Here is a 223,001-nt window from a genome sequence, read left to right on the forward strand (position 1 = left end):
AAGCTTCCTTTTCACAGTGCTAAAGGTCAGGGAGGATCCAAGCAAACACTTCACTCTTCCCCGCAGAGCAGTGATGATCTGAGGGATATTTCAGCACTGCTGTTGGCTGCTGCAGAAGGAAGGAACCTGCGGCTTCTGTAGCTGGGTTTTATTACAGATGAAGACACAGCTGCAGCAGGAGAGAAGCAGGAGACTACTGGCGGAGAGGGGCAGACGTTGCTCTAAGAGATTATCTATCTTGTTCATCCCTGTTCACACATTCACTGCACAGCACTAAACTTTCCTCTGACCAAAATTTTGCTTCCTGGGCTGTTACTGGAAAGCAGAAGCATGGAGAGTTTATTCAAACTTCTGCTGGAGACGGCAAATTTCTCCTTCTAATCCTGAATATTATTTACAGATTAGAAATTCCGGTGTTATACAGTATTATTTTTGCTAGTGAGAGAGAAAAAATGGATGCATTCAGAGCACCTGAAAATGAGTCGCTGTTGTCCAGTTCCTCTGGTCCTGCCAGATGGGATCCCTTCCGACGTCCCTTGGACTCCATCCAGCCCTGGCACTTCAGGCTTCTGGCAGCAGTAATGTTGGTGGTGACCTCCCTGTCACTTGCTGAGAACCTGGCTGTAATCCTGGTAACTTTTAAGTTCAAGCAATTGAGACAACCTGTCAATTACATTATAGTCAATTTGTCTGTGGCTGATTTCCTGGTCTCACTGACTGGTGGCACCATCAGCTTTTTAACCAATCTAAAGGGTTATTTTTATATGGGAGCCTGGGCTTGTGTACTGGAAGGATTTGCTGTCACATTTTTTGGTAAGCTTGATTTTGTTTCTAGTTGTATGTTCTTTTCCTTCAGCTTTCTGCAGTGTATTCTACTATCTATCCTGCAGCTTCCCAAGTCACTGACTTTGCATGCCTTCAGACTCACTAGTTCTTTCCCCAGTTACACATATTCTACAGCAGATCTCACGTGTGAGTGAATAACATATACCACTATCTCTGTCATATATCAGCGGCTTGTTGCATGTATACTGATCACTGAGTATGTTTAATATAATGAGAAAAACCTTGCGAACAGAATAACAGCATTGTGGGGTATTTGGTAAAACAATATCAGAAAAAAAATCACTATATGTAGCTATTTTCAAGGTTTGTATTTAGGTGTGTGCATATATGGATAAATAGAAGAGAGAGAAAAAGGGTGAGTGGCTGCTCTTAAACTGTGTAAAATATCATGGCACAGAAACATATTTTTTAGCTACACCCCAGTGGTTCTGAAGAGCCGTGACACACCTGTAATAGTCACTCCTCACACCTACATATTTTTGTGATTCTTTTTCTTGGCTTTGTTTTACTAACTACACAAAAAGTATTAGAAGAACTCTGAGAGGGAAAATCCTCACCATATTTTTCCCTGTGTAAATACACCACTGCAGGATAATTGGGAAATTAGTTTAAAATGGGACATCTACTTACTTGAGCTAGACCTGCCTTCCTGTTTCTGAAGCTGCACACTAGAGGCAGACTTCTAACTCTGTCACTGCTCTAAACCAAACACATTGCTGGTCCTCAGCCTGAAACGGAGTCTCAGAGTTGCTCACTCTTAGCTACACAGAGGGAATGTCGGCGAGGGGCAATGCTACTAAATCAGTTTGTGGCATGCACGCCATGTGCCATGGAGAAAGATCAGGCTATTTCAAGCTTTTGGTGGCCGCTCAGGTGATATGTGCCTAACAAAATGATAATTTGATGTTGTGGCAGCTGTCTGTACATTAGTTTCATGACAGTACGAAATATGAAATTTCTTGCAAAGATAGCGTTTTGAAGATATATCTGAATTTGTTAATTTGGAAGCTACAAATAATTTGCAGCTTTTCAGAGTAGAACTGAATGAAAAAAAAGAAGTCATCATCAGTTAAATAGCCTGATTAGCTACTTGATTTTGTAGTCATTATACTGTAGACTGGCAAACTAGACAAATATGAATGTCTTGTGCTCTTCATAAATATTAGAATAATGCACATAAATTGCACATCCCTTCACAACTTGGGTTGACGGAAAAGACGCCTGATGTGGTGCGTGGTCAAACACTGAAACAGGTTGCCCAGAGTGTTTGTGGAGTCTCCATCTGTGGAGATATTCAAAACCCAACTGGACTTGGTCCCAGACAACCTGCTGTATGGACCATGCTTGAGTAGGGGGTGTGTGTTGAACTAGATGACCTCCAGAGATGCCTTTCAACCTAAACAATTCTGTGATTCTGTGATGTGGGATGGTCTCTGCTTTTCAGCAAATCTACCCAATTTTTGATGCTGACTGTGTTGTCTTACTATAGGAATTGTTGCTCTCTGGTCTCTTGCTCTTTTGGCTTTTGAGCGGTACATTGTGATCTGTCACCCACTGGGAAATATGCGCTTGAGGGGGAAGCATGCAGCCCTAGGTATTGCCTTTGTGTGGACCTTTTCCTTCATTTGGACCATTCCACCAACGATGGGTTGGAGCAGTTACACCACCAGTAAGATTGGAACTACTTGTGAGCCTAACTGGTAAGGCCACTCTGCACAGAGTACGGTAAAGAAATGAACCTTGCAGCTCAGGACATCGCAGGGCCAGGAATTTAAACGAAAGGTTTAAAGATGATGTACATTTCTGCAAAGATGAATGTAAAGAAAGTTGTAACAAAACTGAGAAAAATTTACCAAGAACAGATTTTTTTTAAATTTCTGAAGGGAGGAGTTTCCATCGCTAATGAAAATAACTGTCCTGCACCTTGTGCTTTTTGTCAGGATTCAAAGAAGACAAAGAGACAAATCTTTTCAGAAGACTGGACAAATTCTGGTCAGACTCCATAGCTGACTCCGTGTCGAGCAGAAGGTTGGACTACATGTCCCTTCCCATCTGACTGTCCCATAGATCTGTGATATTGTGCCTACAGTCATAGGATCCTGTCCTAGCCCACAGCTGGGGAGATGGGCCAAGGCTCCATCTGGTGATATGACTAGAGTTGTACAGGGCCACTTTGAATAAAGGCGGTTGACAAAAACACTAGCAACTGCTTTGAAGACCAAAATTAATATTTCAAGAAAATAGTAAGAATGCATACTAGTAATAAATACACAATGTATTTTGTGCTTTATACAGGTACTCAGGAGCTTATACCGACCATACGTACATTATTGCATTTTTCACCACCTGCTTTATAGTGCCTTTAACAGTGATTTTGGTATCCTATGGAAAACTGATGCAGAAGCTAAGAAAGGTAAGAAGAAGCAGTTACAAGTAAACTTCTTAAATGTGTATGTACGGAAACATTTGGAATTTTTGTGTTCAGTTTTCTATGAAGATCAGACATCAGCAGATCAAATTTCCAGGCCGTAAATGCACTCAGTTATCATCCCTTGTTATATAATTATCCTTACACACAGAAATTCATGCTATGGTTAGAAACGATTTTTCAAAGTGTGCAGTTTGCATCACTTGTCAGTACAGCTGATTAGACAAAGATCATACAAATGAAAGAATGTCTGCCTCATAAATAAAGAAACTGCATGACCCAGTATGAGTTTATTTACCATCGTACTTCAATTCAGTGACATTTCTTAAGACTCAAACCAGGTAAATCAGAATTTAGCTTAAAATTTTAAGAGTGCTGGCTAATACTCTATAACATTTGCATGCAGAATAAGAAGTAGAATTTGTAACTAATGTAATGCTGTTTAGTAAATAATAGATTGTACAGGAACATTTAAAAGACTTGAGAAATGCTTTTGAATTTTATTTATTATGTTGACCTATCCAAAAGAGAATCTGCAAAAAGTGAAAAAGAAGACAACAATAGAACAGAAAAATTCCTATTTGGATCATGGTTTTGGGACAATATTTGGGGACAATACTGTTATTTCCATTTACTGTAAATATGCCTTGTCTTATTGCTTCAGTAATAAATTCAGTAAATTTCTTCAATTTATTTAAAGTATTTGTGATAGTAAAATGCTTTTATTTATTCTGAGTCATTTTCTCTAAGTAAAAGAAAACAGAAGAGAAATGCAAAAAATGTTTTATTTTCTGGTTAGAAAATACATATTGGAACATGCATACTTCAGGTGACATCGTGATTCCTCTAAATGGATTTTTCTTGATTTCCTCCAGGATGTATTCAGGGAGAGAAGCTTAAGTGGCTGGGAGAGGTTGATTTAAATATTAAACATGAGAAGTTTCCCAGGTTGAATGTGAAGTGCGGCACAGGTGCTTTGCTGCTCACAGCGCTCATGGTGAGGTAGCACAGTGTTTGTTGGTGCAAGTCTGGGGGAACTTTCCTACAATACTTTGTAAAACTTTGATTCTGTTATTCTGAATATCCAGAACTTTTATTAGTATTTTATTTTTCCATGTCCTAACCTACCTGCAGAGGAAAAGGGATGAAGAGCAGATGAAGAGCTGACACAGCCTCTCACTGTGATGGGTCTGCCAGAGCAGCGGTTAATGATGTGCTACTCAGATGCTTTAGGAGGTGCAAAAATGGGACATTTTCTTCCTTTGGGACAGCCAATTAAGAGGCTGCAAGTTAAAAATCAAGCAGGTGAGGTGAGGAAGAAGGGAGGCAATGAAGGATAATGTCACCGTCAATCACAGCAGAAGCCAGTGAATGGTCCATCTTGCAATTTGGGTCAGGTCAGGATGTCTTCTGGAAGACTGATCTGTGCCATGTAGCAGGTCCCAGCACTGGCCTGGAACCACTGTGATGTGATCTTGCCAGGCTGTCATTCCCACTCCTCTCTCCGTTATCCAGAAAGAATAGCGGTAATGTTAAAAAAAAAAAAAAAAATCACACTTCTCAGTAAGTTCTGTGTTTCACACTCCCCTTGCAGCGCAGTGACCTGGCAGACCACACAGCCGGGAAATGCTGGGGCAGCCTCAGGGCACTTCATCACAAATGGTTTAGCTGTAGCTGTCTGGCTTGTGCCAGTCCTTGCCTTTGGCTTCTGTTGGCTTTCACAGAGGTGTAACTGAGTCAGCCTTTGTTACTTGTAACAGCTTAAAACACAGTCTGGTGTGGAAAAGCCAACCACCTGCGACATATTCTCTAAATTTGTAATGAATTGCCATAAGGCTGTATGCCACAACTAAGCTGATTTTTAACAATCTGACTACTGTGAACAGAGAGAGACCCAGGCACCAGAACTGGGGTCTTGATGTTCCCAACCAACCCTCTTCCCAGATTTTGACTACCATGTCCCATGGTTGCCACAGTGTAGACTTGGTCCTGAGTGGCATTATTTTGTCTTAGTAAAGTCTGCTAGTCCCCGTGACCCCAGCTTTACAATGCCAATATTAGCTTTTACTACAACTGCAAAACTAATGAAAGAAATGAATCTTTAGGAAAAGATCTAATTAACAGTTTATAATGGAGATAAATTATGGTGATATTACTTTTTTTTGTAAGATAAAGCACCAGTACATGATTCCTTATCAGTTTCGTGTTCGCAGATTTAAAGGAATCTACTGCCATCCACAAAAAAAATGTAGCTGAGAAAAAGGCCAGGCTGCTAGGAGACACAGGAGACTGTGTTCCTTCCCCAAGGTGACTGCACTTCTGCTGAAAGGGGGGCTGGGCCGATCTCTATGTAGGTACAGTGTGTATGAAAAACTGCTATAGAAACATCGTATGTTGGCAGGGAATATCTTAACTTTGCTCAGGACCTAATACAGCCTTCACTGATGCCTAAGAGCTTGTGGGTATTATGACAGTTCATTATTGTTGCTATTGTGTTTATTGTTTGTTAAAAAAGCCTACATGAATTACAACTTTCTCCAGCAGTGAGGACACGACCTTTCCCAGGAGGTGCTTCTATACTTCTGTAAGTGCTAAATGTGTTAAACTGTCGGAGTGCAGTGCAAGCGTTATTAGGGAAAATGTCTCCATTCAGTTCTAATGTTACTGTGGAAAGCTAAAAGGCCATATTACACCAAAACCTCTTACTTTATTAGCATTTATTATTGCAAGACCTGGCATCGGGTTCTTCTAGAGCCATACAGAGTTATCATTAGTTAATTCCCATGTAAGCTAACGTTACGTGACAGTGCCTTGTTTCTCTAAGTCATCAGAAGCAGAACAAGGATGTTTCCCAGAAAGACATTGTTTGACATCACATAACCTCTGTATCAACATCTCTAAGCTGTTTGCACGATCAGTGAGGGGAAGAGGGGGAGTGTTCCTGGTAAATGCCCCAATCCTATTTTATTTCTGGTGTCATTAGATTGTAGACGCTCTTCTGGTGAAGGCCATAAAGCACCACAGAGCTTGACAGACTCTCCTGGTCACTGTTGCTTAGTCTGGTCTAAACTCCACCTATGGCAAGGTGGTTGCACAGCCACAGCAGAGTGCTGTCTTTAATGCCCATATTGGACACCTAGCTGTCAGCAAAGGCTACATGAAAAACAAAGTGCTTGAATTCAGGCTCACAATCTGGTAATGACTCACCAAGATGGCCTTCCTTTTCAGTAATTAAGTCACGATCATGCCTTCAGTTAAACTGTTGCAATTACTGTGAGTAGCCATAATGGCAGGAGTAGACTGGGAGTTGGCTGAAAGCTTCTCAATAGCTGTTAGCCACAGCTGAATTTTTACACCCTGTGGATGTGGTGGCTGGCCAGGGCTCAGCTATACCAAGAGGCAGCACGAGAGGGCTGGGGAGACCAGCTTGGTGGGCAGCCTTGGGAGCAGGCTGGGGCTCAGGTGCCAGTGGGGGGACAGGGACAGCTCAGCCTCCTTTCCTGCACTGCCTTGCCTGGGGTTGTTTCCCCTCTACTGATGGTGACCGCAACAGCCACGAGCCTATATTTCCAAATTTCTGGAAAAGTCTGTGGTCCAAGGCAAGAGCTTTTACTTGAAGTCAGCCCCTGGCAGTGGCCTGAATGAGAACCTGGAAGATAGCTGAAGCTGCTGAAACTTGTAAAAAGATCTCATAAGGACAATGCTGTGCTTGGGCTGACTGGTGCAGAAGACAGTTTTGTAGGTAAGATTAGAGTTAGTTGGCTGTAAGGCTGGTTCAAAGGTGTATTTGCATCTCACATTTGCCTAGTAATGTAATTGTGCTTTTCATTATATTTTGCTATACATGAACTGGTTTGTCAGGACAGCAGCAAATGCATTTCACAAAAAGACCAGAAAAGGGCAAGAGAGGGATGGATACAGCTCCTACCAGTACAAAGTGTTCTCTAGTCAGCTTTCCTGCAAGCCAAGAAGTCTAGCTCTATTAGGCTTTGTGCAGATCTAGAGCTGCTGTAAGCTGAGGTAGCTCCATTGAAGTTAGTGATGTATGGCAAGCTGTATCATCCAAAAATGTAGCCCTAATCTCTGTTTCCTATTTTTAGAGGTAACTTATTGTCATAAGTTACCTCATACTGTTCACTCTGTCAGGGGCATTGTGTTCTGTTATTTGGCATTCTAAATACAGGCCAAATGTTGTCTCTGATTTGACTGAAGTCATTAGGATTTCTTTTCGCACAGATGGAATTTAAAGGTATTTCTGCACTGCCTCAGGGCAGAGTGCTCCAGCACCCATGAAGTTACCTGAGCTAGATTACCTTTTGAGAGACTGGATAGCAAACCCGTGCCGTCGCTTTGCTCATCGTGACTTGGCTGAAGCTAGCTTGGGAGTGTCTCTTTCGGCTGCAGTCGAGCCTCACTGCAATTAGATTTCCACACAGAGATTGCCCTAGTAATAGCTTTTTGGTCTCACTTTGACAGTAAAAATATAAAGATACTTAAGCAAAGGAAAATTTAATAACGACAAAATACAGTAATTCACATCCCTCAGCAGTAACATTGACACCCTGTGATCCAGTAACAGCATCCTTACGTGCTGTCGTACTCAAGAAGAGTAGGTCTTTCCTTCTAGCATGGCAGATTATTAGTCTGCCCATAATTCACTGGTTGGAGGCCTTGTTGTTTATTTTCTGGAATCTTCTCTCTTTTCTTTAAAGGTGTCAGATACGCAAAGCAGGCTGGGAAGTACCAGAAAACCTGAAAGACAAGTGACTAGAATGGTCGTTGTTATGATCATTGCCTTTCTAATCTGCTGGACGCCATACGCCGCCTTTTCTATCCTAGTCACTGTGTACCCCTCCATTGAGTTGGATCCTCGTCTGGCAGCAATTCCAGCTTTCTTTTCCAAAACAGCTACTGTTTATAATCCTATTATTTATGTCTTTATGAACAAACAGGTACTGTATACTCTCAAAGTGTCTTTAACTTATATTTTGTTACTTTGTCTTGCTTTGTAATGAATTATTTCTACCTACCAACATGTTAGTTAACTAGCATTGCAATATCCAGCATTTAGAACTACCAAAAAACATCACTGTATATCTGCCTACTGGAAGATAGCATCAGCCTCTGTGCATTATTAAAATGAGCATGAATAATTATTAAGTTTAGATATTATAAAGGAAAATCAGCCCCTAGTGAACATCAGTTAGTTTTCTGTATGCAAGTCCTGTTTTCAAGACTGTTCCAGTACACTTTTATAATTCTTCAGGAATGCAGCACCAGTGAGTTGATTTTGAGTTGGGGGTGGAAGTTTTCAATACCTTCAATTTGTGTCAGGAAATCCTGCATTTGTGGCTGTATGTACAGGGAGGGCAGAAGCATTGCATGTGCCTGCGGGACAGGGAGCTTTCTTCTCTGGAATGAGGGCAGGGGTTGGATGCAGAGAAGAAGAAGTGATAAGGGGATGAACCAAACTGATACGTGTTCACTATGGTAACAGGCATGATAATAAACTTGCATAGATTTATGCAATGAATGCAGCTACTGAGAGTGGTGGCATCAAGCAGAGTATAAGCACGTAAGTCAAAAGAAGAGAAACAGTAAAGTGACTGTTGAATAAGAATTGATGAATACGTTTATTCAGTCTTGCAGAGAGAGCTATTGCTTGCCTTACATCCTATGGACAGTATCCCAATCTCCCAATGCATGGCATACGTGTGCTGGTCTTACCCTACTCATGAACAACATGGATGCAAACCATCTTTGAATAGCTGGGTATTAGCATATGAAAGCAACTCATAAGCCTGGAGAAATGACCAATTCTGTCCATTAGTTGTGGTTAGTAACAAGCAGAAGAGGAAAATTGTTTTTTAGAATAAGCTTTTCCACTAGTCTGGGTCTTTTTAGAATGTCATTATTTCGCAGTTTTAGAGTTCTTCATGGTGGCATAGGCAAATATATTTTATGGGGCTATTTCTTTATATTCCAAACTGACTCATGAGCGAATTTCCAGGAGTTTTAGCGAAGACATATACTGCTTTATAGAGATACTTTAAAATTCCTTATGTGTTTTGACTGATCTCCTTTTTTCCAACTTTCTAGTTCAGGAAGTGTCTGATTCAGATGTTCAGCTGCAGTGCCATAGAAACTGCAGAGTCTAACATGAACCCAACTTCAGAGAGAGCAATGCTAACCCAGGACAAAAGAGGCAGTGAGATGTCCACCATGGCAGTACGTAGCACCATTTCTAAGAGGAAAACTGGAGACGAACACAGAAAATGTCGATCTTTTGCTCAGTTTGCAGCTTCAGAAAACAAAATCTGTCCCATGTAGGGTGGGAGATATGATCACTAGTGCAGTGCTACAGCATATTTCCTTGTTACCTTCACTTAATACAAAAAATGTTGTCAGTGGGGACATTATGCTTCTGTGGACACTGGCTTTTGAGATTCTGGGCTCCTGAGTGCATGTCAGAGTTTCTTGGCTCTGCAGTTGCAGTCAAATACCCAGCCATGAGATGAGTCCTTTCCTCCACCACATTCCTCCTCCCAATGCACAGCCTGCTTGCTCCTGAAAACGACATCAGGGGAGCCCAGTGCTGCTATGCTGGCGTGTAATACAGTAAGGATAGGAGAGTTTTACGCTGATGATGGCTCCTTGGTCAGCTGCACAAAAACATGAAGTGGCACATGGCTTCGATATGCTAATGGACAAATAAATAATATATAGCACACAGCTGACTCACTTTCAACCAGTGGAGGTTAAGGGAGGAACAGGTCTGAGTGCTTTTTTGATTTGTTAGGGTATTTTTACTAAAAAAGCAGAGAAAACCATTGGCTTCTGCACTTATGTCTGTCCTTGAAGAGAACCTTGTTTGGGCCACTAAAATCTCCAGCAGCTCAGACAAGCCATCCAGACACCCAAGCACTGTTTTATTAAAATAACCCCTATAAAGTGCTGTTCATATCCTCTCTCTGCATTCCCTCTTTGTCAAGAAAATATTCTGTGCTTGTGGCAACTTTTGAAGTAAATTAATTCGGACTAGCGGATCATTGTAGGTCCCTTCCAACTCAACTATTCTATTAACTCAGCTTTAGAAGACAAGTTAGTAGGGTATAGGACAGTACAGCTGTGCAGGAATGCTGGAGAAAGGGCCAGTAGCACAGGTTAGAGTTCTGAAGCTGAGCTTTGTGGGACAGAAGTTTTTCCCTGTATGTGCCTGCACTGTGCAGAGCTAAGAACTGTCATGTTCTTGAGACCATATAGCTCCAGGTGACAACTATTATTTCTGTTTCTTAACAACTACAGTTTTCAGAAATCAGTGGTTAGAGAATACAAATATTATGTATGTGCTGGGTCACATCACATTGGAGCATGTTAGATGTCTGTATTTACATCTGTATGTTTTTACTTTTCTCAGTTCTGAGCTAGGTCATGCCTCTCCAGAAAGCATAAGCAACACCCTAGCCCAGCAGGCAACTCGCAGCAGCCAGTGGCACCGCACTGTCGTTCTCCTCTGAGGAGCTGCTGTGTCCCTTCAGTCCTTCAATTCTTGTTTCTGCCTAAGTCACATCCTCACTACATTTAATTGAGCTGCTGATCCTGGCATAAATCATTAACTTGTTATTACAGCTTTGATATCAAAAGCAAGGAGTGCAACATAAATACACTTTCTGTAAACAGTGAAAAAGAACAGAAATTGCCAGCTTTCCATGGCTGCATTCCATCTCATATATTTAATTCACACAATGGCATGCAGCAATATGCTTAGCTTTAGCAGAATGTCGCTTACACACACGCAAAACCAAACTAGGCCATGAGTGTAATAAACTGTTTTAAAAAGCCTTTGGTGAAAATTGTATAAAATTTTGCTAAGACCAAGCATATCCGATTTTGAATCCTATATAAGATCTATACTTCACTGAATGCATTTTAGAAGAAAACGCAAGGGCTGACTATATTTAAATACTTTAGTATGGAAAACCATTATTTCTACACAAGACATTACTAGAGTGCCAGTTGAAACAAAAGTTACTCCACAGTGGTATAGAGGACCCACACTAGCTACACACTGTACAGCCCGTAGCAACAGAAATATGATATGGAATGAATCATCCAGTGTTGTTTTACTTCAGAAAATTACAATTTCTTTACACAGAATTAAAGACGTTTTGTTTCTACCAGATTTTTCTCATGTTTTTATTTTGTTAAGTTACAGTTTGAAAAACTATATTGCCTTGAAAAGTAATGACAGGTAGCCACCTGAGATATCTGTTGCTAAACCTAGTCCCAGAGCAGCACCTTGCTGAGCTGGAAGTCAAGAACCATCCCTGTAGCAGATGGGGATGTTGGTAGATCAGGGAAAGGAAACACAGAAACACAGTACAAAACATATCCTGAAACCCTGGTATCTTGCAAAGGCTGATTTCTTTACAATTCTCATGCTCATGATAAGACAGAAGCTGCAGATCCCTGCCAGTGATGGAGGGACAGGCACGGGCAGTGTGGCCCTGCAGCCACTCTGGCCTTGGGATGCTCACATGAACTGCCTGGACACCCGTTCCTGCTTGTGGCCCCTTGCAGCATTCACACTGACGGGCGCACAGAGTAATTCAGCCCCCGTATTTCTGCACAGCCCTGGCTTTCTGACGCATTTTGCTTTAGCTCTGTGAAGACAGTCTAACCACCGAAGCAGCAATGACAGTAATGTGGGAGAAATCATGAGCTCTTCACTCCTCCTCCCTGTCACCAGCCTTCTCGTGGGGTTGTGTATGGGGGGGGTCCCACTGTCTGCAGTCCTCACTTCTGAAGGCAAAGTGGAGCTTGGCGGGGGGCTTCAGGCAATAGTGTATCTGGCATCCAAGACAAACATGTTACAACAGGTAACTCTGTGTACCTGCTTTTCTTCTGTTAAAAGATCCTTTATAAGTACATAGGTAAAATATGATCCCTTCAGCAAGTGTATTTCTGTAAAGCTTTCCCTTTACACTGTAAGTGGTCAATTTCTTTGTCCCTGCTCTTTTTCCCCCTTCCCCAACTTCCTATTGTTCTCATAGGACAGCTATGAGTGGAAAAGACCCAATCATACTCTTTGTTTTGCATTTTATAAGCATGAGACAGCTCTTCAGACATTTTCTACACCATGTGTCCTTTGCAGAAGAGGAGGAAGAAGAGAAGTTAGGAAGCCATGGCGATTGACCATACAAGGAGTGAAGTGCACATGAAGTGCTGGCTAGCTCCTGCGGTTGGAGACCAAGCACGATGACTGCAAGGCTGGAGGACAGGACTGACATGAAGGTGAGCTACTGGAGTTACCGGAGTGAATGAGCAAATGTGGGGAGGGCAGGATGGGTACCTATACCCTTACTCCAGAACAGATATCTGCATCATGGCGAACTTTCCTTGCCCAGTGACAGCTGCTGCCATACCAGACACCACAAGGCATGGATGTGCTCTCCAGCAAGGGGCAAGGCACTGCTCAACAAGTAATACCTGGGAGCATGGCACCCTTGTTAACTCTACAATCCTACCTTTAATGGTGCAAGTCAGTGGGTGCTATAGGAATTTCATGTTGTTGGAATACCTTTTAACATATCCTACAAAGGATAGCCATGACTACACCATTCCAGGCCTCACCATCCTTTACCCGGGAGGTGTCAAGCTGTGTAGGTATTTCACAATTCCCTTTGTTAGAGAAATTTAGTTGCAAGACATAGAGAAGTAATTTGTAATATTTTAAAAACCTATTTTTTAATAAGCAATTTTTATACACTGTGGTCTTCCTCTTAACTCATCCTGGACTCAAAATTGATCTGAATTTTATTCTTTTTATAGTTACTGAGTAGGAGCGTTGTTCAGATTCAAATACCCCGATTTCATTTTAGAATGGCAAGATCCAAAGAGATGAGTTACTCTACAAATAACATCATGAGCTGGAAATGTGAGAATTCACTGCAAGACATCTATGCACTTCATATTCATCTCACAAGATTTCACGAGGCGATTGTCTTCTACAGTATAATTTTTGCCTCAGTGGGCTTGAGCTTCTGCAGTACTTAATCTTAAACCCAAACTATGAACCTCATTCTGACAGCCACATTCTTCATGATTCATATTCTTTACCATGAATCCTGTGGATCTAAAGCAAAAATGTCAATAAATATATATGCCTTTTTTACATATTTTGGGAATATTGTGAGACAGGAAGGGTAAGATATTCAGTAATTATTTGTATGCATATTTCTGTGCTCATTAGTCTGTTAAAACAGTGAGGTATGATTTGAAAGCAAAAATTCTTGCATTTAAGACTCAGATTTTCTCTCTCAAGGATATGTTGACCTAGGTTAATCACATGTTAATGGTATTGGATGTATTAAATCATGAAGAATTGGCAGAAGTGTTAGTATTTAATTAAAAGTAACAGAAATATTTTATCTCCTGAGAAGGTGAGGATACATAGAGTATTGCTCTGTAGTACAAAATAAAGCATCAAAACTTAGGTAATGGCAAAGAAGAAGACAACGTAAAAATGCGTGGAAACCCTTAGAAAATAGCAAGTTAAAATGAATTAGCCATTTGATAAGTGGCTACATGCAAGTCAATGCAAGTCACTCACGATGAAGTGGTACTGGTGAGCCTTTTAGACTATTTCACCAAAGAAAACTTGGTTTGCATCTGTAAATTAATTGAGGACACCAGTTTGTAAAGGTAGTCAAAGACAGCGTCTCCAACTAACAAAAATGGAAGCACACCCACTTCATACACTAACAGCCAGTGCGAGGTTAGCCATAGGTCGCACTGCCATTGTGCATGGCAGGGTGGATAGTCTGACACCAGGCTTTGAATTACTGCACTCAAAACATTATAAGGAAGGGTATTCATAGAGGAGGTTTAGGGCAGTGCTCACATTTCAGCCACAGAGCAGACAAATAACCTTGGCTTTTTTAATGAGGAAAAGGGAGAACTGCAGCACAATAGGAACAAAATAGGAATCCTCTGAATAAGAGAATGTATAGGGATACACTGAAAAGTCACAACATTAAGTCCTGCTTCCTTTTGCCTAGTCATAAGCAAGTGCTTGAAAGAGAAGGCAAGATTTTCTCCCCAGGTCAGGTAAAGGAGTCCACACTGCCTATCCACCTGCAGCACTCCTGCGACAGCCACCTGAATACCTTCACAGTCAGAAGTTCTAAGGTGATTTTTTTTTCTGTGCAAAACCAATTGTCTTATATATTTTTTTAGGGGAAACAGTTTTGAGATAACTTTCAGAGCCTGACTTTCAGAAAAAGATTTATTTTAAATTTATTTAGCATTTTCTGTACCTTTTGGTTATTAAAGTTGGAAGATAATAAGAAAACATGGAAACACCCACACATACACACTTCTCCTACACATTATTAGAGGCTTCAAATTGTTGCTGTTCTCTGGATGGCAATAAAGCGCTGGCAGTATTCTTTTCAAAGAGAAGTCTGTCACAGTGTTAGTTTTTAAAATGAAAGGAAATTTTAACCACTTTCTTACTTTTGCACGCAACTGTTCCACTGTTATTCAGCTCATTAATTAAAGGTGTGACAGTAGCATTTAAACATACAGAAGCTATAAAGTTTTTACAGACTTCACAGTCAACTCAAATTTAGAGAAGCACTGTACAGATCCAAAATGGCACCAAAGAAGATGAATTAATTATGCGTTAAAGATGGTAACACTTGCACTCAGCGACAGGAGTAACAACAAATGAAGAGTAGTTAGGACAGAATTATGGAGACTTTTGCTTGTGAAGACAATGAACTTCTACATACACTGCAGTACGTATTATGGATGTAAAAGAGGTATGGCTAAAATGAAGTAGAGGGTATGGTTACATGGGATAAGGCAACAGAGTAGTAGCGGCCAAAGGAAAAAACAAGATTAGAAATAATAATTTCAGACATGGCCAGAATATTTGTGCCAAAGTGGAATAAAGACGGTTCCCCAGGTCAGAGGGGATAGTTTTGTCGTTGATGATAACAGGATTGTGGGAGAAAGAAAGAGCAGCAGCCATGCAAATCTCAGAAGAGATGATCAGACATACAGTTTTGGACACACAACTTTGAAAATAATTGTGAAACATTCAGATAACAGAGGCTGGCCAAAACACAGGACTAGGAAAGATGGAGATGCATTACAAATAACAAGTTAGATTTGCATGCTGTTAATAAGGATAGTAGAGGAATCTACAGGAGTGGAGGCAATTGCTTAGGTTATGCAGGAAAAAGTGGATTGAACTTAAAGGATGGTGAGATAAGGAGAAACTCTCATGCCCTGAGTGACTGGTTAAGCAGTTATATCATAAGGAAAACAATGTTTAGTAGTGTGAGATGCAGTGTAGGATGGAGGATGTAATCAGTACCACAAAAACAAGTGGGACATTAACAGACATTTGTTGAGAAGCAATTTATCAGAGCGAAACACTTCAAAGCCTGAGAGAGGGGAGTGTAATCTGAGCCACAGAAGTAGAACATGGTAGATAAGGTGCCACTGACTTTCGAGAGTATGAAAGACACAAGGTGATGGCTGGGGATGGTGCAGTGTGCCCAGCAGCTTTCTGGAGAGAACCATTTTTGCATTGTCAAGGGAAGCAAGCAGAGAAGCAGGAGAAACTAAGGAGGCAAAGAAAGCATATGAGCGAAATAAGGATAAGCAAGCACTCATTTATAGTCTGTTAGGAGCAGTGGGATTAGCATGACGGTATCAGTAGTTTATCTTCAGTAAAGAAGTTCACAACTGAATTAAATACACTGAAAAACACCTGAGCAGGATCTAAGTGACAGACAAGGGTTTGTCATCTAAACCTGTCTTCTTAGTGTGAAGCTCTGTCTTGAGAGCTTATGGAGAAACAGTTCATGTCTAATGCCACATGTAACTTGTGGCCTAACTACCACTTTTAAGATTTGAATTGTACTCCTTTCACACTAGTCCCTCTAGCACACTTCAACAGATTACATTTATGGATGTCTTACATCATTTTACCCCCCTGTTAGACAAACTGCAGCAAGTACAGACATAAAAACGTAGGCTGCAACAGGGCGATATGAAAATTAGTGGTTCTGGACAAATAGGAAATTAATATTAGAGTCTAATTAGTCTTCATTTCATTTGGTGAAGGAATTAATTAGCCTTAATAGGACCACAGAGGCACCACAAATGTTTTCTTTCCATTAAGAAAAGCCTACACTGAACAAGAATTAATCAATCATTATAAAACACAGCATGTCAGCAATATTTCTCACGTTATTTTTCAGAGCCTCACAATTATTTTCTGTTAAGGGCCAGATTTTGTTTGGTTTACTAGTACGAGTACTCCCATAACTGTGGGAAAAGCCATTTTCTTGAACAAGGCATTGGTTCTTACCTTCCGCATATATGAACAAATGTGTTTTTGCAATATTTACCAGTTCTCCAGCATTAACATTCCCTGTCTCTAGTGAGATGCTGTCTCTATGAGAGGTTCCTATCTTTGATAGAAATAAGGAATAATAGAAACAGTGGGACTTCTCACATTAAAATATCTTCAGTAATGCTTTTCAGGAGAGGGATACCTTTTTTCCTGCCTGTCAGTCAGAGAGTACTTTTTAAAATGTATGAATACCTTGAAGTGCTAGTAGTAGTCTAACCAAACAGTATTAGCCCTGACACAAAGTGTTACAGAGCTCCCAGAAGTTCATTGTTAAGTCTTTCAATGTAACACAATAAAAAAATTTTTAGAATTACAAGCCAAAAAAAGGGCAGGAGGCACGATCTTTTTTTTTTGAACAGAGTTGCGCACAGTGACTGAAGAGGTACCTCTATCATTATGTGGGAAGAGCACAGCATGAAAATTTTACCATATACAAAAAGTAAGTTATGCAATGGATGGTGTTAAAGGTCTTAAAATTTCATGAGGTGTGAATGCTGCCAAAGTCAATGTGCTCACACTTGACTGTAGACTCATAAACAGCCTCTTGTGTCCTTAAATTTTTGTTTTGCCACTAAGAGTATGCCTAGAAATAACATCCCTTTTCAAAAAGATGTTTTATAGCATTATCTACGATTTGCAAAATTAGCAAAGTAACACTACACCATTCTTCTGCTTTGTAATCATTTCTTACATGTCAATGATGCAACCTAGACAAAATAACTGCCCTTCCTATAAATCTTCCATGACATTGGGGGATAATTACCTTGTGTTTTTGCTTAAAAACATCAGCAATAATCCATCAATATACTTGTTTATACTGGAAATAGTTATTTTTTTAATATAAATTACAGTTGTCATAAGAGCTACTGTTGTGTTATGAGGTCATACTGGTTCCTTTGGGATAACAGTGAGAAAAGCACCGACACGCAAGGCTAGCTAAATGGTTTACCGAGTAAAAAATGGAAATTATGGAAAAGGTAACAGCAGTCTTAGGACCCTTCTGATGCTGGCAACCCCAGCTGTTTCAGCATGGAACAAGTACCTCCTTGCAGATCATGGCACACTGCCCAGATCCCACCCATGGTGAGGTCTTCTGACCTTGTTGATCTTCACATCTTTATTGTATTCTTCCAAGTGAACAAAGCTATCTGTCTTCTATCTGTACAATGCCAAACTTTCTAGTTGGCACACCAAGGTTCACTGAGAGCATTACGCTTTTACACATCTCCATAGGAATGAGCTCTTACAAGCAGAACATATAGGTGGTATTGCTAAGTCCAGTGTATACTAACATAATGGCACACGTTCAGGTTATACAGCGGGTCACTCATGCTAACATATGGGTCTCTACAGCCAAGGCCTACGGTTAAACTCTACCTAGATGCTGCTGGAAATCACGATCTCCTAGTCACAATGTCTTCTGCAATGGCCCACCACAGCTGGTCTGCATTTACAGCTGTGCCAGCACTTTCTTCATTAAAAAAAAAAAAAAAAAAAAAAAAAAAATCTGTTCTCCAGGCTGCACATGCTTGAGAATTGAAAAAAAGTTCCTGGCTGAATTTTGGCATCAGAAAAAATAAAGATTTCAAAACAGCTCTCAAAATAAATTAATTCCATAAGAAATAGAATGCTGCCGTTTAAAAGTAGACTATCCAGGCTATTTTCCACAGCCTCAAATCTAGAGGAAGAGTACATTTTAAAAGGTCCTAAGATCAACTCACCTCACCACCCACTAGCAGGGAAAAAGGTGACGACTTAGCCACTCAATGATGTGTTGATGCACTTTAAAATGTCTTCATCTTCTTGCTCTGACAACACAGCTTCTCTAGAGATTTGCTACTGCTTTTGGAAGATACAAATACTTTAGTATGCAGATTTGGTTTCTCCTAAAATCACACGTAACTGCAGTGCACTGCTTGAGGAGATACTACCTGCTGAAAGTGAAAAGGCATGGAGAACGACAGAGATTCTAATTAAGGACCAGCTCAAACAAAAGTTCATCATAAGCAGGATCATTCCAGCATAGCTTTTAAGTAGAGAAGAAGGAGATTAATCTCTAATTTATCCATTTGCATCTCACGATAATCAGGTTCCTCCTTTTGCAAATATTTTTACCTTGTTTTTTTTGTAAAAAAGCACTTAATCACATCAGAATTTCCACTTTTGAGTAATGAGACCTTGTCCTTGCCCGCACTGAGTCTCTATTGCCAAGCGCTCTGAAAGCAAAAAGGCAACTAGCAATCAAGCCAAGTTTGATACACACATTTTTCTGTGTTTCTGTCTTTCACTGCAGTATTTATTCCTGCTTTTTCTTTGTTTCCTCCTTTCTTTTCCTTTCACTTCTTCTCCAGGCTCAGACCAAAACCCCCACAATAAAACAATTCTGATGTTCTCCTTCAGCTTGCTCTTACCTGCAGATCTGTGACCCCACTCACAGGAAACGTTTTCTTACAACAAATACACTTATAAAGGAGTGCGGGTTTTGATGGGATTCTTCACTCACATGAGGCGACTTGTCTAAGCCTAAGTCAGTCCAGCATTCACATATGCTGTGAGACTCCATGATATTCCTCTCCCACTATTCCAACCTGACTGTTCCCAGAGATGTATGCAGGGCAGACAAGTTTGTTCAGTCTAGCTAGAGGAATAAAATACACATCCATCAGCTAAGCCCTTTTCTGTTTAATTTTGACCTCAGTGAAAATGATTATCCAAGAAAAGTCATGAACATTAACAATAATTCTCTTCTCAATTATTGAGAAATATAATTTGTAAATGATTAGTGAAGATTCTTAGAAAATTTATTACAATATTCTTTATTATAATACCTTGTATTATGAATTGTACTATTTTTTCTCTTCATTACATTTGTATTGAAGTCTCTTTCCTTTGTCACAAAGAGTTAATATCTGTAAAAGAATTTAAGAGCCTTTCAGTTATTTGGCACATGAGTTTTAGCTCAGCTATTATCTAGCTGCATCAAGATATTAATGTAGTCATCTCTCTTTAGTCTCAATGAATTGCTATAAAAATGTCAAACAATTAGATTATATTGGCCAACATAGACCCGTTTGATTGAGTACGGATTTAGGCCATGTCCCTTGAATCATACTGATGAAGAAGCAGAAAGGCCTGTAGAACTGCAGTGCAAATTTATTTCAGTATATGTACTATTTATGTTTCTAATGTCAGTACTTGCAATACTAAAAACCAAAAAATGCTAAATAGATATTTTCCAATGGAATAAAAGTCAGTGTCATTCAGGACAAATACTAATGAACTCTGTTTGAGGTGAAAAAAAATACCTACAAAAATAGCACAGAAGCCAGTATGCTAGTACAAACATAGACACTGCTCCATTGCACAGATGTGACTATACCAAAGCAGCAAAATGAACACCTCATTTGTGGGAATAGTACTGCCTAAATTCTGTCTCTGCCTGGACCAGAAAACATAGCACATAATTTTGTGTCAGGAAAACAACTAGTGTATAAATACTTGATATAGATATCTGGATACAGATGTCTCAGCGTTGGCTGCTATGCCATTTTGGAAGTCAGTAAGACTGTTGACTTCCCTTTTTCTGCATGTGCAGTGTGTGCACCCAGTTGCATGTGCAGCCCTGTCATGGAATGCGCAGGAACATACCAGATGAAAGACCTCTCAGCCATCTGGTGTCCACACCGACCACATGTAATTAAAAGCCAAAGCTATGCTGTTGTAACTTAAAAGCTGGAAACAGTTTCTGTTCCACGTATGATAAAAAATCAGAATGTGATTAAGTTGTTCACATTTTGCTAGAACAGACACGTAACAAGCAAAGCATACTGACCATGTATCTCCATGGTATGGTCTTCCTCAGCTGAAGAAGTCTGTTGCCACTCTACCCCAGCAGACCTTTACCCGTGTGCATCTGAGCTAGTTTTTGGTCTTGAGCAGCAGTGCAGGAGAAAGCAGGCACCTCTGATGTTTGGTTATAAGATTACAGGCAAATCATCATAAACACAAAGGCCCAGTGAGGATCAGATGAACACTGACAAGGAAGGAACTCCAGTAACCTGAACCGTGTAAGGAGTCAAGCAAGTTGCTACTCTTAGGGCTATCAAAGAAGGACAATCAGCCTGTTGCCCTGGCACGAAACTCACTGAGATGGCTCAAGGTGAGAAACTGCCTTCCTGTATGCCTCGCAGACTGAAGGGCATCATTGCCTACAGCAGAACATAGGATGCAGGGGAAAAACAGTTTTGGAGTTTCAAAACCTAGTATGAGATGTTTTAAGGTGTTCATGTGAATTGATGAGACTTATGGGACATTTAGAGGAAGGCCCAAAGGTGGGCAAAAGGAGGGCTTGAGATGTATCAGGTGCAGGAAAATAGAGGGGAAAGGGGCTAAAGGGGATCAACTGCATGTAAACAGGCTGCTAGTCAGAATGTCATCTGACTGAGACCTGCGCTTGATCACCACAATCTACCCTATCTTCTCGTTAATCTTGCTTCTAACTATTTTCTGCGTGGGTGTGCTTTCTGTTCTGAGTGGGCACGTGTGAACGTGAGTAAACTTCCTTTTCATAAGATAAGCTAGAGAGTAGCCACTGAGTAGGATAAGAAGTCTGAGTAGCTGCAGCTGGAGTAGGGTCATGAGCATCCAAGGCATGTATGCTTGGGTGCTGGCAGATGGGGAGAGTACGCACTACACACACTGAGAAAGAGTAACTGAGCCTTGATCTGACTCATGTTTCTGGGTTCCAGGGAGAAGCTCACCAGCAGGAATAGGTAGGAGACAGAGATCAGGCAAGAATGTGTAATGGAACACAACAGCAAGACTGAAAATGACTTAGCTAAGTAAAATGACAGGAGCAAACATTTCCATTTACTTTTGCAAGATATAATAGTGGCTGCTGTACCTGACAATGAGAGTACCAGTTTACATTTCTTCGAGATTGCGACTGATGCTGTAGCAGGGCACTAACGCAGGTTTGAAAAACTGAATCTGCTTGCTTTCTTGGGAAAAGGTAGTGATGAAGGCTGGCCAGGGCTGGGAATTTGGGAAGTATTACTGTGCTGGACATGGATAACTGTCTGCATGGAAAAGATGGCACTGTTCTCTCCCAGCTCTTTCTGAACTGAGTCATTGTAGGTTTTTTATGTGGATATTACCAATTCGGTAGGTGAGAGCTCCTACAAGAGCCTTTGTTCGAGCCTTTTATTAATTATTAGTCAATGACAAAGACAGTATATTTAGGTATTTCTTACGACCTCTAAGTGACATCAGGGTCCTGATTCAGTGACCATGTACTGCAATACATTTTCCTCTGTTAAATACTATGCCAATATCATGTTTATTGCTATACACTATTAGTATTAATTATTTATTATTAATTGCTATATGCAATTTAGCTGCTACCTTACTATCAGATTAACCAGATAATTACAGACAGCCATCTACATACCTCAGCTGCAGCACACTTCATCATGTTTATCGTATATTCTGTAAGATACTTCAAGTGTTACAAGTCCAGATAAATTCTGAGGACATGACAGAACTGCAAATATTTTTGGAAACACATTCTTTTCTTCCAACAGAAACTCTTGGTTCGTTCTCTGACAGAGTATTGGCAAGTAATTAATAAGTACCTGTCACATCAGTAGAAGAACAGATTGTTCTGGCTGCTCCAAGAATGCTGAGAACTTCAGCATACAAGCTTATTAATACTAGAATGAGGATCAAGATGCGTGCTCTGAGCAGACTAAATGTTTTCATCACAAACATTTTTCCCTCACATTCCTCCTCTCTTACAGGATATTGCAGATTAAGCTCTATCTGTAATTCCATGGTCACTGTTCTCTCCTCAGGTTCGCTTTAGGCTTAGGAGCTTGTTCTCCATGCCATCCACAGCAGTTTTCCAAATGAACACTTCTGTCTTGTGACAGTAACTGTATTTCCCTTAAAACAAGTCATTGAAAAGGCTGGAGGGAAATACAGAACACTATTAAAAATATTTTCAGATGTATGTTCAGAAAATAAACACAAATTCCTAATTAGTGCAGCCTTGTTAGAGATTTCTGGAAAAGCTATTAATCTTTGTTGACATCTAGTTTCTCCTAACAGTTTCAAATGGTAAATGTCAGGTATGAGACCATCAAGAAAAGTGATAGGTCACAAACATTCAGTTATAGGAAAGAATGTAGTACTAGAACTCAGTACTCATCTTGCTTTCAGTTTCACCTTGCCAGTTTGCATCCTCGTCTGCCATCATAGAATCATAGAAAGTTTTGGGTTGGAAGGGACCCCTAGAGGTCATCTAGTCCAACCCCCCTGCAACGAGCAGGGACACCACTAACTAGATCAGGTTGCTCAGAGCCCTGTCCAACCTGGTCTTGAATGCCTCCAGGGATGGGGCCTCCACTACCTCTCTGGGCAACCCGTTCCAGTGTTTCACCACCCTCATTGTAAAGAATTTCTTCCTTATATCCAGCCTAAACCTACCCTGTTTTAGTTTAAAACCATTACGCCTCGTCCTGTCACTGCTGTCTCTACTCATGTGTTAGGCTGAAGCATTATATGAAATAAACGAAAAAAAAAATCACAGTAGTAATTCAGTGGTAAATAAATGTCTCCCTAAATATTTCCCATAGTAATGTACACTGCCACCAAACTGAAAAGCTAAGCAAAAAGAAGGGGATGTTATGTTTGAAAATTTTCAGAAAGCTAGTCAAATGTATATAATTTCTATTAATGACATCTTCATTTGCTGATAGTTACACAAAACACTAAGGCTTAAGATAATGATTGTTGAAGATTATTTCCCTTTTAATTTCTTGTATCTTCTTAGCCCAAGATATAGGCCTTTACTTCTGACAGGGGTCTTTATTTTGTTGGCTGCAACTGTATTGAACTTAACACTGACTTAGTATATGTATACTCTCTTGACAGTTGAAGAATACATTCCATGGTAGACGTACTATTGTGATTACAATGTTTAAGACCTTTAAAATATACATATATCTAATAATAGATAGCAAGATTCAGATTTCAGGGACTATTGTAATTGATATTTTACATACCAGTAACGTTGTTAACGTATCATACTGCATTTTGTAAAAATGGAATTAAGTGATCTAAAATTATTCCTCATATCGTAAGTCTTAGGCAACCCTCTGGAAAACTGCAATTAATTAAAATGGTTTCTTCTCTTCTTATACTTAAATAAAGACTTCTGTGACTACTGCTTATTAAAATGGTACCTACTAGGTTTATGAAAGACCACCCACGTTCTGCTCTTACTGGCAGAGAAATTGTCTACTCATTACCTGAGTAAGGACTCAGGTATTCCACAGACTGGTAAATATTTCAGGGCACATAAACATGCCTTCAGTTTTAACTCGATAACATTCTTAAAATCCATGCTAGCAACTGTCTATTATTGTACACACATAAAGGCACTTCAGTTGGAAGCATGAATTAGTACTGGAGAGGTACTTTACAAAGCTCCTCCTTGTGGCTCTACAGCCATTGAGCTCGTCTTTCATCCACAATATACAGATGAAAGAATTTGTATTCACATAGAGTGATTCGCTCCCCTCCGACATCCTATTCCTGGATAGCTTTCAGGTCAGACAGAGTGCCAAAGCAGGGGTCAGAAGGCTTAGCAGGTTGTAAAGTCATTAAATTAGCGTTCAAACTCAGATGAATGCGCTTTAACAGTCATGGGAATGTATTTTTACAACGATCGCAAATCTGCTCCGATTTCTCTACCTACAAATACCCATAGTGATCAGCTACAAAGTTTTGGCATCTGCTCTACCACATCCCTTTGCAACATGGGGAGACAGTTACTGAGAGGACCAGCTACCCTCTCTTTGGAGAGAGTAGCGTGTGTGATGAGAAATCCCTGAATGATTGCTTATGGCAGTTTAATTTCAGAGCAGTTAGACCAGGGACTAATGACAGAGCTTCTTTTTTTTGTTGTTATTTTATCATTTTGTAGCAAACTTGCTGCAGTTCTTCCCTGCAGACCATTTAGAACTACACACTTTTTCTTGGACAGCTACCTACTACTCAAAATATGTTCTTGTCCTAGAATATTATCAATAAATTCACCATGGGTTTTTTTCTTCTCACATTTTTCAGATTACATAAATTTTAGCTGACCAATTCCTTTCATGCTCAAATATATTATGAAATGTCATTTCTGTTATAAAATCTAATTGATAATGTGATTTGTTATGTTGCTGAGACATAATTCAGAAAGTTATTTTAAAGCCGCTGATACATGGAATAGCACTAACTGTTTAATATTTCTTGTATGAATGGATACAGCGCAAAGAAATGATGTGGTGCCATGTAGATGAAATATTTTCAGAAGCTTTTATTCTTGTTGTTTGGGCTTGTGCCAATGTCTTTCTAGCAGAGAACTCATATGTCCTAAGCTGTATCTACTGTAATTTATTCCTTGGTCATTAGTAGGACTTTTTCCTCCAAGCTGCTGAACAATACATAATATTTTAAAAATTAAGAGCTCACAGTCAAATAAATGGAGAGCATTCTCTAGAATACTCCTCGAAAAAGTAGAAACATATTTTTTATTCAATAAAAAATTTTAAAACTATTTTTATTCCTTACTTAACAAAAATAATTTCTCACTTAATAAAATACAAGTGATTTCTAGCTCTCATGAGCCCCCAGCTGGAGTATCACATCCAGTCTGGGATACCTTGTGCAAGGAAGACACAGAGCTGCTACAGAAGCTCCACAGGAGGCCACAAAAATGGTCAGAGGGCTGGAACACCTCTCTTACAAAGAAAGGCTGAGAGAGTTGGGGCCGTTCAGCCTGGAGAAGAGCAGGCTCTGGGGAGACCTTATTGAGGCCTTTCAATAAAGAAAGGGGTCTTAAAAGAAAGACGCAGAGAGACTTTTACCAAGGCATGTAGTGACAGGACAAGGGGCAACAGTTTTAAACTGAAAGAGGGTAGGTTTAGATCGGACATAAGGAGGGGATTCTTCACGATGAGGGTGGTGAGGCACTGGCACAGGTTGCCCAGAGAAGCTATGGCTGCCCCCTCCCCTGGCAGTGTTCAAGGCCAGGGTGGACCGGGCTTTGAGCACCCTGGTCTGGTGGAAGGGGTCCCTGCACATGGCAGGGGGGCTGAACCAAGATGATCCATAAAGGTCCCTTCCAACTCAAACCATTTTATGATTCTATTTATGCAATATTAATACTAGGACTTGCCTTTTTGAATTTCCTATTCATATGTACTTAATGAATGGTTTAAAATAATCACACCAGCATTTAATCATGACTATTTCCATTGCAGTAATTAGGGAGTACTCTTTCTATAACAAATCTTACATGAAATCAACAGTCTTAATTCCATTTTTGTATCTGCAGGTAGAAATTTTGGTCCATGTATTTCAAATTCAGTGTTACAGAATGAAGACCTTCAGTATGGCACCTTGTATCTCCTTGTATGACTATGCTACTATTTAGTTCTCCAAATAACTTGAAGCCAAGGATCCTATTGGGGGTCTCACGTATTAGGCTGCTACAAGACTAACATACCTCTCTTTGCTCCTTCTGTGCTGCACACAGCAGGTTTCTTTTGCTTTCATTGCCACTATCTGTTGGCTCACTTTGTGTAGAGAAAGCTTGCTATTGTTAGTCCAGATAATTTGCTACAATAGCTCCTCACTTTTTCAATTTTTTTTTTTTTTTTTTTTAGTTTTGAATCTTGGCTTGAATATAAATGACATTTACCCAAATCTTTGCACGGTCTGTTTGAAACCTGACGTGGTTTTCATTCCATGATCACAGAGGACATCTGAGAACCCTTCTGTTTTTTGTTTTTCCACTCCCACTCTCTCCCCTAATTCTAGACTCCACCTGAGTAGGCGCTGCCTTATAATTCTCAGATGGTGAAATGACTCAACAACAAATCAAAACATTTCAGTTTGTCCTGGTGAATACGCCCTAAACTATCTGCCATGTCCCACTTCTTGGACCAGAGTTGGCTGACCCCAAAATTCTTAAGTGAGAACTATTATATTTCTACAAAAGCTTCTGCCCTGGTTTTGGACCACAACAGCTTCTAAATTGCAGAAAATGTTTGTGTGTGTGACAAAGATGTAAATTTAGGACTTATTTAGCTTCTTAAATGCCGAGACTTGTTAGGCATATTACAATGCATTAATCATTAACTGTAAGTGGGGTGTTTTTATGTTTCCCAATTAAAACTCATTTTGTCCTCACAGAGGGGTCCTTCTGCCTAAACTTTCAATCACAACCTGAAGAATATCAGAAAATTTTAAGCTTTTAGTCGCTTACTCAAATTAGGTTCTGAAACAGAAATTTTCTACAGCGTTCCTTCTCAGCCTTTCTTTGCTCAGTTCCATTCATATTTAGTCTTTAACAGATAAGCATTCTGAACTCTAAAATTGTATCAGCTGAGCTGATGAATCCTTCCTTTGTATGAGGCAGGTTCTTCTCCTTCGTTAAATTGCCATTGTAAATTTAAAAGAAATATAAAAGATGTTAATTTATCTATGCCCTTTTTCTTTTGAAATAATTCCAAATTCTACTATATATCTTTTCCTGAAGTGACTCTCTACTTTTGTACAATCATGTCACTGCACATTGCTACAAACATATAATGGAAAAGAAGATATTATTTCCGGTATTAATTACTGAAGGAATGAACTAGATGTCTTCTTATGTCACTGAATGCATATCCACTGTCACCTAACACACAGTTTATCATCTACTTATGTAGTCCTACTACTATTAATGATTTTACTGACTGGTATTTAGCACAGTAATACAGGGAATACTCTCCTAATACCCCAAGCAATGTGGTTATGACTACACTTCATGGCCCTAAGTCATTTCAGCAAGAGTAAGTCAGCCCCAGCAGGAGCAGGGAAGTGATCATCCCCCTGTACTCGGCACAGGCGAGGCCGCACCTTGAACACTGTGTTCAGTTTTGGGCCCCCCAGTACAAGAAGGACATTGAAGTGCTGGAGCATGTCCAGAGAAGGGCAATAAAGCTGGTGAAGGGTCTGGAGAACAAGTCTTACAAGGAGCGGCTGAGGGACCTGGGGCTGTTCAGTCTGGAGAAGAGGAGGCTGAGGGGAGACCTTATTGCTCTCTACAACTACTTGAAGGGAGTGATACCTGTAAATGTAAAATTTCCACTTACCAGAGTGATTGTAATTAAACTAAACTAGATCCTTGCTGTTCTGAGAAGACAAGAAAGCTTTAAGATAAAGAGGCTCCTCAATAACACTACTTAGACAAACTCGACTTGCTGTTTTGAGAAGGCAGGAAAGCTCTAAGATAGAGAGGCTCCTAAATAATTCTACCCCAGACAGCTCAGCCTTGGGAGGGCAGATGTACCAAGCTACAGAGATAAAGAGGCACCAAGAGGGCAACAAGACTGGAGCAAAACCACCTGGAAGGACATGGTATACGTAATCTTAGAACTGAGTCTGCGCAGAAACAAAGGTCAACCAGCGGACACTGTGATGAGGAGTATAAGTCTTCATCTTGAGATCCCCAAAGACCACCCGAGGACACTAACAGACATGCGTGAAAGATATTAACATATGCTAATCTGTTCTTGGAAAAGTCATGAATATGCTAAACATTTATCGGAAATATAATGAATATGTATATTGTGATTGTATTTAACCTGAAATGACAGGGTGTTTGGTGCGCACGTTCGGAGGAGAGATCCCCCGTGTGCCCAGTGCCGCATTAAAGAATACCTGCTTAATAGCCCTCTGACTATTGAGTCTTCAGCTCCGGCTTTTCACGGCATCAGGAGGTTGTAGTGACGCAGGTGTTGGTCTCTTCTCCCTAGTAACAAGTGACAGGACAAGAGGCAATGGCCTCAAGGTGCACCAGGGGAGGTTTAGATCGGATATTACGAAAAACTTCTTCACTGAGACAGTGGTTAAACATTGGAACAGGCTGCCCAAGGAAGTGCTGGAGTCCCCAACCCTGGAGGTATTTAAAAGTCGTGTAGACGTGGCACTTCAGGACATGGTTTAGCAGGCATGTTGATATTGGGTTGACAGTTGGACTTGATGATCTTAGATGTCTGTTCCAACTTTTATGATTCTATGAATTATTTTTTAATGCCTCAGAAATGCCAATCAGATATATTATGTAATTATGCATATCATCCACTTTTACTGTACTTACCCAGCATACATCGCCCATTTGTAGGTATTCTGCCACAGTTTCTCTGATTAGTATTTCCAATATCTTACTCTCAACAAGTAAAGCTTACAGGTCTGAAGTTTCCTGGATAGGGCCATTACTCCTTATCAATGTTTTCTGATAAAGTAGTGTGTCAGACTGTAAAGAAATTTTTGGTCATACTCATTCATCTTTCTGACAGAGGCTGTTGCAATGTAGCTAGGGCTAAAGTATCAAATACAAATGGGAATATTTTTGGAGACAAATATTTTGGTAGATTAAGTTATTTCCATCAGCTTCATAAATAAAACCACAGTAGTAAACTATTGAATAAGCCCATTGTACCTGAATGTCAATGCTTTTTCTAACCTTTGCAATCTTGCAATTTTTATACTGGATTATTCTCAAAGAACATCACTGTCATTTCTGAAGCATTGAAACTCTTCTGGACTTTTCCATTTATGAAATTTCTCATTTCCAGAGAGTTAAAGAAATTCACAAAATTCACGAAAACTGTCATGCAGCAAGGCAGACAAGGCTTCATGATTCCCATTGAATACACTTTTTTTTCTAAGCCTTTTATGTCACAGAAAAAGAGACAGCACTAGAAAGATGCCATTCCAGGTAAAACATGCCACCAACAGCAGAGGAATACAATCTCATAGCAATGAATGTGGTGGAGAATGATGGAGAAATTAATCTAGGAAATAATTAAAGAAATTAACAATCTAGTGGATATTTGCTACACTGAACAACAAATGTGGACATATGCCTTATTCAAAAGAAATTGCTCCTTCAAACTCAGAAATACTTCAGTTTCCCAAATACCATGCACGGGATTTTTAAAAAGCAGTTGCAAAATAGTGATGCAACGAAAAGGCATTTTGTAAGACCTAAAAATAAATAAATAAATAATCAAATGGGAGAACTTGGGGGAAGGGACTCCCACCAATATCTAGTGAAACATGGCAAGTTCAGGGACTTGAAAATATCCTACACCAAATCCTTAATTTTCAGGCAAGATAACTTAAGTACAGTCTATAATATCTTCTTTGCTTAATTTGCATTGTTACTGAATGTCCACATACATGGCATAAAAAACATATGTCCTATGTCTAAATAAAGAAGAAAATTACATACAAAGGGAATAAAAAACACAGTTTGACAGAGCAGCTGCAGTTCATGTAAGGTCATCTAATTAAATTGTGAGAGTAAGGGGGAAGGAAGCACAAATTTATATTCCATTGTGTGCATAAAAAGAGCGTTTTGCATGTCATGATTTTGTAATTATGGCCCACATAGCCCATAACTTTTATCAAGTTCTAACTAACTATAGCACAGCAGGTAGACAAGAACAGTATCTTTCCAGCTCCATTTTAATGCTTTATCAGGAACACAAAAAAATGTGTCATGGGATACAGACATCACCATTTTATTGGAAAACAAAAAGAGACTCTTAAAATGGTTTTAGTTGCAATAATGATCAAAGTTTTGTATTTTCCTTAAGTGCTATATTATTTTACATTTATTTCTACTGCTATCACCATAAATAAAGTTTTAAACTATGTATTTTAAAAATGCATTGCTGATTAAAACAGCATGTTAGAAAATCAACACATGTAATCATCTTATTTGGGATTTTGGAATACTTTAATATATCTTCATATGTTATTCAGGGAAACTATAGAGAAACAAAGAAAGCAAAACTTATTAAACATTTTATTTAATACTACCTTGTTTTCCAATTAATTAAAAAGTTAAAAATCAATTCGCTCAGATGTCTTGGCAAATTTTTCCTCTATGGCGCTGACAGATCTTCTATGTAAAAACAAAATAAATCAAGCAAAAGTTTTTCCAAATGGAAGTAATGACTATGATACATTCCAATTTCACTCATGCATCAATGCCCAAAAATACTAGCCTAATTTCCTTTAAGATGTGTTGGTACTCACCAAATTCTTTTAAGAGTTCAGAAAACCTTAGAGTACTAACTGAAATTTCTAAACTAAATGTTCTTAGATATTTTCCTGACCCTTATTCTAATATCAAACTGTTTACATCTGAAAAAGAAATCAGCCTATCAGCAAAACGTACATTTTCTTAAGCTCACCTCTCCTTAGGCCATATAGAAATAAGTATCTGCCACACCTTTACATGCAAAGTGTGCCCTATGCACAGTGCAGTGGTATTCCTAGTATGAAAAGTCTGACACAAATTATGTAATAATTACGTTGGGTAAACCATATAGCACACAATTAAAAAACGATGGATGAATTGCAGGAAGATTTGAGGAAGTGTGAATGGTCTGTTCTTCTGCTTTGTCTCTAGAAGAACTGTGAGAATCCGTTTCCACTAGAAAAATATTTTAAAACATTATTATTTCTGAATACAACTGAATATAAGAATTGTCTACGCGCAGTAATTTATCATGTCTCCTCTTTGATTAATATTTGTGGTTCTTTTACAGAATCACAGAATCACAGAATCACAGAATAGTAGGGGTTGGAAGGGACCTCTGTGGGTCATCTAGTCCAACCCCCCTGCCGAAGCAGGGTCACCTACAGTAGGCTGTAGAGGACCTTGTCCAGGCGGGTCTTGAATATCTCCAGAGAAGGAGACTCCACAACCTCCCTGGGCAGCCTGTTCCAGTGCTCCGTCACCCTCAGAGGGAAGAAGTTCTTCCTCATGTTCAGACGGAACATTTACATTCTTTTTATAATATTAATACCTGCCACTACATCCAAGAAGCGTTTTCTGAAAAAAAACAGAAAACTACACAGCGTTTCTGATCTCTCTCCCTCTTCAATTCTATGACAGTGTGAGTTATAAAAAAAATTTATTTTATTTACCCTTGTTTTAAGAGGTAATTCCCATACAATGAAAAATATCTATGTAATATAATTTTATAAACAGTATACAAAAAGTTGTTTTACTCAAAAAACCTCTCCCCTCTCCCACAAGATGCCAAGCAGAATTTTGTACATATAGTGTGCCCTTTATAACGCAGACAGCTGAATCACTGCAGGTTGAATTTATATTTTTGCAGTTTATAATCCATATGATTTACATTGTTCATGTCATGCTCCTGATACGACTTTTCAGACACACTACTTCATTCTATAACAGTTCAGTGGAGCATAAATTTTAGCTTTTGGTCAGCTATGACAGTCTCCCTCCAAACGTTATATACGTAAAATACAACTACTCCAATTATAATACTATGTCAGTGGTCTTCCCACTCTCAATTCTTGTAAGTGTCACAAAAATTTGTCACAGCTCATCTGAAAGATTTCACTTAGAGCTGTGAACCATCCATAGGTCTACCAGGATCCAGTTAATATGCACTGCCAGTCTTTTATACTAAGCTTTTTAATTCTTACTTTTAATGGAATCCCTTTCCCTGTGAATCTTGCTCTTTTGAAGAATACGGACTGCCTGCCCAGTTGTTCTACCAATGCTCAACAAATCTGGAAAGAAATGTTATTTTCTGTGAGTTTTTATTAAAAGTTTTGAAAAACAAGAAAACAGCCATACAGCCTGGTGTCTTCACATTTAAAATGCCTTTACAGATTGAGTTTTGTATCTCTGAACATGTGAGTTATCTCCAGCTTTTGTTTTTGCCATAGTTTATGTAACTACGGATTGCCAAGTCCTAGGGCGCTGCTCCTCACCATAGAAATTCTATTCTTACCATATGACCATAAACAATCCCCCCACTAAAACTGATTTCTGTTTTGAAAGATCAACCTGTCAACCACATGGCGGCTCCTGCATGCAGTTTATCTCCCATGGAAACACCACACAAAATTTCATGAGGAGCAAAGAGAGATGGGAGACAAGTAGATACACACACTCCATGAGCGCACGCATACAAATGTCTGAAATAATACACATGCAAACAAAGACGAACACAAATACTTACTCTCAGACAAAATGTCTAGCCTTTCTGCATTCTCTTGCAAGGTACTGTACCACTGGTTGGTTATTACAGAACGAACACCAGTAAGGCTTAGAAGCATTGCTGACTCTGTTGGTCTCTCTACAGCAATACGCAGACCACTAAAGAAAATCAGAAGTATGAGATCAATAGACTAAAAATGTACATAACATATCAAAAAATATAACTCAATGTACAATGTTTTTTAATAGAAGGGGAGAGGGAATGTCAAACTGCATTTTCTTTTATGCTGAGCATCAAGTGTTTTCACTTCACACATCAGTGTTTATTCATACAGCATCTTAAATTTAATACAAAGAATTTAGATAACTTTCTATATCTTTTCATGATGCAGTTTTACCATGTGGATCACTCTCTATCATATTACTGTTCTGGGCATCTCAGGAAATTGAAAGGAGCAGTAATACAGTAACTTTTACAAAATACTGCAGAATACCCTTTATAATATAGCCAGAAGGCTAGGAATCAGGTGAAAAGACTTGTTTAGTTCTGCTTAAGGTGCTAAAGGGAAACATAAAATATTGTAGGAACTGAAAGCTTGCTCTTTGTCATAGGCATGGCAGTAATTCAGAGGCTTAAAAGTAAATCACTTGTAAAGAGGGATTATATTTGTTTACTCCTGAATATTTAAATAAATATCTTTGGTATTCTTGTTTTATTGATGGGAGGGGAATGATATTTTCTAGGGTTGGAACTGCAGTAAACTAAAGGCTGAATTTTGTTTTGATTAGCATCTGCTTTTCATGGTAACTTTATATGAAGATGATAGCTAAAGTTTTCTGTAATCTTTTGGGGAGATGCTGTGTAATAGTCTATGAAGTTATGTGACTTGGTTTTAACTGAATGTTATTCTAAACCTTCTGGAAGCTTTTAGGCTTAAATATGTAAGTCCTGTTGATTAATTCACCAATCTATTAAAGTGAGACTTCAAAAGTTCAGAGTTAGAAAAACTAGTTTAAGGAATCACATTTTAGTTTGATTTAGGAAATCGCTGTTTGTGGGGAGGTCAAAAACAATATTAAATATAAAAACCCTAGGAGGTTGTTTAAACACTCAGAGATCTGCATATTTACATATGTAGATGTGCATATAACCTATCTTAGACACATTCATTTTGACCTCTTTCGACTGGCTGGTCACACTGTGTTTGATGCATCCCGGGATGCAGTTTGCCCTCTGGGCTGCCTGAGCACACTGCTGGCTCCTGTTGAGCCTGCTGCCGACCAACAACCCCAGATCCCTTTCTGCAGGGCAGCTCTCCAGCCACTCCTCTCAAACTACGCTTGTGTCCAGCGTTACGCTGTCCCTGATGCAGAATCTGGCACTTGTTAAACTTCCTGCCATTAATGACTGCCCAAAGCTCCAATCTATCTAGATCCCTCTGCAAGGCCTCTTGTCCCTTGAGAGTATAATTGGGTTATTTGAAAATTCAGCCTCAACTAAATAACTCATGAATAAGATTAGGACACTAAAACTATTCTTCTTGCCTTTAATAACTTAAAAGTTATTTGCTGGGTGCCATTTGCCAAGAATTCATAATGGACATACAATAAAAGTATAGAAACCCTGCCACCTGTCAATTTATAAGCAAGGCTAAAAAAGCTCTAATTAATAAAATTAAAGATTCTGAACAGGTCATTTAAAATGTAACTTGCCACAATAATTTATTTAAAAAAAAAAAAACTGGCTGATTGTTAAACTGTTCAGTGTATGAACAGTTTGAACATACCTTAGACAGACTCTTAACAGCTTATCTGTTAAAGGGAAGTTTTATATGTTTAGTTAGAATATTCTGAGAATCATGAACTCAGATTGGGAGGTATGTGTAATGTAGCAACATTTCTGTGTCATATTTTCTTGACCATTGCCTTGTAATACAGCTTTCATTCTATTTAGCCCTATTTAAAGAACAAAGCTACAAGATAAGGAAGCTAACTTCTCCCTTAGGCGTAGATATGAGCCCTTCTAGATGCAGAATGAGAATATTTATAACTCAAAATTTTAATTTTGTTTTGAAATAAAAATCCTCTGCCCTGTTCTGGACTTCACCAAAATAAACTTTATCCTACCTTTTGTGGATATCAGAGCTTGCAATTCTTTGAAAACTTTGCTTTGATCGCACCAGATCTAGAAGTATCATCAAATGGCATTCTGGAAAAAAAAATGTTATAGCAATGGTATTTGCCCTAATAATAATGCCCAACATAATAAATATAAGCAAATTGTGTCTTTCTTAAGTTACTTTCTTGAACACAGTCTAAACAACTAATATTAAATTTATACATTTCAGCCAAAACTGTCAAGTATTAAGCAAAAGAATGCTAATAAAGTCATCCTAACATCATTTGACTACCTTTGCTACAGTTTTCCACAGTGTTTTGCAGGTTTGTTTCCTGTGCCACCTTAGTATAACTAATAATGAAGTCCACATACCATCTTATTACAGACTAATGACCTATATGACTCAATTCTATAGTTATAAACTCTTGTAAGATGGAGTTATGGAAATGTTATCTATCGCAGTTCCTCCCCACAAGTTAGGACCAAGTTACATCTCAAACATTCCTTACTCTCCTTAAGTGCCCCCAGTGAAATAACTTAGAACACTCTCAGATTTAAAAAGCTTTTCCTACTGTTTGGTTTGCTGCGGCTTCCACCTGTTACTTATTCTCCTGACCCAAGCAGATGAGAAGTAAATTACTTTTCTGATTGGAAAGCCTTTGACATACTTGAGAAATATTATCATGTCTCCCCTCCATCTGTCAATCTTTCCTCCTAAAGTATGTCTTACATGCATATAGATGTATGAATGCCCATACATATTTCCTAATAAAACTATGCACACATCTGTAGTGTAGCCTTCTGACCGCTCTTGATATTCTCAATCAGTAACTTATTCAATAAGTTCAATAAGGTCAATATTCTTCTCCAGCTGAGACCTTTGCAAAACTAAGTAGGGTGGGGAATTATTTCATGTATCTTGCAAATGATGCTCCTGTATAGTTACCCCTATACAGAGCTTAGGGTTTTTTTCTCCTAGCAAGATGATGTTGCTTAATTTGTGATCCACCTCTTGACTCTATTCTGTAGATGCCCATTAAGCAATCATTCCCTCACTTACTAATGTGTAACTGATTATTTCTGCTTAAGCGTAACACCTCCCTCTAACCTTTCCTGAATGACTCCCTGCTAATTATCCCCATAAAGCAAGGTTAATTTGCATTCTAATCCTGCATTTCAGGAGTTGCTGAACCACCTCATTCTCTTTCTCAGCCTGGTCTCATTCCCAGATTCAGCAATGATACTTTGTATTTCATCATGAAAATGACCAGCAACAATATTTAATAATATTTGGTCCAGGTTAGAGCCCTCAGAAACCTCAGACACAGCTCATAGTTATTAATAAAAGTACTTTTAACATGAAGATTGGTTCTACAATAGATTCAAATTCAATCTGCAAAACAACAGTAATTTTACCAGCTAAAAGCTGTGTAGGTGTTCAGAAAATAGAACAATCCTTTGAGGACTAAAATGAATACATTTGAAATTAGTTTATTCTCCATCAAAGGAAATAAGATGCACTGGAGAAATAATCCTGACATATTTTAAGAGCAGAACACAGGGTGAGGGTTAACAAGGCACTCGGGAACTTTCCAGAAGTTGCCAGACCTCTAAATATCTGCCCTACAGACATCTGAAACCTCATTTTCAAGAGCGAGCAATACATACAGGAAAACATATTTTCTTGATTTCCAGTAATATTTATATACACGTTTAAATCACTTTGAAAATCAATGCTTCCTGAAGAACTTCCTGTTACTTGCAGGGCTTAACAACCTGATGTGTACTGTCCTCAGTTTTACATCTCAAAACAATACAGATGGAAGCCAGCAATTCAGCTACTCCGACAAATTCAGCACAACTCCAAAGCTGAGCTTCTTCCAGATGTGCAAGGGGAACAGGAGAAAGGAAGACTGTGAATCCAAAAAAACAGTCCTTATGCTACAACACCAGAAAGACTACTTAGTTGTGAAGAAGCATAGAAAAAAACCCTCAAACCTTCTCAGAGTCTACAAATGCTCCATAATACCAGAGTAATCATTCATCATTAACCCAGTTTTGACAGACAATTCTGCTTTGCTTGAGTGAAGACTGAGGAATTTTGGAGAAGTGGTACTGCAGAGGTTGTTCTTAACAATAAAAAATATTTTGTTACCAAAAGCCAAATGCCATAGAAAGGGACAGGAGTTACTGGGAAAACCATCAGATGATGACTCAGTTTTTAGGACTTTAGAAATTCCAACATTTGGAAGTGGAGAAGGACTAAACTTCTTTGTGAGGAATAACAAGAAAGCTATGCAACAGAATAAAATCCACATAATGCAAAGTTTTTCTGATTAAAATCCTGGATCTTGAAAAAAGCCCTTAGTTGCTAACATTAATACTGTGATAATGATACAGTATGAAATAAACACAACTGGGAACAAAAGGTGGTATAATGAAAAAAATATTTTCCAGTTTGCTTATCTCACTTGGGATGTTCATAGCAACCAGTCTGTTGAGTAAAATATGAGACATGAATCTCTCCATTCCATAGAACAGAAACGCACTGCAGTTTGTCAGCAGCTGCTCCCATTCAGCTTGGCTGAAAGGAAGGAAGAATAAAAGAAAAGACATTACTTGTGTTATTTTACAATCATATTTTTCAGAAAATATCCATAGCAAACCTTCAGCGTTATTTACTCCAGAAATATGCATAAGAAAAGTCAGCATGCAAAGCAAGGAGACAAACAAGACTGCAGAATTCCACGAAAAGTGTAACAACTCTTATGAACTACTACTACTAATTATTTTAATTAAGAGGTATACTTAGTTTAGTAACATCTCATAGGAAACAAGAGGTATAGTGTATTTTTAGATAAATACCAGACTCGAAAAAAAAAAAAAAAAAATCGATGTATGCATTGTACATCTTTGAAGTAACAGTATTTAGCCTAACACTCAATGGGAGGAGTATTCATGTATGCATCCACCAGGATATGAAGAAATTAGGTTTTGAAAAAAGATGCGAATAATCAGCCTAGATGGCAGCAAAAACTATGCAATTTGATAACAGGTAACAATATTTCTATTGTTATGAAGAAACACTGGAGTACCTACACAATAATTTTACTTAAGAAGATTTCAAAGGCTTGATTAAACTAGCAGTTACAAAGGAAGGTCCAATGACGACTGTGTTGCCTCGCTCACAGGACTTGTCATTGCTTGACCCCTCGAGATCCCTCTTATCCCTCTATTTCTATGATCTTAAAAGTAAAGTACTTCTGTAAAGAACAAAGTGTTTTTATGGATGAACTCCATAAAATGGTATTAGTTTCACAATCAGATGTTGAAATTGTGAACTGAGAGATGCACCTTCACTACTGTGCTTCTAAAATCTCTGCTCCAATCTTACAGTTGACTCTATGTGCATGGATATGCTATAGTTTTCCGTACTTGGATTTAAAAACAGTCACGAGCAAAGCCGGAAATTGCATTTATGCTTCCATATACTTGTAATATTCATCAAAGAATGCAACAGTAGATATTTTGTCAAAATTGGATTATTTACATATACAGCAACTCTGATGCCACTGATCTGGCTAAATCACTTTGTGGCACTGTATTTCAGATCCCTAAACTATTCAGTCTACAAATCTAAATACATGTTTGAAACAGACACAGTGGTTAGCTATGTGTTTACCAGCTCAGGAAAACGTGACCCTGTTTTGTGACTGAAGCCTCTGGGAATAGCCACAATTTTGAAAAAGAAACATGGCTAAAACACAACAGCAGATAGAGTATTACAAACCTTGGAATGCGTATGTTGCCAACAACTCCTTCCCACTGTAGTGTAAACAGGTCATGGTATTTTTCTAGGATTTCCTTTATTTTTTGGGAAGGACTTAAAGCTTCTGTAACAATAGAATCTCATCATTATGAGCTTAATATGCTACAAAGGACATTGGACAATCTTAATGCCAAGCATTTTAAAATGACAATATAACAACTCAGGTTTTTGTAGGCCATCGTCGGTTCTGAAGTTTTTTGAAACCGAAGTCTAGCTTTTAAAACTAGCAATTGTGACATTTTCTGCATAAAATTGTTTGTAATTCCCACTTGAAAGGTGTATTTTATAGATGACAAGGATTATTTGGTAGACAGGTTAAAAAGACAGACTTTAAGAGCACAAAGAAAAAATTCTAGATACCCTGAGGAAAGTGTAAAGAGCTGAAAACACCAGCACTGCTCATACAGTTCTGTTCCAGTGGCTCAGAGAGGACTTCAGTAGATGGAGATATTAACCGAGTTTCCAGAGCCCCGATTTCTGAAAGTAAGAGACCAAACCCCCTCCCAGGGCACTGCATAATTAACAATAACTCACTTTCTCTTTTTTGACTACATTTTCATACTGCTGTAAATTACGGATACACTCTAGAGCCAGATACTGAGCACACGGTAAACAGTGTTTTATTTTGATCTGCTGTGAAGGAGAAACTGCAAACATATGGGGACATACTCTATTATGCTACTGATTGTTCAGTAGCTTCTTTTGTGTTTAGATTTCATAACTATCTCTATTAAAAACTTCCATTACATCAATTTTTGGCATTTGATATACATTTGAATTTGTTAATGAATGTGAACCAGTTAAACTATTGCATGCACGGGGAGAAAAAATGAAGTAAAATTCTATTATTAAAGTGTTTGTGGCAGACTGAATTAATACGTCCAAAGGAGCGCAGCAAAGCTGGTGACAGGGCTGGAAGACGTCCTCTGAGGAGTGGCTGAGGACTCTGGGTTTGTCTAGTTTGGAGAGGAGAAAGCTGAGGGACGACCTCATTGCTCTCTGCATCTTCCTGAGGAGGGGACATGGCGAGGGAGGTGCTGAGCTCTTCTACCTGGGATTCAGGGACAGGACGTGGGGGAATGGTTCAAAGCTGCGCCAGGGGAGGTTCCAACTGGACATCAGGAAACATTTTTTTTGTGAGAGTGTGTTCAATCACTAGATAGGCTTCCTGGAGAGGTGGTCGATGCCCCATGCCTGTCAGTGTTTAAGAGGCATTTGGACAATGCCCTTAATAACATGCTTTAGCTTTTGCTCAGCCCTGATGTGGTCAGGCAGTTGGACTAGATGATTGTTGTAGGTCCCTTTCAACTGAAAACATTCTATTCTATTCTAATACAGTAAATGCCTATTGCCTTGATAAATACATTCCAAAAGGAAATAACAACACTCTCAAATATTCTTATAGGGCTGTTTGTGTCTATCACAGTATCCTTCACCTTTCAAAGGACTGCAAAAACTTTACGTGTTACACAGTCTTTTATTTGTAGTCTTTAGCCTGAGAATGCTGTATAGGTGTGGTGAGTCCAATTATTCCTGTCCCAGTTCATTCCCACCCAGTAGTTTGTTGCAAGCCCATTCATGGCTTTCAAGCACATTTCTTGTATAATAAAGAAGATCATACAAAGCATCATATCCTTTCAGTCAACTTATATCCTTCCCTGCACTACTGATGTTGTATCTTAATGGCATATATTTGAAAAATTAAAAATGCTACAACAGGTTAGTGAAAGTAAGCATGTGTTTTTAATTGGATTACCTAGTAAGAAAGATTACCCAAGTAATTATTTTCTTGGTGATACCAGGTCAATATTTAGTGATATGAAAGAAATAATAAGATAGTCTAACTTCTCTCCTGAACCTGAAACTGGTTATATTGTTTCACTGATGCACCATTTCACAGGTGATAAGCAATACTGTTCTGACAAAAAGCTAAGCTTTTCTGTCAACATTTTGCTGTCATGACTTCATTTTCTGTTACAAAAATTTCTAAATTCTATGGGTAGTTGTAGACAAAATATTACTTTATATTACCTGCCTCTCTTCCTTCATTGTAAGGGTCCACAATATCTGATAAACAATTAAGGGTAAACAATGCAATGTAAACAGCAAAAGAGAAAGTTTAAGTCAGCTAATAGTTTGTGAAAGGATACATTTAAAATCATGAGTACCAACAGGCAAGCAATTAGAGGGTAAATCACGACTAATTGGTGCCTACAATTAAAAAGAATACATATTCTACTACATGCAGTAGTCTCAATCAAATACTAACAGTATTGCATTCTTTGTGTCAAACAACAACAAAAAGATGTCCCAAAGTTTTGAAGGCAGGACTAAAAGCAACATGATACTCAATTGTCAATGGAAATTAAAAGCATAAGCTATTCTGCATTATCTACAATGCATATACATACATTACATATATATACACATGTGTGTGTGCATGTATACAGATATATTTATAAAAATCTGTGCGTACACTATATAAAACATACTATATTGTTGGGGGAAGCATTTCAGTGACTTTAAACAGCTCTCTTGGTGAGCTGTTAAATATGTCACACTTACACAGAGAGTATGGTTCTTCAAAGAAACAACTACTCTGTTATTATTGCAAAATCAATAAGCAGCAAAACTCTTATGCAATATTTATTCCACTTCAGATTTCTAGCATATATAATGAGCTTCTCTGCAAGTCACTTGTAGTTTTTTAACATTTTTTACACAAAAAGAAGAGCTAGTCCTATTTAGTTTACTTAAAAATGTGGAAAGTTCACCATTTTGACGTTCTTTTTCTGATGAGCTTTTGGTTTTGTTTCTTTAGACATTTCAATATCTGTTTTAACTTGAGTCTCTGTAGAATTGAAAAGAACAGGTTTTTTTAAACATATGGGCGGTTTTAGAAAATAGAACTTTCTTGAAGGACTACTTATATTTGTTATGATGTAATAATAACAAATTAAAACTAGTTTCACATCACACAGCAAGGCAAGGACATTCCCCAAACCCTCTTGCCTAAAAATAATGGCTTGAAAGTGGAAAACAAGCAAGAGATGTGATCCCTTGGACATGCAAATGCTTCATTACATTGCAGATTTAAGACAGAGTTGAACTGTGATTACCAAAGCACTTTCTAAGCCTGTTGCCATATCTATTCATTGTTGATGTTACTGGCATAACTGAAGCTTCTGAGAGACATGCAGAGATCAAAAGGAAAAAGAAATTTTCGTATTTGAATTTGATTTTTTATTTAAGAGATTTTTTTAAAAGCACAGAAAACTGACTTAAATTTCTCACTGTATATACGACTGTCACCCAAAATACGCATCTCAGCCAGTTCTCACTGGAGTGCATTGCAAGTTGGTGGAAGTTTGAGATATGCATTACTGCTCATATGGGTAATGTTAGTAATTGCATGAACTATGCTTCTTCTCATTCATCTGCTTCTAAAATTATACAACCATAAGAAGTTTACTTTAAAAAACGGAAAAGCAGAAATGGAAAAAAAACGCCCACATTTTCTAAAACTCCTATTTCTAACAGACCTGTAACAGTATATGAATGGCTATGTAGACTAAAAATATTCTAATCTCAGATTATTCACAATTATTTCCCTTTAGAAAGGATGGGCGAAATGGAAAAACAGAGCACAGGTTATACCGAAGGCGCTAAATGTTACAGATAGGAACATAATACAAGAACCTCTCCAGAACAGAATAATTTAATGGTACGGAGTGATATTCTTCTAAACCTAGCCTATTTGTTATCTTAGGCCCCCTAGTTTCATTAATTTAAATTGAGTTAAAATGTGTTTTTATCTTTGCATGAGCAAAATCTTATCTTTGCATGACTTCAAATCTTTAACTTCAGTAACAGAAGGCATCTTTGATTTATACAAGAAACTGCTTAGTGCCTGCATTTATTACTGACTTTTAGAATAAAGAATTTAGAATAAATAATTTTAAGATGCCATATGGACAAGTTTACCAACTGTCCAACTACCTCACTCAACAAACCCATTTCACTTAAGAGTTTATATAGGGTGCAAGTGTCTGCAGTAACGAAAGAAGTCCATGAAGCCTGTGGGATCCGATTTTGCTCGTGCATAGCGCAAGAGTTACTGGATTGACCTGAGCCCTTAATGTAATCTTAGCTTTACAGAGAGGAAGTAGGTCAATGATTTAAAAGTTTTTTACGTTTCATATTTTGAGCAAAGTCTTACACTAATATTAAATAAAATTAACAGAAGTCTAAATTCTTATTTCATTTTTTTAGTGCAGCTGAAAACAGCTTTAAAGAGTTTAAGACCATACTTGTATGAACTGAAACTTTGCAAGCCAATTTAAACTCCACCACATTTTACACAATCCTTTAATATGTAGAGGTTATTTTAGATTAGTTGGCACTACAACTATAACCAGCCTGTACATTACTGAAGTCTACTGTACTATCTATTCCATCTAAAATACTGGAAACCTATTGTATGTGGCAGTCTTCGAGTACAACCTAATAAAACATTCATATTATTTAAATATTAAGTATCTTGTTCAGTGCATCATTATGCGAATGCAAAGAATGTTTATCTAATAGTACCTGATGCAGTCAGATGTAATCGATTGGAGAGAATCTGGAGAGAAAAATCTCTAGATACAGAACTTACTCCTTCCTCTTTGAAGACACTCAGAGCTTCCAAAGGCAATTCCATAAATAATGCATCTGCTAGTAATACCACACACAATCCTAAATCCATAGGTGCACCTGAAGAAATGTTACAGAACATAGTTGAGATTTAGTAGTTCTCAGTACGTATAAAAATCATTGAAGTTAGATGTAAAAACCTAAATTTCCTCTATTTTACGACACCTAAACTCCATTTTACTGTGGATTAAGTGCATTATGCAAAAATAATGCTCTTGATACCATTACTCCTAAGATGTTGCCAAACTTTTATGCATATGCACTTGTGAGCACTGATTCTTCATATTAATAACCAAGCATCTCAGATTGAAGTCCAGGTGTATGCAATGTATTCAAGAAAATGATGTTTGGAAATGCAAAATTGTCACAGCAGCATTTGAGTAAACAGTATAGAGTTGTAAAGGAGTGTAGAGGAATGGGACAAAAGCAGGTTGCTGTAATGAACAGAAGAGAAAAATGCAGAAGTAAACAGGACTTGTGGATGTGCCGAAAGAGCCGAGTACTGTGGAAACATTCTATATCAACGAAGGTCATGATGTCCTTGAAAGTTTTTGAACAAAAGAAAATGAGGAAGTTATCAGTTGCAACAGAGGACTTTGGCAGAACTCCCAGAGCAATGGAAGGAGGCTGAAGCTTGTAAAATGCAAGACATAGTAACAAAAGAGAAATCATGCGCAGTTAAGCTAACCAAACAAATGTTTAGAATAGGCGCATGAACAATGTACGTTAACCAATAAGCATTTAGGTTGGAGCGTGTGGACAGCTTTGCAAGGGTAAAAAAATGCAGCTTTCTGATTAATAAAGGGTCTTCGATTTGGATATCGGAGTCCGTGTTGTCAATCTCCTCAAAGGAGCTCTTATCTAATACTAACTGTGCCTTTGTGTAGGAAAATTTTTGTTTCTGTTATTTGGAAAAAAAAAAAATACTGAATATCATTATGACAACATTTTCCTGTTCTACAGAGAACCAACAAATACATGGAAGACAAATTATTCAGTCTTTCCAGAATGACAGAAGCAGCCAGCTGCCAGATTGCAGAAACCCTTGCAGGCAAAAGCAAACGTATATCTTTTTTTAGTAATTTTTAATTGAGAAACTTAAAAAAAACTCATTCCCAAAGCAAGCCATGGACTTGATTGCCTCTTCTCTTGGAACATGTTTAGGGACATATTCCAGCATTAGGCTTGCATCAAAGCAAGAAACTTGTGAGAGTCCATAAAGTAAAAAACAGGAAAAGAGAAAACAAAGAGATCAAAAGACTTAAAGTTCTTTCTTTTAGCCTTTCTCCTGAAAAGACTGGTTTATAATAAAAACATTTTATTTAGCTGTCTAAAGCCTGTAGAGTTTGGAAGGCTGTAAATACATGCAGAAGGATAGCTCCAGGCAGCATATAAACTCTTTGGAAGTATACTAAAATACTTGACTTGATATAGAAAATAAACAGACAAAAACGTTGCTAAAGCCTTCTTCTTCTCACTGGTTTCAAAAAAAATGAAGGTAAAATGGCACGATTTTGATATCTGTCCCCACACACACACATATATTGTACTCAAGAGAGCACATACCCTGCTTTCTAGTGTGTTTGGTGTCGTTTTCTTTCACTTTTATTTTTCCTGATTCAGCTGCTGAAACTGATGTGCTCTGTTCTCTGTGAAGAAGAATTACAGCGAAAATATTACCGGCACTAATACTTATCTAAGTAAAAGTTTTCACAAGAAACACAGACGTAAGTGCTTCAACTTCAATGAAATTCTACACAAAGGATGTACTCCCTTTGGAGTTCCTGTCCTTTGGAAATCCCATCCTTAACTAGTTAAATTACATTTAATCCTGAATTTAATATTGTACAACATAAGCTGCAGAACACTGCTTGTTAGAGATGGCCATCAGTATATCATGTGCTTCAATTCTCTTATTCTTGCATATCCCGCATATACTGTCCTTCAAGATGTAAAAAGTTAATTCAACGGGGTCTATTCTTGCTCAAACCACTCCTGTAATTGTAGAACTTGAGTCACCATTCTGTTTTCACAGATGATGATAAAACAACCTAAATGTCTTACCTGATATTGGAAAAATCACACTGTGACAACACCGGTTTCAGATATTCTTCCATAATTTCTAATATTTCAGAGAAATCTGATGTCAAATCATGTCCATTGTCATCCATTTTCTCTGCTGGAGTCTGTCACAGACATTGCAACAAAACTCAGGTTACTTACAAAATGCTATTTATCAAGGATGGAGGGTGTATTATGTTAAATCAGAGACTAAGACAAAGCATTTGATACCTCATAGAATGGAAAATATTAACATAGACACTCAGTTTCCAAACTACTTTACTACAAAACATCACTCCTATCAGCATTCTGCAAAATATTCTAACATAGGAATCAGTACAAAATGTCAATATTTATTATTTAAGCGATTAATATACTTCTGCAGTTTCAGTGGGGAATGGCAGGGAAGTCCAGCAGAAAGAAAAGATAATGTGGTTCTCCAAATAGCAGGAAGAAATTGTGAAAGGACAACTTTGAGAAGTAAACAGAAACTACAAGATGACTGTAGAAGAAAGAACTGAAAGCATATGGAGAGATCAGGAGTCAATTTAGGAAAAAAACTAAACAGAATGAAGAAAATCAGTAAGGAGAGAACAGAATCATGTAGGAGATGACACTAAAAACCGAAGCTCCTAAAAGCCAATATAGATGGACATAAAGACACTAACTGGAAAAACAAGCTCTACTAAATGGTGAAGAGTGCTGGTATTAGGAAATGGACTTCTCACCCAAAGCTCTGTTGGTGTGGTTCTGTACAGGTTGCATGCTTAACTGAGTTACCAGCAGGTCAAGGGAGGTGATTCTGCCACTCTGCTCTGGTGAGACCCTCCCCGGGAGTCGTGCATCCAGCTCTGGACCCCTCAGCACAGGACAGACACGGACCTGTCGGAGCGGGGCTAGAGGGGGGCCACAAAAATGGTCCGAGGGCTGGAGCACCTCTGCTATGAGGAAAGGCTGAGAGACTTGGGTCTGTTCAGCCTGGAGAAGAGAAGGCTTCAGGGAGACGTTATAGCAGCTGTACACTACCTGAAGGGGCCTACAAGAGAGCTGGAGAGGGACTTTTTATAAGGGCATGGAGGGATAGGACAAGGGGTAATAGCTTCAAGCTGAAAGAGAGTAGGTTTAGATTGGGTATAAGAAAGAAATTCTTTAATATGAGGGCAGTGAGACACTGGCACAGGTTGCCCAGAGTAGCTGCTGGATGCCCCCTCCCTGGCAGTGTTCAAGGCCAGGTTGGATGGGGCTTTGAGCACCCTGGTCTGGTGGAAGGTGTCCTTGCCCATGGCAGGGGGGTTGGATCTAGATGATCTTTAAGGTCCCTTCCAACCCAAACCATCCTATGATAGTTATTGAAAGTTGTAATGCACATGCATTTTGAAAGCCTAAGCCACTTTTTTTTTTCTCATCTGTTCTATCTCACATTATCTTATCACCATTTTCTTTACTTACGCAGCTACAGCAATCTTTCTATAACTTTCCATTACAACAAAGGCTGGTCATGGACAAGAAAAAAAGTGATCAACACTTAAACCATGTGCAATAATTAATATTTTAACTGAAAGAAGCTAACATGATGAATAAAACAGAATTCTAACTCAAGAACCAGATGTGTCGAAGTTGTGTGATTAAAAGAATGAAAACTCGTACAGAAAATTCAGAATAATCTATAGTTTTTACATTTATATTAATGATGGAAATAGGTCTATACCAGATTTTGTTAATATGCTGTATTAGACAATGAATTTTCATTTATATCGAAAAACCTGAATTTTATCTAATGGAGCCAAAATTAAGGTAAATGAGAATGCTAGGATGTAGACTTGCACATTTCATGTGTAGAAGACTTTCTGTCACCTTGCAGCTTAAAAGCTTATGTGAAAGTTGCACGCTTTTCCAGGGTACGTTTATGGTACACTTCTGCTCACTGATTGTGAAAACAATGTCCTTATAGAACTAAGCATTCTTGCAGTCACATAAAACTTTCATCATCTAGAATTTAAGAGTGTTCACAGGTACAGACTTGAAATTTCAATCAGATGTGTCCCTGAAGCAAAATTTTGTGACTAACCGACTTGAATCAACTGTGTCCAAATAATGAGCTATAGTGTAGAATATATTGTGTGCCCTAGAAAAAAACTTTTCTTTGCTGGAAATCAGTAATAAATCTCTGGCTAAGATAGCTCTATTTTGATTAAAGGGCTGAGATCTGTGATCTCATTTTTTTTCTTGGGACAGCTGGGGCTTTCATGTGATAGGAAAGCCAATGTACATTTGCAAATGCAAATCTTAGAGGTACAGCACATTTTCATGTAAATTGATCTCAACTGCATCAATTTTCAATTCTGATAATCCACTGAACACTACAGATGCTGAATGACATTGAAAATAGTAACAGAATAACACAGTAAGATTAAATTTTGAAGCAGAGTACACACCATTTAGTAACTGAAGACTTGGGACATTACACTTGGAATAAACTGAAAATTCTGCACAGAGTGTTTATGATTATTATGGTAAAGAGTGTTTATGAATATTGTGGTTATGAGTGTTTTTTAGTATATGTTTTTCACCCCATTTTAAATACAAGGTAATCAAATATATTACCGCATCTGTTTTGGAGACACCCTCTTGCAAGTTTTGAATGACAGTCTGTCTAAGGTGACTCATCAGCTGTTGCTGCTTGTAAAGACGCACTTTTTCCAACAAAATACTGAATGTATCAGGATTCACAGTAAACTGAGAAACTTTAGCTTGCACTATTGAAAGGAGAACACCATCTTAAGACTCTTTTTGAGACATCATATTTGCACTTGCAGAAATAATTGTACAGAGACGATCAGTTTCTAAAGCCATGCTGTTCCTTGAAAATTAAATAACTGTTTATATATATTTAGCACAAAATATATACAGAAATGTACAATCAAAATAATCTCTACAATTATGTATCTATAACAACTTTAGCCTTCAAATATCAACAAAAATTCTGTAAATTGTGACTAGATACATTATATCTGACAACAAAACACATGTACTTAGGCATTTACTTTTCTCTAGTATTAGTAAGAGTTACAATTATTTTTCAAATTATTTAAAAATTGTACTGACTGCAACAATGAAAGATACGAGCCTTCTCATAACATCAACGCAACGATTTTTATCTCTTAAATGTAAGAGGCACTTACCCATTGGCTGAGTGGATTTTCCCTTTTGCTGTGCAGTACTTACTTTTGGCTTCTCAATCAATGAACTGTACAAATTCGATCTACAGAAAGCAGAAAAATGCTGAGTAGATTATTTGGCTCTTCAGCCTTGTTTATAAGAAGTGTATTTATTAGATAAGTAATTATTACCCTCTAATTTAATGTGCTCAGAAATACTCTGAAGATGCTGTATTTACCCCCACCTTGGGGTGCGAAAACCTGCAAAATCTAACTGGAACAAACAGAGCTATAAGGAAAGCTCTTTCATTGCTATATATCCAGTGAGGTAGATTTTTATTCACTCCATGACAATTGTTTAAGACTTTTCACAGTTGGTGAAGGTACTCATAGTCAGTTACTATAGCTCAATTTATGAGTAGTAGCTGATTAGGCTACAGTAATGAGATTATCTGTGGCTTTATAAAGGTAAATATGACCCCACCTAACATTTTCAAGAGCATAAGCAGTAAGAGCTGGAAACTACTAACAGAATTTAAGAGGATACCAAGAATGGCCTGAAACCTTGCAAGTGACCTCTAGAGAGTAAAGATATAATTAGGGAAATCAGAAGTACAGAAAAACATACAGCTTTGAGCTGTAGGCAGATTAATTTACATATTAATTTATTCACTATCCTAAAATTCAAGTCCAGCAAAATTAGAAGTACAAGGCACTAAACAACCAAAATAGTGATTATTTACAGGTAAAAAAAGATGAAATTCGTAAACAATAGAATGCTAAACCAAAAAGATAAAATTTTGTACCTGTCTTCTGAATGCTGGAGAATAATTATGTAGAAATTAGGCAGCAATTCATCCATAATATTAAAATGCTCAACAGGAATATAGAGACTTCTCCATGCCTGTAGAATAATGCAAAAGTACCATTATTTTCATAGATTTTATACACCCCAATCTCAATTCTTTCATCAGAAAATTGATAATAATTCTAGGAAAAAAGGTGCTAACATTTAAAAAAAAATAAAAGCCAGAACGAACACTCAGCAGATGTGCCAGGACAGGACTGTGTCCAAACAACAGGAAACACTTTTTCACTGTGACTGACTGAGCACCAGAACAGGCTGCCCAGGCAGGTTGTGGAGTCTCCATCCTTGGAGATATTCAGAAGCCATCTGGATGTGGTCCTGGGCAACTGGCTCTAGGTGGCCCTGCTTGAGCAGGGGCACTGGACAAGACGACCTTCAGAGGTCTTTTCTAACCCCAACCATTCTGTGATTCTGTGATTTTTTTGTGGAGTGCAGAACAACTTAAATATTACTTAAAACAAATTACAAATACTGTAACTTATTCCACTCTTCGTAATAACCTTACTTTTTTGGACACTACACTATCTGTGAAGTTAAAATGCTATCAAATGCTAGCAGAATATTAGCAAAGGAAGGGAGCAGAATAATTCATTGTAATATTTATGTTTGTAAAAATCCTTCATCATTTTCTTAAGAATAGACACCTCACCAAAAGGAATTATATAAAATTACACTGGGTTTACATGGCAAGGTTTTGGTAGCAGGGGCAGCTGTAGTGGCAGCTTCTGCAAGAAGACACCAGGAACTGCCTCCATGTTGTACAGAGACAGTTTCAGCTGGCTTCAAGACAGACCCACCACTGGCCAAAGGTGAGCCTCTCAGCAACGCTGGTAGAACCTCTGTGATAACGTATTTAAGAAAGGGTAAAAACACTGCACAGAAGCAGGAAGAGAGGAGTGAGACAACATGAGAGAAACAGGCTTGCATACACCAAGGTCAGTGAAGGAGGAGGAGGAGGTGGTGTTCCAGGCACTGGAGAAGGGACTCCCCTGCAGCCTGTGGTAAAGACCATGGTGGGGCAGGCTGTCCCGGGCAGCATATGGAGATCCATGGTGGAGCAGATATAAACCTGCAGCCCATGAGTGAAGCTGAGCCTGGGAAGGGGGGAAGTTTTGTTTTTCTTTTTCACTATCCTAGTCTGTTATTAACTGGCAATAAATTAATTTCCCTAGGTTGAGTCTGTTTGGCCCGTGACAGTTATGGGTGCCTGATAGCATTGTCCTTATCGTGACCCATGAACTTTTAATTGTATTTTTCCCCCTGTCCTGTTGAGGGGGGAGAGTGATAGAGCAGCTTAGTGGGCACCTGGCAACCAGCCAAGACCAACCCACCACAAAAATATTGTACTAAAGAATGTAAAACCCCTTCTGAGAAAATACAGGCAAAACCAACCACAAACTTCCTAGTGACTGAACAGTCTCACTCCAGAGATTGCTGCCTTTAAGCATGTGTGTTTACGTGTTTTTCAGACTGAAGTTTTATGTGCTTAAGCACACTGGGTACACTCTGGGTATACCTATGTTGTCAAGTGACAAAGATCATCAGGAGCAGAATTATACACTGTACACTGATTTTTACCTCAGAATACCTCTGGACTGGCCCTCTGGACTGAATGCCCACTCATGGGCCACAATGTGGCTTGAGTGCATCAGAGAATCCAGTTCAGTTTCTGTGTGAGAGGAACCCAGCTCATGCAGTCATTGTACCATGATGCAAATCAAAGCACTGTAAGCAAGGACAACTGAGAGATTCACTTGGAAAGTGCATTCCTGATCTGTACTAAAAATCTCAATGGAATTTAAAAGACACTAATATACCCCCATAGAGAACTACTTCAGTGACCACTTTGACTTCTTGCATCACGCTGCCTGGAATCATGCAGTTCAAGCATGCAGCCATGATCAGATGTCTTGATTGCCACCTTTTCTTCCCTGAGCTACTGCAACAGGTAAAGACATGATGGGCATTGATGAACGTTTTCAGCTAGCGATCTGTTACCAGTTAGATAATTACAGTAACTCAAAACCAGCGTCTTCTAAACCAAATCTTATCCTATTCCTTCTGCTAATCACAGCATGTATAGGGAAAAGCCAAATCACTAGCCTGCAAACACATACATTTCTTATTCTGTACTTTATCTCTTTTTGCCACATTTTGTAAATGCTTAAACCCTGCCAGCTACAACTAATTCTTTGTATCTAACTTGCTGGGACTTTTTAATATCATTCATTTCTAACCTAGGATCTTCCAATGCTGGTTTTGGTATGCACTTTTAGATCTCAGACCTTTGAAGAATACACAGTTCTCAGCCAGCTTAGGCCAAAAGACAGAGTATCTGTCTCTCAGAAAAGTTTAGCTATGATTTGTTCCAGAACTATGAATACATGAATTACACTTTCAGTTTACTGGTTGGTTTCTTTAAATATCTATTTTGCAGCATCACAGTTCAGCTGATGCCCAGACACATGGATAGAGTGTTTGTCTCAAAAAAAAAAAAAAAAAAAAAAAAAAAAAATCAGGCTCTTTTCATAGGGTAACTCTTGCTTGGGGACCTAAGTATCTCAAACAGGTTGACTGGATGCTGTCCAGATAGTGGCATCAGTCTCTATTGCAAGGGTCCTCTACAATGGCATCTTCGGCTGTACTGCGTAAGACTCACATGGAATTAATGATTTAAGTGTACAAATAGCGTAACTCTGACATCCAGATACACCAAATTGTAACTATAAGACAAACGGGAATTGTATCCTTAAAATTTCACTTCTGACTTAAATTATGTAGCTCATGTCACACAGATAACCTAGCACAAACAAAACCACAGAACAATACATACCATACTAATAAACATGTATTTCAATTAATGACCTAGTCAACCTATGACTCAAATTAAGAAAACAAAAAAGTTTAATAGAGGTTAAAAAAACCAGATGAAACATTATTTAATTCCAGGAATAACTGAAATGGTGTATCTCTGTGTGTGTTTATATATGTATATGTATATATGTCTCTCTATGTGTATTAATATAACATATGTATAAACCCCTAATAAGCAGCATATCTCAAAAAGTTACCATTGAAGTAGTAATCAGTTGCTGTTCCACATTTTTCAGAAGATCACTTGTGTTTCTGGTTTTTTTTAAATGATTCTGAAGATGCAGTAATGCTGCCAGCTGAGAGCTGCTGGTGTTAGACGTAGCTGTTAGAAGGATACTTTTCATCATCATAGATGCTGAACAGCTCTGTAAAATTTTTATATTCATTTATATTATTTTTGGGAGGGAAAATAGATACATATATATTCTATGTTTGTTATAACATATATATATATACACACGTTAAAGAAAAAATCTCTTGCTTGAAAGGTGAGATGGATTAGCAAAAGTCTGCTATTTGTGTTTACAATCCAATGTAAACAGTCTGGCAATAATTTTTGAAGATTTCTTTAATATGAATAGCTAGAACTGACTTTTTTTGTCTACATTTATTATCTATGTTCCTATATTTAGTCATCTAAGATCTAAATGGTAAGATAAATGCCTGTGTTCTGAACTTAGCCTTTCCAGTAAGCTGAGTCTTTTCTGTGGCTTTTTCTGTACAGCTACCACATCACACATTTTAAGAGTTCCTACAAAGAGCAATACAAAGGGTAAGACTTTATCTCCTTTTCTTTCAGCAAACATACCAATCCTGTCCTTTGAACTGATGCTTGTTACGAGCTAAAGCATCTTTTTTTTTTTCTTAAGTGCAGCTGTCGCCTCAAAAAAATGCAATTTGGGTTGACCTAATCAAAAATTCCAAAGAAAGGCTTAATATTGACATGGAGTGACATTATAAACTTTTTTTTTTTTAATACAAACCTTTTTGAGTAGGATAGTAACTGAATTATCAGAATTTGTTGCCCACTAAAAGACATGACTACTCATGGTTTTGGTGCCTTGATATGCATTCTGCTTAGCTTGTTCACCAACAGGTATGACAGCGAACCATAAATAATACGGTGTGCTGCAGGAGTACAGGACTAAAGGACTGAAGCACAAAACCCTATATTAGCTGTTTTCTGATTTATCAAAAGACCTGCCTAGTCCATTCCACCCACAGGTGGAGGTATTCGCAAATTTAAGTGTTGACACAGAGGCAGGTGCTTACTGTCTGTCATAATTTCCTTCAGTTACCTTGACGTGGCAGGAAGGAAACTAGTACAAGGTATGTATTTCTACAACGGAGACGATGGTGTAGAAAGTGTGTATTATTTGTTACTGACTTAGAAAATATAAGCCTTGCAGCCATTCCTCATCTTCTCTGTGATGAAGGCACATACTCAAATGAATGATTCATACACCTTTGAGCCATCTATGTGACCATGCTGTGTAGCTGTTGATTTGACAAACGGAATGTAAACCTTTCCTATCTACTTCAAAATAATGAATGAACAAATCCAGAAATGTTTTTAAAATTATTTGTTAGGGAAGGATGAAACTGTCTTTTGTGGTAACGTCTTAGCTAATAACATTATAGCAATCTATTAATATTAAAATCTTTTCACGTATGCAATCATCAATGAAAACATCAAGTCAAACACAACAGATACTAGAATTGTTAAAAAGCCACTGATCAAACATTTTGAACACACGAAACATCATATATTTGATTATCTGTATTACTCACTAGTTCTTTTACGTATCCATACATTGTGTTCTGTATGACCAATTTTAAGGCTATATGAATAGACATTTTTGCTTATGTAACTAAAACCACCCTTTTTATACTTGTAAGAAGCACAATACATTAGCTGCATTACCTGATGAAGTGCCAAAAACTGGCTAGCTGAAAATGGATCAAATTGTCGAAAGCATTCAACCATTTCAAAACTAGCAGAAGCCAGTACCTCAGTAATATTATAATTGAATGCAATATCCATACACCGTAGCAAAGCTTCACTGGATTGAGAAAGGTATTTCTGAGCCAACTTACGTTCCTTCTAGATGACCAAAAAAAAGTTTATATAAAAATACATATTAATATTTAAATAGTTGTTATAAGTATACAGATTACTAGTGTGTTAGAAAAGAGAAGTATTACTTTTTCATGACTAATTTTAATGCTGTTTCTCCTTTTTAAGGCTTACATATTATAATTAATTTATACTTCTATATACTTGTATATATACTTATATATTATACTTAATATGTGATCAGAATATGCAAACCCATATTAAATATTTAGAAGACACCAACATCTGTTATACATTAAAAAATAAATGTTTTAGTAAGACACTTTCTTTACTATAAAATGTGTACTTTGCAGAACAGTATTTAAATTCCAAGCAATATGAGCTGTTCAGAACACATGAATTTTCTGTCAATTCTTAGTACAATTTCAGTTAGTTCCATTGACAGTTAACTATATTTAATACAAATACACCCACAAATCTCTGATCTTATGTATTTGATTATATTAGCAACACAAACTATACATTCCCAATTCCTAGCATGCTTTGAACTGCAGTAGTTAACAGAGATCAGCTCACCATACAATACAACTTAAACTTTGTTAGAATTTTACAAATCATTTGTGATGGAAGTTATTCCTGTCTTGGTTTCCAGTTTGCAACATGCAAAATGCTCCCTCAGAAAGGCATGTCTGTGATGCAGAAAGCAAGCTGCCTGTTCATCTTGTCCTGGCTGCTACATGCTCAATGAGTGGGAAATCACTGAAGGAGAAATCTCTTTCTGGGAGCAACTGGGAAAGCTCAATCAGGAGCTCCCACAGCAGGTATTGAGGGGCAGGATGGAGATACACAGCAGAGCAGTGATAGAAGGCTGTTTTTCTGGGGGTGCTTTGGAAACATTTTGCTTTTGTGAGATCAAATTTATGTTACAAACATTTCCATTATCAGTTCAAACAGAACTGATAAGGTAAGTCGACTATTTCTCCATAAAAAAGAAGCACTCAAACTCTAATGTAAGCATATATCCTACCATACCTTTAATTCCTGTATTTTACTCCTATACTTATCATATTGATATTTATTAGTCAGTGAACCGCTGTCTGTCACTTCCTGTTCACTGCATTCTGCTGAAGTCAAGTAGGTTTTTGCGATGTCTGATTTAGCTTCTTCCTACTCGTCACAGTATAAAAAAAGAATAATTAATCATTCCATTAAGTATGGCTGGCTTCCTTTCTTTTGTGAAAATCTAGGTGAAAATGGAACTCATCTTAAAAGAAATCATCTCACTATATGAATCCCTTGATGGTGAGAGATTTAGCAATATTATCAGGCATCAGAATTTCTTAGTATGTTCTGATGACAATATGACTAACAGAAATGAAAAAGGCCCTCCATACAACCTCTAAGATTTTGTTCTGATATTTGTCCTCAGTTAATCTCTTCTAAACACTTTAATTCATAATTGAATTTGTAATGACTCAATCAGCTTTCCTTTTCTTACATGGTGTTCTTACTACAACACAAAAGGAACTTACGAATCTGAGCTTTTAATCTACAAGTCATTAATTCTTGTCTGCATGGATTCAGAGACCAACCTCTCTCCATGCCCTTTAAGGCATGCAAGGAATTTTTTTTCTCTCTCTTCTGAAGATATTGTAATTATCACACCTCAGGAAAGTATCAAAAAATTATCTACAGAAGGATGGCATGTAGGCAGAAGCATTTTTCTGAAACTACCTGGTTCAGTATATGTTTTTATTATGGCTTGCATGCAACATGTAAAACCTAGCTCTAAATAAAGAGTACTATTATGCAAGTGTATACAGAAAAATATTGTGGCAGACAAACTTTACACACAGGAACAAATTTAAATGCAGAAAAGAATGCATACCATAACATTTGGCTTCCAGTAGATCTCTGAATGTACAGGATCTACACTAATGGCAAGTAAATGAAGAGCTTTTCCAGTGAGATACAGGCATTTGGATTTGATGTCAGGACAGCCTTTACACAGATTCTGTACGCTTGCTAACTGAGCCAGTGTAATATGACTCACTGTGCATTCCATATGCTTCCAGTCCTGGTAAAATATATATTTATGTTTATTTGCTCCTATATACCCACACATACAGAAACATAATTTTTAAAATAATGTAACACACATATGTACATACAAAAACATTTGTTAAATCTGATCACACTTTCAACTACAAATGAGCTGTCTTTAAGAGATAAACAAATTCTTTAACAATTCATTAAAAAAGAAGTACACTGTAACATCCATAAGCAATCAACAGCCAGTGCTAAGGAAAAACATAGGATAAGGGGAGGGTACTGTGGAAAACGGTGGGGATACTGTGCTTTCCTGCAACAACATTTCGTATCGTCATTGTCAGAGACTGAATAATGGGCAAGAATTACGGCTCTGTTCCAGTGGGGTGTGTCTGATGTTCTTCATCAGCTCAGTTAGGCAGTTCTGCTTAAAACTAACCATTTCAAAAAGAAGAGACAATAATGCAACCCTTCCGCCCACCGTTAATTACAAGGCCTCAAGTAATTTTCCTGCTGCTCTTAGTGCTTTTTAACTCTCTGCGCTTGAGAAACAAAACCTTTTTGAGAAAACCAAACCAAACCCCAATAAACCATCCCCAAGAAAAAAAACACACACTTGAAATTGCTGCAAAACTACTTGAATGGTCTGGGGACCCCTTTCCTCAGAAGTGAAAGTAGTTCTGCTATGGAAAACATCCCTGAGAAACTTTGTTATACCTTTTATATGCTAATTACAGGACTAAACATTTTGCGTTACCTGTTCTGTTGCATCATCTTTAATAGTTCTTCTGATGCATGCTTCCACAATTTTATGAGATGATGCTTTCCCCATTTTGTTAAGCTTTTTCTCAGTAACAACCAGATGCAAAATATCCAACAGAATTTCTACAAGATTTATTTTCCTATTAGCTAGTTGCCTCATTAATGGGATACTGCTACTTGTAGTCTGAAATGCAAAAGAAAATAAAGTAGATTTCTAATTTCAAATATTTTTGCAAATTTACCTGTTAAGAAATTAGAATGTTGTATTTAATTAACGAAGCAAACATTTTAACAATATCACCTCAACAGATCAGAAATATTGCTACGAAGATATTTAAGTAATTTAAGAGACAAACTTCAATGTCAAATATATTACAAAGCAATCAAAGTAGGTGCATAGAAAAAGAGCACCTGGGTTTCTCCTTTTCATATTTTATGTACCTGGTACAAATATCTAATTCCAAAGGAGTTACAAATGTGTACATAAACCAGAATTTTAATATTAATGGTTTTGGTAGCTGCACAAAAATACTTGCTCTCTAAAAAACATAAAGTAGAAAAAAAAGGTGGATGTTAGAGTATAATAATGGTACACACCAGCAAAGCGGCCTGCAGGCTTTTATTACCCAAAATACACTATTTTGAAGACAGGCTTTCTTTATTTACATAATGTTCTGTGTAACCTTTTTTTTTTCCCCCTGAGAAGTAAATACTTTATTGTGGATAATTTTAAACTTGTGAAGTATTTAGAGAATCAAAAATATCTCCAAGTCTAGACTTTTTCTTTTGTGGCTATTGGATAAATTTCAGAACTAAATAAAATTTGCAAAGACAAAACAAATCCTCTCATTTCTGTTTCTCTTCTTCCCTTTTTAAATTGTAAATTCTTTTGATATACAGTGTTTCCTTCTATATTAATACAATGCCTGTCATTACAGGAAAATATTCTCATTCAAGGCTTCCAGGAATTATCCAAGAATGAGTGAATAGAACAACTACATTAGATTGCTTTTCCATGAGTATCAAAAAATACATAAATATACCTCATGAACTGCAAATAAGCTACAAACATTATGAAACACTTCTTCTGTTCTGGATACTGCCCTCTGAGCTAAGTTGTAAGCATCTAGATAGTGACTACATTTTTCCTCTTCATTTCTTTCCCGCTTGGCAATCATCCTGCAAAAAAAAGAAACCATAAACCCAAAGGGACGAACATAAGAAAGTGTTTACTTTTATGTTATCAACACTATTGAATATATGTAATAAAATAGATTAATAGATGAGAGTAATAGATGAGAGTAATAGATTAAATTAATAAATTGATAAAACAGATTAATTATGTACATGTGTTTTCAAAATTTTCAAACAGGAAAAGTGAATGTTCGCATATTATTTTTTCAAGGTGTTATTCTTGGAACTGTACTGCTGCAATGCAAGACGATCCTAAGACACAAAGAGAAGAAGGGCAGATAATATTCTAGACTATGTATTCACCAGGAAAAAAATGGCAGAATAGCCAGGTTCAAAACATAACTCAGTCTTTCTAAGGGGACATCGTGGAAACAGCTGGGAGTCAAGGCATACCGTGTTTTGCTTTTTTGACATTACAGCAATTTCTAGAGAACCATTTCAACAGCAAGAACTTGAAAAGGCTATAAATACTTGAGCATGATTGGTGTGGCTGCTAAAATGCCTTTGCAAATGGGAAGACAAAGAGCTGACTTAGAGACCTTCATACTTTGTTTTGACCTCAGAAACAGTACAAAAATCACTGGTACCATGTAAGACTAACTCTGCCTTCACTGAAAATTTTTGATTCTACAGTATTTTTCTTAATACAGAACACATCAAGAATGCAAACCGATGTGTAACACCAAGATATAAAACCTGACAATATTATCTGCTCTTCTCAATCTTTAATTAGACTATAAAAATGTAAACAATAGACTTTCTGGATTAGTTAAATAAAAATTTTCAGAAGTACCATCTCACCTGTGAATATTTGCACATTCTAGCAGTATCTCAGCGCTGCAGTTTTTATGCCCGTAATGAAATAAGTCCTTCTCAATTTGAACCAATTTATTGCAAGATTCCTGTAGCATATGTGGCAACTGACAAGATTCAGCATTAATTGTCACACAATCTTGGGCAAAACGTATCTGAATAAGTGTTTTCCTAGGAATAAAAATTAAGTATAAGATAGCTGTCAGAAAGCACAGGCTGTGTTTGAAAACAGACATATTTCTCTGGGCTATCCTTTGAATCATAATAAGTCTAGAAAAAGCCTCTTCATATTTTAAATCTGTGGTCTAGCAATTATGGTAAGTCCTGAAAAAAATCAAAATATTATATTTTCAGGTTAGAATTCAGGTGTCACTTCTTCCATGTGTCTAATTATTCAAACTGCCTAGGCCTAATCAGTTTCAAAACATAGTTGAACTGAGAAGACTATTAGTCTTCCCTTTCTAATCCAAAAGTTTCACATTTCTGGGAAGAGAAGGAAGCGTAAATGTTATATACTTCTCTCCTTTTACCAACACAATTTAAGCTCTCTGTGCTTAGATTTCAATGCAACCAAAACCATTGTTTAGTTTTCACCACGTCCTGGATCATGTCAAGGAGAGAAGCAGGTCAATACTTCAGACTACAATAGTGTTGTGGGAATATCTGTGCTCAAACAGATACCTCTGCATAGGCAAATGCATCTTGCTCTTTTGGGTAACCTACACCACAAACTATGCACAATAGGTTGTGGTATCCGAACTAGTTTACTAACTTAATCGGTAGTAGGGTTACACACAATAATGAAGAAATTGGAAAGGAAATTTAAATTTAAAAAAAAGAATAAACTTAAATTACTTCGAGGAAAAGTATTTGAAAATGCATAGAATGCACCATACTAAAATAAAGACGAATGGTAAAAATCACTACATATTTGCAATGTAGCTGCATAGTAGAGGCTGGGCATATGTTAATGAAAAGAAAGTTACCTGGATTCAAGGGATGCAATTATAAAACCCAGCTCTGATTGTCTGTTAGGTCTCTTCAGTAAAGCAGATCTGAGCACATTTACAGTGTGTTCCAGTATCTCACAAGCCTGCAGGTAACATTAGAAATTTCATAATTCTATTTTCAATGTCTGTGTATAATATTAAACCTTCATTTAGAAAGCTTAAATTTGGTGCAAAACACATTAAGTATCTTTCCATAATATTCCCCAACATGACTGATTCTTGACCTCATCTACACATTTGTACTTCTTCAAAAATTTTGCTGCCGCAGTCATGTTGGTCAGACATATGGCACAAACAAACCCCAACCAAACCCAAACCACCTCACGTATTTCATTAATAGCTATATTGGTAAAACATAAAATCTTAATAAATACTTTCATTGGTAGCCACATATTTTGTCCTTCAATGATTGTAAATGTGAGTGTAGCCCATATCAAAAATTATCCCTCTATACAAAACAGACTTGTACAGATCATCAATAAAGGACAGATAATCACAGACACAAGATTACAGTTACGCTGACACTCATGAAAGTTAAGGGTTGAACAGTAAATCAGTGTTTTGATGTTAAGGGTCAAATAGGAAAAGGTTTTTAATAAATACACGTATTATACTTACAGTAGCATCTTTCAGAATCTAGAAATAATATTTGTAAAACTATTTGAAAAATTTGAAAAGTAAGTGCACACTAGGAAATAATACTGAAAGTTACAATCTCTATTAAATATGAAAGATAAACACATCAATGTTAACAGAATTGTCTGAGTACAAAAGCATTCTAACCCAGAGAATCAGAGCTCTGGGATTTAGTTACACATGCTAGATTACAATTGCTTTTATTTCAATAGAAGAACATACATCTTACCATAAAAACATCCTAAACTATTGTGGATAAATTTCATTCCTACTGGCCTGCATCTGTTTGGAATCTGTAATTCATATATGTTGAACACACAACAAAGAATACAACATTAACTGCATTTAACACCTGTTTTTGCTTTTATTTATATGCAAAGACCTTAACATTTCACTGAAAGAGAGGCAACACTGCTGCAAAAACACAACCACCAAAACCAAAAAACTCACTTACCATGCTCTGTTTTCCTTCCCCCTCTTCCTCTAGAATTGCTTCTATTAGACTAAGAGTACTGTTGTACCAAAACTGTTCATCTCCTCCTAGAAGCTGTGCTTTCTCAAGGAGTGCTTTAGCTTGTCTGTGGTTTCTTTCTAGGTTAGCCAATACAGCAAATAAGTACAAGCACCTTGACACGTTGTACAAAGCCCTCAATTCCTAGGAAGAAAGATACATGACTTATGTACAAAAGATCCACTACTACTATTCATACTTATTTCTATTCATATTTTAGATTAAACTTATGAATAGGCACAGAAATAAGAAGCAAACGGTATTTAGTCAGTTATCTGTAGAATTTCTTAGTTACTCCTTATATTACTTCATTTTTTCAAAAACATGAAGGGTCTACTTCATATCAAGAAGTTCAAATCTTCAAATATACTTTACATTTCTTTGTGTTCCCATATCTTCTACCCCACAAGGCAACTACGCTATTTTTCTGCTATTCAGTATGTATATGTCTGCTGTCATTTGTCAGTATCTGATGAAGAAACGTGGTGATGAAAAATTTTTTAGTGGACTGGGATCTAGATACACTAGAGCTCCAATAAATTTACAATGCTACTTTATGCTAGTTATAAACTATACACTAGTAGTATACAAGAGAAAAATGTAGCGTACAATATAGGTAGTACACTAGCATAGACACGTGAGGATTCTAGTAAGAAATTATATCATTAAAATTATTGTCCTCCATAGTGTCTTTTGAACTTTTCACAATGTACAATATTAAAGCATGAATTTAGTAAGAGACGTACTATTAATGAATATATTATTCATATATTATTCATAGTACTAATGATTCACGCTAAATATACATAGGCAGTTTTTACTTACATGAAAAAAATTATTATGTGGAATAACAGGATATCAATTATACTTTTTTAAAAGTAAAGGATTTATTGCAATAATTATGTTTCAACAACCCATATAACCAAGAAGAGAGCTATAATGGAGAACGGTAGATATATATCTTTAATGTAAACCCTTCATAATAATGAGACAATGTGGATTTGTTTCGTGGAATATATGGATACTTACTTGCGATCTGCCAGAATTCTAAGTCATAATTTCAGTGTCAGTGGCTGTTTATCAAAACACAGGAGTGAAACCATAATAAAATTCAAAATGACACAACTAGACTTTCAAATGATCAAAATGTTGAGAGGACCGAGCTAGATGTTCCCTACCTCTTACAAGCAAATGTTCAACAACTCTAAACTATTTTAAGAAATAAGGTTTGGATATACATACATATTCCAAGGTCATTGCAAGGCAGACAAAGATGCTAACACTACTTCAAAAATTGAAATAATCTTCAGACAATTCCCACAAAATTGAGCTTAAGTGCCACAGATATAAATGCACGCCTTATGTATGTTGAAACACAAATGACACAGATTTGGGGCAAGAGTGGGAAGGTTTGGTTTTGCAATTTGACTATTATTACGAGGAACAACTGCATCAAAATGAACATTTTTGCTACTTTTTTTTTTTCTATTTTATTTCTGATATACCTGAGTTGCAGCGTGGGCCTCTGAAAGGAGAAGTCTTGCTGGTTGATACATGCCTAGCTGAATCAGGACTTCAGCTTTTTCTATCCACAAGCAAGGTAAAGAAAGTGCACTCAGTCCTTTTCCTGTTACCGCATTTAACTCAAAAAACTGAAAAATAACGAAATATTACACCTTCATATATTTCAAAACTAAACTATTTTTATTAACTATCATATTAAATTCTTGATGTGTCCAACAGTCCAGCTCTATTTTCTAACTTTGAAATTCAGCATTATATTACAGAAAAAACAGGTTTACTGTGAGATTTTGATTTTATACTCCTCAATGGGCATTCAACTAGTGAGTATATACTATTAAAGCTAATTTTACAACAGATTAACTACTTCAGATCTGCTACTGTCGCAAAGAAGTTGATTCTTGGTAATAACTAAAACAATCAAAGAGAAAAACTATTTGCTAGAGCTAGAAAAGGTGACTCAAGAGGGATTAATAATTAGGAAAAAAGACATATTACATGAACAAGAACAGAAAAATATACACAGAGAGCAAAATGATATGATGAAAACAAGGACAGAATTGCCATAACAAAGAGGAAAGTGGAGGTAAGCTTTAAGAATATCAGTAATGCAATTATCTTCCTCAGGAAGAGACAGAAAAGACAGCTGAAATCCTCGCATGCCTTCAAAACAATGTTTAAGCGGGAACAAAACAGTATGCAGTTATGTAACGGAGAGATGAAGAAGAGAAAAACTGAGACCCAGAACAAATACAATGTCTTTTTTGCTTCTCAGTCTTTTCCATGGATTTTGCATTAGTCTCAAATTCCATTTGGAGAAAAATAGTGTTACTTTGTATGAATACAGATTTTGTTCTTGTTGATCCACGATACAAATAATATGCCAGAGTTCAAGTAGTATACATTTTCAGTGACTGTTTGTGTCCATGTATTTCTGAAGTATAAAATTATTTAAGAACAAACTAGCAAGTATATTAAAATTAAAAGGGAAGAGTATTTTATTAAAGAAACTGGAGTAGAAATAAAAACCTTTTCACTGGAAGTAAAGATATTCTCATCCCTACTACCATTCAGCTGAGCATTTTCAAAAAATGTTTTGCTTTCTTCTGTCTTAGTATGTACTTTTTTTTCTTTTCTGAGTGCAATCTCTTGCCTACACCTAAATCACAAGAAAGAAAAAAGTAAATTAAAGTATATTTTAAATGTATTTCATAATGAGGTATTAGTGTGTTAGGCATCTTCACCATACATTCACTCTGTGGACAGATACAAAACACTCATGCACAGAATTACAGGGCACAGCTAATAAACCAAATTTGTGTTAAGAAATCATGTTTTTTTAATAATGCTTTTCCCCCAACAACACGTATCAACTGTAGGGAAAACAACTCAACTAAATACAGCCTCTCTAGTGAAAATACATACATTGCTTGTTCTAATTCACTGATGTATGCTTCTCCAGCAGCTTTCTCATGATACAAAGATGCCTGAGTCAGTTTTAGGTCTGAACATATCAGGGCAATTCTAAGAATAAAAAGAAGAAATGTTTAAGAAACAATGAGAATCTTTCATATGTTGCTTCATATAAACACATTATAAAAAGCATACATTCCACATTTGTCAATCCTACCTTCTTCTGTCTTGATTAATATTGGCAATAACAAAAATTTTAAATAAAAAAGGGGGGAAATGCGGTAGTTGAAATTACCCATTGCCAAAGGTCACAGAATAATAGAATGGTTTGGGTTGGAAGGCATATTTTGCAGATCATCTAGTCCAACTCCCCTGCCACGGGCAGGAGCGTCTTTCACCGGATCAGTTGCTCAAAGCCCCTTTCAACCTTGCCTTGAACACTTCCAGGGATGGGGCATCCACCCGTATTCCCCAGTTTATCCAGCAAACCCGTATCTCTCCAATTTAGTGGCAAAAAGTATGTGGTAAAACTACAAAAATATTTATAATATGGTCTCACTATAGCATGCAAAAAACCCTATACATGTGTATACGCGCATGTACTTTTCTGTACTGAGCGAAGAGTAACATATTCATGTAGACCTATCCAATCATATGTAAAAATCAAGTCATAGATATAAATAAAATATTGTGAAATAAAAACAAATCTTGAAGAGTCAGCAAAAAAATTTGTATGGCAAAGCTTGGCTGCAAATCAATTTCCTGTTAGTAAACCACTTCTAGTCTTGTAAGACAGTAACTCAGTAACCAACTGGCAATCTAGATAAACACACACATATTTGTATATGTGACTATTTATCTATTCTATTATGTGTGATCAGTTTCAGACATTTTAAAAATACATTATGTGGCACTTCACAAACTATCGGGAATTAAGCTAACAATCATCGCCTATAGCTATTAAATATTAAGAAAACATTATCAATACATTTCAGAAAAGCATGATGAAATGTTTTAACGAAAACAGCAATAATTTGCCATTGCACACATTTTAAATATTTTTGAATAAAAACTTTTAGGGCTAATTGTCCATGAAAACAACAGCATTTTGGTCACAAAGGCAAATCTCTATAAATGAGAATGTGCTAAATGGGGATACTTACTTGGGTTCTGAAGTTAAAGACTATGTTTTTGATGCAAGATGGGAGTCTGCCTTTCAAATACTTAATACTTTTACCGAAATTTTTTTGAACTTTGCTTTATTCAGTTAGATGACAATAAGGTATTAGTAAAATTATACACATAAAAGTGGCTTGAGTGCATAATCTTGTACACCTTTCCTCATGGAGATCATGTTTAGTAACAGGTAATCTTAGTGGCTTTAATTCCACAAACAAACCAATTAATCAAAACTCTATTAAAATATGTTTAAAGAAGGAATTAAAAGAAATAAAAAACATTACAAATATAAAACAGTAAGTCACAAAAAGCCATGTTACTATTCAGTGAAGCATTAATAGATGGTCCACCCCACTCAGTTTCTCTTTTATTTAAAATAAAGGATACAAACCGAAGGTGATAGAGATCAGACAGACTTCCACATTCCACAACTTCATTAGCAATAACTTCAGCTAGCTGAAATATGGGAAGAATCAACTGAGGGCAAAAAATTTTCCGTAGTTCTTTAGATAAAAGGTCCATAAAATACAAAGTGCAAGTCTGAAAAGAAATTTTTTTAAACTCAATCAGTATAAACATAATTTTGTAGAGAATAAATTTTAAATTAATGATTGCATCTTCAGTTCCAAAATTTACTGGAAAAAAAAAAAGAAACAAACTTTCAAGATGAAAAAGAAGCTAGGTACACACAAAGCCAGCAATTTTATTCTGTAAGTTAAGTTCATTTCAGAATGCAGAAGACAGACTAACACTTCTTGAAGTATTAATGAATACTATGAGAAGGAAGTATTTCTCACAGCTGTCTGAACATTCTCTTTATTGCACAGACAGAGAAACTAAACCGCAACATAGTTCTCTGCTACTCATTTTTTTCCTAAATAATGAATGCTCTAGAATTTTGAGGATTATACTTACAGGTTTTGGGAAATTATCCCAATTAATACCATAACTATTTGTTTTCTGTTTAAAAGTATCTCTGATTTCATTGGGACAGTCATAATGAGCCCATTCTTCCACATTTGCTGGTAAGGTATCAGACGATCCTTTCCCTTTAGGCTTCTCTTTCACAATGGAAACTTCAACCTATAACAAAAAATAAGGGCATTCATGAGGCCAAATTAACATCCTTGTTGGTATTAAATATTCAGCTAATATTAAAAATCCCATATCTGCTTAATAACCTTTGAAGTTTTGTCTTTTTTTTTTTACCTCTGGACTGTGAGGTTTACAAAAGCAGCAGTATTTTGACCAATACAACAGACAAAAGAAAAGTATCTGTAAATTTATGACCTGTCAAGTCCATGTGATCAAGAGTGAAGGTATGATATACAGGCTCACAGAAAAATTCTTCACAGGTTATCACAGAATCATAGAATATCAGGTTGGAAGGGAACTCAAGGACCATTTGGTCCAACCTTTCTTGGCAAAAGCATGGTCTAGACAAGCTGGCCCGAACCCTGTCTGTTATGAGAGTCTTTACATGAAAGCATCTGAACTACTTAACAAATGAGCCCAGGGAAACATCCCCTAGAAACATGATTGTTTTAATTCCACAGGAAAGGGGTTCTTACTTGTTTCTCTTTCTTTTTTTTCTTCTCTTTTTTAGGAGCAATTATTGACTGTACCTTCTGAGGAGCTGTAAGCTGTGAAGACTTTGATAATACTTTTGTAATAGGTCCTGATGCTGACAAGGATACCTAGATAATCAAATAATCACAGTTTTTCCATGTCAATTTTCAGTGATAATGATTATTCTCTGTAAGTCACTATCTACAGCTATTAACAATTGTCATATACCATGTTACGTTGGCATAACAGCTGTCTTCAGAAAACTAAAATTTCAAAGACTCCTAGATGTTCACGTTATTTGTACAAGCATTTAGGCTGATCATGACAATGCACTTCAGAAGCTAAACTATCAAAAGATGACATCATCCCTGTGATAAACACTACTGCTACTTTTTTAACCTATACAGTTTCAAATTCAGCCTTTTTTTTTTTAAACCACTAGTCTAGATTGCTTAATCTCGTACAAGGGATGAATTTCCTATCAGAGTAATCTGGAAGACCGCAAAAAGCTACTCTGCTCTCCTTTGGCATTAGTTTTCTACAATGCTACTAATAAATGAAATATAGAAGAAATTTCTAAGTACTTAAGTATATGAAAGCATCCATTGAAAATTTCTCTGTGCATGCAATAGCACACCTTCTGATCTTATCTAAAATAAATAAAAAACCACATTAATTTGAGAAGATTAATATATTTTGCTGGAGGGATAAGATTAGAACACAAAATATGAACAAAAAATAAACCTGGATGCTGCATAACTTGTGAAAATTTCAAATTAAAGATAACATGTCTTTAAAATGTCAAAGGCAGCTGATTTGGCTTGGATTATTCAGTTTTTCAGAGCACATTTTAATGTAGTCTACTGAATTATTTATGGAGTCCTAACACTTGAGAGTCTGCTTTCAAAATGGACATCTGCAGTCAAGTCTACTTTACTTTGTAACTCCAAAACAAGGTTAAGCTGTCCTGTAGTACATTCATTCCTTTAATGCCACATGATTATTTTTTTTCTCACAGTACGGGTCAGCTGTAAATATGAGTTCCTACAATTACTGTCAATGTCCTACAACTGGCACTGACAGCTCCATTAACTCTTGATTTTTTTATTTGTAATAGTTTATGCGAACACTAGCAGTTCTTTCAGATATTTTTTTCTCTAGTAAGACACTCAGTCAAGTTCAGAATATTAAAAATCATGCTTATATAAAATCTGAAAACATAAATATTCATTTTATTTTTCAAATTCCTGTCTTCCATCAAATGTTAGAGTCTAAACTGATTTCACAATAAAAATTTGATCTTAATTACCACAGAAGTAACAAATTACAGGCTTTCACAGCTAATTGGAATAAAATTTTGCACAAGCTATAGCTCACCAATCTAGTTGATATGTCCCTTCTATAGCACTGTTTCTATATTGATTTGTGGCATTACTATTACCAAGTATAGATTTAGTCCATTCAAAGATTCACTCATATTTAATGTATAGTTGTTTTCCTATGATTTGTGCTATGATCCTCCAAAGCCATTTAAATTAGGTACTCATATCAATGAGAAATGAAACAGATTTATTTGATCTGAGATATTATAATAATAAAAAAGTCACTAGAGAATAATAATCGGTAAACACTCATAGAAGGAATAAAAAGAAACATGAAACTTTAACAAAGTATCTTCAAGGGTATTTTCTAGTTTTAGTTTTAACAAAGCACCTGTGTGGAAGTTGCAAGCTGTCCCTACAGATTGGCAAACTTAGCAAGGACAAGGCAGTGATAAGAGCAGGAGCTGAGACCAAGAACCAGCAAAAAACAGCTTTGCAGTTTTGCAACAAGACAGAACAAACCGAGCATGCGCAGCACTCCAGAGGTAACTAACGGGCAAATGAGAAAGACTACTGAAAGAGACGAAGTAATGACAAAAGACCACCAGAGACCACCCGGGAGCTGTAATATGCCTGCGTAAAGGACAATTTGAATATATTCGTGAGCTCTTGGAAATATAATGAATATGTATACTCCTTCTTGGAAAATGATTACTATGCATATTGTAGTTGTATTTAACCTGAAATGAAAGGGGTTTTGGCACACATGTTTGGAGGAGAGATCCCCGTGTGCCCGGTGCCATAATAAAGAACACCTGCTTAATAGTACACATTTACTGTCAGGTTATTATCAGATCTTCGAATCAACACTGCCTGTTTATATTTTTTCTCAAAACTTAAAAAAAATGAATCAACATCTGATTTTAATTTAACTATGTCACACAATTTCTTTCATTCAAATAACAGCCACTTTGATTCAAACTAAGTGAAGGTCTATCTGTAATTACATGCTGAAGACATTGCTGACAGTTCTGAGGAACAGTATTCTGCCACTAAGATGCTTTACCAAATTAAAAATACAAAGTTTTAGAACCTTTTGCACAAAACATCTGAAGGTACTCCAGATAAACAATGGGCCATTGCTTTTATCCTTAATGCTTCTTCTCTACTTTCCTGACAGAAACAAATCTCTCGTTTAATCCTTAAAACTGAGAAAATATACTAACTATACTAAAATTGGAAATTCTGAAGACGTAGTTAAAACATCAGATGAATAGCTAGCACCATAATTCCACAAGATAATTTGAGATATACTGACCACATTATAATATAATATAATCTCAATCTCACCTGCCAGATACGGACAATACAAGCATATGCCATCAAACAGTGCTGCTCATGAAAAGGAGAACCATTTCCAGAAATTACAGCCATTAATGTCTGTGCTCTAAACAAAGCTTCCAATTGTTTAATATTACTCAAATCTTCCAAATTAATTTGGGGCTTGGTATCATTTGCTCCAATGTCCATCTTCAAATTTTCTGTAGGTGAAAATTTTGGTATAGTATTTTTTCCTGTTGAAAAACAAATAAAATGCTCGCAGTGACAGTACTTTAAAAATGTATTCAAAAGTTAAAATTGCTGAATTGAAGATGAAAATATTTTTGCAAAAAACCCAGAAAAATGGAAATCCATCTACCGAAGATATTCTTCTTATGGTGATACATGCTACTTGTACTATGTTTTCAATGAATAATGTAACAGTTCTGTATATTAAACGATGTAAGTCTGGCACAGAAATGAAATCCACAGGAAGCACACTTTAACTATAGTCTTCTCGAAAATTAATCTGTGGGAGAGATGGTCTAACTTATTTATTTCAGCCACTTAAGCAGAATTCACAGATATATTTAAGCTAGCCTTGAACAAATGACAGTGAATACTGGAGAAAGTACAGCCAAGCTGGTGCCATTCTTCGTGGGAACTAAGTTGCAAATTAAAAATGTCTCTTGTATTTGAAGCTGAGAAATTCCCCTGAAGGACGTACACCTTTTACATACCTTCTTCTTGTGAGGACTGCATAGAAAATTTCATATGCAGCAACAGATCTACCGCCCAGTCCAGAGGTTTAATAACATCATTGAGGGGAAACTGGTTACAATATAGCCATTCAGCAAATTCCATCAGATAATCAACTTTCTGCCATTCATTTTCTTGTTTCTATAGAAGTGATAAAGGAAGAGTTCATTTATATTTGGTGATGTAAACCATTGAAATGATATTCAAAAGTTCACTATTGTCTTAACAGAAGCAAAAAACCAATAATGTGACAGCAAGCAGTTTTATTGGCATCACAGAATCAGAGTTACGCTAAATGGAATGTAACAGAAACTCTACCAGTTTATTCTTTGCTTTATCAAAACTTCTTGCAATTGGCTACTCTTCGACATTTTTCTTTGACAAGACTCAACTGCACGTTTACTGGATACCAAGATTCAGCCATACACAGTTTTCCAACTGAAAAGTAATTTCAATGTTATAAAAAGTAATGGTCACGTACATGGCCTTCCTACCTGTTCAGTTATATACTTCACAGAACCTGCAATCACATGAATGACTTGAGAAACATCATTCCACCAGCATTTGAACATATAGCAAAAACCGACAAACCTGTAAAACAATGATTGCATTTTGAAAACAGCTTAGCTGTCCAACAACACTTCTGGAGACTGTTACCAAATGATGCCACATATGTGACACATAATCTTCACTTTCATCTCTGAATTTCTGAATGTCCATCATAAAATTGCATCCCAGTCCTGCCTTCACTGTAGCCATGTGTTTAAATATCAGGCTAGAAGACCAAAAAAATTGCAAATTACTTCCATCTGTACCTGTAAAGTAACTTTGTGAGTAGGGTAGATACACATAGGATAGATATAGTTCATATCAGTATAGTACAGAGATGTAAAGTTCATAAGCTGACATAAAAGGGTATAAATCTTTGAACTCAGATTAAGACTATGTAAACAGTACCCTAGATAATCTAGTTCCCATTTAACATAAATGGGTTTACATCTAGGGAAACTGAAGTTTCTGCTATATAGCCACATTTCATGCGCCTGTTTTCTTGGAAAACTAAGCTACTACTTGTATACAAGTTCTAAAAAAATGAAATTTACAAATATTATGAACAGATTAAAGACAAGAAGCACTATGAATGTATGTCTTTCACTGAAAAGACACAACAGTGTTTTCTGCTGTAAGAACTGACAGGCTGGCAAAAAGTAATAAATAGTATTTTCCCTATGCAAAAAAACCCACAAATTACTCCGAGTTTTATACTTCTTATGAATCGGGATGCTTACTTTAACAAAAATAAGTCAACCAACTTACAGCCTGTGTCTTGTCTGAGGCAAAGCTTGAATAGCTTCATCCAGGACTTTTAGTGCTGTCTCCCAATCAGCTTTATCAGCATATATGTGGAATAATAACCCATATAAGGAGGTTCTTAACGTCAGATCTTCCTCAGCACCTTCAAAGTATATTCAAATGTTTTATTAATATACTGCAGAATTAGAATAATGATATTAGAAAATACTGCAATTTTTCTTTTATTACCAGACCAAAAGAAGGAATAACATGCCTGGAAGAAAGCATTCAACTGACAACCCAATACTTTGAAAATCCCTTGTGATCCACTGATGCAAAGGCAATGTATCTTTCTTCTCCTAAAACGAACAAAAAAAAAGAAAAAAGCACCGTTTATGTTTTGGTTAGCATATGTCTAAGTATCACTGTACTTCTGTTTAATTTGTAAACCAATTAATATGGTTAATACAAACTATTAACCTGTTACTTCAATAGCTACTTGTGTAGGAGATAAAAACCACAGCCATTTCTCCAGAATGAGTTTATAACACAAAACCAATAGAGTAATAATCAGACTCAGTAATGTTCAATCAGTTACACTGATTAAATAACATGAAATCTTGAAGTACTCTGTCAGAGAATCACAGATTAGTTGAGGTTGGGAGGGACCCTCTGGAGCTCTCTTGTCTATACCCCTGGCTCAAAGCAGGCTGAAACACAGCAGATTGCTCTGGGCCTTGTTCAGTCATCTTCTGAGTACTCCAAGCAGAGACTCCACAACCTCTCTGGTCAAAAAATGAGTAACAGCCTATTTTTTCAAACTACTTTCAGATCATTTTTAAAAGATGCCTTACTGTCTCTTGTCCAATTTCGCTTAGTTGGCTTTACCTGTGAAAATTTGACCATCACAATTCTCACCCAAAGGTGAGAGACATGATAACTGTTTCCCTTCCCTCTACAGCAGTTTTGCAACTTCAGAGATAAAAATCTCTTGTTTCACAAACAGATCCACATACAGTTCTACTGATATACTGACTGCTGAGTACATAAAGGACTATGCTAATAAATTACGTGAGCTGTAGCTACAACCTGTGGGTAATCAGTACATTAGCACCACATTTGGTCAAATCAGCATTTATTTCCATGAAGGCACAAAGTCTGACTCATCTAGTGGCCTTCTACGATGGAGTGACTGCATCAGTGGACCAGGGAAAGCTATGGACATCATCTATCTGGATTTCTGTAAGGCCTTTGATATGGTCCCCCACAAGCTTCTTGCTGCTAAATTGTAGAGTTATAGGTTTGATGGACGGACTGTTAGATGGATAAGGAAGTAGCTGGATGGCCGCACCCAAAGAAATACAGTCAATGGCTCAATGTCCAACTGGAAATCAGTGGCATCCCTCAAGGGTCCATACTGGGACCAATACTGTTTAATATCTTCATCAGTGACATAGACAATGGGATTAAGTGCACTCTCGCAAAATTTGCTGATGACACCAAGCTGAGTGGTGTCATTTATTCACTAGAGCAAAAGAATGTCATCCAGAGGGACCCTGACAGGCTTGATGAGTGGGCCTGTGCAAATCTCCTGAGTTCAAAAAGGCCAAGTGCAAGGTCCTGCACCTGGGTCAGGGCAATCCGCAGTATCAGTGTGGACTAGGGGATGAAGGGATTGAGAGCAGCCCTGCAGTGAAGGATTTACGGAAACTGGTGGATGAAAAACTGGACGTGAGCTGGCAATGTGCACTTGCAGCCCAAAAAGCCAGTCATATCCTGGGCTGCATTAAAAGCAGTGTGGCCCACAGGTCAACAGAGCTGATTCTGCCCCTCTACTCTGCTCTAGTTAGCCCCCACCTGGAGTCCTACATCCAGTTCTGGGATGTTCAGTACCAGAAACACACAGACCTGCTAGAGCGGGTCCAGAGGAGAGCCATGAAAATGGTCAGAGGGCTGGAACACCTCCCCTGTGAGGAAAGGCTGAGGGAGTTGGGGTTGTTCAGCCTGGAGAAGAGAAGGGTGGTTTTCAGGCTGGTACATATGAAGTAAGAGAACCATTGCCTTGCTGAACTAAATAAACTAAATTATCTTCCGGTATATGCTTCTCCAGATGTAATTGCATTTAAAAATTGCCTACAATTAGCCTGATCAAGGATCACTAGAGACCAGTTCCTGCCCCTTACAATGGTTACTACAGTACATAAAATTCTTCGGTAACTCTGGAAAAAATCACACAATCACAGAATCACAGAATGTTAGGGGTTGGAAGGGACCTCTGTGGGTCATCTAGTCCAACCCTCCTGCCGAAGCAGGGTCACCTACAGTAGGCCGCAGAGGACCTTGTCCAGGCGGGTCTTGAATATCTCCAGAGAAGGGGACTCCACAACCTCCCTGGGCAGCCTGTTCCAGTGCTCTGTCACCCTCAGAGGGAAGAAGCTCTTCCTCGTGTTCAGACAGAACTTCCTGTGCTTCAGTTTGTGCCCATTGCCCCTTGTCCTGTTGCTGGGCACCACTGGAAAGAGTTTGGCCCCATCCTCCTGACACCCACCCTTCAGGTATTTGAAAGCATTTATAAGGTCCCCTCGCAGCCTTCTCTTCTTCAGGCTGAACAAGCCCAGTTCCCTCAGCCTCTCCTCGTAGGAGAGATGTTCCAGTCCCCTCACTATCCTCATAGCCCTAAATCAAATATGGAATGCTCTGTTCACAGGAAATATCTTTTTTCTAACTAGTATCAAAAGTTACTATATAGTCTAACTCACAAGAATTACTAAAATTTTCAGACATCTATAACTGTACACTTTCATTATCTACATTAATGTCTTGCTTTTTAATACACCTTAATAGGGGTTCACTCAAACTATGCTGTCATCGTGAGTTAACCATAAATACATAACCACCGAATCACAGAATCACAGAATGGTAGGGGTTGGAAGGGACCTCTGTAGGTCAAAATAATGAAGTATTCCTTTTTATTGGAAAACCATATCTTCTCTGCAAATAACTAAACCTTTAGAACCATGCCTATGGGCAATTACTGTTCTATATCCAAACACTGTCAAAGTTTCATTAAGTTTACAATCTCCACTGTGCTTCTAAGTACACAATGTACTCATCAGCTGTCTCCTACACACCCAGAATAAAGACAACCAGTCACCAACTCTTGATTATCTGCGATTTATACGTGGCTTGAGGAGAAAGAAAAACTCAGTTTCCTATTCTTGTACTACACTACTTGATGATCTGAGATGCAGACTCATAGTGGTACCACTGAGTTTGAATGCATGAGTTATTGATAAACCCTTGAAGCTCTAACTCAAACTGTGCCTATGGAAACGCACAGGAAAAGTCACATGAGCTTCACTCACATGTACATCAAATCTAGAAAGAGAAATGGATCAGCTCTGGGGAATTTTGAAGTAAGCAAAGTTGTGAATGTGTAGGGGTGTCTCAGTGTGCAGAAGAAATTTCATATGGCGAGATATTTGATACACATCACCTACACATTATTCCAAAGGGACGACTTTTTCAGTTTACATATGCTGTTCATAATCAACAAGTATATGATTTTATCACCGACTCCCAGCAGAGTTTGAATTATAACTGATTCCTACTGCCAAAGTGCTCAATAGTCTGTCAAAAAATTGAAGATATGCAAAGTTATAACCACTTTTTGCAGGCAGAAGAGAAATTGGAATCTGTAGGTGTACGGAACCTTAATTTAGTTACATTTTTTTTCCTTAGTTTGTGTTTCAAGATCTATTGTCATCCTTTCAAAAAGCAACAAGATTTTCTTCTGTATTTTCTTTCACATATTTCCTAAACATTCCCTTCTGTAAGCTTCAGAAAGTGAAACACTACAGGCCTTCAGACAGCAAATTATTTTGAAGAAAATTGTTGCAAGTCTGACAATCGCCTAAAATCAGAAGAACCACCGAATGGATAAATAGAGTATGTGATTGTATGTGTGAATGCGTGCTATGCGAATGCAGGTAAGAAACAATATATGTGTTTACAAGCAAGTCACCTTCCCCTCTTAGGAACGGTATCTTGAAGTATGCACCCAGAGCTTCAGAGCAAACCAAAATTCTTCTTTATCATCAGTACCAATCACTAAACACAAGCACAATTAACAATGCCTATTAGATATTCTTACCTGTTTATTTTTAGATTCTGCTTTAATTATATTCTTAAGAATTATTTCAGTAGGTTCTCTAAACTGCTCTCTGTCATGTGGAGAACGTAGTAAAGGTAAACATATATTCCAAAAGTGTCTAGCTGCAAGCATTACAAGGGAATAATTTCCAGCTTCACCTGCATACCTGAAGAAAGTGAAGTGCAGCTTAATGAAGGAAAACAATCCCACTCTAGCCAAAATACAGGATTTTACTTCTACAAACATCTAGGCAACACCACATATAATCTCAGCAACAAGGGGTTAGCATATGAGCTTCATACAAAAGACACTTCCCATTTTTGTATACAAAGCACCTTCATACATTCAGCAGAAGTACCAGTAGACAAGTACCACATACCCTGAATGCCTCTAGCTGCATTCAAATTGTTTTGAGCATATTCCATTCAAATGTTACTTTGACTTAACAAGATTTGATAATTCTCCAGATTGTGATTAAACACAGTACTCATATGAGTGAGCAAAAGCTAAAAATTATGGATTGGTATTAAACAATTACCCATTGAATAGTTTCACTATTTTTAGTTTTTGAATCTGGTGACCTTTGTCATTTTCTCCCACAGTTTTATGATTTTTAGAGTCCATATGCTCACATACCTTCTGTCTTAACACTAGATGTATTAAGGCCTGTTTTTTGCTGAAGACTTTCTGTCTCCCTTTTGGAACATGTTGAGCTACATATATATGCTCACTCCTTCCTGAAAAAGTGCTTTCATAACACACGCATTTAAAAATATACACATTTATCCACAACATGACATCACTTTAGAGTTCTGTTACACTGGCTAGTCTAACTTTACGCATCACTCTTTTAACGATCAATGGAAGGAAGAAAGTACTATAACATTAACAGCCTCACATCAGCCATCACATGTTCATCTTTTAAGAGGTCTAATTGCATAATTTTGCTCATTAATTTATTTCTTCCAAATTGCAAAGAATTCATACTGAAGTCATCCATCATACATGTACCACCTTCTCCTGCCTATTCATTATTTAAAGCAATCTTTCCACTTTGGGTTCATGACATACAGTTCATAATATTAATATGATGCTCTGCAACAGTAGAGGTTGAGGACTGACTGGCTGAGGGGTAGTTCTACTGAAAAGGACATGGGGGTCTTGGTGGACAGCAAGCCGAAAACCAGCCAGCAGTGTGCTCTGGCAACAACAGCCAACAGCATCCTGGGCTGTATTAACAAGAACAGATTAGACTGAGGGAATCGATTATCACCCTCTAGTCAGCACTCTTTAGACCACATCTAGACTACTGCATCCAGTTATAACCCACCCAGCATAAACCAGACATGGACAAACTTCAACGAACTCAGTGGAGGGCCACCAAGATGATCCAGGGACTGGAGCACTTGCCTCGAGAGAGGAGGCTGAGAGTACACCGCTAGTTCAGTGTGGAGAAGAGTTGGCTTTGGGGGACCTAATGAGCAGCTTTTTAATAACCTAACAAAGTTACTGAGAAGCAGCAGCCAGGCTCTTCACAGTGGATGGCAGTACAAGCAAGAACAGGCATAAATTGAAATAAGCAAGGCTCAGAGTGGATATAAGCAGAAACCTTTCCCCCATGAGTACAGTCAAGCAGTCAAGCAGGTTACTCACAGATGTTGTGCAGTCTCCATTCCTGCAGGTTTTCAAGACCAGATTGGATAAAACCTTGGACTGGCCCCTGCTTTGAGCAGAAGCTTAGACTAGAGCCCTTCTGAGGTCCCTTCCAGCCAGATTTTCCTATGATCCTATGACGTTACAAGATCAGCTATGTGGAAGATATGGTACTTGATAAATTTACTAAGCCGTAAAAATCTGTCAAATCCTTTGTTAAGCATTTCAACTTGCAAATACTTTGATTTTTATCAGTCTTAAGAGAGAAGATGTTGCTCCTCAAACCTGTAAATAAAATTTTAGGTCTGTTTTATATTAGTCTTCTCTCAAAACAAAACATACCTGGCACTCTGAACAAAGGCTTTTGATGCTGCTACCCGCGAGTCTTTTGTTCCAGACAAATGTTCCGTTATACTCTTTCCTTGTATACAGGCAGCAGTGCTTAACATTTCTTGTCTCACTCTGTTACCAGGCCTGAATAAAGGCAAATAATTCAAGCAGTGCTAGTCTTACGGTCTAAGAACATACCAGTTCCTATTAATGATACTTTCAAGTTGTTACTAAATAGATGTCCCTAGCTTTGGAAGTTACAAATGGTTCTACTGACTTCTCTTTTAAAATCAGAAAATATTTGAAAAATTGAACATTTTGTGAAAAGATATCAGAAATAAAGTAAGTTTTTCACAGGCCTAATGAAAATAACTGTGAAATCAGATTTTAAAAAAATATTATCTACGTTTAGCATGGGGAGAAAACATATTTGGGGTGTTCTCCCAATTATTCACTATTGTACATCAAACAAAGTATTAGCCCAAATGCTTTACCATGGGAAGACTAAGTTTATCTTCCATTTCTCTGGAAACAGCATTGACAGTCCACGACTACAGTTCTTCGTCAAAGAATCAAACATTTCCTCATTCATTAGTTTGCAGATTGCTAGATATGCAGCAAGTATTTTCTCAATTTCTGTAACGTTCTGAAACTATACATTTCATATTAAGATACCTTATTTGGTTATACATGTTTTTTCCCCATGCAGCAAACAACCATGAACTGGAGCAGAATATTTTTTTAAAAGGGAAATTATTCTTCAGAGACAAAAATGAACAATAAATTCTATTCCAAGTTTTTCACATGTTTATTTCAAACTTCCTATATTCCAAAAAATTGTTATTAAATGGACTTGATTCTTTTCCATTCTGATAAATTTACATTCTGTTGTTGGAGATAATTATACAAAAAAAAACCAGAAGGATCAAAGGATATCACCTTTTCATTATAAAGAACTCGATCAACAGATCTGTTTATATATGAAACCTTTTTTTTCTTTTTCTTCTTTGAGATCACAGTTTTAAATTAACAGTTAAGTCAGACACTGGCCTTCAAAGAAATGAGTTACAGTCCTTTTGCACCCATATGCATAGGTGGTAATAAAGACCGTAAGCAGAGCTCGGAATATAGAAGCTGCTGTCACCTATTATCTCTCACAGCTTCATCTTGTTCCATGAACTGTGTAGACCCTTTATGTATTAGAGCCAGCTCAGCATTGGAAGCAATTTGCATCAGCAGAACAACTAGAATAAGGTACTTTCTGCTTCGAAATCGTAAAAGTGTGAAAAGACCATGATTGCCAGAGACCATTTCAGAAAAGCAGTGCTCCCCAATAAGACACTCAAACGCATGTATACATGACCCATTGACTCACTTAGATCAAAAAAATTCATCTATCTTCCTGAACTGGGTCCAGAGCCACAATCTGGATCTCTCACTGCCTTTTACTCAGGCTACGCTGCAGATCTAAACATCATCTGCAGTACTTACGTTAACTGCTAACAACAGAATCAGCAGAAGTAGGAAAATTCTGCTTTCATCTCTAACCGGACAGTTTCTTTGTGAAAAAGATTCTTTAATTTTTAGTTATGTGATCAGATGCATTTACCCTATATCCTTCTTCAAAACTTAGTTCAAGTATACCACAGTACCATGCAAAATTCCATGTACTTACATTTCATATTTCTTAATATCTCTATTGTGGAAAAGATTCTCATCTGATTGCAAGATCCTTTTGGAACAAGTCATCACTATTTCATAGTCATGTGATACATAAGCAAAATATGTAAGTCGTGTTAGTGTCTGCAGTTCCACTAAGGAATCTGACCAACTGCATTCTAAAGCCAATTTCACTAACTGGAAACAAAAAATAAAAAAGACAAAACAGAGTTTAAATCTCAGGTTTCCATCACACTCTTTTCTATAGCACTTACATGCTTACAGCTGTGCCTTCCATACAACCCACCACGATGTAGAACAAGTACATGATAAAGCAATTCAGAAAACCAAAGAGTTAAAAGAACAATCAAAATATACAAAAGAGAAGCATCGTTCACCCTGTAGTAAGTATTATAATAGAGTACGTAAATCCAGCTTTAAGCGTGCACGTCTTTTGATCAGCAGTAGCTGCCCAGACTTATTACGTGTCCTCAGTCCTCTTCTGAAAAACAGCGCTACAGGACTTTCAAAATTCAGAGCCCATTAGCTATGCCAAAGGTAAGAATGGGAGATAGAACTGGTTTTACAGCAACAGTGTTTCATATGTAGTTTCATTATAGGATCTAAACGTCTTCCCTGCTTCTGCACGCGTCAGTCAGGAAGTGCCATCTCTTTAAGACAATGGGAGTTGTTAATATATTGGTCAAAATGAGGATACTACAATACTCCTCTCCAAAACTAAGCCAGTGAAGCAACAGCGAAAGCTAACTCATAATATTTCACATAAATCTGTAGACAAACTAGAGTTAGATACCTATATATTTATAAGGACCCAGATCCCAGTCTCTAGAAAGAAGGACTTCTACAAAAGAGCTAGGCAATGTGACCAGGTTCCTAGCTAAATGGGGAAATATATCTGTCCCAGCTGTGGTTAAAACAGAACCAATTCTCTTTTAGTGAATCTTCCTTACAGATAAGTTCTTCTAAGTAACTGCATTTTTCTGAAATTGGCTGCATATTTTACAGTGTCCGCGCTCCAAAGCAACATGGGAATAATTCTAATACTGGTATTCTAATGCTATCTGGGTTTTGGATAAATGAAAATATTCAGTCACAAAAATCTTCTACCTTTATAACTATTCAATCTCTTGGAAAGTTTTAAAGGAAATAACGGTACAATAGAAGTTTCAAAATTAATTTTGCCCCCATCCAAAACTGAAATCACATTTACACTATGCAATTTCTGAAAACTCAAGAAGTAATATAACAAAACTAAATACCTGCGATAAGCTAGGAAGAGTGAAATCCATGAGGCCCAAGCTGTTACATGAATACATTTCTAGACCAACAAGAATTCTTGCCATAGGATTTTGTGCTTCATTATTATTCTAAGCAGAAATAAAAAATTCAATTTAACAGATTTTTTTTTTTGCAGGTAAACATTATTAAGGACATTAATTTAGATGACAAGGTAATAATACCTATGTTTGAAAACCTCCATTTGCATTAAGGAAGTCTTCCTTCCTTTATTGTGTCCTTAAAATGAGGGATTTTATGTATTTATTTTTAATTACATTGTGAACTCTGAACTATTACAGTTTCAACATTAAAAAACCACAGCAACAATACAATGAATGTAAATTCCATATATCACTAAGAAATTCCAATTTTATAAACAGAATAAAATAAAAAGATAGGAACAAAATATTAATTTCCAACTTACTAGGTCCATATTCTATATATAAAGAGACCATACTAAATGTTGATACGAATATAGCTGATTTTTCTTAACATTTTTAATACAGCCATTTTATTATTTTAAATGTATGAATTCAAAACCAACTTTGTTATAGAGTCATCATATGACAGACATCACCATAATTATTATTGGCAGCCAAAAATAGCAGGCAGAGTTAAGAAATGTAGACTCACTGCTATGCCCTATGTGAAAAATATGCTGTATTCCATAAAGATTTATGATAACTTCAGCCAAAATTTATTTTCACATTGTATTCAAATGCATAGAAGAAAATACATATTGATAATTTGTCACTATTAATTGAATGTATTAATTTTTTAATTTTTCAAAAAAAAAGTTTCAACATTGTGCATGATTTCGGAGAAATAATACCTCCTCCTCAATCCCAAGTTTATGTCCGATCTGCTGCTGATTTAACTGTTTTGCTTTCACCCACGTAGCAATGATCTGTTGTTGTGCAGCAATACATACTGTTTCACCAGGTACGGTTTCAGTTGTCACACTTAGGGCAAATTCACAAATCTAAACACCAAGAAGAAAAAATTACTGAAACACAGGAGAAATGTGGAAAGCTCTTTGTATGGAACATGCTATCTACTAGTTATTTTAATATTATTGCACATGCATCTCTAAGCCTAACAATATCTCCATTACATCAATTCATATAGCAAATAGAAGTCACAGTCCTCAGCCCCAGTTGGTAAGGAACTTCAGTGATCATTTCGTAAAGACACGTGGTGGCAGGAACTGTAAAAGATGGTAGCTTATTGTTCTGAAAAAATTTCTACAATTTAATTTATATGAATTGTAATATATGACAGCAGACCAAAAAAGACTACAAAAAATGAGGGCTTTGTACCTCTAAGGCAGCTTTGATATCAGGAAGTCCACTGGGATCTACTGAAAAAGACGGGATGACGTTTGCTTTTTCATGTTTCTGTGCTGCAGCTTTTCTGCTTCTGTCTGTTGCTCCATCTTTTTTTTTCTTCTCAGCAAGTTTTGCCTTTGGAATCCAACAAAGCATCAAGCCCCGAGCCAAAGCATTACACAACATCAATAAAATCACAGTGTTTCTGTAGAAGAAAACAAAAATGAGCAGTGCATACTGCAACAGATCAAAATAAGAAGAAATAATAAAGTTTATTTCTTTCAAGTAATAAAGATCATTTGAGAAATCTAGGTTTTTCTTAGAAAGCAAAATTACGGATGTTACAAAATATTTTCCCACTGGAAAAGCAGTTACAATGGTTAAATGTACAAAAAACCACAACCAACTCTCATAGCTCACATCACATTCTTTCAGCTCTTTCTATAATTGAAGGTCCTATGTGGTCACAGAAAAAAAAACAGTCAGACACACACATTTAAAATATCATTTTTTATCAGTGGGCTGCTACACATGAAAATAATAACTATTTCCTAAAAAAATGCATCTAAGCCAAGCCTCTCACATAAAACCACTTATTTATTACACCATATTACTCTTCACGCCAAAAAACTACTGAGCTGGAATTACCTTTTTTTTTTTTGAGAAAACACAAACTTAATTGTGACTAAGAGATTATTGCTGATACATGCCAATATAAATATCAGAATTAATAAGCAGGTATTACCATTTTTCATCAGGAGAAGAGAAGGCTCTGGGGAGACCTTATTGCAGCCTTTCATTAATTAAGGGGAGCTTATAAGAAAGATAGGGCAAACTTTTTAGCAGTGCCTGTTGCTACAGGACAAGAGGTAATGGTTTTAAACTAAAAGAGGATAGGTTTAGACTGGATATTAGGAAGAATTTTTCTATAATGAGGGTGGTGAGGCACTGGCACAGGTTGCCCAGACAGGTGGGAGATGCCCCATCCCTGGACACATTCAAGGCCAGGCTGGACGGGGCTCTGAGCAACCTGATCCAGTTGAAGACGTCCCTGCTCATTGCAGGGGAGTTGGACTGGATGACACTTAAAGGTCCCTTCCTACCCAAACTGTTCTATGACTCTATGATCTCTCTACAAACTGCACTTAGGCTTTGCTCTCCAGTACTGTTAAAAGAGCCGCCTTTGCTGATGGTCCTAAGCAGTTGGCCTAGTGCTGAGGTCACTGCCAGTAACGTGCTAAAATTTCTAGGATTTTGTCCCACAGTCAGACTGTGACTTGACTATCTCCCAGTCCATCATTTTCCCACTGCTTTTACTACAGAACAGGATTTCTCTACACCACTGTGGAACCTGCATTTTCATGGTCTATTAATGTGCACATTTGCTTTATTTTCTTTGTTCTCTTTTATATTTCAGAACAAGTAATAACCACCTTACTCTGATTAGGAACATTTACAATACAATTTAATTTCAGAGCAATTGACAGCAAGCAAACACATTTCAAGTTGTCCTGCAAACTCACAGGCTAAGAAAATTTTCCTGATTCTTTCTAACTAGCTTAACAAAATGCTCTTTCCCATTTGCATGTTGCCACTCCACAATAAAAAGAAACTAATACTGCTTAGTCTAAAGTTAACATGGCTTACAGTGAATAGTAACAAACAGAAAGAACTAAAAAGTCATTTTCACACCACAAAATTAAATTTATCTGAACTACTCTGTGTATACCAAACTGTTCCTCCTACCACTAAAAGCCAGCAATGAGAGCATTTCACAGCACAAAGTGACTTACAGTGTTTGCAAAAATATTTTTTTGTTTCAGAAAAAAAGAGCATGCTCATAACAAAACAACTAAATTTACCCATTGTGCCCAACAGTCTTAATGGCTCCAAGAAGAGTCTGCAGATGCTCAGTAATTTCCCTCTGTCTTCCTGAAGAGATAAGATGTCTATTGTAGTTTAAGATATACACTACAGCATTGTGAACAATCCAGGCTTCATTCAATTCTTCTCCTATTTCAGCTGCACGTTGGAAGTTTTCCATAGCATACTGAGATAAGTAGTCTATCCATAAACTATAAAATTAATATAAAGAAGCTGTTATTCCAAAACTTCAACATAGAGGAATTATAAGGTTAAACATGCAGTAGCACATCTCAATCAACAACCGCAACAAAATTCTAATTACTTTTCAGTTGCATTTATTAAGCCTTCATCCATTAACTTATATTTGACCTGGATGAGGAGATGACTCAGGAACGGAATTAGTATCAACATAAAATGAATAGTCTCTGACACTCAAATGCTATTAGCTTAAAAAAGAGTGACTACAGTTCATGCTTCATCCTCACGTTTTTTTAAAATGCACGTGTCAATCCACACATCTGTGCTAGAAATCATTAAATACCAATGCCAGAGCTCTACCTGAATACAGATACAAGTAAGGCTTCCACTCAAGTGTTAAGGAGGCGTCTTTTTCACTTAACAACTGCATGTGTTCTTGCACTCAAAGATACCTCCAGATGTTCTGAAATGCTAAATTCATTTTTAATACAATAACATCTTTTTCATAGTCTATGCAATAACTTTCTTTCAATAGCTTTACTTATTTACTTTTTTTTTCCCCTAAATTATCGAGATGTACCATTACTTAGAAAATACATTATTAAAAATACAGTCTTGAGTAACAATACAGAATGGCCATGGTCAGGCCACAAAACCAAAAGCACAAACTGACACAGGGTATTACTATGTCAACAATGGTACAGGACACAGTAGACCCAAGCATTTTTTTTTTCCCCTAAGTATTTAATCTCATTTGGTAAACTCAGAAACAGCTTAGTCGCAAATTTTGGAACAGAATCCTCATCTTCCTTGTCCCTTGGTTCTGATCAGTTTATACTTTTTCCCATTTTAAGGACATTCGCAAGCAGACAGTGTGAGAAACTTTACCTAATCTTCAGACTTAACGAACAGCCTCAGGGACATAACACCCTACTCTTTCAGGACATGACCACTGTCACAACAAGGCTAATATTAGCATGAATGTGAAAAGAGGAGAGTTGAAGTATCACCTTCAGTACTCTCCCCTCTCTCCTCCTTCGCAAGAAATAATCACAGGAGAAAAAAAACACAATACTTGCTATGTTCTACTCTCCCTTATTCATTTCATTTGATTGGATGGAACAGACTAGCTTTGCAAACTGAAGTAATTCATTTTATGTATTCGGGTGCTCAGACATCATCATAGTTACAGGAGTTTGTGGTGGTGCAACCACACCTAGGCCATCTACTGCCCAAATGACACACCAGGATAAGCCATGCACGCTTTGGCAAAACCTCCCATTGTACTGTTATCTTCATTACAAGTGTAGCAGCCTGGAGCTGGGGTGGCCAGGCACTCCCTGGTCACACCTAGGCTGTCTGCTGCCTGAATTGTCTACCAGAATGACTCAGCACCAGTTGTGGCCAGAAACTAAAGTATTGAACAAAGTCAATCATCTTGAGTTCCTACAAATAGCGATCAGTAAGTGAGACCTTTGAGCTCTCTAGGACTGGAGGGGGCTGTATGACCCCACACGTTCCCCTCAGCTGGAACGCCTCACAGGGTAGACTGTGTGAGGACTGAAAGATCATCCATCGATGATTGTGTGAGGACTCAAAGGCCTGATTTTGCGAGGTTCACTGACTGCCCGTTGATGAATGCCAGCACGTAAAAGTGAGTAAACCATGAAACTCACGAAAAGCAAAATTTTAATTACAGGTTAACCTCTGTGTGTGCGCAGTTTGGTCCAGAATCATTTGCCTGTCTGTGTGCAATTTGATTCAGAACCATTAGTCTGCCCGTACGTGTGATTTTATTTAAACTTCATCTGTGTGTGCAACACTGCTGTAAGTTTTGGATGATTCCTGCCATTTTCGAATCTTTAATTAAGTCACTGTTTTGATTGTAACACATTCCACTGAATCACTCTGTTAAATTGGCTGATTAAGTGCTGTAAATAATACGTAATCTTGTGATCTACCTCAAAAATATTAATAAATCCTAAATTGCTGCTAAACCACAGCTACATAACAAAGTCCTATTCGTGACAGAGCTACAGAGCAAGACAAAGAGTTTTTTGATTTAGGGAAACGTATTTTTAAAAATAGAATTTTATGGTCTAAATGTCAATATAACACAGATTTACTAGTTTGTACAGTTGGGATACGAGCTTCTGGTTTCAGAAAAATAAATGTAAAATGAAAAATAAAATGCACACTCCAGAATGAAAGCGAACTACAGAAAAACTATTTCAAACTATTTTTTTAGATTCTTTTCCTTTTCCCATTACCATGACTACCTAAAAATTATGAAGCATCTCGTGACAACGAATTTTACTAAGATGAAATAACTTTTCCAATTATCATCTGTGTGTGATAATAATAATCTGGTAAGAGTTCCCAGGTCTTGTTACACTTTAAAGAAAAGCACCTGTATGTTTTCCATTCTGAATCATATCCTGGAGAATACTGGCTTGTATCTTCTGGAGATACAGCATGATCATTCAGTTCAACTCCCTGCAGTCTTAATAAATGAACAGTTGCCTGGAAAGATACAGAGAAATGAATTTTCTACCCAGGTTATCATTGTGAAAGTAGACTGCGACTTAGTATTAGTGTTGTTACCTTTTCAAAAAATTACAAAATACAAAATGCTTTTTCAGATGTTGTACTGGCACGTAAAACTATATGAAATACAATGTAAAACACCTCATAATCTTCAAATTGTCTACAGCTAATTTTACTAAATAATTTCATTGAGAAAAAAATATTTATATATTATATATATTTTTTTATTTATTTTTTAAAATCACGCTGGAACTTTAAGGATCCAAAAATACGTCACATGTCAAGCATTTATAATAGAATCCCTGGTAAAAAAGTGTTATCACCACCTGCAGTGAGACTATTGCTGTAGTTACTTTGACACAGTATTTTGATACAGATGCTTCATAAAACTACTTCTTCCTTAAGTTCCAGGAGAGATGGACAATAATTAAAATTAAAATTCCAGCGCTATAAGATTTAGACAAAGAATTATACATAAAACATAGCTAAATGAAACAAATATGAATGACAGCTGTGTAATTTATTTACCTCTGCATTAATGAACCTTATTTCTGCTAATATTCTGAGTAAATCTCTTTCAAAAGAGAAGGATTTAGCAGGTAGTAATGATTCTCCTGGTAAGCTGTCACCTTGATCACCATCCATCATAGTTGTGCTAGCTGTCTTCTTCTGTGCTATAAACAAATAAACAATCAAATCCATTATTATTACCATGCAAATCAGAAATAAACACCCTTTATTTGAAAATTTCAAAATCCCTACACATTCTTAAATCCACAAGAAAAAGTTAACAAGTACAGATTTTAAATTATTTCTCTCAAAGTTTTTTTTCACCAGTACAATTTACTGCACTCAAAACCCGTTCTTCTCCAGCAGTGCTCAGGTATATACCTGTGATTTTGCTGTATTTGTGCATAAACTGCAATATTTGCAGTAAATAACTTGCTCCAGTCATTACATGGATACTGAAATTACATTAATATGAATATAACCCATGGGCTCTCATTCAGTTTTACTGCTTCAGTGGAAGAGGAATGCTGGACATGATCTAGTGGCTAAAATCTCAGTTTGTTTTAAATCATAGATGGGTTTGACTTTCTGGCAACATAAACATCAATACAGAGAAAAACAGCATTATTATTCTTTGGTTTAATAATGAAGAAAAATGACCAAGATTCTTTTAATATCAACACAAAGTAAGAGCATGAAAGCAGTCACAGTGGGTTCCCTCTCCATCACCGGCCAGTAGTGGGTGTTTGAGGAAAGGCGTAAGAAGTAGGATACACAAAGCTGCTTTTTTTCCTGGCCTATCTTCTCAGTTTTTCAGAATCTGTATCCAAGCAATGTCCTGAACCTGGGTTCTGTTTGACCCATCAAGTTCAATACCCTTCGATAAATCTGAGTAGTCTGTTTAATTTTTTAAACCATACTTTGATATTCCAAAATAACCTTTTAATTTCTGTTTAAAAGTAATGGGTTTTTTTTCTTAAGACAGTCTGATAATTTGACTGGATTGCTACTGGTTCCTAGACCAATCACACATATTTAATTTCTCCAGACTAGCCATGTTTCATCTTTCATCTCTTTTCCAAACCAAAGGGAAAAAGAAGTACTTACCAGAAACTCATGACAACCACGCACCAAAAGGATAATTAACAGGAACTGGTGTGTTCTTTTTCTGTAACTCTAGAACATCTAGAATTATTTGTATTTATATAGGCCTTCCTGACAACTCAGCAGCCCTCTCTAGAGGGTCTTCACACCACAACAATTAACTTTTCCCTGTCCTCAATATGATACAAAGACAACCTTTCCCTTTTCTCTCAAATTAATCCTAGAATTCGTAGTAGTAAAGAAAAATTAAGTGTAACATGAAAATCAATGGTGTCAACAGTTCTTGGAGAACTCCAGTCGAACATAAATTTATCTTCCAGCCTTGAGTATCTATAAGCTTCTTCACATTTCACTTAACTACAGGTAGTATTCCCACAGTTAGAAACTGCCTGGAATAGATTACCTCAACTGCTCCACCAAATGAGGTGTTTTTTCCTTCACATTTACAGAAACACACAGCACTCACTGAAAGTATGAATGGGTTTCCAGGAGGCCACTCTACAGTTCTTGAGAATGGAAACCTTCAGTGAGGTCACAGCTATTGTTTGATTTTTAGTGAAGTTCTACCTCTGAAAGCATAACCGACTTCAGCAACCTCAGAACAAACTTTGATCGAACCACATGACACACTTCTGACGAGAGACGAAAAGTGTCTTGAACTCCTGCATACCCAGGAAAAGTGTTTAGACTAACACAGATAGAATTATACGGCCCTCTGAACATTCAGAGTATGAGAAAGACACCTTTACCTTGCAGATGCAAAACTTGTGAAGCAGAAAAAGAACCCACCAGTTCCTATTCATGATGCTTTTGGTGCATGGTTGCCTTTAGTTTCTGGTAAATACTTCTTTTTCCCTTTGGTTTGGAAAACAGATGAAAAACGAAACACAGCTAGTCTGGAGATGCAAAACTTGTGAAAGAGAACAGGTATATTAATGTCTTATTTTAAGTGGACCTTGGAAACAATCTGGAGAGAAAATGTGGAATAGGTTCAATTAACATTGGCTAGAGGAAAAAAAAACAGCCAACAGGGTATGCACTAGAATTTAATCTATTCTTAAAGGTGAGCTTTACAAACTAACAGAGATATATGAAAGTCAGCAAGCAGCTAGTGGTTTGAAAGTGTTCTTTCCCTGAGTTGAGAACTCTTTTAATGCGTGTGGTAGGTTTTCAGCAGATGCTCAAGAAACAAGGCACAATGTCGGATACCTCCGGGGAACCACTAATAATAAGCGAATAAAGTGTAAAATATATCACCACATGAGCCTCATACAAAGTGACTGATAATCTGTTTTTCTTCAACTTCCTCAGGTCATTAAGTATGACAGAGACAGATAATATAGACCTAGATGACCATTAGGGAATGAACCTGTTTTCTTAGATAGATACATTTCATGTAAGTACTTCTCTTTAGCACTGGTGAAACACTTCTGAAGGCAAAGTATGGTTTTGAAAGAAAAATGTATTGACTGATTTCTAGATTCAGAGGTAGAAAGAATATTCCATGTATGCCAACGTGCAGTGATAGACAAGAGTCTCAGGGAACTCTGGGAATGGCAAGGAAGAAAATAATAATATTGGTTGACTCCTTCAAGTAACTCTAATAAATGAGGAAAAATTTCCTCTTACAACATTCAAAATAGTTTGTTCACTTACTTTTTTTAGGCTTTGTTACCTTCCTAAACAAAGTATCATCAAACAAGAGACAAAATCTGCATGCTGCACGGCAGACATCCCATACTTCTTGTTTACATGCAACTTTTGCCAAATCTGCCCAAAGTACAATTCTGCCAAAGAAAAGGCATACACAAAATTACTCTGTAAGCAGGATTATCTTCCATGCGTCATGATCGACAAAAGAATCATGTCAGTAATGACGGCCATCACAAATAAAATTTTAAATCTAACAAAAACTAATAAATGGAAGACTTCTTATCAGTAGCAAAGATAACACTATTACTTTATTAATTAAGAAAAATACCTTCAGCATATTAAGAGTGGAACAAAATTCTTGTTTTGGATAGTAACTATACTGACATTTCAAAATGTGTGTGACACCCCTAATTATCTATCTTATAATATAAACTAAACAAAATATTTCAAAACTGATGTTAAGAATTTCAAAATAAGTCTTGAAAACAAGTTTGGATTTAGAATTTTTTAGAAAACAATTCAGTTCAAACTTCATCTCAGCAATTTTTAGTGCACAAGAAAAGAAGGAAACACATCCTTTTAAATAAAGGATGATGAAATGATATACAAATAGTCAGAACAAAACCTGTGATTTTCCTACAGATTAATCTTACTGTCTCTCAGAATGGACTAACTCATTGCTTTGTCAAAAAGGTTGTAGCATGCAATGTGGTGCAAGGACCTAAAAAGACAGTTCAGCAGTTCCAATTGTACATCAAGTATTCAGTCTTCCAGCCTTAATCCACTCGTTCTTCTGTGTGTTCAGTTCGTATCAATACAACAGGTGAGTTTATAGGTGCATGTGAGAGAGCAGATTAGAAACCGCAAAAGAATACAATTATGCACAGCATGTGAATATAATGCAACTTTTCGACAAAAACATATGCTTAAATGCTTTGCCAGGCCTGACTGAATTATTCAGCCTTTTACAAGGTGTCATCAAGTAACTTAACAGCTGCAGTAAGAAACTCTCCCCTTAGAGACTTCTATACCAGACGAAAGAGAGACTTCTTGACTACAGTAATTACCTCTCTCTGTAATTTTCATTTCTTAAGTGTTTCAAATGTTCAACAACTTTCTCCACGCTTTTAATATGATGTTGTGCTTTTGCACAGAGGTAGCTTATTTGACTCCTACTTTTACCTGAGGAAACTTAACAAAGAAAAAAGAATTTAAGGTAATTTAAGTGTTAGAGATGAAAAAAATCCACATGAAGGGTATGCAATTTGATTGATAACTACTTTCTTAAACACTTGAAATCCAGCCCTTTTTTCAGCCCCACCCAACCATCACGAGAAAAACCACAACCCATCAGCATCTATTCTGTTTTTCCCGTATCTTCAGATATAGCTGTCCCACACAAAAAACAATTTATGCTTGTTTGTCCACCAAATATCTCCAGTACAACTCTTTTCTGCAGGACATGCATTACTCGGCCTCAGTCAAGCGTAAATGGATAGTCATATGCAAAGTTCACATTCATGCTGAATTTTAAGAAAACTTATCTAATCAGACACATTTTCAGTCAATATTCAAGTCTGTTGTTTTGGTTTAATTTGAGAATGTTGACTTTTTTACTTACTCAACAAGATACTGGGCAAAAATATTATGCAAAGAAATAAGGAACAAAGAAAAACGATGCAAGGGAAGAACAAGCTGGCCCCATGAGGTAGAAAATTACTCCAGTGGTACAGATACATCAAAAAGAGATTACTATATGACATGGACGAAATGCTTTGCATTAGAATACAAGTAACTTGATGTGACTGGGAAATCCAATGGGTTTGTACATTCACTTGAATCTAAGTGACGGTCCCTAACATAATGCAGTCTGAGTAACTTTTAATTTGATCCTCCAAAAATTTGCCAAATAGCAGCAAATACACATAAAGTATCTCTGGTTTTTATATATATATATATATATATATATATATATATATATATATATATAAAAGCAGGTTCACTTACATTCACTTACAACAAAAAGTGGAAGGTATAGTGTCTTACCATTCTTATTACAAATATTTTGCAATGCGTTATCCAGCATATGATAAGGTTGTCTTACCTAACTATACACATAGATCAACTGACAGAAATTCTTCAGTATCATACGTAATAGCAGTAACATGAGGTAAGGTTGTATGGTAAGGAATTGTGGATTAAAAAAGTACATTGTTCTCTGGACCTGTGCGTACAACTCTCACTAAAATAGGCCAGCATAGACACGAAAGAAGAATGATATGTTGATGCACAGTTATTTATACAACTTAAAAGAAAAAATAACCCTACAAATCTGATGTCCTGTCCTATGTATATTTTAATAATACTGTTGCATATATATTTACTTACTCCTTCAATAAACATGTTTAAGTTTGTTTTAACATTAGTGTCATGGAAAAAGCAAAAAACTTGCTAGACAACAACCTCAAGAACAACTGAAATATAAAAAAAAATTTCACAAAACGTTGTGTTAAGCAGATAGAACATACTGTAATAATTCCATTAATCTTACTCTTTTTAATGGCTTATCTTGGAAGGCTAATGTGTAGTAATGTTTACTCTGAGGAAGCTGGGATATAATTTTACAGTTGTTAGCTCAAAATTCAAGAGCAAGTAGAAATTGATGCATACTTTTAATTCTGTTCATTGCACAAATGCAATGCACTTTATCACCTTAAATCATGCATGAAAATGTTTTCCAACAAAATAATTTTCATATACTTAAACGTACTGCACGAAGTGGGACTGTTGATTCTGTAAACAACATTCTTACTTGTAAGTCATCACTTGGTCAAGTTTGAAATGAGAATATGCAAGGTAAACAGTTTAGCCTGGCTCAATAGATTGCATGAGAGAACTGCATGGCCTTCCACAGCACAAACAGACTGTTCTGGAAACAGAGGACTCTGTAGCATTCCCTTCCTCCAGGACAATCTCTACCCTGGGAGTACACTGAGTATACTCAGAAAGTCACTTAAATTAGTCACACACTTGCTTTGTTGCCAAGGTAAGATAAAACAGTTCAAGCAATCTGGGAAATCCGTTCCCTGTCTACTCTTCTTCAACAACTGAAGCTATTTGTGGCATAAGGAACATGCCTATTTATGATCCATATTTTAGAAAGTAAATGAAGAATTCATGCATAAATCTCTGTGCAAAACTCGGATCTCTCAAAATAAGATTTTAGAACAGAGTGACAATTACAATATAGAATGAATGCTCAATATTGTATGTAACTAACACAGAATATTAGGGGGTGAAACTTCTGAAAATACCACTTAAAAATGACCGTGGGCAAGAACATTCAGGAGTTGCACATAGTGAAAATAAAATTACGGCATAACTTACAGCACACTACAGCACAACAATAAAATTCAGATGAATTCATAGCAGAAAAAAAAACCCCAAAACATTTCCCCTTCTAGTATCACAATATACAACTTAGATCCCTAATGAAATCAATAGGAGCTTTGCCACAGAATTCAGAAGAACCGTCACGTCATCTATATCGCAATATTATCTACATGTTGCCGCTACATGTTATGTCCAACCTTTAGCATTGCGGAAAGCAGTCAAAGTCAAGTGCAGTAACTTTTAGTCATACATACGTGTTTTAGTCACACATTACCTTTAGCTTCATTTTCACTATCAAGAACTACTTGAAACGAATCAGGAGCTAGTGCAAGACCTGCATTTACCAGAAGAGACCTCTTTTTCCTCACGTTATCCTCCTGCTTTCCCCTTTTAGCCTATGTAAAGAAAAGAACTAATTGTTATACAGTTCATTTTTATGATATTCCTATTTATACATCTTACTAAACATAACAGAATGCAGATCATAGAACTTGGTACTAACAACAAGATATCTACAGGAATAGTGTATCTTCATATATCTTACACAACATTCTGCAGTATTACTGTTATTCAAAGTGACTGTAGAACTTTGGTTGATCTTGACATGAATACATCCAAAATAACTGAATACAAAGCGCTGTTCATGCTCCTCATGGATCTTTACAGTATGTTCCTCAGTGTATAACATAACATAACATAATGTCATTATGTTATACTTTCTTAAATAAAGAACAGCATTTATTTAGAAACCAATCATTACACATCCTTTGTGCAATAACCAGTAATTGCTACAAAATATAAAAAATTACTAGTCCACTCAGAATTAGCCAAAGTTAGAGGCGGTACAAGTGCTTTTCTAAAAATAATATTTAAGCAGAGTAAGCTTGCATGGAAAAGCATTAAAACTAGACAAAAAAAAATCTTCACTTTTCTTTATCTTAACAATAGCCATAACTCACCAGCAGCTTTCCAGTGCTGATTTTAGGTACATCTGAATTTCCGTGAATATCCCAAAATGGCGTATAGCTGAAACTTCTTTTAGCCAACTAACAATCAGCTGGCAATACCACTTTGGTTCAGGTGCTGAGGCACCACAACAGAATTAGATGCAATAACTCCTAACAATGACTACAATGTGACTTTAGACTATATTATTTAGCATCATTTGTAAGTGCAACTTACTATGTATTATCTCATAGCCAGCTAGGATGTTTGCTATTTGGCCACTGCTCCCCTCATTGATGAAAACACTGTTCCACACAATGAAATCTTAATTGTTGATGATTATTAATAGGCTTCTTTTTTTGCTGATATTATTGGCAATAAATAACTTTCCCTCCCCTTCCAAGAAATAAGCTTTGAACATGAGTGGAAAAAATCTCTTTTGCAATCTTCACAGTGTGAAGCAGCATGACCACCACAGAGACAATGCAGAGAGTTTTTCAAGTCAACCAACCAATGCCAATTTGCTTATAGTAAGCTGATGCTAGCTCTACTAATATGCAGTTTTACCAAACAGCTGGCTTTCCTCTGCCACAATTTAGTAAGCAAACCTATTTCATCTACTGACCTTAGTCCTCATGATTACCTGTTCAATCATCATTACTGCCCGATCCTCTAGACGCTCAGGTGACTTATACAGCATAGTGCACAAACGGAGACGGTTAAAAGTCAGTCTCAGATATTCTTCATACTGCCCACCGTTGTTTAGATGTATAGCTTTTTGCAAATGTTCCACAGCAGCCTCTATTCTATCCCCATCTTCTTCAATACGAGCTATTTCCATATGAACTTGGCAGCGCAACAAAATCAACATGCTAAGGAATACGAATTTAAATATAACTGTTATAACAAGGCAAACCAAAACTCTAAAAATTACACAAAAGTGAAACTCAATAATTAAAAGTGACTCCAGTATGAAAATAGATATTCCCTTTTTAACTTACTTGCCTCCTCCTTTTTCACTACCATGCCTTTTTAATGAAATTACTTAGAAAATTTAACCACATTGTACTTCCACTAACCCTGCATAAGAAAACACAGCCATGAGGAAACAACACATCTCATAGACTAACTGATAATTTTGATTAACTACAGTTGTGGTTAAATACCAGCTGGCAACTGCAGTACAACAGTGTTTTTTCAGTTCCTAATAAATTTCAGTATTTGCTATAGGCCATTAAACAGTGTGGAATTTTGCCTGAAAGGAACCTATATTTAAATGATTAACAAGGAAATGTAGGCAAAACGCAGATGTTAATTTATTATAAGTAGTGGAAAATTTTCAAACACTTTACATCATAGAGCTTTAGCTTTTAAATGAATTTGATGCTCAGCCATTAGACCTTTCAAAGTAACAAACAAAAAAAATGCACAGTGTAGAAAGGTACCTGTCAATCTCTTCAAGGACATCAGCAACTGATATCAACGGCTTTCGCACATGTTGATGCAAATTGTGTTGTAGTAGTGATAAGCACAAATTCCACTGGGTTGTACAAACAACCTGAATGACATCAGGATCTCCCAACTGAACTGCATGTATTAAGGTTAACTCCAGATTTTTTATCAATTCCAGCTGAGCCTACACAAATGAAAAATTAATCAACATATATTGCATTTAACAAATAGAAGTTCTTACACATTCCTCCAAATTTTAATCTTAGGGCTGTTTCCAACAGAAAGCAGTCTCTCAGCCAGCAGACTTCGGAATTTTTTTTTTTTTTTTTTACAATTTCTTTAATAAAACCTTTTTTTTTTTAAATAGGTATCAATAACTAAGCAGTACTTCTTTTAGGCACTCCATGCTGCTACTACATGTTTCAGGCAGAAGTCTGTCAGCTATTCACCTTTCTTATGATAACCAGAAACTGATAATTGTGAAATATTTGTGAATTCAGAAGGCTTAGCTGCTGCTTTCTTTTTTTTTAACTAAGCTACAAATGCAGTGTAAAAGAGGAAAAAAAGAAATTTTATGAATGAGCTTTGCCATACTGTCAATTAAACTTGGTTCTTATTAAATCTAAAAGCAAATTCTTACCTACAGTAACAGACACTGCTAATTAAGTTATTTTTAGAGGTTATGCCATTAAGAAAAAAGAAAAAATCAAACACAAAATCTCCAACTGCATACACTGCAGTAGGAATATTTCAAAATATCTAAATGCCTAAATATCCTATTTTTTATTTAAGCAGTATTAGTAGTGTTTCATATCATGAGGAATTCATGAACTTTTTTTTTCAAAAGACCAATGGAATTTCTGAACCCCAAAATGAGAAGTCATAGATAGGAGTCAGTTTATGCACTAACACTATCAATTTCCATGAAATATATTCATACTTCTAATTTTAGGAACTTCAGGTGCCTCCAACAGCTGTTCTACATTGCTCATTGTAGGTATCTACCTAATCTCATTGATAATATTGACAATTTAGGCTTTACTTTTGATGGTCTGAATTATAACTGAGTCATCTGACTACAGAAATCTAAGAAAATCCTCCTCTGTGTGACAATTTATCAGGAATAATCTGCATTTCTGTAACATAAGAATTTGTATGAGACTGCCCATAACATGCAATAGTTGAGTAGGACTTGACGATCCTTATGGGTCCCTTCCAACTTGAGATATTCTACGAAAAAACCTCCCATAAATGTGAAATATGAAAACAAGAAAATGTTGCCTTTGCATGCCTCAATGCTACCATCTTTACTCTTGGAAAGAAATACATTATGAAAATAATCAGACAGAAGACTTACAGGAGGAATATACAACTGTTCTTTATTTTTTCCTGTTTTCTTCTTGGCAGTCCAATTAGCAAGAATATAAAGTTTAAAAGAGTATCTGATCAGTATAACGTAATTCAGACACATCATCCAATGCAATTTTCCATGTTTAACAAATTAAAACTTTTACTTTTCTCTCAAAGTTAAAGAACATACCTCAACAACTTCTTTGGTGTAAGTCACAATTTTAGTGCCAAATTTTTTCATTTCATATTCACATTCCAGGCATTCTATTTCAATAAGTTTCCCTTGCTCCTATGAAGTATTAACATATAAAATGATAATTTTAATAATTAAAAAGGAACATAATGATGATTAAACTCACGTAATTACACTAACACAGCACTGTACTGGCTAATTAACTGAAACAATAAAAAGGGAGTGGAATTTGTTGAACAGCAGTCACTCTTACTAAGCTGAAGCTGCAAAATAACTTTACCATGATTTTTAAAATTGTTCACTGCTAGACTTTGCAATGAGAAAACCCATGTACACTTGGTATTTCCTATACTGTAATTTGATTTCAGACCTTTATTAATTGAACATCCTCATGACTGGAAAACAGATGACATCTTGAAAAACTTACATGAATGTAAAACTGCCACTACAACATAATGACCAACACATAGAGAGATGGAATTCATGTTATGGCTGCAAAACATGTCACTACTTGGCAAAAGCCAAGGAACTGGAACTTGATATAGATTACTCTCACTCTACCATGAAGAGGTCACTGTCAAAATGATGCTGGGCAGTCTGAAGATGGTCAGTTAAACACCCACTAACTCTAAGAGAGAAGGCTGAAATAGAAGCAAGGCTTCTCTACTGCTGCGGCAGAAGGGATACTTGCTATAACTGTCTATACAAATAGCCAAACTAAATCCTTGTGCATATTTGATCTAGGAGATTTAAATACATCTTCCAGTGGAATGCTATGGAATTGTGTATGATTTTAGAATTGCAGGAGAAAAAATGGGCCTGAAGCAGGCACCTGGAATAAAAAAGTTTCACTGAGGATAAGTTAAATTTACATTACAAGTAAGTCAAAGTAGGACCTTTATAGTAGAAATTTGAAAATACTCTTTGAAATTTGTTTGGCAGTATTTGCCACTTATTTCCTTACATGCATATTTCAGACAATTAAAAATTACTCATGGGGATCCCAACACAACCAGGCACCACTTCACACTTTTTTGTAATTGAAAAACATACCTGTTTTCCAAATACGGTGATGAACAGTTCTGATTCTGGGACAGCACTAGTTTACTTCATAGTAGCTTGTATGGGGCTATGTTTCGGATTTGTGCTGAAAACAGTGTTGATAACACAGGGACGTTCTAATTGTTGCTGAGCAGTGCTTCCACAGCACCAAGGCCTTTTCTGCTCCTCACATTGCCCTGCCAGTGAGTGGGCTGGAGGTGCACAAGAAGTTGGGAGGGGACACAGCTGGGACAGCTGAGCCCGGCTGACCAGAGGGATATTCCAGACCACATGGCATCACGCTCAGCAATAAAAGTGGGAGGGAAGGTTGATGGGGGGGCTGCTGCTCAGGGACTGGCTGGGCATTGGTAGGTTGGCTGGTGGTCAGCAATTGTTTTCATTTGCATCACTTGTCTTTTCTCGAGTTTTATTTTTCTGTTATTTTTTTCTCCCCCTCCCCTTTTTTTTTATTATTAACCTGTTTTTATCTCAACTCAAGAGTTTTTTCACTTTTACTCTTCTGTTTCTCTCTCCCATCCCACCGGAGGAAAGTGAGTGAGAAGCTGTGTGGTGGTTAGTTGCCCACTGGGGCGAAACCACAACAACGGGGAAGGAACAGAAAAAACAGATCTCAGAGCTAGCTGGATGTAAGAATCAAAAAGGGCATGCACATTGAAAGACTAGTTATTAGGTAGACCACACAAAATTTTAATCTAAGAATACCGCTACAGTAACATAATAATAAAAATACTGCAGAAGAGTAAAAAAATCATTACATGTTAGTAATAACAAATCAAGTAACAGTTTGCTGGAAAATGAATCATTCCTACTAAGGGAAACTGGGAAAGGCATAGGAACAAACACTGTCAGAAAAGACCCACGTAAAGGAAAGTATTAGGGAGTGCAGTTTGTGGAACAACGTCTCTGAGTTTCTCGCTCAAATTAGAGTGCTACACTGCTTAAGGCCCACTTTCCAGAAAAAGTAACAACTTTGGGGCTTTTTTTTTGGCAAACTTTTTTGAACTCCTCCTTCTACCAGTCTCCTAATCAGGCTCCAGACAAATGCTCTGTTTTCTCCTCATCTGAAGTAGAATTCATATGCTGTTTTGCAAGGTTGATACTGAACTCATAAAGACTAAAGCAAATGTATATCACATTAACTGCTTTTAAGCTTTTATCTTGGTGACCAATTACAACCTCAATTGGTAAACTGGTTAAATCTTCAAAACCTGCAAGCAGCATTTAACTGCCAATCAAACTGTTCCAGAGATAACATTTAAAAATAGGCAAAAATTTACAGTTAACATTTACTTGCCAAAAAAACTGCACTGCTATTTAGCTTATTCTTACCTGTACCCTACCTTCTGACCTTACTTCTTCTGTCTAGTTTAGGAATAGATCACTTCTCCAAGTAATTGTTTAAATTAATGAATATATAAACAACACAGAAATGGACAGAAGATCCCAAAACCACCAGTGTTATTTTTCAAGTATAATCACAATGGGGTGGGGAGTTGTTCAAGAAAAAATCAACCGTAATTAATTTTAACACTTACAGTAATCCCAGCTCTCTTCAAATCAAGTATGCAATCATATGCAAGCTTAATGCAGTTTACTTTCACAGAAAAACGTGCAAATTCCAAAATCAAAGGGATCCTTCAAAAATAAAAAAATGTCACTTCATAGAATCTGATATTGCTCTCTTAAAGAATAAGAAAAACACTATATGAAAGTAACTTCATGCAATATATCTGAAAATCTTGAAGTCATCTGAATATTAGAGGACGAGATTATACTAGTAATGCTCACAGTTAACAGGAAAAAAGGAAAAATATTAAAGCTGATTACATGAAAAATACAAAAGTTCATCTGTTTAAGGAAAATAATTATCATACTTCTACTGTAGTCTTGCACAAACTGTTTCTGAAGAACATAAAAAACACAGAATGAAATGTATGCAGCACATACATGGTGAAACACCAAATGAAGATTTGAGGTAATTCTGTAAACACAATGCAGTCAACCAGCATACAACTTCAAACAGTCAAATCCATCGGTCAATTATTTAGGAACTAAGAACACAGAATACACACAGCAGGAGACTGTGTTCTAAATGGTTGGATCTCTGTAAATAACGGAATGAGCATAGTGTACTGTCTGGCATAGGGGAATTAATGAGACTCCTGAACATTGTCAAAGAAGATTGACTTTAATAGGTAAAAATGTAGTATTACTTCCACATGTAACAGCTGTGATATAACTACTGCAATAGAGAGTTTGGTTAGTCTGCGTTTCGAAATTATGCTGAAGAATTGGGAAGGGATCCATAAAAAGCCAAAAATGAACTAAAGTCTGAAAAGCAGTTGTCAATTCCAAAACCTTTTAAAAATCTCATTTTATCAAGAAGAAAGGGTTATGAAAAGATTTAATCACGTTATACAAACAGCTACATGGAAGAAGATATTTAATCTTGGGTTCTTTAATAACACCTACAGGATCTTTGTCTTTTTTTAGGATGACCTAAGCATTAATGCAACAACACGAACTACTGTAACTAAGTACAAGTTCACTCTCTGCAATGTCAACGGGAATTCTGACAGACTTCAGTGGAAGCAGGATCGGCTTCAGCATCAACTTTCACAGGGCTATGACAAGTAAAACTCACTTCACACTGAGAACAGATGCTGGAGGTACATCGTATTGTTTCAGAAGGACATATACAGAGTTCAGATTTGTGGTGGAATCGCTTGGAAATTCATTTCTGTCCCACTGCCTGCAATATATTAGGACTCAAATTTATCACATGAAATATTATTGCACTAAAAATTTGAAGTAACTCTCTTAACTTTAGAATGTATGGCCCTTAGTCCAAAGTATCCATGGGATACCTGGATTTTGAAATGTCAAAGAAAAAAAATTTAAAAATCAAGTCAACCAAACCTACTTCGGTATGCCAAGTCAGTCAGTCAGAGACGGCCAGATACAAAGCACAAAGAAAATTCTAGCATAAGAATTAATATTTCAGATGTTAAATTTTATTCCAGAAGCAGAGAAAAATGGTGTGCAAAACTCCTTTCCTACAATGTCAACATAAATTAATCCACTATTACTAAGGAAAGAATTAATATTTTTAAAATGAGGAAGCGTTGAGGCATTGGGAAAAAAAAACTAAACAAGATTTTGCTATGAAGTCTAATTTTCAAAATTGTTTCATGCCTTTAAAAAGTATTGCACTTCCCACTCTTCGATTCATGCACTATATTTTAGATGCAATTTCCCCATTTCATCTCACTTTAGAATATCTGTACAACACACTATTCCCTACATTCACAAAGAAACATCTCATTTTTTAGCTGAGGCTGTTCTTTAGACAGGCCACCCAAAGCATCATCATAGCTCTCCTTTTGAGAAACTGATCGTTGCAGTAGATTTTTCTACTGGCATATGGGTTACCAGAATCGGACACTACCTCTGTAACATCAAGCACCAAAGTACAAGTGGAAGGATACATTTTAATACTTACAATTTTAACATCTGCATTTTATAAATAATTGAAAAATGGATGGAATTTTGCATTTCCTTCTCTACCTGTGAAATATCCATTAGTTTGTGGTATACCTATAAAATAACAATTTAATTATTAATTGATTAAATAAGCAAACAAAGGACAAACACTCAACAGGGCTAAAATAAAGCAGGTATATTGACCGTAGGCTTTTTCCTGGACTCTAAGGGCAGTGAGGCTACTATGGCAATTTATGTTTTTCTGTATGGATACCACAAAGATTGCCTAGTAGAGCTATATTAATCTTCGCATAGTGAGGATAAGAAGTATTAGCAGAAATCTAAATGTGGAACTAACATCTGAGTCAGAATTCTAATTAATGCATTTTTAATAACACCTTTTGATTGCACTCATTCTGAGATCATCTCATCCAGCTACAAGAAGTGAGCCCTGCTCAAATTTGTCTGTAACTATAAATTATATATAACTAAAAATATTATGAAGACACTACAATAAACTGTAGCTACTTCAATATAACTGTAGAGTTACACATTAAACGCATGCACATTGTTTCTTCTTACTCTCTCAGACTGACTGCCCATAGCAATCGATACTGATTACTTAAGCTGTACTGGAACAATAAGTTTTGCAGGAGCAGTAGTGAGCTCTTTAACTTATAGTATCAAAACCACACAAATTGTAAAAATCTCTACCTTTCTACTGTATTGTTTGGTAGCTCACAAAATTTTAATGAAGGAAACAACATATTTAACAACCATAACTATCATCTTATGAAGTGTAGAGAAAGCTCCTGTCTTACTGGGAGTTTAAAATATTTTACAGCATTACCATTAGAGAAAATATTTGAGAGTATTTATCTGGAACATTTTCCTTAATAAAGATTGCTGCAGTAGATGAAAACTCTTCTGCTTCTTTCCATTTTGAAGCATCGAGGAAGCACTCCAGTAAATTTCTGCAGATCAAATAAATATTTGTATTAAATATTTGTTAATGCTTTCTGAAATAATTCTTATTTCTATTTTTCTTTAAAGAGACTCTTTATATTCAAGGTACCACTCCTAAATGCAGTACAAGCGATCAGCGCAATAAAATCTTGACTCAACGCAAAAGAGATCCTCTAACTTCTACGCCTTTGTTTCTTTTGGAGATAGACAGCTGTTAACACACATTTATTGCAGATCACAAAAATAATCTTGGAAAAGGAGATTTTTGTGAAAACTTTTCTCAACAGGACACCTGGAATTAAAACAATTAATTATTTAAAGTTGTATGAGAATAACATTTCTGTGAGAAGTATTATAAGATTCTCCCTTAATTACTGGAAAGGCTAGTATTTCAAAGCCATCTAGCAAAAGAAAACTATCCATGTTGGGAACAGCAACATATCTACCGGACTTTTGATACTTTATCTGATTTAACTGAAAAAGAGCCTATGATTCCATGAAATAAATTAACAACAATACTAATAAAAATGTTCAAAAAATAAATACAAATGTCAGAAAAAATAAATGCTGCCATAAGTTTCGTAACACAAATATATTGTGTGCACTTGCTAGTTCGCATCAATACCTCAGCAAGAGTATGTTTGGTATAAAAAACCTGCATGCATGGTATTCTACATAATCTTTAGTATACCCTTTGGAATGTTTTGTTACTTAGTTTTTTATTTCCCTCCGTTCCACCTGATAAAGAAAATGCTGCATAGCAATAAACTATCAGTCATAGACCAAAGAAATAGAAAAGTTCACAAAGAGAAAGGAAAAAAGTGTGGCAGAAGTGTAACAGGAACTAGAAATGGTCTGTAGAATGGCACATCCAAAACATCTCTGAAGAAAGGTTGTCTGACCTTGAAAAATGACATGGACACTCTTCATTTTGCATGTAAGACTGTTTCTCTCAGTAGAGGTATCTCAAGGTTTATGCTCCAGCTTTACTCAGGAAATACAAGAATAGTAATACATTGATACCGATATACCATTTATTACCAATTATTATCAACCTATTATAAAATAATCAGTAATAGTGCAAATGTGTATAATAGTAACAATAGCGCACTGGGTTGATTGTGGGTTTTTTTTGACTTCCATTTTAATCTTGCACAGGAAAAAAAACATTCAGTCCAGTTCTAAAAGTAAAATTACCAATGACAAATTAATTTACTAGCAGAATCAGGTATTACAAAAATATCTGTTTTCTACCTTTCTGTATTCCTTATAATCTATAAATTAGAAGATAAGAGCTGAGACTCAAGCCACCTTTGCCTCAGTCTTCACCAGAAAGATCTACCAGGCCTTGTGCATGGTGAAAGCATTCAAAAAATAAAGTAAGGCGGATCTACTAAAAATAACCTGGGGGTCCTGGTGGACAGCCAGCTGAACACCAGTCAGCAGTGCGCTCTGGAACCAAACGCAGCCCACGGCACCCTGGTCTCAATTAACAGGAGCACAGACAGATCACGGAAGCATGTACCTACAGGAAGACATATCACTGAGAAGATGGACCCAGGTTCTTTACTAAGGTGCATGGCAGGAAGACAAGTGACAATGGGTCTACACTGAAACAAGAGAGGTTGAGAGTGGTAATAAAAAAAAAAAACTTTCTCCCGGTGAGGACAGTCAAGCAGAGTTGCTGCAGCTCAGACAGGTTGTGCAGTCTCCACCCTTGACCGCTTCCAGAACTGACTGGATAAAGACCTAAGCCTGACCCCACCAGCTGACCCATCTTTGACCAGGAGGTTGGATTACCCATCTCGTGAGGTCCCTTCCCACCTGAACCGCCTTGCAATCATAAGGTATATGCTGTATCTCTAGACATCATCTGCCAGGATTATGCCGGATGGCATTTGTCAGGCTTTTATTTTTGTTTTGAAGCAACTCAGTACCTATGTATTGAACTTGTCTTAAATTTCTGAAATAGCTTAAGAAAATAGATACCTTTACCCTTGGTTCAGTTCCACTGTGCATTCTAAGTCTCAAAACTTCCCATTAACAATAATTTTTAGCTCAACCAACATTGTTTTTCTTGTGAGTTATTTTACTGAGGTTTTGGATAGTACTTGTTGTTTCTTTCAATGAAATTAAATACTGAAGATGCAATAAATCTGTCTGCGTGTTGACTAGGTTGCTTTCTAACATTAGTTTCCTTACTGACTGATTTACGAATATCTTAGCCTACATGTGCTACTCAATCCTGAAACACCTGTTCTGACTAGCAAAGACTTAAAAATATCTAACAGATAGCTCTTTCTCTTAAATAAATTTTAATCTCTGGAAACTCTGAACTGCAATCAAAGATCGCAAATCAGATACTATCAGTTCATATGCTTTAAATTTTTTTCTTTAGATTTATTTTAGAAAAACTTAACATATAAAACAGAAATAGTGTAGCAAGCAGGACTAGGGAAATGACCATTCCCCTGTACTTGGCACTGGTGAGACCGCACCTCAAGTACTGTGTTCCGTTTTCGGCCCCTCACCACAAGGAGGACACTGAGGTGCTGGAGCGTGTCCAGAGAAGGGCAATGAGGCTAGTGAAGGGTCTGGAGAACAAGTCTCATGACAAGCAGCTGAGGGAACTGGGGTTGTTCATTCTGGAGCAAAGGAGGCTGAGAGGAGACCTTATCGCTTTCTACAACTACCTGAAAGGAGCTTGTAGTGGGGTGGGTGTCGGTCTCTTCTCCCAAGTAACAAGTGATAGGACGAGAGGAATTGGCCTCAAGATGCGTCAGGGGATGTTTAGGTTGGATATTAGGAAAAATTTCTTCACTGAAAGGAGAACTCACTTATGGAGCGTTCGAATAGGCTGCCCAGGGAAACGGTGGAGTCACCGTCCCTGGAGGTATTTAAAAGACGCGCGTGTAGATGTAGCACTTAGGGTCATGGTTTAGCGGTACACTTGGCACTGTTAGGTTTACACGTGGACTCTATGATCTTCAAGATCTTTTCCAACATAAATGATTCTATGATTCTCAAACCAAGTGAAACTCTGCCAAAATGTCTAAGTATGAATGTCAGATCTGCAAACCTACAACTATATTTAAACAAAAGTAACACGAGGACCTTATATGTACCCGAATTTTAATAATAAAATTTCTTCTTGCTAGTGAACAGCTGTCAAGAGACACTGAGCAGATTATATTAACATATGTCTCATACATCTTATTTACCACTGATCTAAATCTCCACAGCACAGCTTCACTTCTAATCTAAGTCAAAGAATTAATAATTTAAGACTTTCAGTTAGATTAATAAAAATCATACAATGACCTGGCCACACACATCATTTATACAATTATACCCTCAAAGGAAGCCAGTATCACCCTTCAATATATGCAGCCACTCCATAAAAAAATGACACACTGCTATCAACAACTATCTACTATATTGTACTAAGATGCTTGAGCAGGAGAGGTGGACTATGTGATCTTGAAAGGTCCCTTCCCATCTTGACTGTTCTGTGAAGATGGCAGATCCAGGGACCTTTCACTGAGAAAATGTATGCTTTGTTAGGACCCAGGACTGTTAAGCAACTTAGTCAACCTCCTTTGTCAAAGGATCTCACATTCAAAGAATTCAAGGAAAACTCATCTTCTAACTAGGATAGTTTCCAGGACTATTTTGCTAAAACCTTCTAGTCTGTCTGAAGAAAACTCCTTCACACATATTTTTTCTTAGCAGAGGTGACTACACTGAAACATGAAAATATTTAAATTCCACCATCTGAACAACTCCACTCATGGTGTCTGAAAAATAAGTGTGCAGGTGTCATCATATATACACTGTTCAACACGCAATGGGAAGTCAGACTGAGACTGCTCGTACATGGCTGAAACAAACAAGGACATGTTCAATAGATACACTGATAATTATTTAAGCATATTGTATAATACGGTAACATGTACCTTTCTACTATTCTCATTATGGAAAAACATATTGAAAGGCAACATCAAAAAGCATTAATTTATTCAGTCACTTAAAACCTAGCAGCTATAGCAGAAAGCAACAACATAGAATCACAGAATCATAGAAAGTTTTGGGTCGGAAGGGACCCCTAGAGGTCATCTAGTCCAACCCCCCCCGCAGCGAGCAGGGACACGACCAACTAGATCAGGTTGCTCAGAGCCCTGTCCAACCTGGTCTTGAATGCCTCCAGGGATGGGGCCTCCACTACCTCTCTGGGCAACCCGTTCCAGTGTTTCACAACCCTCATTGTAAAGAATTTCTTCCTTATATCTAGCCTAAACCTACGCTGTTTTAGTTTAAAACCATTACCCCTCGTCCTGTCACTGCTGTCTCTACTAAAAAGATTGTCCCCATCTTTCCTATAGGCTCCCTTTAAGTACTGAAAGGCTGCAATCAGGTCTCCCCGCAGCCTTCTCCAGGCTGAACAAGCCCAACTCTCTCAGCCTCTCCTCACAGGAGAGGTGCTCCAGCCCTCGGATCATTTTTGTAGCCCTCCTTTGGACCCACTCCAACAGTTCCATGTCCTTCTTGCGCTGAGGGCTCCAGAGCTGAACGCAGGACTCCAGGTGAGGTCTCACCAGAGCAGAGTAGAGGGGCAGAATCACCTCTCTCGACCTGCTGGCCACGCTTCTCCTGATGCAGCCCAGGACACGGTTGGCCCTCTGGGCTGCCAGCACACATTGCCGGCTCATGTCCAGCCTTTCGTCTATCAGTACCCCCAAGTCCCTCTCAGCAGAGCTACTCTCGATCCTTTCATCCCCCAGCCTGTATTGATACCGGGGATTAACCCGACCCAGGTGTAGGACCTTGCACTTGGCCATGTTGAACCTCATGAGGTTCACACAGGCCCACCCCTCCAGCTTGTCCACGTCCCTCTGGATGGCATCCCGTCCTTCTGGTGTCTCGACCATACCACTCAGCTTGGTGTCATCTGCAAACTTGCTGAGGGTACACTCGATGTCGCTGTCCATGTCATTGATGAATATATTGAACAGCACCGGTCCCAGTACGGACCCCTGAGGGACTCCACTCGTCACTGGTCTCCATCTGGACATTGAGCCGTTGACCACTACCCTTTGGCTGCGACCATCCAACCAATTCCTTATCCACCGAACGGTCCACCCATCAACTCCATGGCTCTCCAATTTAGAGAGAAGGATGTTGTGGGGGACCGTGTCAAAGGCTTTACAAAAATCCAGACAGATGACATCCATAGGTTTTCCCTTGTCCACCCTTGTTGTTACACCATCATAGAAAGCCACATACGTGTCTATTTAAAAACTCTGCATTTGTACTTATCTTTTTAAATTACATTTAAGCAGGTTGCATTTTTCATTTCGTTATAAAAGCAATCAGGACTTTCAGTCATGCTTAAGAGGAACATATTTGAAATGGGGACAACAACTACAAAGTACTTCTTCAGCCACGAGCTGTCTTCAGTGAAACAACAACTGCTAAAGATTCTGACTAGAATCAACTAATTAATTCATTGTAAATTACACTATACACACCTCTGAAAAGTATGCAATCAGAAAAAAAATATCTATTTCCTAAATAAAACATTAAATTGGCTGACAAATTTCAGTTATGACAGACCTAAATGTGGAAGGGATTTTTATCCAACCCTAGCTCACTAATCTCTACCCTAAAAACTATTAGACTTTTAATTCTAATTTTTTTGTATAATATTGAAAGATATTCTGTGAATTCACCTTGTTGGGTTGTTTAGCTCTCAAATAACAATTAATTTCCCTTCATTAACTCCCAGAAAGAAAACCTGTTGGTTTAAATCCCAATAGTCTTGTTTATGCAAGTTATTCTCATTTTCATAACTTTTGGGCTCTTACTTTGCATAAGACTGGTTAAAAGAAGACCTATTTCATTTATGCTTTGACACATTACGCCAAGTAGTATATCCAAAGTTGCAGGGATAACCTTTAATTTAATACCGAAGAAAACCAGATATAATACTAATTAGAAAGGAAAAAGCTTGATCTAAACTAATTACATTAACGGAACCATACAGTACCAAATTGTACATTAAAGCATGTGACTGACATATAAAACCCACATCACTACTGATCATAACTCATCTCTGTATTCTTAATTGCTTTATTTGCAATACAAATACTTACTTTGCTCACTCATTTTTCATAAAGTTTCATTTCAACATACAGTTATGGGTTAACTTGAAGAAAAATAATAAGAATGATAACTTAGGTCAATATATATAAAATCTTCATAAAGAAGAAGGAGGAAATTAGGAAGTATTATGAGTATGTTCTTACAACCTTACCAATCTGCTTCTTGCTCTTCAGGGATCAGAGGACAGGAGAGATCTTTCTTTATCTATTTAAAGGTTTTGTTTCTTTACCTGAAGAAAATACTTCTTAAAGAAAACGGGAGTTTGTCTTTCTCCGCACTTGAAAGGACTGCACATAAGCAAGGATTCAAACACTACATCTAAAACGACTGTGATACTTCAGATTGGATCTAGGGCCTAACTGTCTCTGCCACTAAAATTTTTACCTCAAAGTAAACATTAAAATGAAGCACCTTTTCTGTTAAGTGTACATTTATATATCTTTTAAAAGTTATCAGTTAAGCTTTCCACAATACATGTATCCAATGTTACCAACGAAATATACATTATTAAAGACTACCTTGGGTGGCAGCCATGCGTACAAGAGGACTACAGAATACCTATATGAAAAAAGACAGTTAAATTTACATCATGAGTTCTGCTCTCCATTCATTGTCTTCCTCTTCAGCTTGGTTTAACGCTTTAACAATCTGAGAAAGGCTGGGAATAAGACAGCGGCGGAATCCAGGCTTAACATATGATCTCACAAGTTGCCAATAAAGAACTGAGGCATTATATATCAAAAAATAGTATCTGAAAAACAAGGATTAAGAATTCAGTATTCCATGGACTTAAATAAACGTAAAATTACAGACGGAATATTTAAGACACTTCAAGAAGTAAAAAATTGACCTTTTCCTATATGTTTAGATAAGAACCAATCCTGACTAAAAACTGAGAACACAACGACAGCAGAAGAATACAGTTACTCTTGCAACTACACTGTACCCAGTAACTGACCACTTAAGATAACATGGTGCTCTCTTTCTACAGAGCATAAATATAAAACGGAAAGAAACACTCAGAGATATCTACCAGCCTTGAACGGGCTCATTCATCTCGTCTATTTAAGACTGTTCAGTATTCTTACATTGTTGCAGCACGCAATTACAGTGCGGTAACAAAATGGAAGGAAAATCCACAAAACCAAAATAAAACAACACAACTCCAGACTTCCTAGTGAAAATCTGAGACAAAGAACCACAAAACATAACTCAGTAACATTTCCTGAGATTTAAAGAGTTAATCCTATCAGTAAGGCCTACCTTCGATCATGGGTAGCAAAATCTATTGCCTTCATAAAAAACAGCACAAACTTTTCAAACTCTTCCTAGAACAGAGCAAAAAAAAAGTTAACGAAATTTGAATATGGATTTTAGAAATCAGTACTTCATTATCCTACTTCAACATGTTCACATCTCATAATTTTTATTTTCAGACCAATCTCAAATAAAACATGCTGTCATTGTAAGTTTCTGTCATAGAAACAGAATAAATAAAAATCAGTAGCATTGCCTATTACTATGTTTTCCTGATTTCAAATTTTAAGACTATATTTTCAGTTTCTTTCATTTCTGCCAAACTTTAATTAGCAGGACTGAAATTTTCCAAAACTGTAAAGTTACAAACTTCTTAAGCTTTCAGCAAAGAAAGCTCAGAAAAGTCCAAGAGCAAAGCCAGGGGAAAAAAAAAAAACAACTTGAGGTATTATTTTCTTCAGACAAGCTCCAACAAGAATTTGTCAACTGAATGGTGTGTCACGAATGCTCTTTTTATCATTAAAGCAGCTGGGAAGCAGTTTTTCAGAGGGGGACCTGGGGGTCCTGGTGGACCCCAAGCTGAACACAAGCCAGCAGCGTGCCCTTCCTGCAAAGGCAGCTAACAGTGCCCTGTGCTGCCTTAGGTGCAGTGTCGAGCGAGGGGATCTGTCCGCTCTGCTCAGCATTGGTGAGGCCACACCTGGAGTACTGGGTCCAGTTCTGGGCGCCCCAGTACGAGAGAGTCATGGACACTGTGAATAGAGTCCAACAAAGGGCCTCAAAGATGATGAACGGAGTCGAGCATCTTTTGTATGAGTACAGGCTGAGAGAGCTGGGACTGTTCAGCCTGGAGAAGGCAGCTCAGGGGGGATTCCATCAGTATGTACAAATACCTGAAGGGAGAGTGTAAAGAAGATGGATGGGATCATAAAAAGGGATTTTTGAAAGGCTAAGAGAAAGATGCAGTGCAAATGGCAAAGCAGAGGTGGAACTGGATGGGCATGAAGGACATGACGCCAGAGGGCTCTCTATGGTGAAAGAGAACAAAACAACTAAAAACTCCCACAAGAGTTGGGACTAATTTACAGGATGCTGGGATTGGCATAAGCAGGCTACTGAGCAATGAGTGGAAACTGCCTAGATAAAGAGAAAACCAGGATTAAGAGCCTGAGAGGTATTAGATACTGAAGCAGAAAAGTTGCACTTCGCCCTTAAGAACATAAGAACATGAAGATGATCAGAGGGCTGGAGTACCTTTCCTATAAGGACAGGCTAAGGGAGTTGGGGCTGTTCAGCCTGGAGAAGAGAAGGCTCTGGGGTGACCTTAGAGCAGCCTGCCAGTGCCTGAAGGGGCCTACAGAAAGGATGAAGAGGGACTTATTACAAGGGTATGTAGTGATAGGACAAGGAGGAAGGGCTCTAAACTAAAAGAGGGCAGATTTAGATTAGATATTAGGAAGAAATTCTTCACCATGAGGGTGGTGAGGCCCTGGCCCAGGTTGCCCAGAGAAGCTGTGGCTGCCCCCTCCCTGGCAGTGTTCAAGGCCAGGTTGAATGGAGCTCTGAGCAACGTGGTCTAGTGGAAGATGTCCCTGCTCATGGCAGGGGGGTTGGAACTAGATGATCTTTAAGGTCCCTTCTGACCCTTACCATTCTATGATTCTATAAATGTTTTAATCAGCTAACAAGGATCCCTTAGGATGGAAACCAAAATAAGGACAATTTTATCTTTTGTAAGTGAATGATGATTACTAGTTATACAGCATGAGATGTTGTGCCACAGTCCTATTTTCATAAATTCTCTAGGAACACAGCAGTGAAGAAACTTTACAACTGATATAAAGTGTATCTTAAAAGCACCTTACAATGCATAGCACAAGGGAACCTAGTTAGGATTGCGCATACTGGAACAGTTACTAAACTTCTAAAAAGTTAGCAAGAGTCAAGAAGAAAATAGCAAAATCTGGCTGAGATTGAGAAAGCATCACAGAATAGTTTGTTTAATTTAGGAACATAAAAGACTAACTGGACATTAGAAAATACTTTTCAAATGCGGACAAAGTTTCAAAGAGACCACTGGTCAGTTGTTTTGCACATGCGCTCGGAGAATGTACAGAAAGTACAGATAACGTAACAGGCAGAAAAGCCTATCTCAAAAGTTAATTCAAACATATTATTCAAAGAAACTACAGCAACACCTGTCAGTGAAATTTGTGAATACAAATAACACAAACATCTGTTAAGGCCATTTTCGGGGGTCACATATGACTGACAAATTGTCAAAGCTGACTGACCACAGTATGAGGCCAAGTGAAATAAATACTGAAGACAGAAAACAGATTCCGCTCCTTTTTAAATTCAGCAGGGCATAAAAACTGCTCATTATGTATAGACACGGTATCACCGAATAGTAACACACAGAAGCTTTTCGAAGCAGAAGTATCCTGCTGAGTTGCTACCATAAAGCTTCATCTCTTGTTCTAAAAAGCCATATCTAAAGTACTACATGGAAAGGTTACTAATCCGTGGTGGAAGCACACTGCCACAGAAGAGAAACGAACTGTAAAACCTCTCTGAGGGCCCTCTTTGTCCTCCATTTCCCACGATTCGGTGCAATGCTTAGTGTAATCCTGAATAAAACTGGTAACTGTTTTACCAGCTACAGTTAAATTTTGTCTTAAAGTATCATATTGATGTAAAAAGTGAAAAGGTTGACTTTAAAACAATCCACTGTCTGCAAAATTTTGCAAGCATTCTTTTTTTTCCTCCTCAAAGTATTTGCAGTATTAGTCCAATTCAGCTAGTAAGTTTTGCTTACTCCCAGACTACCCGTTAATGTATTTTCCTTTGATCTTTCCCAGTCATGATCAGGGCAATGAGGCTGATGAGGGGTCTGGAGAACAACTCTTGTGAGGAACGGCTGAGGGAACTGGGGTTGTTCAGTCTGAAGAAGAGGAGGCTGAGGGGAAACCTTATCGCTCTCTACAGCTACCTGAAGGGAGGTTGTAGTGAGGTGGGGGTTGGTCTCTTCTCCCAAGTAACAATTGATAGGGCAAGATGAAATGGCCTCAAGTTGCATCAGGGGAGGTTTAGATTGGATATTGGTAAAAATATCTTCACTGAAAGGGTTGTGAAGCATTGGAACAGGCTGCCCAGAGAAGTGGTGGAGTCCCCATTCCTGGAGGTGTTCAGAAAACGTGCAGACGTAGCACTTTGGGACATTGTTTAGTTGGCATGGTGGTGTCGGGGTGACAGTTGGACTTGATGATCTTAAGAGGTCTTTTCCAATCTTAATGATTCTATGATCCCGATACCCTCGTGTATTTTAAATGACTGAAAGCAATACATAAAAACCTGGAAGAAATACTTTTTTAAATTGGCTTAATACAATGCAACCTTCGTAATTTCTCACCAAATTATCTGTAGAGATTGGAGTGTGCAGCTGGCCTTGGCACAAATATGCTCTGCCAAGAAACTGGTTTACAGGAAATCTTCCTTTAAAATACATCTGTAGACAGTCACTGCTCATTTCCAGACATCCCAACTAAGACAAAAAAAAGAATTTTAATATTTAAAAAATGCAGCAAATAATTAAGCACTGTTAGGTTTTAAAAATGCATGCCTACTCAAAGTGTAACTTCTAACTGCATACCAGCATGCAACCAATATTCCATAAAGCTGCATGTCATATCTGGTACAAACTCATTACGATTTATCAGAATTCAAAGCTATACTTTCGTTATTCTAAATGTATAGAAAAATAGCTCCTTTATTTAAAAAAGCTCCCTAGTCACTCAGTCATAGAACCCCTTACAGTACACGAAAAATGTTTACTTTTTAAATAGCCATTAACAGAATTGTTACAGGCAAAATTATTAGTATATTTTTTTAAAAAAGGACAGATATTAGCCTGCAGGATTTTGTATGGATGTCAGTCATGCACCTCAATTTTCAGACAACAGACAGAATTTGAGTGGCTTGCAGCTTGGAAAAAAAAAAAGAAATTGCTTTATTAGAAACTCCATCTGCTTGAAATCAAATCACCTGTAACCATGGATTGGAAACTAAAAAAATACTTCAAAATTAAGAACATCTACTGCATTTTATAGAAGTCAGCTCAATTAGCAACAATCTTTCATAACTAGAATGTTACCTTTTCTTCTTTTGCCCAGTAGGGACTGTTCACAAACACATTTTCTTCAATCACAATCAAATTGCTAATGTTAGTTTTCCATAACAAGAAAAAACAGACATGGCAAACTATTTTATATTACTATGGTATACCTTGCATATTTTGGTCTAATTACAAACTTCACAAGCCACAGCTTGCTGACTGATTACAAAGAAGTGATAATTTAGAGGCAGATCTGTAACTGCAAATGCATGTTTAAAGAATTGCTCTCCAAAACCAGAAGAGTAATATTTTTCACAGGTACTTCTGGGAATATTTTTAAGTAGTAACTTGAACAACTGTAAATAAAATGTCATACAAACGTTTTTATTCAATACAAATAAACTGCCTAAATTACAAACCTGCAATGCTTGCTCAGCACATATAACATACAAGTCGGTGCTGAAGTCATCTGATGAGTCAAGTAGAGATTTTCCCTGACTGGCTGATTTGATCAACTCATAAGCATTCTTCAAAGCCTGAACATCTGAAATATAAAATGCAACAGATAATTCATGCTTCAAGGTGGACTGAGAGACATGATTGCATTATTTCAAATCAAATATATAGCACCCTGTTTCTCCTTTACAGAAATCAATTATGAATGTTTTAGGGAAATAATGTCAAAGAAATGTTGTTCAAAGTCAGTCACAGTTGTAAGATGAAGCATCAACAACTCTTTTGCAATTTAAAATCACTACTACCCAAAAATGCCCTTACACAGTTCTTGGTTCTGGAGTTTTGCAGACCGCTTCTTTTCTGTCAGCTCCCAGTCTCAGCTGTCCTTGCGAGATTTCAAAACCTAAATAAATCACAGTCTTCTTCCCCACCTGGGCTTTGCTCTTTGGTATTCGCTATCCTCCTTGTCCGAAGAAATTCAACAGACTTATACTCATCTGTAGACCCTCTCCCCGAGCGTCTGCAGCCAACAGAATATATTACAATATTGTTCCCTCAAGATTTTCCTTTTTCCATAGTTCTAGCTCCTTTGCCAACTGGTTCCTAAATACTGCACGGCTACTTTTGAAGCCTTGACGTAGCACCGTACAGTTAAGTTCCGTTTTCCTCCAGTGGTGGGGCTTTCCCATTCAAATGTGAATATCGCCTGCTTGTCTTTGTCTAGAGGTATGCAGAAGAAAGCATCCTTGATTTGCTCAATAAATCCCTTCCCATCAAGGGTACTGGACAATCAGGCATATATAAAAATTGGTGAGTCACCCATTGCTTTCCTAACTTAAATTTTAAGGGCTGTAAAGAGAGATGATTTTCTTGTTTCCCTGTAGCACCAACAACACTTAGTCTCATGGCTAAAATTTCCTTTGCAGGTGTTGGGTACAGAGTAAGTGGTTCCCGTATCAACTAAAAACTCCTCATCGTTGTTCCCCAGCTTAATTGCAACCGGTGGATCTGCTGGGGATACCTTTAAAGTCATCCCCCCGTCCTCTTCAATCTGACTCACAAGCAGATCAGCTTCAGGAACTGTACCCCTGCCCTGCCCACCCCCCCACCCTCTCCCCCCCCGCTTCAGGACTTGTCCCGCTAACCGGGGCACTCCATCGTCCAATGCCCTTCTTTTCCAGGGAATTCTACCCTGTCTTCCCCCTCCTTTCATTCCACCTTTCTGTCTCTCGACCTCCAAGTACTCCTCCGCCTTGTCCATTCAAAGCAGCAGCAGCTGGCAAAGAAGCCTGTAACTCCATACCTTTCTGTCCTAGTCACTCTACATAACCGTTTTATGAACTCCAGAGGGATTTTCCTCTGACCCCTATCATACTTAATACAATTTAGACACATTCCCATATCCCTTTGCACCAGCAAAACAACCTTAATTGCAATATTATACTTTAAAAGTTCCATTCTTTGGCCATTTCTCTTGATCTTGCAAAATATACACTGGCAGTGTATACTATACAGCATTCAACTAATTGCTTCCTTGTGAGGGGATCACCTCCCACCCTCTTCCAATGCTTCTATAAGCATCCCAAAGGGGACTTCTTTAAAATTCCTCCCTCCGAAGATGGTCGAGAACCCACGTTACAATAAAACAACCTCTCTACTTCTTGACCAATGGGTTAAGGCAACACACACACACACATACACACATACTAGAAGGGATCTTTTTAAAATCCCTCTGCCTACAACCTGTGTATCACTTAACTACAATGATATATATACATACAGCGTACAATCAAACTACCTCAACCAATATGTTTATACATATATATACATAGACCTCACTCAAAACAATATATACAGTATATATCATGTACAACCCAAAACCAGAGTCCCAAAATAATTAATCAATGTCAAATAACCAGAGAACTTGTAACCCCACAATACACACCGACTTGTAAGTATCCCAAAACCAATTCCCAAATTCCCAATTCAATTCCCAATTCAGTTCCCAAATTGTACCAACTCCCTTTAAACAAACCAAACCCCATACATTATTAAGTTGTTTTCGAGTGAGGGGGTCTTCCCCTGCTTTTCCCAATGTTTCTATATACATCGTGGGTGAGACTTTTTCAGAATCCCCCCTTCCACCAAGGGTTTAATACCCATTACAAAATACAACGACACAGAAAGATAAAGCTGTATCTGAACGCACAACAAATCCATAGTTCCGATACCCAAACCAAAATTCAGAGACCAACCAAGACAACGAACTAAGTTGTTAGCACACAAGAAAGCAAACTGCTTTGAAGGCCTGATTCACAATTCCCTCAACTCAACAGTACTCTGCTCACACAGAAATTCGAGACTAGATCCTTAAAGCTGTTATATGAGGTAAACTCGACTGGAAGAAAACTAGATTAACCTCAGAACACTACAGCAGTTCCTCGTTTTCACAGCTAAGAAACACGCTTAAAGCATTCAGAGAAAGAATACATTCTCTATATATCTAGAAACACGTTAAGATCAAGCAGTTTTCGTGTTTAAAGCACGATTTTTATTTTACTTATTATCAAAGACGGCCCAAACCTCGCAGCCGTCTGACAACCACTTACCTCGGCGGCTCTCCGCCGCGAAGAGCCGCTCCCTGACGGCCAGGTCCATGCCTCCCGCCGCCGCACCTCACTCCGCGGGCCCGCCGCTGCACCCCGAGAGACGGCGGGCAGCTATACCGACCGAGCAACGACGCCCTGGGGAGCCGCTGTCCCACGAGACCTTCGAAAGCTCCCTCCGCACAACCGAGAGAGCCGGCTGCGCAAGGCGGCCACCCGGCCGCCCCGCTCCCGGCCGCCGACCCCCTTCCTCCGCTCCCCCCCGCCACCGCCCCGGGCCTCGTTACCCCTCCGCGCGCGTATCCTAGCAGCGTTCCCACAACACGCACGGGAGAGCGCCCGCCCCGCTCCCCGCCTCCCTCGAGGGGACGAACGACGCCCGGCGGGCTCCGCCCCCGCCGCCCGGCTGGGCCCGGCCCGGCCCGGCCCCGCGCTGGGGAGGCGGTGCGGGCCGGCCTGGCGGCCGTCAGTCACGGCAGCGGCCGGGAGAGGTGAGGCCGCTGCCGGAGGAGGGGCCGGAGCCCCGCTGGGAGACAGTCACGGCGGCGGGCGGTACAAAAGCGCCAGGGCGCCGGAAGGCTCCGCACTCAAGTGTGCTTCTGAAGGAAGGTAAAAACACCTTACTCCGGGAAAGGCTGCTGCTGCTTCTTAGCGGTGTTACTGCTGCGGCTGTGCCTACGCCGCGGCACAGACCTCTCACTCCCCCTAAAAATCAGTGCATTTAAGCACGTAACACCCACTTTCATTATTAAGCATACACTCTATAAAATCACTTATGAGACAGACACGGGTTAACAAAGGCAACGATTGAGAGCTTCCTGTAGATAAAAGTATCGCTAAAAAATACTATCACCAGTAATTTTTGTGCCTGTGTTGAGACCTTCCAACATGAAACCCTTTGAAATTAAGCATACGCCACCAGTGACCGAAGCTTCAGGCCCAAGCAGAACAAAATGCCAAAGCACATTTGGATCCTATCTGCCAATGCAGAAAGAAGCCACAGGCTAGCGTACGAGCAATTACCCTTTGAGACTTGTTTCACTGTATGTCACCAGGAACAATTTCACGATTGAAAAAAAAAAAATCTTCAGAGGACAACAGTCCAGAAAAGAGATTCGGTCAAAAAAACCTGGAAGCTCCCTGACTGCCCTGACATCAAAACACAGGAAATGAAGTGTTTGGGCCTTCATGATTAACCCCCCCCGCAACTGCTAAGTCATGACACATTCTATGAGGTAAATCACTGTAGTCATGACAACAATATAAAATCTTACTCATATAAATTCAATTTTAAACCTAAGCCCTTTGCACTTTGAGCTAAATTGAAATTCTGTACTGGCAGGATGTTCCAGTCGTGACGGACAGAACACACCATTCAGAAGTGCGTCATTGCGGGTGAGTTTCCAAAGAGGTTTCCAGCAGTCATCCTTAGAGGAATGGAAGATGAGTATCAGGAGAAGCCATAAGGATGACAAACAATACGAATGGTAAGTGCAACAAATTCTTATGCTGCAGGCCCAGCTGTTGAAGAAGTCACACGTACTGTATATTTCAGAACAGTAAAAGATCCTTCAGTTTATGAAGCATTAGAGACTTTACAACTACATAAAAGGATCTGTAAATAATTCAGCAGTAGACTCCTTCCTGTTTTCCTACCTACTCCTGTCCACACAGTCCACTAACATTAAATAACTGTCTTGCTTGTATAAATTTTAGTAAATAGAAATAAAACTCCTCTGAAAACTTTAGGTGGGCAAAGAAAAAAAAAACCTATAGCAAACCTGTGGTTATTTCTGAAGCAGAAAGGTCTTGTGCATTAGGTACTTATGGCAATGGCTCACTGTGACTTACCATGATATGCTTACAATGTTTGCACCCAAATTTTGTACCTCTTAGTGCATGACTCAGCTACAGTCCAGCCACTTCTTCTTGATGTCCTTTGGCAGAATCCCAGACACAGGTAGGACTAGTGTTTCCTGATACAAAAATCGTGATGTGGAAGCTCTGCACATATTGACTTAGGAAGAAGCACTCCTGAAATGTAGCTAATAGCCAAAATGGCACCACAATAATATAAAAGTCTCAAATGATTCCATTTATTATTCATCCTCATGAAATACCTGTGCTAAGAGCCTGTCTGTATTACCCCAAATTTAATTAAAAATTATTGACTGCTACATAATTAAAAGTGGTCAAATGCTTTGTGATATAAAAGTGAATATAAAAATCTACTAATTATGTCATAGTAAAACAACCAGGAAAATACAGAATGGAAACAAACAAAAAAAAATCTGAATTAATTTGGGAATGAATTAAATTAAAGAATTGATAAAAAAAAAAAAAGAAGTGTAGAGTTGGGGGATGGCCACATTTTACTTGACTAAGCTTTCTGACTTTTCTTAAATTGTAACCCAATATAGAATGACTGTGGTACTCAAATCTGGAAATTAAGAAACAGGCATTCATTCTCCCAGTTGTTACCCAACAATGGTTATGACCTCCTGACAACTTATAGATCAAAAAAAAGTATTCCTGGTTCGCTTTTTAGCTAATAGCAGATAGCTTTTGCTAAAGGGTCTTGTTGTACCACCCTTTACTTGCACTATAGTCACCTCTATTTGTACAAATAAAGAGATAGCAGTAGTTGTATTAACCAACATAATTAAAATGTTAAAAATAGAACATCTCCTGTAAATGGCCAAAAGAAAGTGCATCAGGGAGGTTACTTCACACTCCAGTTGCCTTTTGTAGGAATTCTTTCACTTCACTTGAACAGATGAGGTACAGGATAACGTGCCTGATGCCAGTCCTCCTGCAGGCAAGATGAGTCTAATGAGAAATAGTACAGACCTAATACTCTCTAATAAGAATAGTACAGATCTCAAATGAACCATTGGTTGCTCCATATGCACTAACTTTTTTATTATTATAATGACTTGCTGACTCTTTTGTGCTCTGGTTTGCAGATTCAGACATCTAATTTCATGCGCTGGAAGTTTATCTTTTTCAAAGGGCTTTTCTGTAGTGCATTTTTTTAACATAAGAGAGAACAAAAATGGTTTCTTGTAACATTTTCTCATCTGTTGCTCCTTTCCTTCTGCTCTACGCTAAGTATCTCAGGGGAGCTTAAGGCCAACTGCACTATCTGTACTGCAGATGCTGTCCCATCTCATGATGTACCCTGAATTCCTGTATGACTCTGAGGAGACCAGACATATATATATTCCATTTATCCCCGAGCTGCTAACATAAAGCCTTGAATGCAGATAAAGAAAAGCAACAAAGGGGAGAAACAAAATTTCTAGGCAGCAAAGACCTTTAGACAAACTGTAAGTATTTATCTACAGACACCATGCATCTTACTATTTCGCTTGAGAAATTGATCATGAACACATCATAGAATCACAAAATGGTTTGGGTTGGAAGGGACCTTATAGATCACCCCATTCCAACCCCCCTGCCATGGGCAGGGACTCCTTCCACCAGACCAGGGTACTCAAAGCCCCATCCAACCTGGCCTTGAACAGTGCCAGGGAGCAGGCAGCCACAGCTTCTCTGGGCAGCCTGGGCCAGGGCCTCACTGCCCTCATAGCAAAGAATTTCTTCCTTATACCGAATCTAAACCTACCCTCTTTCAGTTTAAAACTGTCACCTCTTGTCCTGTCACTCCATGTGCTTGTAAAAAGCCCCTCTCCAGCTCTCTCGCAGGCCCCTCCAGGCACTGGCAGGCTGCTCTAAGGTCTCCTCGGAGCTTTCTCTTCTCCAGGCTGAACAGACCCAGCTCTCCCAGCCTTTCCTCCCAGCAGAGGGGTTCCAGCCCTCGGATCATTGCTGGGGCCTCCTCTGACCCCACTCCCACAGCTCCAGGTCTGTCCTGTGCTGAGGGCTCCAGAGCTGGACACAGGACTCTGAGTGGGGTCTCAACAGAGCAGGGTAGGGGGTAGAATCCCTTCCCTCAACTGATGGCTGAGGCTACGCTAACTTGTATTAGTTATATTATTACATGCGTTAGTCATATTATTATAGACATGACTTGTCTTACGCAGATAACTTGTATTAATTTAATTTCCATTCTTAATTCTATGCATAAGAGTTTAAATCAATCTATTTGGATTTAAATTTTATTATAAGTTCCAAAAAAGCACTCATAACCAAATCACTGGAGCAGTAAACCTACTGAGGATTGGAAGCAAGTATTTCAGGGAGAGTAAGAGACAGCAGATGATAAAGAAATATCCAATGACACCATGCATCTGTTGTCTGGGCTGTCATTACTTCTTGCCAAAAAAAATAATGGCTTAACATATCTCTTCTCCATCTCTGCTTCTGATTAAAATCTAGTACTTACTGAACAGTGTAATGTAACTAGATCAGATCAAAGGTCTAGCCAGTTTAGCTGTTAAGAGATGAACAGTAGAAGGCTAAAGAAGAAAATAGAACAGGGTATTGCAGTATTTCCTCAGTAAGGAATCCTCTAAGCTTCCAACAGCTCATGACCAGTCACCTTGAGCATCTGGCCCTGTTACAGTACCTGTGTTTTTAATAATCTTCACCATGCTTTCTGTAATGAATTTGCTTTTTCAGACTCTTTCAGCACATGCAGACTTTTGTTATCTATATTATATTGTGCCAGTGAGTTTGAGACTTTAACTAAATATTGCATGAAAAAGAACCTCACAAAAAGTACCTCAAAAATACTTTAAATTTAAACAAAAAATAACTTTACAAGCCAAACTCTGCCAGGAATTGGCTGTATGTGGTTTTAACTAAGCTCTGGCATTTGTTTGAGAAGAATTTTCATAATGCTGAAATTAAGAATCTTCTATCTGATCCACTATATGGAAATGCTTGTAACAAAAAGTCTAGAACTACTGAAATACTGTGTCTCTTTCTAGGCAGCTCTGCAGACCAAATGATGCACTGCAACGTAATGTAAAAAAGAGATTACTTAGTGACTTAATTTATATAATGAAAATGATAGCAGAATAGGATATGTTGAATGTTACACACAACGGCTCTAAGGCAATCATTATGCCACAATATGAATACATGAACATTTGATAATTTCTGGCACCTTTTACCATATGGTATCTATATCTATCTGAAATTAACTCTTTTAAACATGCTACTTCAGAAAAGCAAAACCCAACAAATTAAGCACTGTATATCTATAGCAGAATATTTAATTCTACCAGAGAAATAACATACCAAGATCTGCTATGAAACATCTTTTAAACATACAGTAAGCATGCCATTTAACTTTCAGAGATGTATGCGCACGTGGTCAGTGTTACAGGGCTGCACCATTACTTGTCCACTCTGTGTAGACGTAGCACTTCAGGTCATGGTTTAGCAGGCATGGTGGTGATGCGTTGACAGTTGGACTTGATGATCTTAGAGGTCTTTTCCAACCTTAATGATTCTAGGATTTCTAACATATACCTCTCTACGTTGCTGCTTCTCTGCATCCTGTGCTGGGATGAGTTTGCAAAGAGGCGGCCGCACGCCGTGCTGCTGGAAGCTGGTACGCCAAGGAAAAGCACAGGCAAGCACAGTGCCTCTGGAGACAGAGGCAGTACCCCGAGCTGCCAGGACACCCCAAGCAAGAAATAACCCGCCACCCTGCAAGAGACAGGCTGCGGGGCAGCGGGCTGCTGAGCCCCCAACAGCAAGCCCCGGACACACCGCCCCGCTCCCCCCGCCAGCTCCGATCCGCAGCACCCCCGCCGCTGCCCACACCGCAGCTGCCGGAGGGGGCTCGTTCCCGGCTCTGAACACCGGAGACGAACCACAGGGTTGTGCGGCGCAAACCCTGAACCCAGCAGAATCGGCGGCAACGTTGGCACTGACGGGCACAGTCTGACTGTGAGCTTATTTCATTGCCAACCTTTCTACAGCGATAAAAAGGAGAAACAGAAATTGAGTCTCCGGGGCTTCCTGATGACGACGACCAATACCTGGGCCCACGCCCGCGCCAGCTCAGGGAGAGAAAGCCCGCTGCCCGGCGGGAAGGCCACCGTCCCGAGGGGCCCCGCCGCCCACGCTCCTCCCCCGCAGGGTCCCCACAGCTGAGACCTCCGGCGCCTCGGGCGGCCTCAAGCCCCGCCGCCGAGAGCCGCGCAGCGAGCGGAGCGCACCACAACAAAGCGCGCCCTGGCCACACCACCACCCCTTTCCCCACCCCGAGACGCCCCCGGCCCGGAGACGGGCGCAGACGCCGGCCGCGCATGCGCCTGACCTCCCCTCTCCTCCGGGGGCGGGCGGCGGGCTGCGTTTCTTAGCGACGAGGTGACGCCATGTGTGGGGCCTGGGGGCTGCTGCTGGCCCTGCTGCTGGCGCGGCTGGCCGCCTGCAGCCCCGGCACCCCGCCTGGAGCCGATGCCGCGCTCGCCGCAGGGGCCACGCATCGGGCTGCTCCCCGAAGCGAAGAAGCGGCCTCGGGCCGAGCCCGCGCGGCCCTCGTCGGCGCCCGGATCTCCGCCGCCGGGCCCCGCCGCGGCGGTCCCGCTCCTCCGTTCCGCCACCGCGTCCGGCGGCCGGCCCACCCTGCGCCCCACCGTCCCGCCGCCGGCGGCCTCCCCGCCCGCCGCTTGCCGCGCGGCGCCTGCGGCCTGCGCGACCCCCGCGCCGCCGACTCGTCCCGCCTCTCCGGCGGCAGCAGGTGGGCAGGGGCCAGGCTCCCGGCGCTGGCGGCGGCGCGGCAGGCCGAGAGGCAGGGTTCGGGCACGCCGCGGGAACGGCGGTTTCGCTGTGGCGTCTGCCAGGCCTTTCGGGCGCGGCGGACAGCTTAGTTCTGAGTCGAGGGCTCGGGAAGCCATCCCGTGGCCACCGTTTTAATAGCCTAGGTACAGCAGGGCTTGGTTACTCTGTGATGAGGCTACTGGTGGCCGGAACTAGGGAATCTTATCTTAGGAAAAAAGAGTTTTAATATACAAATGGGAGACAGGAAAGCAGTTGCAGACTGTGAAACGCTGTCAGCGAGGAAGATGGTTTCAGCTGTTTAGAGAGTAAAATCCGTGAGTGAACCCTGTCTTTGCAGATTGCAGTTGTGAGGAGCACCGAGAGGAGTGTACAGACGCTGAATTTCTTTACCACCTATTCTTCTAGGGAATTTCAGAGTGATTTCTAAATACACAAACAGAGAGTATCTACAAAGTTACTATAATAGCAAGAGAAGCTTTCTGTAATTGATTATCAATGCAAATTGTACAGTGACTCATGTAAGTGAATGAAAAGTAATACTGTGTTCTGTTGCTGGCATGTAGTAAGGTAAAATATGACATTAGGCAAGAATAGCCTCTTTAACAGTTTGCTGGGGGGGAGGGTGCTTGTCTTTGCAGGTTTGTGAGTCAAGTGTGCGTGGAAAAATCACTCATATTCAGAAGTAACACCCCTTATCCTACTGCTACCATTACTGTCCCTGGTGGACATGATCTGCTGTTCTGTGTGCAGCTGGATGACTGTAAGTAATCTTTCTTTCCACACATTTAATTCATAGATTGCCTCTGTTTAGGGAATCTGCTTTTTAAAGTTACATGTTGTAATTGTTACTAATTATTTGGGCTGTTACAGTTCCAGAGAGACCATAGCAAATCAGGGTCCCATCACTGAAGACAAATGAAAAAAAAGGTCATTGCACTTAGTTTAAGTGTAGGGTCTCTGGCTAAACACAAATCAGTCTTTATCAACGGCTTCTGTATCTGAGATACCTTACTTAATTTGCTACACTTAGAGCAGCAAATAAGGGTTGATGTTTGAAATACACCACTATTATGCTTTTGAGAAAGTGATTTCTTATCGTATTTTTTCATATGCTCACGTTCATACTTTCTTCTCTACTGGCAATGATTTTTCTGTAGTAATCATATACCCTCGTAGGGTATACCGTTAACACTTTTTTATCTTTTTGCTTTCCACATTGTACTTCGACTGATGTGATGTCCAGCTCTCTGGCATTCATTGCAATTCACTGGGGTTTCACATTGAAACACTTACTGTTTTCTCTTTTGGGTCTTTTGCCTGGGAGTTTTTACCCACAGTCCCACCTACTTCTGACCTAAATCACAGAGCTTTTTAGGTTGCGAGGGGCTCAGGGGGTTAGCTGATCCAACAACTAGTAAAAACAGAGTTAGCTTCCTGTTATCTAGCCCTGCTTTGAGCTCTTCACAGATGTTGCCTGAATGTTTTGCATACAGGGAATAGCAAAGGAACAGTGAGAGTCTCATAGTACATAGTATGATAGGTCGTAGTGCTAGAACTTCACCCATGCCGATTTTCAGTAGGTCTCGGAGTAAAGGTTAGTTCTGATGAGGGTTTAACCACAACTGAAAGTGCCACCAAGCTCCTGGGTATTCCAGCCTGTAACCAGCTAGATTTTGTCCTTTTTCCCCCATAGTATAATAAAAATGGGATAAGAAGGATTCTGAAGTTGTAATCCCATCCAAAGGATGTGTCCAGGTTGATGGCACCAGATTTTTCTGGCCTTTTAATGTTTGGGCCCCATATCTATCACATGATTAAGTGCAATGAACGAGCCCTAGGCATTTGATTGCATGTATACGTTAGGTGTAGCACACCTGGGAACAACAGAATTCACTGCTTACCTGGAGTTTTCCTTTTCTGTGCTCATTGTCGGAAGAATATCCAGGAAAGACTTTATCTGGGATCACCTGAAGGATGGTTAAGTTCTCTGGTAGAAACAGCCTTCTCCCCTTCAGCCTTCACCAAGGAAATATAGAAACACGTATGTTCTCATCAACTGATTGTGGAAGAAGCCTTTCCAGGATGGATGGTGACATGAGTTACCACTGCCAGAAATATAATCAAGCCTGCTTGTCCTGGATTCAGCTGGGATATGGTTAATTTTCACAAGAAGCTGGGAGGGGACACACCCAGCACGGCTGACCCAAACTGGCCAAACAAACAGCATATTCAATTCCATGTGACATCATGCTTAGTATTGAAGTGGGGCGGCTGGCTGGGGCAGGGTATTGCTGCTCAGGAGCAGGCTGGGCATTGGGCAGTGAGAAGACTGTGCTGTGTATTCCTTCCTTTGTGTATTCTTTGTATCATCATTGTTGTTATTCTTCTATTCTTTTGCTGTTCTGTTAAACTGTCTTTATCCCAGCCCACGAGTTTTGCCTTTTCCTTCCAATTCTGCTCCCCATCCCACCATGGGGGAAGACCAAGCGAGCAACTGCATGATTCTTTGTTGCCTGGTGGGGCTAAACCATGACACTGCTCCAGAAGGCCTCCTGGAAAAGGGCAAGTGGTAACAGGCTCTGAACCTAATGGATTACCATGGCCAGTAAGAAAGAGATTGTGATGCACAAGTTGACTTCACCTCATTGAAACCTCATTGCTAGCAGATACCAGAGTACTATTCAAGTATTAGTAATACATATTTATGATACTTGTAAAAGGTGTAGGTTTTTTTCTTCCTCTGCTTGTCACTAATGACTCTTTCCATGACTGTCCTCACTCTTTCTTGACTCCGGTACTCTACTTCAGCTGTCTTTCCTGAAGTGTAAAACATCCTTTGCTTCACCCAGTCATCTTTCTTGCCTGTTTTTTCTGACTATTGCCATTCTTCAGTTGCTTGATTTTTCAACTTTTTTGTACTTTGTTCTCCATCTGACAGCTGTTCACAACTCTGGCATTCCTCTAACCTTGATAGCTCATCACACCCAATCTTCTCTTTCTTTTGTACGATCTGTGGCCCTTTCTTACTTTTGCAGTTTTCCCAGTACTGCCTTTTCACTGTCTTGTGCTAAGAGTGGAGTTTCACATATGTCTTACACTTATTTTAGACTCTATTGATACTAAATGGAGCAGTGTGACTACTCACCACATCCCTAACGGTTCCTTCTGTCTAATGATCCTGTAGCTGGCTGAGTCAGGCAGTCTTGCTGATGCAACTGACAATTGGTCATGAAGAGGAAGACGTGCGTTCTCAGGGACAGCTCAAAATACTGGATATTTTCAAAATACTCAAAGTACTTTTAAAAGCATTCCTGTTTCACATACTAGGTCCTCAAGATAACAACTTTGTCTTTGGCCTTTGCCAGTGTTAGGAGAATATTGCTGCTATTTCATAGAATCACAGAATGTTTGGGTTGGAAGGGACCTTATAGATCGTCTAGTTGCAGCCCCGCTGCCGTGGGCGGGGACACCTTCCAGCAGACTAGGTTGCTGAAAGCCCTGTCCAGTCTGACCTTCAACACATCCAGTGAAGGGCCGTCCCTCTTGTTTTCACTTATATTTCAATTTCCTCTTCTAAATCAGTGGAAGAACTAATATGAGTGCATTTTAAATTTACAAGAATCATTATCCACGAGCCTGACTCCTGTTTTGTTTGTTTTTTTTTTTTAAAGTTTGTCTTCTTTCAGACAAATTAAATTGTCTGAAAGTCTTTTTTGCCTTTTTCTACAAAATTCTGAGTAACCTTTAGTAGCTAGTGTGCTTTCTTGAGCAAACTACACCATGAACAAGTTATATATATATTTTCTCTTGAAAACTTAAGCAGTTTAGATATCTTATGTTTTGCTGCAGAAGGCCTTTTATTCCCATTTTCAGGTATATTTTGCATTATGTAATGTTGTTCTGTGTTGGCAAGTGTTCAGCTTTGAAAATAGAAGAGTACATAAAGAAATGTATTCAAAGAAAGGAAATGGTTGTGAGTAGCACAACTACCAGTGTTTTCTTTTTCAGTCTGATCATTATACCCTCAAGTGAATAATAAGAAAAGCTGCTCTGTGCATCTATTTTTGTGAACCTTGTAGAGCTTAATACTCCTTCAGCCTTTATCTCCTCAGAAGATTTAGCTGACTGCTTGAATAATCATAGAATCATAGGTTGGAAAAGACCTCTAAGATCATCGAGTCCAACCATCCACCCAACATCACCATACCTACTAAACCATGTTTTGAAGTGCCACATCTACACTTTTTTTGAACCCCTCCAGGGATGGTGACTCCACCACTTCCCTGGGCAGCCTGTTCCAATGTCTGAGCCCTCTTTCAGTGAAGAAATTTTTCCTAATACCCAATCGAAACCTCCCCTGGTGCAACTTAAAGCCATTTCCTCTCATCCTATCACTAGGTACTTAGGAGAAGAGACCACCACCTGCCTCACTACAACCTCCTTTCAGGTAGTTGTAGAGAGCGATAAGGTGCCCCCTCAGCCTCCTTTTCTCCAGACTGAACACCCCCAGCTCCCTCAGCCGCTCCTCATAAGACTGGTGTATTCAGATATAAAAAAGCTTTTATTTCTGCTTGCTGCTCTGTACATCTGAGGATCTGCTCTGCCCTTGAACAGCAGAGTTACACTGAGACCTTAAGTTTTTTGGGTTTTTTTTTCTTCCTTACCCCCTCAAACCTACTAGAATTCTTTTTAGTTCTGCTGTAATTGAGGATACTGCCACACACTCTTGTTGTCAGTATCATCTGTAGTCCTCGAGCCTTGTAAGACGTTTTCTTTGGATGTATTAAAAAGTTTATTGTTCGAACAAATCCATTAGGATGAGTCTACATAGTATGTTCTTAATAATTTGCCATTTCATGACTTAGTGTTTTAGCAGTAATAACTTAAGACATTATAAGATTGTAACCATAATGAATACCGCTGGGTCAGGAGGGCATCGCTCTGGGATACCAATAGAAAGTCTGGGTTTTTTAGGATGTCTGTTCCCTGTTCATACTAAATTTGAATTACTAGCCTTAATTATTTTGAATCCATTCAATGTTGCTTTTAGTGAACTCATATATTGGTAGTGTTTTGTCATTAAAATGTCATGTGTGTCTAATCTAGGCATCATACAGAAATTAGAGCACATATAATGATAGTTGTCTTAAGCAGTTTTCATGCATTTTGGAAAGTCACATTTGTGTATTAACACCTATTTCCTGTGCAACAGTACAAATTAGTACTCATATCATCTTGTTCATAGCTTGTATTAGCCTGTTAGCAGAGTTACTATGGATTAATTAATATAAGGCACTATATAGTTTATAACTATGGAAGTTGTTAGTTTTTAAAATATAGGCACAATATTTACTTTTTCTCAGATCTATCTAGTAATTTGAAATTGGCAGACTTTTTTTTTTTTTTCAACCTTTAGCAAAGCTGAACTATTTCCAACAGCCACAGGATATCAAAGAATCTGATTTTTTGAAGTTCTTAGAGAAGTATGGGAGACACTCTTTCTTAGCACCGTCACAAGTACAGCCATCGTTCTCTGCCTTTTACCGGGTGAGTTGAAAGAAAATAGCAATCAGTTGGTAGCTACATTTTTACTAAAGCTGTCTGTAATGAGATCTAATGAGAACAGATTGAAAGATTCTTAATTTTCTACCTGTAATCCGTTTATCTCTCAGTTCTTTTCATTCCTTATTGTGTAAAAAGTTTCTGATTAGTTTTCTTGTATTTAAAAGTTTGGACAACCCTTTAGACAAAATTGGGTGTATACTAAGGAGAAGTATAAATTTGCCTCTGAGCCCTGGTGATGTCATCACCATATGCTTGGCCTTAGTTTTCCACAATCATTTTGTCTGTGATTTCTCCAAATTGTCTTTTCAGGCTGGTGATCCAATTGTAATCTACTTTGATTCATCATCTGTACTGAGCACACTTAGACAGCCAGTAAAAATGGGAGCCGGTGGACTTTGTGTTGATGGAAATCCTGCTGGTTAGTAAAGGGGGGAAGAATTTCTTAGGGTGGTTTCCTTCTGTTTTATCTGTTATCCTGTCTTAACTCAGGCTTCCTGGACAGTAAAAGCACAAGCTGTACTCGGATTTTTGCCAACTTGAGCAAGAGCTGCGTTACCGACCCTGCACTAGATGCTGCCTCCTACTACCGTGACTTCACTGTGCTAAAGGTGCATGTCATATTTCTTCTTTTTGATCAACGTCTTATTTGCTTGACTTTCCATTGCCTTCCATTGCAGCTTCAGCTAACTGGAAAACTAAAGGTCATCTGGTATGTCATCCCTGATCTGCTGATTGTTAAGGCCTTCTTGCTGGAAATCATGTTAAAAATGCCATGATCGGTCATAATCTCTAAATTCAAACTACTTTCCAATAAATTTCAGTTAGCAGCAAATTCTTAATGCATTTAACAGATACTTCATTGATTCTTCATAGTTTTTGTGTTTTAACTAGAACTCTCTCACATTTTAAACAGACTGTTTATCAAAGTATTTCTATCCGTTCCATCAACTTGGTTAACCAAAAAATGCATGTTCTTAGTAATGAATGAGGATTTGTTTTACAGAATATGTTATCTCTAAACCGAAGGCCAGTTATCAATATTAGCTTTATTTACATTCATAGATTGAATTTCATATCAATTTCTCCATTATTTATCCTGACAATAATTTTGAAATAACCGATTTATTGTTCTAGTTTAATCATGCTGGCCTTGCTGAATGTTAACATGAAAATACCGCCTCTTGTATTCTAGAGTTTCTTGGGTGTTCCAAGAAAAAATGGCAGTGTAAATATTAACACCCTATGAAGGCTAATGACTCAGTTTACCCTTATATTGGAAATCTAAATCTACATAATTGTAGTAGGTAGTCTTCTACCGATCAAATTTAACTTTTCAGGGCTTTCTTTGTCACTGTGGTAAAAATTTAATTTTTCCTTAAATGGAAGCTGAAGTAATTACTTGATTCCAGAAGGGGGAGCTCCAGGAATGGATCAAAGATGTATCTGCATTCTGCAGGTCATTAGCAGGAACAAGAATAAAATTTGTCTTCTGATGTTCTAAAAGCGCTTTCTGTGGATTATGTCTGTTATTTCTAGAACACAAATTGGTGATAAGTTTTACACATCTAGAATAAACAAAGTAATTTTTGTCAATATAATATGTAGGCTCTATTTAGTGATGGTTTCATGACTTTAGGCACTTGCAAATCCATAAAATCAGGTGACTTTTTGGTGTTGTATGTTGATTTGTTTGTTTTCCCCAGGTCCCAATTAATGACACCATTGTGGAGTCCATGAAGGTCAGTCTCTATTGCCAATGAAAAGAATTTATGCTTCTGAAATAAAACATACCAGGAATCTTCATAGTAATGCCCGTGGGTTGGGAAGCTGGGAGAATGGGAATGTTCTGTGTCTGAGACAAGATTTTTTGGACAGAAGTGTGACTTTATAGAAAAAAAGAAAAAGGGATATAAGGAAGTATGTGCTTTTAAATGAATGGGCATAGATAGGGTTAGAGTCAGGGAGCTAGCTTGTTTTCTTAGAAAAAATTGGACAGCTGGAGCAGAGTGATGTGTCCACAGATCACAGCTACAGCAGGATGGTAAATCTGACTTAGATGGAAAAGCAGTGATGAGTAAGAAAGGCACACTCCTTTCAAACAATCAGTAACTGTTAATGTGCTTATTGTCTCCAGGTAAAGGTCACTGCAGTTGCACCACCTGGAGCTCCCCACATGAAAGACAACATATGTAACAACGTTGTTTCTGAGGTATCTGAATCTTCTTTCCTTTGAGCAACTTGACACTAGCTTAAAGTCATTGCCCTGTTACCTGACTCTGCCTCTGATACTTCTCTGAATTGGACTTTCAGGTGATCTATGAGATAGAATTCAGTGGCACACATGGGATCCAGAGCGTTTCTGTCCAGTTCAAAGTGAGCAACATCTCTGGGGACTCAGGATCCTCTCTGCAGCAGCACTTCACGTTGCACTTCTGGGTCAGTGCCTCTGTCCTCTCTGGGCTCTTACCAAGTTTGTAGTCTGTAGTGTGTGACCCAGTTTTGTACAGATGAGATGTGAAAAGATTAGAGCAGTGTCACTGTGGTATGGTAGTACCAGAACCCTGGGACACAGATGGTGTTCAAAGGAAGGAACACGACACTGCTCTGGTCTCAAGTAAACCATGTTAGTGGAAAAATTCAGGCTCTGTGCAAGCACAGCATGCAGTCTTGCACTGCACAGGTTTGAAGGGGCTGATTATTTTTATCTGACTGCTTTTTGCTGTTGTTTTGATTTAGTTTGGGTTGTTTTTGGTGGGGGGAGAAGGGGAGAAGATGAGATCAGTGTCACCAGCATGGTCTTGTAAAGGAAAGGGTTGGAGCTGGTGTATCTGACGTGTTCAGTGCTTGTGAACAAAGTTACTAAATTTATTCCAGGTACTTATTCAACTTTGACTATGCAGCAGGAAAAAGAGTTACTTTTGAGGGGGTGGAAATCTGGGAAATACTAATGCGTGTTGAAGTTCATATACACCTTGTCCTGTAGAGGCAGTGCAAAGTGGGATAAGTGATGACCTCAGGAGTTGATAAGTGTTCAGTGCAACCTTGCTGAAGTTATCCCCGGAGGCTCTCCCCATAAAACAATTTAGAAGTGGAATCTGCCACTCAGAATTGGGGTCAAGGCAGGGTTTGTTCTGCAGATCCTCTGTAGAATTGCCCAGACTGATATGTTTACGTCCTTAGAGACAAATGCTGAGCAACAGGAATTCATTGTCTCAAGAACTGTCCTGGTAGTATCCACATTTCAGGGTACCAACGTGTAGTTTTTTACCTCCTGTACTGCAGATGAACTTGCCAGGTAAGAAAGAGGATTTGGAAACAAATAATGGAGGTTTTAGTAGTGCATATTATTCAGTCATTCAAAAAATGGGTTGTGTTTACATTTTTGAGAATGTGGATTTGATCTTCTGAGATGAATGGATCTCATTGGTGTTAATGTTTTCCTCTTCTTTTCTGTCTTCCCTTTGCCTCTCTGTAGACCAGGACTCTTTCTCATATGTTGCCTAGAAGTGGAAACCCTGGCTATGTCACTGGAGCACCACTGTTGATAGCAAACAGTGGTGCCATACAGCATGTATCCTTTTTCTGCTATCAATTTTTATTTATCGCTGGGTTTATTGACTTCTGTACTCTACTGTCTGGACTTTTTAGATTCTGCCTTTACCTGTGAGGACATACCTCACTATTACATTGCAGCCATCAGCAGGCCTTTTGGTCATGACTAAGTTGTAGTCCTGTGATATACATAAGGAGGAATGCGAGGTGAGAGGATTGTTAAATACAATTTGGGTGTCCTATATTGTTTCTTTATGCTTTTGTTTGGCTGCTTGACATGCAGTCTGTCAGATGAGCATTTTACGGAGCGAAGGTGATGGAAGTTGCTCACAGTTCTTCAGACACACTGTACAATTTGGAAGAAATATCAGGACAGGCTGCAAGCTCAGGTAACAACACATTCTGCAGTCACCCTTCCTGACACATTTAAAAGGTGTGGACTCACTTAGCATGTTTTTCCATAGTCTCTCACGCACTGCTGTGGAGCCTAGCTCCTTCCCCGAGGTCACCAGTGGGTCTCTACAGATCTTTCTTATGCTCCTGAGAGGACTTGAATATCGGAGAGATGGTGGACCTCTAGAACAATCTGAACATTGTGAAGGTCGTCTGGGACATTTTGAGGCTCTAGCCTGGTATCGTGTCTTGGGCAAGAGCAGAGTTAGTATTTGAGGAGTGAATTATAATGGAACCTTAAAAAAGGGATTGTTGTAATGATTTGGATCATTCTTTTGTTGGTGACGGGGCAGGTATATGACCACTGATGTCATAAGATGGCTATAGAGCTGTCAGTTTTCCTTATCATGCATTACCCTGCCATTTTCTCCCTTCTCATTGCAGAGAGGATTGCAACTGCATCTGTTTAACACAAATACTTCTGTAATGATTCTGTTGACTCATTACAAGAACAGAAGAAATACTCATTACAAAGGAAGGATGTTGATTGCATTTTTTTTCTGTCCTGAAAATCACTTTCTTGAAGCTGTTATTTTCTCATTTCCAGCCTGTCCCCAATACTGGAAGAAAGTAACTGTAGTTACATTCAGCAGAAGTTATACCAGGCTCTTCAGGGGATGAACAGAGTATGGGACCTTGCTGTAACTGGCAGTGCTCGTTCAACCCAGATAGAAGAGTGGATAACCATTATGATTCAGAACTGCAGTGTGCAGGTAATAGGAATGCAAAAAGACCATCTGTGAATATTTTTCCTTTCATATTTTTGTATTCACTTGGGGAAGCGTGGACTTGTGAAAAAAAAGAACCAGCTTATTCTTCTGGGCTTACTTTCTGTGTGATCATCCACTGACTCTCAGGGGTCTTGATGCTTGTAAGCAGTCATTCTTATTATGGCTCATCTTATGAGGATACTTACTAAACAAAAAAACCTTGACAGAGTTAATATATCTTGAATCCTGTTCCTGCTATTTGAATGGGCAAAAAGAGTTTAATACTGAATCTAGTGTTGAATTACCTAGTTTTTTGACAGCCTTTTAGAACTAGGACTACCTGGTTACTGCCTATTAGTTTGATGCCCTTTTTATTATCATACTTTATGATTTTCCAGTTTCTAGGGATATTTATATATTACCTAACAAGAGTAAAAGTTTGCAATCTGAGTATTTCTGGAGGAGGGAAATTCTATTTTAATAATTATTGATCTGTCAGGAGATGGCCTAATAGAATGTGAAATCCAAGTTATAGAGATGAGACAAATTCTGTTTGGAAATGAGATGACAGTGAGATGGATATAGCTGTAAAATGACCAGACCAGAAGTTATGGGGTTAGTACTGAAGTGACTGACTCAGGTTCTGTGACCTATGCTATCCAAAATAGTAGACCTTGACCATAATGGTCCCTTTTCACCTTTAAAATACTTTACTAAGATATTTGGGGTATATTTTATTTTCAGGCTGTGAATTGCACTTCCTGTTGTGTGGTTCCTGTGACCCTGGAGATACAGATACTGTGGGCTCAGGTGGGCCTCCTGTCCAACCCACAAGCTCAAATACTGGGTGCACGGTACTCTTATCAGTGTCACCCCATGAAGGTATGGAATTTAAAACCCCTCCCTCACACACAGAGGTAATTAAATGGGATTCACAGGTTATTTAAGAACCAAGGATTCAAATGGTCTTGATATTACTGAGTTGAGATTTGCTGAACTTTAGTAGTGGTCTGGCTGCAAGGGCAAGAGTTTATATTTAACAGCTCCATAGAAGAAGGTGGTTTTATGGTCTTACCAGTACCGTCCTCGGTCAGTTGTACAACTGGAAAAGGTATCTTCTTTCCAACCCCAAACCACCTTCTGCCACTTAAGGACTCAAACTTTAAATTTTTAATTACGCTCAGTATAAAGATGTAGTACAAACATTCAATAACTACATGTTTATTTAGTTGTCTCTTAAAGCCTTGTTAGGGAATTTGAGTTGACTTGTATTTCACAGACTCCACAGCATGCTGATAATCTGTGCAAGAAGATATTTCTATTCCTTTAGGGGTTCTGAAATCACCAACAGGTAGCTGAGGAAAAGGCTAATGCTGATGGCAGCAGATCTGAAGAATTAGGGGGAAAGGCTGTAAGCCAGAAAGCAGATTTCTAAGACAAGATTACATGACGGAAACATTCAGGGTCAGGTTTGATGGGGCTGTGAGCAACCTGAGCTGGTTGAAGATGTCCCTGCTCATTGCAGGGGGCTTGGACTAGATGGCCTTTAAAGGTCCCTTCCAACCCAAACTGTTCTATGATACTATGATGTCAGCAGGAAGGTGGAGCTAACAGGTACACAAAGGAGAATGGAGAGTGTTTTTCAAGCCTGTGTCACTGGACCCCATTTTGGTGCAGGGCTGGATTCCCGACATCAAAGTCTTTTGGGCAGCATGTATATTTCAAGGCTTATACTTCTCTGCAAGGGCTTTAGGGGTAGCAGCTGACACCTGTCCATGGTGTTCTTATGGCAGTGAGGTATGACATGGCAAGCGTCTGATCTGTTACTACTCTTTGAACTCCAGACACATTCTAAATGAGATTTTTCATCACTTGTTTGCATGTGTCTCTTGGTACCTCTTCGTTCTTGCAACATACATGAAAAGAACATGATAGGAATATGTTCACCTTGTAAAACACATGTTACCCTGAGGTAAACTGACATCCCCACCCCACGAAGACATTTTATAAATCTGAGCTGTTACATGGCTCCATGAACAAAACTTCTATCTGAGGAGGGAGACTTGAATTCCTAGTAAAAGTGCAGGGTGCATCTCCCTCCATAAGGATTAGCCAGTCATGAACTATGAGATTCAGATTTCATCTGCTTGAGCAACTGATGCTAATTAGTTTAGAGCTGTAAGGTGTATTGCAAAGCAAATGATAAGAAAGCAAGTTTCTGGTGGCAAGAAAAAAACACACCATTAAAATCAGTACTGACTTCATCAGTGGCAATCCACAGATTAGGGTTGTTAGTACCAGTCAGTACCATACCCTGCAGTTAAGAATTGCAGCCATTTGTAAGCATACCAGTGAGATCACCAATGTGAGCTGTATATTGCTTTACTTTAAAATTATGTCATTTCACAGTTTAAGCTTACGGATTCTCTGAGAACTCTCCATTCTTTAGAGAAAATCTTTTCCTTGAGACCACACTGTGTCACTGGAGAGTTGCTTTAGCAACTGGCCAGAAAACACAGAACCCTGGGGAAGGACATCCCATTTTCTACACCCATCCACAATATCTGGTCACAGTTGTATTTGGACTTCCTGATAATACAAGGCAGTCTTAAATGTTGGAGAGCTGTACAGGAGCACGCTGGAAGTTGCTTGTGGCTGCCTTCTGCCAGTTGCTGACAAGGGGTTGTGTATGGCGTTTTCTCCTCACTAATCTCTCTGATTTTAAGGCAGATTTTGAAGGTCCAGAAACAAAGCCAGAATCATGTTAAGGCATCTTGTTGACTAAGGCAATTGTGCCTACTGTGTGTTTACTCATTCATAGGAGAGCTTATATCCATCAAGAGTGAAGGACAAGTTCTAATTGTAACTGCTCAGCAGTGGTAATTTGTGACCGAGGAATGATCTGGCATGGAGGGCAAGAAGGCCCAACTGCAAGAAAGGGTTAAACTGGCTGGAAGCAGGAATGCCAGACACGGACTGCTTGCGAGGGAGTGAAGTTTCCCTTGGTGATGAGAACAGAAACAGCCTCAGCATTGTCTTGTAGCCATCCTGGAATGGGAACACTCAGAGGCCCAAGCTCAGTGGCTGCCTTTGGGCAGCAGACCTGGGCTGGGGTATGGACCCACAGGTGGGCTGAGGTGCCCCATGCTGATGCTCTCGGGACTGGAGCTGCTGCAAGTGTATGTAAGGAATTTGCTCGTGACGTGTCTTTGCAGACTCCATGTAGAACCATGTATTGTGGTAGGACCCTCCCCAACGCATTGTTCATTACATTTTTCTTTTATATTTAAGCACAGAAGTAGTTTTAATTTGCCTTGAGAGATACCACAAAAATTCCCCACCAGGAGTCTCAGTATTTTTCTCTTAAGAGTCATGAATTCTGTCCTGGAGCTTTTTCAAATGCTTCCTGCACAGCTTTGCTCCAAAGGCAATCTTCTAGATTCTTTCCAGGGAAGTGAATGAGGTGGTTATTTCGCAGATTGGCTTAAACCAGTGCAAGTACAGAAGGTACGCTGCCGATAGTTTTCCTCTCTTGAGGTTAGCATGCAGAGCTGGGAAGCTGGGGCAGTGAGTGCTAGCCATGAAATTCCACATAGCTCAAGGAATGAGTGTATTGGTTGTCTTACAGCATTCTGCTGAAACAAAAAGGAGCTGAGGCTGTAGAATTTCACTCCCGTGTTCCATCTTTACCAGCTGACTTACCAATCTGTCTCCTTTCTGAAACAGTATCCTAGAATGTGAGAAATAAATTCATTATTGTGTTGAGTCTTTGCTTTATTTTACTGATGTTTTGTTGAAATGATCAAATCTTGCGGAAGTCCTGTCTGTTTCTGGCAGCAATCACCTGTTCAAAGGGCCAGGTAATCTTATCTTCCATAAAATATACAATTTTTAAAAAAATAAGGCTAGCTTTGCTTTTGTTCTTATTACCGACTAGCTGATATGTCTTTCCCCTGAATAGGCAGCTTACTCTAGCAGCGCTCGTCACTGCTTCCATTTTAGAGATCTGTAACATGTGATGCATTGTAGCTACTGATCTTTCCTGAGACCCATGCCCTCAATTTACCTGCTAAGTATCAATTTTGGGAAAGAAGAGCTACTGCACTAAAAATATGTATCTGGAACATTTAGCTCCTACCATCCTAAAGACATCTTGCTTGCTAGTCATCTACAATGGGTCTCCATTAGCAAATTGAGGCGAGATGTATCTTTTGTATTAAGCTTGCTAAACTCTTTGTGCTTTCCTTCTTGTTACAGTTCCTAAGCACAAGCACAGTACCTTTGACAACTGTTGTTACCTTCACTGAGATGACGGAATGGCCAGAACCTCCACGAGGCCAGCCCCAAATGCACTGGAAACTCCCATTTGACATCTTTTTCCCATTCAAGGTGCCACTGAATTTGGAAAGAAGCTATAGAGGTGATCTGGCTGGCTATTTTTTGTTGATTCTAATAATGTGTAGTATTCTCTGCTTTTGAAAAGTCAGATAGACAAGGCCTGTACTTAAAGTTCAGTAAGTGAATTGATACATTCAGGATATGATCCAGGTCATAGACTTTTGTCCTCAGGTTCTTAGACTGTGACTATGATATGTATGTGCCTTCTGCTCTTGGATTAAGCCACATGACTAGCTTCTGTTCTGTGTCCTCTCATGCCCCTACTCTCTATATGCACCACCTGTGAGCCTCACTGCAGTGAAACACTTGAGAGGTTGAGGGATCAAGACATGTTGCATTAATGAGGAACAAGGAGGAGGATGTTAAAAAGAACACTCCACGTTCCCAGAAACCACGAGTGCTTTCTAAACCAAGGAGTATGGAGAGAGGAGCAAAGTTCAAGCATTTTGGAGCTGAGTTTAGTCATCTTCCTGTTGAAGAAGCACCGGATTTTTTAAATGGAACTAACTGAACATTTACAATACAGGAGCCCTCCCAGGCAGCCTGAATTATTATTTTATGAGTAGACATGCCTGCCAGTCACCTTTAACCTGTCCTTGTTACATGACAACCATGTCTCCGTGACAGTTTTTGACTCTTACTTTTCTATGTCTTTTCAAGTGAAATTTTTGTGTTTAAATCACTGTTTACATCAGCAATAGTGTTACACAAAGCAAAGTAATTGTAAACGTCACATCCTCTGAAATATAACTGAATTTCAGTTGTTTGTCAGGACAGCTTTCTTCCTGATATATTCTTTTTCCTTGAAGAAACATGCCTAAATATGTTTTTTCCTAGATAAGAAATATTCTCTTGTGGCTCCAGATAAGAACTGCTGATAATGATAGCCACTGGAATTCTAGGTGACATCACCTAGACATCAGAGAGAGTTGTGAACACTCCGAAAGAAAAAATATCAATTATTTTAGAAAGAATTTGTAGATGTATTATGAGACTGAAGGTTACTGCAGGACCTTACCTCTGGCTCAGTCTGTGGGACCAGAATGTGAGTTTATTGGTTTTGAAGGTGATCTTCTGATTATCTAGTCTGCCCCACTGCATCACACAGGCTAAGGAAATCTGCTCAGTCATTCCATGAAGTTGTTGGGCAACGGTGTCTTTTTTTTTAGAAAAGGATTTATTATTTATCTTAAACTCTTCCCATGATGGAAAAATCTGCCCCATCTAATGTAAAGTACTCCAGTGGAGTCAATAATGGGCCAGAAAATGAGAGACATCTGGCTGACCTTTAACAAAATTTTTAACAAGATTTAAGCTCAGGAAGTATGGGCTGGATGAGTGGTCGGTGAAGTGGATTGAGAACTGGCTGAATGGCAGAACTCAGAAGGTTGTCGTCAGCGGCGCTGAGTCTAGTTGGAGGCTGGTAACTAGTGGTGTCCCTCAGGGGTCAGTACTGGGCCCAGCCTTGTTTAACTTCTTCATCAACGACCTGGATGAAGAGTTAGAATGTACCCTCAGCAAGTTTGCTGATGACACCAAACTGGGAGGTGTGGTAGACACACCGGAAGGCTGTGCTGCCATTCAGCGTGACCTGGATAGGCTGGAAAGTTGGGCAGAGAGGAACCTGATGAGGTTCAACAAAGGCAAATGCAGGGTCCTGCACCTGGGGAGGAACAACCCCAGGCACCAGTACAGGCTTGGGGTGGACCTGCTGGAGAGCAGGTCTGTGGAGAGGGACCTGGGTGTCCTGGTGGACAACAGGTTAACCATGAGCCAGCAGTGTGCCCTTATTGCCAAGAAGGCCAATGGCATTCTGGGATGCATCAAGAGGAGTGTGGCCAGTAGGTCGAGGGAGGTTCTCCTTCCTCTCTACACTGCCCTAGCGAGGCCTCATCTGGAGTACTCTGTCCAGTTCTGGGCTCCCCAGTTCAAGAAAGATGAGGAGCTACTGGAGAGAGTCCAGCAGAGAGCTACAAGGATGGTGAGAGGACTGGAACATCTCTCCTACGAGGAGAGGCTGAGGGAGCTGGGCTTGTTCAGCCTGAAGAAGAGAAGGCTGAGAGGGGACCTAATAAATGCTTATAAATATCTGAAGGGTAGGTGTCAGGAGGATGGGGCCAAGCTCTTTTCAGTGGTGCCCAGTGACAGGACAAGGGGCAATGGGCACAAACTGAGGCACAGGAAGTTCCGTCTGAACGTGAGCAAGAATTTCTTCCCTCGTGAGGGTGACGGAGTGCTGGAACAGGCTGCCCAGGGAGGTTGTGGAGTCTCCTTCTCTGGAGATATTCAAGACCCGCCTGGACAAGGTCCTCTACAGCCTGCTGTAGGTGACCCTACTTCGGCAGGAGGGTTGGACTAGATGACCCACAGAGGTCCCTTCCAGCCCCTACCATTCTGTGATTCTGTGATTCTGTGAAATGTATTTGTTGCTTTTGTATGTATACTGTGTGTAGCAACTTTGTTGCTCTTCCTTATTACAAACTTCAACAGAAGAGTGCAAAAATAAACTGAAAAACTTGTAATTACTCTGGATGTCAAAGGAGGTAACGTGAAGAAAACAAAATCATGACCCACTTAAAACATGCAGATTACGGCGTAACTTCACATATTTAACTTTCTGATTGTTTGCATGGTTTATTAGCTTGGAAAGAATTCTGTGCTAGTGTCTGCTGCTTCCCTTGCTTCTGATGCTAGGGCAGCCCAGGAAAGCCAGTCTGAACACACATGCTGGTGGTACCAGTACAGCAGCAAGCCTTTAGATAGACGTGGCTTCTCAGCTGTGCCTGTAATATCTTTGCAAAGCTTTTAGCAAAAGGTGTTGGTAGCGTGTCACATGTCCTTATATGCTCCTAATTTGTGGAATCCAGGAAATTAATTTAGAGGTGACAGTAACTGAATTGAATTAAGGGGTAGTTGGAGAAACTTGCCAGATGTCACGTTGCCAAGTGTGTCAGAATATGGCTTGAATGAAAAGGATCTGGCATCTCTGCTTTCAGCATAATTGACATATTTCAATTAGGTGACTACAGAGATTCTTTTTATTCTATGAGCTGCAAAAACATGGAAATGCTAGAAGGCATCACCTTACTATTATAAGTCTCTGCAATATCCCTGAGCTCCAACATGTCCCATTTTCTAGCACGTTTGTCTCCTCTGACATTTCCTCATTACAGGAAATGGATCTGGAAAGAGCCTTGTCCATAACCTGGTCTAGCCTCACTTAAGGCATGTTCAACTCTTAACTGTGCCATATCACAGATGTGAGTTCAGAGTCTGCAGGTTCCTATGACAGTTTATTTCAGTGTCTACATGGTAATGTTCTTCCCTGCTGTCTGAACTTAAATGGCCTCTATTGCAACTGAATATCAGGCAACAGTATGACAACATCACACACAGGGCAGACTCATGTCAGATATACATAATGGGATATTTATACTCCGTGTCAGGGCTGAGATGATGCTGCATAATTTCTCTGCTGCCAGCATTCTGTCTGGAACCATCTTTCCAATGTGGCCTGTTTTGTGGCAGCATGTCTATTTTTGCACCGTCCAAGTGAAAGATGCAATTTTGGATTATAAAGTAGGAGCAGAGTTACAAAAGTTAATAAAGTGCATTGTTAGTAGTGATGGGAATTAGGCTGCCCACCCAGCTGTTAAATAAGATCTCTCTATGGGGTTGTCAGATTGTTGTCATACTGGAAGTGAATAGCAGTGCGTTTCCATTCTTGCTGTCTGAAGGAATACCGCTGTGGAGTATGCTTTCATCGTAGATTCCTCCCCCACACCCAGCAAACAGATATAGCAAGAACGTGAATTTCTGAAATTAAATATTCTGAGATCATTCTCCCCTTCTATAAGGTAAGAATATACATAAAGCACAAAGAAAAAGCTAAAGAAGACATCTTAAAAATTTCTATAAGCTCCTTGTGTGCTTCCATCTTCTTTAGGCACTAAGTGCGTGAGTCACTGTTAAATCTGTTTGCCAAGTTTTTGCCACTGTTTGCCGCTGCAGGGCTTGTAGCGACAGGAGAGGTGTTTGACATGCTGGGCTCCCAATGCTTGCCTTCTTCGTCCACCTCAACTTACCCTTCCAGCGTGCCACTCTGTGTCCATCTACCTCAAGAAACACTTATCCTAAGAATACATAAACACGGTCCTGCATCATCATCAGAGGGACCTCACACCTGAAAGCTTCATCGTCATCAGAAGGACCTCACACCCGAAAGCCCTCCCAGGAAGCGTACCTCCCTCTAGCGTACCCCCCCGACGCCCGCAGCGGGCGGTCCCAGAGCGCTGCCGCGTAACGCCGCCTGGCGCCTGCGCGCGGCTGTCTCGCCTCAGCTCGCCTCGGAGCCCCGGCGGCGGGGTCCGGCCGGGCGGAAAGAAGAGGCCGCGGCAGCGGCGCTGGCTCTCCGAGCGCAGACTCCGGCTGTAGCGGGGAAGGGCTGTCAACGCACAAGAGATCCCTGAACACTCACTTCAGCAAAGCGAACAACCAAAGTCAAACAGTTCACGGGTGGAACACAAAAACCGTGGCTTCCCGCGCCCTCGGGTGAAAAGCCGCCGCGCCGGGGGAGAGCGGGCGGGCGGCCGCCCTGGCCGGGGCGGTGGGGACGGGCGGTCCGGCGCTCGCCCTCGCCGCGTTGCTGTCCGCAGCAGCAGCTCGGCTGCGAGACGAACTGCCTCCCGCCTCTGCTCAGGGCCGGAACCCGGCAAAAACCGCCGCTGGCGAAGCTGGCGCCCCGCTGCCGCCGCCGCCGCGCCCGGTTGTACCCGGACGCTCCCGCGGGCCGCTCGCGCGCCCGAACAGCAACGCCCCACCCGCCCCCCCACTGGAGCGCCGCTGGCTGACGCACGCCGCGCTGCCGGGGGCGGGGCCGGAAGCAGGGTGGCGCGGCGGGGGCACGGGCGACAGGCGGAGCTGCTGCTCCGTGCGGCATCTGCTTCCGCCGGTGAGCAGCCTCGGGCCGCGGTCAGGAGCTGTGTCTGGGGGCGGGGGAGGGAGGCCGGCCTGGCGGGTCCCGGTCCCGGTCCCGCCGCCTAGGGAGGTCGCAGAGGCGCGGGGCACGGCCGTCTCCTTCGCGGCGGGGCTGGCGCTGGGCTGCGCATGCCGTCGGCGCTCGGCAGCGAGTGCAAGCGGCTGTGACCGGCTCCGCTCCCGCGCTTGGAGGGCCCGGAGCCGTTGCTGTATTGCTCGCAGCAGAGAAACGGGGACTCCATGGGGAAGGAACTCGCGTGAGCTGAGCCGTACGGCTGTGGCGGTGCCGTACGGGCAGTTGCTGCCATGCTGCCCGCGTCTGGGCGCTTCTCGTTCCTCTGGTCCGCGCCAGCCGCCCGGAGCCTTGCAGGCTTCGGGTCGGGTGTTCGGAATGCTGCGGAGCGTTGCTACCGCGTGGAGTTTCGTTACTGGCGGAGCGAAACTGCGGTTTGGACCCCTGCGAGCGCTAGACTAGTTGGTAACAGCTGTCTTGGCCTCCTTCTGCTGAAGCTTTGTGAGAGCAAAGCTGTTGCCCCTCTTCAGATTTCTTTTTGCTTGCTCGTATCTAGCGTCTACTTCCAAGAGTTCTCCGTGCCCAAAGAAAATATTTAAACCCTGCTGATGCTTGCGTGACACATAAAAGTTATTACTTAGGTTTTGACCTAGCTCTTGGTGATAAGCCAAGAGTTGACCTGGTGTTTCTTCACAGGAGATATAACAGGATCAGAATAGAGTTTTTTTTAAGAAACCTAACAGCTCTCTGAAAGAAGTAATAAAACTGTAGATAAAGGAGACTTAATGAGCAAAGCTTAGACAGTTTTCCAAAAGCCTTTGGCAAGTGTCTCTGTACTGTCAAGAGAAGAACAACTCTATATTCTTAAATGAACAATAGCTAAAATACTTCCTTAAATGTTTATACCTGTACTGACTCTGTACGCTGAAAAATGATGGATACTTGGAAGTGTTGATGTTCTTTCTCTTCTCAGATTTGCTTTTGATGACACTGAGAAGCAACTCGTAAAGGGTTAAAATAAAGTTTTCTGTTAAGCTGTTCTACAGTATTTCTATTTAATGACTTCAGAAAGTACATTACCTTTTCTGTATTTGTGTCAGTGAATACTTTTTGTTGTGTTCACTGTTTTACTGATTTATTTGTTTACTGTACTGCCTTCCTCTTCTAAGCTGCTCTTTTCCAGGGCTGTTACAAGACATGTATTCAGCAGCAGAGTGAGCATCTTTCAGGCTTAGCTTCATTAATTTTTCAGCTCCTCTTGCTGCATGTTGTTTTAGTGGGAATATGAAAGCAAAGGTATTTTTATGTTTTTCTGCAGCTTCCAGGGAAAAAAAAGGTCTGAGAGTCACTGCATATGATACTCTGAGAAATTGGTTCAAGGTGCAGCGAAAGTGAGAAAAGAAATAGAATGGTAGAAATTATCAGGTAAGTAATGAAGTGCAGAATAAAAGACTCTGTCATACCACTGTATAAATGCTGGCTTTATTCAAACTTGAGTAGTCTATGCAGTTCTGGACTCTCCCTTGGGTAATATGCTGTACTCTGTTTAGGAGAATCGGGGAGATGGAGGAAGAGCCATGGAGATGATTGTCTGTATGAAGTAGCCTTGATGTCAGGAGAGCGAGAGCATCCTGTGCTGACTTATTCGTGGCAGTGTAGTCCAAGTACAGTTGCTGTGCTTCTCTCTTGCTGGTGCTAGTACTCACATGATTGTACAGATAGGTGGGTCAGTTGGTCTCTGACCAGAACATTACCATGATCAAGCTGTTTTTCAGAGAGGGATGGGAACTGCAGCTTTGAGCCGGAGGCGTGGCAAAACTGGTGCACTTCTGGTGCTAGAGTTGGTTAGGGACACCTTGAGCATCACAGCAGAGGGAGGAATGAGAGGGTGGGTGCATTACAAGTCTGTAAAATTGTGGGTTGTGTGGAGAAGGTGAATAGCCCTAGAGTGACACAAAGCTGGAGACCAGGAGAATATTCAGGTAGTTTTAATTGCTTTCTTGTCCTGCCTGTGTACTTTATCTGGGTGTCTGACAGACTGCTGTTATACTCGTATGTTTTATTTCTTATATTTCCTATTAGGGTTTGGGTGTCAGCGTATGCTTTATAGAAACTGAATGTCATCATCTTTCTCCCCAACACCAAAAGAAGAGGGAAACACGTTGCGAGGGCAGACAATAAAAAAGGAAAGGTAGGTAAAAGTAAGTGGCTTAAAAATAAGGAACTGGAGGGAATGCTGAGCTGAGCACGCACGGTTCCCTGAGTTGACATGCTGATGAATGCTGTTTTGAGTGGTGCTGCTCTTGGAGAAATGAGAAGACAGGGGCTTAGAAATTAATCCTATAGTTGATGAATATTCCCTAGTTTTTCTTGGTAAGTTGTTTCTGGCTGCCTGGCCTAACCATTGCCGGGAGGCAGTTGTTGAAGGTGTTCTGCATTGGGGCTTTGGGTATGGAGGGTATGAATAAACAACAACAAAAAAAATCAGTAGGGCGAAAAAGTGTGACTAAAGTTTCTGTAAGAGGTTCTGGAAGAGAGACTGACACGCAGGGTACTAAATGTAGAAGTCAGTCTTTCTCCTGAAATATTAAACAAGAGTGCTGACTTCAGTCTACATTTTTCAGACTTTTCATTCTATCCTTGTGTTTCCCTGGCTACAGTTTCTCCTGGATTTGAACATGTGTCCAGGTATTTGATTTGCATCTTGTCGCTTAGTGATACTATTGTCACTCTACTAATCATAGCTATTACATAATTTTTATTCAGTCTCCATTGCTTTTCCTGAATGGTCTTTGGTACGTGTACAACCTTCCTTTGATGGCTGTAGGGAAACTGGAACAGAACTGGGATGCTAGTTCTATCGTTTTTATACTTAACAGCTGGTGGAACCTTGTGGTTTGCTGCTCAGTGCTGAAAACAGGTGGTAGAAGAAAGTAGACAGATTTGGTCCAGGCAAGAGTAAAGTGATGATGTTAGGAGGAAGGAAATGCTTGAAAGATGCTATCTAACCCTGTTGTGAGATTTCTTAGTGAGGGCTAGTGCTTGATTAAATTAATCTGTGTCCTTACATTCCTCACTTAGTAATCTTGATTAAATCAGCTACTCTGTGTGATTATTTTTTTTTTTTAATTTTTTTTAATTATGGGGGAGGGGGGGAAATCTTTGAACGGAGATGCCTGTGTTTGTTGCAATTGTGTCTAGGACTGAAGGTGGACTGTAGCATGTTTGCCTGCACAGATTGTTAATACCATCTGGATGGTTCCATGTTTGTTTTTTTTTTAAAAAAGATGGAACTGTCTTTAAGATTACTCAAGGTGTTTGCTACCCTTAACTATCTGAAACTGTATTTTTCCCTTGCTCACTTCCTACTATGCTTGCTGTACACTGAGGTAATTAATGGTTGACTGGGTAGGAAATCTAGTATTCCTTGCCACTAACAAGCATCCTTCCGTAAAAACTACTGGTTTCGTGTGGCAAATGAAAGTACCAGTTTAGTTTGTGTTCGTTTTCTTTTACCAATTCTTCTTCTGTTTCAGAATCTGAAAAAGAAAAGCAGCTCCTCGGTATCTGCAGGGGTTCAGGGGAACCTGTTGCTTTTTATTTGGAAGCACAGTTCACAGAAATTGCATGTGCTAAAAATTGACCAGGTGAGCCTAAAATAAGGGCATTCCTGCTTCTTGTAAGCTGTTTAAAAATCAAAATGAAGGCTTGGCGTAACATAAAAAATCGACTGCTGTGATATATCTTTGATCGCTGTTCTGTCTTTTTTGTGAGCAGCCAACATTCTAGTGTTGACGTTGTCTTTATTCTGCAATTATACACATCAGGTTTATCTTTGCTAATAATTGGAGTGGGGAAGAGGAGAGAGCAGGGCTATGATGATTAAAACAAATTCCACTTCAGGCAAAGTGGAAATCTCCAGATTGTCTTCTAACAAAGTGATGACCTTATATTTATTTTTGGGTTTTTTCTGGGTTGGTTTGTTTTCCCTCGTGGAGATAGTGAAATCTTAATGTCAGATAATTGTGAGTTGGGTCTTCTCTTAATTCTTGAGACATTGGGGTTTTTGCAAGTGTCTTGAACCCTACACCCACCACTTGAATATTGTTCACTCTTCATGAGGTTTTCTCCACGGTCATGTGACTTTCAGAGTAGATTGTGTCCTGATCCCAGAAGGTGATGTGTTAAAGATTTAAAAAACCCCACCAAAACAAAACCACAAAATAAACAACTCCCCAAACAAACAAAAATATCCCACAAACCAAAGAAAAAACAAAATGCTGTCTTGTAACAATATGAGAATTAGTGCTGTTGGAATTTGTTTGAATTCTAACAGGAAAATGAGAATGTAACTGTGGTAAAATAGGTATAGACAGAAGACAGTATAACTAGTATTTGGGTTGAACTACTATGAATTTTGTAGTGTATTTGAAGATGAGAAACTGTAGATTTATGGTTTCTACTAATTGCAGTGATGAGTGCTTGCAGATTACACCAGGTTGGGTGAGAGTGTCTGTCTGCTTGAGGGCAGGAAGGCTCTGCAGAGGGATCTGGACAGGCTGGATTGATGGGCCAAGGTCAGTCATATGAGTTTCAACAAGGCCGAGTGCCAGGTCCTGCACCTGAGTCACAACAACCCCATGCAAAGCTGCAGGCCTGGGGAAGAGTGGCTGGAGAGCTGCCTGGCGGAAAAGGACCTGCGGGTACCAGTTGACAGCTGGCTGACCATGAGCCAGCAGTGTGCCCAGGTGGCCAAGAAGGCCAGTGGCACCCCGGTTTGTATCAGGAATAGTGTGGCCAGCAGGAGGAGGGAGGTGACCATGCCCCTGTACTCGGCACTGGTGAGGCTGCACCTCAAGTGCTGTTTACAGTTTTGAGCCCCTCACTGCAAGAAGGACACTGAGTTGCTGGAGCGTGTCCAGAGAAGGGCAATGAGGCTGGTGAGGGGTCTGGATAACAAGTCTGATGAGGAGCGGCTGAGGGAGCTGGGGGTGTTCAGTCTGGAGAAGAGGAGGCTGAGGGGAGACCTTATCGTGCTCTACAGCTACCTGAAAATAGGTTGTAGTGAGGCAGGTGTTGGTCTCTTCTCCCAGGTAACAGGCAACAGGATGAGAGGAAATGGCCTTAAGGTGCGTCAGGGGAGGTTAAGATTAGATATTGGGAAAAACTTCTTCACTGAAAGGGTTATTGAGCATTGTCACAGGCTGCCCAGGGCAGTGGTGGAGTCACCATCCCTGGAGCTATTTAAAAGACACGTGTGTATATATGGCACTTAAGGACATGGTTTAGTGGTGGACTTGGCAGTGTTAGGGTAATGGTTGGACGCAATGATCTTGAAGGTCTTTTTGAGCCTAAATGATTCTCTGATTCCCTTAATTTAGAAATGAATGCAAATAGGTTATGGGAGATGGGTGAAGAGCAAAGCCATCATTCTTGCCCCTGTGGAGGGGTTTGCGCTATAGTGCAGAACGCAAAGGAGGTAAAGGACCTCTAGGAAGTTTGGCTGCAGGTCCCTGTGGCCCGCTGTCCGCATCAGGCTGCGAGCATCTGGGAACGGGGAGAACCGAGGATAAGCGAAGCTGGGCGCGGGAGGTGGCTGGGCAGCCCGTGCTGTGGGTGGGCCTGTCTGGACTAGTCTGGGACCAGACAGAAAACAGTTGTTAAAGCTCTGACTTGTACCGGCCTGGATTTTGTGCTGCAACGTGGAGTGTGGTTACATCATCCGCTGGGGCGGCCCGGCGTGCGGGCTGCCGGGAGCGGAGAGGTGGCCGCGGCGGCGGTTACGTCAGCCGGCGGTCGGCTTCCCGCGCGCGCTCGCCGCGCTGAGGTGGCCGCCGCCGCCGGGAGGCCGGGGATTGGCTGGGGCGGGTCAGCTGGGTCTGCCTCGCGCCCGGCCGCCGCGCCGGCTCGCCCGTCCCCTGGTGTCGCCGCTGCTCGTCGGAGTCGGTGTCGCGGCTTCGGCAGGAGCGTGTCAGGCACGGACGTTCTGGTGGGTCTGGGCGCTCAGGCGAGGAGTGGCGGCGGCGGGTGTCGCTGATGAGCGTGCGACGAGTAAAGTGTCTGCCGTTGTGTTGTGTCGAGCTGAGCTTCCTGCCCGCGCGGGGGTGGGCTCTGCGGCTGGCCTCCGGCGTGGGTGCCCCGGCTGCGCAGGTTGGCCTCTGCAGGGCTGGCCGCTGGAGCTTCTGGGCCTGTCCCCAGTGCCGGTCCTGTACAGCCCTGCTGGTGCTGCTTGCGTGTCGGCAAGGTGTAACGAAGTAGGTCAGTGCTGGACTTCTGCCTTTTGAAATACTCAGATTGGAAGCGTTAGAACAGTTCTGACAGGCCGGTGGCAGGGCTTTATTCCGCTGCATAAGGCGATACCAGTAGATGCAGGCTGCCGTGACCACGCTGTCCTGCTGGAATGGGTTCTCCGTAGAAGAGAATTGCCTCGTATATGTTGCTTTGAATGGCCTGTTCTCTGTAACGTCTACGGAACGTGGGCAAAGCTATTTGCAAACTGTTCTGAAGACAGTTTAGTTGAAGGTTTTCTTTATTGTAGTCAGTTCTTCGGAACTGGTGTCCCTCTGGGAAGGTTTCTTGGTTTTGAGTTTGCACTAAGAACAGCAGATTTATTTATTTCCTCCCCCCCCCCCCCCCCCCCCCTTACAAAAGCTTTATTGGTAAGGTAACGAAGCTGTTTAAATGACACCCCCTCCTGAATGCCACAGAGGACTTATTTGTGCTAAAATTTTGTGCATTTCCTTGGAACTTGATTTATCTCTGCTTAATTGCTTAAGAGTAGTACAGTATAGCTCTTTCTGTAGGAGTTTGGTTTCCAGATTTTTTTCACTTATGGAATGTTGTAACACTTGGTTGAGATATTTGCCTTCATATATAAACTGTGAAAAAAAGTTTATTTAGTTTTATTTTATCAACTCACTGCAGATAGTTCTGGACAACCGATGGGCCTGAAACCAACAGACTGAAAAATCAGTGTTATAGATTCTTTTTGTTAAAGGCACCAGTTTTAGGACTTCAGACCTCTGATTGCTTGGGAAAGTGACTAAGTCTCTTCACATTTATCTGGAACAGAATCTAAATGTACTGTGCTACTTAACAGCTGTTATGAAGATAAATTTTTGAAAACTTTTTTGAAAGCCAATAGTATTGCTTTCTAAGAGCAATAATATAAGAATAACTTTTATTATTGAAAGACGTGATGGGAGAAGGTATTTTTAAAAGTCAAGTTTGGAAACTAGTTTGGAAGGAGTAGGTTTTCCTGGTAAAGAAGAAAAAAAAAAAATATAAGCTGATGTTAGGGTCTTGGAGAAATACCCGAACAGTGCATTTTGCGTTTATGGCTCCCTCCTCTCCAAGAAAGGGAGAAGTTTTTAATTTTTTTATTTATTTTTTTTAAAATTATGTACTTTTTTGGTTTGTTACTGAAGACAAGAAGCATTGAAAACAAGGATTGAAATTAACTTCAAAACCTTGATGGAGTGAGAGGAGAGAAAGGAGTTGTTCTGTAGCCTCAGACTAGCCTGAAAGAAAGCTTGTAGTTCACAGTGTGCTCTGTGCTTGCTCTGTGCTTTCTGGCGGCGTCATTTCCATTTCACGTATGTCTCTATTTTCATGATGTCCAATGCTTTAAAGTTTCTGTTTCTGTCTTCTTGTTAAGTTAGTCTCTTTGCCTTTTCTCACAAGCTATTTTAAAAGCATGCTATTTCTTTCTGATCTTGCTTCAGAAGATCCGCACTGTCTTCTCACTCCTCATTGTCTGCTTGCTCTTAGCAAAGTTGTCTCCGGCAAAGGGAAACAGGAGGCAGTGTCCCAGAAGGATAAGGTTGCTCTTAGTTGCAAGCAGCCCTGTAGTGAGAATGTGAAGTGGTTCTCTGGCAGATCAGTAGGAGCGACCAAGGAGACAACACAGCTCAGTCTAGCTAGTATGGGTCTGTTTCTAGTGACAGTGCAACACCAGGTGAAGATTATTACTGTAGTGGGAGTTCAAGGCCTGACAGGAGACATTGCAACAGAAAATGTCTGGGGGTGAAACTTTGGATAGAGTGCCTGGTTTTGTTCCCGGAGGGAGACTCTGCAGGGAGCTGAAGAGGGACAGGCAGTTCCACTCGGAATAGTTGTGGCGGAAGGCGTTGTGGATAGAGGACCTGCTGTTTGCTAGTTCAAGTTGTCAGGAATTGCTGAACTTTGAGCATCCCAGTGAGATACAGTGAATACCCTGCTGGGAAGGTGATGGCTGACAGTAGATGCCAGGGTGGACTTCGAGGTGGAAGGGTCAAACAGCCAGACATAATGAACAGTGGGGATTGTTGTGCCCCCCCCCCCCCCCCCCCCCCCCCAAGCAGGTGCATGAGGTGCCTGGTAAGTGTTCAAAGAGGGAATGTCTGGTTCATACTGTTCACCAACTCCGTTAAGCTTGCCCCGTTATGAGAAGAAAACTTGGGCTGCTTGCATAGTTGTATCATTTGCCCCAAGTCCTTTGTCTACCTCTTCCTGGCAGTGGTCAAGACTGCCATTTCAGATGAAATGCAGAACTGGAGGGACATTGCAGATTAGTATTTTTAAAATGCCGTGCCATGTAATCTTTACTAGACAAAATAGGAGAACCAGTATCTGCTGGTGGCTGCTTTCTCTGACGTAGAGGTGCATTATTTTGTTAAGGGTCATAATGAGGTATAATAACAATGCACTGACGCAGGGTAATGAAGCAACTTCAAGTGTTCATGTACATGTATGCCAGAACTGCCAGGTACTATAATTGTCATGGTATTTGTAATAGCAGTCTTCCAGTGCAGTTACTGTGAGCTCTCCTTGTCCTCTCTTCAGTACCTTTTCCCTATCACAGCTTGTGCAAAGTTGTTCGCCCTATTCCAGTGGTGCAGAAGGATAGTTTGAAAGCAAGTAAATGAAGTAAATTTTGTAAAAAAAGGAAGGAGAAGTTTCATGGCTTAAGCACTGTCTGGGAGAACTTAATTGTTATTAGTTTCCTTTGTGATACTAGGTGCCATTACTTCAACTAGATGTGTCATAGGAAATTGCTAATTGTGTATTCCTTGTTTGCTGGGGACTAGCTCTAGTGGATTTTGAGCTAAAAGAATCCTGAGTGTTTAGAAGTTTAGTCAAGGGAAACTAATGCCAAATACCTTGGAAATTGGTGTTCTTGTAATTGTGGTTAACATCTTGTCATTTGGTGGTGCTCAGGGAAAAGTGAATCAGCATATCTTTTATATTGGAATAGGGCTGAGATTTGTGAGAGGTATAGTAGAGGCTCTGTTGTGGGGTGTATGGGGAAGTCTGGATGGTACAAACTCTCTACATATTTTTTTTTTTCTTCCAGGCTTCTTTATGGACAAAGTTATCACTTTTCTCCATTGTAGGTGCACTCACTGATAGACTTTTTCCCTTCTTGGGGAAACATGTTTTGTTCATGATATTTAATAATGATCTTCTGCCAGCAAATAGGGAACAGGGGCCTTTAGTTCTTCTTGTTCACAGTCTGAGAATTCTGCAAAATGGAGAGAGCAGGCTGTCTGTCTATTGCACGAGGAAATTGTGTTAAGACTGTACAGGACAAAGAGGAGTTGGGGTGGGGGGTGGGTGAGGAGAGAAATATAAATGGAAATTCACTGATATTAACCAGTTTTCCCCCCTCCTCCCTTCCTTTTAACTTACAGATATCCTTGATTTGCAGAAGGCATCCCAAAATGTTGTGTCGAGCTGCTCTGAGCCCTCTTGTCCGTTCCCCTGGATGGTCCTTTGTGTTATTGCCACGTGCCATCGCAGCCATTTCCCGTTTATGTATGTATGAGAGAAAGCACACGTTTCTAATAATGTTGGTCAGTATGTCTCTGGGCATGCCTATGCTCTTTCCTATGTTGAAAGGAAAATCACCTCATTAACATCATTCAAATCTTACAACTTCTGGAGTGAGCTGCAGTTGAAGCTCTACTTTCTTAATGTTACCTTCTCCCTTAACTCAATACTATTCAGCTGGATGTCTGAGAGGGTGTATTTTTCAGTCTGGCATGCATTTCAAACAAAAAGAATCAGTTGTGAAAGTACTGCTACTGTAAATGTTCTTTATTTCAACCTCATACATTCCTGGAAAACAAGATCTGATTATGCTTGCTCCCCCATTTTCAGTGCACAGATGTCTTGAGTAAAGCAAGCTGTGAATCTCAAATTTATTCAGATTAGATAAAAGTGGAAAGATGCTTGCAGGAAACCTGAGTGTAAATATGTAGGTGCCCTGTAAATAGTTTTTTCCTGAAAACCTAACTTGAGAGAACCATTCACTGTCTATTTGGTTAGTCATCTGAAACAGAGAAGGCAAGGATAGACAAAGTCTGTTAGATTAAAAGATGAACTGTTTGCCATTGCATGCAAGAATAATTTCCTATTGATCTGTGTGTTAACAGTTATCTTTTGTTGATATTTATATGAATTAATAAATGTTGAAATCTTGAAAATGCTAAACTTGTTTTTTCTGAGCCGTAGCTCTGACTTCTGCATTTGTAGTATTTCTAAATATTCCGCGTTTTCCAAAGTTAGTAAACTACTCATAGTTAACACTGAAAATTGTTCCTCAGTATTGACAGTAGTCAGTACCCAGTATTGCAGCAACTCTGGTTACTTCATCAGCTGCATTCTAAAGCTGGATTGAGCATTTATCACAGTTTTCTTTTGTTCTGTACTGTTTCTGTTGTGATCCTATTCAACTCGTGTATTTTGAAATTCTGCTTCTTTACTCCTGAGAAGCTAGCCTCATGCAGGTTATGTAAAAGGATCTGCAGTGTTAAATACTGAAGTCTTTTTCATATGTTTCTGCTTCTTTATTAAGGAAGTGAAACGGTTGACAAGGCACTGGATATAAAGACTGGAGTGCCTAGAAACCTGTTTGTCCAAAAAGTTGACTGGATGGCTATGTCAGTTTCTCCCCAGTTGTGTTTGAAGCAAGTTAACGGGCTTGCATCACTAGAAATGTTTTGCATAAGTAACATGGGAGCTGATTTCACATGTCAGTCCACTCTAAAATAACTGAAAAAGATACGTTTATGCAGTCACAGAGCAAGGTTAGCAATTAAGACTTCAGTGGAGATGGATGAAATTCTGTGCTTGTTCTAGAATCATTGTCTTTCTCCTTGTTTTTCTGAAAAAACAAGTGGTTTCTTTTCAGATGCTGGTTATGCCTCAACAGCTGCTGCCTTGGAACCCTCTAAACCCTGAAGCTCTAGCCAAGAGAATTAGAAAGAAATTGTTTTTACTCCTTTCTAGATGTACTGTGTGGGATAGGCAAATACTGTATAGTAATGTATAATGCTGGAAAGAATAGTTAAATTGGACTCCTTCACCTGTTCTTTCACAGAATCACAGCATGGCGGGAGTTGGAAGGGATCTCTGGGGATCATCCAGTCCAACCCCCAGCCAAAGCAGGGTTACCCAGAGCAGGCTGCACAGGACCATGTCCAGATGGGGTTTGAATATCTCCGGAGAAGGAGACTCCACAACCCCTCTGGGCAGCCTGATCCAGGGCTCTGTCACCCTCAGAGGGAAGAAGTTCTTCCTAGTGTTCAGGATACAAAACCTCGTGTTTCATATGTATTATAGGCCTTGTTTACATTCGCAAATATTCTCTCATGAAAATGAGGGGCAAATGAAACTCGTCTCCAAATTCCACTTTCTACTTTTATATGTGTGACATGTTAGTGCAGCCCTCAGTTATGATTAATCATTTAAGCTGCTTCTGCATGTATAATGAACAAAAGATTTATTTATTTAAAACAGTTAAATGACAAGCTTCTCTTTTCTGTAGCACTGTGTTCATTATTGTCTTTCTCCAGCAGAAGTAACACCCGGAATAGTCACTTTAGGTTATAAATTAATCTATTTTGTGTTATAGAGTATCAAAATTAGAGAGACTGAACAGATTAAATCAGATAACTCTAACCGTGGCTCAGATAACTCTGGCCACGGCATAGGATTCAGTTCACTGATTTGTAAAGAAACCTCTACACCTTCAGGTGAGATATTGGTTAGAATTGACTAGAATAGAATAATTCAGTTGGAACGGACCTACAACAATCATCTATTCCAACTGCCTGACCACGTCAGGGCTGAGCAAAAGCTAAAGCATATTAAGAGCATTGTCCAAATGCCTCTTAAACACTGACAGGCATGGGGCATCTACCACCTCTCAAGGAAGCCTGTTCCAGCGTGTGGACACCCTTTTGGTACAAAAAGTTTTCTAATGTCCAGTCTGAACGTCCCCTGGCGTAGCTTTGAACGATTCTCGCCCATCCTGTCCCTGAATCCCAGGGAGAAGAGCTCAGCACCTCCCTCACCATGTCCCCTTCTCAGGAAGCTGCAGAGAGCAATGAGGTAGCCCCTCAGCTTCCTCCTCTCCCAACTAGACAAACCCAGATTTCTCAGCCACTCTTCAGAGGACGTCTTCCAGCCCTGTCACCAGCTTTGCTGCCCTCCTCTGGACGCTTTCAGGTACCTGAACATCCTGCTTAAATGGTGGGGCCTAGAACTGCACACAGTACTGAAGGTGAGGCTGCACCAATGATAAATGTATCTGGATAATCACCTCTTTTGACCGGCTGGTCACTCTGTGTTTGATGCACCCCGGGATGCAGTTTGCCCTCTGGGCTGCCTGGGCACACTGCTGGCTCCTGTTGAGCCTGCTGCCGACCAGCAACCCCAGATCCCTTTCTGCAGGGCTGCTCTCCAGCCACTCCGCTCTCAAACTACGCTTGTGTCCAGCGTTACTCTGCCCCTGGTGCAGAATCTGGCACTTGTTAAACTTCCTGCCATTAATGACTGCCCAAAGCTCCAATCTGTCTAGATCCCTCTGCAAGGCCTCTTGTCCCTCGAGAGCCAACACCACCTCCCAGTTTGATATTGTCAGCAACGTTGCTAATGGTGCAGTCGACTGCTGCATCCAGATCATTGCTAAAAATACTGAACAGCACTGGGCTTGGGACTGAGCCCTGAGGAACACCACTGGGGACCAGTCACTGGACAGATGGAGTCCCATTCACTACAACCCTTTGAGCCATGCCGTCCAGCCACTTTTTCACCCAGCGCACTGTGAGCCCACTCATCCCACAGCTGCACAACTTGCCAGAAGGATGCTGTGAGGAACAGTATCAAAAGCCTCACTGAAATCCAGAAAAACTACATCCACCATCTTCCCTTCATCCACTGGGCAGGTGACCTTGTCGCAGGAGGATATCCAGTAGCTAAACGGAACTTTGCCTTTGTGAACCCATGCTGACTGTGCCTGATGATTGCATTGTTCTCTGCCTTTCAGTAGCATCCAGTATGATGTTCTCCATAATTTTTGCATGAATGTGTGCCATCTTTTGGCTAAGTTGCACTTTTGGTCCCAGAGTGTGGTGTTGGTAGCCATTTTTTCTGTAATTACATCAGAAGTGTTCTCCCTCTTTTTTGCTGTACTGGCATTTTTGAGACTGTCTCACAGTTGACCTGGTTTAATGCAGTTTCTGAATAGTAATACAAGAAGAACTAGATGGAAGATATGGAAGTGTGGCATCAAATTTATTTCAAATAGTATGGCTTATCCATATTGTATTAATTATCCAATTGACACTCTTGGACTGCAGGTATTCTTACCTGCACAACTCCTCCTTCAGACACAATTCACCGTGACCCTGCAAAACTTCATATGAAGTGTGCTGGAACTGCTTTCTATCTGCCTTTGTTCCTACAGCTTAACTTTTAGTCTTTATGTGTTTGGGTCCACCTCTTTGTCACTTACAAAGGGTCCAGACTGTTCCTTGTGATTGTACCTTAATAATCACCATTCTCTTAAACCTGCTGTGCTGGTAGTGGTGTCTACTGTCCTTTGCAGGCATTTTGAAAAGAAAGATTTTGCTGAGAAATGTTCCCTAGCTCACTGACTTGGGCGAAGTGTCAGCCTTATGTATCTTGTATCTTACTTGAGTAATGTGACTGTGACTGTCTCTTCTCCCTCCAACACCTGTTTATCCTGTAGGAAGGTGACTTCCAGTTTGTATGTCCATGATCCCCCTTCTGCTGCCCCTAGTTGAGTAACATTCAAAACCACGTAACTTAGAGATGTTTTAAAAGTTGTGTTTCTTTACTTCCCTAACAGTGAAGCTTTCTGCGCTGCTACACATAGGGAAGCTCTCTAGCTGTATCTAATGAGGCAAGGCAAAGGAGGTTGTTTTTAAACTAGTACTTCCATTGTGAGCTGTATGGGCTCTTTTACAGTGTCCTTCAGTTTGGTCTTCTAGATTGTCAGAGTCAAAGCTTTGTGACACATGAGGTATTGCATTATATACAGTAGGGATAGTTAGTGCTGCTCACTTTCTCTGGGTGACTTCAAAGCTAACTTCTCGTTCCCAGTCACTGAGAAGTGTGTATTGTGAGCTTTAACCTTGGAAAGGGAGGAAATGTTACATGACTTCTAGGGCTAAGTCTGAATGAAACACTTAAAACTGCTTTTTTTTTTTTTTTCTTTCTTTCTTTAACCACAGATCTCCCTTGCCATAACCGAAGATTAAGGAATGAATCCACCCGTTGTTGGAGCAACATCCCGTTTATCACCATGCCACTCAGCCGTGCACATGGAAAATCGTTTGCACACCGCAGTGAGCTGAAGCATGCAAAGCGGATTGTAGTGAAATTGGGTAGTGCTGTTGTGACTCGAGGGGATGAGTGTGGCTTGGCTCTTGGGAGGCTGGCATCAATTGTAGAGCAGGTAATTCTGTGGCTGAAGTGGAATGTTTGTTTTAACTTCGCATACTTGGTGACTGGGTTGACGGTTGGACTGGCTGATCTTGGAGGCCTTTTCCAACCTTAATGATTCTATGATTCTGTGTGATTGTTGGATGGCACAGAAGACTGTAGGAAAAACTCAAAACAATGATGGCCCTTTCAAGTAATGTGTTGGCCTTTTGCTTTTTCATCCCCCTGTGCTGTGATAGCATAAACCATGTCACTCAGTAAATTGGTGTTTGAAAGTGTGGTGGGTTGACCCTGACCAGCAGCTAAGCACCCACGGAGATGCTTGTTTGCTCTCCACACCTCCATCCTGCCACTAGTCGGATTGGGAAGAAAATAAGAAGAGCAAAAGTAAGAAAGCTCATGGGTTGAAACAAAAACAGCTTAATAACTGTAGTAAGGGGGGAGAGAAACAAGTGATGCTAAGACAATCACTACCTCACACAAGCAGATCAATGCTCCACTAGTCCCCAAGTGGCGGCCACCTTGAAAGATAACCCCCTAGCCTTTCCTATTCTGCTACCCTAGTTTCATTACTAAGCGTTATGCTAGATAGTATGGAATGTCCCTTTGGCCAGTTCATGTTAGCTGTCCCAAATGTGTGCTCTTCTAACTTCTTGCCCAGCCCCTAGCCTACCTGCTGTGATGGGACATAGTGGGAAAAATAAAGCCATGATTCTGTGCAAGTACTGCTCAGCATGGGAAAAAGAGAAGGCTTTGATGCTATGTAAGCACTGTTTCGCAATAGGCAAAACATCGGAATGTTATCAACACTGTTTTAATCCTAAAATCCAAAACACAACACCATATGGGCCCCTATGAAGAAAATTAACTCCATCTCGGCCAGACCCAGTACCGAGAGATTTGTACAGTGAGATTTTTGTGCAGTAAGAAAGACATGACTGGGACATTAGTTTGATCTAGTGGGAAGGTGGCACTGAAGTCTGTGAAGTCTGCAGAAAGAGTAGACCCTTCTTGATTACCTGAGCATTTGCTGATTTCCTCTAGGAGGAAGCCTGAAACCTTATTACCAGTAGAAAAATTAATGGGATCAAGTCATGGATTGGTTCTCCAAAATGAAGTTAATGACTTTGGTGGGGTTGGACGTGTTGTCTCTGGGAAGTAAAGTTAACATAATAAATTAATTTAACGTAAGACATTTAGCTTGAGACCTTTGAAAGGAATCTGGCCAGATGCATGTAAGGAAGAAGTAATTAAAAGCTGAACTATCAGGGTTAGCTTCTTCACTTCTAGAATACAAAATTACTGTACAATGGCAGCTTTGGGAGTGGATGGTGAGTAAGAAGGTTGCTGGAAGGTACAGCTGCTACTTTACAGCGTTTTCATATCTTATCTTTCCTTATCTGTAGCAATGGAGGTGTGGGGGATATAGAAGTGTTAGCATGTAATACATATTGTGAAAATTCAGGCATGACTGTGTCATAAAAACTGGTATTGTGAAAGTTTAGCAGAAGCTATAGATTGCATGCAGTCCTTTGCATAGCTCCTAAGTAGCTAGGAGGGTGTGCAGGAGTATCTTAGAGGGTGGTTGCCTTGCTTTGCGCATCCATGGATAAAATGAAACACTTGTGTCAGCAAGAACTGATGAGCATAAGGTTATCTTTAGTAGTCAGAACTGTCATGCTAGCAACGATCCTACTCTAGGCCTTATTTCTTATGTTCTGTACTTACAGGTATCAATGCTGCAAAATCAGGGCCGAGAGATGATGATTGTCACCAGTGGTGCTGTAGCTTTTGGAAAGCAGCGGTTGCGTCATGAGATCTTGCTTTCTCAGAGTGTGAGGCAAGCGCTTCATTCAGGCCAGAGTCAGCTAAAAGATATGGTGAGTGACTGGTGGCACTCCCGCTTTTCCTTGAATGTTGGGTGGTACCTGCTCAAGTCACTGCCTGACAGCTATTCTTTATCTTTGTAGGCTATTCCAGTCTTGGAGGCGCGAGCCTGTGCAGCGGCTGGCCAGAGTGGACTGATGGCTCTGTATGAGGCCATGTTTACGCAGTACAGCATTTGTGCAGCTCAAGTAAGGGATTCCTTCTTTCGTAAACTGACTTGCTACTTCAGTCAGTGATGGAATTGTTCTTGGATTTTCTCTGTTTTATGTGCTGCTGTCTTTACTGTAGTCTTGCATTTCCGTTGCCATCCTACTTTTGGGGCTTATTACTGTAGCGTAAGTGGTAGCTTATACAGGAGTACCTTGCTTAGTTTTCTGAAGTGGGATTACCTATCATCGAGGTGAAGCAAATAAGCTTTTTCTTTTTGGAGTTTGTGTGTATCCTGCTCTCATCTACAGGGTGGGGTCTGTTAAAGTCTCTTCACAAAAGGTGAAGCTGGTGATCCGAAGTGAGGGTTGAAGAATCACAGGTAGCTGACCTGCCACACATTCTATAAAGCTGACAGAAGTGCATATCTACACGTTGGAACTTGCTGTCCATCTGCTTCTCAAACCTTTCTAACTTGTGGATGATGGTATCCCTAGCCTGGGTCTTCTACCTATTCCGAATGCCACAACTGTTTTAATTGAACTACTCTTAAACAGGCTTCACTTATCTTAAGTACTCTGAGAATACAGAACTGTGTCAATGGTAATGCCTTATTTGTTTAGACACTTTTAATGAATTTAGGCACCTATTATGAAGTCTACCTTGGAGGAACTTCTTCCTGTAATACAGTATAGCTGATATCACTAGAATGTTTACAGTATAGCTAACAATCGCTATAGGCTGAGCTGGATTATAATCTTGTTCGAGTTTGGAGACAACTATCATTCTGTCGATTCGAAAGAATTAATTGGCCGTGCAAAAGAAATCAGTGTACATGTTGATTTCAAGTGCTATTGTAACATTTGTGTCGTGGAGTTGTTTGCTTTGTTCTCCAATGGCAGAGTAAAAATGAAAAAAATGTCACTTCAGAGCAGACATTGAGGGTTTTTTGTCTTAAAATACCAAAAAGAAAGAGATGGTGTCTGCATGCAGGAGGCTTTTAAGACCAAGATTCTTTCAGAAATGCAAGTGAGTTTTAAGAGCTGAGACAAAGCATACCTTCTGCTTGCAACAGCAGAAACATTGCACTGAGAGGGAGAACAGGAAAGACAGTGCCTTGAGTAATCTAGCAAATTGTTTAGGGTCTTACTAGGTATCATCAGCATCTGTGTTCTGCTTATGTTTTTTTTTCCAAGTTGATTCCTGTACCTTCTGATCTGTCAGCTTGAGAAAGGCCATTATAGGCTCCAGTGGATGTTAAGGCATATAAACTTGAAAATGTTGTGGAAAGATTGTTTCTCAGTTGTATTCTGTAGCCTTTAAATGTGGGTTATGTTTCTTTGGAGACCTGAAGGACATGGCTGATCTGTTATGATATGTTAATACATATGTTTATGGTGTTCTTCTCAGGAAAAGTGGTAGGCTAAGTATATATTAATTTTTTTTTTCTCCATTTAGATTTTAGTCACCAACCTGGATTTCCATGATGAGCAGAAGCGTCGGAACTTAAATGGAACGTTGCATGAGCTTTTAAGAATGAATATTGTCCCTATAATTAACACTAATGATGCTGTTGTTCCACCTCCAGAGCCGAACAGTGATCTGCAGGGGGTAAATGTGGGTAAAGTATTGCGAAGGGGGTGTGTCCTGCTTGTAGATGGTACAGCACTAGTGTGTACTTCACTAATGCCGTAATCGGGGACCTCTGAAGCAGTGAAACAAACAACCAAATTAGTAATGTGTACAGAGGGTACTGGAAGACTATGCTGACCTGTCTATTTCTGGCATGATACAGTGCTGTGGGGTGGAAGCAGCACAGATGATGTCTGCTTTGCCAAAAGCAAGCATGCCCAGTCTGGTTTTCACCGAGTAGTTGAAGTTGGAAGGGACTTGTGCAGGTCGTCTAGTCCAGCACCACTGCTTAAAGCAGGGTCTGTTAGTACCTCTTGTCCTGTCAGTGGGCACCGAGGTGGAGAATGCGGGTACTGATCACACTGATTGTCATTTTGATACTGCTTCATTGCATTCCAAAAGTGTATATACTTTCATACAAAGGTCACCTTCTAAGTTTCCAGTGGGTGTGAACAAAGTAGCTCAGAAGGACATGTTAGTAGTGCTGAGGTAGCTAGCTTTTGTATGTTGCAGCCAAATATTTCCTAGTTCCTCCTGCTGTTCAGTGCTGCTGATATGCATGTGCATTGCAGGTGATTAGTGTGAAGGATAACGACAGTCTGGCAGCACGACTGGCTGTGGAAATGAAAACTGATCTTCTGATTGTTCTCTCAGATGTAGAAGGTTTGTGAGTCACTTCTTCGGTTTCTTGTTTTATTGAAGTACATCAGATAGTCAAACCAATGTATGTTCGGGTTTTACTGATCTCTTCAGTTCATATCTTTTACAGGGACAATTGCAACGTACCCCATAACTCCTTAAGGCATATACCCAATGCTGATGCTGTTGCATAAGCCAAAGACTGTCTGCCACACTGGTGAATCTGGGTGGGTGAGAATGCATGTGAACCTGCGACTTGTTTCAGAACCCAGAATACCATATGTGCTATGGTACTTCTGCTAGCTTCTCAGAATTGTATGATATAGTTATGAGTAATATGCAGGATAGAGGCTATGTGTTTAGAATCAGGAGTATAAGCCAAATACTATTCTACAATAATTTGTTTCTTCTGGCAGCGGGTTCTGTCTTTCAGTGAATTACAGGTATATTACAAGTCCTCGTCACTGCCTTCAAGACACCTGGAACTTGCTAGCATTTTCTGTCTCCCAGGCATTTGGCTTACACTGCTCTAGTCTTCTGAGCTGTGCTGCTGTGACAGAAGTTTGTCACCTATGGATGTTGAAGTTCCTTTTCTAGAGAGAGGAGGGTAGTGGGTGAAGATTCAGATCAGTGCAGTCCACATCACCCAAGTCACAAAGTCTTTTCATCTTCTCCAGATGGGTTTCTTTCAGTGGATCCTGGACTTTCGCACATACTGTAGGCACTGAGGAGGAAGGAGGTGCCTTTCTATAAACAGTTTCTTTTAGCAGATTCGGCTGGATTTCATGGTTGATTCCAGTTGAACTGACTGTCTGAGAGCAACTCATACAAGCAATAGTCCAAACAACTTGTAAAAAAATTAACACCCAACACCCCTGTCCTCCTAGCTTATTCATTCAATGTGACATCTTGTGTATGTAAAGATGTGTGTCCTCTCCTTCCCAATCTATCAAGGAAGGACAAAGTTAGTCTGCACTTGTGCTCTCTAATTTGTAATGCCATTATTTGTTAACATAGAATTTCTGGGAATTGTGGTGATAGAGTTTAGGTTTAACATGTTACATAAACCACAGGGTCATTCAACTCCGAACATAGTTACATAAAATCGCTAGATTTAAAAAAAAATGAAGGAGAGTATGTCTCTGTAGTGTTATGTTCCTTCTTAGGAGAATTTGATAGTTACCCTTTTTACATATTTCTGAATTGCCCAGTTTAGCACTGTGCAACCCAGTGTTCAAGAATATCATCTGCGATTTTCGTGAGGAGGACTATCCTTTCTTTTCCTGGTCAGTTGTGGGCTTGTATTTGTAAGCCCTGATAGAAGCTGTAAACTGTCTCTGTAATCTCAATGAAATGTCACTGCCTTCCAGCTTGCATGCTGCTATTCAGCATGTGGGTTTTCGGTTTCTTATTTGTTATGCTTTCAGTAAAGCTATACTTCTTCAGTCTGCCTGTTAAGTGTTTTATGCTTTCAGTCCCACAAAAAGCAGGGTCCAGTGAAAGTTTTCAATCCTATAAAGTGGAATACAGCTTTTCAGCCTCATGGTTTTTGCTTTTTTTTCTTTTTTTCATCGGTGAGCTTTGGAGATGAAGGTACATAACACTAGCAGATTTTTATGATTTGTTTCAGGACTCTTTGACAGCCCTCCAGGATCTGATGATGCAAAGCTCATTGACATATTCTACCCAGGAGACCAGCAGTCTGTAACATTCGGAACCAAATCCCGGGTGGGAATGGGAGGCATGGAAGCCAAGGTAGAAATATGGAACACTTGTTTTGTTATTGGGAAGGAAAGAGAGATGTGGGAAAGGGAGATGGATGACATGATTGTGCTGCCATTGAGATGGATCTTGACAGACTGCAGAAATGGACAGACAGGAACCTTATGGAGTTCAATAATGGGAAATACAGAGTCTTACCCCTAGGGAGGAACAACTCCATTTCCCTGCTCACTGTAAGTGGGTTAGACTAGATGACCTGTAAAGGTCCCTTCCAACCCCAACTGTTCTATGATTCCATGCACTGGTATGGGCTAGGGAGTTTACTGGCTGGAAAGCAGGTACATGGAAAAGGGCATGGGAGTCCTGGTAGACACCAAGTGGAATGTGAGCCAACAATATGCCCATTGGGCAGAGCAGGCCAACAGCATCCTGGCTTGCTTCAGAAAGAACATAGCCAGCAGGTCGAGGGAAATGAGTATTTCCCTCTACTCAGCACTAGTGAGACCACATCTGTAGAGTTGTATCTGTTTTTTTGACACTGTTTCCTACAGCATCCTCCTGGAGAAACTAGCTGTTCATGATTTGGGTAGGTGTACACTTCGCTGGATAAAAAACTGGCTGGATGGCCGAGCCCAGAGAGTTGTGGTGAATGGAGTTAAATCCAGTTGGTGGCCTGTCACGAGTGGTGTTCTCCAGGGCTCAGTTTTGGGGCCAGTCTTGTTTAACATCTTTACCAGATGTTCTGGATGAGGGGTTTGAGTGCTCCCTCAGTAAGTTTGCGGATGACACCAAACTGGGCGGGAGTGTCAATCTATTTGAGGGTAGGAAGACTCTGCAAAGGGATCTGGACAGGCTGGATTGATGGGCCAAGGTCAGTCATATGAGTTTCAACAAGGCCGAGTGCCAGGTCCTGCACTTGAGTCACAACAATCCCATGCAAAGCTGCAGGCCTGGGGAAGAGTGGCTGGAGAGCTGCCTGGCGGAAAAGGACCTGCGGGTACCAGTTGACAGCTGGCTGACCATGAGCCAGCAGTGTGCCCAGGTGGCCAAGAAGGCCAGTGGCACCCCGGTTTGTATCAGGAATAGTGTGGCCAGCAGGAGGAGGGAGGTGACCGTGCCCCTGTACTCGGCACTGGTGAGGCTGCACCTCAAGTGCTGTTTACAGTTTTGAGCCCCTCACTGCAAGAAGGACACTGAGTTGCTGGAGCGTGTCCAGAGAAGGGCAATGAGGCTGGTGAGGGGTCTGGATAACAAGTCTGATGAGGAGCGGCTGAGGGAGCTGGGGGTGTTCAGTCTGGAGAAGAGGAGGCTGAGGGGAGACCTTATCGCGCTCTACAGCTACCTGAAAATAGGTTGTAGTGAGGCAGGTGTTGGTCTCTTCTCCCAGGTAACAGGCAACAGGATGAGAGGAAATGGCCTTAAGGTGCGTCAGGGGAGGTTAAGATTAGATATTAGGAAAAATTTCTTCACTGAGAGGGTTGTCGAGTGTTGGAACAGGCTGCCCAGGGCAGTGGTGGAGTCACCATCCCTGGAGGCGTTCAAAAAACGTGTAGACGTGGCACTTCGGGATATGATTTAGCAGGCATGGTGGTGTTGTGTTGACAGTTGGACTTGATGATCTTGGAGGTCTTTTCCAACCTTAATGATTCTGTTCTATGTTCTGGACACCTCAGTACCAGAAGGACATGGCATACTACAGTGAATCCAACAGAGCCACGAATATGATTAAAGAATTGGAGCATCTGTCACACTAGGAGAGGCTGAGAGGTAGGACTGTTTATCCCGGAGAAGAGGAGGTTTGTGTGTAAATACCTGAAGGGAGGGTGTAGGGAAGACAGAGCCAGACTCTTCTCAGTGATATCCAGGGAACAGACAAGAGGCAATGGGCACAGACTGAAATACAAGAAATTAAACTGAAATGTAAGAATTTTATGGTGAGGTTGCTGATGCACTGCTGCAGGTTGCCGAGGGAGCTTGTGGAATCTCAGTGTTTGGAGATGTTCAAAACCTGCCTGGAACAGTGTCTGTAGTTAACAGTCTGCTGTAGTTAACCCTGCTTTAAGCAGGCAATTGGACTATATGATTCCAGAGATGTTTTCCAGCCTGAGCTGTTCTGTGAGTACGCTGGAACGGTGTATGGGTTTGTTTAGCTTCCCTCTTAGGTCCATGTGAATTGAAAAGAGCAACTAATTAATTACATTCCAGTAGTTTGTCAAATGTGACATTTGGAACTGTTATTAAGTTGTTGTTTTAAATTAAAAGAAGTCAGCCTTCACTTCTTTGTTATGTGGTAATCCAAGGACTTTGGGAATCTTGTCACTTGAATCTGATATGGTACCTCTGTCTCCTTTCTGAGTTTGTACGTGTAGTGTTTGCTTCTGAAGGACATATTGGTGGAGACCAAGGTACTTTAGTTCTTGAGTATGAGGTTAGTAGAGGTAGGAGGGCCGATGATATTTAGTGCTGTGTGCAGTCAGATGCCGTCAGTATTCATTGCTGTGAGTGCATAAAGATGTGTGTAGTGTTGACATTTCAGCCTATGTCTCTCATGATGGTGGGATATGCGCTACGGTGGTATTAATTAGTGTGGGTTTCCGAACGACACTTTTGGAAGGTTGTCTGTAAAAACTGAAGTTGATTTTGACTAAGTAGGGAAAGACCAAAGTGAAATTCTTCACCAATTAGCTTGTTTTGTTTCCTTTTCTGAAGAAGCAGGTAAGGCATACTTTAGCATCAGAGCATGGACTGGAAGGTGACAAAAGGAGGAGGCATTTGAGTGTTCTGTTTGTAACTATGGGATGTGCAGAGCTTATTTAGAAACAAGTTTCCCTTGATTTAGCTTTTGGAATAGTTTAAATGATTCCAGGTATTAAGGGGAAAACTGTCAAGGCCAGAGAGTACTTGTATTGTAAAGATAATAATCTGTTGGAGATATTTGGTATCTTTAAGTCTGAGCCACATAGAGGCAAATCTCAATGCTCTGTTGTAACAAAAATTTGTTACAGTTGAGAAGTGGATGATATTTTTGGATAACTGTAACATCAGTAATAGAATAAAGACATGATAGCTCAAAGTACAAATCTTGATTATCAGCATGAAGCTTGAGCAAAAATGGAGCAGTTGATGGTCTTGTGGTAGTCAAGAGTTTGATGTGATAGGCATATCGGACAGGTGGTGTCTCCCAGTGAATATGGACTGTAGTACCTAATTGTAGAACAATATTAGCAAAGTGTAGAAGTGAGGAAGCAAAGAAGCTTTTGCAGTAAGAGAAATGACGTATAATTATAGTGGTGGGATGATGCTGTCCATACCTTGATCAGGAAATGAAAGAGACCACAGGCAGTACCTCTTCAGCAGGTAACATCTGGGATTTGGGTTTGTGTTTTTGTATTTTGGCATGAACCAGTGAAATGTTGGAGGGGGTGAAGTTTTAGCGAAATCACGTTGTGGTGCCGTAAACAGTGGCTCAGGTGTGTGGCAAGAGGCTGATCTTAGGACTAATCAGTACATGGGGTTTTCAAAGGACACTTACTAATAAGCTAATCCTGCTGTGAGCTTAACAGTCATAGAAGGACTAAGCAAACTTCAGTATGCCAACACTGAAGTTCAGAAAGAGAACTCGTGTTGCCCATCATGTTAGGGCAATGCCTACAAAGATACTGCCCCTGAATTTCATACAGCTCTTGTTGATCATGGTGCTTGTCTCCTCACCCACCCACCCTCCATGTCAGCCTTTAGCACACAGGTGATCTGGTAGTATCATTGATTTCAGTTTCCATCTGTCTGTGGACATCAAATCGTTCTTGTTTCAGACTTGCTTCTTGCCTTAGATCTTACATGTGTTGCTTCTATACATTACTTAGTTCACTGTGGTCCTGACCTTTGAAGTTGACTCCTAAATGCTATGCTTATAGAATCCTCCTCCGAAATAACAACGAAAAGGGGGAAGAATGCCAAATAAAAATTGTATAATTCAAAACTGAACAAGTGCAAAATCTTCATATAGACCGTGCTGGAAGAAACAACTATCAAAACAACAGGTGTTCTCCCAAGCAAAAAGTAGAAGCAAATAAAAAATCAGATAAGAACATGAACAGGAAATATGAACAAAGTAGGTAAAAAGCTTTATGTGGAAACCTGGGTAACTCATCGGCAAACTTCATATCTTCAGCAAAGGGTTATAAACAATGAGAATACCGCTACATCTTAAGCAGACCCGCAAGGAGCGCTTAGGTTGATCAGACTTTAAGGGAGTAATTCAAACAGCTAAAGGTATTGAATAATATTTTAATGTTGTATGATAATGGTTAGGACTCAAGCAAGAACAGTGCTCTGCAGTACAAGTAATATCACGTGGTCACTTCAAGTGGATTAATTATTGATGGCTAATCAATGTCAGGGAGATTAGCAACAGAATCTTTAAAAAAAAAAACCAAGGCAACCTGAAACTAAAAAAAAAAAAAAGGGTTTCTTCAAACACTAAGTAGGACTTGCAACATGAGGTAATGATGAAAAAGAACATGTGACCAAAGTGCCCTTGCAGAAGTCTTGAAAAAAGCAGGCTGTTAGAAAAATTCAAAGTACACTCATAAAGTGGCAGGTAGTTACACGGAAAGGTAAAGCGCAAATACATGATCTCGTTCAATGCTACGTTATTGAAGTTTCCCCAGTGTGTTGAATGCTCGTTGAAACCGTATCTTATCAATCTGGAGATCAAAGTGGACCAAGAAGTCTTACTGAGAGTGGCAATTCAAATAACAAGTGAATTTTCTGGAACTGGCTCTGTTCTTCACTGTAGGTGAAAGCAGCTCTGTGGGCCCTCCAAGGAGGCACCTCTGTAGTGATTGCAAATGGAACCCATCCAAAGATCTCAGGTCATGTCATCACAGATATTGTGGAAGGGAAGAAAGTTGGAACTTTTTTTTCAGAAGTAAAACCTGCCGGTGAGTACAGAGGTTATGTGTGCATTGAGAGTTGTAGAGATTCCTGAAAGGTTGGAGTTAAAATTAGTCTAGACATGTACAATGACTGGGAAACCACAACCTGCTTCAAAAAAAGGATTTTGAAAGATATTTTGTAAAGTAGGAATAGAAAACGTTGAATACTCTGCTCTAGTTCCCTCCAGCTGATAAACTGCTACATCAGACTTGCATTTCAAGAATGCAACGAGAAGAATTGTCACCATGTTTAGTCTTAGGGGTTATCATCTAGTATTGAAGACTTCAGCGTAAAAATGTGGACATACAATGTGTTGCTGAACTAAGATAGTGTTTAGTTTTATTTCTTATTGTAAATTCCTTTTGCGACTTAGTCATCTGGTATGGTAGACGGGAACACTTTCCTGCCACTGCATTGCTGGGATAGTGTGGATAGTGTAACAGTCACTGGAGAAAGTCAAACCAAAGATCCGTGACCTTAGCAGAATAGGACAAGCACGGAGTGATACTTTTGACTTGTGCTTAAAGTCAAGCAAATTTCTTTGTGTATAATAGTCCTTGGTGGATTTCTTGTATGAGTTTGTCGAATCATCCTTTGAACTAATGTAAAGACTTAGCATCCACAGGGCTCTGTGTCATGATAGTCAAGAGCCTTAACTAAATACTGTGTGTAAACTCTGGAGCTAGAACTATGTGAAGAACTGCTTGTTTTAATTTGGGTTTGGGAGGAGCTGGGGAAAGTTTTGAATTTTCTTTGTGGTAGCTTCATTTGATGCCCCTACTGCCTGTGTGGGCAATCAACCCATGTTCAACTTTGAAGATCTGAGACGTTGTCTTTCCTGTCATCATCTCACTTCCCCAAGAAAGAGGTTTGGTCTTAAACATTTTGTACCAAAGCTGTTCCAAAAACTTGGTCATACCTGTTTCTCTTGTTTGAAACTGTTTTCATTTTGTTGTGGCCTTTTTGAGATGGGCAAAAAAATGAAAATTTCACACAGCGTTCAGGATGCAAATGAAGATTTAATTTATGACATGGCAGGACTGAGTTTTGATAAGATTAATGATGTGTTATGTTCTCTAGGCCTTTTCTAATAATTTCAAACATTTAATTTGCTTTTTGATGTTGATGTTCACTGAGATGATATTTTCATAGAATTATTTATAACAATACTAAGGTCTGATTTTCCTTTTCTATCTACATTGCTTCATGTAAATCTGGTTTGAATTACACGTGCTGTTTTGTGGCCTAGTAACGTGGCTGCAGAGGAAATCACAGAATTTCTGAATGGCTGAGGTTGGGAGGGACGATATGACAGATGATAAGGTCTTCTGCTCCTACCCCCTGCTCAAGCAGGTTGCCCAGGACTGTGTCCAGACAGTTTTTTAATATCTCTGAGAATGGAGACTCCACAACCTCTCTGGGCAATTTGTGCCAGTGCTTGATCGTCCTCACAGTGCAAAAGTGCTTCCTGATGGGAGACACCTGCTGTGTTGCAGTTTGTGCCCTTTGCCTCTTGTTTTGTTACTGGGTACCACTCAAAAGAGCTTGTCTCCATCTTCTTTACACCCTCCCTTCAGCATTTGTACATACTGATGGAATCCCCCCTGAGCCACCTTCTCCAGGCTGAACAGTCCCAGCTCTCTCAGCCTGTACTCATACAAAAGATGCTCGACTCCCTTCATCATCTTTGCGGCCCTTCATTGAACTCTCTTCACAGTGTCCATGACACTCTCGTACTGGGACGCCCAGAACTGGACCCAGTACTCCAGGTGTGGCCTCACCAATGCTGAGCAGAGCGGACAGATCCCCTCGCTCGACACTGCACCTAAGGCAGCACAGGGCACTGTTAGCTGCCTTTGCAGGAAGGGCACGCTGCTGGCTTGTGTGTTCAGCTTGGGGTCCACCAGGACCCCCAGGTCCTCCTCTGAGAAACTGTTTTCTAGGAAAAAGTGCGATAGTGACACTTTTTGGTTAGTCCCACTATAATAAATTTGTTTCGGCAGTAAAGTTTTTCATATTGTGACTCCATTCTGGGTCACTTACAAATACGGCAAACAGCAAAAGTCCCTGTGGAACTTTACTGGCAGTCTTCTGCTATTGTGGAAAGTCTTTACTCCAATCCTCTCTTTGTCTTTTATCTTCCAAAGGGCACACTTTGGAAATGAAGCAGCTTCTTACAATCAATTATATCTGCTTGCATGCATGTCACTTTTCTCAAAGAACACCAAAACATACTATACTTTGTAAAGTATGACTTTACTTTAAAAAGCTGTTTCAACACTTCTTAAATAAGTCTAATCGTGTGTCCACAAGTTATTTTCTTACACTTCCCACTATACCTCTTGATATTTTCCAGAACACTGAAATTCCTTCTCTGGCAATTTCCATGGTACCCTTCTTCAATAGAGGTTGGGTCATATTTATCACCTTCAAGGCATGTGTTTTACAGGCAATTTCAGGAGAGTTAAAAATCACAACATAGCTTATCCATGAGCTACTTGTGAACTCTTAGGGGAAATGCTACGTGAAGCTGGTGACTTGTTCTGAAATAGAAACAGAAGTAACCTGTTCCATATCATTTCAGTCTGAAACAGATTATTTGAGATGCTGTCAGAAAAAAAGAAAAAAACCCTACCTTTTTTCTATAGGAACCCTTCTAAAATGCACACAAGGGGAGGCAGAGGGAAAGCAGTTTTTCTAGGAGCATTTACTCAGATTGGGTTTTGGATTCCATTATTTGTACATTCCTGTGCTGTTTTGTAATCCTTTTCTGTTTTCCTCAGTTGGATGCTTAAACTTTTCAAAGTTTGCCTCCTTTCTTTCAGTAGCTTACCATGCCCTGAGACTTAGCTATCCTGGTGTTCTTTTGCCCTTTGTCAAGTCTTTTTGATACATGGTGCACACTTGCCTCCGACATGGTGATGTTATAGAATCTCTGTGATGACTCTACGTTTGGGGACCGTGGCAGTATTTTTGTGTCAGGTACAGAGTTTTCTGGTTTAGCATACAACAGATCTCTTGAATATGTCTGTTTAAGACTCTGTACCTGCTTTCCTGCTTTGAGCAAAGAATCGGAAGATGGAAGGGCTAGTGTTTGCTTCCACATGTGCTGTTACTTTGTCTGCGTGGCATATTTTGGGGGTTTTTTTTGCAGGTCCTACAGTAGAGCAGCAGGGTGAAATGGCTCGAGCTGGTGGCAGGACCCTGGCGGCACTACAGCCTGAGCAGGTGACAGAACAATATGGCCTCATTTGTTAAGCTTATGAATGTGTGGCAAGTATTACAACACAGATTTATAACACAAACGGGCCCCCTGGGACAAGAATCTGTTCTTTGTGTATCAGATCCATCATTTGGATTGTAGCATGCTTAAAGAGATAAGAAAAGCAGAAAGATAATGTGCCATGGGGCTATGAAGTAATACATGCTTTCATGTGAGATTTACAAAAATTTTAATAAGTGTTGAATATCACACAGAAATAAATTGTGGTCAGAGCTGCTGAAGAATTGACTGGAATAACTTGCTCCATTCACTCCTGTGTGTAGTGTATGCAAAATAGGAGCTGTAGACAATTAATTACTGCACTGTAGCTGGGTAGGTAAAACGTGGCATCTGTTGTGAAGAAGACAAGGTGGGTCTTAAAGGAAGAACATTGTCGTTTTGGTGAAGAAGAGTGGGCAAGGAAAGCAAGATAATATAAAGCAAAATAAAGGTTGAAGCAGTGCTCAGCCTCATTTTTCAATGTGATGCAAGCTGGAAAAATCAGCTGGCCCCGAGTATTCAGGCTGGAGTCAGGATGGTGAGAGGACGTGGTCAACGTAAATGGACTGAAGGGGACCAGATGTCAAATAGCGTGGACTTTGTGTAAGAAGCCAGTTCAGAAATTGTTTTCTCTTTCAGAGAGCAGAAATTATTTATCGTCTTGCTGACTTACTGACTGACCAGAGAGAAGAAATTCTTTTGGCAAACAAAAAGGATTTAGAAGAGGCTGAAAATAAAGGTAATATTTCAAGTCGTTCCATGGTAATCCTATTGTCTTGAACCTCTCTGGGCCTCGAAAGAAATGAGCAGAACTAGAATCTTCCATCACCTGGGACTGGGTAGTATGACTGTCACTGAAGAGTAAACCCAGAACCTTGAGAGCTTGTTGGTGTAAACAGCTGCAACTTCCTTAATAACATAAACCAGATGCCTTCACCAGAGAACGTACTGAGACCTTGCAAAAATCCAAGCAGCGTATTGTTTGAAAAAAAAAATAAAAAAATTAGCGCTCCATTTTGGCAAGGGAGGCTCACTTTAGAAATGGAGTATAACAAACATCATCTCTGTACTGTCATGCATAAAGCAAATATTTTCTGGGCTGGTTAAGTTAATGTTTGGTTCCTGAGGGGAAGGCTGTCATCTCTGTACTTCATACTTTCCAAAAAGAACCATGTCCCCTAGTGACTGAGGAAGTTTCTCTGTAGGTGGCTTGGATTGAACCCATTCTTCTTTGTTAGATTGATGCATTCATTGAGAAGTTGGGATTGGAATGTGTACATAAAGGGGTAGCAAATATATGTAAATGACACGTCGTGAATTTTAATACTTTGTGGAAGTTGCCAGGGAACTGGTTTTTGCTGACCAGAGACTTAAGGAGACGTGGCTGGGTTAACTTACTGTCTGAACATGTTCAGACTAGAAAATTCAGGCAGTTCTTGGCCAGTCTGAACAGAAATGATATGCGTGTGTCTGTGCTTTGGGATTTCTATCTGTAAGATAGCAGGATGAAATTACTGCCTGAACCTTCCAGAAATACAGGCAAGTGTAGAAATCTGTAAGGAATTCAGGCATATAGCAGTACTTGAAATAGGACAGACCTTATCTCTGTGGATGTTGATGTTGCTTCAGGTACAAATCACTTAAACCGCATTAAGTGGAAATGTGGTGGTGGGTGAAATCATTGTCACATTGGAGTGATTTTATTGTGACTAGCAGACTTAATGCTGTGCATGTTTCATCGCGGTTAAGTTTCTTGCCAGGGAGTGCGAAATACCTGAATTTTCCTTAGGTTCACTGCTTGTTTAAATTGCTTTTACCTGAGCCTAGACAGACCAATCTATCTCCAGCACAATTTTTTCTGTCTTGTAGGGAGATTGGCACTTCCTTTGTTGAAACGTTTAAGTCTGTCTACATCAAAGCTGAACAGCTTGGCTATTGGTCTGCGCCAGATTGCAGCATCCTCACAGGACAGTGTCGGCCGTGTAATTCGGCGAACACGTATAGCAAAAGACCTGGATTTGGAGCAGGTGACAGTGCCCATTGGTGTCCTTCTCGTGATCTTTGAGTCCCGTCCTGACTGTCTTCCACAGGTATGTAAGGAGGGCAGATTACACTGATTACACTACTGGGTAATCTTTGATGAGAAAAGAACGGGTATTTCTATTGGTGAGCAAATAGGAGGTTGCAAGAAGTCTTGTCTCAAAGGACTCTTGCTTGGATTCTTCTAAAACTGATTTTGTTGACACCCCTTTTTTTCCTGCAGAGCTATTCTCAGGACTTACCTCTGCAGTGTTCAGAGTTATTCAGGCCTGGTTTTATTTTTTTTATTTTATCTTAAATCTGACAGAGAAGGAGTTATCTTACATTCAGATGGTGCGGTTTCTGCATGTGTCTTACGAGTGTGTTCAGTGCCTAACTTGCAGCTTGGGAGGCTCCTGCCAATGAACAGTTGTTTTATCCGTCCATGCTGCATACAGCTGAACTGCAGGCTGGGATGAAACAGTTTAGTGCAGATGCTAGTAATTAACTGTGACTGTCAGGAATATGTGATTAAAAAAAAATAGGCTGAGCATAGAAAGCACAGATGTTCCAGGCTTTGAGTGGTCTGTCCTGTACTGGTACTGCTTGTGTGCAGTGAGGCAGAATCACAGAATGGTACGGATTGGAAGGGACCTGAGCAGACCACCTAGTCCAACCCCCCTGCTAAAGCAGGTTCACCTAGACCAGGTTGCATAGGACTGTGTCCAGGAGGGTTTTGAGTATCTCTGAAGAAGGAATGATAGGAATAATAGCTTTTACTCAGTTGTAGTGAGATGGGTTTGAGGAAGAATGGTGGTGTTCTAAGGTTGTAAGTACTGAAGTTGCTGGAAAGGCTAGTGAAAATCTCGAGCAGTGTGCTGTAAGTGGATATCATTTATCCTGTGCCAGGAATAAGGCAGGCATCTTAAAGGCAAACATGTTCATCTGCAGTGCTGTGTGTGGGTATTGCTGTGAATAATTGCTGTTACAATGCATGAAAATATGGGGGCTGAACTAATGTTGCAGAGGCAACCTTGATCTTATTTTCTAACTCCTGACTACTGAGCAGCTGCAGTAGATTTAAAAAGAGGACAGTTATCAACACTATTTCCCACAATTGACATTAGTTGTCTAGGGTGATTGATTGAGGAGTTCTCTAATATGTGAGCAGGTGTTTGAGGAGAAAGTGATGGGTACAGGCACTTTAAAAGGAAGTGAGACTCCACCCATGGACAGCTTGGTACTTCATGCCTGAAATTTGTGAGTGGTCCCCATTTCTTACTGCAAGGGGGTATGCTGTAGGCAAAGTTCCCATGAAATGAAAAGGCAGTAGTCTGCCTTGTGTACCATTACTAGCTCCTTGCTGCTAGCTCTATTCTTTGTAGACAAGCAGGGTGTTTCCTTGTTGAATTCTAGTCTGTCTTCCTGGACTTCAGCCCTGGTCTCTTGCCTTGTGTAGCTGATGTTTCCCTCTTTCTCCTCCTCTTTATCTTATCTTATCTTGAAACTTACACCAGACTGACTCTTGCTGGCTTTTTTCCCTGCTTTGTCTTGCAGAGTTGGAATAGCTTGCCTTGGTAGTTGCTTTTCTTCTTGCCAGCCTCCTGTCCTCATACTCGCATCAGGTTCTCTGATGCAACTTCAGAGGATCATCTCTGATACCTCTGCATTTGAATTGCCTGGTTTCTGTCCTGTACTGTAGCTGATAATGGGATGGTCTCTGAGTTCCCTCCTCTTAGTTTACTACTGCATCTTGTGCTTGTTTGGGTAAGCAATTACAGGGGAGATTTGACTTTGCCCTGGAAGAGAGTGTGCTCATTTTGTTCCCTGGAGATAGCTTAGGCAGAGTTAGGTCAGTGCTCAGAGTTCAGTCTTAAGATGCAGTAAAGGTGAAACAATTGCAGATTACTAGTTAAGTTTTAATAACCTTCTGATGAGCATATACAAGTAGCATGTTTGCCTCTAATACTCTCAAGGCCAAATTGCAGGCATCTTTCACAGACTGCTTCCACCAAATCCAGTTGTTTCTCTGAAGTATAGTCATGCGCTGCTATTCTTTGAAGGGACTGAACTGCTTTGAAACCCCTTATTTTCTGTTCTCCGTTTAATCACAAGATTTTTTCTTTTTGTGTCTTAATTCTTTTTTTTTTCTTTTCATTTTTTCACATCAGTTCATAACCTTTCTTCTAATCCTGTGCCTGTAGAGCAGAATTCTTTATTTAAAAGAGCTTATTTGTTTAGCTTTCCCTAGTGATACCGACCTTTTGAGAGGCAGATACTTATAAGATACTTTCAAAATACAATCAGACTGCTTTTTGTTGTCGAGTTTTGTAAGTCAGAAAGACGCACACTATGTATGTAAGGCAGGGTTCCTAGACTGTTATACTTGGTGTATTTTTGTGAAGTATTTCTTATTTTTCAGTATTCTTTTAAAATTGCTGACAGCAGGATGAGGTAGAATATCAAACATTGTGATTGTGTTATCCACTTGACATTAGAAGGGGAAAGGAGGTGATCTGAGGAGATGTATCTGGGCTTAACATTATTCTGTATGAATCAGCATCTAAAGTGTGCCACTAAGCAAACTGCTTGTTAGGTGTGAGCCTGACTAATTCTAGCATCCACATCTCAACAACACACAATTGATATACTAATGAGTTGCAGGTTTGGTGATGATATGTACAGATGATGATAATGATACATACGATCTTTCCCAGAAGATAGTAATACAGTAGAATAACTTCAAATGCTGAACTTGTTCATTGTAAAAGGCTATGGAGCGGAGGTGATTTTGTTTTCTGAAGGAGTGTATGCTATTTTTTTTTTTTTCAAATAGATGGAAAAATTGTGAGGCCATTGTGAGTGAGATTGGGGTGTGGAAGACAAAAAGGGATACAAAAGTAAAACAAGTCTGGGAAGAGAGCTTTATTACATCTGACATACTCCTAGGTAGAACAGAACAAAAAACTGAAATGAACAATAAATAAACCTACTACCACCCCTCTATTAAAGAGGTTTTCGGTTTAGTGGGGAAAACATCAATAAGAACTAGTGTCTGGAAACTGAATGAATTGGGTGTATGTTTTCAACAGCAGAAGTAATTTTTCATCTAACTTCCAAAATGCAGTGGCTTCTTCGGAGCACTTTTTTGAAGTATGGTCTAGTGGTGTTCTGGCACCTTAAACAGAAAGACAACAATAGAAGTTGCTTCCTTCTGGTTATAAACATGAAAGTAAAGTGATACAGGTGATGCTGGGCCTATTGTCTAGAAGATTTGGGGTTTTTTCCCCCACGCTTAGGGCAAGTGTTGTCTGTTTATGCTTCTGTTTTAGACAGCACGATGAAAATGTTCTTCCTGCTCACACAAAGAGCTAATTAGCCACTTTCTACCAGAATGGTTAGGGACAAGAGTTCTTGAACCTAAAATTATTCTCCCTGGGGTGATTGCCCACACAGCTACTCAGTTCATACCACAGCCTTTGTCCAGGGTTTCCTCTGAGTTGTCCGCTGCAGTCTCCGCTTGGCAATAGTACCCTGAAAACTCAAGTTTGTTCCTGAAACACTGACGTATTTCATTTCTGCAGTTAAATGTGCTGTTACTTGTAATGATTTTTTGGTGCCATAAAATGAAAACTGTAGATTAACTCAAGTAAATCAACAGGATTAAAAATCCTGCTCTTAATCTGTTTTGTGGGTGTCATTCCGACAGAAGAGACAGATTACTTTCCTCTTTTTTATGTGTATGAGGTTTTGTTTGTTTGTTTGTTTTAAAAATAAATTCTCTTCTGACAGGTGTCTGCTTTGGCCATAGCCAGTGGAAACGGCTTATTACTTAAAGGAGGGAAAGAGGCAGCACATAGCAATCAAATCCTTCATCATCTGACACAAGAAGCACTCTCCATTCACGGAGTCAAAGATGCAGTGCAACTAGTAAGTGCCTAGAATGAAATCAACAATATTTTGCTATGGTATGTGTAAAATGTATGGGCAGAACTTGAGAGTTCCAACCATAGACTGTTTGTATTGCAACTACCACAGGTGAACACAAGAGAGGAAGTAGAAGATCTCTGCCGTTTGGATAAGCTGATAGATCTAATCATTCCACGTGGTTCATCACAACTAGTCCGGAATATCCAGAAAGCTGCTAAGGGAATCCCAGTGATGGGACACAGTGAAGGGATCTGTCATGTGTATGTGGACACAGATGCCAGCGTTGAGAAGGTCACGCGAATAAGTAAGCTGGGAGGGAATGACTGGAGTCTCATGAGTGTAATTGAACTTCATATTTGGATTATGTGGTGTGGTTATGGTAATTGATAATTTATGTGCTGTTCAGAATCTTTGTCGTAAATGTTATGTAACCAATTATCTACTCTTAAACCTCAGTCAGAGACTCAAAGTGTGAATATCCTGCTGCCTGTAATGCTCTGGAAACTCTCTTAATTCATCGAGACTTGCTGAGAACCCCGTTGTTTGATCAGATCATAGACATGTTGAGAGTAGAACAGGTTAGTCACTCATACTTGTGTTTTGTTTTGTGGGTTTTTTTGTAACACTTTAGAAGCATTTGGTCTGGCTGGTGTAGCCCTGTTTAGTTTTGTGCTGGCATAACACTTAAGTTATCCATATGCCTCTTTATACACATAAGTGAACTTATGGAGAGCTTTCTTTGCTTCTCCACACAACCCCAGGTTTTTCTATAGGAATGATCTGAAAGCAGCTTCTTCAGGACAGCTGCGTGCCATTATTTGGATACGAATATTTCCTTTTATATAGCAAAAATAATCTTCTGCCTTAGAAGTGCATATACGCAACCCTTTCTCTACCCTTCTTAATTCTGACTTAATTGCTGTGAATCTCCCAGACACAAAGCCTCTTCTCTAATGTATTCATTGAGCTTCTTAGCCAAGTGAATTCCCTTTCTGTTTTTCTCCTTTCTGATTCTGCTTCGTCCACATTTTTTTTAAACCTTTTATCTTGCATGCCCTTTATCCCCACCCATTTTCCTTCCTAGTATGTCAAAGGAATAGTGAGCAGCCAGTATACTAATTAGTTGTATTGACATGGGTAAGGTTTTGTCAGTAAAGGTGGCAGAGGCATCGGGAGAGATATATCCATGAAGTAGTGTGAATTGCATGTAAATTGAGGATTTTCACATAGCGTTATGTAATTGGCAATTAGAGTGTACAGGCAGTGATTAATGCAGGTAAAACAGGCCATATGTTTTCATGATGTTGAAAGGGTCATAGTAGAAGCAGCTGATAAGCAGTCAGGAGCAAGTCCTCACTTAATGGACTTTTTTTCATGTCTTGTTTGGTTGGTTCTTGGGAAGGGTGGAGTGAAGGATAGATGCCTGGTTTTTGGATGAGAGGAATGCGAGGACTAGTGCATTTCCACCATCACCCACCTAGCTCCTCATACAGTGAGGAGGATGTTACCTCTGTATAATCTGACCTGACAACAAGAAACATGCAAACAGTAGGCAGGATTATGCAATTAAAGTAATTTATAGTTGCAAAAGAAAATGCAGTTTGACAGACACCTTCTTAAAAGCCTTCAGATTTCAAATTATGCACATTTGTACCTTATTTCCCATTTATGTTTGTCTTGTCAAAATTTCCTGTGTTTCATTTGCATGGGGATTTCTCTGCTGTATCAGTTCTAAATTATCTCTCATTGTTTAGGTGTCTCAGCTGCTGTGATTAAACTCAGAGGTTCATAATTCGTTAGATCTTCTTTATAAAAAATGAAAAATATTGGCATGAGTTTTCTTGTTTTGTACCCAGTAACTCCATTGTGTCTGAAACACATGGCGGGGTGGGGGTGGGGGGGGCGGTGTATCAGTTTACAAAACAAAAGGGTGAAAGCCATTCAGGATCTTAAGTCTTGTGGGTGCAAACTTGGAAGCATTCCTGTAGTTATTCTCTGCACTGCAATTGCTTTCTTAAAACAAGGGCTGGCTGCAATATTTTAGCTGTTTTCTCAGTACTAATGTACTGTCTTCCTTCCTGATGACTTTCTCTCTAAGTGATGTGCTTGCTTTAAATAATTTGAAATGAGTCCTGAATTAGGGTCATGTCATTACAGCATGTCATGATAGGTAGCCAACCTAGCATATCAGCTGTTGTACCTTCTCGCTAGATCACCAGTCTGCTAAATTTCCCAAAGTGTAAGATTATTTTTCTTACACTTCACGCAGTGAACGTTTGATTCACAAATGTTGTGGGTTAACCCCAGTCAGCAGCTAAGCACTATCCAGCCGCTCACTCACTCTCCTCTGTACCTAGTGGGACGAGAGGGAGAGAAAAAGAGGAGCAAAAGCAAGTAACCTCGTGGGTTGAAAGAAAGATAGTTTGATAAGCGAAGGAAAGAGGAAGAAGAGTAGAAAAAAACCCCAACGACCACCAAACAAAAAACCCAACCCCCAGAACCCCACACACGTGAGGCAAAGCTAATTACTCATTATCTGCCACAAGTAGACCAACACCCAGCCAGTCTCTGGGCAACGCCTACCTTCTTCAGAATCCCCCTCCCCTCAGTTTGTATTGCTGCTGCTGCTCACAACATTATATGGCGTGTAATATCTGTTTGGTCAGTTTGGGTCAGATACTGTGGTTGTGTCTCCTTGCAGCTTCCTGCACATTCCCAACCTTCTTGCTAGGGAGACAGAGTAAGGGGAAGAGAAAGCCTTGATGCTGTACAAGGCTCTGTTCAGCAACAGCCAAACCATTGCGTTTTTTCAATGCTGTTTTAGTCCCAAGTCCAAAACAAAGCACCGTAGGGACTGCTGTGAAGAAAGCGAACTCCATCCCACACAGAGTACAAGAAGCCACACTTTCACTTGGAAGGCATTGGTATGGTCAGCAGCACAAAAAGTTTCTGGTATTGCAGGTGAAGATTCACGCTGGCCCAAAGTTTGCATCTTACTTGACATTCAGTCCTTCGGAAGTGAAATCTCTCCGCACAGAATATGGGGACCTGGAGTGCTGCATTGAGGTGGTGGACAGTGTCCAAGAGGCTATTGAACATATCCACAAGTACGGAAGTTCTCACACGGATGTTATCATCACAGAGAATGGTTAGTGATCAGTCTGTTTACTTAAGCTACTGTTTTAGTTTGACTGACAATTCTTGATATCAGTCTACTTACACTGCAGTAGTTGTTCTTCTCTTGGGATTGTGGTAGGCACAACCAGCTGGAGGCCTATGAGCGAAAAGCACCTGCAGTCCTGTTTAGCTCTGAGAAAACATGTTGTGTTTTCTTGTTCCAGGATGTTAAAGAATGTGCCTGAGGATTTGGCAAATGGCAAGTCGGCACATCCTCTTGCCAGGCAAATTGTTTTGTGTTCCTGCAGACTTGCCGCCATCAGAGGGTTTTGCAGGAACATCTCCCAAATGCTGGAGATGTCCTTAGGCCTCTGAAGGCTGATGAGATGAGCTTCTATAGTAGCTCACTGGAGGGAATAGGGATTTTAGGGAAGATCAGACTTTATCCACTTTGTTTTTCCTTGTCATTTTTATATCTTGCAGAAAAGGTCCACAAATGTTTTACCCCTACTGCTCCCAGTCCTTTACCTTCTACTTCTGCATCCCTACCTAGTATAAAAGCTGCATTTATCTCAATTTGCAGTTTCTTGCCTCTTTGTTGTAGCTTGTGCTTCTTTGTGCAACTCTGTTGCTCCCATCCCTAGCACCTGTCTTGCATGCAGTTTGAACGCTGTGCCAGTTCAAAACCTAGCTAAAGCTGTGCCCAGCCAAAGACTGACTCTCAGACCAAGCCTGGAACTCCTGAGGGTCAGCTGCAGTAAAGTCATGTTGATCTGCGGCTGATCAGTGTATGAGTCGAGCAAACTTCTGTTTCTGTACTTCCTGCCGAGCCTAAATGACTGTCACTAAAAGGCATGCATTGGATATTGGGATCTGGTGCACCGGTCACTTGCTAGGGAGTGTACTGGAAATGGAGCTGATCTTTAATGTTCATCTTGTCGCTAAGGGCGACTGACCTGCAGCTCACAGTCGTATGGAGAATGGAGTCTTCCAGAGCATTAAGACTTGCATAACTCTACTTGAGCTTGCTCAGGTCTCATTCTGTGTTAAACTGGGTTATTTAGCTGATTTCATGTGGTATTTCTGCATTGCATTTCCCAAATATTACCTGCAGTAGCAATTTTTCATTATCTGGAACAATTCCATGTTTGAGATTAATGGAGAGCTGACTCTGTAGTTTGTCTCAGTTTGACTGCGCAGTGTTGTCTGGGGAAGCTGTCCTTTCTCCTCAGTCACACAACTATCCCTGTTTGCAGGTTCTAGACTGGATGTATTTCGAATTAGACCTTTTTTTGCTTTCTTCTAATCTTTGCAAGCTTCTTGTAACATTTGCAGCTGCGTCTATTTGATAAGCTTACTGGGAAGAAGTTATAAATGAACATGTCTTAGCACAGATTGTTTAAATACTGTCTGATAAGGTTGCATGTGAAAGCTGTGTTGTTATACGTGTTCACTGTATTATGTTGTATTTATTGGAGTGCATGATCATTCTGTATGTACTGGATTTTATTTTTCTTTCTGCCTCTTTCCCAGAGAAAACGGCAGAGTTCTTCCTCCAGCATGTGGACAGCGCTTGTGTTTTCTGGAATGCCAGTACTCGATTCGCTGACGGCTACAGATTTGGACTTGGTAAGAGAGAAAATACTGCAGGAATGTGACTGCAGGATTTGCTGTTGTGTGAGAAGTGTGGCAGTCTGAATCCTGGAAGATAGGATTAGTCTCTGCCATTATTGTCTAATACAAGGTTTTCAGGAAAGGTACTGTAGGAAAAGTTGAAGCCTAGACATTTCATCCATGCGGAACAGCATATAGCTTAATCTTTCATGCTGGAACTAGCTAATGCTGCTGTACAGACTATGTAGATTAATTTAGCAGTAGGGAGCAAAGATGTTTTGGATCCTTTGAAGCTCTATTCAATCAGAATGAACTATGTTGCACTCATGTAATGACAGAGCAATGCAACGCAGGATCTGAAACTGGTGAACAGTTTTTGTTTGTATTTCTGATCGTGCTGTAAAGAATGCCATTCTTTGTTCCTGCTGGGCAGACTGAGCTGTTGTCCAGTGTGCCAGTCCTGCAGTGTTGAGGAGTTAAAGGCAGGAGCCAAACCTAGTATTAGTTGCTTAAATAAACAGGGGCACCTACTGTGAATTGCATAAGATAAGGGAAACATTTCCTGAGGTAGAAACTCTGAAATCTCCATAGCAGGCTGTTACTGTGCCATCTAGAACACTCAGTGTTCCACATGATTAAAAAATTCTAGTTAGGGTCTTGTAATATGTCCTTTTTTATCATATTGAGGAGAAAAGATCACAATCTTGACTAATTTAGCTCTGTGTTTTTTTGGGTTTTTTTTAAGGATTACACCCTTACGAAACAAGTCTAAGATCCATATATGAGATACACCTTTTTGTTGCATCTTTCTCTCTAAAAGTAACTCTGTAGCAGCCAGAAGTATAAACATTACCATTTATAATGTAATAGTTAAGCTCCTCTAACTTTTAAATCACGTAAACATAACTTCTGGTATTCGGCGAGGAGCAGAGAAAGGCAGGTCACTGAAAGGCAGACAGTTGTTTTTACGTGAATGTGCAAAACTGCTTAGTATGAAGTGAACATCTTCTGAGGACTTGTCTTGTGTGTTTCCTGCAGGTGCTGAGGTGGGAATTAGTACTTCTCGTATCCATGCACGTGGACCAGTGGGAATTGAAGGACTCTTAACTACGAAGTGGTTGCTGAGGGGGGACAATCATGTTGTTTCTGACTTCTCAGAGCATGGGAGCATGAAGTATCTTCATGAGAGCCTCCCTCTTCCTCAGAGAAATACCAACTAAGAACATCAGGCTGAGGAGGAAACCCCAGGGGTATAAATATTTCCTGAATATGTTCAGGCTTCAGGGTGCTCTTTGGAGAGGGAGTTTGTTTTTCATCTTCAGGAACATTGATCTCAGTCACTGTGCAGTACAATGAATACAAAATGATCGCATCTCTGAGATTTTTTTTTTTTTTTTTTTGCTGACTCTATTTCCTTAAATAGTACCTGCAAACTGACCTCCCTTTTCCCAAAGACAGACGTCTTCAAAACATACAGGTGTAACACAAGGAAAGATTTAAATATCTGCTGCATTCTTTTTTTATCCCAGTGCTCCCTATAGCAAATATGCTTGGTGGTGAAGCATTTTGTTTGTTTGTTTGTAAGTCTTTGTTTTATTCAAATATCTGTTCTGGAGAGCAAACTTGATAGTTGTTTTTTTTTTTTTCTTCAGTCTTGTGATCATGACAGCTCTTGAAAGCCAGAAAGCTTTACACTTACTTTCTTTGTATTTGATCACTCTTGTGATAAGGGGAGAGATGTTCCAAATGCATAGTAAGCTTTTGACCAAGAAACCTTTTATATCTCATTTCTTTATATTGTTGGCTATTGTAGGTAAATAACACAACTGTCTACTGTGTGAATTTTGTTACTTGTACCAAAGGTTTATCTTTCTTTGGTTTTATATAAAACTTAACCTTCTACAACCCCTCCTCCAACAGCACTCCTACTTCGACTTGGCTTTTTCTGAACAAAATTCTGCAGAAAAGCATTTCTTCATGCACTAGGGTGAGTGGGCTCACACATATGCCCTGCAGTGAGGTGCTCAGTGCAGCTCTTCCTTGATCGCTACCGGGCACAGCTGGCGGCTTGGCGCTCCCCGCAGCCATTCTCAGCACAGCTCTATGTTACTCACATGACAGCGCTGCAGTACACCCTGCTCTCTGACGCACCACGGTTCAACGGCGTGTGTGGCCGGCTCCAGCTCTCAGGCGCTGGGGCAGTACCGATGTGGTACCATGCTGCGAGGGCACTGTCTCCCTTTCTGCCTGCTTCTCACAGCCATTACTTCAGCTCCTTCTCCTGCGCCGTTGGTGGCTAGCACATGCGCGACGCTCAGGAGTCCATTCTAGCACACCCCTCTCTGCTGGTCCGTGCGTGCAGGATGTACAGGGAGAGCATGGCAGGGCACAGGCCACATTTCACCTCCCCACAGATTCTGAGGGCCTGCGAACGCTGGTGAGGTAGCGAGACACTCCAGTAGCTGCAGGTGTCTCCTGGTCACTGGATGCAGTGCGATGGGGCAAGGGAGCTCAGCCCAGCACCAGGGCCTGTGACGCAGACCCTGCCGGGAGCGTGATGAGGGGGGCTTGCTGTCATTGCAGCAGCTGCTGGTGCATGTGCTTGGGCCCAGGGACACCAACAGCCGGGAGCAGTGGTCAGGGCCTGGAGCAGGGCAGTGGTGCGGCAGCTCGGAGGATGGTGCTGCCGGGGTGTGCCTGCCCAAGATTGCTGGCGAGTTGCAAGGAAGTTGAAAACCGACTGAACAGATGTAAGGATATTTTGAATCGGGCATGATAAACCCTGAGAGTTTCCCAAGAGCTGTTACTGGGGAAGGAGGAAGATGGAGAAAAACAGATCCGCTTACCCCACTCAGGGTACTTAGAAGCCTCCCCGCCCACCAGCACAAACCACAGATGCCTCCCTAAGAATTAACACTTCTCCTGAGCCTTCCCCAGCCCTGCTCGCCCCGCACAAGCCTGCCTGTAGCACTGAGCCTCACATCCTCTGCTGTCTCTCTGGGCACACACGCAGCCACCCACAGGACCCATACGCACTCAGCATCCCTCTGGGGTGGGACCCTCACCCCTGAGGCAACCCCCTCTTTCCATCTTGCACACTTCTCCCCCCTCCTCCCCCCATCCACCCAAACAGCCCCTAAAAGTTCTGAAACCACCCATAAGTCCTGTACAAAGCCCCCAGTGATCTTCCCACCTATTTTAGCCTCAATGCTAAAATACTCCATCCTCTGCCCCAACTTTTTTGCCAACTCCAGAACCTTCACCAAAGTCCATCCTGTTGCCTCAGAAAAACCCCAAATGCTGTCCTAACAGCAGCAAGCTAGCTCTTGAATACACTTTATTCTCATATACCAAGTCATTAGAATCAATTAGGGGAAACAGCAATCTCACCAGAAACTTTCTACAGCAGGAGGAATTTCAGCATGGACTAAAGTAACTTATGTTAAAAATGCTTGTTGTTTTTGTCTCCCAGGGGCAGCACTGAGGATTAAGTCATCCATTCCTTCCCTGCAGGTACCATTGAATGTATTTGGCTTAGCTTTGCTTTGGTTGGTTCTGTTTTGTTTTATCATATATGCATATGAACTATATGTAATACTTACTTTTTAGGGTAAATGGCATAGCTGAAGTTGAAGAACTCGGAAGAAGGTAAGCCAGCTGAAGAATAAAATTAAGCGGATCAAGTTATTTCTGTGTCCAAACAAGAGAAACCGCCTTTATCCTAGTGGGGAAGGATCACTATTAATAGTTATCAGGATACTAGATCATGAACATCTAATTCAAGCTTCACGTATAACAGAAAGTATGACATATACATACATTTGTGTGCACATGATTGTATGCATCAATGAAGTCTTGTAAAGAGCTGTAAGACACCAAGTTATTTTCTTAAGTGGATGTCAGTTAAGTGACCGGAGCTACAAAAGAGGAAGTGATAAACATCTGAAATGTAAAATTCTCTGGGTAGTGCTGAGAACAGAATACACAGTGAGTCCCAGGCCCTTTGGTCTGTGTCCCCCTGTTCCCTGATCTAGTCCCTCCCTGCCTTGCTCTGTGTGTCCCCCCCTCCCCCCCAGTGCTGCCTGCCTTTCTGCCTGTCCCTCTTTCCATCTCTCTGTTGCACTGTTCTTCATCCCTCCCTTCTTCTCTCCATACCTCCTGCATCCTTCTGCCTATCCCTCCACCTCTTCCTACTCAAGTCCCTCTTTACCCCCTTCCAGTCCCTCTTCACCCCCCCTTCCATCCTGCTGCTTGTGTGTCCTTCCTATCTGCCTGACTCTTAATCTCCCTTTTCCTCTCCTCTCCTCTTCATCCTTCTATCTGGGACTATACATTACTCTCTTCTGCTTTCTGTCTCTTTCCAGCTTTCCAACCTTCTCTTTTTCTCTCCATCTCTCTGTACAGCTCCACATCTTTCTGTTTTTCTCTCCATCGCTTGATCAGGCTCTCCATCTGCCACTTTATTCCCCCTCCCTTTGGCCCTCCAACCTCTGTCCACCTCTTCATTGCTCTCTTTGCTTTTGCATCCCTCTGTCCACCTCTCCATCTCTCTCTGCCTTGCTATCCTGTCTGCCTTGCTCCCTGTACCTCTGTCTGGCTACCTGACCCTTGTTTCCACTCTATGTATTCTTCTCTATGGCTCTCCATCCCTCTTTCTCTCCACAAATCTGTTTACCTGTCCCTCTGATCCTCTCAGTCCCTCTGATCCTCTCAATCTCATCTTAACTTCTTGTCTTTGTTCTCCAGCCCTCTCTCGGGTTCCCCATCCCTCTGCATCTACAAAACGCTGTTCATCTCTTTGGGTCCCCATTCCTGTTTTTCCTTTGTCCATCCCTCTGTCCGCATCTACATCCCTCTCTTCCACTCCCTTTCCTTCTGTCTGGCTCCCTGATCCCCTTTTCATCCCTCTCTTCGGTTCCCTGTCCCTCTGTCTCACTATCCATCTACCTCTTTCTCTTGCTGCCTGTTTATCTTTTTGTCTTTCTAGCCATCTCTGCTGATCCCAATCCCTGTTGTTCTGTCTGTCCCTCTGTCAGGTTCTCCATCCTTCTGTCTCTTCCTGTCATTCTGTCTGGTACCCTATTGATTTGTTCGGTGACCTTTCCCTCTTTTCCTCTCTTCATCCCTTTGTCCACTTCTACATCACTCTTTTGCTTTCTTCTGCTCCAATCCCTCTGTTTGGCCCTCCATCCTTCTCTTTCCCCTCCTACCCAGCTCCTCATCTCTGTGTCCAGTCCGTGGTCCCTCTCTTTCTCTTCCCATGCCTCTGTCCACCTAGCCATCCCTCTTTTTCCTTATCTATCTGTTTGTCTACCTCCATCTGTCTCCTTGACTCCGCCTCTCTCTGTCTGGCTCCTTGTCCCTCTCTGTCTGCACTCTTCTGTTTGCCTCTCGATCCCTCTCTTTCTCTCTTCCACTCCTGTTCTGCACTAGGGCAGCTGGGAGGCTGGTGAGGTGGGAGAGAGAGATCTCAGTAAGAAAGGCCTGACAACAAATGGCTTGATGAGATAGAGTTATAGTAAATGGAGTTACATCAGGCTGGCTGCCAGTCATCAGTGGGGTTCCCCAGGGCTCAGTTTTAGGGCCAGTGCTCTTTAATAAATGACCTGGACACAGGAACCAAATGTACATTAACTAAGCTTGCTAATGATACTAAACTAAGAGGAGCGGTTTAGTTATTAGCAGTTAGTATCATTTAGTAATGATACTAAACTAGGACTCCCTCAAGAACGGAGAGGCTTTACAGAGAGATCTGGATAGATGAGAGCTGGGCAATCGTCAACCGTATGAAATTTAACAAGAGCAAGTGCTGGGTTTTCCATTTGGGATGGGATAATCTTGGTTATACATACAAACTGGGGGATGAGAGACTGGAGAGCAGCCCTGTGGAAAGAGGTCTGGGGGTCTGGGTTTATGGCAAGTTGAGTATGAGTCAGCAGTGTGCCCTGGCAGCAAAAAAGGCCAGCCGTATCCTGGGATGCGTCAAGCAGGTAATTGTCCCACTCCACGCTGCATTGATGCAGCCCCACCTCAAGTACTGTGTGCAGTTTTGCGTGCCTCAACAGAAGAAGGACATTGAACTGTTTGAGTGTGTCCAGAGAAGAGTGACCCAGACAGTGAAAGGTCTCGAGGGCAAGACGTACGAGGAATGGCCGAGGGTCACCTGGCTTGTTCAGCTTGGAGAAGAGAAGGCTGAGGGGTAACCTTATTGCAGTCTGCAACTTCCTCAAGAGGGGCAGTGGAGGGGGAAGTGCTGATCTCCCCTCTTGTAACCAGTGACAGGACACGGGGAAATGGAATGAAGCTGTGTCAGGGGAAGTTCAGACTGGACATTAGGAACAGGTTCTTCATTGAGAGGGTGGTCACAGCACCCAGCCTGTCAGAGTTCAAGGAGCATCTGGATGATGCTGTTAGTCTAGGGTTTAGTTTTAGGTAGTCCTGCGAGGAGCAGGGAGTTGGACTCAATGATCCTTATGGGTCCTTTCCAGCCTGAGATATTCTGTGACTCTGATTCATTCTCTGTCTCATATTTACCTCCTTTTATGCTTTACTCAGCTCTAGGACTGCAGAGTGCCAACATTCATACATCTCTTCCCTGACTTGATTAAGCATTTTAAAAAATGAACATCCTCACTTAGCTCTTTAGTGAGACACCCCCTCCTAAAACACCTTTCTGTGGTTCTGAATAGCTGTTTTTAAGTTCAATTTTATTAAAATCAGCAATTGACCTATTAATGTTTATCTCAAGCAGGGATGAGCTGAACGGATTTTAAAAACATCTGAATCTCTTTGAACATTAGAAGTTATCAAATTTAGAACCTTTTCAATCAAATGACATGGAAGTGAACCATGAAAACCACTGAAGCATCCTTGGCTTTGAACTTCGCCTTCTTGAGTGCAAGCCTCCATGGAAACAGCTCGTGTGATCCTCAGCACAGTGCCGCTTGAACTGCCCAATTTTATCGCTGCTACCTCTCCTCTATCTATGTCATGAGTCCCTTTCACTTGCCGGATGTCCACCCCAGACTTTGAGCCTCACGTCTGTTCTCTCATTTGTTTTACTTCCCTTCTTTTTCTTGTTTACTTTCTCTGGTATATTTGTCTGCCTCCTGACAATAAGCCTTGCCTTAGCAGCTGGACGTGTTTTCAGATACTTCGTTATTTGTCTAATGCAATGCAACTGCCAGTCTCAGTGATGGAGGACAATACAAGGAATGATCCCTTGCCATCAGCTGATGGCTGGAGAACCCAACAGATGGTTCTCAATGCAAGCATGCGCACTGCACACTTTTCCTGTTTAATTTCTGTATGTGAGCAGGAAGGAGTTCTCTGATTTTGGTACCGAAAGGAACAACTAGTCAGATAAAAGCCCTGTTCAATTTAGTTTTATTGGCAATAGCTCTCTGAAATAGAAGGAAGAAATGTGCAGAATTCAGGGGAAAACACACACACGCACACAGACACACACATCATCCTAGTGAACTGACTGGCCAGGTCCAAGGACCTAGGATGTCAGGGCTGCCAACACCATAAAACACACAACACAGCTGAGTGGGCTGCCCTGGCCTTCCATGTTACCGCAATAGGTTGCCAGGCGAGTCGCTGTGGGAGGATTCCAGAGCCCATTCCCAGCTGTCCTTCGCCAGCCACACTTGTACACTCCACCGCTGCTCAGCTGAGCCCACTTGGACTCATGCTGTGTTTTTCCTGATTGCATTAAAAGCCTATATCTTCCATTTGTAGCTGATTCCTGCTGACCTTGGCTGTGTCTTATTCATCCTTCTTCAGTCACACTGAAAGCTACAAGGCGTGCTTCAGCCTACATGGCAACTGTTTCACTGTGGGTTCACACAGTTTGTATTTTGAGCATCCAGTGCTACCTAAAGCATGGAGAGATTTCTTGGTTCTTTCAGCATTAAAAAAAAAAGAGATGACATGCATTTCCCAACATTGCACTTTTTGTTGGCTAGAATCACTTTAGTGAAGATAACTGATCTTGCATCACCGGAGTCACTTCTTGACTTTCTCTGAGATACTGCTTGCTTTTTCTAGAGTGACTGGTGGTCCAGGCAGTATCTCAGAGAATCAGATCCCTGAGCTGTTGAGTGTATTCCTCATTACTAGTATGCATATTAGTTTCCAGTCGTCACAAACCAAAGGAGTAGGTTCTAACAGTAGCGCCCTGCCTGATGCTATACTTAAAGGCAGTAGCACATATGTGAGTGCTTCATCAGCTTGTGAGATACAGCCTGAGTGGGCGTAGCCAACAAGAGTACTGTGTCCAGTTCTGGACTCCCCAGATCAAGAAAGATGAAGAGCTACTGGAGGGAGTCCAGCGGAGGGCTACAAGGATGGTGAGGGGACTGGAGCATCTCCCCTACGAGGAGAGGTTGAGGGAACTGGGCTTGTTCAGCCTGAAGAAGAGAAGGCTGCGAGGGGACCTTATAAATGCCTACAAATATCTGAAGGGTGGGTATCAGGAGGATGGGGCCAAGCTCTTTTCAATGGTGCCCAGTGACAGGACAAGGGGCAATGGGCACAAACTGAGGCACAGGAAGTTCCGTCTGAACATGAGGAAGAACTTCTTCCCTCTGAGGGTGACGGAGCACTGGAACAGGCTGCCCAGGGAGGTTGTGGAGTCTCCTTCTCTGGAGATATTCAAGACCCGCCTGGACAAGATCCTGTGCAGCCTACTGTAGGTGACCCTGCTTCGGCAGGGGGGTTGGACTAGATGACCCACAGAGGTCCCTTCCAACCCCTACTATTCTGTGATTCTGTGAAAAATCAGATGACTTTTGCTTCGTGCACTTTTCTGACAGTACGCTTTTTCTTTTGCTCTCATCAGTTTCAGACAACCCAGTTCATATGCCTGCCTTTAAAGCTGGTGAGTCCAGCTCAGTATTGACATTGCCATCAGTCCTGTAGCTTTTCCAATTGCTTACCTATTAAACATTAGCCTAAGTGGATTTGTGCTGAGCTAAAATTTCCAGAGTGATCAATACCAAGGAAGCGCCATTTTCAGACTCTCTGGGACCAAGCAGCAGGAAGGAGGACAGGGAAAAGCAGGGAGGTTTTGCTTACCTGTCTCCCCCCTGCTGCTTTCTTTCTCTGGGGGCATTATTGATGGCAGCAGTGGCGGGCAAGTGGCTTTGATGCTTGTCTTCCCACTTTCCACACGAGGTGCTGTGCCACTGTACTGAGGATACACTGCCATCTGCTTCCTCTCAGGCAGGGATAGCTGCCAAATTCCTTCTGAGGTCAAAGATGAGAGGTTTATTGTCCACTGATGGTAGATGCCACTGGCTCAGGCTCACAGATGAGATGGCCCGAAAATGCATTCAGGAACAGTTCCCAGCAGGAATCAAAAGATGCTTCTGCTGTAGCAAGTGCAACATTAATTACAAATGTGATTTTGCATTTGCGACACGACATCTACTCCGTGTACTTTGCAGCCACTGAACTACTTGCCACTTCTTCAGCAGCAGGTAAGGTTTCCAGGTCCAAACCTACCTACAAGAGGAGGTGGTTTAAGGCACCTTTAGTCTCCTCATTAGCAGCAGCTGTTGAGATATGCCATCCCATGGGCTCAGGTAAATGGTTCCTACCTTTCCTCCCTCCTCAGGTGTGGTAGGGCTGTGTTCTCTGCATGTGCCCTCAAGCTGCAGCTGATGAAGAAGCAGCCAGAGCAATGAAGCCACCACTCAGCAGGACTGGGAACAACAGGAGCTTGGGACGGACCCCAGCCCTCTTGCCTCTTAGTTCCTTAAGAACAGGATCACCTTCAGAAAATGAAGGTCATTCCTATTTCAACTGGTGCACCATTGGCCACGCTCATTAGGAAGGGAGGGGGCCTGGGAAACATCTCTCCCAACAGCAGCAAGGCAAGTAGTAAACTGGAGGAGGAAGTAGAAAAAGGGTAGAACATGCTCAAGGATTACATCTTGGCACGCACAGCACGCATCTTCACAAGTCACGTCACACTGGCTTGTGGTAAATCAGAAGCTGTTGATCTAACGGGAAACTTAAGGGAACCGGAGGGACAACCTCCTGGAAGCTTTCTCTGCGACGCAGCAGGCAGCAGCGACAATAGCGTGGATCTCCGCCGGCTCGGTCATAGACGCCTTGGAAAACGCCTGGAGATTTTCAGAAGCAGGAATCGCAGCAGAAAATTAAAAGAAATTTGTTCTGTTGGCCTCAAGGGATCCAGGCCTTTTTTTCAGCTCTGCATCTTTCGGCCCTTCCTAAAGCGAGGAGCTTTGTGTCGCAGACGGGGGCTCTGCGGACCCGCGCCCAGCGGCGGGGGGAGCCGCGGCTCCGCACCCCCGTGCTCGCTGCTGTCCCCTGGCGAGCAAAACGAGATACTGCACGCGCGGCGCCGCACCGCGCTCCACGTAGCCGTCCGTCGGTAACGGCAACGCGATGTTGCGGTGCCTGTGGGGTGATGACACCGCGCTCGTTGCGGTCTCCCGGCAGGGAAAGGCCGCGGCCGCCATGCGTGCGCGGAGCCGGCGGGCGCGCAGAGCGCGGAACTGCAGGGCCGATGCCGCCCTGGCCAAGCGCCGCCCGCCGGCCGCTCGCCGCGGCTGGCTCGTGGCCGAAAGGCGACACTGCAGCCCGGCGTTTCGCGCAGGGTCTGGTCCCTCCGGCGCGCCGTCGGCGCATGGCGCATGCCCGGTACCCCGGAGCAGCATGGCGGCGCCCTGGCTGCTGGTCCCAGGGCGGTGGCGGAGCAGAGAGGCCAGCGGTGAGGCGCGGGCTCCCCTCCGGCGGGTGCGGGGGTGCGTGGTGGCTGCCCGAGGGTGATGGGACGGGAAGCTTGGAGCCGCCCGCTGCGGCAGGCTGCAGGTGTGCTGGGGGCGAGCCGGGTGCGGTCAGCCCCGGGGCCAGAGGCGGGAGGTGACGGAAGGGAAGAGGGGAAGGAGGCGGGCACCCCCCCGCAACTCGGCAGCGCTCCCCCGGCCCCGCTCGCCCCGCGCAGCCGCCCCCAGCTCCAGCACGTCCCCTGAAGCCTGTCCCGGAACCCCCGGCCTCCCCCAAGGCCCGTGGTGCGGGCGGCACGCTGGCCCTCGAGCGTGCCTCAGTCTCCCTTAACGCGGTCGCCGCTGTTTCTTTCTATGTGGCAGGGGCTGTGCTGAGGCCGCGTTTGTCCGTTCCTGCCCTGGGGATGCCGTTGGCTGCGCCCGCTCCAGGCTTGTGTGAGCTGAGTGGCTGCAGACAGGAGGTGGCGCGGCTGAAGCTTGCAGAGTCCCGAGAAGGCTGAAGAAGAAGAAGAAATGGAAGGCCACCTGGCTGGCAGCTGCTTGGCGCTGCAGGCAGGAGAGAGCCTGCCTCTGCGGGTGAGGAAGGCTCCCTCTTGGTAGCCCGCAGCAGGCGAGGCTGCCAGCGTGCCCCGCAGGGTCTGTATGTGTCACCAGCAGCGCGGTACGGCTGTGCAGCACCTGATCGAGGCTACGTGCCTAGGGAGCCTCGTTTCCTAAGGGTTGCAAGACACACATTTTCTGTTAGGTGGAGGACAACCAAGCGACCAGATTTATGGAAGAGGAAGGGAGGAGAGAAAGAGAGAGAAGCGTCTGAAGTGGTAGAGTCTCCTAGCAGTGGCAAGAGCAAGAGCTGTGGTGAGTCCCAGGCTTGGGGCCCTGTCGCCCCTGTTCTACATCCTGGGCCCTTCTGCCCCTCCCCTGAACCCCTCTTTCCCATGCTGCTATGATTTTTTTTTTTTTCTTCCCTGGACATCTCCTGTCTATTCTTGTGTCCTGCTCCTGCTCCCTGTCCCTCTTTTTTTTTCATCCTCTTTCTCTGTCCTGCAGCCCACTGCTGTTTTTTTCCTTTTCCAGCCGCTTGTCCTGATCTGTATCTATCTCTGTTTTCCCCACAATTTCTGTGGCCTGTTCCCTGGTGTTCTTTTCCTGCCTATACGTGCTGTTCCATGTCCCTGTCTTCCTTCTCTTTGTCTCTCCTTCCTTCTCTTTCTATCCCTCTGTCTTGCTCACTGTTGCTGTTTTTTTTCATTCTGTAACTCACTGTCCCTGTTCTCCTTCCTGTTCATCTCTTACTCTCTCTGACCCTTTGTGCTGCTCCTAATACCTCTCTTTTTTTTTCTCCAGCCCTCTGTGCATCTCATTGTCTGTCTTTCTCTCTCTCTCTCTCGTTGTCATTATTCTGGTCTGTTGCTCTGTCTTGCTTCCTGTCCCATTGTTTCTCACTCTATCCCTTTGTCCCACTCCCTGCCCATATTGCTATTCCTTTCTGTCCTGTTGACCATCTCGGGTGTTTCTTCTCCATCTCCATGCTGCCGCTGTCCTGATCTTTCCTTCTCTGCCCTGCTCCCTGTTGCTCTTCCTGTCTCTTTTCCTCTGTCCCTGCTGCTTTTTTCTCCATCTCTGTCCAGATCCCTGTCCCTCTTTTTTCTTGCTGTTATTGTGCCCTGCTTTCTCTTGCTGGTTTTTCTATCCTTTCTCTCTCTGCCTCATTCCCTTTCCCATCCTTTATTTCTCTGTCCCCCTGTCCAGCTAGCTGTCCTTTCCTTCCTTTTTCTCTTCCTCAGTATTTTTTTCTTCTCCATACTCAAGATGAACCACTGCATAATCTTCCCCAGCACTAGGGTCAGGCTGACAGGTGTGTAGCTCCCTGGATCCTCCTTCCGGCCCTTCTTGTAGATGGGTGTCACAATGACAAGGCTTGTCCTTCTCTTTCCCCTCTTTATCGTTCCCCATCCTTCTCGCCTTTTTTCTTTCTCTTTTTATCCTTCTGCGCCAATGCTGCTTTCTCCACCTCTGCCCTGCTCCCTGCCCCTTGTTTCCTCTCACCATCCCTCTGTCTTGCTTCCTGTCCCAGGTTTTCCTATCTTTTCTCTGTCCCATTGCCTGTCCAGTCGTTTCTTGGTGTATGTCCCTGTTGAGCTGGCTCTCCTTTTTTTCCTTTCTCTCCTCCTCTGTCCTGCTTCCTGGCACTTTCTTCTCTTCCTCTGTCTGTTCTCTAGCCCCTTGCTGCTTCACGCCCCCCCGCCCTTGGTCTCTTTGTACAGATCTGACCCTTTCTTTATTTCTTGGTCCCTTAGTCCTGTTCTCTATACTTTTTCTCTCTCTTGTCTGTGTCCTGCGCCCTGTCACCATCTTTATCTCTCCTTTCTTCCTCCTCTCCTCCCCCTGCCCCCATCTCGCTCTCCCTCTGTCCTGCTTGCCAGCCCTGCATTTTCTTGCTCCATCTCCTATTCTCTATTGCTCCTCGTCCCTATTTTTCTTGATTTCTCTACCTCTCTGATCTTTTCTTTTGACCTTTCTTTCTCTCTCTGCTCCTCGGTCTTCTCCCTTGTCTTATTTTTCTCTTTCTAGTCCTCTGTCCTGCTCCCCATCGCTTATTTTCTTTCTCCATTTCTCTGCCCTGCTCCCTGTCCCTCTGTCTTTCTCCATCCCCCTGTGCTGCTCCCCAGCAGTATTTTTCTTTTCTCCAGCTCTCTGAACTGCTCCCTGCCTCTAATCTTTTTCTCTCTGTCATTTTTTCTGCTTTCCTGGAGCTCTCTCTCTCTGCAATCTTGTGTCCTGCTCTCTGTTTATACCACACTGTCCTGGTCCCCATCCTTCTCTTTTGCCTCTCTGTCACTCTGTCCCTGTCACTGTTTTTGCTTTCTCCATCTTTCTCTCCTGCTGCCTATCTCTGTCCAGTTCCGTTTTTGGTTCTTTTTTCCCTCTCAGTTACATTGCTATTCTTCCTGTCCCCATTTTTTTTTCTCTCTTCATTCCTCTGCCTTCCTTTCTGTTCCCTCCCTCTCACTCCCTCAGAGTCCTGTTACCTGTCCTTCTCCCTGTTGATTTTTTTCCCTCTTATTCTATCCCTATTGTGCTCCCTAGAAGTACTTTTTTCATTCTCTGTATTTCTGTCCTTCTGTCCATCACTACTTTTTTGTTCTCTATCTCTCTCTCCTGCTCCCCACTTACCTTTCTCTCCTTGTCATTCTTTGCTTTTCCCTGTACCTCTGCTTTTCTGTATCCTTGCATCCCACTCCCTCCGTCTTGCTCTGTCACGCTGTCTTCCTTCTCATCCCTGTCTTTTTCTTTCTACCTTTCCGATGTGTGTGTCCCAACCCCCCTTTTTTCGTGTCCCAGTCTTTCTACACCCTTCTGTCATTCTCCTCTTGCTCTTTTTCTCTCTCTCCCTCTAATCTGCAGCCCATCGCTATTTTTTCCTCCTCCATCCCTTTGTCCTGCTCCCTGTCGCTCATTTTCAATTTCTTCCTTTCTGTCCTGTCACCTGTCACTATTTTTTCCTTTCTCCATCTCACTCTGTCTTTCTCCCTGTCCCTGTTTTTCTAAGTCTTCCTTCTCTGTCGCCTAGCCTGTCGTTACATTTTTCTTTCCCCATCTCAGTTTGTCTGGCTCCCTGTCCTTCTTTTGTCATTCCTCCCTCTCTGCCACGTTGCTTGTCACTTCTTTCCTTTCTCTCTCCCTCTCTGTCTGTCTCGCCGTCCCCATTTTTCAACTCTCCTCCTCTGCCTGGTAGTCTGCCACAGTTTTTACTTTCTCCATCTCTCTCTGTCCAACTCCCTGTCTCTAATTTTCAATTCCTCCCTCTCCCTTCAGAAGCTGTCAGGACTTTTCTCCTTCTCAGTCTCTCTGTTCTGGCTCCCTGTCCCTGTTTTGTAATTCTTCCCTCTCTGCCGTGTTACCCATTGCCATTTTTAGTTTCTCCATCTCTCTCGGTCTGGCTCACGGTCCTGATTTTTTAAATTCCTCCCTCTCTGCCCTGTAGCCTGTCACTTCTGAAGGTCGTCTTCTCCACCTCTCCACCTCGGAGCCCTGTCTGGCTCCAAGCCCCTCTTTTGCAATTCCTCCCTCTGGACCCTGTGGCCTGTTGCTTTCCCCCTCTTATTTTTCTCTCTCTCTCTCTGACTCCCCGCCCCTGTTTTTTCATTCCTTCCTCTCTGCCCTAGAGCCCCTTGGTAGTTTTTTCTTTCTCTGGCTCTCTTTCCAGTTCCCAGGCCCCGTTTTTCAATTTCGTTCTTCTCCACCTTGTGCCACAGTATGATTTCATTTCTTTCGCCATCTGTCCCTGTCTGGCTCCCTGCCAGGATGTTTTAATTTCTCCTTCTTCGTCTTGTATCACATCACAGTTTTTTGTTTCTCTGTGTCCCTCTGTCCAGCTCCCCGTGTTTACTTATTTTTTTTTAATTCCTCCCGCTCTGCCCTGTACACGTTGCTCTTTACATTTTCATTCCTGGACATCTCTCTGTAGATTGCTCCCACTCCTGGTTTTTTAATTCCTCCCTCTCTGTCTGTCATGGTTTAACCTGGCAGCTGGCAACTAAAAGCAGTAGAGAGCCGCTTGCTCAGCCCCCTGCCCTCCCCAGCGGAATGGGGAGGAGAAATGGACAAAAGGTAAAGCTTGTGAGTTGAGATAAAAGACAGTTTAATAAGACAACAAAAGAAATACTACTAATAATACTAATACTTCTACTATTACTAGCAATAATAATAATGATAATAATGAATATGCAAACCAAACTATATACAATATAATTTTTCTCACCAGCTGACAGCCGATTCACAGCCAGTCCCCAAGCAGCGATCACAGAACCTTGAACCTGGAAATTGTGAATTTTGCTAAATTCCCAAAATAGTTTGACCTCCCAGCCAAGAGAGGATTCCAACTCATGGAAATGAGAAGAGCCGATTCTGGCCCCCTGTCCAGTCCCCATTCATAATCTGAGCATGACATCTATGGTATGGAATATTTCCATTGTCCAGCTTGGGCTAGCCCTGTAGCCTGTCCCTTCCCCCCCACCCCCCCACCCCCTTTTCTCCATCTCTCTGTGTCCGGCTCCCTGGCGCTGTTTTTTATTTCCTCCCTGTCTGTCTTGTAGCCCATCACTGTTTGTTTTTTTTTCTTTTTCTCCATGTCTCGCTGTCCAGCTCCTGGTCCCTGTTTGTTAATTCCTCACTCTTCCCTGGAGCCCACTGCTACTTGTTTCCATTCTCCGTCACACTCTGTCCAGTCCCCTGTTGCTATTTATGCATTCCTCCCTCTCTGCCTTGTGGCCTGTTTCTGTGGCCTGTTGCTTTTTCTGCCTTTCTCTCTGTCCGGCTCCCTGTCCCTGGTTTTTTAATTCCTCCCTCTCTGCCCCGTCACCTGTATGATCTTTTGTCTATCACTTTTCTTGGTCTCTCTCAGGCCAGCTCTTTGTCCCTGTACATTGATTGTTCCCTCTCCACTCTGTAGCCTGTTGCTTTTGTCCTTTCTCCATCTTGCCGTCTCTGGCTCCCTGATGACCTTATTTTAGAATTCCTCCCCCCACGCCACTTCTTTCTGTATGCATTGCTATTCTTCTTGCTCTCCAGCTCTTTTTTCCAGTTCACAGTCCCTATTTCTTAATTCCCCCCTCTCTGCCCTGTAGCGTGTAGCTATGTGGTTTGTTTTGTGTTGTTCCCCCCACCCTTGCCACTTCCCTCCATCATTCGCTGTCCCAGCTCCCTGTCCTTGTTGTTTCATTCTTCCCTCTCTTCCCTTTTCTTTGTAGCTTTTTTTTTTGTTTTTGCCTCTCTCTCTCGGTCCTGGTCCCTGCCCCTATTCTTTTTTCCTTCCTCTCTGTCGTGCTGCCCATTGCAAGTTTTTTTCTGCACCTCCGTCCTGCTCCCTGTCCTTCTTTGTTGGTCTCTGTCCTGCTCCTTCTTCCTGCTGCCACTCTTCCTCTTCCCCCTGCTGCTTCTTTCTCCATCTCTGTGGGACTGTCTGTCCCTGTTCTCTCGCTGTCCCTTTCCCTGCTTCCTCATTACACTGCTGCTGTCCAGCCAGCTGTCACTTTTCTCCTCTCTTGTAATGTCCTGCACCCTGCTCCTTATTTTTGGCAGCCTCTGCTCAGCAGCGCATCACTCCAGGAGCTGACCGACCGACTGTTCTCCACTGGACCAACAGGCGCAGCTGCGGGAAGGACTGCCGAGGTGTCCAAGGGGCAGGGGGAGCTTCGGGGGCCCTGAGCCCTGGAGCAGACCCGCTCTCAGGACTGGCTGGGTGCGTGACTGAATAAACACCAGCGGTCCGCTTTGCCCTCCCGGCTGTATTTGTGCTTCCTTTGCACAGGGCAAGGGGCTGTGTCAGAGTCCAAGAGAGGAGGGGACAGACTGTGGGGCTTGGGCAACGGCTCCCTGTTCCTGATGGGCTACAGCCGTGGGCCGGGGCCGGGGGAGCCCCAGGTGTGGGCAGTGAGGCTGATGGCGAAGGCACCTCCCTCTAATAGGGGGGGCTGCCGGTGGAGGGGCTGGAACTGCCCTGTGCCGGCTGACTATGGAAGGGCCGGTGCGAGGCAAAGGAGGAGTGGAGCCGTCGCCGAACGTCGCCGGGCTGCAGCGAGGGAGAAGGTGAGCGGGGGGGGCGGGCGATCGACCAGTGGGTCCCGGGGAAAGCTCCTAGGAGGGCGGCGTTACCTGCTGGGGGGCGGCTGGGAGAGCAGGACCGTGTTGGAGGTAGGGTGCGGCGGGTGTGCGGCGCCGAGTCGGAGCCGCGAGTCGAGTGCTGCCCGAAGGTGGGTGGGGATGCGCCGCCGTGTTGGAGCCGGGCGGCGGGTGCTGCCCGGAGGTGTGCTGTGGAGCGCGGGACTGCGCTGGGCGCTCGGGGGTTACCGGGGGTCTCAGCGGGGGGGCACGGTGTCCCCACAAGCTCAGGCAGCAGGGAAGGTGCGTCTCGCGGCGTGCTGGGAGCTGTAGTCCTGGGCCGCGGGGCTCGCGGTCGGCCGCGTTGGTTCCCCGGGGCAACCGGGGGAAGAGCAGTCTTGAGGCCCCTGGCTGCTGGGAGACCGTGGTGTGATGGCCAGGGCAGGCCGGGAAGGTGTCGCTTTCACGGACGTCGCTGCCGGGCAGCCGTATTGCTCTCGGTCGCAAGCGGCGTTGCACTTAGTGCCGCCACGGCCCCCGTTGCGCAGGGCGAGGCGTAGTTTTGTTGCCGGTTTCGTGCGTTTTCCTGCAGACTTCGGTCTGTGCTTGTGCCCTGAAAAGGGGTGCGGGAGCGCACGGCCTCGGGCTCGCTTCTGCCACCAGGTGGCCGGAAAGCGGTACTGTAGCGCGCCTGCCGCGCAAGCGCGCTGGCTGCGCTGGGCTCACTGCTGCCACCGGGTGGCTAAAAAGCGGTACCACGGCGCCCGGCCGGCCGGGCATGCGCGGTGGCGCCCGGCCGGCCGGGCATGCGCGGTGGCGCCCGGCCGGCCGGGCATGCGCGGTGGCGCCCGGCCGGCCGGGCATGCGCGGTGGCGCCCGGCCGGCCGGGCATGCGCGGTGGCGCCCGGCCGGCCGGGCATGCGCGGTGGCGCCCGGCCGGCCGGGCATGCGCGGTGGCGCCCGGCCGGCCGGGCATGCGCGGTGGCGCCCGGCCGGCCGGGCATGCGCGGTGGCGCCCGGCCGGCCGGGCATGCGCGGTGGCGCCCGGCCGGCCGGGCATGCGCGGTGGCGCCCGGCCGGCCGGGCATGCGCGGTGGCGCCCGGCCGGCCGGGCATGCGCGGTGGCGCCCGGCCGGCCGGGCATGCGCGGTGGCGCCCGGCCGGCCGGGCATGCGCGGTGGCGCCCGGCCGGCCGGGCATGCGCGGTGGCGCCCGGCCGGCCGGGCATGCGCGGTGGCGCCCGGCCGGCCGGGCATGCGCGGTGGCGCCCGGCCGGCCGGGCATGCGCGGTGGCGCCCGGCCGGCCGGGCATGCGCGGTGGCGCCCGGCCGGCCGGGCATGCGCGGTGGCGCCCGGCCGGCCGGGCATGCGCGGTGGCGCCCGGCCGGCCGGGCATGCGCGGTGGCGCCCGGCCGGCCGGGCATGCGCGGTGGCGCCCGGCCGGCCGGGCATGCGCGGTGGCGCCCGGCCGGCCGGGCATGCGCGGTGGCGCCCGGCCGGCCGGGCATGCGCGGTGGCGCCCGGCCGGCCGGGCATGCGCGGTGGCGCCCGGCCGGCCGGGCATGCGCGGTGGCGCCCGGCCGGCCGGGCATGCGCGGTGGCGCCCGGCCGGCCGGGCATGCGCGGTGGCGCCCGGCCGGCCGGGCATGCGCGGTGGCGCCCGGCCGGCCGGGCATGCGCGGTGGCGCCCGGCCGGCCGGGCATGCGCGGTGGCGCCCGGCCGGCCGGGCATGCGCGGTGGCGCCCGGCCGGCCGGGCATGCGCGGTGGCGCCCGGCCGGCCGGGCATGCGCGGTGGCGCCCGGCCGGCCGGGCATGCGCGGTGGCGCCCGGCCGGCCGGGCATGCGCGGTGGCGCCCGGCCGGCCGGGCATGCGCGGTGGCGCCCGGCCGGCCGGGCATGCGCGGTGGCGCCCGGCCGGCCGGGCATGCGCGGTGGCGCCCGGCCGGCCGGGCATGCGCGGTGGCGCCCGGCCGGCCGGGCATGCGCGGTGGCGCCCGGCCGGCCGGGCATGCGCGGTGGCGCCCGGCCGGCCGGGCATGCGCGGTGGCGCCCGGCCGGCCGGGCATGCGCGGTGGCGCCCGGCCGGCCGGGCATGCGCGGTGGCGCCCGGCCGGCCGGGCATGCGCGGTGGCGCCCGGCCGGCCGGGCATGCGCGGTGGCGCCCGGCCGGCCGGGCATGCGCGGTGGCGCCCGGCCGGCCGGGCATGCGCGGTGGCGCCCGGCCGGCCGGGCATGCGCGGTGGCGCCCGGCCGGCCGGGCATGCGCGGTGGCGCCCGGCCGGCCGGGCATGCGCGGTGGCGCCCGGCCGGCCGGGCATGCGCGGTGGCGCCCGGCCGGCCGGGCATGCGCGGTGGCGCCCGGCCGGCCGGGCATGCGCGGTGGCGCCCGGCCGGCCGGGCATGCGCGGTGGCGCCCGGCCGGCCGGGCATGCGCGGTGGCGCCCGGCCGGCCGGGCATGCGCGGTGGCGCCCGGCCGGCCGGGCATGCGCGGTGGCGCCCGGCCGGCCGGGCATGCGCGGTGGCGCCCGGCCGGCCGGGCATGCGCGGTGGCGCCCGGCCGGCCGGGCATGCGCGGTGGCGCCCGGCCGGCCGGGCATGCGCGGTGGCGCCCGGCCGGCCGGGCATGCGCGGTGGCGCCCGGCCGGCCGGGCATGCGCGGTGGCGCCCGGCCGGCCGGGCATGCGCGGTGGCGCCCGGCCGGCCGGGCATGCGCGGTGGCGCCCGGCCGGCCGGGCATGCGCGGTGGCGCCCGGCCGGCCGGGCATGCGCGGTGGCGCCCGGCCGGCCGGGCATGCGCGGTGGCGCCCGGCCGGCCGGGCATGCGCGGTGGCGCCCGGCCGGCCGGGCATGCGCGGTGGCGCCCGGCCGGCCGGGCATGCGCGGTGGCGCCCGGCCGGCCGGGCATGCGCGGTGGCGCCCGGCCGGCCGGGCATGCGCGGTGGCGCCCGGCCGGCCGGGCATGCGCGGTGGCGCCCGGCCGGCCGGGCATGCGCGGTGGCGCCCGGCCGGCCGGGCATGCGCGGTGGCGCCCGGCCGGCCGGGCATGCGCGGTGGCGCCCGGCCGGCCGGGCATGCGCGGTGGCGCCCGGCCGGCCGGGCATGCGCGGTGGCGCCCGGCCGGCCGGGCATGCGCGGTGGCGCCCGGCCGGCCGGGCATGCGCGGTGGCGCCCGGCCGGCCGGGCATGCGCGGTGGCGCCCGGCCGGCCGGGCATGCGCGGTGGCGCCCGGCCGGCCGGGCATGCGCGGTGGCGCCCGGCCGGCCGGGCATGCGCGGTGGCGCCCGGCCGGCCGGGCATGCGCGGTGGCGCCCGGCCGGCCGGGCATGCGCGGTGGCGCCCGGCCGGCCGGGCATGCGCGGTGGCGCCCGGCCGGCCGGGCATGCGCGGTGGCGCCCGGCCGGCCGGGCATGCGCGGTGGCGCCCGGCCGGCCGGGCATGCGCGGTGGCGCCCGGCCGGCCGGGCATGCGCGGTGGCGCCCGGCCGGCCGGGCATGCGCGGTGGCGCCCGGCCGGCCGGGCATGCGCGGTGGCGCCCGGCCGGCCGGGCATGCGCGGTGGCGCCCGGCCGGCCGGGCATGCGCGGTGGCGCCCGGCCGGCCGGGCATGCGCGGTGGCGCCCGGCCGGCCGGGCATGCGCGGTGGCGCCCGGCCGGCCGGGCATGCGCGGTGGCGCCCGGCCGGCCGGGCATGCGCGGTGGCGCCCGGCCGGCCGGGCATGCGCGGTGGCGCCCGGCCGGCCGGGCATGCGCGGTGGCGCCCGGCCGGCCGGGCATGCGCGGTGGCGCCCGGCCGGCCGGGCATGCGCGGTGGCGCCCGGCCGGCCGGGCATGCGCGGTGGCGCCCGGCCGGCCGGGCATGCGCGGTGGCGCCCGGCCGGCCGGGCATGCGCGGTGGCGCCCGGCGGCCGGGCATGCGCGGTGGCGCCCGGCGGCCGGGCATGCGCGGTGGCGCCCGGCGGCCGGATGGCGGCGCGCTAATTCTAGTAATTTTTCCGAATTTTCCGTTATTGGATCGTTTTGTAGGGGAGCTAAATGGGATAGTTTATCTACTTTGTTGTTCCACTGGCTAGTTAGATCGCCTCCACTTTGATGGGAAGCTACCCAGGGTATGGCAAAATTTCCTTGTTTGGCGGTTCCTAGGATATCTTGCCATTTGTCCTTCTGCCATACAGGTATCTGATTTACCTCCCACCCATTTTGCTCCCAGAAAGCAAGCCATTCCATGCACCCCTTAAAAACAGCAAAAGAGTCAGTATATAGATATATATAGGTGAAGAAGATTGAGCTTCAGGAGAAGAGGATTGAGCTTCATGTGGGAAATACGCTCCAGACTGCAACTAGTTCTCCTACTTGTGCATTACCTTCTCCTTCTGTTATGATTTTTTCTTCAGTTCGAATCTGTAAGGCCACTGCCTGATATTTCCACACTTCCCCTTCCCGTCTAGCTGAGGCATCTGTGAACCAAACCTTCTCTAGTTGTTCAGAAAACAGAGGAGCAACTCGTGTAACTGGGGATGGAGGATCATTTTTGTACTTAAGGGGAAATTCTTCTTGTATAGTTAGTTTTTTGTGTGTACCCTTGGATACTTGGAAGATGGTACAATAATATTCAGTCTGTGCATACCCCTTTCGCACAGATGCATGTTGTGGCACCCCGTCAGGGGTTGGGGTTCCAGCCAAAATTGGTTTCATTATCTCTCCTGGGTTCGACCAGGACAGGGTTAATTTTCACCAAGAGCCAGGAGGGAACACAGCCAGGCGGGCTGACCCAACTTGGCCAGACAGAGCAGGGTATTCTATACTATGTGCTGTCATGCTGGGTTTTGGCTGGGGGGAGCTGGACGGCGGGAAGGTAGTTGGGGCTCGGGAACGTGCGGCAGCAGCGGGTGGTGAGAACGGCTCTCTTCATTCTGCTGTTTTGTGTTGTGTTTTCTTCTGATCTGTATCATTGTTGTTACTGCTCCCTTTGTTTACTCTTCTGTTAAACTGCCCTTATCCTGACCCACTAGTTTTTGCCTGTTTCTTTCTATTCCCCTCTGTACCCCAGCGGGGGGAGGGGTGGCAGGGCGACCCTCTGGCCCTATTGTTGCCTGCCACAGCCAAACTAGAACATTATCTTAAAGGGGCCTCTAAGTATAATTGGCTGTTGGTGGATGATATGTTCTGCTTCCCACAATGCTCGGCTCACTACAAATAGTCCCTTTTCCCATACTCTATAACTTTTTTCTGCATCCTTAAAACTACGTGAATAAAATCCAGTAGGCCTTGGGGGTCCCTCTGGCTCCTTTTGCCAAAGGTGGATTGACAGTCCTGACAGAGCAAATCCTCATTCAGTCTGGATTGGGTCAGTGGGGTGAATAGGGCCTAAGGCTTGATAGTTAGAGGCTGCAAATATTAATAATTGTAGGGCTTCCTCATGTTTAGCAGTCCAGTCCTAAGAATTACCTTTTTGCAATAAATCATATAATGGTCTAGCTATTATGGAAAAATCAGGAATATGTTTTCGCCAGAAAACCAAGGTTTGTAACACTTGGTGCAATTCTTGTTTTGAGGTAGGTATTCGTATTTGGTCTAACATTGTCAGAGTCTCATCAGGAATACACATGGCTCCTCCGTTCTGCCAGATCCCTAAGAATTTTACCTCGAGGGGCAGGAGGTTGTACCTTTTCTGGTGAAATCTGCAGACCTAGCCCTTCTAGGTGTTTAATGACTGTGGCCTGCGCTTTGCGAACTGATGCTGCTCGCTTCCCCCCCCCCCCCCCGCGTTAACACATCATCTATATACTGATAGATTTTGACCTCCTTATCCAGAGGGATTTTTTTCTAATTCCCTCGCTAGGGCATGGTGTGCTAGGGTAGGGGAGTGTTTAAGTCCTTGGGACAACCTAGTGAATGTATATTGTTGTCCTTCGCAAGTGAAAGCAAAGTAGCAAAGTGGGTTTGATGTTCAGGTTGAAGGGGAACCATGAAAAACATGTCTTTAACATAAATAGTTGCTAAAATTGGGTGGCATGTTCCTGAATGGTGCTAATGAGCTCGGCCATGTAAGGCACAGCAGCGGTTAATGGTCCTGTATTAGCATTTAAATGGCGATAATTGATTGTTAGCTGTCACTTTCCATTTGATTTTGGCACTGGCCAGACTGGGGAATTGTAAGGTGAGTGGGTGGGAACTATAACTCCTTGTTCCTGCAGTTCTGCTGGTACGGGTGCTATGCCTTCCCTAGCTCCTAATGGCAACGAATATGGTTTTACATCAGTTAATTTAGAGGAGGGGCTGGGACTAGAAGCTGCAGATTTAACTTACCTACTCCAAATGTCCAAGTGAGCTGGGTGGCAGCAAGGAGCAGCATGGGGCGGGTGACTTCTCACAAGAGCAATGGTGATTTTGTGCCTCTTGGTATGTTAGGTACCAGAAGCGATGATGGCCGTAGCATCCAAGTCTGGAATGAGCAGGTGAGTAGAGCACTGTAGCGCTTTTGAGGTGGTGGCTGTTGTAGATGAGGTTGGCGTTGGCCGCTGTGATGCTTGCTGTCAGCAGTGTGTGTGGGTGTTTTCTTGGTTTTTATTTTATTTTTTTTGCAGATGACAATGCGGAACCAGGTGACTGTAGGAGCATCCCGCTTAGCCAATGTCTCTCTTTTTTTTTGTGGAGGATGGGTGGATTCTGACCTCTGTCCTTCTGAAAGCGAAGTTGGGCAGGGGCTGGGAGGAGGGGACAAGGTTGGAAATTGCAGGGAAGGGTTGTGAAGTTAGCGTAGGGGAGAGAGCCGCTTGGGAGTGGGCCCCTTTGGGCAGGCAAAGGGACCAGGTTTCATTGCAGCACGATGCTCATGTGTGCTGGGCAGGGCATTTCCAGCCTGTGTCTGTGGCTTTGTGTTGTTTGTGTGGTCTGTCTTCTGCGCCGTAGACCCTCCTCAGGTCTTGACGTCCTTGTTGCTCTTTGCACTCAAGGAGCTCGTTATGCACATCAGGCACCATCCCTAGTGTCTCGAATGCATGTACTCGTCGGCATAGTGCCCATTAGGTGCTTCTTTTCTTGTGTTGTGTGGCAGGGCTGGGCAGTTCCTGTCTCTGTCTTATCACATACCTTCCTCACGTCTTGATGTCTCCATAGCCCTTTGTGATCAGCAGGCACCTCGGCAGCTCTCCCAAGAGTCTCAAGTGCATCTCCTCATGGGCATAGCTCCGGTCAAGCCCTTTTCATCCTGCAATTATGTCTTGCTGCCACTGCTGTGGTGATTGCACTGCTGCTGTGACACCGCTGCTGTTGTGATGCTGCCACTGCTGCTTTCATGCCACCGAGGCCTCTGTGATGCTGCCGCCACCATGATGTTGCCACAATAATACAATTTCTCGAATGCCTAGTGCATTTAAATTGTTCTTTCTCTGTGTCATTTATTTCCTTTGTTTTTTTAAATTATTTCTTGTATTTCCTTAGTACTGTCACTTTTAAAATTTTCTTCCTAAGTCCTCACTTTAGTTTGTTGTCTGTTTTTAATTTTTCCTCATTTCCGTACTCCCCGTTGCTTTTAAAATTTTGTCTACTTTTATCCCTTTTGCTGTGATTATTTGTCCACCTTTATTTTTTAATTGTTTCTTGTCTTTCCTTAGTGCCCTTGCTTTTTAAAATGTCTTTCTACATCTCTCTGTTTCATAAGTACTTCCTTCCCTAATGCGCATTGCTTTTTAAATGTTCTTCATATGCCTACCTTTTTCTTTCGAAGTATTTATTTTTAGTTATTTCTTCTCTCTTGCCCTCACTTTTTAGATTTTATTCTATGTCTCCATTTTAGTTAACCATCCCAGTTTTGCAATTTTCACCTCTATTTTTTCCACAGCACGTGGCTGTGGTGGGGTCCAGGGGAGAGGATGATGATGGCCCCTGTTCCCTATGGGCTCCATTTGTGGGCTGGGGCAGCCCAGGTGGGACCCGTGAGGTGAGGATGGGGCTGGGCCAAGATGTTCAAAAGGCTGCAGGGGGGGATGGGCTGGGGTAGCCCTGGGTGCAGCCCGTGAGGTGAGGATGGGGCTGCCTCTGCTGTGTTGGGGGGCTGTGGCTGGGGAGGGGTCTGCCCGGGCATGCCTGCCTGCAGGAGCTGGCTGGGGAGTGAATTGAAGGGGGTTCTGCAGGCAATAGGGGGTTCCAGCAAGGACTGACTGGTCTCTGTGGCGAGGCAGGATTGCTCCCAGCCATCCCCGATGGACCACACCAGCAACACCTGGCTCCGGGATCTCGGTGCCTCCATGGGCTGTGTGTGTGAGCTGCTGTGCGTCTGGGAAGCTTCGTGGAAGAGAAGTGTCGAGGCACCCGCTGCCTGCTCCTGGATGGGTGAGAGTCGGACAGCTGGTACTGCAGATGAGGAAGGTGGCAGAGGCAGAGAGAGAAGCCTTGGGGCAGTGAAGGTCTCCTGCCAGTGCCAGGAGCTGTGGTAAGTCATCTGTCTGGGCCCACCCCTGCCACGCTTCTCCAGATCTCTGCCTGTCCCTGCCTCTATCTCCTTTTTGGGCTCTCTGGCTCCCCAAAGTTTTTTGCTCTTCTGCCAACACTGCCCTGTATCTTGTCGCCTTCTACATTTCCTTTCTGTGTCTTTCCCTTTCTGGCTCCCCACCTGCTATTGTTTCACTCTTCCCACACAGCCTTCTTCCCCCTTTCTTGGGAAAATTGCAGTTCTAGGTCTCCCTCTGCCCAGTGACCTGTGTGTGTATTCGGTGACCGCCTCTGCTCTACGCCGTGTCGCTGCTCCGATGTCCTTTCCCTTGGGCCGTCTATCCAGCTCCCTCTCCCGACTTTAAATTCTTACCCGTGTGACCTGTACCCCGTTGCTTTCTAAATTTTCTGTCTGTGCCTACATTCAACTGATTCGCTGTCTGTGTGTTTTGTTTCTTCCTGCCTGTCCTCTACTTTGTTGCCTTTTCATGGTTTTTTTTCCAATGTCTTCACCTATTGAGTTTGCTGAGCCTGTTTACGTCTTGGCTAAGTGATGTAAAGGATGGATTGTGCACATATAATCCCCTAGACAAACTGTTTACTGAGTCCAGGGCTAAGTTTGGATCCAGCCGCACCTAGACTCCTCTCTGAGAAGGAGTTTAGAATGCAAGGGGGTCCATTCTGAACCTCATGGCTCCACGGGAGGGTATCCATGACAGTTTTGTCTGACCCTGTCTTCTACGCAATAGATAATGCAGTGTACTTTGCCCTTGAAGCTTGTTCAACCACTGTTGCATGTACTATCAAATTTTGTTAAATTGCTGTTATATATCAAGAAACATTTTGTTGCTTCTCTGTTATGAATGCAGCGCATCATTCTATCTGTGACATCTGCCTACTTTTTTTTTGCCTTTGCTCTCTTTAATGATTTCTTCTCTTGCTTCTTTGCCATCACTCTTTAGATTGTCTTTCTCTGTTTTAGTTCGCCATCACTATTTTTTTAATTGATTCCTTATTTCCCTCATCACTATTGCTTTTAAGATTTTCTGTCTAAGGAAAATTTTAAAAGCAACAGTGCTGAGGAAAGATAAGTAACTGAAAGAAAAGACACCCTTTCCTCCCTTAATCCCTTGGATTTTCAGATTTTGTTTCTGTGTATACTTTTATCAAGCTTCCTGTCCCTATATTGTATTTTTCTTCCATGTCATTTATACTGTCACTTTTATCATACACTTGCTATGTCTTTAGTTTGCCGTCCTTATTTTTGAATTTTTTCTCTCTTAATCCTGTGGTTTAAAAAAATTTTTTTACATCTACTTTTATTTAGTTTTCTGTTTCTCCTTTTTAATCTTTTCTGCTCTTAATCCCCATAGCTTTTAAAATTTACTTTCTATGTTTCTGTTTTAGTTTGCTGTCCTTATTTTTTAATTGTTTTCCTTTATTTTCCTAATCCCAGTCACTTTTAGTAATTTCTGTCATCTTTTATCCAGTTGACAGTTTGTATTTTGTAATGTTTTACTTGTCTGTCCCTTTCACCTTTGCTTCTTACCTTTTCTTCCTTTATGTTTTGCTTTGCTGTCCTTATTTTTTCAATTTTTTTCCTTCGTAATCCTTTTTTTTTTTTCCAAATGCCCTATCCATGTCCTTTATCCCATTCACTGTATTTTTTTTTTCATCGTTTGTTGTCTTTCCTTAGTGCAGTTGCCTTTAACGTTTTCTTTCTATGTCTACTTTTATCAAGCTCCCATCCCTAGTTTTAATACTATCTCATCTGAGGAGTATCCTGTTGGTTTTTAATTTTTTGGTTTCTTTGTATGTCTGCTTTTGCCAAGTTCCTGTTCCTACTTTTTAATTCTTTCTTGTTGGTTGTGTACTCTTTCCATTTATCAATTTCCTTTCTATGTCTCCATTTATTTAGTTTGTTGTCCCTCACCGCAACTTAGTGAGGCGTGTCTCTTTTGGTTTTGCAGGGGCTGTGCGGGCCGCCTCTGGCCTTGGACCAGCATTTGAGTTAAGCTGGGGTGGCAGCGAGGAGGAGCGTGGGGTGGGTGACTTCTCATGGGCGCAAGGGTAATTTTGTGTCTCTTGGTATCTTAGGTACTAGAAGTGATGATGGCCGCAGCATCTGACTCTGGAATGAGCAGGTGAGCAGAGCACCCTGGTGCTTCTGAGGAGAGGGTTGTTGTGGAAGAGGTGGTCACTGGCCAGAGGGATGCTTACTGTCAGTACTGTTTCTGGGTTTTGATGTTTTGGTGTTGGTTGTTTGTTTGTTTTTTTTTTTTCCTCCAGATGACAAAGCGGAACCTGGTGGCTGTAGAAGCATCCAAGTTAGCTGGTATATTTTCTCATTGAGGATGGATTCAGACCCCTGGCCCTCTGAAAGCTAAGTTCAGGGACAGGGGCTGGCAGGGAGGGGACCACGATTGGGCATAGCAGAGAGGGCTTGTAAAGTTAGTGTAGGGGAGAGGGCTGTCCAGGAATAGCCCCCTTTAGGCATGGAAAGGGAATGGGTTTGTTTTCAGCACAAGAGTGGCAGGGCAGGGCAGTTTCATGCTCTGTCTTATCCCATACCTTCTTTGGGTCTCGATGTCTCCATAGCTTTTAGTGATCAGCAGGAACGTTGGCAGCCCTCCCGAGAGTCTCGAGTGCATGTCATCATGGCCATAGTGCCAGTTGAGTCTTTCTTGTCTTGCAATTACATTTTGCTGTTACATCGCTGTCACCACCACTGTGGTGAGGCCGCTGCCACCATGCTCCTGTTGCTTTCATGCAACCCCGTGCACCAGTACGGGCTTGGGGGGGACCTGCTGGAGAGCAGCTCTGCAGAGAGGCACCTGGGTGTCCTGGTGGACGACGGGTTGACCATGAGCCAGCACTGTGCCCAGATTGCCAAGAAGGCCAGTGGGATCCCGGGGTGCATTAAGAAGAGTGTGGCCAGCAGGTTGAGGGAGGTTCTCCTTCCCCTCTACTCTGCCTTAGCGAGGCCCCATCTGTAGTACTCTGTCCAGTATTTCTGGGGTCCCCAGTTCAAGAAAGATGAGGAGCTACTGGAGAGTCCAGCGGAGGGCTACAAAGCTGATTAGGGGTCTGGAGCATCTCTCCTATGAGGAAAGGCTGAGGGAGCGAGGATTGTTTAGCCTGAGGAAGAGAAGGCTGAGAGGGGACCTTATAAATGCTTATAAGTGTCTTAAGGGTGGGTGTCAGGAGGATGGGGACAGACTCTTTTCAGTGGCGCCCAGCAACAGGACAAGGGGCAACAAGCACAAACTGAAGCAGAGGAAGTTCTGTCTGAACATGAGGAAGAACTTCTTCCCTCTGAGGGTGACGGAGCCCTGGAACAGGCTGCCCAGAGAGGTTCTGGAGTCTCCTTTTCTGGAGATATTCAAGACCCGCCTGGACAAGGTCCTGTGCAGCCTGCTCTAGGTGACCCTGCTTCGGCGGGAGGGTTGGACCAGATGACCCGCAGAGGTCCCTTCCAACCCCTAACATTCTGTGATTCTGTGAGGTGATGATGACGTCAAGGCATCTGTGATGCTGCCGCCACCATGACACCACCATGACAATAATCCGATTTCCCTAAATACCTAGTCCTCTTTAAATGTTCTTTGTCTGCCTCGCTTATTCCCTTTGCTTTTTTTTTATTATTTCTTGTCTTTCTTTAGTGCCTTTGCTTTTTATTTTTTCTCTCTAGATCTCTGTTTTAGTATACTGTCTCTAGTTCATAATTTTTTCTTTTAATTCTCTAATGGCTATTGATTGTAAATGCTCTTTCTATGTGTACTTTCGTTCCTTTCACTGTCTTTTTTAACTGCTTCCTGTTTGTCTTTAGTGCCCTTGCTTTTTAATTATCTTTTCTATGGCTACTTTTATCTTGTTCGTTGTCTTTGTTTTTTAATAATTTCTTCTCTTTCCTTAGTGCTGTCGTTTCTTAAAATTTATTGTCTATGCCTGTGTGTCCTGGGTTCAGCTGGAATGGAGTTAATTTTCACAAGAATCCATGTGGGCTAACTCAAACTAGCCAATCAAATGGGATATTCGATACCATGTGACGTCATGTTTGGTATTTAAATAGGGGAGCTGGCTGGAGCAGGGAGATTTGCTACTTGGGAGCAAGGTGAGCATGGGGCTGTGAGAAAATTGCACTCTGTGTGTGTGTATATATCTATTCATTTAAAATCAGTATTATTCATGTTATTTTCTTTGCCTTTTGCTGAAGGAGGTATGTAGGCTGTTCTGGCAAGAGGTGGTCGGGTGTATCGTGGGTTATCGATCATAGGACAGGCTCCTCTAGGTGGGCTTGGGGCACCGCCAAATCCTTAGAGTTTTAAGCATTTGCGCTCATAGTTCTCGGGCAGATACTTTGATAAGGCGATAAGTATCAAGATTTAGGGCTAAGCATAGTGGGGTATCTAATCCCAGTTTGTGCCTTAGCTTTCCTGGGGTATTTTAAGTATTTCTTGTTTCCTTAGTGCCGTCACTTTTGAAATTTTCTTTCTCCATCAGTTTGCTGTCCCTATTTTTTAGTTTTTCCCTTTATTTCCCTAACCTCCTTTGTTTTTAAAATTTTCCACTTTTATCTCGCTCACTGCCTTTATTTTAAAATAAAAGTTTCATTTTTCCTTAGTGCCATTGCTTTTTAGATTTTCTTTCTGTCTTGATTTAATTCCTCATCACTATTTTAACTTTTGCTGATTTCCTTAATCCCCATTTAATTTAAAATTTTATGTCTACTTTTATCCCATTTGCTGTCTTTATCTCACTGTCCTTATATCTTAATTATTTCTTGTCTTTCATTAGTGCCTTTGCTTTTTAAGTTTTCTTTCTCCATCTCTTTTAGTTTGCTGTCCCTATTTTAGTTTTTTCTCTTTATTTCCCTGATCCTCATTCCTTTTTATATTTTATACATTTACCCAGTTTACTGTTTTTATTTTGCTGTTATTTCTTTTAAATATTTGTCTTTCTGTACTTCTGCTGCTTTTAAAATTTTCTTTCTACATATCAGTTTGCTGTCCCTATTTTAGTTTTTTCCCTTTATTTCTCATATCTCCTAATATTCTCTTTATATACCTGCTTTTATTCCCTTTGCTGTTTTTTTTAAAAGTTATTTCTTGTCTTTCCTTAGTGCCATCGATGTTTAAATTTTCTTTCTAGGTCTCCATTTTAGTTTGCTGTCTCTATTTTTAATTTTTTTCCTTATTTCCTTACTCCCCATTGCTTTTAAAAATTTTCTGTCTACTTTTATCCTGTTTGCAGTCTTTATGTATCTACCTTTATTTTTTAATTATTTTTTGTCTTTCCTTAGTGCCCTTGTTTTTTAAATTTTCTTTCTACATCTCTGTTTTAGTTTGCTATCTATATTTCACAGTTACTTCCTTTACTTCCCTAATACCTATCGCTTCTTAAATGTTCTTCATATGCTTACTTTTTTCCCTCCAAAGTCTTTATTTTCAGTTATTTCTTCTCTTTATTTAGTGCCCTCCCTTTTTAGATGTTCTTGCTATATCTTGTTCTAGATCGCTGTCCAAATTTTTCAGAATTTTCCCTCTGTTTCTTCCACAGCAAGTGGCTGCAGTGGGGTCCAGGGGAGAGGGCGATGTGCTGTTGGGCTGGGGCAACTGCCCCTGTTCCAGATGGGTTCCAGCTGTGGGCTGGAGATGCCCAGATGGGTCACATGAGTTGAGGATGGGGTTGGGCCAAGGTGTTAAAAAGGCTGCAGGGCTGACCCCATCCTCAGCCTCCAGCCTCACAGGCTGCACCTACTAGGGCTGCCCCAGCCCTGCTGTGCCAAGGGGCTCAGTCTGGGGAGGGGGCTGCCCTGGCATGCCTGCCTGCAGGAGCTGGCTAAGGAGCGAAATGAAGGGGGTTTGGCAGGCAGCTGCTTCCAGCAAGAAACAGCCAGTCCCCATGGTGAGGAAGGATTGCTCCCAGCCATCCCTGACAGAGTGCACCAGCAGCACACAGCTCGGGGAGCTCCCTGCTTCCGTTGGCTGCATGTGTGAGCTGCCATGCATCCAGGAAGCCTCGTGGGAGAGAAGCATCGAGGCACCCACCACCTGCTCCTGGGTGGGTGAGGGGTGGGCAGCCGGCACAGCAGAGGAGGAAGGTGGCAGAGAGAGAAGCCTTGGGGCAGTGAAAGTCTCCTGTCAGTGCCAGGAGCTGTGGTAAGTCATCTGTCTGGGCCCATCCCTGCCGCGCTTTTGCAGATCTCTGCCTGTCCCTGCCTCCATCTCCTTTTCAGGCTCTCTGCTCCCTGAAGTTTTTGGTCTTCTGCCAACACTGCCCTGTATCTTGTTGCCTTCTACATTTCCTTTCTGTGTCTCTCCCTTTCTGGCTCCCCACCTGCTATTGTTTCACTCTTCCCACACAGCCTTCTTCCCCCTTTCTTCGGAAAATTGCAGTTCTAGGTCTCCCTCTACCCAGTAACCTGTGTCTGTTTGGGGTGACCCCCTCTGCTCTGCATTGCATTGCTCTTCCAATGTCCCTTCCTTGGGGCTGTCTGTCAGGCTCCCTCTCCCAATGTTTAACTTCTTACCTGTACCGTCAGTACCCCATTGCTTTCTAAATTTTCTCCCTACGTCTACATTTAACCAGTTCCCTGTCTGTGTTTTATTAATTCCTGCCTGTCTTTTACTTCATCGCTTTTAAAATTTTGTTTCAACTATTTACTTTGCTGAGCCTTTTTTTTTTTTTTTTTGCCTTTCTGTTCTTCATCCCTTTACTTTTTAATTTTTCTTACTTAGTCAAATTTTATCCGGTTTGCCATCTCTATTTTTCAATTTTTTTCCTGTCTGTCTCTTACCACATCACTTTCAAAATTCTCTTTGTGTGCCCACTTTTATGAAGCTGCTAATCCCTATTTTTAATTGTTCTTTGTCAGTCGTGTACCCCCTTGGTTTTAAAATTAAGTTTGCTGTTCCTATTTTAAAATTTTATTTGTTTGTCTCCCTAATTGCTGTTGCTTCCTAAAAGTTCTGTCTACTTTTATCCTATTTGCTATGTTTATTTGTTAATTTTTTTCTGCTCTCCTTAGTGCCATTGCTTTTCAAATTTTCTTTCAACATCTTGGTTTTAATTCACAGTCCCTATTTTTAAATGTTTTTCTGTTGTTTCCCTAATCCCTGTTGTTTTTTAAATTTTCTACTTATATGCGCTGGATTTATTTCTTCTCTTTTCTTAGTTCCTTTGATTTTTAGATTCTCTTTCTATGTGTCTGTTTTAGATTACTGTCCCTATTTTCTAATTTTCCCCCTTTGTTTCCCTAATCTCCATCGTTTTTAAATTTTCTACTTTTATGTCTTTTGCTGCCTTTATTTTTGAACTATTTTTTCTCATTTTTCCTTAGTGCCATTGCTTTTTAGATTTTCTTTCTATGTCTCCACTTTAGTTCACAGTCACTACTTTTTAATTTGTGGCACACGACGCAGATCAACGTGCTTTGCACTGCCGTCCACCAGTAACGGTGCTGCGGGGCCTGCGGGGCGCTGCTGCTGTGCTCACTGCTGCTTCCGGGCACAAAACGCCGCAGCTGATGACTCGAAGATCCGGTAGGAAAAACATACCAGTACCATGTATACTGTTAAGCAGGTATTCTTTATTGTGGCGCCAGGCACACGGGGGATTTCCAAACCTGTGCGCCAGACACCCTGTTACTTCAGGTTAAATACCGTCACACATGTAAATATTCATTATATTTTTAAGAACTACTTAGCATATTTATTACTTTTCCAAGAACTAATTAGCATATGTAAGTATCTTTCACACATGTCTGTTAGCATCTTTGGAGGTCCCAAGAAGAAGGCCCATCCTCTTCATCACGGTGTTTGCTGATTGACCTTTGTTTCTGCGCAAACTCATTTCTAGGATCACGTACATCATGTCCTTCAGGTGGTTTGGCTCTGGTCTTGTTATTCTCTTGGTGCCTCCTTATCTCTGTAGCTTGGCACGTTTGCCCTCCCAAGGCCGAGCTGTCTGGAGTAGAATTATTTAGGAGTCTCTTTTATCCCACAATTATCCCAATTATTTGCTGGCATCCAAGACCACTTTTGTTTCACTCAATTATTTTGTCTAATGACTAAATGATAGCTTGTGCCCATATCCATCCACTACATTCCTTAAAAAGAAAACAGGGATTAGTTTAACAGTTACATCATTGAATCACTATGCATGCAAGTTACAGTACTAAAGACTACTAAAAACTAGAAAATATTAAGGCTTTTTTGTTATAGTTTCACGTTTCTTACAATCCCCTCTATCACCGCCCCAGGCGCGAAGCGTGGCCTTGCTGCGCTGACACCACGTGGAGCCGCAGCAGTGACACCGCCGCACCCTGGCCGCATTGTGGTACTGCAGCCTGGACTTCTGCGCAGGGTCCGGCCCTCCGGCGCACCATCAGCATGAGGCGTATGCGCGGTGCCTTGGTCACGGCATGCTCCCTGTTTTTATCCCATGTCTGGGTCCCTGTTCTTCTCTCTGCCTCTCTGTCCTTCTGTCCCTGTCCTTATCCCTGTTTTTTCTTTCTTCAGCTCTTTGTACTGCTGCCTATCTCTGTCCAGTTTACTTTCTGTTTGTTGGAGATTTTTTTGCCCTTCATTCCTCTGCCTTGCTCTGTGTTCCCTCCCTCTTGCTCCCCCAGTGTCTTGCTGTGTGTTACTGGTCCTCCTCCATGTTGACTTCCCCACCTTCCTGTTGCTCTGTCCCTCTGTCCTGCTGCATGGAGGTATTTTTTTTTTATTCTCTATTTCTGTTCTTCTGCCCGTGGCTGTTTTTTCGTTCTCGGCCTCTTTCCTGCTCCCCACCCTCGCCTTTCTCTTGCTGTCATTCTTTCCTCTTCCCTGTACCTCTGCTTTTTTGTATCCTTGCACCCCACTCCCTCAGTCTCGCTCCATCACACTGTCTTGCTCCCCATCTCTCTCTCTTCCTTTCTGTCTTCCTGATGTCTGTGTGTCCCTCAGGTCCCCCTTGTTTGTGTCTGTGTCCCAGTCTTTCTGTCTACACCCTTCTGTCATTCTCCTTCTCTTGCTCTTCTTGCTCTTCTTCTTTCTTCCTGTATCCTGCGGCACATCACTGTTTTTTCGTCCTCCATCCCTTTGTCCCACTCCGTGTCCTTGTCATTTTGACCTGTGTTCTGCCTCCCATCTTTGCTTGTTTTCTCTGTCTCTGTCCTTTTCCCTGTACCTTTTTGTCTCTGCTCCTCAGTCCTTCTCCCTCATCTTGTTTTTCTGTTTCTGCCATCCCTCTCTTTTTCTCTGTGACCCTGTGTGCTCTTCTACCTCTCAATTTGTGGTTGTCTTACGTGTCTCCCTTCTCTGTGTCTCTCTTCTGCTGTCCTGCTCCCTACCCTATTATTTATTGCTTCACCCCTTGATCTTGCTCTCAGCCCCTGTTTTCTCTCATGCTCCGCCTCTCTGCCGTTCTCTCTGTTGCTCTCATTTGCTGTCTGTCCCAGCATCCTGCTCCCTATCATTCTCTATTTCAAAGTATCTTTCTTTCTGGTGTCCTGTCCCTCACCTGTTTTCTCTGTCATTCTGTCCTTCCTCCTGTCTTTTCCTTGTCCCTCTGGCTTGCTACCCATCATTAATTTTTACTTTCTCCATCTCTCTGCCTCCGTCCGGTCACTCTGCTCCTTCTCTCTCTGTCACCAACGTTTCATTCTCCATCTCTGCCCCGCTCCCTGTCATTATATTCTCTCTGCCCTAGGTCGAATCTTGTTTCCTGCAAGTGCTTCGTCTTCTCTTGGTGCTCCTACCACCCCATCCCTTGGGATGTTTGCTTTCTAATGGCAGCTGATGTCGTTCACACGTCCTCTCTCTTGCAGTTGTTGGGGTTGACTTGCTGTCTTGGGATCCCATCCTTTTTTCTCCACTAGACTTCTGGAAATTACTATGATTCCCAATCTCAATGTGATACTCTGTTCATGGAGAAAAGTGTGCCTTTTGTTCCTTCCCACCCCTGTCTTTTTGTGGCATAATTGTACTCCGCTACTTAAACCTGGCCATCCGACGTCTAGACCCCCTGCTTCTGAAGGTGAGACAGAGTGAACTGAAGTTCCAGCGTATGAGCTTTTCACTTTGAGATCCACATGAAAAGAGGCAGGGCCTCATTAATATGTAGCATATTAAGGAAGAGGAAGGAAGAGAGCTGTCTGAAAATACTGACCCCTTTGCGGCCTCCACTTTTTTCTGGCCTTTACTTGCCCCCTGGCCTCCCACCCCTTTTTGGCCTCTATCCACCCACCAGCCTCCGAACCCTTTGCAGCCTCCACTTTTTTCTGGCCTCCCACGCCTTTTCAGCCTCCAATTTTTCTGGCCTCTACTTCCCTATGGCCTCCCACGCCTTTTCAGCCTCCAATTTCTTCTGGCCTCTACTTGCACTCTGCGCTCCCACCCCTTTTCGACCTCCAATTTTTCTGGCCTCTACTTGCTCCCCCTGGTCTCCCGTGCCTTTTTGTGAAGTAAGGGAGTACGAATACATTGCTCGATGGGGCCCGTTCCAGCTATCCAAGGGTGTTGGCAATGCTATTAAACATGTCCCTTCTAAATTAGACCAAACAGCTATTGCTGGCCCCAGCCATCTGCATCAACAGCTAGGTCCAAAGGGGCTTTGAAGCAATCTGGGCACTGCTTCTGGCTCATCATATTTACAGGGTGAGGTAAGTTCATGTCAGCAGCTCTCCAGTCAGTGTTCTTGTCCCAGGATCTACCATGCTCTCTGTTGCTCTTGTTTGCTGTCTATCCCAGCATCCTGCTCCCTGTTGCTCTCTATTTCACAGTATCTTCCCGTCTGTCTCTGTGTCGCTCTATCCTTCCTCTTGTCTTTTCCTTGCCCCACTGCCCTTTTACTCATCGCTATTTTTTTTTCTTCCTTTCTCCCTCTCTCTGCCTCCGTCCAGTTGCTCTCCTCCTCATCTCTCTGTCACCAACATTTCTTTCTCCATCTCTGTCCCGCTCGCTGTCCCTTTTTCTCTTATCCTCTCTGTCATCCATTCTCCCTGTAACTCTTTGTCTGTATATCTCCATAGTGCTGCCTGTCCCTTCGTTTCTCGCTGTATGCCCCTGTCCGGCTCACTGTCCCATTACTCCCCTCTGTCCTGTTCCTTGGCCTTTTTTCTCATCCTGCAGCCCATCACTTTTTTTGTCTTTCTCCACCTCTGTCTTGATCTGTGTGTCCCGTCCCGCCCCCCCCCCCCCCCCCCCCCCCCCCCCCGCCTTTCCCTCTGGCTTGTTCCCTGTCTTTTTCTCTCCCTTCTGCCTTCTTTATTCCTCTGATTAAATTTCTTGGGCTGAGCATAGAGAGAGGTGGTGAAGGGACTTAAATCCAGCTGGCGGCTGATCACACGTGGAGTTTTCCAGGGCTCCATTTTGGGGCCAGTCTTGTTTAGTACCTTTATCAATGATCTGGCTGGGGGGATTGAGTGCTCCCTCAGTAAGTTTGCAGATGACACCAAGTAGGGCGGGAGTGTTGATCTGCTTACGGGTAGGAAGGCTTTGCAGAGGGACCTGGACAGACTGGATCAATGGGACGAGGTGAATTGTGTGAGATTCAACAACAGAACCAAGTGCCGGGTCCTGCCCTTGGGTCATAACAACCCCATGTAACGCTACAGGGTTGGAGAAGAGTGGCTGGAGAGCTGCCCGGTGGAAAAGGACCTGGGGGTGTTGGTTGACAGCCAGCTGAACATGAGCCAGCAGTGTGCCCAGGTGGCCAAGAAGGCAAACGGCATCCTGGCTTGTATCAGGAATAGTGTGGCCAGCTGGAGTAGGGCAGTGATCATGCCCCTGTACTCGGCACTGGTGAGGCCGCACCTCGAGTACTGTGTTTGGTTTTGGGCCCCTCACTACAAGCAGGACACTGAGTTGCTGGACCATGTCCAGGGAAGAGCAATGAGGCTGGTGAGGGCTTTAAAGAACAGGTCTTGTGAGAAGTGGCTGAGGGAACTAGGGTTGTTTAGTCTGGAGAAGAGAAGGCTGAGGGGAGACCTTACTGCTCTCTACAGCTACCTGAAAGGAGGTTGTAGTGAAGTGGGTGTTGGTCTCTTCTCTCAAGTAATTAGTGATAGGACGAGAGGAAATGACCTCAAGTTGCATCAGGGCAAGTTTAGACTGGAGATTAGGTAAAATTTCCTAACTGAAAGTTGTGAAGCATTGGAACAGGCTGCCCAGGGAAGTGGTGGAGTCACTAGCCCTGGAGGTGTTCAAAAAACATGTAGATATGGCACTTCAGGGCGTGGTTTAGCAGGCATGATGTTGTGTTGATAGTTGGACTTGATGATCTTAGAGGTCTTTTCCAACCTTGACAATTCTATGATTCCCTTTTGATCTGCCTGTTCTGCTGCCCGCTCATCATACTCTCTCTCTCTTTCCCTCTGTCCTATTCCTGTGCATAGTACGTCGGAGAGTGAGGCTATGTGTCTAGGGAGCCTGGTCTCATAAGAGCTGCGAGACATGCATGTTTCCTCTTGGGTGGAGGACAGCCAAGTCACTGGACTTACGGAAGAGGAAGGAAGGAGAGAAGGAGAGAGAATTATCTGAAACGGCAGCGTCTCTTGGCAGCGCTGAGAGTGAGAGCTGCGATGAGTCCCGGGCCCTCGGGGCCCTGTCACCCCTCTTCTGCATCCTGAGCCCCCCCATGGCCCCCTCTCTTTCCTACAGTGCTGTGATTTTTTTTTTTTTTTCCCTTCCCTGTACCTCCCCTCTTCTGTTTATGTTTGCGTCCTGCTCCCTCTCCCTCTTTTTCTCTCTCCACAATATCTCTGCCCTGTTCTCCTCTGCACCTGTACGTGCTACTTCATCTCCCTGCCTTCTTATTTCTCTTCCTCCTCCTTCCTTCTCTTTCTGTATCCTTTTGTCTAGCTCACTGTCGCTGGTTTTTTTCATCGTGTATCTCACTGTCCCCGTCCTCCTTCCTGTTCATGTCTTAATCTCTCTGACCCTCTGTGCTGCTCCCTGGCCCCCTTTTTCTCCATACTCCATCTCTTTGCAGAGCTCCTAATACTTCTCTTTTTTTCTGACACACTATGTGCTTCTCACAGTCTATGTCTTTCTCTCTCTCTCGGTATCATTATTCTGGTCTGTCGCTCTGTCTTGCTTCTTGTGCCATGGTTTCTCACTCTATCCCTTTGTCTAACTCCCTGCCCATATTCCTATTCTTCTTTGTCCTGTTGACCATCCAAAGATTTTCCTCCATCTCCATCCTGCCGCTGTCCTGATCTATCTTTCTGTGCCCTGCTCTTTCTGTGTCTTTTCCTGTGTCCCCGCTGCTTTTTTTCTCTCTGTGTCCAGATTCCTGTCCCTTTCCTTTTTCCTCTTGCTGTCCTTGTGCTCTGCTTCCTCTTGCTGGATGCGTGACGGAATGAACACCTGCGGTCCCTTTTGCCCTGCTGGCTGCGTTTGTGCTTGGTTTGCATGGGACGAGGGGATGCGCCAGAGCCCAGGAGAAGAGGGGACGGGCAGCGGGGCTGATGACGACGGCCCCTCCCTCAGCCGGTGGAGGGCCCGGTGCTGCCGTGCCCCGGGTGGCCGTGGAGGGGCCGGTGCGAGCCGAGGGCGGAGGAGCGGAGCCGTGGCCGGGCTGCGGCTGCAGCGAGGGAGAAGGTGAGCGCGGGTGTGGGGGGGGAGTGGAGTGGATGGA

The 223,001-nt window shown here is 41.7% G+C and overlaps 5 protein-coding genes and 2 long non-coding RNA genes across 20 annotated transcripts; 5 read left to right on the top strand and 2 right to left on the bottom strand.

Annotated features, from left to right (window-relative positions):
* The first annotated feature begins 452 nt into the window (after nt 1–452).
* Nucleotides 453–67,261, top strand: LOC104326836 (opsin-VA). Of its 2 annotated transcripts, XM_075424005.1 has the most exons (7): nt 453–813; nt 2,336–2,546; nt 3,142–3,259; nt 7,987–8,226; nt 9,374–9,502; nt 12,429–12,568; nt 67,178–67,261. In XM_075424005.1, the coding sequence occupies exons 1-6, from the start codon at nt 453–455 to the stop codon at nt 12,450–12,452; spliced, it is 1,083 nt and encodes a 360-aa protein (XP_075280120.1). In that variant the 3' UTR covers nt 12,453–12,568; nt 67,178–67,261. The 2 variants fall into 2 exon arrangements, with proteins under 2 accessions (XP_075280120.1, XP_009929954.1); XM_009931652.2 differs by lacking the exons at nt 12,429–12,568; nt 67,178–67,261 and having other exon boundaries at nt 9,374–9,604.
* Nucleotides 30,681–117,805, bottom strand: CFAP46 (cilia and flagella associated protein 46). The gene is made up of 59 exons (XM_075424007.1): nt 117,577–117,805; nt 114,931–115,055; nt 113,810–113,941; nt 110,404–110,468; nt 109,727–109,891; nt 102,863–102,986; nt 102,032–102,126; nt 101,174–101,281; nt 100,065–100,164; nt 97,465–97,563; nt 95,918–96,108; nt 95,116–95,344; nt 93,802–93,922; nt 91,202–91,325; nt 90,138–90,268; nt 87,396–87,541; nt 86,731–86,843; nt 84,119–84,331; nt 82,248–82,461; nt 81,761–81,910; nt 80,910–81,017; nt 79,646–79,827; nt 77,983–78,114; nt 75,988–76,153; nt 72,109–72,193; nt 71,859–71,997; nt 71,133–71,316; nt 70,523–70,682; nt 69,813–70,036; nt 67,143–67,268; nt 66,487–66,654; nt 65,963–66,111; nt 64,405–64,503; nt 64,009–64,138; nt 62,964–63,110; nt 61,402–61,602; nt 60,288–60,394; nt 59,290–59,472; nt 58,338–58,473; nt 57,290–57,478; nt 56,372–56,560; nt 55,516–55,650; nt 54,331–54,510; nt 52,604–52,771; nt 49,471–49,568; nt 48,689–48,768; nt 48,111–48,262; nt 45,510–45,631; nt 45,012–45,094; nt 43,341–43,505; nt 41,525–41,601; nt 40,901–40,961; nt 40,782–40,817; nt 38,712–38,814; nt 37,393–37,505; nt 34,930–35,011; nt 32,825–32,961; nt 32,283–32,369; nt 30,681–31,254 (listed from the first exon to the last, which is right to left on the bottom strand). The coding sequence occupies exons 1-59, from the start codon at nt 117,623–117,625 to the stop codon at nt 31,118–31,120; spliced, it is 7,914 nt and encodes a 2,637-aa protein (XP_075280122.1). The 5' UTR covers nt 117,626–117,805; the 3' UTR covers nt 30,681–31,117.
* A 214-nt stretch (nt 117,806–118,019) lies between these two features.
* On the top strand, nt 118,020–141,458 carry TCTN3 (tectonic family member 3). 2 transcript variants are annotated; one of them, XM_075424009.1, is made up of 14 exons: nt 118,020–118,182; nt 118,916–119,060; nt 124,914–125,035; nt 129,692–129,822; nt 130,150–130,258; nt 130,330–130,448; nt 131,544–131,579; nt 131,975–132,049; nt 132,151–132,276; nt 133,316–133,411; nt 133,684–133,781; nt 134,393–134,558; nt 135,300–135,437; nt 138,813–141,458. In XM_075424009.1, the coding sequence occupies exons 2-14, from the start codon at nt 119,017–119,019 to the stop codon at nt 139,032–139,034; spliced, it is 1,482 nt and encodes a 493-aa protein (XP_075280124.1). In that variant the 5' UTR covers nt 118,020–118,182; nt 118,916–119,016; the 3' UTR covers nt 139,035–141,458. The 2 variants fall into 2 exon arrangements, with proteins under 2 accessions (XP_075280124.1, XP_075280123.1); XM_075424008.1 differs by lacking the exons at nt 118,020–118,182; nt 118,916–119,060 and adding an exon at nt 123,870–124,234.
* Nucleotides 141,459–143,801: 2,343 nt separating this feature from the next.
* ALDH18A1 (aldehyde dehydrogenase 18 family member A1) lies at nt 143,802–185,509 on the top strand. Of its 4 annotated transcripts, none has more exons than XM_075424010.1 (21): nt 143,802–143,904; nt 145,262–145,368; nt 146,026–146,134; nt 147,480–147,590; nt 153,615–153,738; nt 158,466–158,689; nt 160,407–160,556; nt 160,647–160,751; nt 162,169–162,327; nt 162,915–163,005; nt 164,612–164,736; nt 169,502–169,646; nt 172,796–172,869; nt 173,543–173,642; nt 174,773–174,993; nt 178,715–178,852; nt 178,961–179,156; nt 179,309–179,430; nt 181,814–182,000; nt 183,503–183,598; nt 184,622–185,509. In XM_075424010.1, the coding sequence occupies exons 5-21, from the start codon at nt 153,645–153,647 to the stop codon at nt 184,801–184,803; spliced, it is 2,409 nt and encodes an 802-aa protein (XP_075280125.1). In that variant the 5' UTR covers nt 143,802–143,904; nt 145,262–145,368; nt 146,026–146,134; nt 147,480–147,590; nt 153,615–153,644; the 3' UTR covers nt 184,804–185,509. The 4 variants fall into 4 exon arrangements, with proteins under 4 accessions (XP_075280125.1, XP_075280128.1, XP_075280126.1 ...); XM_075424013.1 differs by having other exon boundaries at nt 162,169–162,321; XM_075424011.1 differs by lacking the exon at nt 143,802–143,904 and adding an exon at nt 143,915–144,408.
* LOC142361678 (uncharacterized) lies at nt 177,986–192,965 on the bottom strand. The gene is made up of 3 exons (XR_012764323.1): nt 192,665–192,965; nt 187,186–187,240; nt 177,986–178,100 (listed from the first exon to the last, which is right to left on the bottom strand). It is a non-coding gene; the product is annotated as an uncharacterized LOC142361678 (long non-coding RNA).
* Nucleotides 192,966–194,208: 1,243 nt separating this feature from the next.
* On the top strand, nt 194,209–200,624 carry LOC142361681 (uncharacterized). 3 transcript variants are annotated; one of them, XR_012764326.1, is made up of 4 exons: nt 194,209–194,327; nt 194,707–195,198; nt 195,391–199,299; nt 200,425–200,624. It is a non-coding gene; the product is annotated as an uncharacterized LOC142361681 (long non-coding RNA). The 3 variants fall into 3 exon arrangements; XR_012764327.1 differs by having other exon boundaries at nt 194,211–194,327; nt 199,109–199,299; XR_012764325.1 differs by lacking the exon at nt 195,391–199,299 and having other exon boundaries at nt 194,213–194,327.
* A 5,120-nt stretch (nt 200,625–205,744) lies between these two features.
* On the top strand, nt 205,745–220,556 carry LOC142361679 (uncharacterized). Of its 7 annotated transcripts, XM_075424021.1 has the most exons (9): nt 205,745–205,834; nt 207,354–207,400; nt 207,530–207,547; nt 208,786–208,884; nt 209,126–209,376; nt 211,473–211,519; nt 211,665–213,489; nt 216,760–216,919; nt 217,639–220,556. In XM_075424021.1, exons 1-6 carry the CDS (start codon nt 205,759–205,761, stop codon nt 211,477–211,479), a joined length of 498 nt encoding a protein of 165 aa, XP_075280136.1. In that variant the 5' UTR covers nt 205,745–205,758; the 3' UTR covers nt 211,480–211,519; nt 211,665–213,489; nt 216,760–216,919; nt 217,639–220,556. The 7 variants fall into 7 exon arrangements, with proteins under 7 accessions (XP_075280136.1, XP_075280135.1, XP_075280129.1 ...); XM_075424020.1 differs by lacking the exons at nt 205,745–205,834; nt 207,354–207,400; nt 207,530–207,547; nt 208,786–208,884; nt 209,126–209,376 and having other exon boundaries at nt 211,472–211,519; nt 211,665–211,710; nt 213,448–213,489; XM_075424014.1 differs by lacking the exons at nt 205,745–205,834; nt 207,354–207,400; nt 207,530–207,547; nt 208,786–208,884; nt 209,126–209,376 and having other exon boundaries at nt 211,472–211,519.
* The last annotated feature ends 2,445 nt before the right edge of the window (nt 220,557–223,001 follow it).

Source organism: Opisthocomus hoazin, chromosome 6 (genome assembly GCF_030867145.1).
Source record: "Opisthocomus hoazin isolate bOpiHoa1 chromosome 6, bOpiHoa1.hap1, whole genome shotgun sequence".
In the NCBI taxonomy this organism is placed as follows: Eukaryota; Metazoa; Chordata; class Aves; order Opisthocomiformes; family Opisthocomidae; genus Opisthocomus; species Opisthocomus hoazin.

Excerpts from the sequence above, each read along its gene's own strand:
- TCTN3 (XM_075424008.1), top strand. The coding sequence starts at position 123,870 with ATGTGTGGGGCCTGGGGGCTGCTGCTGGCCCTGCTGCTGGCGCGGCTG. Across the intron at positions 132,277-133,315 it reads ACTTCACGTTGCACTTCTGG|ACCAGGACTCTTTCTCATAT; the intron begins GTCAGTGCCTCT and ends GCCTCTCTGTAG. Across the intron at positions 133,412-133,683 it reads ACAGTGGTGCCATACAGCAT|ATGAGCATTTTACGGAGCGA; the intron begins GTATCCTTTTTC and ends GCAGTCTGTCAG.
- LOC104326836 (XM_009931652.2), top strand. The coding sequence starts at position 453 with ATGGATGCATTCAGAGCACCTGAAAATGAGTCGCTGTTGTCCAGTTCC. Across the intron at positions 3,260-7,986 it reads TGATGCAGAAGCTAAGAAAG|GTGTCAGATACGCAAAGCAG; the intron begins GTAAGAAGAAGC and ends TTTTCTTTAAAG. Across the intron at positions 8,227-9,373 it reads ATGTCTTTATGAACAAACAG|TTCAGGAAGTGTCTGATTCA; the intron begins GTACTGTATACT and ends CCAACTTTCTAG.
- CFAP46 (XM_075424007.1), bottom strand. The coding sequence starts at position 117,625 with ATGGACCTGGCCGTCAGGGAGCGGCTCTTCGCGGCGGAGAGCCGCCGA. Across the intron at positions 96,109-97,464 it reads ACACCAAAGAAGTTGTTGAG|GCTCAGCTGGAATTGATAAA; the intron begins GTATGTTCTTTA and ends TCATTTGTGTAG. Across the intron at positions 35,012-37,392 it reads GGTTGCTATGAACATCCCAA|AATGCCATTTGATGATACTT; the intron begins GTGAGATAAGCA and ends TTTTTTTTCCAG.
- LOC142361679 (XM_075424016.1), top strand. The coding sequence starts at position 217,821 with ATGTCTGGGTCCCTGTTCTTCTCTCTGCCTCTCTGTCCTTCTGTCCCT.
- ALDH18A1 (XM_075424010.1), top strand. The coding sequence starts at position 153,645 with ATGTTGTGTCGAGCTGCTCTGAGCCCTCTTGTCCGTTCCCCTGGATGG. Across the intron at positions 162,328-162,914 it reads GTGATCTGCAGGGGGTAAAT|GTGATTAGTGTGAAGGATAA; the intron begins GTGGGTAAAGTA and ends TGTGCATTGCAG. Across the intron at positions 169,647-172,795 it reads TTCAGAAGTAAAACCTGCCG|GTCCTACAGTAGAGCAGCAG; the intron begins GTGAGTACAGAG and ends TTTTTTTTGCAG.